The sequence below is a fragment of the Miniopterus schreibersii genome (genome assembly GCF_964146895.1).
Source record: "Miniopterus schreibersii genome assembly, chromosome: 1".
Classification (NCBI taxonomy): domain Eukaryota; kingdom Metazoa; phylum Chordata; class Mammalia; order Chiroptera; family Miniopteridae; genus Miniopterus; species Miniopterus schreibersii.
This window is the reverse complement of record NC_138101.1, coordinates 150,921,815-151,172,907: the sequence shown is the minus strand read 5'-3', so window position 1 is coordinate 151,172,907 and position 251,093 is coordinate 150,921,815. Positions and strand designations below refer to the sequence as shown.

Below are 251,093 nucleotides of genomic sequence, written 5' to 3'. Positions count from 1 at the left end.
CCCTTGGTGCCCTTATTTGTGTCTCAGCTCTATGGAGTCTTTTTTAATTGGGAAATTCAAGAAACATTCTTTCAAATAGTCAGATTGCTGCAACACACTCTCACTCCTAGATACGGAAACAGAACTAAAAAATAAAAATAAAAATAAAAATAAAAAATTATTTGCCTGTTCCTCTAAGAGTGAATGTCCTCATCAGGCCTGGGCAGGTGAGCAGCAAGGGCCAGTTTTATTCTAAAATTTCCCATTCTCACCAAGGAGGACAGCAGCCCCTCCACCCCACCAAAAAGTAAACAACAATACATAGCTGCACTTCTGTAAAATTCTTCCTCAGGACTCAATTATGTCTAAAAACCTGGTTGTTTCAGGGGTCCTTGAAGAAAGGGGATAGTGATAAAAAGCATTTTTCATCATAATTAGGTGCTTTCTATATTCTGAGACTATTCCCAGAAACACAAGATTACTGTATAATAAAAGACTTTTAAAGATGAAAGCAAGCAATGCTAATGTGAGCAGGGTGCTGAGTAAGCTCTTTAGTCTCTGATTTTTAAACAGAGCTTGGACCCTTTCCTTTGGACTGCAGCATGCTGGGAACCAGTCTGAATAATGATGGAAGAGAAAGATTCAGCACAATCAGTCCTTTGATTTCTGCACCCCTGCTTTTCAAGGAGCAAGTTAGTCATTCAAGTACCTAAAAACAAACAAACAAACAAGCTGACAAACAAATCTCCCTCCTTGAGGTTTTTGAGTTTGGAAGTCACCGAATGCCTCCTTTAAGAATCTATGAGTACTTTAAATCTAATAGTTGCTTTAAAACAGATAGTTGTTTCTTGGCAAGGATAAATAGCATTATTATCCCAGAATACTGCATTTTAAAATTTAAATCACAATTTAAAATCCCAGCCAAGTTAAGAGTAAATTTCCTATCTCCTCTTCCTTAAAACAGAGATAGTAGGCTCTTTTTATCTCACATTGTTATTGTGGAGATCAAGTGGGTACATGTTTATATCAAGTAATTTTGATGTCAGGAATTTTTTTTTTAAATCCTCACCTGAAGATATTTTTTCCATTGCTTTACAGAGAGAGTGGAAGGCGGGGGAGGGGGGGGATGTGAGAGAGACACATCAATTGGTTGCCTCCCCCATTCACTCCAACCCTGGCTGGGGATCGAGCCTGCAACTGAGGTACATGCCCTTGACTGGACTCAAACCCGAGACCCTTCAGTCCGTGGGCCAGTGCTCTAACTGTTACTGGGAAACCCCGGTGGGGTCCGGGCTGCCTGTTACTGTATCCAATTTAGCAGAGGCAGGCTTGAATCAGATAAGGCACTTATTGAGAAGGCTGGCCAGCCAAGAAGACAGGGAGCATACAAGCATCCAAAACCTGTCTTTGGGAATAGCCTGAAGGATAAGGTTATATAGGGAAATGGGGTAAACTGAGTCTGGGAATGGAATGCAGCTATTGTGTAGCGCCAGGGGTTCATAGGCATCAGTTATTGTTCTTGGTCTTCTGGAGATGTCTCGATAAGATGATATCTTGACTCTTGGTTGGGCCGGCCTGACCATGCCTGTTCAAGGATACATTGTTCACAGATGCATCACCTCCTTAATTGCTTTGTCTGGAGTCAAGGGGAGTATATGGGTATAAAGGCCTAGGAAAAAGAAATTTAAGGAAAAAAAACCTTAAATCCCTGCTCACATAAGTATATGTGTTCTACAATTTTATAAGTAATATAATTATATTTCAGATTAATTCAGGTGTTCAATCTTTGGACTTTATAAGTGCCCCTATCACAACCACTGAGCCAAACCGGCTAGGGCGATGTCAGGAATATTTTGGCACAGCCTATAAAATAAGTCACGAAATGGTTTCGGCTTTTAAGAAACATCACCAAATATTATGTGAAATAGCCATTCACCGATTCTGGAGCTCTATTGCTGACCTAATACTTCAGCCTCACTCCATTCTTTGTCCTGTTCCTGACTTACCCCTCCCCTCAATATGTGCTTGCAGTTAGGAGAGGCTCAGGATGGAAAGGAGGTAAAAGATGGTTATTGAGGACATTATAATGCTAGCCAATAATAAAAAAGATATTTGACTATTCTCTGCCATTTGGACTCAGAGTGACTGTGTTAAATGGACACTAAGCCTAGGAACATGTTATGTTTCTGATCAAATGAGTAAATTGTAAGGCATGAATTAGTTTATATTCCTCATTCTTACGAATGTTTTTGCTGAACTTAATATGGGTCTATGAATGGAGTAATCCTTTCATATGTTTTATTTATTCACTCATTCATGTAACAGATGTTTATTGAGCAGTTGAAATGTACCAGGTATTGAGGTAGGCAAAAACAACTAAGATATGATCACTGGTCTTGTAGTCTAATAGAAAGGACTGTGATTATAACAACAATAACAACCCATAACAATTTACTGAATAGGTGTCATGTGCTACACATTGATCCCATTTAAATATAAACGAACAAATAAGCACAAGAGTGTGTTATTGGTTCCCTGTTGTATGTGTGGAGTTCAAGTGGAGTGCAAATAATGAAATGAACAGTCAGGAAAGGTTTCACAATAAATTACATAGAAGAAAACATAGGTACTAAGCTTATGAACCTTGGTCTTAGAGAATATTTTATTAATTGGACTCCAAAGGCAAGGGAAGTAAAGGCAAAATAAATGAATGGGACTGTATCAAACTAAAAAGCTTCTGCACAGCAAAATAAACCACCAACAAAACAAAAAGGCAGCCGACCAAATGGGAGATGATATTTGCAAACAATGCCTCCAACAAGGGGTTAATATCCAAATTTTTTTTTTAATCCTCACCGGAGGATATTTTTCCATTGGCTTTTTGGAGAAAGACATTGATGTGAAAGTGACACATCCTGACTGGGGCGGGGGATTGAACCTGCAACCGAGGTATGTGCCCTTGGCCAGAACTGAACCCAGTACCCTTCAGTCAGCTGGCCGACACTCTAACCACTGAGCCGAACCAACTAGGGAAATATCCAAAACTTATAAAGAACTCATACAACTCAACACCAGACAAACAATCTAATTAAAAAATGGGCAGAGGACCTGAACAAACACCTCTCCCAAGAAGACATACAAATGGCCAACAGATATATGAAAAGATGCTCAGCTTCACTAGCCATTAGGGAAACTACAATGAGATACCACCTCACACCGTTAGAACGGCTGTTATCAACAAGACAAGTGATAACAAATGTTGGAGAGGTGGTGGAGAAAAGGAGCCCTCATCACTGCTGGTGGGAATGTAAACTGGTACAGCCACTATGGAAATCAGTATGGCGATTCCTCAAGAAATTAAGAATTAGGGTTACCACATAACCCAGCAACCCCTCTTCTGGGTATCTACCTGAAAAACTCGAAAACATTTACTTGCAAAGAGATCTGCACCCCTATGTTCATTGTAGCACTATTCACAGAGGCCAAGACACGGAGGCAACTAAAGTGCCCTTTGGTAGGGACTGGATAAAGAAGATGTGCACATATATACTATGGACTACTGCTCAGCCAGAAGAAAAGACGAAGCGCTGCCATTTGCGACAACATGGATGGGCCTTGAGAACATTAGGCTGAGTGAAATAAGTCAGTCAGAAAAAACTAAGAACCATATGATTTCACTCTTACATGGGACATAAAACTGAAACTCATAGACACAGACAACAGTGTGGTGATTACCAGAGGGAAGGGGGTGGGAGGTGGGAAAGGGGCCAAAGATACGGTGATAGAAAATGATTCGACTTTGGGTGGTGAGCACACAATGCTACATACAGATGATGTATCATAGAAATGTATACTTGAAACCTATATAATCTTATTAACCGATGTCATCCCAACAAATTTAATTTTTAAAATAAATTAAAAATTTTAAAAATTAAAAATGAAAAAGACCGGAAAGACATAATAACTAAATACAATGTGGAGATCTTGTATAAAATTGGATTAGAATAAACTAGCTATAAAAAGATATTTTTGAGAGACCTGGGGAATTTGAATGTGGACTGAATATAGAGGACATCAAGGAATTATTGTTAATTTTGTTAGGTGTGATAAGAGCACTCAGGCCAATGTAAGGTAATATTGATGGTTTTTAGAGCTTAAGAGTGAAATGAAAAACAGTGTAAGATTTTTATTAACGTGCTTCTACCCCTCAAAAACAAACATGACAAGTATTCAAAAACATTGATAATTACTGAATCGGGGTGATTACTAGTAGGGGAGTTCTTTATAATCTTCTGTTTTTGTATATACTTAAATTTTTTCATAATAAAAATTAAGATAAAAAAGAAAGGTTTCAAAGAAAAGATGCCTCTTTTCTTAATAATAAAATGATTAAAATATTTTATTATTGCGTGCAAGCACATTATAAAGGTTGAATGATATAAAAGATATATTTTGAAATTGTAAGACAAGTGTCATTGACACAGATCAGATGATCATAAAATAGACAACATGCAATGCCCAGTGAGTTGAGTGCTGTGTGTTGAGGCATCAGCAAGCACATGGATTGATTGTCATTTGCTCATTCACTAGTAAAGATGCCTTTTGAGCTGAGACTTGAAGATATGTTTGAAGGATGTTTTAATTTATTATAGAAAATATTGTTATGTTAATTATTGTTGCATATTTTATTATAAAAAAATTCAAACACAAAAGTAGAGAAAATATTGACATGCACTCCCATGCATTCATTACCCAACTTCAATAATCATTAACTCATGACCTTGCTTTTTATTTTTTATTTCCAATCACTTTGCACCCCAGTGGATTATTTACCCATAAAAATCCTAGGCTTCATATCACTTCATCCATAAGTATGTCAGTATGTTTACCTAAAAGATAAGGAATTTTTCCAACATTACTGTAATGCCTTTATCATGCTTCATAATAATAATAATAATTATAATAATAATACCTTAGTATCATCAAATATCCAGGCAGAGTTCAAATTTCCCCACTTGCCTTATAAATATTTTTACAGATGGTTCGCTTGGACCAGGATCCAAAGAAAGCCATGCATTGCCTTTGGTTGGCATGCGAAAGACACATATGAGTGTAAGACTGGAAAGGTAGATGTTGCCAGGTTCTCTTTGACTTCCCCAGACATGTTAGCTGCTTCCTCATAATACTGTGCACACTTCCAATATAGCATGTATCCCATTGTGCTTTTTGTACATGCGCATTTTCTTCTTATTTCAAAAATATTAAATACACATTGCAGAAAATATTCTGAAAATACTGAGGAGCAAAAAGGGGGGAAAAATCAGAGATAACCACTGCTAACTTTTGGTTTATGTCCTTTTGGTGTGTTTTTTTTTCTAAGAAAATATTTTATACATATAGCTTAAAATAGTATCTCTCACTGTAATTATCTGCTTACATATCTAGCTGGCTGTCCCTCTAAACTGTGAGCTCTTCCAGGGAAAGGATCTTGTCTTACGCATGTTTCGTTTCTCAGCCCTTCCTACAGCATCTGGAAATCTCTGCTTAAATCAATGCAGTGACAGAGGATTGCCTATCTACCTTTGGCCTTCAAATGCTGAGATGATTATGGCTGTCCCACATTGGAAGGGGAGGATTGTCTTGCAGTGCCAGGAGCTGCCAGCTCCTTAAAGAGCTCTCAGCTACTCTGCCAGTGTGATTCTCCACTGGAAAGCCTTATCATCAGGGCTCGGTCCTTCACATACATATCTTTGCTAAGTAGCCATGTTCTTAGGGAGGTCTACTGTCTCAGGTTGGGTTCCCTGGGATGCAGACCCCGAAATGGAGATTAACATGCAGGGAGTTTATTAAGATAACCTCTAGAACCAACAACTATGGAAGGGAAAGCCTGGGAAAGATGCAGGATTTGGTAGAGGGGGAAGTTAAGCCCCAACATAGTTTCAATGGGAGCTTTAGCCAATCTGTCCTGAGTTGAAGCTAGAGGTGTAGGCATTTATATTCTTGCATAATCAGTCACTCGGTGTTGGCCTTCCCAGGAAGCAGTTATAACCTTAGATGAAGGGGTTCTTTTCAGGAGCTGGGGATGAAATCCTTTGGTCCTGAAGTGAAATCTGAGCAGTGCATCCCAAAGTTCAGCACACATACCCTGACCCTTTTATCTAAAGCTATAACTCCTCGCCTGGCTGGGATGGCTCAGTGGTTGAGTGTCGGTCGACCCATGAACCAGGTGGTCGCGGTTCAATTCCCAGTCTGGGCACATGTCTGGATTGCAGCCTCTATCCCCAGGAAGGGGCATGCAGGAGGCAGCCGATTAATGATTTTCTCTCATCATTGATGTTTTTCTCTCTCTCCCTTTCTCTGAAATCAATAAAAATATATTTTAAAGTTGTAACTCCTGCACCTTCACTCTCCTTCCCCTCCCCTGCCTTATATTTCTCCATTGCACTTATCACCTAACATACCATACTATTCACTTGTTGAATTTATTTTTATCTTTCTGTCCAACTAGACTGTGAGATTTTTGTGGACAGGGATTTTTGTCTGTATACTGTACTTTTTTCACTGCTGTATTTTGGGCATCTAGAACAGTGTTTGACATATAGTAAGTGCTCAACACATATTGATGCCTGGGATATGCTTTAAAATACCACAGAAAAAAATATATAGTTAGATAAATAGACAAAATATAATTGACCATTAGTTGATAATTATTGGATCTGGGTAATGAATACTCAGAGATTCAATATTTAAATCCTCTCAAATTTTGTATGTGCTTGAACTTTTTCATAATAAAATCTTTAGAAAAAGGTTTATTTTAAATTTACTGCTTACAAGAGGAGAGAGTAATAGGGGAAACTTTTTATTTCCTCTTTTTCTCCAAAAGGTTTTCTGAAAATACACTTAAACATCTTCCTCAGTGGAACAGAAAATCAATATCTTTGCTCTGGGGCTCCAAAGCCTGCCCCCAGCCATCCCGGTAGGCACGCTGCTGCCAAGGGGGCCCCAAGTGACTTAGCTGCCGATGTCCCTGCAGGGTTAATGGTGCAATTTCCGTTGTCTTTTCCTAGGAGGCCAATATTTTACAGACGCTGGAGAACGAGGCCAGCATTTTTTGCTAGACACTGCACAGATACAATTAGACAGGACTAATGCATTCTGAGAAACTAAGAGTGATTATGAATTTCCCCTCCTGTCAGTCACGGACAGTGGATAGAAGGAGGCTGTGTGAGAGTGCTCACCTCTCCCCAAAGTGGAGGGCAAGCTGACCCATGGGGTGGGGTAGAGAGGAAGGGGGAGGCTGCCTCTTCCCCAAGCAAATCCCCAAGAAAGGCCCTACAGAATATGGCCTCTGTGGCCCCTCTGACTTTATTTCCTTCCCCTCTCCCCGAGGCCCCTGAGCTCTAGCTATACAGGCCTCTGCTCCTGACATGGCCAAACATACCCTTGTGTCGGTGCCTTTACAGTGACCTCTGCCTGTAATAGTCTCCACATGGCTCACTCCCTCACCTTCTCCAAGCCTTATTTCAAATGCCACCTTCTCAGTGGTGAATTATTTAAAATTGTACCCACTTCTACCACCCCTGTACTCCCAATCCCATTACCTTGCTCTACTTTTTATTTTATTTTATTATTCCTTGCCGCTTATCTCTTTCAAATATGTTGTTTATCTTTTTCTCCTGAGTGCCTATGATAGTACATGGCACATAAACAGTGATTGAAAAAGTAGAATGAATAAATGGAGCTGAGTTCTGTGTTTCTCAGTGTCCACACATTCAAGACTTTTAAAGTCAGTCCTGGTTTTAACTGTTGCTGTCAAATCTCTCTGCTTCCCTTCCTCTTGCCCTAACCCCCCATTCCTCCAGTTCATACTTTAAAACAACCGGAGTGATTTTTTAAAAATGTAAGTCTGGACCTGGACAGTGTTACTCAGTGGTTAGAGCGTCGTCCGGTGCACCGAAGGGCCGTGGGTTTCAATTCCCAGTCCAGGGCGTGTACCTGGGTTGCAGATTCATCCCTGGCCCTGAATGGGGAGCACGCAGGGGGCAACCAGTCCATGTGAGACATCGATGTTTCTGTCTACCTCTCTTTCTCTCTCTCTCCTTCCCTTCCACTCTCTCTAAAAATCAATGGAAAATATCTTCAGGTGAGGACTGACAACCACAAAAAATGTAAGTCTGATCACAGGTAAGGGCGGAGCTTGGGTGAAGCAACGTGGAAGGCGCAGCACTCTGTGCCCAGTCATTTTACTGCCCAAGGCCTGAGAGCTGTACCAGAAGGCCACTGACAGGAGCTGTAGCCTTTAGTAGAAGATACAGCCAAGAAAATAAACCTCATGACTCCACTCTCCTCCCCTCCTCTCATCTCCTACCAGTGCCCCCTGTGGCTGAACTCAACCAGAAACCAGAGGGCAAGGGAGCCACTCATGCAGGCTGTCCTTAGAAGTCAGCCTTCTTGGGCACAGGGTGGATTGGACAATGGATCTGGAGGGAGGGAGAAAATGGAAGATATTGACTTTTTATTTTCTTTCATGCTGTTTATATCAAGCTTTCCCTCAACTCAGGATTTTTTTTACTTGCTCTTCGACAGCTTTTCAAGATAAGTAATTTGTTATGATTTCTTTGCTCATCCAAATAAATATTCACTTTTGGTACATAACAATACCACAACTTAGTATTGTTACTTTTTTAAAAAGAGGATCTCATAAATTTTATAAGCTTCAGGTGCCTCCCCCCAACTGGTGTCTTCCCTGTCCGTATGCCTATGAATGAACTGTAAATAATAAATTAAACAAGTCAGACCGTTTGTTTTATTTGAAGCAGGTAATTGAACAGCTTTCACAGTTGAATAGGCTACATCACTCTGAGTATTGAGCTCAGCACAATTCCTCTGAGAGGCTGAGTTTCTAACCCATCCCTTTAGAAAATTTCAGCCTTTCATGTAGGCTTGCAAATATGAAATTCTTTGCACTAATTGCCGAAGCCATGCCCAGAGTCTCTTCCTAGCATTCTCACTGTATTGTACTGATAGAACTTGATGAGGGCAAACGGTGAACAGTGACAATGGTGTCACTGGTTTCTTCCTCTGTATTCATACTCAGAATACCTACAGAAGTTGAGTAGGCCCTAGCTGGTTTTGCTCAGTGGTTAGAGAGTTGGCCTGTGGACTGAAGGGTCTCAGGTTCGATTCCAGTCAAGGGCACATACCTTGGTTGCAGGCGTGTACGGGAGGCAACCAATCAATGTGTCTCTCTCTCTCTCCCTCTCTCTGAAAAGCAATGGAAAAAATATCCTCCAGTGACGATTAGGGGAAAAAAAGAATTTGAATAGGTTCATGTTGCCTCTCTCTCATTTGCTCAAAATTGCTTTCATATTTTCACATTTTTAAAAGTGTGACAATCTCATTGCTTCTCAGCCTTTTGGCTAAGATCAAGTGTAGAAGTGTGACAATCGTGGACACAGAAAACCTATTATTAGAGTAAAGACAGTCTTCCTTTTTAAAATGAAACACAGAATCCCTGGTGCTGAGCATTAGATCAATATGTAGGTTGGGAGGGGATCAGAGTAGACTCAGCTGGCCTAACTATGTCCTTTGCATTTCAGATTTCTCTGGGGATCTTTCATTTTTAGAGGCTCCACTTCCTTCTGAAAGTTTTAAGTGTGAACAGCAACCTCTGTGTGTTCTGGTAAGAGTCAGGAGCATGGGCACTGGAAGGCACTGGAATGAGAAATGTGGAGACCCAACTCCACCACTCACTAACTGGGAGACCACTGGCAGATTCCTCAAACTCTCTATACCTCCATTCATTTGCTATTCTAACAAAGGGTGGTTTGTATTTGTAATATATGTATATATTAATGAGCAAATACTGGAAATACGCTAAATAAGACAGATAAGGCTTCTGCCTGCATGATGATTCCATTTTAGGAGTGATGACAAATAAAAACTCAGTAAATGCAGAGGAGAGTGGTGCTTTTCCCAGATTACCACTTGCGCCGCACCGGGAACTGCCTCACCCGGGTTTACACCCCCTCTCGGGGGTGGCCCATGGCCAGTGACCAGCTCATGTGGACGTACAAAGGCCTGGCCCCTTTACCGCAGTTTCAGACAACTCTTAAGGGCCATCCCAGCTCCAGAGCTCTGACAGGCTTGGCTGGGGCCCCCTCAGGAACAGCGGCATTGCAGCCAGCTTCTCCCTCAGCCCGAAGCTGCCTTCTCCTCTTCACAGCCCCCAGTGAACCTTCTGCACACAACTCTACGCTACAGCCTGTGTTCAGAGAATCCAAACTAACACAGCAACATATGTAAGCAGATAACTATAGATGGCGATACGTGAGGGAACTCACTTAAGAGTGTGTGTGTGTGTCTGGGAAAACGATGGGGGCTTGGGTTGAACTAGGGGGGTTAACTCAGACAGTTGCTCATATATATGTGAGCCAAGGAGGAAAGATGAAATCCCGAAGGAAATAGAATGACGTGATAGAGAAAGGAAAGGAAAAAACACTTTAACTATCTGGGATAATCACCTGTAACCACGTCTTCTAGAAATCAGTATACTTAACATTTTTTACCATATTTTATTTCAATATATTAATTTTCAATCTGATTAATGCTAGGAGGAAATAGAAGCTAATGTTATGTGCAGTTTGATTACAACTATAGAAATATGCTTAGAGAAAGACGGATCAGAAAGGTATATAATAATATACTGACAGGTTATAAGAGTAAAAATATGTGACTTCTTTTCTCTGTTAAAAAAAAAGAAAAAAGTCTGCAACCTAATATTTTAATGAGAAAAATTAGCACAAGCTTTTAAAAAGAAGCTATTTGTTGAAGCAACCCTCAAAGCAAAGCTCTAGAATTACCATACCACTGTACTGACCTAGTAAGTCTCTGCCGAAACAATCCTACCTCTTTCCATTCATGTGACGTTGGACATCACTTTCTGGGATTGGGTTTACACGGAAAGTCGTCTTGAAATAACAGAAGGTGCTTATTTCCTCCCAGATACTCTACTCAACATTTAGGAAATACTGCCACCCAGTGGATGGTAGAGTTTAGTTTGGGTTCCTGTTGCTTTAATTCTATGTAAAAAGCCAGAATAGTACAGACCAGCCGAAAGGTGTGTGTGGGTCTGGGGACACTCCCCGGGCTTGGGTTGAACCAGGAGAGTTAACTCAGAGTTTCTCATGTACGTGTGAGACAGGGAGGTAAGATGAAATCCCAGCCAGGAGGGAAGCTAAGGTAGAAATCACCAAGAGACTGAATTGTGCATCTAGTACACTGAGTAACATGTTCTGAGTAGTCATGGATGTGCAAAGATTTAATGCTGCTGTTTATCATGTTTTTTTCATAACAAGAAAAACAAGAATGTAAATGTCCAATTATTGAGGATTAATTGAATAAATAATGATACATCTCTACAATTAACTACTCTTTGACCTTTGCCGGAAGCCGTTCCATCCTTGCTGCTTGACACAGTCCTTCAAGGAGGAGACATCTGCACAGCCAATGCTCCATGGGACTTGGCGTGTGGCACATCCCTCTTCCCATGCTTGTTCCCCTTTCTAATGCTCTGTGTCCTTACCCGAGTCACTGCACCAGAAAAGGGCATCGCCCTCGCTGGAAACTTTTCCCTAGCAGGGGAGTGGGATGGGACTGGAAGGGACAATGATTCAGTAAAAGCCCCAAGGAGTACTGGAAAATCATGTGCCACTTATGAGGAACTCAGACTGTCAGCAGAAAGTTTAGGACTTGTTAGGCCACTACTGCAGGAAGCTCCCCACTGGGGAAAGGCCTGGGTCCGGGCCCTGCTGACTCGCTGGCGCAGGGCCATCCACAGGGAGGCCACCAGGGAGTTCCCACTAAGGAAGGTATTACTGGGGGATGTTTAGATTAATGGAAAACTCTGGGAATCCCCACAAGGAAAGAGCAGTCTAGGAAAGAGATTATTTCAATCTGCACCTGAACCCTTATCATGCACGGAATAATCATACACAGGATATACAACGAGGACGGACTGCTGCAGGGGATGTCAGCGGGGAGACTAAGGCCGGTGCCAGACAGGCGGGCGGTCACCACAGCTACAAACAATCACACGCAAGCTCCAGACCCTCACGTAGGACTCGCATAACCTTCACATAGAAAAGCTGGCTGAGTTATTCTCCTTTTAGCTATGTGGTAGAGCAATAAAATAGTCACTTTAAAATATAAATAAAACAGTAGGTAAGACAAAAATTAACATACCTAAACAGATGTAAATTCTTTAAAAGATCAGATAAGAAGGTATATTCATTAACTGTGAAAGGCCAAAACAGAAACCGGAACATAGCATGAAGTCATGTTGTTTAACCTGCAACAAAATCAAATAGTATAAATATAGGTGTAACAAGGCAATAAAGGGAGAAGCGGATTCTCCTGATGCTCTGAACGCTGTCTCCGTGTCCTTCCTTCATTCTTTGCCGATGCCGTCCACACCTTTGGGGACCCCTGGACTGCTGGGGTTGGGCCCCGGCAGACCTTTAAAGTGATACTAAAAATGTGTAGTGAAAAAGTCATGTTTATCATGTACAGTTGATCCTTGAACAATGTGAAGGTTAGGGGTGCCAACCCTGCACAGTCAAAAATCTGTGTGTAATTTTTGATTCCCCCCAAATTTAACTACATATCTGAGAGGGAGTGGTTACAGGATCCCTGTGGATACCAAAATCTTTGGATGCTCAGGTCCCTTATATATGGCATAGACCAATGCATGCAGACCTAGCTGGTTTGGCTCAGTGATTAGAGCATCGGCCAGTGGACTGAAGGGTCCTGGATTTGATTCCAGCCAAGGGCACCTACCTCAGCTGCAGGCTCGATCCCTGCCCAAGTTGGGGCATGTATGGGAGGCAACCAATTGATGTGTCTCTCTCACACTGATGTTTCTCTCTCTCTCTCTCTCTCTCCCTCTCTCTCTGAAAAAGCAATGGAAAAAAAATATCCTCAGGTGAGTATTAAAAAAAAGAAAGAAAAAGAACAATGCATGCAGTCAGCTCTCTGCAGTGAGGATTCCCAACAACGGATGGGAAATATTGTTTCAGTCTGTGGTTGATTGACTCCTCCAATGTGAAACCCAGGAATATGGTGGGCCAACTGTAAACCAAAAACATCTACATATAAGCAGACTGTGCAGTTCAAATCCATGTTATTCAAGGGTCAAATGTATTTTTTTGTGAAAAGTGCATATCACAAAGTAGCATATATCACACACAGCTAAAACACCATAAGGATACACATCAAAATGCTAATAATAACAACACTAATCTACATATATTTAGTGCTTACTCTGTGCTAGGCAGGTTAAAATAGCTATCTTGGACCCACCTACTCCTCTCTTCTCCAGTTTAGTCCTTCTAATGCTTCCCTCTCCTTCCATTCCTAGTCTGTCTTGGGCTCTGGACATCTTTAGCAGGCTGGCCATTATATGGAATCCAGAAGGCTGTCTTTAAATACATAAAGTAAAACATATTGAATTAAAGAAGAAAAAATTACATTGAAATAGTTATTAAAATAACAAAAAAATTGTGATATAGTAATGCATATATATAGTATAGATATATATAATATAGTAATATATATATCTATATACTTTTTTAAAGAATTTTACTGATTTTAGAGAGAGCAGGGGAGAGACAGAAAGAAACATCGATTGGTTCCTGCACCCACCACAACTGGGGATCAAACCCACAACCTGGGTATGTGCCCTGACTCGCCACCTTTTGGTGTACAGGATGACTCTCCAACCCCCTGAGCACACCATCCAGGGCTCTATATACATTTTTTAAAATTTCATTTTAATTAATTAATTAATATTATTTTTTAAATCCTCACCCAAGGACATGCTCTGTGTGTGTGTGTGAGAGAGAGGGAGAGAGAGAGAGAGACAGAGAGAGAGAGAGAGAGAGAGGTTGCCTCCTGTATGTGCCCCAACTGGGGATCTAACCCACAACCCAGATACGTGCCCTGACCAGGAATTGAACCGGCAACCTTCTGGTACACAGGACTACTGCTCAACCAACTGAGCCACTCTAGTCAGGCTCTATATACTTTTTTATGCATTAAATAAGATATAGTATAGTAATAATTTCTAAGTAGAGATATTAATAAATAATATTTTAAGATAATTGCAACAACTGTGATATGAAAATTTTTGTGATTTCTGTTGGTGACAAAGTCACTGTGCTTTTTTGGCTATATTCATAATTGAAGTAAATGTTAAATTACAGCTAAAACTAGTGACAATAAAGATATCTTCTTTCCTATCCGTAAGATATAGGTTAAGAGCCCCTCCCCTCCAGTCCTGCCATTTCCTTTTCAAACCCCTTAAATGGCTTCCCATCTCATTTGAAATCCTTATCCTGAGAAGATCTGGCCCATAGTGTCCTTTCTGCTCTCATTTCCTGCCATTTCCTACCAGTCCCATTCTCGCTCACTGCCCTCCAGCCACACTGCCTTCTGTGCAGTTTTTTGAACACAAGCCACCACAGTCCTGACCTTTGCTCTTGCCATTCTCTTTCCCAGAACATTCTTCCCTAAGATATTGGCAGGACTTGCTGACTTATATCAGGGGCCAATATTTTCCATAAAGGGACAGATAGTAAATATTTTAGGCTTTGTGGGCCACATCATCTCTGTGGCAACTACACAACTCTAGTGTGATAGTGCCAAAGCAGCCATAGACACTACATAAATAAGTGGGTGTGGTCCTGGCCAGTGTGGCCCAGTGGTTAGAGTGTTGACCTGCAGACTGAAGGGTCCTATGTTTGATTCCAGCCAAGGGGGCATGTACCTCAGTTGCAGGCTTGATCCCCGGCCCTGGTTGGGGCTCATGTGGAAGGCAACCAATCTATGTGTCTCCCTCACATCGATGTTTCTCTCTCTCTCTCTCTCTCTCCCCCCCCTCCACTCTCTCTGAAAAGCAATGGAAAAAATATCCTTGAGTGAGGATTAAAAAAAAATAAAAAAAATAATAATAAAATAAATAAATGGGTGTGGATGTGTTTCAAGAAATGTTTATTTTTGGACACTGAAATTTGAATTATGTATACTTTTTACATGTTATAAAATTATTTTCTTTCAAAATTTTTTTGCATTTTGATTCTATTAGCTCCCTCACCAGTTATCCTAGCCATCTACAAATTTGACAATTTTATAATGTCTTCTTCCATACCTTTCAGAGTAAGGCAGAGAAGGGGGCTGACTCCACATGACTCCTCCAGGTGGATGGAGCACAGTCAACCCATCCTTGTGGGACAAGTCTTGTAAGTGATGCTTTAGGTGAGGGTAAGTCCGCCACCCTAGAACTGGGAGTGGAAGAAAGGGAGAACTTCAGATAATTCAACTAAATATCAACAGCTGAGACAGTCAGAACACATTCTTAAAGAGGGAACTACCTCAGATCAATTAATAAGTCTAAAGAGAGGCTGTGTCAATCACAAGGGCCTGGAATCAGCTGTGGAGAAACAAAGCCAAACTCCTGAAGCAAATATGTATCGGCCTTACTCACCCAGCCTTAAGTTAGGCCTCCTAATAGAATATCACTGTTGAAAGTTGGCTGTTTGAATCAGCTAACAAACTAAACTCCCTTTGTTCTCTCTGATTTCAGACTCATAGAGACACTTTCTGAAGATTCAGCTTCCTGTGTAGTGAATCCACAGGGAGAGCGTAGGCTGGTCAGGTTGCCTCCACTGTCTGGGCCATCAGCCTGTCACATTTCTCACTGAAAATTAATAGAATGGTGTCTGTTCCAACAAAGTATATGTTCATCAACAAAGTATTTAAGCTACTAAATTTATACATTAGAGTACTTCTTTGCAGTAAATATATAACAAATAAACAAAAGGCACTTATAAAATCACAACAGACAAAAACAAATGAACAGAGGCTTGTTTACCCAACAGTGGTAAACTAGGATTTAGGAGAAATAAACGACCCACCACAAAATGAAATGAAAATAAAACAATGTAGAAGTGAGCAAAAACAAAACAATCCCAATCCAAAGCCAAAAAAACAAAGTCCCTGCCCTCTAACAGCGCTGGATCCAGCAGTGGGGACTGACCCTCATTTAAGAAGGCTGGAATCAAACATTCTGATCACATGCTTTATTAAGTGAAGTTCTATCATTGTCATTATAAAAGATACACAGCTCTGGCCAGTGTGGCTCAGTGATTAGAGCATCAGCCTGTGCACTGAAGGGTCTCGGGTTTGATTCCCAGTCAAGGCTACGTACCCCCGTCGGGGAGCGTGCAGGAGGCAGTTAGTCCGCGTGCCTCTCTCACATCAATGTTTCTCTCTTCCCATCCCTTCCTTCTGCTCTCTCTGAAAAAGCAATGGAAAGAATATCCTTAGGTGGGGAGTAACAAACAAGCAAAAATATATACACTGTTTACCTCAGAGGGCTCAGTGATATGGATGCCTTTTCTGCTGAAGTAATTAGGAGACAGGAACCAGAGTATAACTTTATCATAAATTTCTATTGAATTCTCCAGACACACAAGGCAAAGAGAAGATGCCATTTTTTGAGCAATCGGTTCATAATAAATGTTCAATAAGTAGTTTTTTGATTACTTTCACCAGTACTCTCACTAGTCTTTCTAGTTTTCTTAGTGATACAGGTGCATCTGTCAGGTGAAATTTAATAATTTTTTGTTATTATTATTAAATTTGACCTGAAACACTTATATAGCATTTATTCTGTGCTAGGCAATGTCCTGGGTGTTTTTATATGTGTTATTTTATTTAACTCTTACATTAACCTATCAGATAGGTGCTACTATCACCCCCATTTTACAGATTAAAAATGAGGGTGTGGCATAGTTACTTTGCTCAAGATCGAGTAATTGTCAAGTGGTAGATCTAGGTTTTCAACCTAACATGTTTCACTAGTCTTTGTGTTACTTGTCTCCCACTTGGGATTGTGTTCATTAGAAACACCAGGGAACCCTACACCAGCCTACTCAATCAGATTCTCTAGGAGTAGGACCCATAATCTTAGATTTTAACAGGATTTCCAGGTGATGCTTCTACAGTTAGCTCAGCGTCAGCCAATGGACTGACATGAAGGAACCAGAGCCTGGGTTCCTCTTGCTTCCCATTGCCACTGTTGCTCAGGCAACCATCATGACACAGTTGTTGCCTGTATGTGTGCGTCAGTTCTTTAGAATGGGTATCAGAAGCTTGGAGAAAATCCCAGAGACAATAATGAAACACTATTGTAGAAATTCTGCAACACTAATGCTTTTGATGACACAGAGAATGATATGGTATGAACAAACCCAACATTGACAATTCTGAGTTGAGCAATTCAGAACAGTTGATGTCTGAGTAAAAGTGAGTTTTAGGAAATACTCACCCATTTATTTTTCTTTTCTTTTCTTTTCTTTTCTTTTCTTTTCTTTTCTTTTCTTTTCTTTTCTTTTCTTTTCCTTTTCTTTTCTTTTCTTTTCTTTTCTTTTCTTTTCTTTTCTTTTCTTTTCTTTTCTTTTCTTTTCTTTTCTTTTCTTTTCTTCTTTTCTCTTTTCTTTTCTTTCTTTTCTTTTCCCTTCCCTTCCCTTCCCTTCCCTTCCCTTCCCTTCCCTTCCCTTCCCTTCCCTTCCCTTCCCTTCCCTTCCCTTCCCTTCCCTTCCCTTCCCTTCCCTTCCCTTCCCTTCCCTTCCCTTCCTTTCCTTTCCTTTCCTTTCCTTTCCTTTCCTTTCCTTTCCATGTATGCCCAAGAGAGATAAATTTGATAAAAATCAAGAGATTTTTTCAAAAAATTTAAATATCCCTAGTAATAAGAAAGCAATGTGTCATAGTTTAATTGGCAGTTTTTCTTTTCTTGTGGTCTTAAAATAATGATAGTCTTAGAATCAGTGGCATCTTAGATGAGATAAAATACAAAAAAATTCTCTAATCTTTTAGAATTACCCTCTGGGTCCTGATAAATGAATGAGATATCTAAATTCCTTCTCAGTAGACTTGGATTCTCACCTGGAAAGAAACCAGAACTGGATGGAGTCAGAGAGACTGAGTGGTTCACTCTGTTACATGCCTATAAAGTACTCCTTACTTTTCCAAAGTGTCCCATTTTTAGAGCATTGTTTCAAGGCTTCTTGAAGATCTACTCTTGGCCTATATTCAGCGGCAAGACCTGAATAAAATTATTTCTAAAAATTTCACAGATCCAGGTTCTTTTCATTGACAGCATAAATAGTACAATAGTTACCCTTTAAGAAAAATTTCTGGAAACGGCTGTATATCTCATCTTCAGCTACCAACTCATTTGTCAGAACTTAATCAATGATCAAGTAGCAACATGGTAGGCTGGGAAATGTAGTCTTTATACCAGGCATTTATTTGCCAGCTTAAAACTGGAGATTTTAATTAGGGTAAAACAGATAATGGAGAAGGCAGTAAGCAACTATCATCAAGACACAGTCTCGGTTTTCCAGGTAGAAAAAGGAAGAAAATACCTGTAGGAGTGTATAACATAATTCACACCGGCCAAAGCTCTTCAGAGATGGGAGCTTCTGAACTGAATTTTTAAGGAAGAGTAGAGATTGTTTGGGCAAAGGGTGTGGTGGTGGGGGTGTGATGGTGGTGAGGGAGTTTCTAGATGGGAAGTGGTGAGTTTCCAGAGGCTTGAAAGAGCAAAGAAATTACTAGCATTCCCGTGTGGCTGCAATATATATTTAGAGGTAAGGAATATAAAAAATGCAATTGGAAAGGTTAGTGGGGTTTAGGTCATGTTATGTCTTTTCTACTCTACATAATAATTATTTATATGATTAAGTATTGTATTTTTTTAATCCTCACCTGAGGACATTTTTTCCCACTGCCAGCCATGAGAGTGTGCCAACTTGGAAGCAGGTCTTTTAGTCTCAGTCAAACCTTCAGATGACTGTAGCCCTGGCTGACACTTCTTTTTTAGATAGATTCATTAGATAGCTTATTTACCATAAAATTCACTAAGTACAATTCAATGATTTCTAGTAAATTTACAGAGTTGTGCAGTCTAATTTCAGAGTCTAACTAATTTACTAATTTCACAATCTAATTTTAGAATCTCTCTCTTTGTACCCAAAGAAACCTTATGTCCATTAGCAGTTACCTCATGTTCCACCACCAGCCCCAGGCAACTACTAATCTGTTTTCTGTATCAATAGATTTGCATTTCAGGAAACTTAATCTAAATGAAATAATACAATATGTAGTCTTTTGTTTTTATTTAGTATCTAGCTGACATTTTGACTGAAACCTCAAGAAAAACTCTGAACTAAAGCCTCCCAACTAAGCTACTACTGAATGCTTGATGCACAAAAACTCTAAAATAAATGTTTATTGTTGATTTTAGCCACTAAGTTTTGGGGTAATTTATTTCAGAGTAATAGATAACTAGTGCATATGGGTATATGATTACTGCTAGGAAACTAAGTTCCTCAGACATGCAACGTTCCATTAAACCCAACCCCAAAGGTACAACATGTGTTACCGTTAAAACTTGTGGACATGAGAATCTTCAGTTTATTTTTAGGTCTATGAAAAAAGCCTTGATGAACAAGGGGTAAATGAAATTGTGGACAGTTAAAATGTGGCCCAGTGTCCTAGTTGGGTGGGCTACTAAGGAAACTTACCATATTAGTCCAAAATGAGTTGTGGTTGCTCAGATTAGACAATAAAAGGCTCGCCTATAATTCCAGGAGATTTAACTAGCCAGTTGCAACCTTGAGATGCTGAGTGATCAAGAAGTCATTTAAAGGATTCATGAAGGAAGAGGGAACAGGTGTTTGCAGTCTTCAGATTTTTTGAGTTGATACCAAAAGAAGAAAGAGGCTTACAATTTCATAGCTGAGTGTGTGGGTCAAAACTTCACGGAATGCTGTAAAACGAGAGCCAATTGTGAAATGACTTAAATAACGTGGAATTAATGCTCTTGACGATCTGACTACAATGTCTTGTTTAATGATGGTTTTGGCTCAGTTTCTAACACAGTGAAAGTTGAAGATTAAGAGATTCACTTAGAATTCAATAGTAGCAATGGTTTTCAAGCTTTGAAAATATTAAATTTTGAGGGTGAAGATTAAAATATTTATGACACTTTGAAACAGTGTTCATTTCTTGTTATGCAGCTATCATTCACTAAAACATTAGTTTCTATAACACATATTCAGTTTTCCCCATTTTTCAATGTGTACTAATATTTAGTAAAATATTTGTCTTTACTCTAAGTCTAAACATGATGTTGAACTTTCTTCAAATGTATTATTTTGCTGTATGTCTTGTTCCAGTTTGTACTGAAATGTTTGTCTACATGTATCAAACCTTGCAAAGAAATTTATTTAAGTTTACTGTATTTAACTACTTGCTTTTTACGATTTAAAAAATATGTTTTTATTGACTTCAGAGAGAGGAAGGGAGAGGGAGAGGGAGAGAGAGAAACATCAATGGTGAGAGTCATTGATCAGTTGCTTCCTGCATGCCCTCCACTGGGGAATCAAACCATAACCTCCTGGTTCATGGGTCAACACTCAACCACTAAGCCACACTGGCCGGGGGCTTCATATGATTTTTTACTAATATATGTTGTATATATAGAAATTCTCTAAAATTTATTTGATACTGTGGCTTCTTTTTATTTGCTAGTCCCAAGATGCTAGTTAGTACCAGCATTTGCCTCCATGGTTCTTCATGCATAGCATGGGGCTTCGTTTGCCCAACATTGTGTGTGTGTGTGTTGTTGTCTGCTATATTTTCACTATGTATTTCTATTAGCTATATGGTTTAGCACCTTTATTCATGATTAATAGTATATAAATAAATACATAGAACCTGTGATTTCCTAGAACCCAATATACTGTACATAGTATACTATATTAACATGAGCGTATAATACTTCCTTCCACAAAACCACTGTAAAATCATTTAAACATTTTCACAGGCACAAGTAAATACATGTGTAATGAAAGGTGCTTTAAAAAATTGATTGATTGATTTTAGAGAGAGAGAGATGTATTGTTCCACATATTTATGCATTCATTGGTTGATTCTTGTATGTGCTCTGACTGAGGATCAAACCCGCAACCTTGGTGTATACAGCTGACCCTGTACCCAGCCAGGGCCTTGAAAGGTACTTTTGACTCCACTGGGTCCTCTGACTCATATTCAAATCTTGTATGCCAGCAAACAAAGTACAGTACTAATATTCAGGCACTGGGGAAACAGGAAAATAATATACTGATCCTGACTTGAAATGTCTAAAACCCTAGGAGAAGAACCAGACACAAACCAATACTTACATTGCTACGTGATATGTGAGTTTCAATAGGAGGAAACCACAAGGTGTTCAGGGGTAGACAAAAAGGCTTTATTAAATAGGTGACTTTTGAACTAAGTGTGGTTTGTCAGGTCCAGAAGGGGAGGGAGGGCATTCCAGACAGAGCAAAGGGCATGAACCAGAACAAGGAAGCATAGGAGAATGCAGCATGCTCTGGAGACAGCAAATAATTGCATGGGGCTGGAGCCCAGTGGCTGTGAGGGCACAGCTTCAGATGACAAGATTAGGCAGAAACCAGAATGAACAGGTTTGTCAGCCAAGCTAAGGAGTTCAGATTTTAACCTGTAGGAAGTGGGGATTCTAAAAAGAGGGATTTTTCTTTTAAAAGGTTTCTCTGGCTGCAGTTTGGTGAATGGATTGGAGAGCAAGAGATGGAAGGCAAACTAGTTAGGAGGCTATTATGGTAATTAAATGAGAAATGATGAGGTCTGAAATGAAGGTAAATGGCAGTGGGGATAGTGAGGGGCATGCATTAGACACTTCGAAAAGGGATCCTTAGATATGGGCAAGACAGAGAAAGGAGCCAAAAGTGGCTCTGTGGTTTCTAAGCTGGGAGGAAGAGTTATGTCACTAAATGAAAAGGAAAATGCCCTAGGTCATCAGGATTATCTCTGACTACTTCTCCTTTCCACTGAACAGATGGTGAATTCCTGCCAGGTCTTTGCCTCCAAGCTTCCCCACCCTCCTAACTGTGTAGCAAAGTCATCTCCTAAAGCAGTTTTGATTGCATAAACAAAGGACACCTCCCCTCCCCCCGCATCCCATGCAGAAGGAAACCTAAGCTCCCTAGTGGAGCATTCAAGGCTCTCCACCTTCAGGCAGGCCACAAGCTACCTCTGGGGTACCTTTATCTCCTTAACTATCATTTCCTTTCCCTACCTCAAACATCAGTCTGATCTTTGGTCCTCTAACACATCCGGCCAAATTTTTCCTTTTCTGTGATACAGAGACTTTTGTGTCTCAGTCATAACCCTTGGTGTTCCGCCTGTTTTATAGATAGTTGTGCCTTGGTATCGTTTCTATTTCTTTGCCCCACTGACTTATACACAGTATAGGATTAAAAAAAAAAAGTGATGAATTGACTTGGAGCAGGGATCTGATCCCCGTATCAACCACTCAAAGCTTAGCAAACAGTCTGGAAAAATCAGGCGATTCTGCGAATTCGTGACATCACGCAGGAAAAAAATGAGTCTAGAGGAATCACCAGTCTCTAGGGGGCCCTTTCTCTGTCTAGAACAACCGTGACAAAAGGTGGGAGCAAAATCATCTGCTGTCCGGGGAGGACGCACCTCCAGTTTCAAGATGCCTGTATTGTTTACGTAAAATATCTGAGGCACTGTCCTTCGGAAAAGCTCTCAGGGATCTCAGACCGCCTGAGGTGGAATTTCCCAGGGACTGATGTCCTCCTGAGGTCAACTGCCCTGACCATCCCACAGTGTACTCTGAGTGGGTTACACGCGGCGAGAGACGCTGGGCGGCGTTTCCCCGAGTCTCAGGGCTGCCGGGGCCCCAGCGGCCTCGGCCCCGCCCCTCCAGCCCCCGCCCCCGCCCCCAGCGGCCGCTGCCCCGAGGCTCCGAGGGAACTCCGGCGGGTCTGCGCGCGCAATCCCCGGTCGAGAATCCGCACAGCGCGCAATTGCCCTGGAAACCACTGCGCGCACGCGCAAACGCGGGGCTGGGCGGGAGGGCTGAGCTCCGAGCCTGGCGGCGGGAGGAAGGGTTTACCCTCCCACTAGACCGTCGCGCCCAGCTCCCTCGGGCGGAGCGTCCCTTCCAGCACGCTCCCGGCTCGCGCGATCCCTCGAACGTTTCCCCGCCTCACACGCACCCTTGCCCTCCTCGCGCATTCGTGCGCGGGTGCAGCAGGCAGCGGGAGCATCCGGGCATTTCCGCCGCCGAGCGGCGAGCGGCGTCGGCGGTTGAGGAGATCCCATGGCAGGGACGAGGCGGGGGAAGGTGAAAGGGGAGTGAGGCGATAAGCCGGAGCAGCCGCGCGGCGGGTCCCGAGGGAGGCGGAGGGGGAGGCGCTCTCGCGGCGGAGGAGGGCCGGGCGCGGGGCTCGTCTCAGCCTCTCGTGCCTTCTCCTGGCCAGCCCGGGCTCCGGACATGCATCTGCATCAGGTCCTCACCGGTGCTGTCAACCCTGGAGACAACTGCTACTCCGTGGGCAGCGTCGGGGATGTCCCTTTCACGGTGAGCGGCGTCCGGGAGCCTGAGGGGGAGAGACCGGGGTCTGGACGTGGGGGCCGAAACCCCTAGTCCCGGGCCCACGCTTCCCAGGGGGGCTGCGAGGTGTTGACGGGCCCCACCCGCTCGCCCTCTGCAGCCCAGCTGAGGGGGGAGGGGGCGTGGGCCTGTGAATCCTGCGGCTGCTGTAGGAAATTACCCATCAGGGGAAAGGATTAGGAATCCACCCCACTGCCCGCCCTCAGCAACGGGCCCCGGGGGCGTCTGGACCGGAAGGTTCCTCTCCTAGGGCGGCCGCGGGTGTGCGGTGCAGGAAGGTGGTTGCAGCCGCCGAAACCCCCAGAGCGCCTGCTTCGCACCTGCTGGGCGTGGAGGCCGGGAGACGCGGTCTCGTCTGGAGCGTGCAGGCGACACTGCTGCGCCTGGCTCCGCTCGCCCGCTCTGTCGGGGCAGCGAGGAGACGTTGGAGCCTGCGGCTGTAAACTCGACCCAGCCCTCCTCCGTCTCCTGATAAGCAGAACCTTAATTCCAGCAAGAAAACAGAAAAATTCATTCTCTGCCCCTGAAAAATGTAGAATGGAAGGGTTCGCATGACTGGCCTGAAGGGCTCTTTATTTAACACGAGATCACAGTTTGGTAACCTTCCTAGGTAATGTTTTAACCCGTTTGCACGGTAGGCTGGTTTGTTTTTAAGCTAAGGCAATGTGAAATTTTATGACAGTGCTTTCCTTGTTTGTGTGAGTAAAGCGTATGTAAACAATAACGTGTCAGAACCTCTTTAAAATAGAAATGAAATAGGCATGTTTCGCATGGAGGGTGGATGGATTTTTTTGAGAATGGGTTGTTAGTATAGCAAATTCGAACCGAGCTCTAGAGCTTTCACCCACAGACTCCCATGGATTAGCATGAGTTCCTTTTTTTGTATTAAATTTATACAAGGCCCTTTTGAGAAGAAACTGTAGGCAGTGAGACCTCGATTAAATACACATTGTTATTGACAACCATCTGCTTGATAAAATTGGAAATAGCATAGTGGTATGCTTTTTAGACAAGGGAAACACTTTGATTTCTGCTTTCCAACAGCATGTTTTTAAAGCTGCAGAAATAAGAAGAGGTCCAGAAAAACTGCAGAATCATTATGTAGCACAGTGCATTCTGGAACAGAATTTACCCGTCATTGTGATACATTAAAAATAACTACAAGATTGCTTTTTGGCCATTTTAATTTTTAAATGTAATTAACTTGGCTTTGTTCCAGTTGAGAATGAACCCTTTAAAAATATAATTTGTCTGACTTGTATTGTTACACCTTACTCTTATCAGTGGTGTCCTCTGTGTTTTGTGTACATGTGACCTAAAAGATCCATTATAGAACTGAGATTGGACTTCAAGTGTGGAGAGAATATTTGGGGCACAGAGAAGAAATTTCCCTCTCCCCCAATTGTTTAGGTAGGGAAAGAAGTTCCTCAGGGTTGGAAGAAGAGACTTCCTCCATGAAGAAACAAATCTGGTACCATGGGTTATGGGGTATTTCCACACTAATGTCATGGCAGTAATTTTCCGTTTTCATCTAAAGTGGAAAGGCATCTCACTGTGGGGCTGGTATATAGCGCTAAAATGGATTTAGATGCAGTCTGGAAAAGCCAGTGCTGGGCAGGGTTGGTTATGTTACTGGCCACCCATGACCAGGTTCTTGGAATCATTTTTATATATTTTTTCCACCTCTCCAATTCAAACCTGTCACCAAGTCTAGGTGACTCTCTGCAGTGCTTACCAGATTTACCCCTTCTCATGTCCTGAGTTGTTACCACCTTATTATAGAGTCTTATTTGTATTTAATATGAGAGCTTCCAAACTGGTTTTCCTGACACTCATCTGATCACTTCAGTTCATCCTTCATAGAGCTGCTTGGAAATGGTATCTTCCAATACCATTTCACCATATCATTCTGGGCTCAAGAATATGCAGTTGTTCCTAATAGCTATGTTATGAAATTTAAACTTGTGAGATATTCTTCTGCCATCTTTGACTTTATATTTGGTTATATATACTTTTCATCTTGGCCCCACTGCTATTAGACGTACTAATCATCTTACTCTAGCTTACATTTTTGTGTTGCAACAAGAGAATCCTGACTTTTTAATTTCCCCAAAGTATAACTCAAAAATTACCTGGTTTAGGATCCCTGCCTGTGACACTGATTATTTGGCCCAGTGGCATTACAAACCCATTCTCATTTTAATATCTTAGTTTTGAGTGCACTAATCTAGTTATAATTTTGCCTTGAACTAGAAATGACCTTTTGGACTCTATGAATAACAGTTGCTTTACAGAAAATGAGAACAAGCTGTTTTTAAGTAACAAGTTGTTCTAGAATGAACTAACAATTATTTGAATGCCTATATTAGTATGGTAAAAATAAAATTTTTTAAAAAGTAAAGCTTCTTTACATAAAGCATGCCATTTAATTTGTATAGCAATCAGGTGGAAAAACTTTAGTTCTTGGTCAGATGACTAAAAAGGAGACCAGCCAGGACTCGAATGAAGTCTTGTGACTTCTCATCTGGTGGGCTTTTTGCTGTGGCATGTTTCTTTCCTATCGGAGTTCTTGCTCTGAAGATGTATGTGTGTGTGTATGTGTGTAAGGCCAAGACGTGGCCATTGTAGGACAGACTTTTAGCTAGCCAGTGGTTCTTAGCCAATGAGAACTTGAGTACCTTTTCAAAATTGGATAGATCATTTATTTAGGAGTATATACACAAAGTTTTTGAAAAGGAATTGTTCTATATGGATTTTGAAGTGTTCATGACATCATATTTGAAAAACAGTGCTATATATATTGTGCTGTGCCTGGTGGGTGGTGTGATTGGACTGTGAATGGCTGCTTAGCTATGCCACTATGGCATATGCCAATATGCCATAGTGAATTATATTCTTAGCTATGCTAATTATATGCTTAGCTATGCCAATCTGTGCTATATTGACATGGTGGTGCAATTTGTAGTGGATAGTCTTAGTGATGTGTATACTTTTAGTGCTAACATGTGAGCTATGATAGTTTTTATTTGTGCTTTAACAGTTAGTAGTTTTTTAAAATTTTATAAATATAGTTGTATGTATTACCTTTTGATCATTCTGCTCTTTTAAATGTAGATATGAGTTTTGGGAATACTGTTATCCTGCAAAAATCAGATCCCAGATAGTCCAAGGAGATGATCTTCTACCATGTATGAGCTTTGTTGGATTTTATTTTGTTTGCCATTGAGACATTTCCAACTACATTCTTATAGATAAGTGATTGTTTCAAGGCTTAATGCAACAGATAGTGTAAATTGTTTCTTATTTACATTATTACTTTCCTGAAAAATAGTCCTCAGTTATTTTTTTTGGTAAGCATTAAAATATTAATTAAAATAATGATGGTTCATGATGATTATTAATCTAATTTTAAAAATTTTACCATTGGCCTTAAGGGGTGCAGACTGTATTTTCAGGTGGATAGGGGCAGTTGATGTTATTCCAATCTGATATGAATTCAACACATTGATCAAAGTTTACAAAAATTAGCAAGTTATTTCCACTCTCGGGGTGCTTATAATATACTGGCAGAGATAGGAAAAGAATATACATAATTATAATGTAAGGCAGATGAAAGAGATCACATGTAGTTGGGAAGATAAGAAAAGATTTCACAGAAGATTGACATTTGGAAAGATGGTGGTAGACTTTTCTGGATGGCAAGAAAAACAAAAGCCATGGAATGGTGTGATATAAAGGATAAATTATTGGGTATAACGGTGTGATATAAAGGATGAATTCCTTCAAAAAAGTGATTTTAAAAAAACAACACAGAACTTCTTTATTAAATAGCAAACACCCAGAGAATGTTGAAGAATATAATTCACAAACATTACCCATCACTTTTTAGGAAAACATATCTGTATTCTGGCATTTCTTGACTTTTGTTGTTCGTATTGTTTTTTTCTTAAAGTCACCAGGTTAGTAATGAATGACAAAACATTAACAGTTAGAAGATAATGTTATATGACCTTTTTTCCCTGGAATTTAGATGTATTTTAATTCTATCATAGTATAATAACATTCCAGTCCTAGAATTATGGCACCACCAACTTTGAAAATGATCAGCCTATTTATACATTTAGGAAATGTTTGTTGAGCACATAGGTGTGTGAGGCTCTGTGGGGATTATAGGAAAAAAAAACAAGGAAAAAAAACCTTAGTCCTGTTTCGGGGAATTTATTAAAGAAGTATAGGAACCTGATAGTCTACTAGGAGAGTTAAGATATATGTACTTAACCATAGCAGGCCAGCTGTGTGGTATTGTGAGCACTTAAGTTCTATTGGAAATTCTGGAGGAATAATAATAGATCACTTTTGGCCAGGGGAATTGGGGAGTTGGACAGAAATATGCTTCTGTACTGGCTGGATATCAATAGGTGTAACAACTTTTACATCTATTGACAGCCTATGATGAGAGTAAAGGGGAAGACTGAAGTCAAGAATTTAGAATGGGCTTGTTTTCCAAGAGAAATTGGCCTATTTTTTTCTTGGAGAGTAGCTTCTTGATTATTTTAATAGGTATTTTTTAGAGTTTGTGGGCTTGTGTTTTGTCAGCCTGTAGGTGTACAGGGTGGGGCAAAAGTAGGTTTACAATTGTGAGTATGTGAAACAGAATTTATTCTTGTATTATTATTATTTTCCATATAAACAACTGTAAACCTACTTTTGCCCCACCCTGTATATGAAGTTATATAAGTTCTTTTTTATGTCCTCATGTAGATTGTTGATTAACCTTCCTACTTTTAGAGAAATGACTCCTAGCAGCTACCCAGAAACTCTGGTATAGTCCCAAATAATGCCTCCCCAGAAATGGGGAGGTCAGAGACTGACTACTTATATGGCTTGAGTAAATCACTTTACCTCTTGTAGGTATTTCATCAGTAAAATGAGGTTCTTAAATTAGGTTCTTTTTAAGTATTCAGACCTCAAATGAGCATTATATTGGCTTCTTTGAAGATTTTCAAGGGGCAAGAGAGAAAATGGACCAGAAGCAAAGTGCTTGTGGTGAAGTAAGCCTGGAGTCTGTTGTATATTTCCCCTCCACTTGTATGTACAAGACTGTTGGTCAGGCTTTACAGTCAGGGAGTCTGACCTCCTTTCTGGCTCAGGGAATAAGCCATACAGAGTGTTTATGAAGTAACGGGTCTTCGGGCTCACAGTGGAGAAGGAGGCTCTTTTTTATGATTGTATCTTCAGCATCTGGCTACTGGTAGTTCCCTGGAACTGTCACATGCAGTACGGAGTAGGAGATGGGGTCAGTGTAATGGTGTTCATGTTCTCCAGCCCCTAAATAGTTACTCCTTTACTTTGTCTTTAGGATTTTGGGTATTTGAAAAATGACTTTAGAAATTATAATTAGTATCTTAACTTGGATCTTAGGAAATTCTTAGAACAAATCAGAGTCTGTATTTAATCATAAAAAAACCCCACAGGGCCTGGCCAGTGTGGCTCAGTGGTTGAGAGTTGACCCATGAACTAAGAGCTCATTGGATTGATTCCTGGTAGGGGCACATGCCCAGGTATTGGGCTCCATCCCAGTGTGGGGTGGCAGGAGGCAGCCAATCGATGTTTCTTGTTGATGTTTTGATGTTTCTCTCTCTATCCCTCTCCCATCCTCTCTCTCTAAATATCAGTGAAAACAAAAAACACGGGATGTTGGGTTACAACCACAGTGGTACAATGGAAAAAGAAGTCATGCCTGACCAACTTAATTTTCTTCTATGGTAGAAAACAAAGCAGTATTTCAAAAGAAATAATAATAGAGAATATCTGTAATTCAGATTTAGTAAGGCTCTTCTAACTTATGGGTTTTTTTTTAAAACAACTTTGGAAGCCAAATATTTTAATAGACGTTTTAGGGTTCTCAATCTTTTTGAGTTTGTGGAGTCCTTTTGCATTACATTTTTGCTCTGGAACCCTAATTCATGATGTAACTGGATATGACCTATTATTGAGGAAACAGGTGCAACTTACACAGGTGTTATGATTGTATTTTCTTTTTCTTTTTTTAATGTTTTTTATTGATTTCAGAGAGAGGAAGGGAGAGAGAGAGAGAAACATCAATGATGAGAGAGTCATTGATTGGCCACCTCCTGCATGCCTCCTACTGGGGATCAAGCTGCAACCCCTGCATGTGCCCTGACCGGGAATTGAACCATGACCTCCTGGTTCATAGGTCAAACTCAAACACTGAGCCACGCCAGCCAGGCCAGACTGTATTTTCTTTCTGTTAGATATAGCTCATGTAACCCTGGGGCTTGATGTATACATGTGAAACCAATTGCCTGCACTTTTTATTCTCAAGCCTTCTCATTTTATGATTGCTAAGGGCTCCTTGAACACTTTCCTTTCCCCCCGTCCTAATACCTAAAAAATATGATGATTATCTTATATTCCTCTGATAGAGAAGTCAGTATGTATAAAGAAGTCAATGAATAGAGTGAGACTCCTTTAAGAACTGTACTGTATGATAATTTGGTGGGATGATTTGAAAGCCATAAATAATGTCCTCTCAGATTATCATTGGAGATATGTTCCTTTTTAGGCCACTTCCTGTAAAAATTGAGCCCTCTCAGGAATATAACACTTAATTTAATTTGTACAAAGTCATATTTTCATTCTGTGATTCTAGGAGAAACCCCAGAAACCTGAGACCATATGATCATTATGCAAAGGGACGCTGTAGATGGACCCCAAAAAACACATGAAAGTTTTGGCTTAGACTCTGTTCAAAGATACACTTAGCTAGTATGGTAAAATGCTAACATTTTCCTAGGAATAATTGTTATCAGAATTGTGTGGGTGGAATTTCTGTTTTTGCTAGTGGAAGTGGGCCTCTTGGGGTGCTGATGGAATAAGAATTTCCAGAGGCCCCCAGGAGAGTGCGATGTGGTAGAAAGCTTTATTTGCGTGAAGTTAGATCCCTCGGTTTGCAAAGCCCCATTTCCCTTAAAGCAGTCCTGGAAAAGGTGCAGCTGGGGATGCAGCAGGGCTAGAAGCAAAGCCAGTGTCCAGAGTTTCCCTTCCATGGTGGAGTTGAGTCCAGCACAGCATCAGGCTAATTTTAGTCCATCAGTTCATTGTGTGTGGGGTCCACATGGCTGCAAGCCATGTGGGCGAATGCAGAGCATGAGAGGCCCACAAGCCAGGAGTCAGGCGCAAGCAGCAAGAGTATAAGCAGGAGAGGGAACTCCTTTTGTTTAGGACCTTAAATGTCAAATCTTCCCTGCTTGCAGTGGCCACACCTACACTCCCACTCTGTCCAATGCCTTGTTTCTGGGTATGACTGACAGGCAAGCACTCTCTCTATGTCATTTAGACTTTACTGGGCATGCCTATAATATTTGGCCCTCTGTTCCTTTCCAGTTAATTAATAATCAGGTTATTACACTGTTATCATAATGACTTTGGTTTTGTGGTATGCTAGCACCTTCCTCACCTGTGTTTGGCCTTGACTCTATTGTACTTAGGAGGATCTACTAAGAAGGAGGTATTCAAAGTATTATGTACTCTACCTATAGCATCTTCCATCATTCTTTTTATGTGGATGGATTTTGTCTCCAGCAAAGACCAGTTCCTCCATTTATAGTGGTGATTTTGACCCTTAGGGAATACTTGGCAATGTCTGGGGACGTTTTTTATTGTGAGGGAGTTGGCAGGAAAGACTGGCATCTAGTAGTAAAAGGCCAGAAATCCTGATAAACCTCATATAACGCACAAGGCAGCCCTTCCCCACCAATGAAGAATTTTTCAGCACCAAATGTAAATACTGTCAAAGTTGAGAGAAACCTTGATTAATATACCCTAATCCCCATCCCTCTTATCTACTCACGGCCATTGTCCTGGCAGTTTATCCTTTTCTCTCTTGTAAAATTGCTTTTCCTTCTTAATTGAAATACTTTCATGTAGCTCTCCTGATTTTCCTCTACTTCCCTTAACTGCTCCTTCTCAGCCTGATTCCAGATTTCTATATCCAGCTGTTTCTTTGACATCTCCCTCTTGAATTTCTAATACTACCTCAGAGTCCCCATCCTTATAACATTCTTCTCCTCCAACCTTTCCTAAATGAGTAAATGGCTACTTCATTTTTTTTCAGTTCCTTTGGAATCTTTCACTGTTTTAATTTACACCATATCTAATATTGGCAAATTATGAATCTGACCAGTTCTTATCTGTATGACTACCACTCTGGTCCAAACACCATCGTTTCTTTCCAGGATTTTGGCATTAGGCTCTTTTTTTTTTTTTAATTTATCTTTATTGTTGAGAGTATTACAGGTGTCCCATTTTCCCCCCAATTGACCCCCTCCACTTCGCTCCCACCCCCTCCCCAGGCCTTAACCCGTTATTAACTGTGTCCATGGGTTATGCATATATGCATATAACTTCTTTGGTTAATCTCTTCCCACCCTCCACCCCGCCTTCCCTCTTTCTTCTGAAATATGATCGTCTGTTGCATGTGTCAATGTCTCTGGATCTATTTAGTTTGTCAGATTCTTATGTTCATTAGCTTTTTCTTAAAGAAGACTCTTCAACTTTTCCTGTAGTGCTGGTCTGGTGGTGATGAACTCCTTTAGCTTTTTCTTATCTGTGAAGCTCTTTATTTGACCTTCAATTCTAAATGATAGCTTTGCTGGGTAGAGCAATCTGGGTTGTAGTTTCATGTTTTTCATCACTTTGAATATTTCTTGCCACTCCCTTCTGGCCTGCAAAGTTTCTGTTGAGAAATCAGCTGAAAGTTGTATGGGTGCTCCCTTGTAGGTAACTAATTGCTTTTCAATTGCTGCTTTTAAGATTCTCTCTTTGTCTTTAACCTTTGGCATTTTAATTATGATGTGTCTTGCTGTGGGCCTCTTTGGGTTCCTCTTGTTTGGGACCCTCTGGGCTTCCTGGACTTGTAAGTCTATTTCTTTCCCCAGGTAGGGGAAGTTTTCTGTAATTATTTTTTCAAATAGGCTTTCAATTTCTTGGTCTCTTTTTTCCCCTTCTGGCACCCCAATAATACAAATGTTGGGCCTCTTGACGTTGTCCTGGAGGCTCCTTATACTATTTTCATATTTCTGGATTCTTCTTTCTTTTTGCTCTTCTGGTGGGGTGTTTTTTGTTTCCTCATGTTCCAAATTGCTGATTTGATTCTTAGCGTCCTCTACTCTACTGTTGATTCCATGTAAATTATTCTTCATTTCAGTTCCTGTAGCCTTCATTTCAAATTGGTACATTATTATGTTATCGATTTTCTCGTTATTTCTCTAATAGTCTGCTTAAACATCCTTATAAACAAAATTCTGAACTCTGTATCTGTTAGCTTGCTTGGATCTATTTCATTTAATTCCTCTTCTAGAGATTTCTTCTTTTCTTTCCTTTGTGACATATTTCTTTGCCTCCACATTTTGGCTGCTTCCAGGTGTTTGTTTCTATATATTAGGTAGAGCTGCTATGTCTTCTGGGATTGGTAGAGTGGCTTTGTGTAGTAGGTGTCCTGTAGGGTCCAGTGGCTCAGCCTCTCCAGTCACCTGAGCTGGGCCTTCTAGGTGCTCCTCTGTGTGGGCTGTGTGCACTGTCCTGTTGTAATTGAGCCTTGGTTGTTGTTGGCATCCCTGGGAGAAATTCACCCCCAGGCCAATCAACTGTGAGGACCAGCTGCAACTACAGCCAAAGAGCTGCTGTGCTGGAGACACCCCTATGGAGCAGGATTTACTTCAGTGGAGCTTTGGTGTTCACCAAGTGCACCCCTTGAGTGTCACTCATGGATGTGGTAGGGTTGTAATCCAGTGTGGTCAAGTCTGACCACCAGGTGCACTGTTTCTGGGGCCTCCAGGGAGGTACAAAGTCAGCCTGTGCCAGTGCCTTGCCCAGGGCCACCCAGCATGAGCTACACAGCAAACCGTAGTTGGATGCTACTTGTTCTGGGCTTGGAGGTGTCTAGGAGAGGCCAAGCTATAAGCCAATGCAGGCTGCGGCTAGTGCCAGGCCTGGGGCCACTTATCAAGCTGTATGGGGCCCACTGCTGCTTGTTTGAGAGATTTTAGGAAAGTCCTAAGCATGAGGCTTGAGAGGCCACTTGCACAGAAAAGCCCCTGGAAATGGCCTGGATGAGCTGCAGGTGGGGAGGGGCGGGGCCTCCGGGAATCATGGGGCGGGGCCAAAGGGGTGAGTCAGGTGCTGGCGATTCAAATATGGCGCCTGCCTGCTGGCTGTGTGCGGGGAGGACTCGCCAAAGGAGCCATGGCCTCCGCCAGCCCTTCTGCCTGGGAGGAAGCCGCCCCTCCGCCTCTCGCCCGGATCCCAGGCAGGTTAGTTCCTCCCCGAGTGTCCCAGGTCCTTTCCGGCTGCTCCCGGCGCTGGGCTCAGAGGGAGCGTGTCCGAGTGAGTCCGTGCGCGGGCCCTTTAAGAGGAGCTTCCTGGGGCTCCTGCAGCCTCCACAACCCTCATCCACAGTTCCCGCTGGTTTTCACAGCCCAGAGTTGTGGGGACGTCTCTTCCCGGCCCTGGAGCCCTGGGCTGGGGGCCTGCTTTGGGGCTGGGACCCCTCACTCCTCCGGGAAACCTCCACCACCGAGATTCCCACCCGGGTTTAAACCGAGGCCCCAGGTGTGGGCCCGCGGCGAGTCTCCGTTTCAGTGCCAATCCGCTTGCGTCTCTGCCCCTCCTACCGGTCTCGGTGCTTCTTCAGGTCCCTGGTTGTGGGGCTTCTGTTCAGTCAGATTTCAGGAGGCTCTGAGTGACGGTGGTTCTGTATTTTAGTTGTAATTTTGATGTGGTTGTGGGAGGCGGCGGGTGCAGCTGTTACCTACGCGCCATCTTGTTTCTCACTGGCATTAGGCTCTTAACAGGTCTCCCTGCCTGTCTGCCTTTGGTTTTATACCCCTTCAGTGTATTCTCCCCGTAGTAGTCAGAATGGTTCTGTTAGAATACAGTCACATGTTACTTAATGATGGGGACACATTCTGTGAATGTGTCATTTGTGATTTCGTCATTGTGTGAATATCGTATAGTGCACTCACACAAACCTGGATGGTATAGCCTACTACATACGTAGGCTATATGGCATAGCCTGTTGCTCCTAGGCAACAAACCTGTACACATGTTACTGTATGAAACAACATGAGATTAAATCAATACAAGAGAAAATAGTGCAGTCGAAACTCGGTAAACACGATGTATGAGGCTGCTGCCAGTTTAATGTGGCATACTGTTTTAGGCAGATTTTTTATAAGTAGGAAGAGCATACTCTAAAACAATGTTAAAAGGTATAGTATAGCCCAGCCAGCATGGCTCAGTGGTTGAGCGTGGACCAGGAAATCATGGTTAGATTCCTGGTCAGGGCACATGCCTAGGTTGTGGGCTCAATCCCCAGTAGGGGGTATGCAGGAGGGAGCTGATCAATGCCTCTCTCATCATTGATGTTTCTCTCTCTCCCTCTCCTTTCTTCTCTCTGAAATCAATAAAAACATTTTAAGAAAATGTGTAGCATAGTGGCCCTGGCAGGTAGCCAATTGATGTGTCCCTCTCACATTCATGTTGTTTTCTCTTTCTCTCCCTTCCACTCACTCTGAAAAGCAATGGAAAAAATATCCTCGGGTGAGGATTAAAAAACAATAAAAACAACAGCTCACAATGCAAACAATGTTGATATATGCAAAGTAAAAAGGAAATTGGAAAGTTTCCATTGCCAGTAGAGTTTTGAGTAGCATAACTTCCTGGTTATCCTTTATTAAAAAATATTTGAGTGCCGAGGCATTGCATATACCCTTAAGGCAAACCAGCTATTAAATGTGCATTGTTGTACAAGAGGACATGGTGTATGTTGTTTTAAGCGATAAACTAGTTAAATTGAGGTCATCTACCAAAGTGATGACTTTGGTTGTAGGATAATTGAATTGTAGCCCTTCTTTCTGGCAGTATTTAATAGTGCCTCTTGGATGTGGTTGGTATATAGAAACAAGACAATTTGTTTCTACTAAAGGAATTTTATACCTAGGAATTAAAGGATTTAATCAAAATCACATAGACCTGTGGCAGATTGAAAACTAGAACCCAAGGCTCCCAGTCCCTTTTTCCCCCTTCAAATTTAAAAAGTAACATATGCCCTTGTAGATAATTTGAAAAATGTGGAAGAAAAAAATGATATGTTATGGTACAATCCAGAGATAACCCCTCTTAACATTTTTGGTAGAGTGGACCGAGGGCTCATGGAGGAGGCTTATATTACAAATTTGAGAATGTTTATCTGTAGTTTTTTCCTTAATGAATTTTGGGTCATTATTGTCCAAGAATTTTATTTTTTTGCAGGGATTTCCAAATTTATTAGTTTAAAATTGTTCACAGCAGCCTCTTACTATTTTTTTAAGGTCTGAAGCATCTGTTGTGTTGCTTCTTTTCTCATTACTGCCATTGGGTATTTGCGCCTCTCATTTTCTTCAATAGAAATTTATCAGCTTTAGCCCGGCCAGGCATGGCTCAGTGGTTGAGCGTTGACCTAGGATCCAGGTGATCGGGGTTTGATTCCCGGTCAGGGCATATGCCCGGGTTGTGGGCTTGATCCCCAGTTGGGGGCCTGCAGGAGGCGGCCGATCAATGACTCTCTCATCATTGATGTTTCTCTCTCTCTCTCGCCCTCTCCTTTCCTCTCTCTGAAATCAATGAAGATATATTAAAAAAGAAATTTATCAACTTTATTAATCTTTTAAGATAAGCTACTTTTAAATTTACTGTTCTGTATATTATGTATTTATTTTCTATTTTATTAACTTTTATTCTTAATTTATGATTTTCTTCTTTCTATATTATTTGGATTACTTTTGCTCTTTCCCTCCTAACTTGAGATACATACTTAGCTCATTCCAGTCTTTCTTTCTATATATGCATTTATGGATGTACGCTTTATATTCTTAGGACCTACTACTATATCTGCACACCACAAAGCTGCTTTTTAAATCACTAACTCATAAATAATTTAGAGGTGTGTTTCTACTCTAGAAATTACAACATGCATTCTTCAGTTACCCTGTGACTTACCAAAGTTTGATGAGGCTTTATATTCTTGTAGACAATATAAGAACCCTTTGCTTTGTTTTTCCCCCTGTTCCTGCTTGTAATCTCTCCTGTGATAAGTCTGTTTATATTTATAAACCTTGTAAGATATTATTTTACACAATTAAAGCTTATTTAGATTTACCTACATATATACTGTTACTTTGCTTTTCATTCCTTCATACATTTTTTCACATTCCATTTGGGATTATTTTCTTCCTGGAGAACCTTTAGAATTTCCTTTGGTGTGGATCTGTTGGCCTTGTAATGCCACCTTTTGTTTGAAAATGTCTTTATTTTGTTAATCCTCACCAGAGGATATTTTTTCCATTGATTTTTAGAAAGAGTGGAAGGGAGGGGAGAGAGAGAGAGAGAGAGAGAAACATCCATGTGAGAGAAACATTAGCCAGCTGCCTCCTGAGCGCACCTCTACTGGGAACTGAACCCAAAATCTGGGCATGGGCCCTGATCAGGAATTGAACTGGTGACTTTTTGGTGCTCGAGACAATGCTCAACCAACTGATCCACACTGGCCAGGGCATTGCTAATTTATTTAAAAAAAGTTTGCTGTAAACAGTATGCCATGCTATACTGGCAATTGCCTCATTCATCTTGTGTCTACTGCTTCTCTTGGTTGCATCATTTTTTCTTGTGCTTGATTTAATCTTGTGTTATTTTGTGCAGTCACATGTGTTCAGGCTAGTAGCCTAGGAGCAGTAGGCTAAACCATATAACCTAGGTGTGCAGTAGGCTAGAACATCTAGGTTTGCGCTCTATATATGTTTGCACAATGGTGACGCCACCTAATGATGCGTTTCTCAGAACATATCCTTGTCCTTAAGTGGCACGTGACTGTATACTAAACATGTATTAGACTTTCTTACTCTGTTTCTGTATCTTACATCCTCTCTTCTGTATTTTGTTTTTATCCTTCTCTGGAGCGACCTGGATAGTTTCTTCAAATCCATTTGCTAATCTTATCTTCAGTCATGTCTAATTTGCTTTATTGTGCTTATTGCATTGACTAGTGCTAGACTTTTTCCCCCTGTTTTTGTTTTTTGTAGATGCCCTTTAGGTTGAGAATGTTTTCTTCTATTTCTTTTTTATGCAGAAAGTTTTTATCACGAAGGTATCTCGAATACTGTCAAATTTTTTTTCTTCATTGGTTGATACAGTCATGTGTTTTTTCTTCTTTAGACTGATAATATGGTGGGTTACATTGACTTGCAAATTGAATCACTTTGTATTACTGGTATAAGCCCCTCTTGGTTACGGTGTGTATTACCCTTTTTATATACGGCTGGATTTGTGTTGCTTATATTTTATTGAGCATTTTTGCATCTATGTTCATTAAGGATATTACTCTATAGTTTTTCCCCCTTTCTTTTAATTTGGTTTTGGTCTCATTGTAATATTGATTTCATAAAATAAGTTTGGAAGTATTTCTTCCTTTTCTGTTTTCTCTCAGGGATCATGTAGAATTGGTGTCACTTACTCTGTCAATGTTAGTAGAATTTGCCAATGAAACCATCTGGGCCTGGAGTATTCTTTTTCCAGAAAGTTTTTAACTACACGTTTGATTTCTTTCATAGTTAAAGTACTATTTAGGTAATACGTTTAATCTTTTGTGTGTTTTTGTAGTTTCTGTTTTGGAGGAATTAATCTTTTTCATCCATTTTATTGTCACATTTATACGTGTTGAGTTGTTTATAGTATTTCATTATTATCCTTTTAATGCCTGAAAGATTAGTACTGATGTTCCCTTCTTTATTGTTGATATTGATGATTTGTGTCTTTTTCTTTGTCTTGCAAGAGGTTTATGTGTTTTACTGATCTTTTTCAAAGAACCAGATTTTGATTTCATTCATATTCTGTATCATTTTTGTTTTCAGTTTCATTATTTCTGCTCTGTCTTTATTCCCTGCTTTCTTCATGCTTTGAATTTGCTTTGCTCTTCTTTTCTGATTAACATGGAAGCTTTAGAGTACTGATTTGAGAGTGTTCACCTATATAGTTATTTGAGCATTTTTATACTAGCCACTTTAATGTCTTTGATAATTTCAACATCTGTTCTGGCCAGCCTGTAGTTTTTGGTATGAAATTCTTGGCCTTTGGAGTCAGTTGTCTGCAGTGGGTGTTGGTCACGTGGTCTGCCAAGGCTGTCCTTTCAGAAGCACTGGGTAGGGGCAGTTTTGCCAAGAAAGGTCTGGGAGTAAGATGGACAGTATACTTGATGTGATAAAACATAATTTTTCTAGAATGGGATGTTTAGCTGGTTCCTATTTTTTAAATTATTTTAAAATTGCTGTAATGATCATTTTAGTACTAGTTGTAATGTTTGTTTGCATGTCTGAATGTTTTCTTAGGCTAAGCCCTAGAAATAGACTTAATGAATCAAAGTACTTAAATCTCTTTATAGTCTCTTAATTCATATTGCCAAGTTGTTTTACAGAAAAGCCATATGGTTTTATACTTTAGAGTTTATGAGAGTGACAGGTGCACCATACTCTTGTTCATTGCTTTTTGCTATTCTTTACTTAAGGCTGAAAAAACTAAACTTGGTTATCCAGTGCTCCAAAGCATTATTCTCTCTAGGTATGTATCCTGGATTCCAAGGGATCACATGTGACTGCTTTAGTACCTGTATCTCTATTATACATCCTGTTTTGCTAGCTTTCCATCCTAGCATCCTTGTTGCGTTCCCTACTCTAATATCATAGCCAATTCTGCATTTACTTTGAAGTCCTGCTCTGAATATCCCCAATCTTTGAATCAGTTTTGGTTGTAGTCAGGGCAAGGGACAGATGAACTAAAGTTAAAAACAAGGTTTATTTCAGGATACACAGTGCACCATCAAGGAAGGGCAATTGGGCTTCAGAGTGATTGGAACTAAAAATCTGGTAGAATCAAGACTGCCTTTTCTTGGGGATTTTATATACTTGTTTTCTCATGAGCTCATTCTTGTTTCTGGATATGTGATCCATTCGCCTTTTTTTTTTTTAAAATATATCTGTATTGATTTCAGAGAGAGGAAAGGAGAGGGAGAGAGAGAGATAGAAACATCAATGATGAGAGAGTCATTGATCGAGCCCACAACCCGGGCATATGCCCTGACTGGGAATCGAACCCTGATCGCCTGGATCCTAGTTCAGCGATCAACCGCTGAGCCACGCCCAGCTGGGCCTCCATTCACCTTTTGAACTGGTGGTTTCAGTTTCAAATTGCACATGGTTCTTACTGGCTGCCTTATCACTGAATATGTATAATTTTTTCGGCTCAACTCCTCCTGCTAACTCTGGCTGTTTTGGTTTAAATTCCCCGGAGTGGACTTTGATTGGCATAGCTCATCTTTTCTGCTGGTCATTATTCTGGACCATCCTTGCTTCCTGTCAGCTATGAGTAGGGGAAAGAGTCACAAGATAAAAAACACTAAGTTGAGCTCTTTATAAAATAGTGCCCACTGGATTATTTAATCTTTTATCAGGACTTTTTGAAGCAAATTTGTGCAAACTTAATAGTGTTACAGCTTAAAAGTTGAAAGGGGTCTCAGAAGTGATCTAGCCACAATCTTTCATTTGACAGGTGAAGGAAACATCTATAGAGAGATTATGATTTGCCCATTATTATAGTTGGTGTTGGCACCTCTAAATTCTCAGGAATGTACTCTTTCCATATATTAAAGACATTGAAAGTTTAGTTACAATTCAATAGTTTAATTATATTATTTGGGAAATATTTTTTTTGAACACCATCAGGACTACTTCTCTCAAAATATCAACACTTAGATTAAATGATTTTCTGGAAATGTCCAGTAGTCACAAAATAATTGGAAGTTGTCATAAACATATTAATGTTGCTACATATTACATAATATGCTATTAACTTTAAAATTCTTTCAAATGTAAAATGTATTAAGAACCAACTAAGAAACAAAATATTGGGTTACTTATTTTCTGTTTCTAGTTAATGTTCAAAAAAATGTTCATTTAATTTTTTAAAAGTAGCTATTTTAAAAAGTAGTATTTTACTTTAGTATTTTCTGTAAGGCAAATTTTTATATACTCTAAGCTTTAGAGAACAAATTAGAGGCTAAAGGGTGACTCTAGGCTTTTATACATGCTAGCCATTTCATGGGGCTTATTTTGACCAGTATTACTAGGATTTCCTATAGAAATTTTTGATAATTAATACTTTGAATGGTTTATTCTTAGCACTGACATAACATATTTATAAGAGATGATTTTTGGTTTTACTTCCAGGCCTACCTTTTAATGAGAATGCAGGCCAGCTGGACATAGAGCTGGTATTGTAATAGTTAATTAGGGCAAGTTAATTAATTATTACATATTTCTCTTTTCAAGTCTCATTTTCCTTTCAGATGATACTAGTATGAGTAAATTAAAAAATAAACATGTTTTGTTCAGGAGTATAGCAATAGGCTTAGTCTGGACTCCAGGTGGCTATGTGTGTGTGTTGTTATTTTTTATCTTACTATTTAGAATTTTTTATATTTCCAGTTTGTTATTAAGTTATCCAAATTGGCTTGTTTTTGACTAGTAATAAAATTGTTATTTTTTAAATTTAAAGTTTTAATTTTAAAGGAAGTTCTACTTTTTTTTTAGATCATTTGCTTTGAGGTTGTTAGGAAGAAATTAAAAATAATTTTGTCTCTTGCTACTTAATCATAAGCACACAATATTTTCTTCTTTTTTTCTGGTCATAGATATTTGTTTTGTCTTATGTTTTACTCAGCATACCACTTGCAACTTTGCTTTTTTCCTACTGCTACTTATAAGTAGTGTGTTAATTTTGCAAATCCTGATGTGAGTTGTTTTCTAAAAGGAACAGTCCCCTTGGTTACCACACAAGTAGTCGTTATTAGATTATTTCTGACATTGCTCCACCTGTTAACTTAGGTTAATTTTTTTTTTTGCTCTAAGCTTTTTTGAATACTGTTTAGTTTCTCATTTATTTATTTTGCTCATTCAGTATTCTTGAGTGGACTTTAGGCTGTTAGAATGAATCATCTCAGTCAAGTGTGTTCTTAGTCACGTGGAAAGAAGAGCTACTTAGCTACTACCTTCTCCCCCCTTTTCTAACTGTAGGGTGGACATATCTGAGTGACAGGAGGCTTGTTTATTTTGGGTGGTGGTGGTGATGGGCAGTAGTTGATAATGGTAAGGGTTTAACTGCATGTATAAAAACTTGTTAGCTATATATGACAAAGAATGTGTCTATAAAGAGCTTTTATAAATCATTTAGAACAATAAGACTGAAGACCCAGTTAAAAATGGACCAATAACATGAGTAAGCAGTTTGCAGAGAAATAAATAGAAATGGCTGATAAATATATGAAAAGATACTCAACATTTCCTAATAAAAATACAAATGAAAACAACAGGGAGCTGCCAGGGTTTGTTGGTTGGAAAGATGAAAACATTTGATAATGATCAGGTTTAGTGAGACGTGGAGAAATAGGTACTTTTATACACTTGAGAAGTATGATCCTTTTGGAGGCCAGTTTGCAGTTATTAAATTTTAATCACTGACCTAGCAAATTATGCCTTAGAATTTATCCTATGGGTATACTTTCACATATATGCGTAATGTATTTTATGCATAGATGTTCATTGAAGCATTTTTTGCTTCAGTGGTGAAAGACTGGAAACAACCTAAACTACTTACAGCAAAGCCAAAAAATGGAAGAATGAGGTCATTCCTTCTTTGCTGATATGGAAAATTTTCAGGATATATTGCTAATTAAGTGGAAAAAAGCTGCAGTCTTGTTTATAGCATAACCTCTTTATGTTACAAAAGCTTTATACATAGGTACACTTACATTTCAGGAAGGGTTCATAGGTAACTTTTTTTTTTTTAAATATATCTTTATTGATTTCAGAGAGAGGAAAGGAGAGGGAGAGAGAGAGACAGAAACATCAATGATGAGAGAGTCATTGATCGAGCCCACACATGTGCCCTGACCGGGAATCGAACCCTGATCGCCTGGATCCTAGGTCGACGCTCAACCGCTGAGCCACGCCTGGCTGGGCTCATAGGTAACTTTTAAGGGATTGTTCCTTGGGAATGAGGAGAGGTGGTCAGGGCTAGGAAGGTGGCTTAAGTTTTCTGTTGAGTTTTTAAATTTAGTACATGTATTATTTTCTCTGTAAAAAGGAAAATCTTGTTCCTGAAAACATTAAAATTAAACATTTAAAATGGTTTTGTTTAGCTTGTAGAAGGCTTTAATGGATAAGTAATAAAGTTCTAGCTTAATTGGGAAACCTATTTGTCCATTTTAGAAGTTAATTTTAAATTCTGAGGGCATCATAAGCAGTTAGAATTTTAATTAGGTGACTAAAATGAAGAGAGGGAAAGGATTTTTTTGGGAAAATTTTTGTTAATCTGTGCTTTGTTTTCTTGGTTGTAAGATCTCTCATAGGTCAGCATTGACTTCTTATGAGTATTTTCTCAAGATAACTTGGTACAACCAAGTAACCATCAAAGCCCAGATAACCCTATCTTCTCTCTAGCTTTTTATTTGTGAATAGAGCAAAGATCACAGCAGAAATGAAGAATTTAAATGAGTTTATGTAATTAACCATAAGAAGAACAAAATTTGAGCACTAGAAAACAAAACTATAGAAGATGGTCATTATTTAAGTGGCTAACACAGTGTAAAGAAACCTGTGTTTGCACCCCAGCCTTATAACTTAGGACTTTGATTAAACCATATGAACTTTCATTTCCTTATATTAAAGTGGGATTAATAACCAACTTCTAAGATTATTGCTGTCTTGAAAGAAAGATTAGGAATGCATAGTACTACACCTGTTACCCAGTAGGCTTTCAATAAATACCTCTTTCTAGTAATTATTTTTCTAACTCTAAAAACATGTGCCCTCATTTGTAGAAGAATGAACATATTTACATGAATTAAAACTCACTCTCAGGGAGAAGTAGGAATTTAATAGTAACATTCTTAGTGTAGTGTATTCTTGGTAATACTACACCTTGTTAAAGTAGACAAACCTTTCAACATACTTAATACCTCTTGATTCATCAGAGCTTTTCTTTTTCTTTTAAATTTAGACACATCTGCCAGTGGTTGTCAGTGATCTCAAACTTTGGCCCTATAACTACCGTTAAAGCATCCAGCTACTCCTTAGAAAATGCCAGTATAATTAATCTATTTGTATTCTGTATTCTCATAGGAAAGGTCATGTTTCTGTGAGATTTAAAAAAAGATTTTATTTCTTTACACTTCAATTTGTCTTAGACTTGAAGGAAATTTGGTAAATTAGAATACTGTTTGCAGAATATGAGTATTGTTCACTTTTCTGAAAGTAATGTAGTCAAGGCAATTATTTATACAACTGAAGTTAGAGAAGACAATGAGTGTGTTATGCCTATTTGGATACACTTAATCATTGTTCACAATGACATTAAACACTCTGGAGAAGCAACAGTATCTTTATTAAGCTAATAATAGTATGTTAATTCAGAGTACTTTATGACTTCAGAAGATACTTAATTTTTTTCATCACGTAACATTTTAATGAAGTAGAAGAGGGTTTTTCAGCCTCAACTAACTTGCAGGGCTCTTGTAATGAAGTTTTGGATATCACAACTAAAAACAGAGAAAAGAATCTCAGTAATAACAAGTACTCAAGTTTATAGCTTCTGTATAATTATTATGGGAAAATATGACACACTTTGTCTAAGGAAGGGATTCTTTTAGACAAACTAATGAGATCTGTGGACCCAGGGAAAACAAGTACATTCATGTGACTTTAAATACAATTTCCAGGAATGCAAAGACTTCCTGAGACCATCTGTGACTTATACCCATTACACTTCAGGTTGAAAACTCTTAGTTTTAATGTTCAAAGCAGAAATAACTTTCTCTTTCCTAATAGGATGGACTTGGTCTCCAAAAATAAGGCTAAAACAAGTGAGGATTAATAGTTTTAAAGCATGTCTTTGACTTTTGAACTCCTGCTACAGGATTGTCTCTTAGTTATGAGTTGTTATTGTTAGTTATTAATTCTTTATCATCGTAGGACAGCTCAATCCTTCCATAGTAGAAGTCCTCCTACATGATTGGAAGGAAGAGTGTTTTTCTGACTCTCGTTTCTTGGGCCTTATCTGTGTGTTTGGGCCAAACCTCCTTAACCTTGAGATAAAATGTTTCATGGGTCAGTACTGTTACAAGTGCAATACACTGTTGTATGGTGCAGTGGCACAGGGGTGCTTCTAACAGGAACCTTAAGGAGGACAACCTGGTTAAGGGGTTCCATTTGCTCCAGAAAAGGCTTGGTTGGTGCCCTTTTTTTCTACTTCTCTGTAATGATCCTGTGGCCTGTCTCTCACATGTGGAGTAAGTAGCTAGTTTATACTCAGCTAAATCAGAGATATTTCATTTACCTAAAACAAAGGAGCCCACATTCCATACTCTCTGGGGTCCTTTTAGTGTTTGCTTATAGTCTCAGTGAGCACCCTCTTCCTCCTGCACTATTAATTCTTCCTCTGTTTAAACTGAATTCTGAAAAAGAAGGATGGGACAAATTTGCTTTTGACCAAATATTGAGACAGTGGTAATCTCTTGAGTAATTACAGATTTTGTGTAAATCTTTACAGCTATTGGTCTTTACTGAGTGTTTACTCTGGGTGAGTCGCTGTGGTAAATATCTTGGGATTACAAAGATAAATATGGACCTTCTAGCACTAATAAGTCATCTAATAGAATAGAAGGTAATGGAATACAAGTAGGGTGTTGCAATGGAAAGAGCAGGGGCTTTATTATGAAGCAAAGAAATCCTCACTCCTATTAACTTGGGACAAATTACCTATCCTTTCTGGACCTCAGGACCTGTGAGGCTATAATGTTCATAAAGACCCTAGCAGACTGCCTGATCATAATAGATATTCAGTAAGTGGTAAATTATTAAGAAAGGCTTTAGTAGATTCCCTCCTGGTAGGTCTCCTAAATCCATGATACTGTTAGACTGGAATATCAGCCAAAATCTTTCTCTTTCCTTTTATAGCCACTGTCATAGACTTGGCCAAATTATTAGGTTACATCAACTATCTGAACTCCATGTTCTTTGACCAAGTTTCTAGGTACTCAGGCTTCTGGAGCCAGACATTAGGAAGATTTTGAATCATTTATTTGTTATGCGGTTATTTATTGAGGGCTGCTTATGTACTAGGTGCTGTGACTACAGTAGTGAACAGGGACATGGTCCTTGTTCTTCTGATGGACCTTTCAGCATTAGGAACCAGACAGACATTAAACACACATTTATATAAATCATTAAAATTGTATGAGCCTTTAGTTATAGGCTCAGTGCATGTGATTCAGTGCTGATTATGAGTCCCCTGTTCTTCCAAGCTTGGGTTGTCTGTGCCTTAGATTCTTTAGAGAAAGTAAAGGATAATAATATTATTCCTCTACTTTTGCAAGCTCTTAGTGTGCAGTAGTTTGGGGGGGAGGGGGAGTTTGTTGTAGCTGTGACCATGGATATTTTATAAAAGGGCAGGCATTGCCTTAGTGTAGTTCAACAGGAAACCAGTAGCAGATACAATTGTTCCATTATGATGGCAATTACTCGTTTGATAAGGGATTTGAGACCATTTTAGACCATTGATCTCTAAACTTTTAGTAGCTGCATAGTATTCCAGTGTAAGGCTATATAGTAATTAACCACTTCCCTGCTGATGGGTGGTATGAATTTTTTTCAGTTTTTGCTGCTATAAATAATGAGGCAGTGAATATTTATATGTTTTTTGGCAAACTTGTATAAGCATGCTTATAGAGTAAAATAGGAATTTATTTGATCCAAGGGTATATTGTATTTTAATTTTGATAGATTTTTGCCAAATTCTTTTATCTGAAGATTCTGATTTAGTAAGTTTGGGGTGGAACCAAGCAGTCTGTGTGTTTAACAAGTTTCCTGGGTGCTTTTGATACAGCCAGGTTTGAGAACTATTGCAGGATCAGAAAAATGGCAAGACTCCCTATAGGTAAGGAGTATGATACAGCTCGTCTGGAAAAGATCTGGCAGTTATGAATATCTAGGGAAGAGTGACTTAGCAGTCAGAGCCTCTCTGGCTATAGTAGCAGTTGCTAGGGATGACCCATCTTTAGAGAAGCGAATGTATTAATGATCAGGAATATTTTATTTATGCTTTTTGGCAAGTAATGTTAGGGGGGAAAACATAAAAACTATGAGGACCTGAATTTGAAAATTATCCATTTACTAACTGTGTCATGTTGGGCAAATTAATGAACTTGAATCTTTATACAATGATAATGATCGTATCTTCCAAATTTGTTGCACAGATTACACAGGGTAATATAACATTTATTGAGGACCTTCTGTCTTTCTGTTAGTATTTTGTGGATATCTCTGTCATGGCAGTTTGTTATTGAGCTGTGATTGGTGAGTCACTTGCTCATTTCCCTGTTAGACACACTGGGACCACATCTTGTGGTTTTGTAGTCCCAGTCCCTAGCCCAGGCTTGGGAAATCATGCACTGTTTTGTTTCATAATTGAATGATGTGTGCCAAGCACTATGCAAATATATTTTCTATTTTAATTTTCACCATTATCCTAAGAGGTATTATTTCTTCCATTTTACTACAAGGAAAAATGCTCAGAGAGCTTAAGTAACTTGCTTAAGATCAGACAGTACCTCAGAACCATAATTAAAAACCCTGCATGTGTAGTTCCAAACTAGATAAAAGTCCATGCCCTTTCCATCATTCCACTTTGCTGAGTTAATGCTATAAAATATTTTGGAAATTGTGAAATGTTCAAGGGTAAGGTTATTTTGATAATATAATTTTTTAAATTAAATTTATTTGATAATATAATTTTAAAGATTAGCAGCTATATGTGGACCTCTTCAGGGCATAGGTCATTGACTTAGGTGTCTCAACATGTCAGCCCTGATTATTGGATATCTGTATTTTGTAGGACATGACCATATTGCTTAGTGAGAAAAAAATACTACCTCATAAATTTTATATTTATGTTGATTTTAATGTGGCTTTTTCATTTGTGAATTAGAACGTTAGGTTGTTTTGAATATTTAATCATAAGGCGAGTTTGGAAGAAAAAGAAAAATGTCCTACCCTCTGTCCCTTATGTCATCATAAAATCCACAAAGTTGCAAAACAGGAATAGCATACACCAAGAAGTTTGGCAATAGGAAGACATATGTGGTTTTACTCATTATAGTTATGTTGAGCAAGGGAATTTTCCAGGAACCTAATTTTGTGTTATATTTTATTTTCCAAACCATATAGTTATATTTGCCAACATTTTATATAAATCAGGATTTTTAATTTTCTTTAACCTTTTTTTTTTTCCGGTGAAACGACTTTGCTTTGGTCTCCTCTCTTTCTCATGCTGGGTAAGGTTGAAGGGAGGATTCACTTAGGCAGTTGATGAGTTTAAGTTTAGTCTTTGCCTTAGTGCATGTAATTCTGTCTTGGGGGTTCATGTCTATTTAACTAGCTCTTTAAGCCATGTGGAATGGTGTTGGAAAATGCATCTGATTTCTATCTTTATCAAGCTCGGTTTGAACCCTGGGAACACAACCGCAGACTTCAATGACTTATTACTTTCAGATGGAGTTTTATTCTTTAGGGTTTACTGAGATGAGCTTTGGAGAGAAGCTCTGAATAGAATGATTTATGACCTGCAGGACAGAGGCTGTGGTGTTTAAGAACTTACAGAGCCCCTTTTTGATAGTAGCACTTGTTGAATGATAATGCATGGGATGTCATTACCCCATTTGTTTTACGGGACTTTTAATGTTTTTATTTGGAAATTGATATTCTTAATATTCTTACATTTACTATTTTTGTAAAATGTGTCGAAGTATACATTATAGTAACAACAAAATCTAACCTTAATTACTACATAATAATTCAAAAGTTACATATCTTACATATTGTAAAACTTTTTTTTTTAGGCATATGGATCAGGCTGTGATATTGTCATTTTGGCAAGTGACTTTGAATGTGTGCAGATCATTCCTGGTGCTAAGCATGGAAACATCCAAGTCAGCTGTGTGGAGTGTTCTAACCAACATGGAAGAGTAAGGGATTTTATTACTTTATTAAATATCTTTTAATATGTTTAACAATCTCAGAATATTCTTATCCTTTTATTCAAGGCTTGTCTACAATTTCCTATTAATATACCTTGCTTAGGTGGCTATCCATAAGAGCGGGTGAAGTGATAGGCTGTATACAAGTTGTAAAGAGCTGTTATATTAATTGCTCTCCAGGTGTATTCTATCTTGAAAGATATGTGGGCCTCACGATTCTGTGGGTACTGATATTCTGCCAATGAATAATTCCAGCACGTATTAAGCCAATAGCAGGGAAGTAAACTTTTCTCTACCTAGCACCCCTTATCTTTTCCAAATTATAATTACATTAAATTTTTATCAAGAAATTTAGCAAGTTGTTAATAACTAATATAATATTTGTCATATAACAGGTACTTTGTAAAGTTTCTGTTAATTTAATGAGAGTTTATTTGGTGAGTGAAGAATCTTAAAGTTCATTCCTTCAGACTTTAAACAGAGGGTTTCTTTCGAAATAGTTCAAATTTCATCATATGTACCCCTCCCCCAAAATTTCAAGCATAATGTACATCAAATTTCGGTTATATGTAAGGTGAATATAGCATATTTACACTTTAGCAATTCAGCAAGGCCAGTATTGTGTAGCAGAACTGAATGGCTCTACAAGAATATGAAAATGAGATTTTTCCTATAATAGTAATAATTTAAACAGTGTTTTAGAAATTGTTCTTTACTGAGTAATAATAAATTTTATCAAGGATATGTTAAATCATAATATTCATGGTGATGGCGATAAATAGTAATCATGCAGATGTATGCTGAAAAATAAGTTATGACACCATTTCTACTGTTCCTCCCTGGTGCTTGTATCAAGCTTTAATATTTGTGCAATTGTACCATAATATGACAGTCCAGTGATATAATTGACCTAGTATTGAAACACTGAATTTCCTGGTGTTTTCTGATACTTGTTTATTGCTTTTCTGATTTTTTTCTCAGTGTTTTCCTTAAGCAAGCATTGTTTACCTTTTAGGGATCATTGAGAGTATCAGATTTCTTCATTCATTTTTTATTGCTCATTTCCCTAGGCAAAGCAAGGTAGCTTTTAAACATACCTAGAGATGTACGATAGTTGTCAGAGATGAATTTTAGTAAGTTATGCATGTGCTGGTGGATAATCATAATAAACAAATTCTCAGTTATAAAAAAAATATATATGACCTCGGTGTTCATAATTATGTTTCTACTTTTCCTTACCTGGTTGATAGCCTTTTTTAAAAAAAATCCTCACCTGAGGATATATTTATTGATTTTAGAGAGAGAAGAGGGGGGAGAGAGAGAGAAAACATCGATGTGAGAGAGAAACATCAATTGGTTGCCATATATATTCACCCCAACCGGGAATAGAACTGCAACCTTGGTATGTGCCCTCAACCAGAATCAAACCCACAACCTTTTAGTGTGAAAGACGATGCTCCAACCAATTGAGCCACACTGGCCAGGGCCTTACCTGGTTGAAAGCAAAATTGTGATGTCTTTGATGTATTGTCTTTTATTTCCCTCTTTTATTTCCTTTATTCCCAGTCCTTGTGATAACTTGCACATTTATGACCTTGTGTTACCAGCTATAATCATTCATTCACTCATTGATGTGTTGAATGTGATCATTCATAACACTTTTTGCCTAAGTGTTACCTCTGCCAGGCATTTTAAGTAGCTTCCCCCCACCATTGTGGATTAAAAGCTTTTTCTTGGAAAGAATGCTAGATATTAAGGAACAGTTAAAATCACTTTTTGGCATGAGAGTACCTTGAAATCACAGTAGACCTTTCTGTCTGGCCTTAAAATAAAATAGACCTAATTTAGTTTTTTATTGGTCAACCCATAGGTCCAGAGGTGCAGAAGGGATGGTTTTTGTCTATTCCCTGTTGATTCCCTCTTGCCAAGGAGAGGATGAACTGGGAAATGTCTTCCAAGGACTTGTGGGAAAGCAAGCTCCGGTAGTTTCTAGTACAGAGGGATTTATGTCCCCTCTTATTAGGTATGTGACCTAGAGCAGAGCCCACCTGCCCCAAATCCCTAGATAAGTCACTGGGGATGTCTGCATCAGCTTTTCCTCCTCCAGTTGCAGCGGATGCCCCTGATTTCTTCTTAGTTCATTTTCTCTATTCCTTCTTCTAGATGGTTTTCCCAATTGGTATTTCGTTTGATGGTGTAATTAATATCAATTTATTCGCTATATTTTAATACCTGTTACTCTTTGATGTCTTTTTCTACTTCTCATGGTTTTTATATTCACTGACTATCAAGTTTCTGATGGATGTACCTTTGAAATGTGTTTTTGTTAATAAAGTTATTTCTATATTAAAAAAATAAAAATTCTTATAGAAAACAGTGATTTCTTTGAATGGGCCAGCCTTGTATTTGATATGTGAAATAAAGCCTGCTGAATTTTTGATAACAGAGAAGAGATTCTTAAGTTCAGTACTTTTCCAACTATGTTTATGGAAGGGAATAAACCATGAACACTGTATTGGGATTGTATTATATGTAATTAATTTATACATTATTGTGTAAAGGAGGTTATCTTTATTTTTTTTCTTTTCCTAAATAGTAACACTTTCCTCATTGTTTTTTAGATTGCAGCTTCATATGGTAATGCTGTTTGCATTTTTGAACCCTTGGGCATAAATTCTCATAAGAGAAATTGTGTAAGTATTAAATGATTGTTGAAAACTTTTAGAATTAAGTTTAGAATCAAGTCTATAGCAGTAAAGAGCTCCTTAGGACTAGCTGGTGCTGAAGGTGGTCTGGAATATCACTGTGATGTTGGTCTGGTGCTTTGGGGTAAGACCTTTCACATTCACTAGGAAGATGTTCCTAGGCCTTCCAGAAACTCAGTTTTCTGGAACATTCCTAGTTGAGATTTACCTTGTTATTGGGAAGAACCCTAGTTGAACTGTTATTTCTCACTTGGATTACTAGACTAGTCTCTGTTCCTCTCCTTTTCTGTTTTCAGCAGAGCAGGTTAGGACATGTCTCTGCTTCAAACTCTAGAATGGCTTCATACTTCCCTCAGATTCAGATGAAAAAGCCCTAAAACAGACTACTGCTTTTCTTCCCCCGGCATCCACTTATTACTTATCACAGCTCATCTCGTACTATTCTTGTCCTCTGGTGTCACTCAGGCCACACTGGCATTTTTACTGTTCTTGGAACAGTCATTCTCCTCTCGTAGGGCCTTTGCACTGCTTGTTCTTTTGTCTGGAATGTTCTTTCTCTCGATAGCTCCAGGGCCAGCTCCTGCAGACACTTTAAATCTGCGCTCAATAATACCTTCTCAATGGGGTCTACCTTGACCACCCTTTTATTTTATTTTTATTTATTTATTTTAAACATATCTTTATTGATTTCAGAGAGAGGAAAGGAGGGGGACAGAGAGAGATAGAAACATCAATGATGAGAGAGTCATTGATCGGCTGCCTAGCCCGCAACCCCAGCATGTGCCCTGACTGGGAATCCAACCCCAATCTCCTGGGCCCTAGGTCGACGCTCAACTGCTGAGCCACACCAGGCCGGGCTTGACCACCCTTTTAAAAATGTCACTTCTACCACCTTTATTCTAAGCCCCATCCCTCTATCCCCATAGCACATCCCTTTTTAATTTATTTGTTTACTGTTTGGAATGTAAGCTCCATGAAGGTAGGGAGCTTTTTTTTTTTTGTTCGCTGATGCATCCCAAGTACTTAGAATATATCTGGGACATAATAGTCTCCTAAACATTTGTTGAATGAAGGAGTTAGGAGCTTAGGTAAATTCACTTACCAGCTAAGTGGTCTAGCATATCACATTGAGAACCATTAAGATTTATTGTGAGGGCTGTATTTTATCTTAGTTAATATTCAGAAAATCCCATGTGATTATAATTATTAACCCCTTTTAAAAATACTGCATGAATTAGAACTCCACCATCAGTCACAAATAGGCAAAACTGCCAATGTGAAATTTGAATGCTAAGAGTGTATATTTACCAGTATTTTTAAAAAATGTATATTCTTAAATACATTAAAGCAAGTGGTTTTGATGTTTCATTAAATGTATGTATTTGAATTTCTTTATATTTCCAAGAAATACCAATTTAAATATTAGTAATAGTGTGATGAAATGATACCAAATTTTAGAGTGCTTAAGAGTTACCTAGAGTACTTATTAAAAATTCAGATACCATTCCTCACTCCCCAAACTTCTGCTATGTATTTGGTCCCTAGATTATATGGCAAGAAATATTAAAGGAAAGAATATTAGAGATGTTTATAGTTTAGGAATGATTTAATTATTACTTTGAAATAGATCTGTTGAACAGTTTTAAAATACTGTTGTGACTATTGTTTGTTCAGCAATGGTGGGAAAATAATATTTCCTAGGTTAAAAAATATAAAATTAGTTTTGTATAATAAAATTCAAGCTATGCAGTTATTTTAAAATTCTGCGTATAGTCAGAAATCTTCAATAAATTATTTATTGTTAAGTAATCTAAAAATGTTGTAAAGAGGGAGGGAATTGCCATGTATTAATATTATTGTTTAAGCAGTTAATGTATAATTGCCTGAGGTGACATAGCTTTACACTGCAGAATACTTTCACAAATGGCCATTTTATATTTACGGTACTACAAAGAAATACCTAGATTTCTTTTTACTTACTGTATTTTATGGCAAAGGCCTTTGACCTTTTTTTTTTTAAAAAAAAATGTACCTCTTTTATTGATTTCAGAGAGAGGAAAGGAGAGCGAGAGAGAGATAGAAACATCAATGATGAGAGAGTCATTGATCGAGCCCGCAACCCGGGCATGTGCCCTGACCGGGAATCGAACCCCGATCTCCTGGATCCCAGGTCGACACTCAGCCGCTGAGCCACGCCTGGCTGGGCAAGGCCTTTGACTTTTAAACTTTTAAATCTTTCTACCTTTTAGAATGAAAATAGTAAGAAAAAAGGATGGAAATTATTCAAATAAATTTAATATAGGACAGGTTTGTGGTTTTTATATGTTATATAATTCAAATTTGTTGACTTTTTGGGCAGTATATCTAGTTTTATTTTAGACATTGCACTTCTTTCTAAGGTGCATTTATTGTTTTCATAAACATTTATCGAACACCTGTGTACTAGCCATTACAACACTAAAGACATACTTCCTGCTCTAGAAGAGTTGTAATTTCATGGGAGAATCAGACATATGAACACATAATAATTCAGTGTGACCAATGTTAGAATGATAGAATGTAAAAAGTGCTGTGAGTGTTGCTAGGATGTCGGAAAAGGCTTCACAGCAGAGGGGACAATTTAGCTGGATCCTGATGTATGCATAGGAGTTTGCAGGTGGAGAAGAGAGGAAAGGATATCTTAAGTGTAAGAATGTGTTTATAGACATGGAAGGAAGCCTGAGAGAACATGCTTTGTTTGAGCATGGCAAGCAGCTTGATATGGTAGAATAAATAGTAAGTGGAACCATTGGAAGTTTTTTAAAAAAACAGTATTTTGAAAATAATAGTGAAATATTTATATCTTTGTTTTAGATCATAAGGTCTTAAGTTGAAGAAAATGATGTAGTGTTTGTGGATATTTTTTTAAAAACATACCTATTTCTTCTTTCTTTCTCTTTATGTGTTTCAGCAACTCAAGTGTCAGTGGCTTAAAACTGGGCAGTTTTTTTTGAGTTCCGTGACATACAATTTAGCATGGGACCCTCAAGGTATTCAGTAATTATATTTAGAAATTATGAAATAATTTGTTTTAAATTATTACAATGTGATTACAATGATTACAATGTGATACAGTCTCCTATAATAAAATGATCAATAGTACATTTTCTTTTTGCCGGTGAATGAGTGCATTTTGTTTCTTCTTGGCGCATGCTGCTTTATACAGTGCTGAGTTTACTTTTAATTCTGTGCTTCCCCCTGCCTTTGAAGGTTGTATTTTAAGAACAGTGATGATTTGTTTCTTTAGTGAACATGTGCTGCATTTTTCCTTTAACTCTATTTATTAAGAAAGAAAATCAGAAATTAAACAGGACCAAAAAAACACACCCCTGTCTCATTTTGTTATTTATTATTTTGTTATTTGTATTGTCTTTAATTTTGAAAAATTAGAAACTTCTAATGATAATGGCTTTTGTCCCTTTTTACATTCACAATTTATTAAGGCAATTTTTATATTCCAAGTAGAAAAATAAATTTTTTGTTATGTTTCAGGTCCTGACCACATTCTATGTGGTATTTTCTGGGCTTGTTTTTTTAAAAATTCCACTTTGCTGTTATTTTAAAAAAAGATTTACCTGATACATAATAGCTCTTTGTCCGTAAAGCTTTTGTTGTTTATTCTCAAGTTTCTCCCAAGAATTACTCTTTCTTGTATAGTGGATTCTTAGAACTGTTAAATGGTAATATCCCAAGTGTTTTGCATGGACAATATTGCTTGCTTGCTTGCTTATTTATTTATTTATTTATTTATTTGTTAATGCTCACTGGAGGATATTTTTTCCATTGATTTTTAGAGAGAGAGAGGAAGGGAGGGAGGAAAGAGGGTGGAGGGAAAGAGCAGGAGAGAGAGAGAAACATTGATGTGAAAGAGACACATTGGTTGCCTCCCGCACTCGCCCCAGCTGGGGCAGGGAATCGAACCCTAAACCCAGGTATGTGCCCTTGACTGGGAATTGAACCCGAGGCCCTTCGGTGCAAGGGCGACGCTCTGAGCACTGAGCCGCACTGTCCAGAGCAATATTGCTTTTTTTCACAATATAGTTTAGAAGTCCACATGTGTGTTCTTTCTCTAGATAATCCTTGCTTATTCATCAGAACATTCTTTAATTTTCAGATAACAGATTGTTGACAGCAACTGATTCTATTCAGTTGTGGGCTCCTCCGGGAGGTGACATTCTGGAAGAAGAAGAAGAAATTGATAATAAAATTCTTCCCGTTTTAAATGATTGGAATTGCATCTGGCAGTGCAAGTTAGTGTCTAACTCTTGTTATGTTTGTTAATTTTAAAAAAGTGTTTCCTAAATTATGTTGCCTTTCATAATCATCTTTATTTTTTGATGGAACCCTTGCATTTAGAATCCTAGAAAGTAAAATTTTTTTTTACCAAAAGTCATCATAATATCATCCTTCAGTCTGTGCTATAGTGGGTTGTTTAAGAAAAGAACAAATATTTTCACAGTATAACCTTAGGACTTGGGTTGACAGGGTTGGCACATAGGAATTACTCATTAATGGAAGAGATGTGGATGGTGAGGGGGAGGGGAAAGATGTGATGAAAGTTGCCAGCCATTCTTTCAAGAGAAAGGATGGCTGAACTGTTAACAGTGTGGATTATGTGAAGGGGACAGTCAGCCAGGGAAGGTGATGAACTTAGTTTTTAACATGGCATATTTAGGATGTTGGCATAATTGTAGGTGGAGATTTCATTTATACATTTTAATTGTACTCCTTTTTGGATCTCCAAAGTGAATTTTGGATTAGTTTTAATTAATTTGTATTTTTAGGGAGGTGAAATATTTTGTTTTTAAAGAGTTGAAAATACTCTTGTTCTGATGATGTTAGAAATCTTATTTGACCATTTATATATACAATGTTCCAGATTTTAAAAATGTTAACTGTTTAACTTTTTTTTAGAACTGCAGTATCTATACATTTGATGGAATGGTCCCCTGACGGTGAATATTTTGCTACTGCTGGAAAGGTAAAGGAGGAAACAGAACATAAACAAAAGAAACAAAATAGTTAAAAATGTTCCTCTTCATTCTCATGTTCAGTTTTCTCATCTATAAAATTGGGATAATTTTACTCTTCAAAGCTGGCCTGAGGAATAGTGATAGATTTGTAAAAGATCAGGTATGTTTCCCATAAGTAGTAGGCACTGGGAAATAATGGCTGTTATTATTATTAATATTATTTGACCTTTTAAAAAAGTCCATATTTTTAAAAATTAATTTTTATCTTTCCAAAATAGCATATGCCCCATAATTTAAAAAGAATCACTAGAATCACAATGAAAAGAAGCACTCCCTCCCGGAGGCAGTTATTTGTCAGATTGCATATTTTGGCACTTCTTCCTGTGCTCCTAAATAACTTGCTTTTGCTTTAATTTCTTGATTCTCTTTCCTTTATTTTGATGTATAATTTCTTGCCTTCCTACTAAGGAAGCTGAGACTTTAGATGATTCCAACCCTCTCTCTACTTCTGGCACATACACATATTCGCTTCCCTTCCTCCTGTCTTCCTGATGTAGGTATCTCATAATTTTGCAAAAATCAGTATTTATTTGTTCACATTATTGATTGTGCAAAATATTCTTTACAGAATAATTACTTGGGTGTTAATGATTACTTTGTTTTACTATTTGCTTAGTTTTCTGTATACCTAATTCATCTCCTAAACCTCTGACAGTTTTTGAATCTTCTCTCATTACAGTCCCTCATAGGAGGTATCTTGGGGATATGCATTCTCTTTACTCCAATCTGGCTTAGTTGCTCTCCAAGTCTAAAGTAGCAGAGCTATAGTATTGGGGTTTTCTTTTAACGATCTCAGGAGGTTGTCTTCACTTATCTTCTTTGTTAAATTCCCTGTTTCTTAGCATCATTTATCTTCTTTCCTTGTTTTGATGAAGATGTCCTCTAGTAGGATCTTTAGAAAAGTTGAATGGGAAAAAACATTTTGAGGCCTTGCAGAAATGGATAAATGTTTCTTCTGCTTTTATGTTTGATTTGGCTGGGCAGAGAATTGGTTTGAAAATATTTTTCCCTCAGAATTTTTTAAGTCATGGTTGTAGTGTCTTTTAGGTTCCACTGTTGCCATTTGAGAAGTACAGTACCATTATGACCATACTGCCCCATCTTCAGCTTAGAGAGGTTTTAAGAATCTTCCCCTTACCTCTGATGTTCTGAAATTTCATGACGATGTCAGGGTATGGGAAGTTATCTATAAATATTTTAGTGTGTATCTCTAAGGGATAAAGACTTTTTTGTGCAGGTAATTTGGTGGGCCTGTTCAATCTGAAAACTCATGTCCTTCATTCAGGGAGATTATTTTATGATTTCTTTTGTGTTATTTCCTTCCTTTCATGTTGTCTTTTTTCTCTTTCTGGATCTCCCCTTATTCAGGTGTGGATTTTTTTTTTAAAAAAAATCCTGACCTGAGGATATGTTTTTATTGATTTTAGAGAAGGAGGAAGAGAAAGAGAGAGAGAAATATCAATCAGTTGCCTCCTGTACACCCTGACCAGGAATTGAACCCCTGACCTTTTGGTATATGGGACTATGCTCCAACCAACTGAGCCACACCAGCCAAGGAAGATGTGGATCTTTTTAAAACTGATCCTCTAATTTGCTTCCCTCCCCTCCCATTTTCTATCTTTTCATCTTTTTTATTTTTTAATTAAAATATTTAAAATTTTTTTAATGTTTTTGTTTAATTTCTGGGAGATTTTTCAGCTTAAACTGTGGAATAATTATTTTCTGCTATTACATTTTTAATTTTCAAGAATTTTTTTTCCTATTCTATGAATGCTCCTTTTTAAATTATAAATATATTATAAACATATAAGATATAATAATTAAACAAATACACATGTACCCATTACCCAATCTGAGACAAAGAACATAAAACTAATGGACTCCTTATCTTCCTGCTTGTACCTCCTCCTTCCCCTCCCACCCAGGCAACCAGAATCCTGAATTTTATGTGGTTTTTTTTATAGTGTCACATGTATGAATTCTCAAATAATGTTTAGTTTTGCATAGTTTTGAACCTGTAAAAATGATACCATACAGTTATTGAAATACAACCTCAAGATATTTAAAGATAAATTTGTGATAATAGCCATAATGTACTTTTAAATTAATGCATTTAGTAACAAAATTAAATTTAAAAATCACAAGTTAAAGTTAAATTGTATTGTTGTTATAGAATTAAAAATTCTGTATTACACTTTATAAGGTGAGGATTGGTTTTCTAATATCAGCACAATTTACCCAAGGCTTTTGAATTAATCTCTAACTATAGAGCACTCAGCTTTACTGTTCTGTGGCTGCATAATTACTTGACACAGAAGCAGTTGCTCAACAGTTGATGGCATTACAAATAGGAAGAATGTACAACATTACTGACAGAAAGACTGTAATCATGTGTAGTAGTTTAGCAGTAAACTAATAACACATAATTTCAAAGTAGTGAGTATACAAACTACTTTGAGATATCTGCAGAACTATAATATAATTTTAATACATGTGTAATTTTTATTAGAGATAAAGTCACATGTACTGCTATTACTTTGGCTTGCTTATATCATAAGTGAACTTTAGCATTTGTAATTTTATAATTGACAGTTATAAAAATAGAAACATAGTTGTTTTTTCCCCCTACTCAAATTCATGGTAATTTTGGGTCTTAGTTTTCTTGATTTCTGAAGAAGTAGACCCCAAAACAAGGATTCTAGTATAAGTAAGTAATATGGAGAATGATCACAAAGAAATATACTGGATTTGAGACTGGGAAGTAAAGGTGCTGAATTAAGAGTATATTATCATGCAGACGATTAATAAACTTAAATCTCTGCGTAACTAACTCTGGGAGCCAGTATTCCTCACAACATCATGTTCCTCATACATGTTCTTTACACATGTTAGTCATTGGTTGAGGGCTGGTAAGGGCAGGGTGTTAATTCTCAGCACTCACACAACTAGAAAACCTCAGACAAAGACATGGTAGATGCTGTTTGAACTAAAATGCCAAAGCGTAAGAGGATCCAGTTGATATGTTTTATGTCTTGAATTTTAGTCACTGGCCCCTTGGGTTAGAGGATCTCAGGCAAAGAACCTCTGGTCTAAAATCTGGACATTTTATTTTTTATCTTCCACATTGAGGTCTAAAATCCATAGCTAATCTAAAGGTAGAGTAGAGATTTTAACCTAGGTGCGCTGGATATCAAAGCACGATATAAGCTAGCTTTGTATTTCACCGAGAAAGTACTCATTGAAAGTGCATTTGTGGGGATTCTTTGAGGCCTGTGTTGAAAGTGCGTTCTTCCAGAAAAGGTTTATAAACCTTCGACCAGGCACCTAGGGGCACACCCAATTCAAACTAAATTCTCAGGGTGTAAGTTATGTCATACAGATAGTGTGAGTTTGGGTCTCATGAGGCCTGTTTTTCGGTTATGGTTGCCCAGGGGAGATATTTTCTTCCGCTCAGAGCCCAGGTGCAGGTGGACCCTTCTTTACCACCATATCCCTTTTCTGAGAGTTTTTTTTCTTAATTTCATCCTTTCATTTAGGGATAGTCCTTAACAGTTTTTTGTTTTTGTTTTGGTGTTATGATCTGACTTCTCACCTTGCATGGACTCTGTGTTGTCTCTGTAGCTATTTAAAACCAAGCTCTGTGCCATGGGTATTGGTAGATTCCCTTATGACAGTCCACTCACCCACTTCAGCATTTGTTTCTATGGATTCTTGCCTGAAAAATTGATGCAATCATAAGAGAACTTAGATGAGTTCCCACCGCCTACATATATTTGTTCATCTCCCTACATTTGTGCCTATTTGTTCTGCCTTCCTTTGTGTTGCTATGGACAAACTCTCTGTGGTCTGTTGTTTTTTATCCTCACCTGAGGAGATATATATATATATATATGTATTTGTTAATCCTCACTGGAGGATATTTTTTCCATTGATTTTTTTTCAGAGAGAAAGTGGAAGGGGGGGGGGAGAGAGAGAGAGGGAGGGAGAGAAACATCTATGTGAGAGAGACACATTGATAGGTTGCCTCCCACAGTGCCCTGCTGCAGAGAACTTGCAACCCAGGTACATGCCCTTGACCAGGAGTCGAACCTGGGACCCTTTGATTCTCAGGTCAATGCTCTAACCACTGAGAAAAACTGTCCAGGGTGTTTTTTTTTTAAAAATGTTTTTATTGATTTCAGAGAAAGGAAGGGAGAGGGAGAGAGAGATAGAAACATCAATGATGAGAGTCATTGATCAGCTGCCTCCTGCACGCCCCCTACTGGGGATAGAGCCCAAAACCCTGGCATGTGCCCTGACTGGGAATTGAACCAGGATCTCCTGAATCATAGGTCTTTGCTCAACTGCTGAGCCACGCTGCCTGGGCCCGAGGATATTTTTTACATTGCTTTTCAGAGAGAGTGGAAGGGGGAGAGAGAGAGAGAGAAAAAACATAGACGTGAGAGAGACACATTGGTTGCCTCCCACACTCATCTGACCGGGGCTGGGGATGAAGCCTGCAACCGAGGTACGTGACCTTTGCCGAAATCAAACTCAGGACCCTTCAGTCTGTGGCCTGATGCTCTAACTTCTAAGCCAACTGGCCAGGGCAGGACTATCTGTGCTTTTGTACAAGGCTAGTTTCTTCTCTTGTGTCCTAGATGCCATTTGTTTTGATCACTCAGAGACATCACTGTTGCAGTGGTCTCTCCTCTCAATTAGTTTTCTCCTCTGGGTCATCACATTAGCACATGTTGAAGCCCTAATCCCCAATGTGATGGTATATGGAAATGGGGCCTTAAAGGTAATTAAGGTTGGATGAGGTCATGAGGGTGGCCCTCATGATAGGAATAGTCCCTTAGAAGAAGAGACACTAGAGAGCTTGTTCTATTCTACCACATGAAGACGCAGCAAGACAGTGGCTTTCTGCAAGTCAGGAAGAGAGCTCTCACCAAAACATGACTGTGCTGGCACCCTGACCTCAGACTTTCAGCCTCTGAGAGAATAAATTTCTTTGTTTAAGTCACTCAGTCCGTGGTATTTTGTTATAGCCGCCTGAACTGACTGACACAGCATAGCATAACAGATGTGCTATAATCTTGCCCATTCTAAAGCAAAGAAACAACAACCGTAACAAAAACTCCCTCCTGACCTTCTCCCTCAGCTTCTGCCACATTTCCCCGCTCTCCTTATAGCACCTTGAACGAGTTGCTTATAGTTGCTGTCTCCAAGATTTTCTTCTCATTTTTTGTGGTGCCTACTTACCACCACTCCTCTGAAACTGTCATCGGTGAGTTCCTGTTACGGAATCCTGTGGTTAGTTAGTTCTTACTTAACCTGTTAGTATGATTTAACATGGCTACTTCCTCCACCTTGAACACTGTCTTCAGTTTATTTCCAGGACACTGCACACTCTTTTGATTTCCTTTTTTTTTTTTTTTTAAATTGATTTTAGAGGGAGAGGAAGGGGGATAGGAAAAGAGAAGAGAGAGAGAGAGAGAGAGAGAAAGAGAAACATCGATTTGTTGTTCCACCCATTTATGCACTCGTTGGTTGATTCTTGTACTGGGAATGAATATACAACTTTGGCATATTGGGACAACACTCCCACCAACTGAGGTACCCGGCTAGAGCCTGATTTTCTTAACTCTCTGGCTGCCCCTCCTTAGTTTGCTGGTATCACCTTATTTCCACTATTTTTAAATGTTAGAAGATGCCAGGGCTGATTTTTTGGACCTCTTCTCTGACCATATGAATTCCCTTGGCAATTTCATCTTGTCTCGTGTCTTCACATTTGTATCTGTTGCCTGTACATCTCCCCTGATCTCCAGACTTATATATATACAGGGGTGGCCAAAAGTGTGTTTACATTTGTGAGTACCTGAAACAGTTTACTCTTGTGTTATTATTTATTAATTATTGTATTATTTTCATGTAAACAGCTGTAAACTTACTTTTGCCCACCCCTGTATATAGCTCATACACATCTTCAAGTAAACATGTCTAGAATGGAACTCCTGTTCTCCACCCTCCATCCCCAGTCTGCTTCTTGATAGCTCTACCTTCAGAATATATCCACAGTCTGCTCACTTCTTTACCACCTCCATTGTTATAATCTGGTTGAAGCCGCCATTATTTATCACTTGTGTTATTATATTCTTAATTGGTCTGCCAACTTTTGTTGTGTTCCTGTACACTGTATTTTCAAACCAGCAGCTGGAGGGATCTTTTTAAAATATAAGTCCAGTCACATCATTCCTGTGTTCAGAACTGTGAAAAGATTTCGCATTTCATTAGTAAAAGCCCAAGTCTTTATGATAGCATACCAGGCCCCATACTTACCAGATCCCCCATTACTTCTTTAACCTTCTCTCCTGTTACTCTCCTTGCAAACTTGACTCCAGACACATGCTCATTGTTGTTTCTGAACAGCTTGTTCCCTCTACCTAAAAAACTCCTTCCTCCAGAGACCCGCATGGCTTTTCCCCTTAATTTCTTTCTTTTTTTTTAAAAAATATATCTTTTATTGATTTCAGAAAGGGAGAGAGAGAGAGAGAGAAACATCAATGATGGGAGAGTCGTCATTGATCGGCTGCCTCCTGCATGCATCTGACTGGGGATCAAGCCCACAACCCGGGGATGTGTTCTGACCGGGAATCGAACCTCGATCTCCTGGATCCTAGGTCGATGCTCAACCGCTAAGCCATGCCCGGCCTGGCTTCCCTTAATTTCTTAAATGTCACCATCCAGTGAGACTCTCCCTAAGCACCCCTTTTAAAATTGTATTCCACCTCCTACTGTACTTTGTATTCCCTATTGTGACAAATTTAGCAGATTAAAACTACACATTTGCTATCTGAGCTTTTATGGGCTAGCTGTCTGGGCATGGTTTAGCTGCGTGCTGTGATCACAGACTCCAAAGGCTGCAACCAAGATGGCAGCTGGGCTGAATTCTTACCTTGATGTTTGACTAGGGCAGAATACTCTTCTGTGATCACTCAGGTGGTTGGCAGAATTTCTTTCTTTGTATGACTGAGGGCTTGGCTTTTTGCTGGCTGTTGGCTGGAGCCTACTTCAGGCCCTGGAGGCTGCCTGCTGTTCCTTGCCATGTGGGCTTCCTCTTCCTCTCCTGTTTCCTCCTCCTTCTCCACCTCTGGCTCTTCTTCTCCACCTCTTCCTTCCCTTGCCCCCCTCCTCCCCCTGACAAATAACAGAGCTACCTAAACAATTTGGCAAGGCAGAAAGTAAGGAGCCAAAGGAAACTAGGAGAAAATAAATACAGATTAAAATAAATAAATTAGAAGAAAAAAATTAAATTAGATTTTAAAAACAAAACACTGAAAATTTTGATAAGCCAGTTTAGTCATCTATAAAAAAAAAAAAAGTATAGCCCTAGCTGGTTTGTCTCAGTGGTTAGAGCGTCGGCCCAAGGACTAAAGGGTCGCAGGTTCAGTTTTGGCCAACGGCAGGTACCTCGGTTGCAGGCTCTATCCCTGGCCCCTTTTGGGGTGCATGTGGGAGGCAACCAGTCAATGTGTCTCTCTCACATCAATGTTCCTCTCCCCCCTCCACTTCCTCTGAAAAGCAATGGAAAAAATAGCCTTGTGTGAGGATTAAAAAAATTAAAAAAATGGAAAAAATCTATAGAATGTAGAGATACAGGAAGATTTTTTTCATTAAGTCTGAAAAGGAAGGTTAATAAAGGAAAACTATTAGCAGAATCCTAGGAAAAAACTAGGCAGCCACCTTAAATCTTTAAAAACTAGTATCTCACTACTCCTAAAGCTTGACTGTGAAAAAGCCTACCTACAGATTTGTTCTTTTTTGCTACTCATATTTCTTAGGGTTACCATATATTCACGAATGATTAATAAAGTTAGTCAGTCCTTTGTTTTAAGGAGTCCATAGTAGGTAAACCATGATGATTTAGTATAGGACCAGTGTGACCAGAAAGTCACTCTAAATTCATACTGGAAGCAGCTTTATAACATTCCCAGTTGGTCATTGCTCTTACAGCAGCTTGGATATTGTCCTGTACACTGTGCATCATTTGAAGCATGTTTTCCTATCCTCTTCCAAATAATACTAATGGCACTATGATTATGGACAGGTATTGTATACACTTATGTTTTCCTTAAAACATGTACTTTGACATATATTGTGTCTGATATCCTTTTTCTCGTGGAACTAATTTGTCCAAGAAAATGCATTTCATAATTCTAGCAAACTATATTTGTAAGGCATACAAGAATCTGTCACAGTTGTATTCATATTATGACAGACTCTAATATACTATATATATACACACACACACACACATATATATTTATATTTGTCTCTATTTGATAGTGCATTTTTTTAGGGAAAACTAATTTGAAATTTTACCTGAAATTAACAACCTTCACTTGTTTGGCAAGTATTTTTTGAACACCACCATGTATCCTGAACTGTTCTATGTGCAATCTCCTGATAAAGAGGAGAGACAAGGTTCCTGTTCTCATGTAACTTAACTTGAGGAAAGACAGAGAAACATTGTATATATTAAATGCTATCCAGAAAATTAACATAGGATGATGTAGTAAGTACTGTGACTTGATGTCTGTAAGAGTGGGTGATCTTTAGACAGGTTTTTCTGGGGAAATATCTTTAAGAACTGAATAATAGGAAGAAGAGAACTGTGTGAAGTGCAGAGGAAAGAGTACTTTTGGCCAGGGGAACACCAAGTGCAATTGCTCTGACATAGGAATTAGCAGGGCTTGTTAAAGAACAAGAGCTGGAGTATAGTGGCGAGGTCAAGTTTTAGATGCTTCCTGGTTAAGGTGTCACACAGGATAGTCAGGAGTTTCCTGGAGAGGTCAGAGTCAGAGTTAGAGATAGGGAGTTTGAATTCATTAGCCAAAAGACAGTGTTTAAAGTTATAGGTCTGGATGAAATTAACTATGGAGAAAATGTGCGATGGAAAAGATAATGAGGCTCAGGATGAAGTTCCAGAATCCTTGAAAATTAAAAAGTGGAAAAAACCTGGTGGAAAGTGTACATTGTCTGACCTCCTAGACAATGTCAAGTCTCTTAAATATTCTCATAGGATGTTTTTTATTTTTAACAAAAGATGCTGAGAGGGAGGCCCACTAAGAGGGAAGACCAGGAGCATGTGGTATTAGAGAAATCAGAAGGAAAAAAATTTGAGGAGGAGGGAATAGTTATAATTCTGTTAAATGAACTAGAACACATGGGAGAATGTTTGAACATGTGTGGAAAGGATAGGTCTACCTGTTTGCACAAATTAAGATATAAACTGAACCACTTTTAGAATCATAGGATTCTAATGACCTTAGAGGTCATAGGAAGAAACTGAGGTCTGTAGGAGGAAAGTTACTTCTCTGCCTCTTTACTGCCTCTAACCAAGTTAGTGTCTTCTTACCTCTGGACCCTTACAGTAGTCTCCTAACTGGATGTCCAGCAGCCACCCTCTAATCCTGTGTTCTCACAGCGGCCAGGGTTACCTGAGCATAGCACTCACCTGCTCACAATCCTTTCATGACCGCTATTGCTCATAAGATCAAGACCACAGTCCTTACCATGGTCTGGGAGACTCTGCTGTCTGATATAGCTCTGTGTGCCTCTCCAGCTTCTTTCCACTATAATGCCTACTGATATGCCTACTGATGACCTTTTAGACCCTTGAGTTGCCAAGCTCTTTACCTCTTTCAGGGCCTTGCACATGCTATTCTCTCTGTGGGGAATGCTCATCCTTCCCGATTTTTTGTATGGCCATCTTCCATGTATCTCAACTCTGTTTAAATATCACTATTTTAAGGAAACCTCTGACCTCCCAGACAATGTCTCTTAAATATTCTCATAGTATGTTTTTTATTTTTAGAACTTATCATTATTATAATTAAAATAATAATTTGTATTCTTATTTACTGTTATCTTCCCTTCTAGAATATAAACTGTGTGCAAGTAGGCAATATGTTTGTCTTTGTCTCTTCCCTTGTCCCACCCATATCCCCAACAGTTTCCATAGTCCCGGTATTCAGTAAATATTTGTTATTTGAATGAATCATGTGAGCATTCCATAGTGCACAGGCAGTTAATAGTACACCATTATCCATTTGTATGTTACAGACTGATTTTGTCTGAAATGGATCTGAAAGCCACTGAATTTGCTCAGTGAAATTTGGCTCTTTGATAAATCTGTATCTGGACATGATCAAATATAATAATTGGTTCTTGTGAAGTATATTGAAATACATGTAATTGGATTGACTTAAGAGTATATTGATATAAATTATAGGCTGCCTACCGTTCCCTAAATGAGACCAATGAACTATTAAAATATTTACAAAAAGTATTGTTTATTTTCTAGATTCTTCTCTTTCTATAGTTAATTTCCCTCTTACTCTTAATGTTTCTGATAATCTCCCTTTGCTTACCCAGTGTGTGATGTTTGCCTCAGCTGCGTATCACAACTGGCTGAACTTTGAGACTATTTTAGGATATGTGGTCTTTTGACAAGGTCACTTGGTACTTTAAAGTCAATTACTCATGAAAGATAAGGAGTATTCATTGTCTGAACATCTGAGTATATGAACTTTTATCCTTAATGAATCTGAAAGATGCCTTTGTACTTCAAACAAAAATAATGAGACTAAAAGCACATCATCTTAAATAGGGCAACTAGATTTTAAGCATCTTAAAGGCACTTATGTTTGTATACACCATCTTCTTTCTTTGAATTTTATGGCACACAACCTTACCAATTGATTATTGGGTATATTTTTCATTGTATTACTCACATTTACCTAAGCTTCTTATATTCAATTCTCCTAAGAGCTAAGTGTTTAATAATTCTTATGGAAAGATAAGACTGCCTTAATGGTAAAGATCCTTTGGGGCTTCATAAAATGTGTCATGGATTTAAAACCTTATTTCCTCACATTTTTTTATAAGATACCACATCTAACTAAGATCCTCTTGATTAAAAGAACAGAAACTAACTTTGTAATGTTGGCATTCCCTCCTGCCCCCTCAACAATCTGTTCTGCTTCTGTTAATAAAGTCAAATTTGTCTGACTTGATGAAACAGATGGTAATTGTGTGATCTACCACTAGAAGGCATTTTCCATCGCCTCCGCTACACATGGCAGGGTTTCAGTTCATGTTGTCGGACTCAAATTCAATTACCTTCAGGATTTTTAATATTACAGTTCATTGAGTACTTTTAGTGGTAAGATCTATTTTTTATAAGTGTGGTAAAATAAATTTTTCTTGGGCTTAAGAGTATTTTAACTTTTACCTAAGCTTAAAGTTTTACTTATTAAAGAAACTTTTATCCCCACAAGATATATGATTAAATCTTCAGGTCAAGTATTGTTTTGGGGGCAGTTTGCTTGCATTGTGTTTATTTAAATTCTGCTTATATCTGAACACTTTCTGTAACAGTTGGTTATTTTGTAAAATTTGAAGGTGATTTAAAATATTGTTTGCTCCAGGAATGTTCTTCTTTAATAGAGGATTACCCTTTTGAGTAAAAAACTGGGCTTTATAAGGGCTAGTATGAGAAGAATTTTGGGGGAGGGTGATTTTTGTCATGAAGTGAAGGAGAAGGCTACAGAATGTTCCCAGAAACTTTTCTTCCTCTTGAGACTGCTTCTCTGTTTTTAAATTGTGCTTTGGTTATTTCAGGGTTAGCTTATCAACTCCCTGCCCCCCTTTAAAATGAAAATATTTTTACTTATTTTTAAAATATAATGTGTACAGAAACATGCAAAGAATAAAAATCTTCTACCAAAAAAAGCCCTGTCCCCAATAGAAAAGTGACCACTGCTTTCTATTTAATATATATTCTTTCAGACATTTTAATGCCTTTGTAAAACAGATAGAGGTGTGTGTGCATGAACATGTATACTGCAATGAAATAATATTCTTTAAGCTGATTTCTTCACTTAACATATCATATGTAGATAGATTGCTGTGTCAGCATGTCTGTATTCTAAAGGTGATGTATGAATGAATGTACCATAGTTTAGTTTAACCACACAACTACTCATGAACATTAAAGTTCCAATTTTTTCTATTGCTATTAAATATGAACATCCTTGTACATTAGTCTTGTGCTGTTTCCTTTTTATAATTAACTTTATTGAGGTACAGTTAGCATAAAATGTATTTTAAGTGTACAGTTCAGTGAGTTTTCACAAATTTATAGATCTACATAATCACCGCCACCATAAAGTTACAGGACATTTCCATCATCTCGGGTGGTTTCTTTTTACTTCTTCCCAATTAACTCTCATTTTCATCTCTAGTGCCAGATAATAGCTACTCTTCTTTTTATCGTTACTGATTTGATTTGTCTTCCCTGGAGTTCTATATAAATGAAATTGTATAGTTTGTACTCTTGTGTGTCTCACTTCTGGCACTTACTATAATGTTTTGAGATTCATCCATGTTCTGTGCATCAGTAGTTCTTTTTATTGCTGAGTTGTATTTCATTATATGGATATATCACAATTTGTTTATCCATTTACCTTTTGATGGACATTTGGGTTGTTTGGAGCTTTAGGCTAAAATGAATAAAGCTACTATGGTCATTTACTTGGAAGTCTTTGTGGAGACATTTGTTTCCATTTCTCATGGGTAAAAAATACCTAGCAGCCCTGACTGATGTGGCTCAGTGGTTAGAATGTTGGCTGCACACTGAAGAATTGTGGGTTCGATTCCTCCTCAAGCGCACATACCTGGGTTGGGTTCACTTGCTGCCCCTGTCGGAGCTGCTGCGGGAGGCAACCAGTTGATATGTCTCTCACATCGATGTTTCTCCCTCCCCCCTTCTCTCCTTCCCTTCCACTCTCTCTGAAAAGCAATGGAAAAAATATCCTCAGGTGAGGATTAACAGAAAACAAAACAAAACAAAACAAAACCTACCAGTGGAATTGGTGGTCATGTGTACTTTACAGAAAAGTGCCAAACTCTTCTAAAGTTTTATCATTTGCATTTACACCAGCAATTGAATAATTTTAGTTGCTCTACTTTCTTGCCAACATTTGGTATCATCAGCCTTTTTTTTTTAATCCTCACCTGAGGATATGTTTTTATTGATTTTAGAGAGAGAAGAAGGGAAGAGAGGAGGGAAACATCAATGTGAGAGAGAAGCATCGATCTGTTGCCTCCCGTGTGCGCCCCGACGGGGAGTTGGACCCGAAGCCTAGGTATGTGCCCTGACCGGGAACCAAACCTGAAACCTTTTTGGTTTACGGGAGGACTCTCCAACCAACTGAGCCACCCGGCCAGGGCATCATCAGCCTTTTTAACATTAGCCATTCTAATAGTTGTGTAGTGGTGTTTTCTTATGGTTTTAGTATGAATTTCCCTGTCTTCTAGTGATGTTGTGTATGTGTTTATTGGCTATTTGTATAATCTCTTTTGTAAAGTGTTTATCTTTTGCCAGTTAAAAAATTGGGTTAGTTCCCTCATTATTATTGGATTGTAAGAGTTTTTTGCATATTTTTGTATAATTGAAAGAGCAATGCATTGCAGATGTTTTTTTTCAGTCTGTGACTTGCCTTTTTATTTATTTTTAACAGTGTGTTTGTCATGCAGAAGTTTTTAATTTTGAAGGGTTCCAGCTTATTAATTTTTTATATTGGTTTGTGCTTTTTGTGTCCTAGATCTAAGAAATCTTTGTATACCTCAGTGTCACAGAGATGATATACTGTGCTTTCTTTTAGAAGCTTTATAGTTTTGAGTTTTATATTTTGATGTAGTTTTTTGTATTTGATTTGAACTTAATTTTTTTCCAAACAGAGATCAAGATACTACAGTGGCATTTTTTGAAAAAGTGACATTCTCCATTGAATTACCTTCAACTTTCTTGAAAACCAATTTTTTTATACGTGTGTGGATCTGTAATGGCCTTTCTGTTTTGTTCCATTGATCTGTATATCTATCCTAATGCTAATAATACACTGTCTTGACTACTGTAGCTTTATAGTAAGTTTTGAAATTGGATAATGTAAGTCCTATAACTTGGTTCTTTTTTTTCCGAAGTGCCATTGGTAGTATTGGTCCTTTGATTTACATACAAATTTTAGAATAAGCTTGTCAGTTTCTATGAGAAAGCCTACTATGATTTTTTTATTATGTTTACATTGAATCTTTTTAGATTAGTTTGGGAAGAATTGACATCAGTAACATTTGGTCTTCGGATCCATATTTATTTGGATCATCTTTCTCTGAGTAATGTTCTTTAGTTTTCACTGTAGAAGTCTTTATCTTCCTAATGTAAAATTTAAACAAGTTATATTTCCAATTATTGCTGCTATAGAGAAATAGTATTTATATTTGAATTTGGGTTTTTAGTCTTATGGCTTTGCTTATCAGTTTTAGTGTTTTGTTTTTTTTTAGATTTCTTAGGATTTTACAAATAAAAACAATTTCACTTCATCCTTTCTAATCTATATGCCTTTAACTTTTTTTCCCTTACCCAATTTATTTCAAGTTCTAGGACCTTTAATACAACATTGAATAGAATTAACGGGAGCATACATTGCTCCCAGTTTTATGGGAAAAGCATTCAGTTTTTCACAATTTTATGTAAGTTGTAGGTTTATTGTAGATGTACTTGAACAAATTGAGAATGTTCCTTTCTGTTCCTAGTTTACTGAGAACTTTTTTTCCTCCCATGAATTAGTGTTTACTTTTGTCACATGCTTTTGCTACATATACAGTTGATTCTTGAACAACATGGGTTGGAACTGTGTGGAACTCTACTTATATGCAGAGTTTTATCAATAAATATATAGATGGTCCTTTTTATCCCCAGGTTTCATATCCACAGGTTCAACGAACCGCAGATTAAAAACAGTATATTTTCAACGGTATATTTGTGAATCCACATGTGGGCCTGGAACCAATATTCCACGGATACTGAGGAACAACTGAAGTTTTGGGGGAGTCAGAAGTTATAAACGGATTTTTGACTGGGGGGGTGGGTGTTGGTACCTTTAACCCCCATGTTGTTGAAGGGTCAACTGTTTTGAGATAATTGTACAGGTTTTCTTTTTTATTTTGTTAATATGGTGAATTACACTGATTATTTTTCAAATGTTAAACCTTTGCTTTGCTAGAATAAACTCCACTTGGTCATGATTTTTAAAAAATATATTACTGGATTAGGTTTGCTAATAATTTATTAAAGATGTTCAAATTTATGTTCATGAAAAATATTCATTTATAGTTTTCTTAGGTCTTTGTCTGGTTTTGTACTGGTCTTATATAATGAGGCCCTTTCTTCAATTTTCTGAAACAATTTGTGTAGATAGGTAAATGTTTGGTAAAATGCATCAATGAAACCATTTGGGCCTAGGGTTTTAGTTGTAGTTTTAGTTTTGTTCTGTTTGTTTTTATGAGATCTCATATTCTGAAGTCAGCATCTTTATAGTAGATGTAGAGCTATTCAGGTTTTGTATTTCTTCTTTTGTCAGTTTTCAAAATTGTTTTTCAAGGAATATGTCCATTTAACTTAAATTGTTTAATTTATTGGGATAAAATTGTTCAAAATATTTCCTCATCATTCTTTTCATGTTTGTAGGATCTGTAGTCATGTCCCCTCTTTCATTCTTGATGATAGTAATTTGTGTTTTCTTTCTAAATATTTTTGACCACTCTAGATAGAAGACTATAAATTCTGTTGATTTTTTTTTTTTTTAAAAACCTTTTGATTTTGTTGCTTTCTCTGTATTTTTGTATTTTATTTTAATGGTTTTCATTCTTCCTTATATCTACTTACCCTGGGTTTACTTTGCTCTTTTACTTAGACCATTGATTTAAGACTGTTCTTTTTTGATACAAGCACTTAAAGCTATACATTTCCTTCTAAGCTCTAATGTAGCTGCAAGCCCCAAATTTTGATATTTTGCTTTACGTTTATTTCAGTTCAGCATATTTTAAAATTCCCCTTGTAACTTAAAAGTGTTTTGTTTAGCTTTAAAATATTTAGGAATTTTTAGCTATCATTCTAGTAATGATTTCTACTTGACTTCTGTGTGGTTTTTGAGCTTTAGGTAGTAACAGGTGAAAGTGGGGAGGCTGCTGGGAATGGGAAAAGGGGTTAAAATGCTGCCTACTTGTGGAGGCCCTCTCTCTATCCTTTATGACTCCTGAGGGGCTCTGTGGTACCTCTAGGGTTTTTATGGTACATAGTCTGAAACCATTGCCATAGACTGTGCAGTAAATTTGGTTAGGTGAAAATGATGCTAAGGTAAAGAAGGTATTTAGAGGAAAGCATCTAGTACATTCATTGTTAAGTGGTTGTCTCAGAGTAAAGACTTTAAAAGATTTGCTCTGTAATTCAGATATTCAAATAAATGAAACATTATTGGAATCATAAATTATGTAGTATAAATTGAGAATGAGTACCAAGAAGGAAAAACCAGAAGTGTTTATCTAGCCCAGATAAAAATATTTGGACCTATACACACTTTTCAGGAATACATAATTTCATTGTTTCTTAGAGATTGATATTTTTGCATAAGTGATAACATTTATTATTTTCCTTAATGCACTTTTTACCACCAATGGTAAAGCACTATCAAGTAGATAGTGCCTGTTAAATGAGATATAATTAGGCCTCTAACAAAATCGTTAGAACTAAGTAAAATGATAAAGTCAGTGCCTATTTTTATCCCTGTAAATATTTTATATGGGCATAGAGGTGATTCCTGACAACTGCCTAAATGCCGTCTCATCATTTAGAGTAGAGATTAGAACGCTGTGGCCATGAACTAAGGATGGGTTTACATTTTTAAAGGATTGTAAGATGAAATCAAGAAGAATCTGTGTCAGAGGCTGTGTGGTCCGCAAAGGCTAACCTACTGTCTGCCCCTTTACAGGAAAAGTTTGCTGATTCCTGACTTAGAAAGAATCAATTCACATTTAACCAGGGTTGGTTTCACCCTTACAGATCTCTTCAAAAAGGAAAGGATGATCACAGTGACTGATAACATGGCATCTTTCTTATTCTTTATCTTATCCAAGGGGCTAGCATCTGGTTTCAGAATCTTCCTCTACAATTACCCATGTATATTTAAATGGTGGAATTTGGCATCGGCCTGTATTTGAAAATTTCATTATGCAGTGAAGATTGATAATGAGCAAATGGCCCATGTATTTTTCAAGAATAGTATTCTGTAGAATAATAAATATTTTAGATTTGGCTTTGTACTATATACATATAGTACACATTAGTTTTGTAATATATATCACACATTAGTGTTTTATATATACAGGGTGTCCCCCAAAATGTATACACACACTTTGAGTAATTATAAAGACGGTGTTTATTAAAATACATTTCATTTTCATTTAACAGCTACCAGCTGTTTAAGTATGTATACATTTTGGGGGGACACCCTGTATATGTAGATTAGTTTTAAAGCTTCTTCAAACCACTTAAATATTGAATTGTGTATGTACAAATTAATTTTATGCTGACCTACATATTTTTGCAGGATGACTGTCTTTTGAAAGTGTGGTACCCTATGACTGGATGGAAGTCTTCAATTATACCTCAGGATCATCACGAAGTGAAAAGGAAACAGGCGTCTACCCAATTTTCCTTTGTTTATTTGGCACATCCTCGAACTGTGACAGGTTTTTCATGGCGTAAAACTAGCAAGTATATGCCCAGGTTAGATAAATATAACTTCAGTTTGTATCCTTACATGTTTATAAAAATAATAAAAACAAAGTTCCTTTTACTGCATTAACATGGTGGCAATTAAGAGCATTAGCTCTAGTGTCAACTCCTGAATTCAGATCCTGCTGCTGTTGTTACTAGCTTTATGAGCTTTTGGCTAAATTTTTTTTCATTTAATTTTAATTGATATTTAGAGAAAGGAAGAGAGAGAGAGAGAAAGAGAGAGAGAAAGAGAAAGAGGAAGAGAAAGAAAGACAAAGAGAAAGACAAAGAGAAAAACTGATCGTTTGCCTCCTGCATGCGCCCCAACCAGGAATCAAAGCTGCCACCCTTTTGGTGTACGGGACAATGCTCCAACCATCAAGGCTACTAAATTTTTGAAGTTCTTTATGCCTTCATTTTTCTCTGTGTAGAATGAGGGTAGTAACAGTACCTACTTCAGGGAATTGTTGTGAGACTAAAATGTGTTCGTGCATGTGAATGCTTAGTACAGGCCTTTGTGCATGGTATGTACTCAGGCAGTGTTAGCTGGTATTGTGAGCAGCAGTAGTTGAAGATTCTAGGAAGGAAATGTTTTCAAGTGACAGGAAAGAACACATTGAGGGGAACTAAAACATAAATAAACTGTCAGAAATACACATGGTGGGAAAGCATGTCACCTACAGTGAGTGAATAAAGTAGCCAGGTTTTTCTTAGGGCTATCAACAGAGACTTCTTAAAGGATTTCTTATAAGTTTTTCCTCATTGTTATAGCATCTTTTATTTTGAAAGTATTTAGAATAAATAAAGTATAAAACAGTTCAAACAAATGATTCCTGTATTATATATACAGTTCTATGAAAGCGTGCTTAGAAACCTATATTTATTCGTGAGAGAGGGTTATTTCATCTGCTAAATATATCTGAGAACTGTTTACAGCTAATGGGAAATACAGCACACATTGCAGAGGTGCTCAATAAATGATAACACAGGGAATTTATACATTTTTGGAATCTAAATAAAAGGTTCATTTTTTCTTAAGTTATTGGCATCTGTTGAAAACGTCTGCAAAACACTTTACCTTTGACTGACTCAGATTCTGTGTAAGCATTTTTTAAAAGGGAGAATTTTTGTTTTTGTTTTCTCATGACAAGGAGTTAAGTCGCTTTGGCTACTTGATACTGTGACATTTGCTTGTTTTAAGTTAATTGAAATTGATTTATAGTTTGAAATTATGTTCTCTTTATAGTTTTATTGAGAAGATGCTCATTTGTTTACCTATTTGTAATCATTTAGATTATAAGAAAGATGATGCAAAATGATGCAGCTGCTGCCCTAAGCCATATGGTTTAATAACTTTTAATGATCTTTTATTGTGGTCATTCTGTAATTTGCAATGATTAGGTTTTCTTTTGCTTTTTGTTTTGTTTAGAAGATACTAATGTTCCTCCAGAGCCTACTTTTCAAAGCAGCACGTGTATAATCTGGCATTAATTTCTGTTTCCTTTTTGTCAAGACCATGTCCTGATTTTTATGATGCTCACAGCAATACTGTGTATGATTTCAAGCTCTTTAATTGACCACTCTTTTTCCATACAGTGTGATTTCTAAAGCAGTTGGAAGCATACTATAACTGTCATTTAGCTTAGCTGTTTTAGGTGTGATTTTAATGAATTAAGGTGAATGTCAGGGGAAGATAGGTTGTTCATATTTTATGGTAACTGATTGCAGCAGCCCTATATCCAACCTCCCACCTTGCAGGTATGAGCAGGTAATGAATGGGGTTTGATGAAAGTGTGAAATAGTCAGTGGAAATCCATTCCATTATTGGAAAAATAACTACACATAGGTCATACTGTTAGTTTTGAACTAATGTCATCTATATGTGAAGAACCAAGTATTAATAGCCTTTAATTAATTGGTAGTGTTGATACTCAGAGTAACCTTTGTTTATTTCCCTTTGTTATTAGAGGCTCTGTCTGTAATGTGTTGTTAACTTCATGCCTTGATGGTGTCTGCCGGCTCTGGGCAGAAACCTTGTTACCAGAAGACTGTCTTTTGGGTGAGCAGATTTGTGAGACCACTACTTCCAGCATTGCGGGCAACCTCACTCATGCTGGAAGACACAAAGACAGAATACAACATGCTCTTGAGGTAGTATATAGTTTAAGATGGTAAACGAATTTTGAAGATATGTGTGTCTGGTGGGAGTTTATAAACTGAGATGCAGATAATGCACGTGGTACGTGTAATGATAAAATTAATAGCAAAGAAATATCACTTATTTTATGCTTGTTAAGTCACTCATTTTATGCCACTCAGAAGCCAAATACAGATAGTAATGATCTCAGATATGTAGTTTAGGTAAATAATATAATTTTAATTCTTTCATTTTGTGTGTCAAATGTGAAAATCTATAGGAGTAAGCAGCTTTTATTAGTAAAACATGTAAATGTAGTTTTACTTTTTCTTGAAATTAGTTGTAATTAAAAATAGTTTGCTTGTTTCATGAGGATTAAATTTTACTTTTATTGTTTTAATTAAAAATTACTATTTTGATTCTTAAGAATAAAGATATCAAGATAATTGATATAAGTGAACTTATGTAATTGCTTTACAATTTCCATGGTTTAATATTTTGAAAGTGAAATAAGTTTTCCAATTTTTAAATGTAATACATATGAAATAGATGTGATTTCTAAGAAATTAGATTATTTATAATATAATATAAACTGTTGTATCCGTTATGTTTAGGGAATAAAATGAGAAAAACACATTATTGGAAATTACCAGAAATTTATTTTAGTAAACTTAGATTACTAATTTTCTTAATTTTTCATGTGACTTTTTATTACACAAAGAATATATGCTTATTCTAAAATTAGATTAGGAAAAAGAATAATATGAAATTTATAATCCCACTGTTCCAGGTATGTGTATATGTGTATTTTTCTTTTCTTTTTTTTTATCCTCCCCCGAAGACATTTTTTCCATTGCTTTTCAGAGAGAGTGGAAGTGAGGGGCGGGGGAGAACAACATCGATGTGGGAGAGAGACATTGATTGGTTGCCTCCCACATGCGCCCCGACTGGGGTTGGGAATAGAGCCTGCACCTGAGGTAGGTGCCCTTGGCCGGAATTGAACCCAGGACCCTTTAGTCCATGGGCTGACGCTCTAACCACTGATCCAAACCAGCTAGGGCTGTGTATCTTTCTTTATTTACAAAATTGAGATCCTATTTTAAAGTAATGTTTTATAACTTGCCTTTTAAACCTAATGTGTTATCTCTCTGCATTGCTAATTATACATAAATTGTACATTTATATTAACAGTTTAGTGGTTGCACAGACAAAATGGCTTTTCTGTTTGAGCAAGCTGAAATATTATTCAGGTTCGGCTGAGGAAGTTGTCCTTAAAAGTTGCATATAAAGTAGGCTTGCTCTGAAACTAGCTGTGATTGGGTGCTACTTATACATATTTTTCTCAACATTTAAAGCATAAATGAAATTAAAAGCAGAAGTCGGAACATGTAAAGTTTTATTTTGTTTTGATATTGATTTTCATTTAGTGGGAAAAGTGCTTAATTTACTACATGTTTACAATAATTTATAGTTATGTAATATATTTTATCTTTAAATTTTACATGAACTTTTAGAGACTAAGGGGTTTTAGACTTCTTTGTATCCTCCCTGGTACCTAATATATTGTGTTTTGTTTTTTTTTTTTAAATATATTTTTATTGATTTCAGAGAGAGGAAGGGAGAAGAAGAGAGAGAGAGATAGAAACATCAGTGATGAGAGAGTCATTACTGATTGGCTGCCTCCTGCAGGCCCCCGACTGGGGATCGAACCTGCAACCCGGGCATGTGCTCTGATCCAGAATCAAACCACGATCTCTTGGATGCTAGGTTGATGCTCAACAGCTGAGCCACACCTGGCCAGGCCTAATATATTGTTTTTTAAGTGTTTGTTAAATTGAACTACTAACTGCTATATAAAAATAAAAGCAAAAATACAAGTGAACATATGTAATTAGTGGTTTGACAAGTTTTTGCTATACTTTAATAATGTTATCAATAATGCTAAAATTGTTTTTAATAGTAAAAGCCTAATTATCTGACTAATTATGAACTATTTTGCTTTCTGACATCCTTTCCTATGAAACTCCTAGCTTCATTCTTAGGAGAAAATAAGCAGCCAGTATTACACTAGCTATACCAGTTTTATTAAAGCTAATGATAAATGTCAAAGATGGAGAGAAAATAATTTGGTAAACAGTTTGGAGCAGGAAGTCTCTAATATCCATCCTAACCCTGTTGTCAAAGAAATAAGCAACTACATAGCAGGGAGACCAGAGGCAGAGGACACACGCATAGTACTGTACTGCTTTCTATATGAAAAGAGAGAAGCTCTGTGGAGATTAAAAGAAAGGACAAGATGTGTTACTTTAATGGAGAAAGAATTGAGATGATGCTACATTTTATTTGATTGAATGTGAGGAACAAAGGAAAAGAATGGGAAAATATTATAAAGCATGATATTGGGGGGTGGGTTGACAGAATAAGGAAGCACTGTGAGGTGGGGTTCTGGTATAGAGAAAAAATCATGCCGAGAGTGATAGGGCCCCATGTCAAAATAGTTCAGATGAGCACATGTGTTAGAGAATTTTATTGTATCGACATATCTCAATTTAAACAAATCTCATTGGTCAACACTATCATGAGGTCTTCCCTGGCAAGGTTTCCCCTTGTTGGTCGGTATTTTTGTACCCTCTTCTGCGTAATAGAGATCGTACATTAGACTGTTTGGCGACTGTTTCGTTCTAAGTGAGAATTTTGGGGAGAAATATTCTTCCTGGTAGGAAGACTTGGAAATTTTGTTTTCTCTTATGAATATTAATTTCATCTCAGTACTGAGATATCCTGAAAAACAAAACAAAACAGATTTTGCACTCCTAATCTTAATAGGGGTTTTTGTAGATAATATTAAGTATTTTTGAACAGCTATTTCTTCCTTGAACTGTAAAGTATGCAAGAACTATGGAGAATATGTTTGGAATTGTTCTGTAGTTAAGAGAGTTTCCTTTAAAATGACCAGGTTTTACAAGAGAAGAAAATAATAAAATCCTTAATAATCAAAAGTACTTCAATTGGCACTTATTAGACTTTCCAAAGTTGGACTTAGCAACTATTTTTCTATTTTAGACAATACATCATTTGAAAAATTTAAGAAAAGGACAAAGGCGGTCTTCTGTTCTTGTAACTCACACTGAATTAATGCCTGATCAGATGACAACACATGAAGTTCAAAGACACATTTCCCATCATGCAAATGCACTGTGCCATTTTCACATTGCAGCGAGCATCAATCCTGCCACAGGTAAAGTCTCTTCCTCCCTCCCTGTCCCCTCTCTCCCCCTCCCCTCCCCTCCCCTCCCCCCTCCCCTCTCCTCTCTTTCTTTTTCTTTCCTGAAATAAGGTGAATAAATAGAAAAGTGGGACTACTTTTGTAACCTGTTCTTTATGTTAATATTTCATGTTTTCTTTTAAAATATTTCTTGATTGGACTAGGAATATAATATAAGGTACCATTTCTTAAATATAGACTGTGATTCTCAGGGAATAAGTATTTTTGAGCATCTTTGTCTGTAATACAGCAAGGGTTCTAAGTAAAGTGTGCTTTATTTGTACTTGGGAACACAAGTGGTGGCAGCCTGTGATTTCCCCCTTTTTATATTTTCCCTGTTATTTCTTCTCAACTCTTCTTTATAACTTTATCTAAATACATTTTTGCATAGTTTTCATTATATCTCAACACATCTTATTTTCTACTCTCAATAGACTTTCTTGTTCTACACTGAGGGAAAGATATTTTTTCTTCTAACTGTGATATTTTCTTTTTGCTCTCTTTGTCCTATGGGGTTGAGAAGTATTTTGAGGCAGGTCCAGTGTTGTTGGCAAAAGCATATTTGAAAACTGCTCTTTAAGGGCATTGTTTTCTTTCTGCATGAAAAACATGAAAAGGCCTATACATTTTATTACATTGCTGGTAGAACTATAGTTATACAATAATTGTAGTCATGTTTTATTGCAGTGGAATTCTATTGCTTCACAGTGCAGAGGATTTTATTTTTAAATGTTTGTTTGTAAAAAAGAGGATATTCAGTATATACAATTCCAAAGACATGATCTTTAGAACGGTTCCCCCCATTATAGCAATGGCACTAGATATGTGCTATTCCTAATGGCAGCACTGGCCGCATGTAGCTGTTTGGGCACTTGAAATGTGGCTAGTGCAAATTGAGATAGGCTGTAAAATACACACTGGGTTTCTAAGACTTGGTACAATAAAAGTATGTAAGATCTCTCATTAATTTATTTAACATTTTTTACATGTTAAAATGATAATATACATATATTTGGTCAAATAAAATATATTATTAAAATTAAGTTCACGTCTTTTTTTTTTTTTTTTTACCTTTAATAATGTGACTACTAAAATAAAAATTACAGTATTACCTATGTGCCTTGAATTCGTGCTTTGCATTATATTTCTATTGGACAGTGCTGTGCTAGCTGATTAAATGTTATTTTGCTTATATTATCCTTTTTGATCTAAAATTTTAATTATATTTTAAGGTTGTCTTCATAATATTAACTTGTTTTCAAAATGGTGGTTTGAGTTTTTATAAATTTTTAACCTTTTTAAAAGAACATTGAGTTACTGTCATGAAGCTGTAACTTTAAACAAAATGCAATTAGTAATAGTATGCAGTCAACTCAACACATACAGGATGTTCCCCCCCAAAATGTATACACACACTTTGAATAATTATAAAGGCAGTGTTTATTAAAATACATTTCATTTTCAAAATTGGGCTATCAGCTGTTAAAATATATATACATTTTTGGGGGACACACTAATCAGCTGTTAAGGTATGTATACATTTTTGGGGGACACCCTATATTAGAAAGCTTGGCTTTTTAACTGTATACACTATTCTAATAAAATGGAATAGGATTATAGGATTGTTCCCTGTGGGTAGATGTCCTGTCATATCATTTGAGTCTTAAGTATTGGATATGGTCATCATTTTGAAAAAAATATTTAACATTATGCATTTGTTGATGCTGTATGCAAATACAACATTAGGTTGACCAAATTGATTGCTCAGTATGCATAACTTTGTACTGTAGGACTCTTCTTCTCCATTTTTTTGTTTTCAGGAAAATTTTTGAACCCACAGTACATCTGAAAGCATAATACAACGAGTACCCACATATCCTTTTTACCCAAATTCACCATTTAACATCTTACCGTGTATGCTTTTATACTTTTCTGCCCATATATATGTCTTTGCCTCCTCCTCCCTGGTTTTTGGCTGAGCCGTTTGAAAGCAAAGTCACCAACATTATCCTTCATCCCTAAATATTTTACATTACATAAATATTTCAAAATGTGTCTTCTATAAAAATAGGAGTTTTCTCCCTAACCATATGTAAGGAACATGGATAAAATAATATCATATAATATATATTTATATTAAAGTATAGATTTTTTTATGCACTTGATTGTCGTTTCTCTTTAAATTCCTCTAATCTAGAAAAGCCCCTCTGTCTCAGTTGTCATAAATAGTCTCTCAGTCTCAAAAAAATTATCTGTTAGTTATCTTTTAGAATGTCTTGTAGTCTGAATATTTGTTTATGATAAGATTTAGGTTAAACATTTTTAGCAAGAATACTAGATAGGTACATATGGGATCTCTACTGGTTTATAGGGTTAATTTACAAGTCCTCTTTTATATGATTTGTTTCATTTTAATCTGAAAACCAGGACTGCCATCTAGGAATTAGAAAGAACAACCTGGAGCTTTATGTAACACTTTGATATTTATTATTAGAACACTTCTAGAATATTCTGGGCATTTGATCTTTAGATTTTTCACTTTTTTAATTTTATCTTTTTTACAGAAGACAGTGTTTTCTTTCTGCTGAATAGATTATTTATAATATACATTGGGATTCAAGAGATTAATTTTTTGAGTTATACTATGTTACACAAAATAATCTATATCATGAATTTCAGTTACCTCAAACGGAGAAAACCTGCTATACTTAGAAGTTTGCCTGCCTTCCTCTGTTCTTTCTCATCATTATTTTCTCCCAAATTTTTAGGAAAGTTTCAAATATTCAGAAAAGTTGAAAGAATAATATAGTGAACACTCAGTTCCTCCACTTTGTTTCAATAATTGCTATCCTTTTGCCACAGTTGCTTTGTTCTCTTTGTATATACACACATATATGTTTGTGTGTGTGCACATGCGTGGGGACCCACTTATGTATCCACATGTGTGTGTAAAATTTTTTCATAATCTTTTCAAAGTAAGTGACACATATCATGGTATATCACCCTTATAAACTTTAGCGAGTGTTTCCTCAGAGGAAATTCTTTCATATAATCACAATATCATTATTATACTTAAGAAAATAAGAAATAATTCCATAAACTCTAATATTCAGTTTTAATTTCTCTAGATATCAATTTAAAATACTCAATTTGGATTTCTCTAGGTATCTCAAAAATGTTTTTTATAGCTGCTTTTCTGTTCCTCTGTTCCTAAACCAGGATTTAATAAAGGTTCATGCATTTGGTATATTTGGGTTTTAAATTAGTAACTTAATTCCATATAAGTCTATGCCATTAGTTCCTAATATTACATTTATTATTAAATTCAGTTAAAGTTTTTACAAATCCTGCTAGTTATGTTGACTTGCTGTTTAGCACTTTTTTTGTGTAAGTATAGAATTGGTCTTTATAAGCACTTGTAATATTTTTAAAGACATTAAAACTTCATATTGAAATCTTATCTTTTTGTTTTCACAGATATTCCAAATGCCTTGGTTGGCACTGTATTTAACGTTGATGATGGAAATGGGGGCTTTGTAGTTCACTGGTTAAACAACAAGGAATTTCATTTTACATCATCTACTGAAATATTTATGCAGGAGTTACGAAAACTTTCTGAAAAGCAGGTAGACCATGAAAGTGATGATGTGGATAGAGAAGAGGAGGAACATTCACAGGAGGAAAGAGAGAGGGGTTTACATATGAAACTAGACCATGGTTAGTATCCTATATTCAGGTTGTTTTTTTTTTTATCAAGGTAACAAGTTTTTGTGGTGCCACTTTTAGTTTGTTATTCTTCCTTCCTGCTCTCCTTCCTTTTGACTTTTCCATTCATTCCACAAATACTTACCATCCGCTATGAACCATCTATCATTTAACTATATGGTTGTTATAACCTATTGCTTTGAGTAATGTATTACTTCGGAAGCCATATTCTTTATTAGGGAATAGGTTTTGCTAATGGTAATGATAGTATGAATTAAATTTTGATTTTATCCAAAGTAAGAAATATAGTAATTTTCAGTTCAGACCAATTCTGATTGGTTTCCTTATTTGTGGGTTTTTTTTTCTTCTTGACCATAAATTAGAAAAGGAGTTTATAGTTTCTAAAGATGGTATGCTGTTTATTTATGGTCTATTACGTAAATGAATTTTCATAGTATTATTAGTATGTACTGATAAATTTGTATGTATTGATAAAATTATTTTCTGATTCAGAGTTATCCCTGGACAGAGAATCTGAGGCAGGTACAGGATCATCAGAACATGAAGATGGAGAGGGAAGTCCTCGAACTTATTCACGCCCTAGTGCACCAATGCCACTGCCTACCGTCCTGCTTGATCGGAAGATTGAAATGCTGCTAACTGAATGGAATAAGAATCCTGACATGCTTTTTACTATACACCCTGTAGATGGTACCTTTCTAGTGTGGCACATAAAGTATTTGGATGAATATAATCCTGGAATATTTAGACAAGTCCAGGTATATTTTATTGACAAAGCAATTAGTACATTTTATATATTTATAAAAGGAAGCAGATAATATGCAGATTTAGCAGGTTTTCATAATTACTCAAAGATTTTGTTTTTGACAAGCAAGTGAGAAGAGAATACTTACATTGCTACCAAATTTGTGATCGGTGACCACAAAATTTACAAACCTGGTTCATTCATTGTAGAGTGAATTTGGATTTGAAATATGATATTGAATATTTGAATATTAGTATATTGATACATTTGCAATCTTTTGAATAAGCTAAGAAACTACCCTAAAAATTTGGTTCAGGATAAGCCCCCTCCCCCCACCCCTGAGTTTATTAACTAAGCCTAGCTAGCTTTATCTGTTATCTTTTTGAACTTTAGATTTGTGATTGTGGTCATTTATATGTGCAGGCAAGGCACTTGAACCTTTTTTTCCTTCAGTCTTCTCTTACACTATGAATAGTGATATATTACATAAATACAGGAAAGAGATTAGACTGTAAAAAGTTGAAAATGATACTTTTTGCTAGGAAGCTGAGATTTGGCATTTTGAAAATAGAAGTATCTTTGGAAGACTTTTTGAGAGGAGGCAGACTACTTACACTGAATCATATAATTGTGTTTTTCAGGTTTCTTTTTCTTCTCGGATTCCTGTTGCATTTCCTTCTGGTGATGCAAGCTCTCTTAGTAAAAATATCATGATGTATGCCTGTATAAATGCTACAAAAGAGTCTCACTCCACTCTGTTATACCAAGAGATGATGGCCGTAGGCAGCCCTCACAGATCACAGCTATACCATAGATCACACAGTACAGATATGAACATTCTAGCTCCCACAGTAATGATGGTCTCTAAACACATAGACGGTTCTTTAAATCAGTGGGCAGTCACTTTTGCTGATAAGTCTGCCTTTACCACTGTTCTAACTGTATCTCACAAATTTAGATACTGTGGTCATCGATTTCACCTCAATGACCTGGCATGCCATTCAGTTTTACCACTGTTATTGACATCATCTCATCATAATGCTTTGTTGACTCCTGAATCAGATTCTCAATGGGACTCAGTCAATAAATTAAGTAGATCAATGGATCCTGTAAAACACATAAAAGATTCCTCGAAGCAACCTCTTAGAAATGCAGCCACGCGTACATTTCATGACCCAAATGCAATCTACAGTGAACTTATTCTGTGGCGTGTAGACCCAATAGGACCTTTGTCATACACTGGAGGAGTATCAGAATTGGCTCGAATTAACTCTTTACATACTTCAGCCTTCTCTAATGTAGCTTGGCTTCCAACTCTTATTCCCAGCTATTGTCTTGGTAAGTTCATTTTAATTGTGAACTTAATAAAAGCTTTAAACTGTTATTTGTTATTCACAAAATGCTTTATATTTGTTATTATTAAGAGGAATGTATTTAAGATGAAATGTGTTAATTTTTTTTATTTTTAATTTTTTAATTTATCTTTATTGTTGAAAGTATTACAGGTGTCCCATTTTTCCCCCCCATTGACCCTTTCCACCTCACTCCCCCCCTTCCCCAGGCCTTCACCCCGTTATTGTCTGTGTCCATGGGTTATGCATATAACTTCTTTGGATAACCTCTTCCTACCCTCTCAGCCCCCTTCCCTTTTCCCTCTGATATGCAACAGTCTGTTGCATGCTTCCGTGTCTCTGGGTCTATTTTGTTTGTCAGTTTCTTTTGTTCATTAGCTTCTTCTTAAAGAAGACTCTTCAGCTTTTCTTGTAGTGCTCGTCTGGTGGTGATGAACTCCTTTAGCTTTTTCTTATCTGTGAAGATCTTTATCTGACCTTCAGTTCTAAATAATAGCTTTGCTGGGTAGAGTAATCTTGGTTGTAGGTTCTTGCTTTTCATCACTTTGAATATTTCTTGCCACTCCCTTCTGGTCTACAAAATTTCTGTTGAGAAATCAGCTAACAGTCGTATGGGTGCTCCCTTGTAAGTAACTAACTGCTTTTTTCTTGCTGCTTTTAAGATTCTCTCTTTGTCTTTAACCTTTGGCATTTTAATTATGATGTCTTGGTGTGGGCCTCTTTGGGTTCCCTTGTTTGGGACTCTCTATGCTTCCTGGACTTGTAAGTCTATTTCTTTGTAGAGTAGCTTTGTGTAGGAGAAGTTTTCTGTCATTATTTTTTCAAATAGGTTTTCAATTTCTTGCTTTCCTTCTTCCCCTTCTGGAACCCCCATAATGCAAATGTTGAGCCACTTGGAGTTGTCCCAGAGACTCCTTATACTATTTTCATATTTCTGGATTCTTTTTTCCTTTTGCTCTTCTGATTGGGTGTTTTTTGCTTCCTCATATTCCAAATTGCTGATTTGATTCTCAGCATCCTCTACTCTACTGTTGGTTCCCTGTAAATTATTCTTCCTTTCAGTTAGTGTAGCCTTCATTTCTGACTGGTTCTTTATTATGTTATTGATGATCTCACTTGTTTCCTTAATAGACTTACTAAGATCCTTGAACATCCTTATAACCATTGTTTTGAACTCTGTATCTATTAGCTTGCTTGGCTCCATTTTATTTAGATCTTTTTCTGGAGATTTCTCCTGTTCTTTCCTTTGTGACATATTTCTTTGCCTCCACATTTTGGCTGCTTCCAGGTGTTTGTTTCTATATATTAGGTAGAGCTGCTATGTCTCCTGGAATTTGTAGAGTGGCTTTGTGTAGTAGGTGTCCTGTAGGGCCCAGTGGCTCAGCCTCCCCAGTCACCTGAGCTGGGCCTTTTAGGTGTTCCCCTATGTGTGCTGTGTACACTATCCTGTTGTAGTTGAGCCTTGGTTGCTATTGGCATCAGTGGGAAGAATAGACTCCCAGGCCAATTGGCTGTGAGGACCAGCTGGAACTATAGCTGAAAAGCTACTGTGCTGGAGACACCCCTGTGAAACACGATTTACTTCAGTGGTGGGAGGGCTTGTCAAAGGAGCAATGGCCTCTGCCAGCAATTCTGTCTATGAGAAAGCTGCCCCTCCAGCTTTCACCCTGATTCCAGGTAAGTTAGTTCCTCCCTGAATGTCCCAGGTTCCTTTCAAGCTGCTGCCCAGTGCTGGAGCTCAGAAGGAGTGAGTCCCAGTAAATCCGTGTGCTGGCCCTTTAAGAGGAACTGTCTGGGACTCCCGCAGTTTCGGCATCACTCAGCCACAATCCCCGCTGGTTTTTACAGCCCGAAGTTGTGGGGACTTCTTTCCTGGTGCTGGAACCCTGGGCTGGGGGGTCTGATGTGGGCCTGGGACCCCTTGCTCCTCCTCTCATAATCTATGTTCTCTTGAAATTTTTTGCTAATAATTTTGTATCCATTTATTATATCTGTTTGACAATGTTATGCCTAAAAAGAAAGGTGTGAGTATTTGTTTCTCATACTTTTTAGCCAATAATAAACTATATTATAATGCCAGGTGTTTACTTCCTCAGGTACATACTGCAATTCTGCAAGTGCTTGCTTTGTTGCTTCTGATGGCAAAAATCTCAGACTCTATCAAGCTGTGGTAGATGCAAGGAAATTACTAGATGAACTGTCAGATCCAGAATCTTCGGTAAGATTTACTAATCTTTATTAATAAAGCTCAACTGATAAGAATTCTTTTTTACTTTGTCTAGGGTCTTTGTTAGTTGATGGTTAGGGAGTGAGCATACGTTCTGGGCTCTGTATAACAAATTAATTTAAAAAAATTTGTGTTCTGAGGTACATGAATCAAAATATAGTCTACACATCACACATCAATACATTTTACATTTATAGAAATAAATTTTTCTTTCCAAAATGTGACAATTTCTTTTTGATATTTTTTACTTTCTAGTTTGATTCTGTTAATCTTTCTTTGCTCAAAAAAGGTTTTAAGGCAGCTTTACCAAGGTCTCTATTTAGGTTAGAACATTTGAATTTTACTGAGCTTGATTCATTATTTTAAAAAATGCTATGGTTACAATATATTATCAGTGGGAGGCAGTGTCTCACTCTTATAGTTTTGTATAAGAACTGGAAATTATGTCCATTAATTAATATTCAGATTTGAATAGTGAATTTTCTATTTACCTATGAAAACATGCCTCTTTATGAAACAACTGTTCTAAAAAAAATATTTCCAATATTGAAAAACAAAGACTATTTTTGAATGTCTACTTTGTGCCTCTAGATGTGTAGGGGATACAGAATGTAAGTTTCATTGTCTGCCTTTATGGAGCTTTTAATTTAGTTGAGGGGAGAAATTATTAATAGAAGGTTAAATAACAGTTTAAGACAGAAGAAGAGGTGTCTGAGGATGGCTTGTAATTAATTGTTAGGCAGATGGCACCAGAAATATTTTATAATTCAGAGGATAGAGATACTAGTTTAGGGTAGGCATAGAAGTCTTTATTAAAGACAGTATTTGGGTTTGTTTGTGATGGATTGATAAGATTTAGAAATAAAAATTCTTTGTTTTTCCCTGAGTGAGAGAGTGGCCTAAAAGTGTGGATATAGGAAAGTACATAGATAAATAAGGCTTGTTCCAGAAACAATGAGAAAACTAGTTGGACTGGAGCCAAAGGTTTGGCATGGAGAAAGGCTAGTATCTTAAAATTATAGAGTTGGCAGATTCTTTAAAGGTCACCTAGTCTAACCAGCCATCTGATTCTTTAGTCCCCTCTACCACATTCCTGCCAATTTGTCATCTGGCTTTCAAGAAAGAAAACTCAACACTAAAGGCAACTCATTCTGTCTTTGAATTTCCCTCACTATTATATCAAAATTGTATTTTAAAATTCTGTTCATTAGTCCTAGTTCCATTTAGAATAAATTAGATATTTGAAGACAACTATCTTGTACTCTTGAATTTTTCTGTTTTACATCTGACCTTGGTTGGGTTTCTTCTTAGCAGGTTTCAGTTTGGGCACTAGGCTATAGCAGTATTATGGCCTCTTTCATTAGATACTATTATGTTTTGGTAGTTACACCTCATTCTTTGTATGTAATTGATTCATATTGAGCTGACTCTCAATGAAATACTCCAGAGTTTTTTGTTTTTGTTTTTTTTGGGCCAGTAAGCCATTCTATATTTGTGCATTTGAGTTTGGGGCCCGAATGTAGGCCTGTTTTCTTTGTTACATTTCACTTTGTTAGGCTCATCTTAACAATACAAGTTTTTAGTATATTTTTGAATCCAGATGCTGATACAAGTTTTTAGTATATTTTTGAATCCAGATACTGTTTTATGACTTACAGGACCAGCCTATTTGATGAATGTTGTATCTATATCCTCATCTAAGTCATTTATTACAATGTTAAACAGGACAGGCGTGAAGAAAGAATCTAGTGTACATTTGAAATCTTTCCTCATTTTTATTATCTGGAATATTTCTCCATCTGTCCCAAGGATTTCCATGAGGCAGCTTGTTATGTACTTTGCTGAAATAAAATATACCCTGTCTGCCAAATCTTCTACAGTGAAAACAGAAAGTCAAATCTGTGTGCTATGATTGTTTTAATAGATAGTAGGTTGAATGTATGTAACCTGCTCTCTCCTGATGACTAAACATTGTACTAAGTTGACATCAAGCATTTTCTGTTTTCCTTTTTTGAGAATTGGAGCATTTGCCTGTTTTTAGTCTTTTGGATATGACATTCCCTATGATTTCTCAGAAAACATCCTCTGTTGTTTATTGATCTCATTTACAAAATTTTCCTAACCTGGGCCTTATTTTGGAAATTCATTTAGAGCAGTTAGACACATTCTTGGACTTTATTTATTTATTTATTTTTAATTTTTTTAAAAAAATATATCTTTATTGATTTCAGAAAGAGGAAAGGAGAGGGAGAGGGAGAGAGAGATAGAAACATCAATGATGAGAGAGTCATTGGTTGAGCCCGCAACCCGGGCATGTGCCCTGACCGGGAAGCGAATCCTGATCGCCTGGATCCTAGGTCGATGCTCAACCGCTGAGCCACGCCTGGTCGGGCTGGACTTTATTTATTTATCTTGGTGTTCTACTTGCACCTTACCACTGAACTTTTTTTCTTAAGCCTTCCATTTTTTTAAAGTTAAGAAGGAATACTTATTCATTGTAGAAAATTTTGGGTTCTTTCTACTTTTGCAAGCTAAATTCTTGAAATAGAAGATCAGAGACAAAGTAGGAATTAGGAGTTCTTTATTCTCTGGACTTCATAAACCATCAGCCTCTGTACTCTGAAAACAATAATTTACTCAATGTCTTAGTTACTTCTTAAAATTTTTTTGTTAATCCTTACCCGAGGATATTTTTTCCATTGATTTTTAGAGAGTGGAAGGGAGAGTGATTTTTAGAGAGAGAAAGAGAAAGAGAAATTGATGTGAGAGAGACACATCAATTGGTTGCCACCCGCACGTGCCCCAACTAACCGGAGCCAGGGATTGAACCTGCAACCCAGGTGTGTGCCCCTGACTGGGAATCAAACCCTAGACTCCTCAGTTGCAGGCCAACTCTCTAACCACTGAGCAACACTGGCCTTAGTTAATTTTTAAATAAACTTTTAATTTTAGAATAGTTTTACATTTACAGAAAAGTAGTAAATATAGTAGAGTACCCAGAGTACCCCACAGCCAGCTTTCCCTATTGTTAACATCTTATATTACCAGGATACATTAATCACAACTAAGAAACCATTATTGGTATGATACAATTAATTAAACTCCAGACTTTGTTAAGACTTAACTGACTTTTCCACTAATGTGTTCCAGGATCTTGCCCAGAACCACATTATGTTTAGTCACCATGTCTCCTTAGTCTTCTCTCATCTGTAAAAGTTTCTTTAGCTCTTTTCTTCCTCATGACTTTGACAGATATTTTGTAGAATTTTCTCTTGATTTGGGTTTGTCTGCTATTTTTCTCATGGTTAGACTGGATTTATGAGTTTTGGGGAATACCATAAATGTGCAGGACCCTTCTCATCACATTGTATGATGGGCATGTGCTATCAGCATGACTTATCACTGATGATGTTAACCCTGATCATTGGGGCAAAGTAGTGTTTGCCAGGTTTTTACACTCTAAAGTTACCTTCCTTCTCCCTACCCTTTCAATCTACCATCTGGCTATTTTTTCCCCTATTTACCACATCTGTTCTTCTTTCCCCTTTTCTTCTTTCTCTTTTTGAATTAGTATTTTTTTATGCTTCTATTTTATCTCCATATGGGTTTATTAGCTACACTGTTTGCTTTTGCTTTTAGTGGTGGTTCATCTAGGGTTTACAGTATGTATCTTTAACCTATCATAATTTATGTTCAAATAGTATGTCACTTCAAATGTAATATAAACACTTTACAACACTATCCTTTTATTAAACCCATCTCCTTCTTATGTAGTTTTTAGCATACAAGTCCTCTACAAGTTTTATTAGGTTTAGATGTAATTTTTTAAAGCAATTTTAAATGATACTATATTTTTAATTTTAGTGTGCATGTGTTCATTGCCAGAATATAGAAATACAATTGATTTTTGTGTGTTTATATTTTATCCTGCAACCTCGCTGAACTCATATAGTAGTAGTTTTTTCTTGTGGATTTCTTGGGATTTTCTACATAGACAATCATGTGTAAATAGGAACAGTTTTATTTCTTCCTTTCCAATCTTTATGCCTTTTATTTCTATTTCTTATCTTATTGCACTGACTAGAACTTCCAGCACTGTGTTGAATACGAGTGGTGAGAGTGGATGCCTTTGCCTTGTTCCCAATTTTAGAGGGAAAGTATTCAATCTTTCACCATGGAATATAAATTTAGCTGTATGATTTTTGTAGAGGCTCTTTATCAAGTTGAGGAAGTTCAACTTTATTTCTATTTCTTCAGGTTTTTTTTATTTATTAGGTTTTGAATTTTGTTAAATGCTTTTTCTGTATCAATTGGTATGGTATGTAATTTTTTTCTTTAATTTGGGTACACATGATGAATTATACTAATCGATTTTCAAATATTGAGCCAGCCTTGCATTTCTGACACAAACCCTATTTGGTCATGGTATATAATTCTTTCTATGCTTTGCTGCTTTCTACTTGCTAATGTTTTTTGTGTCTATATTCGTGAAGGACATTGGCCTATAGTTTTTTTTGTATGGCATTCTTGTCTGGTGTTGGTATCAGGGTAATACTACTTCATAAAATGAACTGAGAAGTGATCCCTCTTCTATTTCCTGAAAGAAATTATATGTAATTGGTATTAATTCTTTAAATGTTTAGTGGAATTCCCCAGTGGAACTGTCTGGATTACAGATTTCTTTTTTGGGAGTTTAAAAATTATGATTCAGTTTCTTTAATATGCTTTCCACAGGGCTATTCACATGGCTAGCTTTTTAAAATTCCTATTTCATATAGCATGAGTTGTGGCAGTTTGTGTTTTTTGAGTAATTGATCCCTTTTGTCTAAGTTACCAAATTTATGCACATAGAATTTTCATCGTATTCCCTTATTAACATTTTGGTGTCTGTAGGGTCTGTAGTGATATCTATTTCATTCCTAATACTAGTAATTAGTGTCTTCTCTCTTTTTCTCTTTTCATTCTTGCTAGAAGTTTGTTAAATTTATTGATATTTCAAGGAGCCTTTTTTTTGTTTTAATTTTCATTAATTTCTACCCTTTTTTATTTCCTCCTTCTGCTTGCTTTTTTTGTTGTTGTTCTTTTCTCAGGTTTCATGAGATAGAAACTTAGATTATTGATTTGAAACTTTTTAAATTTTCTAATGTATGTATTTAGTGCTGTAAATTTCCCTCTCAGCACTGCTTTGGCATATGTAAGTAGAATTTTCATTTTCATTCAGCTCACTGTATCCTTTGGGTTTCTAGACTTGAAGCTGTGACAGTCTAATCTCTTCCTGTCTTCACATAGCCTTCTTCTCTCTGAGTGTTTCCGTATGTTCTCTTTTCTTCTTAGGACACCATTCCTTGGATCTAGCATCTACCCTAATCCAGTATGACATTATCTTAAGACTGATTATATCTGCAAACACCCTATTTCTAAATAAGGTTACATTCTGAGATTCTTGATGGGTGCGAATTTTGGGTGGACACTATTCGACCCCCTGCACTCACCAGCTTTCTTATTGGTTGTACTTGCAGTTGCATTCAGTCAGGAGCCCCTGACGTCTCTTGAGCCTCCAGATTTTCTTTAGCTGTTTGGACTTTCAGAGCCTCATACTATAAGGGATTTTGAGATTTTTGTCCTTCTAAAATGTATACTACAGAGCTGTGCCCTTAATGATGATCTTAAATTCTTAAGAGAACATGATTACTTTCTGTCAGGTTCCTGTTTTCTCTGCTCATCTTTTTTGTTTTCTTGTAAATCAGAGCAGCAGCTCTCCTAGTTACTTCCTCTACTGATTGTGAGTTGAAATATAGCAAGAAGTAGTCACATGCTTCTCTCTTCCTCAAATGAGATTTTTAGTAGATGCTGAGAAGAGACTACCTTTTAAAAAATTCTGCAAGGAATATCTGAAAAGATTTGAGTCTTATTTTGTAGATTGAGAGGTGGGATTGAGGGGGCACTGAAAATTTTGGGACAGGTGAGTAAAATGGCTAATTTGAAGAATGGTGTGTAGTTGAGATGCATGGAGATAGCCTCTGTTGAGTTAGCCTCTGTGTCAGTCAGGGCCTAGGTGGGAAACAGATGACACACTCATAACAGGCTTAACTGAGGAGAGTTTAGTGAAAGGATCCCTTACAGAGGTGAGCACATGGTTTACCCACAAGGAACAGTAAAGCTCTCAGAGTTTAGCAACAGGATGAAGACATTATCACCCTGTGGGAGGCAGAATAGTGGTCCTCCCCTTCCCCCAAGATGTCCACATGCTTATCCCCAGAATCTGTGAATATATTACCTCTCAAGGCAGAAGAGACTTGCAGATGTGAATGGATTAAGGACCTTGAAATGTGGAGGTTATCCTGGATTATCTGCATGGACCTGGTCTAATCACAGGAGTCCTTGAAAGCAGAGAACCTGTCTAGGCGGTGGTCTGAGAGAGATGTGACAGAAGAAGAATGGCTAGAGAGATGATGTTGCTGGCTTTGAAGATGGAGAAAGGGGGCCATGAGCCAAGGAATGTGGGGGGCTTCTAGAAACTGGAAAAGGCAAGGAAACAGACTTTCCCCTAGAGCCTCCAGAAAGGAGTACAGCCCTGCTGACACCTTGGTTTTGGTCAGTAAGGCCCGTGTCAGACTTCTGAGCCACAGAGCTATAAGATAATACATTTGTGTTGTTTCAAGCCACTAAGTTTGTGGTAATGTTTTTAAGAGCAATAGAATAATAATATCTCTATGCCTGAAGTGACAGGAGAGAAGTAGTATGTACCAGACAGCCTGGGGAGAGCTAGAGCTGTGGAAAAGGAGCTGCTTGTTGGGAGAGGTACTCATAACAGAATGTAGCCACTGCCAGAACTGTGGGGAGCATGGGGAATAAATATCCTGACCCCTCTTTCCTCTCTCCAGTCTCTGGCCACTGCTTCCATTGACTGAATTCAACCTGAAGGGAAGAAGGCCTGGGAGCTAGGTGATACAGTCCAGAAGTCAGCCTCTTGGAGCACAGAACAAGGCAGATGAGGGTGGAGAAGGGATCAAGGTTTAAATGCAAATAAGGAATAGCCAGCAAAGTCCACAATTTTTGCCCCTAAACATTTATTTCTGTTCTTAAGATGAAGAAAGTTTTATCTCCAAGACATGGGAAATACAGATTCCCATTTGATATTGCATCATTGTGTAATGATGCCAATTCAGTCATAATAAATACTACTTGGAACCTAAATTGTAGTTGTTGTATCCATCAGTACTTGCCACAGCAGGGAAATTAGGGGGAAAAAGAAACAATTAACATAAGGGAAAGCTGTCCCAGCCTCTGTTTCTATAGACAACACAAAGCCAACATTTGATAATCATAGCCTCCTTCACCCACCACCAAATTCTGCATTCCCTCACACTTTTCTTTAGTGCCTTGGCTGTTTTGTTTTGTTGTTTTTTTTTCCTTTTTAAACCTGATGGAGTGGCCCAAACTTTCCCACGGGATCCAGGTCCCTTGAGGTCCTATCTTTTTTGTGTTTCTGCTGTTTCCCATCAATTTTTTAAATAGGTTATGGGAATACCAAGAATTTATTGAGTTTCAGACACAGTCTTTCTTGCCCTCATTTTGCGGTAAACAAACCAGGATCAGTCGCCCTGACCAGTCGCTTTTCTCTGCATGTTGATTAAGTAACATGAGTTCAAGGTAGTCAAGGGCAGGTTTCAGCTTTCAGTATAATGGACCTCTGATCATGTTCACTGACAGAAATGTTTGGTTTTTAAGCACTAACACTCTCCAGACACATCGAGCCCAAGATTGTGGGGATGGGAAATAAAAAATTCTATATGTAGGCTGTTAGGTGTGATGGGGGTCTATTTCTGCCTCCACTCTTTGGTTTGCAGACCTAGCTGTGGAGGAAATGGTGCCTTACTAAATCATTAGTTTAAGACATACACTACAGCATGGGACAACCCCTCCATAGAGGGTGTTACTCTCCAGCTGGTGCTGTAATTTCAGGAGGCATTCTACTCTGCTGTTAAGCCAGCTGCTTCCAGGTGAAGAGCCACTTGGTTATGCCCAAGCAAGTTTTGTGGGATTAGGTTTAGTGCCATATTTCCATGATGAACTAGATTTGAACATTTGAACTAAAGACAGGATCTAACAGTGCTATGATGAACCATATTGGATTCCGAGGCAAAAGGAAGATTATTTACCCTATAATCATATGTTTCTGTATTTTTTTGTTGGTTAATTTTCCCCCAGAGCATTAAAGTAGTTGAAAAGTATTACAAATTGAAAGTAAGTGTATTAAACTGACAACATTATCTTAAATATTTATACCAAAACCAGAATTCATTGTAATTTTTACTTTTCTGGTATTAAGGAAAGCCCACTCTTCAGGAATATTATCAAAATGTCTCTCTTCAAGCTTTAAGGTTGCAACATGAAGAAGACATGTTAAAACAACTGGATACCTTAGAGTTATATACTATTTATATACACACTATTGATTTTTCTAACTGCTTAGTTAATTTAAAAAATGAGAATAAGACTGAATATAACAAGTTGAACTATTTCTTTGAATGTTTGAATTGCCATTTTCAGTTAATATAGAGGGACCTTTAATATCTGAGATGCTATATCACATTGACACTAGATTCATAAGTTGTTGATTATTAACATTTTGTGTTTTTTATTTACAGAAACTTATTGGAGAAGTGTTTAATATTGTGAGCCAACAGTCCACTGCTCGACCTGGCTGCATTATTGAACTTGATGCAATAACCAACCAAGTAAAAGATGCTTGTGAATTGGTGATATTAATATACCTTATCCCAGTGTTGTTTGATATGAAATACAGCCAACTTCTCTTGATTCTTATAGTGGAAAATCTAATGCTTTAGAAATTGTTCTTCTCCAGTTGAATTGTACCTATAGCCATATTTTCTTGTTTAAAGATCATTTGATTCAGTTGGGGAAGCCATGAGGGGAAATATAGTACAGCTGCATAGATGCTTGGCTTGTGGTTTCTCTTACATTATTACTCATGTCAGCTCAGTAGAGGATGACTTCATCTTTAGAGTGTTTGCCTTTTTAGGCTGAACATTAGACATTTCTATGAGGTCCATTAAAATGTAGATGAAAATAGGATCAAAATAGACATTTACTTTTTACATGTCTTCTGTGTAGCTAGTGTTCTTCCCCAGCTACTACTGAGGAAATGAGAACCCTTCTCCCTGTAAGGAGCTTGTAAATTCATTCTAGCTGTCAGGATATTTGTTTTTTCAGGATTGTGTTTATGGACCAAGAGATAGAACTAATATATTCATTCTAAATATTAAAAAAAGATTACTTTGGTGAGGAAGTTACTGATATTTTCAAACAAGGAAATGAAGAAAGAGCCAACTGTATTTAGAAACAACTATAGAGTTATGTCATTATTTTCCCATGATGCCTTTCACATTTTTTGGGAAAAACAAAATAATTTTCACCAATGTAGAGAAATTACCACGTCAGTTCTTGGCAACAGAACTGTGGATGCCAGACTTAAATTACTAATGCCTGCTAGGAAATCCTTAACGTTTCTGTCCCTTAGTACCATGCCTTTCTTACACATTCCACCTGTGATTTCCTTTTACTGTTCCATAGGGATATGGTAGAAGAATGGATGGGCTTCATTCCCATAGTTGGCTTAAGTTTTAATGGAGTAGGTATTAAATTCATCCCCCACTTTAGGCCATTCTTTACTCTTTACCATAGGATATTATTATAGTATATTAAATTTTGTGAATTGATGATGTTCACTGGCATTCTGCGTTTCACTTCATACTTGCTCACAATATTTTCCTTCCTAGTTGTGGCTATCTTTTTTAAAAAATATTTTAAAATTTAATTTAATTTTACTTTTTTAGAGAGAGAGAGGAGGAGAGAAGGAGAGAGAGAAACATCGATGTAAGAGTGAACGAGGATTGGCTGCCTCCTGCATGACCCCCACCAGGGATCTAGAGCACAACCCGGGCATGTGCCCTGACCTACCAGCAACCTTTTAGTGCAGGGGACGATGCCCAACCAAGTCACACTGGCATGGCTATCTTTAATACAAGGGCCTGGTAAACTGTAAGCATTGATAAATGACATAGGCTTTTTATAAATGATGAAGTTTAAAACTCATTCTAGGTTTGTGCCCAATGTACTATATAATTTCTATATCCATTTCTATATCCAGCACTCTTCCATTTTATTTCATTTATTCCTTTTCTCTGCACGAGAGACCTTTTATACTATGAATGTGAAAAGATTTTTTTCATATTTCTACCTTGAAATCTGTGGCACCCATCTAATTGTCCTGACAGACTTCTATAATATGCTTTTGTTTGGATCTAGCCTTTCCTTGAATTTCTGTTCATTTTTGTGATTCTGAGTCACCATTTGTGATTGTATTTTCTCTGGTCCAAAAACATGATCATGTAGCATAGCAGCTGACAGTTATGCTTCAGCCGTCTTCCTAGAAATCCTAGTTACTTATAAGCACATTGCTCCAGAGGTGTGTCATCCTCACTGGCTGTTTCAGAATTCCTCACAATTCCTACCGGACAGATTTATTGGGAGTACTTTGAGAACCTTTCTGGTTTTTGTTTTTTTGAAGTGGAATTAGGAAAACCAAAGGGGTCCTGTGCCAGTGTGCCTTACATATTTAGCTTTGCCTTCAGCTGGGCATGAGACCTGATACTTTTGAGCTTAGAGTGGTATAGATCACTTAATTATGTTTTGTGTTTGTTTTTTGGATTTTTTTTTTTGAGAAGCAAGCCTGTTGATTTGTTTTTATTAGAGCACCTCATTTCTGCTATTGGCTGTAGCATCTTTGAAAGTATTTTTCTCTGCCCAGGTAGTTCTAATGATTTTTTTTTTTTCTGTTGCTTTTTCCTCTCCAATTAGTAGATAAAGAATAGAAATTGTTAGAGAGATTTATTTATTCTACATTAGTGTTCTTAGGGCAGTGGTGTGTGGAAGATAAGGAATTTCAAAAATTAAGAACATTTTTTTCATATTTATAGTGTGGTTCAAATACACAATTGCTTCATGTGTTTCAAGAAGACTTCATTATAGGATATAAACCACATAAGGAAGATTTGGAAAAAAAGGAAACAGAAGTATTTTTTCAGCCATCACAAGGTACTTTTAAAAAATAGTCTTGAGTTTACTTCCATAACCTTAAAAAAAAGGCCTCCAGAAAGTTTTTTGAGTATAGATCTTTATATCACAAGTCATCACTTCTCATTAATTTTTAGCAAATATACCAGTTCTGTCAGGATTGCTTGTTTGTAGATTTAGAAGGCATGTGGCTGAAATTACATTTTGAAAGACAGTTTCATTGACAACATAGATTTCTGTCAAGAAATGTTATTTATGGAATACTACTCAGCCATAAAAAAGAAGGAAACCTTACCTTTTTTGACAGCATGGATGGACCTGAAGAGTATTATGCTAAGTGAAATATGGCAGTCAGAGAAAGACAAATACCATATGATTTCACTTATATGTGAAATCTGATGAACAAAATAAACTAACAAACATAATAGAAACAGACTCATAGATACAGAGAGCAGACTGACACCTGTGGTGGGGGGTTGGGGGACTAGGTGAAAAAAGTGAAGGGATTAAGAAAAACAAAAACAAAAAAACACCTCAGACAACAATATGGTGATTTCCAGAGGGAAGGGGGTTGGGGGGAGATAGAAGAAGGTATAGAATGATAACTTGTGGTGAACACACAATACAATATACAGATGATGAATTCTAGAATTGTACACCTGAAATCTATATAATTTTATTAACCAATGTCACCCCAATAAATTCAATAAAAAGTAAAAAGAAATGTTATTTATGAAACCTAGTTTAGTTATTTTAAAAATAAATTTTAATTGTTAAACTCTACAGTTAAATTGTTCTGAATGGTAGTAAGTTCCCTGTGGTATCTTAAGCAAACCAATTAATATTAGTATAAGTTCAATATATATAATAATAAATTGCTATAAGATACTCTAATTGCTGTAAGGTACTCTATAGAGTGTTGTATGGTATGCTAGAAACCTCAGGTGTGCTGTGAATGAAAGGTACTGTCTTCCAGTTTTGTCTTGAAGTATAACATTTCTTTTTTCTTTTTGTGAATGAAAATACTTCTCCGTAACACCTTTCAAGAACAAACCCGTATGATATTTAGTTTCAACTTTAGTATTTAGCTTAAAATGTTCCCTTTAGAAGGTATAGCTTTGTGATTATAAAACTGCCATGTTTTGTTTGAACATAGAACATATTGAATAGAATATTTTCTACTTGAAAGTAGGAAAGACATGTTCTATTTTAATAATTCATTGTCTTTGATGAATACTTTTTAGTTTACAAAGAGTTTCCTGATATTTTATCTCATTTGGTTATGGATTATAAGTAACTAGGTGGATATATTTCATTTTCATAGTATAGCTTTTATCATAGAATTATGCATAGACATTTAAGGAAAGTATTTCTAATGAATTGGTGCAGATAATTATATTTAGTGGAAAATCAGAATGAGTTCCTATCTTCTATGAGGCTTAGGTCAAATATCTTTTCACCCCTCGGACTAGCAATTTTTTTCCTTTCATGTATCTTTCTTCATATATCAGAACTTTTCTTCTTTGTAAGTTATTCCATTGTTATGTTTAGTTGTGTGTTTTTTTTAACTATCATTATAGCATAACAGTACTATTTTATAGATTTAAAATTTGCTCTTTCTTGGCATTTCACCTTGGCATTTCTGGGCAAAACTTTTTTATGTGCTTTCCAACAAACCTAGCTACCATTTATCATGCTATTTCTAACAGTAAATACATGTCAACCTACTAGAAAATAATGCTTATATAAAGTTGGTATTTTTATTTATAATATTTTTAATTGAAAGATTTACATTTAAAAATATTTTTTATTTCCATCTTTTAATATTTCTTTGTCACTGTAAAGTCAGGCCAAAATATTTTCCTAATTCTTGTCTTGATTTTTCTTTAGTTTTTATGCAAAGTTTCTCTGATATTCTTTCTGATTTTTTAACTATTTTCTTAAAAGACTTGATATGTATAAAATGATGTATAAATATGTATAAAATTAATTACTCAGTTTTTAAAAATGCCACTGATAGGCAAAAATGGAGTGCATAGTTGAATTAGTCTCCCTATACCCATAACTTAGATTGAAGATTTTAAGATTTTGTTACACTTACTTTACCTTATTTTCTTTTGCTTTTTTTTTCTGAAATATTTTAAAGAAAATCCAGCCATCATGTTGTTTCACTCCTTTGTGCTTCTATATGCATTTGTAAAAATGACTTTCTTATATGTGTGCTATTAGCACACTGATAAAATAACAAAATTCCTCAGAATTGTGTAATAACTAGTCCATATCGACTTCATTCAATAGGTTAAAAAATGTTGGGGTTATTTGTTTTTAATTTGTTGGATCCGTATCTAAACAAGGTTCACACTTTCTGTTTCATTGTTTATTAAAAATGTTTTAATGTAAAATGATCCCCCTTTATGTTCTCATTGTGCCACTGAGTTGTTTTAGAGAAAGCTGTTTTATAGAAATTTCTGTGACTAGTTACTTGTGATGTCATTTTAACTTTTTCTTGGAAGGTGCAAGGTAGCTCTATAGACTTGATTAGGAATGCTGTGTGCTTCATCTTTGTCACACCAGAAAGAACATGTTTGGATGTCTCATTTTTAGAGATGCTAAGAGTCAGAAGATTGAGGTAGTGGCTCCAATGTAAAGATTGCCAGCAGTGTTTTTATATCATGGTTTCTTCCATTGATAGTGTTGCTTTTGAATCAGTTATTTCATTAAGAATTAAAAAATTATGCTTTCCTAATTCCATCAGTTCTCATTTATTTATTAGCTGCAAAGCATTTATAAAGAAAACCTTTCCCTTATCAACTAGAGCTATTTGACTACTTTGAAATAAGAATTATTTTTAGGAAAGGCAGGGTAAGTGCTTAGTTCATACCCTTTGACTGTTTCAGAGGAGGGAGTCTGTGCCCAAGTTACTGCCAGGGGTTACTGAAGAATTTGTTGTTTGGCTTTCTTTTTCTTTTGGGTATCATATGAACCCATTTTTAAAAATCCCAACCCTCTTTATTGAAGAATGATATATATATACACAGAAAAGTACTCGTTATTCATGGATATTTATGTTCTTAGCATGTTTCAGTCAGTTTGCAGTCACTTATTTGTTGCTCACATCATTTTATATTATTAGGCTGGTGAAGATCCTTTCAAGTTGGTCTTCTGAGTCCTTTTGACACTACCTCATTAGTCTTGGTAGTTTACTTTCTTTCAGGCACAACTAGATGTTCCAGGCTTATTTCATAGCTATCCTTTACAAGAATGGAGTCATCACTCCAAACTGTTTCTTTTAATGGGAATGGGCTTTAGAAACCACAATCTGGGCCCATGCACTGCTCATTGCTACTGAGTTATCATGGATTTTCATGTTTAAGGAAAGTTTTTCTTGCCCTGTGTAGATCTCATTTCCATATATGAAGAGCATAATTTACATATATGAAGAAAAGGGAAAGTTATGTCCGTAAATAAAGTCTTTTCATAAAAAAATACATAAAATTTCTAAAAAGTCTCTTCTGCACCACTACCACTGACCCTCCCCACATGACTTTTTTAATGCTCTTTTCATATAGGAAAAACAAGATAATTTTTATTTTTTATTTTTAATTGTCAATTTTCAAATAAGGAGTTAATGCCCCAGATAGTTTGAGAGGCGTCCAATGAGACTGGCTTGGCTCTTGTACTCTCCCTCCCTCTCTCGCTCTCTGTGTGTCCCTGTCTCTTTCCTGTCTTTATTTCTCTTTCCATTTCTTCTTCTTCTCTTCCTTTTTTCCTTGTGTACCCTCTCTTTCTCTTTTGGTATTTTTATGAATTCATTTTTTATATATAGTCAATGTGTTTTAATAAATTGTATTCATTTTTATTCTCTGATGCTTGTATTGTCCCATCTTTGACCAGTAGGTGTCCCTTCATGTTAGCTTTTTGTATACTTTTGACGTAGCCCCATTAGTCTGTGATAGCTACCTAACTTTTGGCACAAAAATTACATAAAACTGCTTCTAAATGTCTGTTCTTCCCTCTCCCTCCCAACTTCTATGCAGATTAAGAGATATTTTTTAAAAGGATCTTCTTTTAACCCTATAGAAACATATTAACTTAAATATCCTTTTCCTTTGAACAATAGGATATCGCCCGCCACCATTTTCAGAAAAGTTCTTTCTTGTAGTAATTGAAAAGGACAGCAATAATTACTCTATTCTCCATATGTGGCACCTTCATCTTAAATCTGTACAGCCATGTTTAGGTAAGTAATTATAATTTTTTTGTAGAGATGATGTGAAATTTTATTTTATTCAGTATGCTTTAGATTACTTAATTCTTTAAGATGAACATCTGATGAGCTGTAAATTGAATTGGTGAATCAAAGTATGTGTATGCCAGACTTTTCATTACAGTGTCATAAATCATTAATGAAACAAGTTAATCTAAAAACATGGACACATTAGACATAAAAAGAAACAAAAGCTTGATTGACTTATTTTTTCCATCAGTACTTAATATTTATTATGACTATGTCTCTATAAGCCAGTTTTCTATAGAATTAATGTACTTTTCTGTTGATTAATACATAATGCCTTCTGATGTGTACATTAGCTTTAGTATCACTAAGAGAAGCAGATTTGCTATTTAGAAAAATATGGTGGAGCATCTGAACTGAAGCTCATAAGTAGAACTGTTTTGGTAGCACATTAGGAAATGCACTGTTGATAAAACATTACTTCAGCCATGCTTTTGCTATGTACATTTACATTAATTTCTTAACAAAGTAGAAAATCAATAGTTAAAGCAAAGAAATTGATCATAGATTTTCTTTTTAAAACAAACTTTTACTCTCTGAGAGATAATTCTTAAAATGAAGAACTGCATAGATAGCCATATCAAATTGAATCCCCTTTAAACTACTTAACTAAAAATATTTGAGTTATTAAAATATTTAATTCTTTCTTATAATTATATAATTTAACTGATTTTATACACATTAAACATTTATTACAGTCAACTAATTATATACATTATATATATATATATTTTTTCTTCTTCGTTATCCAAATTATCACGTAATTATGTAAGTAACAATTCTAACTGGGCAAGAACTGGCATTAGAAAAGCCAGATGATTTGATAGAACCTTTTTACCTGTGGCTAGTAGAGTCTAATCTTCTTGAGCGAGCAGGAATCCAAAAATTATTTCAAAGCCTTTGGAGTTAATAGTTGGTATTACATGTTGTTTCACAGAAATGCAAGAGTAGAAGGTTATAAAACCAGCTCATCAGGAAGAGAATTCTTAACTCACCAGAGAATATAGTATTTTCTAGAATTGGGCACAGAGCCAGGAATGGCTCTGAAGAGATTAACAAAGGTAGTAAAGATCCCTGTGGTGGGACAGGAATCATGTGATACCTTCTGTCCTTACCTCTTACAAGTGAAGTGTCCCACTGCTGTTTTCCTAAAGCCAGGGCTCGCATAGAGTTGCTTGCTTACCTGTTTGTGACAATAGTATATGATCACAAACAGTAAGATTACAGTAGAGTCAAACAAATAATAGGCTCTTTTCAACTCTGACAGAAAGCACCTATTTTTTGGTTCTAACATTTGCAGCAGATTTAGCATAGTGTATATTGCCATTCACAGCTACTACTTGATTTTTATCAGTGTGTTGAAAATCCTGGCAGAGTTTGAAATTATAGGCTTAAATTTAGATGGAGAAGTAACATGTTGAGTAACTTCTAGGTGTCAGGCACTGAGACAGGTGCATTATATATGAGATAGATACTTTCCCCACTTTACTAATGGAATAATATTAAGTAACTTGACCAAGTCCTGCATCTAGCTTGTCACAAAAACAAGTTTCAAAATCAGGTCTCTGGCTCTAAAGCTTTTGCTTTTTCCTGCAAATCTTATTTATTTTCTTTCTTAGCATGATACTCTCTCTCTCTATATATATATATAAACTGCCTGTTTTACAGGAAGAGAAATGTAGTTTAACCTTTTTTTTTGCAGATGAGAAAGTAGCCAGAGATGGTGAAGCACATTGTCTAAGGAAACATATCTAGTTAGTGATGGAGCCAGGAGTAGTACTTATTCAAGTTTGCAGTCTTATTCCATTTTACGAAAAATGTTTTCATATTTCTTCTCGAGTGGTCTGCCATTATAAAATAGAGTGACATATGGGACTTCCACCAACAGCAAAAGGGGATTGATTGTTATGTCTTGGCATTCTGGTGCTTCTTTAGGTATAAAAGCAATAAGACACCATCCTTGCCCTTGATGAATTCATAGTCTAATAGGAGAGATACAGACACACAAACAAATAAATATAATACAAAATAGCTCTGACATGTAGCAGAGCACAGGTAACTGAATCTGCTTAGAGATGTACACTTCACTCTAATGTGAAAGAGTGAAACTCTGGAAGAAGATTGGTGTCAGTGTGCCTTACAAAGCCGTCCAGCCAGCACTATATTAAATTTGACTGGAACTTTTATTTTTTGTATTCTTGAAATTGTTATTTTGTTTCAGCACTTAATATTTAAGAGGGTGGTATTTTAGTATCTTCTTTGCCACAGCCAATTATATAACCTTAGGAAAATCATTAAGTTCTCTGAGTTTACATTTCTTTATCTATTAATCGAGGCAGTACCTTGTTGTTTCTCTAGGTTACATTCATGACTCATCTGTTTCAACAACACCTGGCCTGCTTATTAATGCTGATTTCTGGAATTGACCCCAAAATAACTGCATCACTGTTTCTGTGGTTAGGCTCAGGAACCTTTATGTTAACAAGTTCCTCAAGCTTTTTATGTTTTAAAGGTTGAGAACATCGGACTAGATTGCTTAAGGTTTTTTCTAGTGTTTATATTGTTATTCTTCCCTGACAGTGCCCCTTTGATGGAGATGCTAGAAAGAGTAAAAGAGTAAGAAAAAATTTTTTTAAAATTAGCAAGGTAGCTGAGCAAAGTTTGAAAAGTCACCTTGTTTCCAAATGCTTTTAAGAAACATGTTTCTTAAATGATAACAAAATGTATTCTACTTGGTGTGTATAGTGGTGATAGTAATATATTTTTGTAATTTATTTAAAGCTAAAGCTTCAGAGGGTGTTTCATCAGAGAGTCTACTTTCAGTCCCGGGACAGAAGAATGTAGACTCTTCTCCAGAAGCTTCTCCCAGTGTGAGCCCCATGCCACATTCTTCATCAATTGCCAACCTTCAAACTGCTAGTAAACTTATTCTGAGTTCTAGACTGGTGTACAGCCAACCTCTTGATCTCCCAGAAGGAGTTGAAGTAATAAGAGCAACGCCTTCAGCAGGTAAGGTAACTTTAAGATCAGGCAGTTGTAGCTCAAAGCGATTTTCAATGGATAAAATGCACGAACTCTTCTGAAATGTGCTATGTTGACATTGAAATAAAGATGTGTTTTCTAGTAATGGTACATCTGTTTAGAAACATGTCTTTATAAGAAGATTTTCTGTGATAAATGTAATCAGCTTGACAGAAAATGGCATAAATGCTTTAATGCGATGTTTCTTGCCTGCAATGCACTATGATTTCCCATAAATAGGAACACTATGATAGCAAAATTGTAAAGAACAAATACGTCTGTTTACAGATTATTGAAGCTTATTTTTTAAAATTAAGGCTTTTCATCCACATTATGCAATCATGTCTCACTTTTATTAAGTGTACTTGAACTAGAGTTGGTAGATACTTTGACGAAAAAACATAGGATACAAAACTATAGTTTGGCTAGCCTAGAATGATACTGACTTTAACAAGGTAGGTAAGGTAGTTTGGAGGGCAGGGTTGGAAGACAAATTTAAAATGTGTCACTTGTGGAGTTGTAGTGGAGGAGTTCCTAGAATAGTATTTTTGGGGAACTGAAATTGGAGATTCAAGACTATTCACTGACTGGTGAATAATTTTGAGATGAGGGTTCTCTTATTCATTCCTAAGGTAGGGTTGAATTCAGAGTTGGAAAGATCACACTGAGAGTTTACTCTGGGCTTTTGTGGCAGTGCAAATCAAGGCCAGTTTTTTAATCTTTAAAATGTTTGGTAAATTTGGGGTATATTTAAATAAGCTTGTTGGCATTGATTATAATAAATTATATTTTTGGGGGGCTTTATACAATACTTTCAGATATGTTATTTGACAGTAACACTCCAAAAGAAGTAGTAACATGATTCCTGTTATTTAGATGGAACAAGCTCAGATGTTTAAGTGGTTTTTCCGCTGTTATGAAGGTATCATGGACTGGAACTTGAATACATGTCTTCTGACCCCAATCTTAATCTCTATTACCCCTATACTATTATATCTATACTATTATATTGCTATTATATCTCAACTTAAGACAATAGATGGACAGTGCTAGTCTTTGGCAGCCAGAAATAAATATGAGGGTATGGTTCAGTGTTAAGAGAGCAAGAATTAAACCTGGTAAAAAGAGTGAGATCTAGCTGTCTGAAAACATTTCAATGGTAGGGGCAGGTTTATTTAGGGTCCTGATTATTTCTGGGCAGGTTGGTGACATTTGAACTGCAAATTGTAAAGATGACTTAAGAATCTATGATGAAAGCGATAAAAGAGAATGAAAGTCCAGTGAGGCATCCTTGGGCAAAGGCATATAAAAATTACAGCAGATACAGATTTATTTATTAAAGCTTGACTTGAAATTTTAATGAAATATTTGCCTCATTTAATTGCCTAAAAACAAATTAAGTGATTATTGTTGCATATTTTGATTTTACCAATGGCCTGTTCAATACTTCTATAAATACCTTGGCCAATGGACATTTAGTGTTGGACACTAGTTGGGGGGAATGTAGAGTTGTTCTGAAGAGGCTTATAGTGACTTTGGACTGATCACATACCAGAGTTTGATTATTAGCATGTTATTTGGTGGTTCTATTATTATGACTGTATGCTTTTTCTTTTTTAAGGCCATTTGAGTTCTTCTTCAATTTATCCAGTGTGCCTTGCACCTTATTTAGTGGTTACAGCTTGTTCTGACAATAAAGTACGCTTCTGGAAATGTAGTATGGAAACCAACGTACAATGTAAAAGTGATGAGAAGGAAACCTATCACTGGAGGAGATGGCCCTTGATGAATGATGAAGGAGAAGATAATAGCAGCACAGTGAGCATTGTGGGAAGGCCAGTTGCTGTTAGCTGTTCATACACAGGTCGCCTTGCAGTGGCTTACAAACAACCTATCCAACACAATGGTTTTGTTTCCAAAGAATTTTCCATGCATGTTTGCATATTTGAATGTGAATCTACTGGTGGGTCAGAATGGGTTTTAGAACAAACAATTCATCTTGATGACTTGGTCAAGGTTGGGAGTGTAATTGATTCAAGAATCAGTGTTGACAGTAATCTGTTTGTGTACAGCAAATCAGATGCCCTTTTGAGCAAGGATAGATATCTTATTCCAAATATCAAGCATTTAGTACATTTGGATTGGGTATCAAAAGAAGATGGCTCCCACATTCTCACTGTGGGGGTCGGTGCTAATATCTTCATGTATGGGCGTCTTTCAGGAATTGTGACTGAACAAACCAATAGTAAGGATGGAGTAGCTGTCATTACTTTACCACTAGGTGGTAGTATCAAGCAAGGAGTTAGGTCAAGATGGGTTCTTCTTAGATCTATAGACTTAGTGTCTTCTGTTGATGGTACACCCTCACTGCCTGTGTCCCTCTCTTGGGTAAGAGATGGAATATTGGTGGTAGGGATGGACTGTGAAATGCATGTATATGCACAGTGGAAGCATGCTGTTAAATTTGGAGGCACTGAAGCTGGTAGTCCTGATGCAGAAGAGACTGCAATACAAGATCATTCTGCCTTTAAATCTAATATGTTGTCAAGAAAAAGTATTGTTGAAGGAACAGCTGTTGCTGATGATGTTTTTTGTTCACCAACTGTAGTTCAAGATGGTGGCCTATTTGAGGCTGCACATGTACTTTCTCCTACTCTCCCACAATATCATCCAACTCAGCTGTTAGAATTGATGGATTTAGGGAAAGTTCGCAGGGCTAAAGCTATTCTCTCTCATTTAGTAAAATGTATTGCAGGTGAAGTAGCAATAGTTAGAGATGCTGATGCTGGAGAAGGAACTAGGCGACATTTTTCTCGAACCATAAGTGTAAGTGGCAGTACAGCAAAGGATACAGTCACCATAGGAAAAGATGGTACTCGAGATTATACTGAGATAGATTCCATTCCTCCACTACCATTGTATGCATTGCTTGCTGCGGATCAAGATACAACCTACAGAATTTCAGAAGAAAGTACAAAAATACCACAGAGCTATGAAGATCATACCAAAAGTCAACCAGAGGATCAGTATTCAGAGCTATTTCAAGTACAGGATATAACAATGGATGATATTGACTTAGAGCCAGAAAAGAGAGAAAACAAATCAAAAGTAATAAATCTTTCCCAATATGGACCAGCTTACTTTGGCCAAGAACATGCTAGGGTACTTTCAAGTCATCTTATGCACTCAAGTCTGCCAGGCCTTACCCGTTTGGAGCAGATGTTCCTTGTTGCTTTGGCTGATACAGTGGCTACCACCAGTACTGAGCTTGATGAAAACAGAGATAAGAGTTATTCAGGTAAATATTCTCACTAAAAAGGTATAAAGTTATTAATAGAACTATGTGTATTATCTAAGTAGTGACTCAGATATTAAGTTGCAGTCTTTTTTAAACCTTACAGGGAAAAGACCTCTTTAATAGACAATTACTGTTATGTAACATGATCAGTTGTGAAAGAAAAGACAATTGGGGTAGGCTGTGACTTATGCATATGACTTCATGGATTCACTGAAACCTTTGTATGATTTAGGATACAGTCTTTTGCTTTTTCAGATTGATTTCTATGGTTGGTTTATTTACCTACTTTTAGTCATAATAATGGCCCATTTGTTGATTTTATTATTAAACCATGAGGCTTATAGGCACTTCATGGGCTCAACTTATTCATCTTACCATTCCTAGGTACAAATAATTTTTACATCCTGGCTGGTATTTCTCAGTGGTTAGAGCATTGGCCATTGCACTGCAGGGTCACAGGTTTAATTCCTGGTCAAGGGCATGTACCTGAGTTGCAGGTTTGATCCCCAGCCCCAGTTGGGTGTGTGAGGGAGGCAACCAATCAATTTGTCTCTCTCACATCTATGTTTTTCTCTCTCCATTCTCCATTCTCTTCCCTTCCCTCCCTCTTTTCCATACTCTCTAAAAATTAGTGGAAAAAATATCCTCAGGTGAGGATTAACAAAAATAAAATAGTAATTTTTAAAAGAACCTAATTTTCTCCACAGTCTTTTGATAAGGAGGTTTTCACATATTTCAATATAATATGTGTCTTGCTTAATTAATTCTGTAACCAGAAGACTTTGGCTGCCTCTTGAAACTAGATTCCTTTCTCTTTTATGCAAATAGTTGAATTTAATGGTTCTGATTGTAAATTATTAACAAAGGAAGCTGAAAATGATTGATCATTCATTCAGTAAATGTTATGAAGGAGTGAACAGTTACTGTGTGCTAGGCATTCTATGTACTTTATCATATTTATTTATCATAACAATTTTCTAGTTGGTAGCTATTATTATATTTAATTTTATAAATGAAGACACTGATCCTTAGGAAGATTAAGTGACTTATCTAAGATCACACAGGTAGTAAGTGACAGAATTGGGGTTTGTAGATGGATAAATTGTTGCCTTCAAGCCTGTACTCTTAACTATTTCACAGGATTTCTAAATTTGAGGAAAAAAGCCTGTTTCCTCAAAGCCACCTGGATTATATACCTACGTAGAGGTTTATACCCTTATAATTATCCCATAGTTTTCCCTTCTGTAGATCTGCCTATGACCTATTTTCTAACCATGTTAATTTAGAAAATCCTAATTATTATGAGTTTGTGTGCAGTAGAGCAACATTCTTCCCAGAATAGCCTTAAGCCTTTGGCATACACTTACTATATATTAGAGTTTTTACTCTGAGACATAAGAAAGTAGGCATACCACAATCCATGAAAAATAGTTTAAACTTCCTGATACAAAACTACATCATTAGCTAGGCAATATAAAATGGCTCATCCTGGTCACAGTGGACTTTCATAAGGTAGAGAAGGCAGGAATGAATGTCTCCATTTCATAGGTGGGAAACTGAAGCTCAGAGATTAAATAAGTTGCAAATGGACTTCTTCCATATGTTCAGGTGAGTCAACTTAGAGGCATTCTTGACTCTGCTGTCTCTAAACCCCCACATCCAGTCTACTGGCAAATGCTGTCAGTTCTACTATATCTAGAATCCAGTCATTTCTCAACATCTCTCCTGTTACCACTCTGGTCCAAATCACTGTCAGCTCCTGCCTAATTTTTGACAAAGTTTCCTAAACTGCTTCATTCTTGTTACCTCAGTCTGTTCTTCACATAGGAACCAGTGATTATTCTAAAATAAAATCACACTAAATTTCTCCTCTGCTCAGCACATACCAGTGGCTCTCTACCTCACTTTAGAATAAAAGTCAAACCCTTACAGTGGTCTACAAGGCCCTGTGTGATCTGTGCTTATTCCACTCTGCTACATTGGCCTTGCTGTCCCACAGACATACTAAGCACATTGCTCTCTCAGGGTCTTTGCACACATTATTTCCTGTGCGTAGAATGCTCTTCCATGTTTATGCATGTTTTCATTTCTTTACCTTTTTAGACTTCTGTTGAAATGTCACCTTATTGGTTTTCTTCTCTGGTCACATTGTATAAAATAGAACTAACTCCAGTATTCCTGTTCTTTCAATCCTGCTTTATTTCTCTCCATAGCATTAATTTCTACTAGACAGATTTGTTTATTGTTAGTCTCTGTCTCCTAAAATGTAAGCCCCTTGAGAGTAGGCACTTTGCCTTATCCACTGCCAAATCCCCAGTACCTAACCACACTTTGCATGTAGTAGATGCTTAATTTGCTGAATAAACAAATGAATGGATGAATGAATATAGCTAATGGAAGTAGAGCTGGAACTTGAACTTTGACAAGTCAAAACATTTTCTTTTAGAAAATGTTATTTGATTTAACAATCTGAGTACTTCTCAAGTGGCAGTCACTGGACTAGGTGCTATTAATACATTTGCATTGCATTTATCCAATAGTGGTTATTGTTTTGATTAAACTTACTACACTTTTATACCTTTGTTCAACATTTAACTAAAAGTAATTTTCTGGACTCAAGGTTATGGTTCAACTTTAACTTTGTAACACTGGGAATACTGTAATACTGGGGAATCAAATTTCTTTTTTCTTTAAGATTTTTAAAACTGTTTAGAGAGAGAGAGGGAGAGAAAGAAACATTGATGTGAAAGTGAAGCACCTATTGGCTTCCTCCTGCATGTCTCCCTATCCGGAATTGAGCCCAAAACCCGGGGATATGCCCTGACCAGCAATCAAACTGGCATCCCTTCGGTTGTACTGCATGATGCCCAACCAATTGAACCACACCGGCCAGGACATGGGGAATCAGATTTCAAATCTTTGATAGTACTATTTCAGTTGAGCTAACCAGCCTACAAAATATTACCTAGTTAATTATATAATAAATGGTTTCACTTTGGTTATATAATTCCTGTCTTTAAATTTCATCTGAATTCATGTAAGGTATATTTTTAAAAATTGTACCTAACTTATTATAGTTAATATATATTTTTATTGGCTTTCAAGATCTCTTTCTCAATTATTAGGAGTAGCTATAAACACTGTTACCTGTACTAATAGGTAATTATATTTCCTTAGTCAGTTTTAATATGAGTTTTAGTATTTATAGATTTTTTTAAAATTTATTTTTTAAAATATATATTTTTTAATGTTTTTATTGATTTTTAGAGAGAGAGGAAGGGAGAGGGAGAGGGAAACATCAATGTGAGAGCGAAACATCGATCGACTGCCTCCTACACACCCACTACTGGAGATTGAGCCTGCAGCCCGGGCATGTGCCCTGACTGGAAATTGAACTGGCAGCCTTTCAGTGCACAGGATGATGCCCAACCAACTGAGCCACACAGGCCAGGGCTGGAAAAATATTTTTTATAAATACATTAAAGTATTCATGAAGGAATACACTCAAAATTATCTTATATATTTTGTGTAAATTATCATTACTAAATTTATTGTTTATTTTTAAAGTTTTGATTGGTTTGTGACCTGTTGCATTTCTTTTTCCTTTAACATGTTTTCCATTTATATTACAGGAAGAGACACATTAGATGAGTGTGGTTTGAGATACCTATTAGCTATGCGCTTGCATACGTGCCTTTTGACATCATTGCCTCCTTTATACCGAGTACAGCTACTTCATCAAGGTATTTAACTACTTGTTGGAACCTTTGCACAACTTTTATTCAGTATAGAAGTTGTTGGTATATTCATACTTGTGTATAAGCATTAGGTAAATCATATACAAACCTATCACTATGCTTAAGACCTTCCTGTCACATAGTGCCCACTTACCATTTTTCTCTGTATCTTTCAGCTCTATTCTGTGACTTTTGCTCATCTATTTCAGTTTCTCAATAAAGTTGTAGTAGCTTAGCAGTAAACCTGATATGCCTGGGAGTATAACCCAATGTAGTCCTGAATTTCTTTGACATCTGTTGCCTTTTCTTTAAAAATTCTATAAATTTTGCCCTATATGTTATTGTGTATGTTTATTTTAATATAAGCATTATATTCTAAGTAATTTACTCACAAGTAAAGCTGATGTTTCAGGAATATCTGCTGTATAGTAATCCAGCATACTTCCAGCCTACTACCACATCCGCTGCTTTGAGACATAAGGATTTATATAAATTCTCTTATAGATTAAAAAATTGAAACTAGAGCTTAAAGTGACCTGCCCAAAATATAAGGCTGTTCATTAATGGAATTGGAATTAGAATCCCAGTCCAATGCAGTTTTCATTAGATTACATTCCTTTTGAAACCAGCATTCTGGACATAGCCCCATCATATATGTGTTGGTATTGTAGGACTTAGATTACTGGGCTTTACAGTATTGTTCTATTCCTAGCACCCTTTATCCTCAATAAATGTTCTTTGAAAATATGATTCTATACAGTAGTCAAATATTCTGTCATGGTCTAAACGATGTTTCATCTATTCAGTTATTTATCTTTAAAACAAATTTTGCTGTTTTTTCTCTATTTGAATTGTCACTGTAATGTATGACCTTATAACCTTGCATATAAGTATTTATGTATATATCTGATTATTTACTCATGTTAGTTTTCTAGTTAGGAATTAACTGGATCACAGGGCTTGAAAATTCTCAATTCTTGATAAGTATTGCCATAGTCTGAAAGATTGTGCTAATTTACCTTTCTATGAGCAGTGTTTGATGATGCCAAAACTTAACCCATTGCCAATACTTTATTATCATTGTAAACAATCTATGCCTTTTGAATAGGTTTAAAAATGGTGTCTTGATGTTCTTTTAAATTTTAGTTTAAAATGGTAGTCAGATGGTACTGAATCACTTAATGACAATTGTGTACATTGCCTAGGAAGATTTAAAACACCTTAAATTCCTAAAGCTTTGTCAAATTCCATTTTTCCTTTAATATAATTAAAACTGGAGATGAGAAGGGACTGGCATTGTAGGTGATGGTTCTGGGAACAGTTTTCAGGGAAAAAGATAAGTGGCCAGTATTTAGATAGAAAGGCAAAGAAAAACAGAGATGAACTTCATAGAATAGCCTGCCATTGGTAAGCAGATAAAAACGAGTGCCTGTGCTCTGGTTGGATAGCTCAGTTGGTTAGAGCATTGTCCCAATATGCCAAGATTTCAGGTTTGACCTCCTAGTCAGGGCACATACAAGAGACAACCAATTAAAAAAAAAAAGAGTGCCCGTTGGTGCCTGTGTCCTTTTTTTTTAATACTCTTTTCACCTCTAATAGGTTTCTAAATACATTCACTGCTCTTAATCTTGCTCTCTGAATTTAATTCCCTCAGCATGCCTGTGTGTGTTTTCAAAAATTTAATTAATCAAATTTCATTTAAGGGTATAGAATATAATACATTGTGTATTATTCTTTTATATTAGAAATTTTATATCAGCAAAAGTATGCATTTGTATTGCTATATAATATAGCACTTTCTAAAGCAAAGTGTCAGTTATGTGATGTTGTAATTATCTCTTAAATCAGACAAAGATTTAAATAGTAAGAAATAATCTGCCTTTTAGGTTCTGAAAAACTACAATTGATGTTATTAAATTTTGTCCATTTCCCCCCCTAAATTTATAGTGGTAGACAAGGCTTGCTGAATTGATTTTGTGATATGATTTCAAAACAGTTGTGCATAAATGTTAGCAATGGAAAATTTAAAAGACAAGATTATTATTCAGAATGGTCATAATAGTTTTTTCCTTTTACACTTTCTAAAGTAATTATTTTGAAGCAGTAATTATTAGAAAAGCTTCAAACTACATGTAAGATTAGTATAGTACATAGTTGTTAATGAAAAAAATTATATGTAGTAATATTGATGGCCTTGTAGCATTGAGAGGCCTGTGTTGTAATGTGACTGTCATTGACCCCAGACATTTCTGTTTGCAAAATGGACTCACATAGATGGCTATTTTGACTAATCTGGCTTCTTTCCTAGGCTTCTTAGGGTTCTTCCCAGCATTCTCACTATTACCCCTCCGTGTGGTCCACTCTCCTAGTTTCCTCTTTACCTGCTCTAAGTAGAGTAATAAAGTGTTATCAGTAGTTGAACTATTGATAAACTCATTTGTACTTCCAACTCTGATGGTATCACTAAACCCATTTTGTTTAGATCCCTGTCAGTGTTCTACCAGGGCAAAAAAGTTTGCCATATCCAATCAATATTAGGCAGCTTTAAACTACTTTCAACCAAGGTGCTAAACGCAGAGGAATGTGCCTCCTGACTGTTATTCCCTGGAGCTCACATAAAGTTTAGAGTTTCCTTTAAAGTGATACTTAGCTCTTTGGCCAGAGGAATGGGCAGGGCAGTTTTCAGTATTCAGTACTAAAGGAAATGGTCCTCAAGCAAGTAGAACTGTGAAACACCCAACCCAAGCACATGTATGAAGATGCTTTGAGTTCACCCAAGCTTTCACTGTTGATAAGTATGGTGTGTGTACATTTGGATGGCTTGATATTCAAATATCTTTCTTTCCAATGAGTAAGTTTTAGTGTCTCTATTTTTGCAGGGGAACATAAGCAAGTATGTTTGGGAAAAAGGTAGAGATTTTGATTTTGTTATCCTGTCCCTGATCTTTTATTTAGAAGCTTATAGTATAAAAGTCCTGAGTGATGTAAGACTTTTCTTTCTTCCTTTTAGTCTGGTTGAAAATTCTTTCCAGAATGAATGAATGCATGACAATGTGAAAAATTGTTTTTGTTCTTTTTTGAGATAGTTCTGAAGGTTATTACTTATATTTCTAATTTAGGTGTGTCTACTTGCCATTTTGCCTGGGCGTTTCATTCTGAGGCTGAGGAAGAACTGATTAATATGATTCCTGCAATTCAGAGAGGAGACCCTCAGTGGTCGGAGTTAAGAGCTATGGGAATAGGTTGGTGGGTCAGGAATATTAACACTCTTCGAAGATGCATTGAAAAGGTAAATTTATACTTCAGTGGACTTTGAAATTAAAAAAAAGTATTTTCTTGAAGGATAAAAGATACTATCTTCCAGAAAAACCTGTAGTGGAAAATTTGTATATCTTGAGATCTTGAAAATTTCTTAAAATTTTTTGGAGATTTCAAAACTTGACTTTTATAAAATGTCATGCAGTAAGTATATCAGTTGTCTTATGCCATATATACTGAGTTTATAATATTTATGGAATAGCAATATTTTCTGCTATCTATTGAGGTGTGTTCTATTTTAAGAAACTATAAAAATTTAAATTTAGAAAGTAAATTTAAGTTCTTGTCACTTATATACATTACATAGAAAAGTCATTCTTTTTATGTAAAGGATTCTCTGCATGGCTAGGTTAAACAGCAGACTTCCTGTGCACACTTAAAATAACATTCAATAAAAAGTTTTGATTTGTGTGCACTTGCAGGACATACCTATGGCAGCAATGAAACATGCTATACATTTTTAAGACAGATTTTTGGAATCAGTTTTCTGGTAAATTCTCTTGAGGAAAAAATTGTTAACTTTGTTAGTGGAAGCTGAAAGTTTTTTCAGTGTTGCAGAAACTAACTTATCGAGCATCTACTGTATGCCAGGTTTGGTGCTAGTTGCTTTTCATAAATTACTTCATCTTCTCATCAGCCCCATCTCCATATTTCACCCGATGGAACTAAGACTCAGAAGCTAAGTAACCAGCCCAAACTCCTATCAGTTATAAGTGTTAGATTTAGTTTGTACCTTTTCTACTCTGTGAGGATTAGGAAAGCGGAATTCTCATTCATTGTTTACTTTTAGGAGTCCATTGAAATTCCTGAAGTACAATTAATTATACTACATTTGTGAAGTATGAATGTATTTGTCCCTAGAGGAACTTATTTCTCTACACTAGTAGTTCTCAAATTTTAGTATCAGACGAATCACCTGGCAAGCTTATTTGAAATGCACATCTCCTAATCCTGCTCCCATTTCATTTGGTAGTTTGGCAGGGCTGTGGCCTCTTCCTCTTAATTAGTGTCCTGTGATTCTGCTCTTCATGGTTTTCAGATCACAATTTGAAGTGTGAATATAAACGTGTCATTTTTCCTGCTATATGTAGGGCAGCCAGTAAGATACCCTCATTTCTGCTCAAAATAGGCACAAATGGCAGAAGGAATTTTTCTCACACCAACCAAGAAATCTAGTTTTTGGTGTATAGGAAAATTGTTATAGTATATAAATAACACAGTAGCTGCATGAAATTTTTAATGTTCCAGAGCAGTGGAAAAAAGAGGACATATTTTGTCTGAAATGTTTCAGATACTGCCTACCAAGATCTCTTTAATTTCTTGTCAGTGATGTGCTGTGCTATTATAATTAAATATTTCTGATATATACATATAATTTATTTTCACAAGTAATTTATTGCTTAAAATTAAATCAAAAAGGTTATGTAAATTTTTTGCTTTGAGATGTGAATTATAAATCCCTAGCTGAAGATGAATAAAAATTCCTCTAAAAATTATTAAACATTGGAATACTAAGTTAAGTGATTTAAGGCTGAGAAAATACAAAAAAAAGGGAAGAGAAAAGATTATTGAGAGTAAAGCATTTTTGTAGTGTAGTTTTAGGTATCTTTCCCCTCTCTCCCATGCCTCAGTAGCTTCCTGCTCCACCGTCAGTCAGTGTAAGCTAAGAAAACATCCATTGTTTTTTATTATTATGCCTTTCAATTTAGTGATTTGCACAGGTTATCTCAGTATCTTTGAGAAATGAGATATGGTCTATTTGATATTATGTTCAAAACAATATGATGATATATAGTAATGTTACTGACTTAATTTTTAAACTTACACTGAGTTGCCCTGGCCATTGTGGCTCAGTTGGTTAGAACAGTGCACGAGGTGTCCAATTGATGTTTCTCTCTCTCTCCCTCTCCCTTCTTCCCCCTCCCTCCCCCCTCCCTCTGCCCCTCCCCCTCTCCCTCCCTTTCTCTCTCCCTGCTTCTTCCCTTCCATCTCTCTAAAGTCAATAAACTTAACACTGAGTTGACTGGTTCTTTGTATAATCAGCAATTTTGGTTATATGGCTCAAAGGAGGTTATGAGTTATAATACAAGGAGAATTATATGCTCATTAAGACTTTTTCTCATGAAATTTCTAAGAACTAAAATTTGTAAGGCCCTTCAAAATAATGGAGCTTCAACCTTCTGTATTTTAATTACATGCCAGAGAGAATGTATCAATCCTTCAGAAATGTGAAAATTTGATTGAAAAATACTAGAAAAGTATGCTTTTTAAAAAAACTAACTTTTATTTTTGTCTGTAATTTTATAAATGTGTGTGTATAATTCATATTTATTCACAGATGTTATCAGTATTAGTTGAAAACTTTAAATTGTGAAATCATATATACCATAGAAGTTACCATTTTGATTTTTATAAAACATTAAGAAATGTAATATGTTTAATTTTTAAGAAAAAGTCACATCTATTGAATATTCATTCTGCCTTCCTTATTGTTTCCTATGTTAGTTTTATTACTACCAGGGTTCTGATACCTTTTCTACCCCTTACTGTGTGGCTTAGGCAATTCACTTAACCTCTCTGTGTCTCAGTCGCCTCATATCTAAAATGGGGATAATAGCCCAGCTGGTGTGGCTCAGCTGTTGAGCATCAGCCTATGATCCAGGAGATCAAGGTTCGATTCCTGGTCAGGGCACATGCCCAGGTTTCGGGCTCGATCCCCAGTAGGGGGTGTGTAGGAGGCAGCCGATCAATGACGACTCTCTCATCATTGATGTTTCTATTTCTCTCCCTCCCCCTTCCTCTCTCTGAAATCAATAAAAATATTTTAAAAAATAATAAAATAGGAATAATAGTACCTCATGGATTGTGGTGCTTCAATAAGATAAATAAAAGGAGCTTATTTTTATTATTTTTATTATTACTGGCATGCAAATTGGTTGTCTCTAGGAGCATGTAGTATATGATACTGGAGATTGTAGAAGAGAGCCAAGTTTTCCCACCTCCATAGTTTCTGTCAGCCATGGAAATAGCAGGGAAGCATTAATTGTTGTTTAATTGGTTGTAATTTTTTAATTAAATGGTTAATTTAATATAATATTTTATTGACCATTTAGGTTGCCAAAGCTTCTTTTCAAAGGAACAATGATGCCTTGGATGCAGCATTATTCTACCTTGCAATGAAGAAGAAAGCAGTAGTGTGGGGTCTGTTTAGGTAAGTTGCCTCAGCACTTAACATAATTTAATTGAATGAAGATTGTGCTGTGAATCAGAAACCTAATACTTTTGAAAGTGTTTAGGTATATGAGCTTGATCAAATCATCTTACTTTGTGCTTTGGTTCCTTTATCTGCAAAAATGGGCATAATATTATTTCAGCTTACCTAAAGAGTTGGATGTTGTTAAAAAAAAAAAAAAAGTTGATAAAAGTGCTTTGGAAAGGAAAAGTGCTCTTGCTTCCTACTTATGTATACACAGGGTAATTCGAGCTTTCCTTATTAGAAAGAAGGAAAGATAATCTTGATAATAAATACTTATCCCTGAAGTTATTGTTCTTATTTTAGATGGGTGTTTGAGGCTTTTAATTTTCATTTTCACATATTCTGTAAAGGATTCAAATATTTAAAATTGGTTTAACCCCTGATGTTTGTGCTCTGGTTCCCAGGTCACAGCATGAGGAAAAAATGACAACCTTTTTTAGCCACAACTTTAATGAAGATAGGTGGCGTAAAGCTGCTTTGAAAAATGCTTTCTCTTTACTTGGAAAACAACGCTTTGAACAATCTGCTGCTTTTTTCTTGTTAGCTGGTTCATTGAAAGATGCCATAGAGGTATAAATATGAAAATATGCTATGCAGTACTTGCAAGAGATTGAAAACCTTTTGAGGGTGTAGAGGAGATTGTAATTTTTTGTCATAATGTTTGTAAGGACAGAGAATAACTACAGAAGTTACTGATCTCCTGTCAGACAATCATTTAACTACCCTTCAACCTCTGGAAATATAAATGGTAGATAATTTCAGGATATTGTTGGGATATTTTATATCTCTAAATAATTATCATTAAATAAATATTTCTTAATATTAAAACTTACAGGTGTGTCTTGAAAAAATGGAAGATATTCAGTTGGCCATGGTTATTGCCCGTTTATATGAATCTGAATTTGAGACTTCATCCACTTATATATCCATCCTAAATCAGAAGGTTTTGGGTTGCCAAAAGGATGGCTCAGGATTTGATTGCAAAAGATTACATCCTGATCCTTTTCTGCGTAGTCTTGCCTATTGGGTAATGAAAGATTATACCCGAGCATTGGACACATTATTGGAACAAACACCAAAGGAGGATGATCATTACCAAGGTAGGATATTTTGTAAGATTCTCTTTTCAAAGTAGACAGTTTCTGAGCTAATGTTCACTTAGATCAAAATGAAAAAACAATTATTACCAGATTTACTTTTCAACTTTGAGAAATTATCAAAATTTCTTGTGTGGCTAAATGATTAGTCACTTACTGTTTGTAATTGAATCTGTCATTTTTTAAAAAAATTGATTTCAGAAAGAGGAATGGAGATGGAGAGAGAATTGAAACATCAATGATGAGAGAGAGTCATTAATAGGCTGCCTCCTGCATGCCTCCTACTGGGGTTGGAGGCCGAAGCCCCGGCATGTGCCCTGACCGGGAATGGAACTGTGACCTCCTGGCTTATAGGCTGAAATTCAACCACTGAGCCATGCTGGCAGGGCTGAATCTGTCATTTTGTTATCACAGTATGAATAGTGCTAAGAAGACTTCACACACATTTTCACTCTCACAAATAGATCAAGGTTTATAAAATAGGGTTACCATTGCTATTCTAATTTCATATCTGTTGAACTAAAGCATTATACAGCTCTTTCCACTTAATTACACAGCCAGTTTTTGTGTGTGTGTGTTTTTTTGCTTGTTTTTTTTTGTTTTTTTAATAGAAGAGACTTTGGCTGTTACACATATTGGTTTAGTGCTTGGGCCTGGAAAAATTTTATTCTTATGTGCTAAACTTTCTTTATTCTTATTTATCCTGAATAATTTAGAGTTTTTAAAGCTACTGGAGGGTATTTATCTGACTGTTTGCAATAATTTAAAAAAATAGAACCTTCTAAGTGTTTGTCAATAGAAGAGTTAAATAAATTATAATATATTTGTTCTATAGAAACAGTGCCATTAAAATTGAGATAAATTGGCCTTGGACAGGTAGTCATTGGTTAGAGTATCATTCTGATATGCTAAGATTGCAGGTTTGATCCCTGGTCAGGGCACATACAAGAACCAACCAAAGAATGCATCAATAAGTGGAACAACAAATCAATGTTTCTGTCTGTCCCTCTCTTCCTCTCTTTCTTTAAAATTGATAAATAAAAATTTTTTAAAAATGAGGTAGCCTGTCAGATATGGTTCAGTGGTTGAGCATTGACCCGTGAACCAGGAGGTCATGGTTCAATTCCCAGTCGGGGTACACGCCCGATTTGGGTCTTGATCCCCCATAGGGGGCGTGCAGGAGGCAGCCGATCGATAATTCTCTCTCATCATTGATATTTCTATCTTTCTTTCCCTCTCCCTTCCTCTCTCTGATGTCAATAAAAACATATTAAAATATATATATATATATATTTTTTAAATAAGGTAAATCGGTGTGTTAATATGTGCTGTATTATTAAGTGAAAAAAGCAAGAGGCAGAACAGTTTGGTTCTTGTTGCATTTTATATATATGTATCACACATAAACATACAAATGTGCACTGACACAGTGTGTGATCTCCCTCTCCTTTTATTATTGTTTCCTGGAACAAATCACTAGAAACTAAATCCTGGTCACTGGTTACCTTTTGAGAATAGGAGTAGAGAGATTTAAGCTTTTACTTTTTATTTTGTACTTTGTGTAGTTGTAATTTTCTAACCTTATATTTTTATCACTTATTATTAAATGCTAAGAGTTTACGTGGAAGAGATTAGGGCCCAGTTTTTACTTTCTTCTTTACAAAGAAGAATATAATATTTAAATAATATTTAAATGAAAGAAAATAAAAAGAACACCTTTAGAAGAAAAATAAATATCTGAGTTATCCAGGTAATTTTTATAGAAGAAAGGCTCAACTTATTTCTTAATGTTTTCCAGATTAATTTTTTAAAACTTACTGTGGGAAATTTCAAATATATATAAAAGAGTGGATAATATAATGAAAATCTGTGACTTCATCACCCAGTTTCAATACTTATCAACTTATAACCAACATTGTGTCATATATACTCCATCCTTCACACCCCTTCCCGTTCTCAACATAGATTTATTTTAAAGCAGATTCCAACTTATCATTTCATCTGTAAATATTTCAACATTCATCTCAAAAAATTAAGGGCTCTTAAAAAAAATAACATATACCATTGTAAAGAAATTCTATTAGTAATCATCAAATACAGTGTTCAAATTTCCCTGGTTATCTTATAAAATGTTATACAGTTGATATGTTTGAATCAAGAGGCCTATATATTATCATTGGTTATGTTTACTTTAAACCATAGTTTTTCCTCCTTTCACCCCTTCCCTCTTTCTTGTAGTTTGTTTGTTTAAGAAGTCAGTTGTTAATCATGTAGTTTCTTGTATGTTGGATTTTGCTGATTGTGTCCTTGTTGTGTCATTTAACATGGTTCTTTTTCCTGTGTTCTATTTCCTAAAAATTGGCAGTTAAGATTCTAGAGGCTTTTATCAGGTTTTTTGGCAGAAATATTTCATAGGTGGTGTCCATCAGGGAATTTGTAATGTTGTCTTGTTTTGCTTTTTGTGGTATTAATAGCCATCAATGATCACCACCTAGATTTAAAAAAAAGAATTACTTATTGGTTTTTTGTAGAGGAGGGAGGACAGAAAGAGAGAGAGAGAGAGATTAATTTGTTGTTCCACTTACTTATGCATTCATTGGTTGCTTCTTGTATGTGCCCTGACTGGAGTTTGAACCCGCCGCCTTGGGTATAGCGACAAAGCTCTAAGCTGCTGAGCCAGCCGGCCAGGGCCCTGGGTGCTTTTTTTCATTAGTGGCTGTAAAATGATGATGCTCTAATTCTGTCGTTTTTCTCTTCCTTTATTGGCTGGATCGCTTCTCTAGAGTACAGCCTCCCTCAGCAACTCTTTGTTATGCTGAAATTGAGTAGTTTGTATAGTGATGGGAACATTAATGTTTGATTCTTATCAGTTTTCAGAATAATAGTTTGGTTGCCTAGCATTCTACAGAGCTGACCAATTAGATTTTGTATTTTTAAAGGTTACTTTGGATTCACAGATTTAGATAGATTTGTGTTCTAATCCATTGCAGTTTGTTATTATTGATGCTTAGATTATCCCATCTATTACCAGTGCAAGCCTTTTCAAGTTTTTTAACCCTTTTGATATTCCTTGATAATTTCTTTGCTTTCTGGTTCGGCAAGACATTTCAGGCTCATTTTGTACATTTCCTGCCCTAGATCTGGAAATGGCCATTGTTTCAAAGAATCCTGGTTCCTTTTAGGATGGAATAATATTTAGAGACCACAGCCTGGCACAGGCATTCTCACTGCTACTGGTTTGGTCATCATTTCTAGGCTATTTCAATGAATGGAGCTAGGAAATGTTTTCCCCAGAGAATTCAGAAGTTTACACTGAAATTTCAAGTTGAAAAATAGATTATAGTGTTCTTTCTCCTTGGATTTAAAATTTGTGTCTTAAAATGAAAAGCTTGGGTTCTCATGGCATTAACATAATTATCTGCTACTTAATATGCATATTATAGTTTCAGAATAATTGAATATTTTTTGTAATAACATTACTGAGAACAGTTAAAGCTCTTTCTTTTTTTGCAGTTGTTTTTGTTTTTATGATATATCCCTTGTTTTAAAGTTACCTTATAGTTCCTCTCAATGTGGTTAATACCACCAACCTGATACATACAGTCATTTCTTAAATTTTGTTTTTGTGTGAATTTTTTTTAAAGTTATATAAAATATTAACATGGTTTTAAAAGGAAATATATAAAACCAAGGTACTTTCAGAGAAACGTAGCTTCTTTCCTGACCTTTCTACCCTGATCTTCCCCCCCTTTTTAGGGAACCAATTAAAAATTTTGTGTGTGTTTTCCTTCCATTAAAAAAATATAAATGTGTGCATGCATTTGTGTTTGTACCCCTCTCCACTTTCTCAGATAAGAGGTAGTTTACAATATCTTGGTTTTGTACCTTCTTTTATATAATATATCCTGGACATCACTCCATACAACACATAGGGAAAATCTTTTTGTTTCAGCTGTGTAGTTTTACTGATTATGTGGATGTACCATAGTTTAACTTATCCTGGGTTAATATTTAAGTATCCTTTATTTTGAGGAAATGCTGATATATTTTTTTCTTTTTAATATAAATACAAATTAATACAGTACCTTGTGATTGTATCTGCTTGATTTCTGTAGTTATCATCAAATCATGTAACCCGGTGGTGTTTAGTTTCTACAACTACCTTCGAACTCATCCTTTGCTAATTCGAAGAAACCTCGCCTCCCCCGAAGGAACTTTGGCAACCTTGGGTCTCAAAACTGAGAAAAACTTTGTTGATAAAATTAACCTCATAGAAAGAAAATTATTTTTTACCACTGCAAATGCTCATTTTAAAGTTGGATGTCCTGTTTTAGCCTTGGAGGTACTCTCTAAAATTCCCAAAGTTACCAACGTATCTGCTTTACCTGCAAAAAAAGATCAACCTGACTTTATTTCTAAAAAAATGGTTGATGTACCTTCAGAATCAAAAACTCTGAGTGATGGCAATAGCGGCTCTGGCATTGACTGGTCAGGTGTAACTTCATCACAGTTTGATTGGAGCCAACCAGTAGTAAAAGTTGATGAGGAGCCTCTTAATCTTGATTGGGGGGAAGATCATGACAGTGCCTTAGAAGAAGAGGAGGAAGATGCTATTGGTTTAGTAATGAAAAGTACAGATGCCAGGGGAAAAGATAGACAAGACGATCAGAGAGTGTCAGACCCTAATATGTTATTGACTCCTCAGGAAGAGGATTGTCTAGAAGGAGATACTGAAGTTGATGTGATTGCTGAGCAACTAAAATTCAGAGCTTGTTTAAAGATCCTTATGACTGAACTCAGAACACTGGCTACAGGTTATGAAGTAGACGGAGGAAAACTCAGATTTCAGCTCTATAACTGGCTTGAAAAGGAAATTGCTGCCTTGCATGAGATATGTAATCATGAAACAGTTATTAAAGAATATGCCAGTAGAACATATTCTAAAGTAGAAAGTGACCTCCTGGATCAGGAAGAAATGGTAGACAGACCAGATATTGATCCTTATGAGCGCCACCAAATAGAAAGACGAAGACTGCAGGCTAAGCGAGAACATGCAGAGAGACGAAAGTTGTGGTTGCAGAAAAATCAAGATCTCCTGAGAGTGTTTCTTAGTTACTGTAGCCTTCATGGGGCCCAAGGTGGTGGTTTGGCCTCAGTAAGGATGGAACTCAAATTTTTGCTACAAGAATCACAGCAGGTATGAACTTCATTTTTGTTTTCAATCTTGGTTATTTTAACAATTTCAATAGCTCTTCCAGTTATAGCTATAAAGCTCCTTTTACTAGTTAAAATATGTTTGACTCTATTTATAGAAGACAGGAATTATTACCTACGTGTGTCTTTTTAGACTAAAGTTTTGGAAATTAGAAGTAGGCTTAAAAGATTGAGAGCACATCTGTGTCATACTCATCTTTATCTTCTGTATCTCCCATAGCACCTGGTACGTAATGGTGCTCATAAACTTGTAGACTGGGGAATAACTACAGGATTACACTTCTTCTATTCAAATACTAATCACCAGTATTTTTATCAGGTAGCTATAAATTGTTTTTTTCTCCTTCATTTTAACTACTTTGAAAAAATATAATCTGTTACCCACAGGAAACTACAGTGAAGCAGCTCCAGTCTCCACTACCGTTACCTACCACCCTACCTCTGCTTTCAGCAAGTATTGCATCAACAAAAACAGTCATAGCTAATCCTGTATTGTACTTAAAAAATCACATCCATGATATACTTTATACTATTGCTCAGATGAAAACACCACCTCATCCCAGTATTGAAGATGTGAAGGTAATGTAAATTTTATGATCATTTGCTATTGCATACACCGAGAAGGTAAATATGTTATACCTGTCTTCCAACTTGAACTTAGAGGAAATATTTTAAAGTGCTGTTCTGTGCCACCTACTCGCTCCTGATCAGTTCAAGACTGTTTGTCCAGTGAATGTAATTGAAAATTAAGTATTCTTCTTATTTCTGTAAAAGTTGTCTTCCTTTAAGACAGGTAAATACTCTTTTGGTAATAAAATTAATTCTCTAGATAATATTCTTGCCACTTAATATTCCTTTAGATCCTCCATCCCCCTTAGATGAACCATTAAGTTAGAAATGTGTGACTTATTTGCCTTCATGCCAACGTATTGTGAAAATACAAGTTCAAAGGGGTATCTTTGAGAGAACCATGGTTAATCAGAAGTAGTCTCAGAGAAAGAATTATTGTAAATATTTTCCTGATGATTGTGTTTGTTGTGCAGTAATTTGGGGCAGTCAGAGTTTTGGCAGAATTATTACCCCAGAATTAACCTACCCTCTATTTTGAAAAACTTAGAAATGGATAGATTCTGAGAAACCCTAGGGAGATTGGCAGGATCTGGAGAGTTATCAGACTTCCACTCTGCTAGCCTCTGTGTGTTTGTGCTGTGCTTTTGCCCGTTCCAGTGGCCGATGTCATTTCAGGTCCACAACATTTTTATTTTTTATTTCTTTTGTTGGAAAGGCATGTTTGATCTCTGGTTGTGCATTCTTCTGAAGGACCCAAGATTTTACTGGTCACATCAACCTATTAGAGACTTCTAATCCATAGCATAAATTAATCCATTTCAGTATTTTAGCAGAGATTACTTAAATTATTTCTTAGGTTAATATGGACATAGAGAAATGCATTAAATGCATATAAATTCTAAGTAACATTTCCAATTCCTAGAAATTTGGATAAGGCTTTCAAAGAAATTTGGATAAGGCTGAAACTTTTCTGAAGTTCTTTCAGATTTTAAGATGATTTTGAGTCTGAAGATGTTGATTCAATATGGCATTATTGGATGTGGTTTTTATATTATATTGATAATTTTTAAACTTTCTAAATTAAAAATTTAAGACTACACTATTCATAAGTACTAAGTACATTATTTGCTTCTGGAAAATCAGCCCTTTCATGAGTGATTGATATATTTTCTAACATTTAATTCATTCTTACTGGTAAGATCAAGTCTTTATTTTCATCAAGGGGAATTTCATAAGGCAAGTTAAATAAAGGCTCTGAAAAGTCTATACTTATTTTGGTTCTGCTTTTTTTGCATTACTTTTTAAGCTAGTTGTTAGCAAGCTAAATTAGCTTTGTTGTGGGCATGCATATAAAGTTGGGTGAGTCTTATTTTAAAAGGTTTAAAGTACAGTTAGCAGTCTTAGATAGGAGAATCTAGTCGTATGATATTGCGTTTCCTGGGTATTTTCTGATTTTTAAGATATTATTATTGTGTAGAAATGTTAGTACAAAATGTAATTGTGGCTGTTTTGGTTTTAGGTGCACACACTTCATTCATTAGCAGCATCACTTTCTGCATCAATTTACCAAGCATTATGTGACAGTCATAGCTACAGGTAAAAAAAAAAAAAAAAAAATCACCGAAAATAGTATTAATACAGCAAAAATATTAAACTGTTCCAGAATTATATTAAGGTTCTATTTCCTAGGAACTGAAAAATCCTTAAATATGACTGCCATGTTTAATAGATGAGAGAGAATGAAAAGACCAATAATTATTTGTTTAGTTTAGCTGTCCTTTAGTAACAACAGAGACATATAGAAAATGACAAATAGTAAATGGAAATTATCACCATTTTTTTGTTTTCAAGAAGAGAAGTGTTCACTATCTAAAATAATTTATAAGATTAAGTTTTCTAATATTTTGCCTTAGGAAATATTTCTTTTAATATTGGATTAACCTCTATTTATTTAATTGATTTTAACTTGAAAGAGGAAGTACTTTTGAAAAATGAAAAGGTACATTCCTGACACTGAATTATTAAAATCAACTTTATTTACTCACTTACATAGAATATAAAAGTCTTTGCAAGTGAGATCAGAAGTAATGTTTTGAATTTTTTTAATGTCAAATTGCCTTCATCAGTGTATACTTTGCATTTTAATGACCAGGGCTGTGTAGGTAGTAAGAAATAGAATCCCTTGCAAAGATGACCCAGATATAAGTGAATTATGTCAATAAATGAAAAGCTTATAATACACATAGAATTACATTAAATTTATATTAAACATATGTCTAGCTTTTTTTCTTGTAAATTCAGTAGCCTTTTGAGGAAAGATTTGATATTACATAAGGAATACTCTCTTAAAATGGCCTGTATTCTGATTTTAGCCTTAGGAAGCCTAAGTATTCCACAGACTTAGAAATGTAAATAAGAAAAAAAAATCATTTGTTTAGTTGGTTGTGGTCATCTTAATGCTCAAATACAACTTGTTTGTTAGGAGTCCCTGGTTAAAATGGTGCCAAATGAGAATTCAAATAAATTTTTTTAAATGTGTATTTTCTAGTCCTTAGGCTATGATTAACTCTCAAGGGTATCAGCTTTACTTTTGCTTTTGTATTTTCTTCAACTCTACAAAGATGAGGGAAGTAAGTATTTAGGCACATTTTGGCTTTAGAATTAGGTATTTCTGAAATATGATTCTCCAGATTTTAGTTCATATTTTAAATCACGGTTAAGCTTTCACAACTTTGCAGAGGTAAGAAATGCAACACAATAGTGCCCTGAAACTTTCTAATTTATCCTAGTACCAACAGCAGTCTCCTTACCTCAGACTTTTGTAAAAAATAAAAATGAATGACTATAGAAAAGGTATTAAAGCATTAAGGGGCCTTTGGGAAAGATTAAATGTCATCTGCCCAACATAGCAAAATTTGGTATTTTGTTTAAAAAAAAAAATTAATAACAATTGTAACTGATTTCAAGAACTTCCTAAAATAAATTCTTATTAGAGTAGTGAATTGACTTTTAAGAATTTTTTTTGTTATAATTATCTAAAATAAATATGTATAAAGTGCAACTGCTTATTACTAACTCTGTTAGGATGATAAATAACTGGACCCTCATGTTTACTTTAGCAGTCAAACAGAAGGAAATCAGTTTACAGGAATGGCATATCAAGGACTTCTGTTAAGTGATCGTCGGAGACTAAGGACAGAAAGCATTGAAGAACACGCAACACCAAATTCTTCCCCTGCCCAGTGGCCTGGTGAGAATTTCAGTGTTTTCTTTCTTTTTTAAAATCAATTTGGCAATTCTTTTTTAAAAAGCTACCAACTGGTTTCCTGAATGTTGTTTTTTGTGGATTTGGTGGGTTTTTTGTTCTCCATGATGTTTTCTGCCGTGGATTAAGTACTTAAGTACTGTAATGTTGTCTGAAGACTCAGGAAGTTGAGCTTCAAAAGCTGCTGTGTTCACCAGCTAAGAAGGCAAGGTTTATCACCCTTCGTAAGGATGAGCACATTATCTTCCTTATCTTTGGAAATTCTGAGTTAGAGTCAGAGGGAACCACATCACAGAGGTATTCTCACAGATATATTAGAGAGAGTACAACTGTTCTCCAGTATAAGTTTATGTATTAGGACAAGAGTGACCATTCTGTGGCCCCTATGTCATACTGTCTGCCAGTTCTTTTCCTCCAGTTAGCTCTCATTCTCCACATTTTAAACCTTCCCCACTCTCTTAATAGCCTTTCCTGGTCGGCCATGTCATTTCATTTTTACTTGGTTTGCTTTGTAACTCTGAGTTTACATGTAATGATCATTGTGAAGTGGCAGGAGAAAGAAGTGACAAACTCCAGGTGTGTATTTAATATTCATTTATAGAAACATACTGTTTTCATTTTAGCTTTTTATTGAAATAATTTCAGATTTTATAAAAAGTTGCAAAAATAGTACAAAGGATTTCTCTATAACCTTCACACACAATTCCCCAAATGTTAACATTATACCATACTGCTTTATCATTCATTCCTTCTCTCTCACTCACTTTGTGTGTGTATATATTATATATATGTATTTTTTCTGAAATATGTGTAAGTTGCAAAAATGATGCCTTTTTAAATCTAATTATATCAGTCTTTCCTAAAAAACAGACATTCTCTTGCATAACCCTAGTGTTACCGGTGAGATGACAAGACCTCGGTTCTTGTCTTCTTAAAGGAAACATTTCAATCAAGACACAAAGTGCAGCAAAGCAAGCCAGAATTTATTGGCCGCAGCAAAAACACACTTAGGACAGTGAAACAAGGAAGGGCATGTAAGAAACAACAGGAGAACCTAGGCTGGGTTGCTTTGGCTCACTGAAAAGTCAGAGAAAAGGGGGCCTTGGAGGCAGATTCAGGGGATTAGCCTGGGACGAGCTGCTGCCACCCATTGCTCCCCTGGTTGCAAGTCTCATGGGGTCACTTAGAAAGAAGGGAATGGTATGGGCATGCTCCCCGGGGGCGGGGGGTAGTGCAGACTGCGTCCTTCACCCTGAGCATATTTCTCTCTTTCTTGCAGGTGGAAATCTTAGGGGATGTCTCAGGGGAGGGTCTCAATAGAATATTCATCAGCTTTTCCAGGGGTGCTCTTTCAGGGCCCTGGTCTCCACTGATTGGTCAGTGCCAGGGCAGGGGGTCATTAGTCAATGCAGCTGGTCCTGAGGCAGCCATGGTGCCACTTGTCTAGTTTTGCTGCTTTTCTGGGCCTGGAGCTAAAGTAAAATGAGGTCTGGATATTACCTTTAGGGAGGAAAAGGTCAGGGGGCTCTGAATGGCATACCAGTGATATGCTAGGGGAGGAAAGGTCACCCTGGAGGTGAGGTTCTTGTTTTCCCAGTTTTTCCCCTTGCTAGGCATCCAGGACTTTCTGCCCTGGTGACCTTCTGTAACTGGCCCATTGTCCTTGCTCTGCTCATCTCTGTTTAACTGCCTATAACATTAGCACAGTTATCAAATTCAGCATCTTAACATTGATGCAATACTGTAATCTATAGATTTTTTTTTGACATTTCACCTTTTATCCCACTAAATGTCCATGCAACATTTTAGTTGTAATTTCTCATGAGTTTCCTCTAATGTGAAGTAGTTCCTCATTTTTTCTTTGTCTCTCATGACTTTGACACTTTTGAAGAGAACTAGTCAATTATCTTTTTAGAATGTCCCTCAGTTTGTTTTTTTCTGATGTTTTCTTAATATTAGATTCAGGTTATGTATTTTTGACAGGGATACCACAAAAGAAATCTTGTACCCTTCTCAGTGCAAAATATCAAGGAGTGCATAATGTCAGTTGGTCCCCTACTGGTGCTATTCCCTTTGATCTCTTGGTCAGGTAGCTTCTTCCAGATTTCTCCTTTGTAAAGTTACTATTTTTTTTTCCTTTGCAATAAATAAGTATTTTTTGAAGAGAGAGTTTAGACTGTAAAATATCATACTTTTACCCATAAATTCTAGCATGTAGTGGTGAGTCTTGGTAGTGGTGAATCTTGGCTGAATCAGATATTGCTGTGGGGGTTACAAAATGGTGATTTTCTAAATCTGTCATTCTTTCTACTCATTTGTTGAAATGATGCTGAAATTGTATGATAAGGAAGAGCTTTCACTTCTCCCCTTTTTAATTATTTGCTCATTTCTTATACCAATATAGAATAAAGGAGTCTTATTTTTATAGGTTTTCAGCCATTCCTATCATTATTTATTTTGTTGCTCAAATTATGGAAATATGTATTTCTTATAATAGAGGTACATAATTTTGGTTAAATTGCAAATTTGGAATTTTTTTTCTTCTGGAGCTTTATGTTGATACACTTTTTATGACATTATATATCCTTACAGGTGTGAGCTCACTTATTAACCTCTTGAGTTCAGCACAAGATGAAGACCAGCCAAAATTGAACATTTTGTTGTGTGAAGCTGTTGTGGCTGTTTACTTAAGTTTATTGATACATGCTCTTGCCACAAATTCCTCCAATGAATTGTTTCGACTTGCAGCCCACCCGTTAAATAATCGAATGTGGGCTGCTGTTTTTGGAGGGGGTGTAAAACTTGTTGTGAAACCTCAAAGACAATCAGAAAGTATTTCAGGTAAGATTAACGTATGTAAATGTAAATAATTACCAGTGTTAAAGTAAAAGGTTTTTTAACACTTTAAGAATTTCTATTTTGAAAATTGATGATTAAAGTGTAATCGCTCTTGTTGGGACAGTAAATAACGAAATTCATGTTAGAATAAGAAATATACAGTAATTTCAGTTGAACAAGTTTTGACAGCAGGACATATCTGAGGATAGAAAGCAGCAGAGGAAAGGTAAAGGTAAGTGAGGGGACGACGTTAGGGAACGAGCCATGGGAAGGGGTAGTTTTAATTAGAGGACTTTTTTTAAAATCTTTTATTCAGTTATAGTTGATGTACAATGTTATATTAACTTCAGGTCTACAGCCCAATGATTAGACATTTATATAACTTACAAGACCTCACCTTGATAAATCTAGTACCCATCTGACACCATATGTAGTTATTGCAATATTATTTTTTATTACAATATTGACAGTATTCCTTATGCTGTACTTTACACTCCCATGATTATTCTGTAACTACCAATTTGTACTTCTTAAATCCCCTTAGCTTTGAGAAAGAAGATTTCAATAAATCTTTGTGATCTTTTTTTAAAAAAATATTTTTTATTGATTTTTAGAGGGAGAGGGAGAGAGAGAGTGAAACATCTGCTCCCTCCTGCACGCCCCCCACCAGGGATCAAGCCCACAACCCAGGCATGTGCCCTGACTGGGAATCAAACCAGCAACCTTTTGGTGCACTGGATGACACCCAACCAAGCACACTGGCCAGGCCTAAATCCTCGTAATCTTTATAGACCATACCAGCAGCTGGCTTCAGATTAAATTTATGGTCTTAATCTGAACAGAATAGCTGTTCTGCTCATTACTAGGTTTATTTATCCCACTTTGTGTCTGTGTATGTGTGTAGTTTTTCCCCTTATGGACTAGAGTATATTCACTTTTTAAGATGGTAGGATATAGTGGGATGTAGACTAATGCCAATAGGAAAGGTTTCCATCTTGGTGCTGAAACAGATATCTTAATTCATCCTTAGAAATGGTCATATTATGGGTGAGCAATCAGTGGCACAGTTTAAATGGTACAGGTTCTAACCTGTGTCCTTACTTCCCAAGGGGATTTAAATGAATAGACTGCTGTGTAAGTCAAAGTAAGGGAGGAGATCTCACCAACTCCCATTGTTCCTACTCCCATTATATGTGGATGACTCTTAATCTTTATCTTTTTACCTAGTTGTAGTGTACTTTAAAGTTTTCCCCAAAAATCATTTCTCTTCCTGAATTTTCTATTATTTTTTATGATAATTCATTCATCAAGTTATCCACGCTTAAAATCTCTGAGTATGCATTCATATTTACATTTACTTAACACCTACTGTCTGCCAGGCAGTGTTCTAGACTCTGGAGATATGGAGTGAACAAAACAGACAAGTATCTTACCTTCATGAAGCTTGCATTTAGTGGAGGTAAAATTAACAAATAATATTTCAGGTTCTGATAAGAACTCTGATAAAAATTAAGCAGAGTAAGTGGATAGTGATAAGGGAATGGGGGTGAGGGCAGTTTAGTTAGGGTAGTGAGAAGACACATTTCTGATTAGGAAGCATTTGAGCCAAGTCTTAGGGAAGTCAGTGATCACACCAAGCAGAGCATTCCAGGATGGAGCAGTGAGGGCGAAAGTCTTGAGACAGGACTGAATTTGGCCTTTTCTAGGAACCACAAAGGAGGCCAGAATGGCTATCATGGGTGGGGGGGCGGGGTGTTCAGAGATGAAGTAAGGTAAGTTGCTGGGGGCAAGGTCATTTAGGGTTTCGTGGATCATGATATGGACTTCAGTTGTTCTTCTAAAGATAGGAAACTACTGGAGGTTTTAGGCATAGGAGTGACATAATATAATTTAGGTTTTCAAAAGACTCTAGCTGCTGTGTGGAGAATAGACTGGGCAATAAGAATAAAAGTAGGGAGCACAGGTGGGAGACTATTGTTATAGTCTACTTAAAAGATAACAGTGGGTTACTATCAAGAATAAATGGATTTTATAATTTTACAACATATGTAAATCAGACAGACCATCATGCTATACACCTTACACTTTTATAGTGATGCATGTCAATTGTTTCAGTAAAACTGGAAAAAGACTGGCAATACAATTGTTGGCAAGTATGTTTAGCAACTGGAACTCTCATATATTATTGGTGGGAATGTAAAATGTCCAACTACTTCGGAAAACAATTTGAAAGTTTTTTATAAATTTATCATGTCATGCACTTATCCAACGATTCCACTTTTATTTACATAGAAGAAATGAAACCTTAAAATCACACTGTCTTATAAATAAATTTTTATACAGCTTTATTCATAATAGCTCTAAACTGGAATTAACCCAAATGTCAGTCATCAAGGGACTGGGTTTAAAAAAAAGGATATAGCAAACTGTGGTCACATATATAATGGGGTGTTCCTCAGCCATAAAAAGGAATGAAGACCTGTACATGATACAGCCAGCATGAACTTCAGAAATATTATGCTGAGTGGAAGAAGCCAGACACAGAAGTCACATATTATAGGATTCCATTTATATGAAATATCCAGAATAGGTAATCCATAGAGACAGAAAGCAGGTTAGCGGTTGCCATGGGCTGGAGAGAGGGAGGAATGGAGGGTGACTGGTTAATGGGTATGTGGTTTTCATGTGGGGCGATGAGAATGCTTTGGAATTAGAGGTGGTGGTTGTATAACAATGTGAGTGTACTAAATGCCATTGAATTACACATTTTTAAATAGTTACTTTTATGTAAATTTCACCTCTGTTAGAAGAAGCTAAAGTTTAGTTTAGGCAGAATGAAAAGCGGTCATATTCTGGATATAATGTGGCGTTATTGCTGATTGTTGATGAATTATGTGGGGTGTGGGAGAAAGGAGTTGAGATGGAATTGTCATTCTCTGTGGCAGGGACCTTTGGGAGTGGAGTGGATTGAATTCTACTTTCTGGTTCTCCTATATCCAATGAGTTCCTGAAGCCTTTTGATATTTCTTTTATATATTCCTTGTATCTAACACTTGTTCTCAGTCTCTACCACCCTCAGTACTAATTCAGGTCCTTCTTGTGTTGCCCTGGTCCATAGTCCCCTCTAATTGGTCCAGCAAACCGTATCTCCCCATATGACTAGCTGGAGATGTTTTTGTGAGATTGCCCATAGGATGAGCTTCCAGGCTCATATCCACAAGCTAGTCCTGGCCTAACTCTAGACTGTCGTTATTGCCCTTCCTGATGCCTGTCTGGCAGAAGCAGTTTACTCCTTATTTACCCAAACCTTTGGTCGTTTGTTTCTGTTTTCCCTTTCTCTCTTCACACTGAGCCTCTGCCTTTCTTCAAGGCATGCTTTACATCCTACATGTGCAGTGAATCTTTCTTGAACACCATAGCCAGAAACAGTCGCTTCAGCGCTCTCCTTACAACTTACTGAGTATACCATTTACTTAGTGCACTTTAATCTTTATTCTGCATAGCACGAAGGCTGATTCATGGCAAGATGACCCTTTCTTCTGCATCCTCATCTCTGCCGTGATGGCTGGAACACGGAGTAACTAGGAAAGTTTAGAAACACTAAACTCTTTAGATACAAGTAAGCAATTTAGTCTGAACTAAAACGTGGCAAAAGTGGAATGAAGAGAAAGCTTAACTCATTGAATTCATAATGGAAAAGAAATGCTTATTTTCCCCCTCTTTTTATTCAGCACCTTCTGTTCCTTCTGAAGACATAGATAAACACCGGAGGAGATTCAACATGCGAATGCTGGTCCCCGGAAGGCCTGTAAAAGATGCCACCCCACCACCAGTGCCTGCAGAAAGACCATCTTACAAAGAAAAATTTATTCCTCCTGAACTTAGTATGTGGGACTATTTTGTTGCAAAGGTAAGGAGTGTGAGGAATGCAGGTTTTAAGTGTGTCTGTTTTGTTAACTCTTGTACATGCATCACATAGGAATGACGGGGCAGCTTCTGAACTGAATTTCCGTAGCTTAGACATTTAATCTCTCAAGTCCAGAAACTGAATAGTCCTTCAGGGATGATCAGATACTTGAGGATGGTTAGATACTTGATATGGATAAGATAAGCTAAAATCATATGGAATTCAGGTATAAACCAGAAAGAAGTCAGTTTATTAACATGTAGTCAGCATCATCATTTTCTAGTGCCTGGAATACTTGTATCTACCATGTAGGTTACCTTCACCTGATTTTCATAGTCCCCTTGGTCAGCATGGAACTAGAGCAGGAGGAGATATTTAGGGGTTTTATTGTTACCTATCCAAAGTCTGACACTTCGAAAGGCCAAAACTCAAAATGGTAGAGTTTAGGGAAAGGTTTATTGACGGAAAAGGTGCCAGCCAAGGAGATGGGACCTTAATCCTCAAATCCTTCTTAAGAAAGTACAGAGTTCAGGGGTTTTTTTTTATGTTAAGGGAAGGGAGAATGGGAGAGACTGTTTTTGTAAAATCTCAAGCCTCAAGCAGAATTTCTGATGATTAGCTTGTCTAAAGCGGGAGCTATTAGCCTGAAGGCCATGGGAGCAGCAGGCCCAAACAAGATGGAGCCAGAGAGACTGCGCATTTCACCCGTTCCCATGTCAGGCCGTGGTGTAGCCCCATGACCCATCTCTGGTTCTCCAAAGTAGAGGCACCATCTCTGGGGATCAGAGTCCTCATGGGGACTAGATCCATTATAGTTCCATTAGTACCATGTTGGGTGCATCACTTGCTTTTCAGCACTTTGCTTTTACGAGCTCATCACCTTCTCTTAATATTTCCCTCTTTATGTGTGTTAACCTTGTCGTCACCTTGCTCTGGGTGCACAAGAAGAAATACATCTCCCGTTATGCCTCCTCCCAATGTTAAGTTAGGATAAAGATAGCCCACTTGTATATTTAAAACTAACTTTACCTTTTATTGCAGCCTTTTCTCCCTTTGTCCGATAGTGGTGTTATCTATGATTCTGATGAAAGCATTCATAGTGAGGAAGAAGATGATGATGATTTTTTTTCAGGCACACGAATACAGGAGCACCAAGATCCAAATTCCTATAGGTAAACACGGCTTTTCTCTTTTTCTTTTTGCCTTTTCTTTTGTAGAAAATCCTTATAGTACTAATTTTAAGTAACACTATTACATACTTATACAAGAACTGACTTATGTTTTCAGGTTAGGAATTTTGTACCTTTGAAGTAAAGTTTCAAACAGTACAGTATTTCTTTCACATCCACTTTTAGATAGATTATATACAGAGTGCAAACAGAAACATTTTTAGTGAGGGAAAAATACATAATTTATTGTTATTAGAACTTAATAGAATTTATTGATGTCCTATCAGATTCCATGTGACTGTGATAAATCTTTTTTATCAGGTAATTTCCAAATAGTACAAGTGTAATATATTTTCGCATCTCTCTTGTTTTCAAAGACTACAAAGTTGACTTTTTAAAATAGTAAGTTCTTAGAAAAAAAACAGCTTTTTTTCCTGTGGGGGGCTGACTGGGCAAAACAATCAACAGGGATCATTACTATGCTTCTCATGATTTTATTTTTCAATTAAGGATAATTTTTTTTGTCCCCCTTGAACAGCTGGGCTCTTCTGCATTTGGCAATGGTAAAGCTAATACTTCACAATGTCAAGAATTTCTTTCCCTTTGCTGGATTGGAATTCTCTGGTAAGTTTGGAATTTAAAAATTAATGTTAATAAATACAATAAATTACCATCAAGTTTTGTTTTTGTTTTTTAAAAAAAATGTTTTTACTGATTTCCAAGAGAGGAAGGGGAGGGGGGAGAGAGAAACATCAATGATGAGAGTCATTAACACCCCCACTGGAGATCAAGCCTGCAACCTGGGCATGGGCCTGTCTGGGAATCGAACCATGCCCTCCTGGTTCATAGGCCAATGCTCAACCACTGAGCCACACCAGCCAGGCACCATCAAGTTTTTCCTTTACAAATCCATATGAAAGAGCATTTGGTGATGGTTACAATAAAATAATAATAATAATAATAATAATAATAATAATACTGCATTGGAGATTTAAGAAGTCTTGTTTATTTTAGGCTCCAGTCTATGGTTTAAAATACATAGCAACAATTACTGTCTCCCTAGAAGGTTGAAAGATAAAGCAAAAAAAGACTGGGAAGCCAGACATTTTTTCAGCTCATTTTAAAGAGCTGGCTTTCTGTTTTGTTGAAAGCATTAAGAATCCAAATCGCACCCTCGCTGGTGTGGCGTAGTTGGTTGGGCTTTACCCCACCCCGAAAGGGTTGCTGGTTTGATTCCTGGTCAGGGCATGTGTCCAGTTGTGGGTTTGATCCCCAGTAGGGGGTGTGCTGGAGGCAGCCAATCGATGTTTCACTCTCACATCTCTCCCTCTCCTTTAAAAAAAAAAAATTAATAAAAAAATCTTTAAAAAAAATCCAAATGGCAATTAGGTTAATATTTTCAGATTTATTTGTATTTTCATAAGTTTTGGCTGTAAATTCAGATTTGATAAATGTGTGGATAATGATCAACATTTTTTATCAAAATAAAATGACATATTCTATCACTTTTTAGAGTTGCCTGTAACATCACCATTAGGTATTGCTGTGATTAAAAACTTGGAGAATTGGGAACACATCTTGCAAGAGAAAATGGATCAGTTTGAAGGTCCACCCCCTAACTATATCAACACATATCCAAGTGACCTTTCAGCAGGAGCTGGACCAGCTATTCTTCGAAATAAAGCAATGCTAGAACCTGAAAATACTCCGTTCAGGTAAGAATGCTTTTTAATGCTGATGAGAATGTAGCTTGGTTTAATCTTTCTGGAAGACAGTTTGGCAAAATATGCCAGTAGATTTCAAAACATTCATGACGTTGAACCTGCAATCCTATTTCTAGCAGTATACATTAAGGAAACATAAGAAATCCTGGTGGAAAATTATTTTCCCCAGTAATACCTATAATTCAGTAGACATTACTTTTATATTCAGGGGAAAACCTTACTGGTTTTTTTTTTAAAGAACTCTTACAGAAATTCTTTGAGAAAATCTACATATGCAAACAAGATGCTACTTACCTTTTGTCAGCAATTTAACAGTTAACACACTGCGCTTTGTAGATGTTTCGATAATGAAACTTTCATCCGGGCCCCTGTCATGTACAGCACGCTTTTTCCCCTGAAGCAGCTGGCCAGGATTCAGAGTATTGCTCATAAGCTTGAAGAGCAGGGCTTTTTAGCTGGTTGGGATGTTAGAAATGAAATGTATGACTTTATCTTCATTGGTGATATGCTTTTAACCAACAGAACCAACCTAATGTGTAATTTAAAAGAATAAGAGATTTATTTGACTCTCAGCTCAATCTATTCATTCAGAGAACTTGTAATTAGAGAATTGGTAGATTTTTAGAAGAACTAAAAATTAAAAATGAAATTGTAAAATTTTGTTAAGCTTAATGGTGTATCTTCTTTGCCATAGATAATGGAGGTTTTTAAAAAATGTGTCTGCAAATATGAAACACATTTTCTGTAGACTGAAAGAGTATGTTGATTGTTTTAATAGATCCCGGGATTCTGCTGCACTTCCAGTCAAACGACTTTGGCATTTCCTTGTTAAACAAGAAGTCCTTCAAGAGACATTTATTAGATATATTTTCACTAAGAAAAGAAAGCAGAGTGAGGTATTTTGAAAAAATTTTTTTTGTTATAATTTTTGTTTTCTTTAAACATTTCTAATGAAGTCCATGCTTGATGTATTTTGAAATTTCCTTTTTGGTTGGAGCTTACTATCTTTCATACATCATGGGTAATAGTTTACCACACTGCAATGAATTTTTTTAAGGTTAAAAACTTACAATTTTTATTTCATAATAATGAAACAACATAGGACCCTTGATAAATCATGTATACTCAAGTGAAATTTGTTGCTTCCTTTATATTTGCCATTGGGCTTTTACTTGTAATAAGCATTGTGATGGATGGTTTTGGGGAATTCAATATATATATGAGTGTACTCTGTATTAGGATTCTCTGAATATCATTTAATGGAAAATACAATATAGCCCTTTAAAAGCATTTTATTATTAGCATTTAGAAATGAACAGGATAAACTTTAGAAGCAACAAATTCAGGATAATTTTGTGTGAGAGAGTACATGACAGAAACACCAAATTCAAGACCAAGGAAGATGGCTTTTACAAAGTGAGGCAGAGGTTCTGCATCACACAGTGATTTTTAACCTAAATATACATTAGTAATATAACACCACTCAGGATTTAAGAAGACTCGGGAATTTGGGAGTCTGGTGCTATAGAACTAAAATGATCTCTTCCTCATAAAATGAGGGGTACACAGATCTTTTATATGAGCATTTCAGTTTATTTGGCCACTTAATGAAATCATGGGCAGTTTGGATTGTGTTCTCAGGATAGTGTGTCAGATGTGATTAAAGATTTGGCAAACAAAATTTGTGAGAAAAGAACGATGAATTATATTTCACTTAGGAAAGTGAAAACCGAGAGGGATAGTCTACATGATTCACTTTCCCAAGGTAAATAGAGAACTGCTTCTCTGTTTCCTCCTAATACCTAGGACAGCAGAACCTACTGAGCTAGCTAGTCACCCTTGTATCTCGGTGGTAAATTGTGGTCAGCCCTTGTGAATACTCATTTATTTTCTCTCTGGATTTAAAAATTGTGTAGTTAAATGAGGATTTGGGGGATTGAACTATAGAGATTCTTATAAGCTTTTTTGATAACAAAAACACCCTGATGATATTGGAAATTATTGATATAGGATTTGTTAGGGGAATCACAGAGCCAAATTCATTTCCTCTTTCATTTAATCCAGTTTACGCCATTTCCTAGTGATTGCTGATTCCAAATGTCGTAAGATACAGAAATCGAGGGAATAGATTTAAAATCAAAGATACTTGTTTAATTAGGGCTTATTCACAGAAAGTCAGTTCACTGAAGGATCAATATTCTGTGTATTTAGTTCTTCGAATTACTAATCATAATGACTTATTGAAAAGATGCCTTAACTATTCATAAGGTCTGTAGCAGTTTGATTCAGTTGGATTGTCTGAGCCTCAGAGTCCTGAGGGAATCCAGGTGTCGAGGTTGTTTGGACCCTCAGACTCTTGTCTTGCCCTTCAGGTTCTGTTCTCTCCTCTTGGGTTTCCCTCTTCCTTAACTAAGGCTCTCCCTCTCCCCACTCTTTATCTTCCCTTCTTTACCCCCCTTAGTTCCCATGCCCTTGGGATCAGCAGCCAAGCTGTGTATTCGCTGCTATTTTTCTACCAGCCTAAGGACTCCATGGACAGGGAGGTAGGGCAGAGATAAATAAAAACATTTCTTAAAATGCTGTGTAAGCATTGGTTGGCTCTAGGGAAGAGAAGTACATGGCTGGGAGTTTGGATGGGAGGAAGAATTTTTATCATGTACCCTTTTGTACCTTTTGAATTTTAAATTGTTGAATGGAATCCTGTCCAGTGCTGTAGAATAGAATTTTCTGTGACAATGGAAATTTATATCTGTTCTGTACAATGTAGTAGTCACCAGCCACAAATGGTTATTGAGCAGTTGAAATGTGGCTAGTGTGACTGAGGGACTGAAGTTTTAATTGTGTTTACTTTAAATTTTAGTAGCCACATATGATTAGTGGCCACTGTATTGAATAGCATAGATCTGCTGAAAAGTTGTTTTCATTAGGGAAAAAAATGTTAAAGCTGTTAAGACAAAATATAAACTGGTCACTAAGTTCAGAAGTATGCAACATTATTAAGACTACCCACCTACTCGCCCTGGCCCCTGTAGCTCAGTTGGTTGGACCCTCATCCCCCACACCAAAAGGCTGCAGATTCAGTCCCGTTAGGTGGAGGCCAGGGTGAGGGTGGGAGGTTGTTGATATTCTCTCTCATATCCATGTGTTTCTCTCTCCTCTCTCTCCTCTCTCCAAAAAAATCAATGACAATATATTCTCCAAACAAGCTACCCATCTACTAAGAGAGTTGTATCTTTTTACATCATTAAATAGGATTTTAGTAATAAATAAATTTGGTAAATTTGTGAATTAGTAAAATTTGCAAACTAATCCTAAAAGTGCTAAAGTGTTGGCTAATTAAAAAATGACTTAATAAAAGTAAAATTCTGAGAAATGCTGAAATTTGAGATGTATTCATATGGAAGTTTTACTCATTGGCTATATTAAAGATGGGTATTCCATAAGACAGGTTTTTGTGAAATTGATAAATGTGGCAAACTCAGCTACTTGATTACAAGCAAATGGGTTGTTCCACAGTTTGGCCCTGGCACATGTTTACCATCCCTTCACTGTCAGCTGCAGCAGCCCCCAAGCAGCCGCTAGGGCAGGGGGCAGAGGATTTGGCCCTCTTGGCTTTAAGTGAAACAGCCACTTCAGGAGTTATTGCTCTGGTCAACCCTTCAAAGGTTTCCCCAGCTGAGCAGAAGTATCACTTCTGACTGTAGCCATTCCTAATGACCCTGTCAGCAACCAAGAGCAAGTTATTGTGTGATTCTTTCCTGTGCCTCATTTTATCTAACATTTACTTACGAGGAGAAAAGTCATATGATTAAGTAAATGTTTGATGTGAATTCTAATCCTTGACTATTTCTTCATGGATGTATTCCTTATGAGTAAAATAATTATCAGTACTTTTAATCTGTGTTTAGGAATAAGTATTTTTAATTTGTATGTGAAAGAAACCCTACAGGATAGGAATGTATGTATTATAGAATGCATCTGTTTGTACAAGTAGGTTTTATTTTTAGAGATTATAGTTTAAGTTAGAACTTTAAGTTACATAACTGATATACAGATAACTAGTTTTTATTTTGAAGCAGCTTTTACATATATAATAGTCACATTAACTTTAATTTTGCCTGACTTGCTTTGTGTCATATTTATCTGATTACATCACATTTTACTCAGTTTAATTTCATGATTTTTTGCTTTTAAAAGGAAACCTTGCAAATTCATTTCTACCATCTTTAAGTGATGGAGCGCCCATTTCCGTTTGAGATTTTTCATTCTCTCTATAATTTTGTTTCATGCATGTTTTGTGTTTGTGACGGTGTGGTGGTATTTAGTCTGTAGAAGAACATGTGGAGCAGGTCAAACAAAACTCCGTAGCAGAAGATTGCCACATCAAGGTAGTATTCCAAGCTCTCGTATTTAGCTCATTCTTTAAAGTTCAGGAAGCTAATGCCTCATCTCTAATACTAACCATGGCCTGCCCAGCTGGCTAACTAGTCAGAGTCCCCGTTGCTCCCATACTCCTCAGCGCTATACGTAGGAGAAGGTGCTGCACTATGCAGCCTGCTCTTCCTGCCGTCCTGTTCCTTCTCACTTCAGTCACTTTTTCCAGTCTGTTCTGACACATGATTATCTTTCTTCTTGTTCTGCCTCCTTTCCTTCCCATCACCTTTGACCCTAGGCCACTGCACCTTCCTCTTATCAATCTCCTCATTCCTTTCTATGTTTCTTTCCAACTTCTTATTCCTGCCTCACCACCTTTATTTTAAAAATGTTTCGTTTCTTATGTGACTCCTTTGTCTATGTCTTTTCTCCTCCACTGACGCCTCTTACGTATACGCATTCTTACTACAGCATCTTTGCACTTTTTTGGAAGAGGTAAGAGACACATCACTGTCATAAATACTAGTGAAAACTGTGCTGGCTATCTTTTATCAGTTAATATTTTATAATCAGAATGGAAATATTTATAATTGGGGTGATTACAGGTCATCAGAGAATTGCAGCTAATTCCAAAGCTAATTTTCAACACTAAAATTACTGGTCCCTTTTTACGTGCTGCTGCTGGGGCTACACTTTCTTCTTATCCTTCCTTTAATGTGGGGGATGCAGATCTCTAGTGGAGCTGCAACAACTGAAATTGCCAACAAATGTTTTTGTAGGTTGAAGCTGATCTGGGCTATCCAGGTGGAAAGGCAAAAATCATTCATAAGGAATCAGACATGATTATGGCATTTTCCATTAACAAGGTAAAAGCTTCAGTCATTATAAAGAATTTACTTTTTAGTGAAATTGCTTAAATTATTGACTCCGCCTTTGCTTTACAGGCAAACTATAATGAAATTGTTTTGGCTTCAACACATGATGTACAAGAACTCGATGTTACTTCTCTGCTGGCCTGTCAGTCATACATGTGGATTGGAGAAGAATATGATAGAGAATCCAAAAGGTTTGATCGTCTTATGTAGTCAATTTTAATGTAGTAAAATTGTAACCTTTAATTTAAAGGTTACATGGTTATGTTCATGATTTTAATTAATCTTGAAAAGTACATTTTTTTCTCTCTTCATTTGGGTAGGAGACAAACATAATTGGTTCAGCTGCCAGTAAAAGGCACTACATCGATAAGCAAATTACTCACACTTGTGCCATCAGACCTGAACTGTTCATGGTGTCTGAGTCAGAATAATTCCCAGTACCAAAGTCTAATGCTGACAATTGCCGCTTTGACATTTAACCCCAAAGAAATGTCAGGAATTATACAATATTCAGTAAATTCAGTTGAGTAATTTCCAGTGTTTCTTATTTTGTTATAAGCATACCTTTTTTATAGATAAAAATATAGACAGCTTTACTTTCCCATAAAGCTATGGACACTGCACCAGGTGTTTTGTAACACTTGCCTTTATGGGGTTTCTCCTCCACGTTTGCCCTCCCTCTTGCTTTTCTCCAGACTCTTGAAAATTTTATATGCTTGGGAATGGTGCCATGCTAACCTCTCTCCCTTATTCTGCTGAACTTTCCATTTTGTCAGTATATAACTAAGCTTCAATATTACACTTCAGGGTAGATATAACCATATAATGTGATATAGTCCATCATAAAAATTACTTTAACATTTTTATGTGATAATTAGTACCTTTAAGAAACCTTTAAACTCAAATTTCTTTAAAATGTATGAATTTGATACATGGGTTAGCTGTACTTGAAGAGAACATATAGTCATTTTCTATATGTGATAAAAAGAAAATCCCTATTAAATACTTCAAAACAAACATGTGTTCCAACTTTTGCAGCAAAAAAATTACTACTGAATAACATTCAACTAAATTTATACTTTGCCTGAAGGAAAAGTTAACCAGTAAGAACATTGGTTATGATTAGGACACATACTTAAGTTTTTCTCATGGATATTTATTCACTTTTAAAACATAAAGACTGTCCTATGTGTATATAAGAAGTTCTGTAATTGGGATTTACACAATAACACATTTTTTTCACAGTTCAGATGATATTGATTATCGTGGTTCCACTACAACTCTTTATCAACCCAGTACATCAGCCTATTCAGCAAATCAGGTGCATCCACTTTCATCTCTGCCGTGGCTGGGCAGTGGACAGACTAGCACGGGAGCTAGTGTGGTATGTTATTTACTGTTAGGTATGGGTTCTGGATATGGACTCCCTCAAAATAAATCTATGTCACTTTGACCTAGGAATGATCCTAAAGGTTAGGGGCAATGACCAGCCAGTAGACCGTAATAATACCTAACATACTGTGAGTTCCTGTGTCAGGGGCATGATTTTTCTCAAAACAACCCTAAGTGGTGGGTGCTATTATAATCCCTCATTATCATTTTATAGATGAGCAAATTGAGAGGCAGAAAATGGTAAAGCAGAGTCAAAGAGAAATTCATATCTGTGTGTGTGAAAAGTGCATCAGTAACGTTGTTAGTCACTGCAGGGAAGGGGTCCCATTCTCATGCTCTGCTATAAAGACTCTGGGATACTCCTCATTGTCCTCAAGGAGGGGCACTTGGAGGGGAGTTCAGACAAGTGTCATATGTTAAACAGTTCAGAAAATCCACTATAGGGTTTATTTCAGTAATTAGCCAGTTGTAAAAGAATGTTATCAGAATTAGAGTTAGCCTGAATCATATCCCTCCTCACCTCTTCTGTTAGGTACAAAATAAATTCATTTTAATCTTCTTTTAAAGCTTATGAAAAGGAATCTAAATAATGTTAAGAGAATGACCTCACACCCAGTCCATCAATACTGTAAGTATTTTATCCAAAATTTGTAAACAGCCTCTATCATTTTGAAGTTCATAGGATGGAAAATATTGGAACTTTCTTTAGCTCATTTCTTATTTTCTGCATTTCCTTTTGTGTTTCAGATCTCACAGGTGCTCAGGATGGCAGTGTACGAATGTTTGAATGGACACGACCTCAGCAACTTGTTTGTTTCCGCCAAGCCGGCAATGCAAGAGTTACCAGATTATATTTTAATTCTCAAGGCAACAAGGTTAGTTCTTGGGCGTTACTGCTAACCTCGACTGAAAATAATTGTGGATATTCATGAGTAAATAGTAAAACTACATCTAAAAGCAAATTCAGTGACCCTGTCTTTCAACTGAGCAGGTAGTTAGTTGGTACCTGTTTATATAGCCCCTCGTCTCCCAATAACAGCATAAGTCCACAAAATTCTGTATGGATTAATTGTCCACTTAAAGATACTAAATATTCTGTGAAGATAAAGAACTCTTGAGTGCAGTGGTGGTGCCTACAAGCACATTCAAGCACTGAGGGAACCCTTCCAGCTTCTTAATTGTACTGCAGAAGATTGGAGAAAAACCATAAAATAGGTGTGGGAATGTAAATTTAAAAGGGGGCAGGCCCTGGCTGGGTGGCTCAGTTGGTTGGAGCATCATCCCATACACCAGAAAGTTGTGGGTTTGATTATTGGTCAGCACACATGCCCAGGTTGTGGGTTCAGTTCCAAGTCAGGGTGCATATGGGAAGTAACCAATCGATGTTTCTCTCTCAAATCAATAAACATATCCTTGAGTGAGAATTTAGAAGAAAGAAAAAAAAAGGTGGCAGGATGTTTATAGTACTTGGACTGCCTTGGGAACTGCAGCAACAGAAACATAGGTGTGGGCATAATGTTAGTTGAGAGTGGCTAAGTGACTGCTTTCCATCAGTGTTTTCACCTTTGATGTGGATGCTAAGAAGCTGTGCTTAATATTTATGCCTTTCTTACAGTGTGGTGTTGCAGATGGAGAGGGTTTTCTGAGCATCTGGCAAGTAAACCAAACTGCAGCGAATCCTAAACCTTACATGGTGAGTATCATTTTTAATGATAGAATTTTGTAGTGATTGATTCTAAATACTTACATTAAGAATCAAACAGGTTCTGTGTACAGTTGGCCCTTGGTATCTGTGAGGGATTGGTTCTAGGTCCTCCTCGGATACCAAAATCTGTGGATGTTCAAATCCCTTATGTAAAATGGCATAGTATTTGCATATAACCTGCACACATCCTATGTACTTTAAGTTACTTATAATGCCTTATACAATCTAAGTGCTATGTAAATAGTTGTTATACTACATTGTTTAGGGGATCATGACAAGGAAACATGTGCCTGATCAGTACTGATGCAGCTGTCTCTGGCCTAACTATATCCACATGTCAGCAACAGTGTAACATTTAAATATACACACACACACATACATATATTTGATCTGCAAATATGGAGGGCCAACTGTATTCCAGCTTTCTCCAGAATTTTGTTTACTAGATTATAAAATAACCAATCCCAATAGGCCACTTTATTAATCCAACTCATATTAACACTTGGTGATACAGACAAGCATATTTTCACTGGGTGGAGGTGAGGCAGGAGGAGAGGTGGAAGATGATGCTATCCTAGGCAGAACTTCTGGCTTCGTATATTTTGATTTTATAAAGTGTCTTGAACCTCCAGGGTTTGGATAGATTCCCAAATATTATTAAATTTTCTTTCCTAGACTATACATATGTTCTTATGTATATGAAATATTTCTCTTAAATTGGTACACTATAGACTGTATCATAAAGTCTTTACGTAATGGAAGTGACCTTGAAAAGGTCAAGTGATCCTTGACCTTCAGTCAGATCTATATCATGATAATTTCAAACAGAAAAATGTCTTTTATTCCCGGTCCTCACCTCCAAACTTCTACTCAGCCAGCTTATCCAATAAGAAAAGTTCTGCCTGGCTCAGTAAGTGGTTTCCCACGGTGCTAGAATGTCCTTAGGAGCTGTTCGGGACAGTCTTAAACCTCTGGGTTATTTGATCTTGTTCTAAGTGCCAAAGCTCTTCACCTGGAGGGGAGGGCAGGGAGCACAGAGGTGGTATGGAAGGTGGATAGTTTCTAAGTTAATTTGACTTAGGTCCTTCCTGTTTTAGTCTGATACTAGATGAGTATGTAAGAGTTTTCCTCCTTGGGTGGTTATTATATTATTTAAAGTTATTAAGTATATTTGAGGTCATTAGCACTAAAATTGTTCAATTGGGCCTGTACTTAACCAAGCCATTTAATTATGTGAAGTTCATGTACTTGGTATCTTATTCCTTTGTTATGTATTCTAAAAAAAAAAATAGAACCTTAATTCCATGTTACCACCCCTTTCTAGTTTTAAAAAGTTATTGGGCATTAGCCAAACAATATGCAAATGACTGCTAACCTCTTCACTATCACTTATTCTTTATTCTAGACTGTTTTAAAAAACTGTTCTTAGCTCATGCATATAGTGTATTATCAGCAGAACTGTGTGTTTCCCTTGCACTTTGTTTCCCATAGAGTTGGCAGTGCCACAGTAAAGCCACAAGTGACTTTGCATTTATTACCTCTTCAAGCCTAGTTGCCACATCTGGACAGTCCAATGACAACAGGTGGGTTGACAGAAGCAAAATAAACAAACAATTTTTTAGGCAGATAGGTATTCTTGGAGGCTTTTCTCACCCCAGAAATACAAAAGCTTTCTTTGTTACATAATTCTTAAGAGTATTTCTTTACCAAAGAGAAAAACAAAAATTACTCCTAATTTAGTCTGTCAGTAAGCATGTGTAATTAACATAAAGCTACCCAGTCATTTCTTTGTATTGCTGTTAATACTGTCATTTTCTTGAGAACTAAAAAGCATTTGACACTGTAGCCTTCATTCTTAACATTTTCTTTGACCTTACACTGTTTTCATTGACAACACATGCCCGTGAATAACTTTTCATTTCCCTGCCGCGGTTCCCCCTGAAGGCATAGAAACATCCCTTCTACTTAGGAAATCTGTCTCAGTTTCCCTGGAGTGGTAATGGGAAAGAGCTGGGGCTGGGGATGAGATGGGGCAGAGACAGGAGGACCATGTGAGACAACTGTGTACTGTAGTGTGGAAAGGATACTCTTAGAACAGATGTAGCCCCAGTCCCGGCCTCTCTCATTCTAGTTGAGAATCACTGCTTCATAAATGGGAGTGAACAAAAAAGATAAGATTCAATAAGATATCTGATTTGAAGACAATTTGCCCCTAGACTCAGAACAATTGCTCACGATGCATTTTTGTTTCTTTATAAGAAATGTGTGCCTCTGGGACACTTTGATATCACCTGGAAACAGCCTCATTCATGGTGAGTTAAGGTCTAAGACTTTTGATACACTCCGAAGGAATGCTTTCCTGGTTTAATGTAACCCGTGAATCCAGTCAGTGTTTTATTACATGGGTTCACGGAGGAGAAATACTTAGAATAAAATTCTGAAAGTTAACTAGGATATCTGGCTCCCTTGCTGAGGTAAATATGTATGGGCATAGAAACCCAGCTAGCCTAGAGTCCTCTGTAGTTTGTCCCCTCGTCAGAAAAGACGGTGTGGAGAGCAGTGTTACTGACAGGCTGTGTGAGGAATTAGTTGCAAAGTGTTCATTGAGCTCAACAGAAATGAGATCCTATTTTAAAGAATTAAACCTAATCCTAACGTAAAAGTTAGCCTTACAGTAAGAGCACCTTATAGTAAGAGCATGATATATGAATAATACCACTTAAGTATTACTCATTTTTTTAAGATAGTATTTTCCGAATTGGTATCCTAATAATCTCTCTGCACATGCTGCTGCTGAAAGAAGGCTCCATGCTCCGTCCATTAAGTCTGGGCTAAAGCTGGGTGGGTTTATTTCTTACAGAAAGATTTCTCAGTCTTTTACTATGCTGCTGTGGATTTTGAAAAGTGTAGTTATTTCCCAGTTTTATTGACCATCTTTTAAAGATTTGCCACTTAGTGGTTTGTGGCTTTAATCATATTAAAATGCAGAGAATACTGGGAGGGCTAATGCCTTAATGTGTAGCTGGTCATTTTCACAGGAGTACGTACTTGAGTTCCAGCTACTTACCTGAGGAGAACTTCTGATGAGGCTGCAGGAACAAACTAGGAGTCAGTACTGGTCATTGGTGGCTGTTGGCAAGGTCACTGAGTGTGCCATTGAGGAGCGTAGTCTCCTCTGCACTTTTGCTTCTACATACTTCCTTTGAGGCAGCACAACTTAGTTTGGGCTTAAGCTTTACATTTCCAGTGTGTGTTTTCATAGTGAGATTATGGATAAGAGGTTGTTCCCCACCCCCCCATCATTGCTTGGCATCTTTAATACTTTGATCATATCATTACAGAAATTAGAATGAAAAATGTGTAATTTCTGTATTATTTAAATATTATCAGAATTGCCAAGATAGAATTTTTTGGGAAAGACTCTGCTTTCCTTCTCCAGGTTTCACATGCCATGACCACGGTGCCACGGTACTTCAGTATGCGCCAAAACACCAACTCCTGATATCTGGAGGCAGGAAAGGCTGTATCTGCATTTTTGACATCAGGCAGAGACAGCTCATGCACACGTTCCAGGCCCATGACTCAGCCATTAAGGCTCTGGCTCTGGATCCCTGTGAGGAATTTTTTACTACAGGTTCAGCAGAAGGTAACATAAAGGTGAGTCAGTAAGAGAGGTTGGAATGTGCTATGATGTCTCTATCTGCTGTCAAGACTGACTGGGAAGAGAAACCCAAAAACCCCACCGTGTTGACATGAGGGCATAAAGTGAAGCTTTGGGGAGATATTGTCTCCTGATGCCCTTCCTTCCTTTTCTGTGGTTCTTTCTAGATTATTTTTGTCTGGAAAACCAGGTAGTTCACCTCATTAGACTTTCAGGTTATTAAAAAGCCTCAAAGAACACTGTTTTGAGTAAAGTGTAGTAGTTTAATTAATGCATGGATTTTTTGGTGACATTAGTTCAGCTCCTCAGTATCTCCCCTCTCTCCCACCTCTGCCCCCAGTACCTCCTTCTGTTTATAGTTGGGGTGAGGTTTCTGGGTAAGTGAGATGGTACTGTTCTTTATATTGCCAGGGCCTGCCTTAGCATTAGGAACAAATTTAATTGAATTAGAAATGGGGTATCTGTGGTTAATATGAAATTACAAGAGAATGTGAAGAGATAAATTTGAAAGAAAGGAGAGTGAAGTGTAAGGACAGTAAATTAATCATCTGAATGGTATTATTTCCAGTTAGATAGGCTGTTAGGAAAGAGTCAGTGGGTGGGAAAGTTGGACTTAATGAGATCAGTTGGGCCAAGGGAACAGAAATGAAGATCATGTTTTTGCTTTTGGTCTCTTTCTCTTTTTTTGTGACTTATACTTTTTGCTCTCACTGTTTTTCTCTTAAACCAGGTTTGGAGATTGACAGGCCATAGTCTGATTCATTCCTTTAAACATGAACATGCTAAACAGTCCATATTCAGAAACCTTGGGGCTGGAGTCATGCATGTCGACATCATCCAGGGCAGTCGGATCTTCTCGTGTGGGGCAGATGGCACTCTGAAAACGAGGGTTTTGCCCAATGCTTTTAACATCCCTAACAGAATTCTCGACATTCTATAGACATTCTATAGAGATTGGGGCTTTATTTTTATAAACATTTCAATTAAAAAACACTCTGCAGTAATTATTAGACATTTCTGCTTTCCAAGCAGTTAACACATTGAAAACAACACAGAGAATCTCTGTAGAATTTGAACCTGACTCAGGCTGAGTGTTGCCCATACCAGTTGGTAGAATGACTGCATGTACCTTTTATCATGCTCACATACTTAAAATTCAAGCCTAGTGTTGTATGGAGGGTAGCTATTCTTTACAGCACTTATTAAACCTGATTCAGAAAACATTCTTAGTAAGTTATAATAATGAGAAGGACCTTTGTACCAAATTAAGGGAGAAAATGTTGCTGGTTTAGGTTTTTCTTCCTATTCTTACCACTGGCTGAAGCATGCCTGCAGTCTCCTGTTGAACAAAGGATAGCCACAAGGTGTTAGAAGCTCTTGATCACCAGGGACACTTCCTGAGCTACGGAGCAGTGTGCGGTGACTAGTGTCTGCCAGAGAGGTCATTTCCATTCCTTCCTGCTATTTTTCCTGTTAGTGTTGAAACTGAGCTACTACTGTAACTTGCAAATGAGTGCAAATTTAAACGCAGTGTTTTCCTCACAGTTTGCACATTCACATTTTTTGGACTGCTAGTTTTTCTATTTAAACATTTGCCTTCATGTTAGGAATGTAATAACGTGAACATGACATATTTGTAATTAACCAGAACATACCAGTGTAGTGCTTTTTCTTTTCATGTATTCATGGTTAAACACCCACAACATTTTAAGGCTATGTTGAAACTACACCAGAACATTTCATATCCTAATTAAAATGAATGTTAGGCTTTTTGTGGCCAGTTAATAGTTGATGAGATTGGCGATACTATTTATTACCACAGCCTATTGTATAAACTATGCAGAATTAAATATTATTTGCTTGTAAAATATTAGCCATTGTTGTCATATTTTGCTGTACCTCCTTGGTTATGACCAAAAATATGTTGAGCTATTGAAACCAATGTTTGTGTGTTTAAATGTTTACCTGCAAATTGTCTCATCATGTTAATAAGAATGCTTAATGCCTGTGCGGTAAATAGTAAAATATAATGGCATAAAAGCACCTTTCTCTGAAGGCAGTGTGATGTTCAGGCTGTGAAATATGTATGTAAAAGAAAAATAAATGTTATTTGTTGGAGTTTTACCTTAGTTTGGTCTGCCATTTTTTGATAATGTGGGGATTTAGTTGGGTAAGAACTAACCTCACTGTACCTTGTTATACTAAACTGTGGATTTTGGTGCTGGTGCTGATGAAGGAGCTGAGCTTGGGATGGTGCTTATGTGGAGTGGTGAGGGAAAGAGGAGACAAGATGCTTGAATACATGGGAACACAAATTTGACAAAAATTGAAAACATGTACATACACTTAGGTCAGTTTTGTATATAATAACTTGCATATGTTGTATTCTTTCCATCTTTGTGTATATCACACTGAAATAGATTTTGAATGTATCAGCTCAAACTATAAGATAATAGAATTTTCAAACTGAAATTTAAAGACTTTATGGTAGCTGCCACTTTCTTTAAACTATTGCTTTACAGTAATCTATTGCATCACACTAATTTTTGTGTGTTTAAAAAAAAAAAAAAGGAACAGTTTTAGGTTTACAAAAAAATTGAGCCAATACCACAGAGAGTTTCCATTTACTTCCCTCATCACACCCCATCAGAGTTTCCCTTATTTGTTAAGGTGTGATTTATGGCCCAGAATTTGGTCTATCTTGATAAATGTTCCACATGAGCTTGAGAAGAATATATATTCTGCTATTGTTAGATGAACTATTCTATAAATATCAATTAGACCTAGTTGATTGATAATGCTACATTCAACTATATCCTTACAGACTTTCTGTCAATTGGTGATAAAGTGGTGTTGAAGTCTCCAGCTATGGTAGTGGGCATATCAGCTTCTCCTTGCACTTCTTTTTTTTAAAAAAAAAAATATCTTTGATTTCAGAGAGAGAAAGAGAGATAGAAACATCAATGATGAGAGAGTCAATGATTGGCCACCTCCTGCATGCCCCCGACTGGGAATCGAGCCTGCAACCTGGGCATGTGCCCTGACCGGGAATCGAACCCCGATCACCTGGATCCCAGGTCGACTATTAACCGCTGAGCCACGACCGGCCGGGCTCCCTGCACTTCTATTAGTTTTTGCTTCAGATGTTTACTTTGATGCTCTGGTGTTGGTTGCATACATGTTAAGGATTGTATATCTTCTTGAAGAATTGACTCCTTTATCATGTAATTCCCCTCTTTGTCTGTATTTGTTTTACCAGTTATGAAGTCTCCTTTCTCTGAAATTAATATAGCTACTTTAGCTTTCTTTTATTTGTGTTTTCATAGTTTATCTTAGTTGACTGTCTCTTTTACTGGTGTACAAGGGTGGGCAAAAATAGGTTTACAGTTGTCTGTATGGAAAAAGACATGCAGGTTATGATTACAATAACTTTATTAACTCTGTTTTGCATACTTACAACTGTAAACCTACTTTTGCCCACCAAGTATTTAAAGTGTTGAAAGAAAAGAAACACCAACCTAGAATTCTGTATCCAGTTAAGTTTTCATTTCTTTTTCACTTTTAAAAGGATGACCGTCTCAGTCCCATTTACAGTTGCATCAAAATAAAATAAACTAGGAAAAAATTTAACCAAGGATATAAAAGACCTGTACTCGGAAAATTATAGGACACTGAAGAAAGAAATGGAAGAAGATACAAATAAGTGGAAGCATAGACCATGTTCATGGATAGAAAGAATTAACATCATTAAAATGTCCATACTACCCAAACCAATCTATAGATTCAAGGCAATTCCTATCAAGATACCAATGGCATATTTCACAGAACTAGAACAAATATTCCAGAAATTTGTATGCAATCACTAAAGACCCTGAATAGCCACAGCAGGGTCTGAGAAAGAACAAAGTTGGAGGAATCATGCTACCTGTTATCAAACTATATTACAAGGCCATAGTAATCAAAACAACATGGTACTGGCATAAAAACAGACATACAGATCAATGGAACAGAATAGAGAGCTCAGAAATACACTCATGCCTTTATAGTCAATTAATATTTGACAAAGGAGGCAAGAGCATAGAATGAGTAAACAGTCTATTCAATAAATGTTACGAAAATTGGACATATACTTAAGCAACTAGACCACCTTACACCATACACAAAAATAAACTCAAAATGGATTAAAGACTTAAATGTAAGACTTGAAACAATAAAAATCCTACAAGAACATAGGCAGTAAAATCTGGGACATTTCCATCAGTAGACGAGTGGATAAAAAAGCTGTGGGACATTTACACCATGGAATACTACCCAGCTGTAAAGAATAATCTTGTACCCTTTGGGACAGTATGGATGGTCCTGGAGAATATTATGCTAAGTGAAATAAGCCAGGCAGTGAAAGACAAACATCACATGATCTCGCTTATACGTGGAATCTAAAGAACTTAATAAACTGATGAACAGAATAGATTCAATGACATGGAAGCATAGATGAGACTGACGAATGTCAGAGGGATGGAGGAGTAACCAAAGAATTTATATGCATATATGCACAACCCAAGGACACGGACAATGGTGGGGAGAGGGACTGGGGAGGGGGAAGGGACAGGGTGGAACAGGTAATTGGGGAGAAAAAGGGACATCTGTAATATTTTAAACAAAAATAAAATTAAAAAAAAAGTCTGGGACATTTCACCTAGCAATATTTTTTTCTGATACATCTTTTTGGTCAAGGGAAAAAATTAAAAAAACAGAACTATATCAAACTAAAGTTTTTGCACACCAAAGGAAACCAACAAAAATGAAATGACAACCCACTGAATGGGAGAACATATATGCCAATGACACATCTGATAAGGGATTAATATCCAGAATTTATAAAGAACATATAAAACAACACCAAAATATCTCAACCCAATTAAAAAATGGGCAAAGGTCCTGAATAGGCATTCTTCCTTCCAGAGAGGACTTACAGATGGCTAATAGACATGAAAAGTTGCTCCAAGTCACTAATCAGAGAAATGCAAATTAAAACCACAATGAGATGTCACTTCACACTATTTAGAATGGTTGTCATTAATCAACAAACAAGTGCTGGCGAGGATGTGGAGGAAAGGGACCTTCATGCACTGTAGGTTGGAATGCAGACTGGTGCAGCCACTGTGGAAAGTAGTATGGAGTTACTTCAAGAATTAAAAATGGAACTGCCTTATGACCCAGTGATTCTACATCTGGGAATATATCTGAAGAAACTCAAAACAGTAATTCGAAAGAAGACATGCCCCCCTATGTTCATTGCAGTGTTGTTTACAATAGCTAAGATTTGGAAGCAACCCAAGTTCCCATCCGTGGGTGAGTGGATGAAAAAGCTGTGGTACATGTTACACCATGGAATACTACTCAGCAGTAATAATGAAGGAAATCTTACTTTTTGTGACAGCATGGAGGGACCAAGAGTATTATGGTACGTGAAATAAGCCAATCAGAGAAAGACAAATACCATATGATTTCACTTATATGTGGACTCTAATATAAACAAAACAGAAAGAGTCTCAGATACAGGAAACAGACGGTCAGCTGTTAGAAGGGAGGAGGTTGGGGGGCTTGGCGAAAAAGGTGAAAGGAATAAGCAAAGAAAACAACTTATAGTTACAGACAACAGCATGGCGATTACAGAAGGAAAAGGAGGTGGGGGAGGGGGAGTAGGAGAGGGTATTGGAGTGGGGGTAAATGGTCATGGAAGAAGACATGACTTGGAGTGGTTAGCGCAATACAATATACAGATGATGTATTATAGAATTGTACACCTGAAATCGATGTCATTTTATTAACCAATGTTACCACAGTAAATTCAATTAAAAAAGAACCCACTTCAAGATACAAACACAAAAACAAAAAACTCATTTTGGATGTAACGACCAGACTGAGAGTGAAGATATGGAAAAAGATATTCCATGCAAATTAAAACCAACAGAAATCTGGGATAACTATACTTATATCAGACAAAATAGACTTTAAAACAAAGCCTGTAATAAGAGAGAAAAAAGAGCCTTACATCATAATAAAGGGGTCAATCCAACAAAAGGATATATAACATTTGTAAGTATCTATGCACCAAATATAAGAGTACCTAAATATATGAAGTAAATATTAACAGACATAAAGGGAGAAATAAAAAGCAAAATAATAAGAATATGGAGCTTAAATATACATTAGATCAATGGATCGATCATCTAGATACATATTTAATAAGGAAACATTGGTCTTAAATGACACGTTAGATGAGGTAGATTTAACACAATATATACAAAACATTGCATTCAAAACAAAATACATATTCTTCTCAAGTGCACAAGAAACATTTTCCAGGATAGATCATTATGTTAGGCCAAAAACAAATCTTATTAAAAAGACTAAAATCATATCAAACATTTTTAAAAACCACAATGGTACGAGATTAGAAATAAATTACAAGAAGATTGGACAATTTACAAATATGTGGAGGTTAAGAAACATGATACTGAATAGCCAACGGGTCAACAAAGAAATCAAAACTACCTTGAATGAATGACAATGAAATGCAACATAAAAAGCTTATGGGATGCAGGAAAAACAACTCTAAGAAGAAAGTGCTTAGTTCTACATGTCTACATTAAGAAACGAGAACAATCTCAAATTAAAGCCTAACTTTACACATTAAGGAACTAGAAAAAAACAAATGAAGCCCAAAGTTAGTAGAAGGAAGAAACAAAGATTAGAGAAGGAATAAATGAAATAGGGACTAAAAAGACAATCGAGAAAAATCAATAAAACTAAGAGCTGGTTCTTTGACAAGATTAATTCAACAGCCTTCAGTTAGATTCACCAAGAAAAAGAGAGGACTCAAATAGAATCAGAAGTAGAAGAGAAGATGTTAAAACTGATACCACAGAAATACAAAGGATCATAAGAAACTACTGTGAACAACTGTATATCAACAAACTGGACAATTCAGAAGAAATGGGAAAATTTCTGGAAAAAATACAACCTACCAAGACTGAATCATGAAGTAGAAAATGTGAACAGACCAATTACTAGTAGGTCATTGAATCAGTAAACAAATAGCTCCCAAGAAACAAAAATCCTGGACCAGATGGGCTCACTAGTGAATTCTACTACGCATTCAAAGAATTAATATCAATCCTTCTCAAACTCTTCCAACAAATTGAAGGGGGTTGCTTTTCCAAACTCATTTTATAAGGCCAGTATTACCCTGATACCAAACCAGACAGGGATTCCACAAGAAAAGAAAATTAATGTCTCTGGTGAATACAGATGCAAAAATTCTCAACACAATATTAGCAAACCACATTCAACAACGCTGTAAAAGGACTATGCACCATGATCAAGTGGGGTTTATTCCAGGGGTGCAAGGATAGCTCAACATCCACAAATCAATGTGATATATTACACTACCAAAATGAAGGTTAAAATCATGATCACCTCAATAAATGCAGAAAGAGCATTTAACAAAATTCAACATCCATTCAAGATTTTTTTAAAAACTCTCAATAAACCACATATAAAGGAAACATACTTCATAATAAAGGTCATGTATGACAAGCCCACAGATAACATCACTCAACGGTAATACTGAAAGCATTTTCTCTAAGATAAGACAATTGCCCACTCTTATCACTTTTATTTGACATAGTTCTAGAAGTCCTAGCCAGAATAATCAGGCAACAAAAGAAATAATAAAAGGTATCCAAACTGGAAAAAGTAAAATTGTCTATTTGCAAATGACATTATATATAGAAAACCCTAAAGACTTCATAAAAAAAATCTAATAAATTAGTAGAATTGCAGCTACAAAATCTATTACAAAAATCTGTTGCATTTCTATACCCTAATTACAAACCAGCAGAAAGAGAAATTTAGAGAACATTCTCATTTACAATTTCATTAAAATAATGAAATACCTTGTAATAAATTTAACCAAGTAGGTGAAAGATCTGTAAACTGAAACTAAGACATTTATGAAAGAATCTGAAGATGATGCAGATAAAAAGATATACCACGTCATGGCCTGGAAGAATCAATATTGTTAAAATGTGCATATTGCCCAAAGCAATCTACAGATTCAGTGAAATCCGTATCAAAATTCCAATGGTGTATTTTAAAGAAGTAGAACAATCTAAAATTTGTATGTAACTCCAAAATACCCCGACTAGCCAAAGCAATCTTGAGAAAGAAAAGCTAAGCTAGAGGCATCATGTTCCCCGATTTTAAACTATATACAAAGCTATAGTAATTAAAACAGTATGTTATTTGCCTAAAAACAGACACAGACCAATGGAAGAGAATAGAGTCCAGAAATAAACTCATGAGTATATGGTCAATTAATTTATGACAAAGGAGTAAAAAATACACAGTTGGGAAAGGAAAGTCTCTTCAATAAATAATATTGAGAAAACTGCACAGACACATGCAGAAGAATGAAACTTGACCACTATCCTACATCATACACTAAAATTAACTTAAAACAGATTAAAAACTTGAATGTAATATCTGAAATCATAAGAGTCGTAGCAGAAAACATAAGAGATAATCTCCTTGACATGGGTTCTAGCCATGATTTTTTAAATCTGACACTAAAAGCAAAAATAAACAAGTGGGACTCCATCAAACTAAAAAGCTTCTGAACAGCAAAGGAAACCATGAATAAAATAAAAAAGCAACCTACTGAATGGGAGAAAATATTTGCAAATCATATATCTGATATTAAGCTAATATCTAAAACAAAGAACTCATACAACTCACAAGCAAAAAAAATAAGCAGAAAACCTGAATAGGTATTTTCTTAAAAAAAGACATAGATAGTCTACAGGTAGCTCAACATCGTTAGTCATCAGGAAAATGCAAATCAAAACCACAGTGAGATAACACTTCACATCAGTAAGAATGGCTATTATCAAGAAGACAAAAAATAACAAGTTTTGGTGAGGGCGTGGAGAAACATGAACTTGTGCATTGTTTGTGGGAATGTAAATTGGTGCAGCTACTATGGAAAATAGTATGGAGTTTCCTCAGAAAAAAGTAGAAGTACCATATGATACAGCAGTTCTACTTCTGGGTATTTGAAGAAAACAAAAACACTAACTCAAAAAGATATATGCATCCCTATGTTCATTGCATCATTGTTAACAATAGCAACGCTAAGGAAACAACCTAAGTGCTCCTTGATGGATGGATAATGAAATTCTGGTGTACAGATACGATGGAATATTACTCAGCCATAAAAAAGAACGAAATCCTGCCATTTGCAACAATATGGATGGACCTTGAGGGCATTATGCCAAGTGAAGTAAATCAGACAAAGACAAATACCGTATGATCTTAATTATATGAGGAATCCTAAAAAAACAAACAAAAACCATCCCCAAACTCATACATACAGAGAACAGATTTGTGGTTGCCAGAGGGGCGGGTGGGTAGGTGGGAAAAATGGGTGAATGGGGTCAAAAGGTAAAATTTTCCAATTATAAAATAAGTTCTGGGAATGTAATATATAGCATGGTGACTATTTGAAAGTTTCTAAGAGAATAGGTCTTAAAAGTTCACATCACAAGAAAAATGTAACTATGTGAGGTGATGGATGTTAACATTGTGGAGATCATTTCACAATATATATGTATATCATATCATGTAATACACCTAAAGCCAATTCAGTGTTATCTGTCAGTTATATCTCAATAAAACTGGGAGGAAAAAACAAATAACTGATTGCCTTGCAAAAAAAAAAAAAAGCTTAAACATGCAAAAAGGTGAAAGAACCATCAGCAGCAGATCTGCACAACAGGAAATGTGAAAGGAATGTCACAGGAGTCAGTCATCCAGCCAACGGAAAATAATGTATATGCAAAGGAGTAAAGACCTCCTGTGTAGTGGTAACTACACGGGTAAATTACTTAAAGGCTTTTCCCCCCATTATTTAAATCTTTTTAAAGGACAATTAACTGCTTGAATTAAAAATAAAAATGTGTAACATACGAGTGGGTAACTATGACAGCAACAGCGCGAAGGCCGGAGAGGAGAATGGAAGTATATTGTCGTAAGGTTTCCAAATAAGTGAAGTGGTACTCGGTGATAAAGATACATACCTAAAACTCTAACGTAAAGTAACACAACAGTAAGTTATAACTAATGAGCCAAGAAAGGAAATAAGGTGAAATTATGAAAAATATTCAGTGCAAAAGACAACAAAGAGAAAACGGAACAATGAGTTGATGAGACAAGAGCAAGATTGTAGATTGAAACCACCATATCAGTAATTACATTCAATGTAAATGTTCTAAACCAAAGTTCAGCAAACCTTTTCTTAAAGGGCTAGAGAGTAAATATTTTAATTTTGCAGGTTATAAAGTCTCCGTGGCAACTACAAAACCCTGGTGGTGTAGCACAAAAGCAGCCATAGCTAATTCGTAAATGAATGGATGTGCTGCATTCCAAGAAAACATTACTCACAAAAGCAGGCAGCCCACCATAGTTTAAATACCTTAATTAAAAGGCATAAAGAGTCCGACTGGGGAAAAAGAAAAGTCAGTCCTAAATATATGCTGCCTACAAAAGCACTTTAATATGATAATGGATAGATTCAAAGTAAAAGAATGGGAAAAGATCTGTCATACTCATGAACCAGAAGCAAGCTGGAGCGCACGTCCCCACCAGCCATTCCAGAGCAGAAGCGGGGAGGCTGGGGAAATAACAAGCAAAGAGGAAAATGGCCCAGCAAGTCGGGTTGCCAGTGTTTCACTGCCAGGCCTCCAGGAGCCAGACAGGCCCAGCCTGACACAGACAGAAAAGGGCCAGCTCAACCTCCTTCATGGGGGTGTGACTTTAGCCCTTACTGAACTGGGAAAGGTCCAAGGGCCTGGAAGCAAGGAGGGCCTCAGGTACGGTCTGAGAGGCACGAAGAATAGTTGCTACCGGAGTGGGCTCTGGCGTAGACTTCCTAAATTCGAATCCTTATTTCACCATTTACAGGCTGAGTGACGGTGGGTAATTTTCTTAATCTCTTTTAGTCTGGAAAATGGGAATGAGGTTTACACTTTATGGGGTTCCCATGAGGATCACATGGGTTAATACATTTGAAGCACTGAGTACAGCACCTGGCACACGGTAAACACTCAATAAATTGTAACTATGATGACACTGATGTTGCCACCACTGTGGTATTCCTTTTTGAGGCTTTGGAGAAAATTAAAGGTCCCACCCTATGCGTGCAACAATCTAAGTTGACACAGTGACCCCATCCTCTAGGAGTGGCCAATGAAATGTTCTTAAATATAAGCACCATTGTCGGTAGCATGAGCCTAGCCCAGGTAAGGGCAAATTCAGCTTTCCACCTGTTTCTCCTTCACTCTCCCGCTATAACCACACTCCAATAATTCTGACGCCAGATGTGTGGAGGTGTCTCCCTACACCAAGCAACTCTTGGACACCAGCTGGGTGACCTACAGTTCACCTCAATCCTGACACTCTACCCAGAGGCAGCATAAGATCCCACAGGTCAAGGGCTCCGTCCGACAAGACTGCCCCGCCCTCCTGCTCTCCCACCGCTCCGGATGCCAATCACAAGGCCTGGTTGTCACCTGTGCTTCTGACCGACCTGCTGGAGATCAGAGGTTCTCACGACCTCCTTCTCAGGTTCAGTTAACTGGCTAGAGAAGCTCACAGAACCCAGAGAAACATTTTATTACTAGGTCATCGGCTTCTTACAGCCAGATGGCAGAGGTGCGGAGGGTGAGGTATGGGAAGAGCGTGGAGCTTTCGGGCCCTCTCCGAGGGCGCCACTCTCCCTGCACCTCCACGCGCTCACCATCCCAGAAGCTCTCTGAACCCTGATCTTTTGTTTTTTTGTGTGTGGAGGCTTCATCGCATAGACATGTTTGATCAAATCATTGGCCACTGGAAATATATTCAACCTCCACCTCCTCTTCCTTCCCGAGATCCAGGGGAGGGACTCAAAGTTCCAAACCTCCAGTCATGAGCTTGGTTCTAGGGGCTTTCCAAAAGTCACCTCTTTAACATACAAAAGACACCTTTATGACTCATCACAGGAAATTCTTGGGGTGTTAGGAGTTCCGTGCCAGAAATGAGGAGGAAGACCAAGCATATACAGGGTGTCCCAAGAAAGGTATACACACTTTAACAGCTGATAACTCACATCATTTTCATTCCTTTTCAGGTTTAACTGATTTGAAATAATGGGTGAAGCCAGACTAAGCTTTGAACAAAGAAAATTTATCCTGAAGTGCTACTAAATTTTTTTTTATGGGGATACATAAAAGATAAAGTTTATGGTACAAAACTGGCAATATTGGATGAAATGAAGGCACATAAATATTGAACAATATGATTGCGATTGTGATGTTTGAGATTCCATTGCTTCGCAGTGCATTGTTATCAGCTGTGCCTAGACCAGAAAGGTCATCAGTTTGAAAACAGGCATTGACCAAAAAATTATTCATTTCTGCAGATTCTTTTAAATTTTGAAATGAACTGTATGTTAACAAACACTGACTTTATAATCATTCAAAGTGTGTATACAGTTTTTGGGACACTCTGTATTTCTTATACATCATTGCCAGGGCCTGGCAAACTGACCTGTAGGTCAAATTCGGCCCACCACCTGTTTTTGTACAATCTGCAAGCTAAAAACAGTTTTTACATTTTATATAGTTAAAAACTCGAAATAATATTGTGTGACCCATGAAAATTATAAAATTCAAATTTCAGTGTCCATAAATAAAGTTTTATTGAAATGCAGCCATGCTCATGCATTTAGATATTGTCTACGGTTGTTTCCAGCTACAAAACAGAGTTCAGTTGCAACAGAGACAGTATGGACCACAAAGCCTAAAATATTTATTATCGGGCCTTTTAGAGAAAAAAATTTGCCAACAAGCTTGATTTAACCCATCCTTAAATTTCCCTTTTAATTCCAAGTGACCACAAACACTATACAAACTGCACCCTGGAAGCAGGCAATTCAGACACCCCCACCCCCATGGCCGAGTGTCAGCCTTTCCTTGCCCAGGTCCTCACCTTGGGGTAGTGAGCTTCTTTTGCTGGGTGTTACAACCTTCTTCGGAGCTTGGCAACCTTCATCGGCAAGTCGAGCGTCTGGCCCTCAGCTTCCTCTGCCCTTCTGCTACGGAGGCCCCGGCCTTCCCCCCCGTAGCCTTCAGTTAGCAATTAATTGCTCTCAGCTTTCCCCCGTTTTTCCAGAGGGTTAATCAAGCTTAGCAATAACCACCTGATTTCATTATGCATCTAGCCCCTCTTTCTCCATAATTCTCAAACATCTGATAGGTAACATTAGCTTACGTACACCATTCCAGATGCCAATGGGAGTGTTAACAGCTGGACCACCTCTTTGTCCCAGTGGCTCTGTGGTCAATCTGCTACCAGCTGGGCAGTGCTACAACAGCTGGGCTTCCCAGGACGCAAGTGCCGAGGTGGAGTTTGGCCAGCAGGGGCTCAGTAAAGGGTGCTCTCGCTCAGCACCTGCGGAAGGAGGGAGACAGCAGGAAGGGCCGAGGGAAGAGTCCGTCTGCAGCGCAGGCCAGGGGCACGTGGCTGGACCGTGGGGCGCTCTGGCACCAGAATGGCCCTTGAGAATAATTCCAAGTTGGGTTGAGCTTCCAGGCCTTTATACACACGCAGAGAGCAGTCATTGGATGAGGGGACTTCAGTTTGTGCACATTATTTTACTTAATCATAGATGCTCGAGTGGAAATGTCCTTAAATACCATCTATTCTCTCTACTCAGTGTTTCCATCCTCTCTACAAATGTGATGGACACTGTGATGCACGTGTCCTGGGTGAAGTGGTCTCTGCAGCCGAGGCAAGTCCCGAAGGGCAGACAACTGAAGGCTACAAGCTGCCAGCACTCCCAGCACCAGGGGAGAAAAGTCTCTCCCGATGTGGAATCCAAGCAGCAGGGAGTGAATCACAGTGTCCACCACGTTTGTAGAGAGGATGGAAACACTGAGTAGAGAGAATAGATGGTATTTATGGACATCTCCACTTGAGCATCTATGATTAAGTGAAATAAGGTGCACAAACTGAAGCTGCCTAGAAGAGACATGGCATATAGATGGCAGGTACCAAGTAGTGGCTACTTTGGTGTCTTTAGAACTTCGGGCCTAGAAGGGTCATTCAGTGGGGGGTTGTTTTTGGAATAACACAGGTGCTGGACTTGGGCACGTGTGTCTACCTCCCAGAGGATGGTGAGTGGCTGACAACTTCTTTGCAGGAGTGTTCGCTGCCTGACTAGACTGGGTTTGGCTTATTCCTCTAGATCCAGCTTTTAAAAAAGGAATGCCTTTAAAAAAACATTCAAAGTTAATTATCTTCATTTTCCAATAACAAGGACCAGATCCTTACTCTGGAAGCAGCAGAGGGAGGTGAAAAACATGATCATAAAGTCAGGAGACAGTGTCTCCTGGCTGCATGCTGTGCTGAGTGAGTTAGCTGGCTTCACATTCTTAGACTTTAAAGCGAGAGGGTGGGGTTGGGTGTTCTGTAAAGGCCCCATCTAGTGTTGACCTTTGTGATCCTGTGATTACCTATGTGGCCTCTTGGCAAATGAGTTTGGGACACTGACAATGCCAGATTGCTGGACACAAGAACCTAGCTATTTTAGATTTTAGAAGTGGTTTAACCACAATTTCTTAAGTAGCTCAGTTCTAGAGACTGATCATAGCAGATTGCTTGTAGGGAAAGCAGATTAATTTCATTCTTATTTTAAATCGTACAGTGAATGGCTGTAACATTGGATATCTTAACATCACATGCAAAGTCTGAATGGTACAATTAAAGGGGCAAGACTACTATTTTCTTCGTGGACTTCTCTCTCTCTTTGTTATATTTTAATGAGAAAAGTCATCAGCAGTACATGCCTGGGCCACCCGCTAACAGAGACACTTCCAGAGGTTATAAAGAAGCTCTAAGCCCGGCTAGTGTGGCTCAGTTGGTTGAGCATCCTTCCATGTACCAGGAGGTCACTGGTTCCATTCCCAGTCAGGGCACATGCTCAAGTTTCAGCTCGATTGCCCACAAGAAGCAGCTGATCAATGACTCTCTCTCATTGACATTTCTCTCTCTCTCTCTCTCCCCCTCTCTCTGAGATCTATAAAAACAATTTTTTTAAAAAAGAAGCTCTGTAGGCCAAGACAGCATGTTCTTGAGCTTTTTAAAAATTTTTTTTATTGTAAATTTGTTGTATAACTAAAGGACCTTTTTTGGAGGGGAGGAGGTGAAGTGTTAACTATCTAATCAAACAGACCAGCAGATAGAAACTGTTGATGCTATGTCCCCGACCAGCCCTTGAATAAAGCCTTAAGAAAAACAGGTCACTCTGGTTTCCTGTAGGAATGAACTATAAAAGTAACAACTATAATTTATCAAAAATTATATTATTTTCAGAGCATTTCTCATTTCATATAGAAAAATCAATGGAGGTTAAGTAATGCTGTTATCCACACTTACAAAAGAAACAGGTTTGAGGGATTAAGAGACTTGCCCAAATTCACACAAATCCAGTTTTTAAAATTTGTTTTTTTTTAATTTTTAGCCCTAAATGTTATGTCCTTTACAGTTGCTTTGCCTATGCCAATAAATAAGCAAATCTTCATTGCACTTATGTCTGTGCATAACTAGTTCTAGTTACTAGTTTTACATTTCTCACATTTTTCTATAGAGAAAACACAGTCCATATCAGCGAGTTTTCAGGATTCAGAAGGAGCTAACAAATTGCGCAGTTTCCGCAGAGGGGCAACCCAATATAATTCTACCACAATATTGTTTTGGGCTGTTGTTTTTTCTTTTAAACATTCCTTGTAAATTGGCAAGAGGTAAAAATAACAATACACTTGTTTCAATATGTGATTGTGTTCAGCAATGATTATTTTATTGACTAATTAGGTTAAAGTTAAATAAATTACAACCAAAAACAGAGATATTCACCGTTATTCATTTGTTGTTTAGAATTGTTCAGAATCTGTGGTTACAGATAGGAAAACATGGCTTTTAATGATGTGATACTCAAGGGCACACACAGCAGCTGGATGGAACGGGAAAGCCTATCACACGCTTCTCCTTCAGATGGTTCGACATCAAACAGAGCCCAAGTGGGTTCCGTGCAGCTGGAAAATGGCACCTGGCTCTTCAAGAACTAGTCTCATTTGACTTTTCACCTTGCAACCTTGAGGGGAATAAGACTGTGAACATGCCGACGATCAGAGCTCCTCGTTTTAAAACTTTCACCCCAGAGCTCTTTCTCTGCCATGGCACCTGTGCCCAGTGATACGCCGAGGCCGCAACCACCTTATCAGTCGAAAGAAACGCTTTGAAATAGGGTCCAAGCTACCTTTGAGGTTGGGACGGGTGGTTTTATTTACTTTCCAGTGGGAAGCTATCTACTTTAGATTACAGAAGAATTAGAGAACTATCTGGCTTGATTCTGACATCAGAAGGGCAGGTATTTGGAAAGTGCTTTAAAGTAACTTTGGTAACGAGTGACAGTGGAAACCGCTAAAATGATATAGCGACTTCAGATATATCATTGTACATCCTATTTTAGCAGTGAGGCCAAACCTTTTTTTTTTTTTCTCCTTTAATCAAGTACTGCTTGCAGAAAAGAATGAGTAAAATCTTAATTCTTTTCACTCTGTAAAGACAAACTTCCAACCATATAAAATTACCCAATAGATCTTGATCTGACTCGGTTGTCCTTATATTACTCTGCCATCGCAAAAACAAAAACAAAAACCACAACCCAGCACAAGCTTCTCTAGGAGCGAGTATGTAACTCCTTACCCACAATTAAGGGAACCAAGATAGCTCAGATAATTAAGCAAGACTGGGGTTTCTGGAACTTTTCCTTAAAAGGAATATATGCTAATTTAATAACTAACCTCTTTGGTTGCTACCATACATACAATTAGGGCTGTGTATGTTACTATTACTAGCATGGCTATTATTATGAAATTATATTCATATCCAGGTCCCCTGGGTCCAGAAACAGCAACACATATACTTAAATACTTTAAAAGAAGACTGGCACTCATTACACATTGGCCTTGAACATGAAACTCTACTTACTTTTTTACAAAACATGAATCTGAAAAGTGTTTTTAAACAACTGTGATGACATAACACAACCAATCTAATTAAAAGGGGGGGGGGGAATATTTTAAATACCCTTATTTTGAGAATACAACAAAAAATTCCCTCCTAACTGCCTAGGTATTTTCAGGGGTGGAGAGATTTAAATATTTAACTCTGTACATCCCCTAAGTGTTAAAATGCTTCCGTTAGTAAGTATAAAACCAGGGCTCAGAGTCAATGAGAATGGTCTCAGCCCCAGTCAAAAAGTTGCAGAGGCTTTTCCCCAAAACACACATGTATTCAGTGAAGGCAAATTGCTGAAAAATCTTTACAGAAGATTTTCCTCTAGTTTTCCCTCCTGCTGCAGGGCCCTAGGAACTTCCGAGATTCCTCTCTACTCTCAGCGGCCACGCCTGGCTGAAGGTTGTTTGAAGAACTGAGTTGGCAGAAAACAGACGAATTTAAAGGCATTTAAGAGCAAGTTAAACTGGATTTTCTCCTGGCTTTCAAGGGGACCAGATTACATCCTTTAGAACTACATTAGAGAAGGAGCAGTTCACTAACTGCCTTTTGGACAGCCACTTAATTTTATGCTATCCTTACCCTTTCCCTCTATCAAAAACTCAAACCACATAAATGACCACTTCTTAGTCTGGAACAAAACATAACCAACAGGCTCTGCTGAATAAGCCTCCCAAGAGTCAGGCTCACTGTATGTTCTAGATCAAGGGAGGGTAAAGGGCCAGGCGGTACATGTTTTAGGCTTTGCGGGTCGTTACTCAACTTTTTTGCAATGACTCTGCCATTATAGAGCAAAAGTAGCCACAGACTAATTATAATGAGTGTAACTGTTCCAATAAAACTTTATTTACAAACACAGTTGATGGGCCATAGTTTGCCCATCCCTGTTCCAGTTAACCACAAATGCTGCCTCTCTTCTGAAAACTGTGGAGTGCTTCCCACAGTCCTAGCCATGTGCTGAACAGCTTTTCCCACTCACTAATTCCCACTCACACACTAGTTAGTACTCTGACAGCACACACCCAGCTGTGACAGAAGCCAGTGAGGCCTGAGGACTCAGTTTATGACCCGCAGCTGCAGCCAGCAGGATCCGAGATCGACAGGAACTGGGAAGGGCCTGTTTCTGCTTTATTGGGAAACCTGGGCACGTAGCTGCTGGCTTCTGCTAATCTCGGACAGGAGATCAGGAGCTGAGGATAACGGCCATTCTGGTTCTGTGGTGGCAGGTGTGGGTGCAGAGAAAGGTAATGAAATGCGGGTAATACAATACCTCAGCAGCCTTACAGGGTCAGGGCAGCTTCCCGAGGCGCCAAACATAAGTCAGCACTAAGGAATTCATTGCTCAAGCAATTGGGCTGATCAACTCAGAGGTAATTTACTTAGCACATGTCTAAAAACAAAACAAAACAAAAGCCAAATATATACAAGTTGTAAGAGCAGCAACAGCCAAGAATCACAGAATTCCCTACAGGTAGAGAAAATCCTACCCATCATCTTAACCAGCTTTCAGATTACCCCCGGAGGGCAAAGGCCTGAAGAGGGAGAGGTAACCTGCCCAGCTGGTTTGAGAAGGGATCACCAAATCTCAGCTGTTCTGACTTACAATCTGTTATTTGCCCCTAAAGAATCTGAATTTAAAGGGCATTTACCAACCATATACACACTCCTAAGTACCTGGCTACCCTTACAGACAGTTTTCTGTTGGGATAGAAATGGTGTCAGAGAACATCCAAAGTTTATGGAGGGGGAAGAGAATGCATTCATTCCACCACTGGCTTAATGCAGCTGATAAAACCGCACAGGATAAAGCATTAAATGGCCATCTTCCCACGAATATAAATGCTGGTCTCTCATGTTGTATGATAGCATGGCAAGAACAGACTGAGTAGTTCTCAAATTAAAGTTTGCATTGATCTGCTTCCCTCCTAACAGATCAAAGGCAAATGTTATCCTCATATCCTTGGTGTCCGTGACATAGAGGATTCCTCGGGCAATGAAGGCGTTGCCGGCCTTGGATTTGGGGTAGGTGGTGTTGATGTGCTGCACCACAGAGAATGTCCTCGCATCCAGCTGCGCTACAAGAATGCTCGAGCCGTCCACACTGGACGCATAGATAATCCAGAGGCCCTTTTCATCGACAGCTAAATTGAAGTAAGTCTTGGAATTGGCAAAGAGGTATTTTCGATCAAAATACAAGGCATTTTCAAGCTTCAGAGTTTGGGATGTTTCTTTACCAAATTCAAACCTGAAATGTGTAAAAAAAAAAAAGTAGATATGAGTCACCATTTTTGTGGACAAGGGTGGTTTTCTAGGTTCCTCTATTAAATTGGGGCAGGGCCTGTGGTTCTGCATTTCTAGTAAGTTCCTAGGTCATGCTGTTCTACTGGTCATCCCAGTGCTATGAGCAGTGGGTGTAAAGGATGCGACCCCATCTAAGTGTCCACCTACCAGCCATGTGACCCGAGGAAAATTCCTTCCCCTCAGTAATCCTCAAGTGTTGGCCAACCTCCTGAAATGCCCTCCCAAAGATCTCCAGAGCCACACGGGGCCTCGAAAGATGGTCTAATCCAGTCCTTTCATCTTACAAGTGAAAAAGCAGATGTGACTGGCCCAGGAATACAAGTGATTTGCAGAGCCAGAGTTTGAAATTGGGATTTCCAGGTTTGGGGCTTTTTCGTCCACACCATGCTGGAATTCTAAGTCAAAAATTTCACAGCAGTCTACGTTAAGAAGAAAGTCACCAGCTGGAAGAGATGCAGCAAAGTCATGGCTGTGAAGTCATGGCTGGTGGGTGACTGGAGAAATGGAGCTACACGTGGAATCCCATGCCCTCAACTCCTGCAGGCTGTCTGATTTGACCGACTCCAAATCTAGACCGAATAGTAAAGTAATTTATGATTCAAGAGGTACCTGACTCCAGGAATGAAAATTTGGACATTAGGCTAAAATAAAAGAAAAACACTAGAGGGTGCCATTGAGCAGCAGAAAAGTGAAGCGCATGAATCTGTGGATATGCACCGGAGCATAACAAACTTGAAGTCAATGAAGAAATCCCAAAGTAAGTTTGAAAAGAAACCAGAGGGGAGGGGGCTTGAGAAGGCCCTGGCTGCCCACCTCAGCTCACAGGGCTCTCCTTTCTCTGAATGGCTGGACTCCGGGACTGCCTTTTTGTCCCTGTCTGGTACTGGCAGGGACTGATTTTGGTGTGTGACAGCTTCCTGCCAGGGGGATCTCTGGGCTCTGGCTGCTTCCTTTCGCAGAGGCTGAGAAAGCTGCACCTCTGACCACTCCAGGTCTCCTTCTCTCTGGCTCCAACCTTACTCTTGGTGCTCAGACCAGCAATGAATGTAGACCCCAGACGGGCTGGGACATGGGATCATTCATCATGTCCTGTGGTCATTCAGCCAGCAAACCCTGACTGACCTCTGACTGTGTGCCAGGCCCCGGGGACATAAAGTGGCGGGAACGTGGGTAACCAAAGCACCACAGCAGTGCTGTCCGGGATGTGTGAGAAGGTGCTGCGGGGCCGGGTGACTCACCTCACGATGGTGTTGGAGCCTCCTTTGTGGTAGTAGAGAGAGTTGTTGTAAACCGCGTGCCCACAGCCGTGGAAGTAATAGGGCAGGCGGATGAGCGAGTGGCTGCCGTTCAGCAGCGAGGCCTGGTCTTTGAACTCCTTCACCCTGATGCCTGCAGGGGAAGCCGAAAAGGCTGTCACCTGCCCTCTGGCCTGGCAACCGCAGCTTGGGAGGGAGTGGGGAGGAAGGTAAGAGGAGGGAAGCTGGAGGGACATGTCCTGTAAGGGTCCTTGTCCAGCTTGAAGAGTCTGACTCCCAAACTTGAAGTCCAGTTCCCTTTGGATTCTGATCTGTCTTTTGAACGCAATGGCCACAGAGTCGGCTTTGCTCCTCCCAGGAAAACTGTGTCACCCCTCTCGGTCCCACTCTAGATTGTTTATAAACTTTCCTATCAGACTGACACAGGCCTAAACCAAGAACAGCGAATGCCTCGCAGTTGTTCAGTGCCCTCCTGCCTCCTGCTTCCCCCACAGCGCCCACTGCTAATTCACATTATTCCCTTTTCTTTTGGGCCCAGAATGCTTCTCAGCTGGCGGTCTGGGCAGTCACTACCAGCTGGACAGGCGGCCTTGATGAAACGAAGACGCATATCTCAGCTATTGCTCCAACCGGTGAGCACGCCCAGACCCCTTTTGGAATGAGGCCGCTGCTACCACATGACCACATCCCCCTGGGGCAGCATGACCAGGGTCGTGCTCAGGAGCAGTGTCCCTGCGAGGTGGCACTTCACCTCCTCCCCTGGCCTCTCTGTCCAACGGATATCTGAGAAAGGTGACCAAAAGTGCTCTCGGGGGGTGGGGGGGGCGGTGCCAACCTCAGAGACAGGCGGCTAGGCTTAGTGTTTGGGGTTTATGAGGCCGTCAGTCATAACCCAGTGTTGTTTGTTTCCTTCTGGACACTCTGCCTGGATAGGCTACACTGGGGGTGCCCTGGTCATGTCCCTGTGACCCGAACAGCAAGGTTCTCCGTCAGTGTGCTCAAAGGAGGAAAGTATTCTGCCCACTCATTTGTGTTTCCTAAAATAAAGAGCAATTGTTACACCAAATAGCAGGGATTTCAGGCGGACACAAAGAGAATCAGCCTGAAGGTGGGCAACAGTGGAAAGACACGTGACAGCACAGATACAGATCACCTGCTAAGCGAAGGTACCTGAAAAATGTTCAGTCACCCAGATCCGTTCATCACTCTTATTAGCAGACTCTCGGATCCAGGTCCCAAATGTCTCCGTGACCTTTAGCACCTGTGTTGCGTTTCCAATGGAGGTGATCGTGGATTCTACCAAAAGAAGAGAGAAGGAAGTTACCCAGCTACCAATTATGACTTTAAGGCATCCAATTTCTGAATTTCGAAATAGGACGCTTTGTTTCTATACCCGCTCGTGGGGAATGGTGTTCATTGACTCTCTCATCAGCTTTTCCAACCAAGGTATCATCATTGGGGATAGCACATGTCTCACCTAAAACAATAACAACAACAATCAGGGCAAATGTAGTTGGCACAGTGAGCGTGTGTAACTACGACTGGGCTTTCCCCCACCTCAATCCAGACCCTAGGCCCACCAGTGTCCCTTACAATAGGCCCACCAAGTGTTTTTGTTGCTTGCTTTTAAGCAACATTAAGTAGTACACTTCCAAAATTTCCCTAATTGGTGAGTTCCAACTAGCTTTTCATGACTACAGTTGCTAAGATGGTACCATCCCCAGAAGGTGCCAGTAAAAGAGGAAAAAGCAGGTTGAGCCAGCCCAGTCGGCCCTCAGCAATCTGAGGGGAAGAGAGGCTCACTGATGTTTTCCTGGCTTTCCAGGGCAAGTGGTATTACTTATCTCGATTGCAACTTTCTGGAAGGATTTTTGCTTTCAGGGAAGCTAATGGAGAGGTGTGAGGCCGCAGCCTTAGGAGGGGCCCACCTTACCCCTCCTTCCTGGACTGCAGGGGGCAGGAATCAGAGGGAGAAAGCCTGAGGCAGGTTGGCCCAGGAAGTCTGAGCCCCTCACCACCATCTCCCCGCCGCCTCTGCTTGGAGGCCTCCGCACGCAGGGCCCTGATGGACACCTCATTCACACTAGATTTGAGGCTACCCCGGAGCTGGAACCCATCCTCCTCAGTTTGTCATTGTTCCCGTAACAAATGGGCTTAACTCAGACCTTTGGTGAAGAGGTGGCTCAGGGTGGCAGAAGCAGGACAGGAGGGGAGGGACATGGCCACTGGGAAGATGAGAGGGCATGGACTGACTGGAGTAAGGGCCCTGGTCTGGGGCAGGCTGGGGCAAATCAGGCTCTCTGGGAAAATCCAGGCCATTCTGGTGGGTTCGCCCTGTGGCTGCTGGATAGGAAGCAGCCGCTTGGCTGGCCCTGGCTGTCAGCGAGGAAGCTCACAGAATAGCCTGGAGATGTGTCCTTAGCAGTCGCCAGGGGGCGGACTCTCCACGATCTCTAAGCTCCTTTCTAGCTGGATGAGCCAGTGTTCCTCTGAAGTCCTTCTGTCCCCTGAGGTCTGTGCTGACTCCCCCACATACAGTTCCCCTCAGGAGCTTGGGCTTTGTACACGAAAGGGACAGGGAGACCCTCCTGTTCTTAGTTCGAAGAAAAGGCTCTCATTAATTCCTGTTTACCAACCTGCTTCTGAAGCTGTGGGGGCGGGAGGGGAGTTAAAGAAATGGAATTGCAGCAGGAGAGAGGGCCAAGTTCAGATGCAGAAAGCCTGGCAACTGAGGACGCATCTCTTGGGGGCAGAGTGGAAGACAATGACCTCCCATTTAAACCTTCATAGCTTGGTCTTCTCAACTCTGGGGCCAGCCCCACCGACCAGCCTCTCAGTAGTGAGGCGGGCAGAGAGAGTGCCTCTCCTGGCCCCCCCTGCACTGGCTGGATGGCAGAGCCTGGGCGAGTGAGAATTCCACAAGCTCAGGTCAGACCTCCCCTCCTCGGGGAAGGGTCCCTTCAGCTCATTCTCCAAGGGAAGCTGAACAAAGGGCAGATGCTAATGGAGGGGGTGGTGCTGAATGCCAGCGAAGGAGCAGCTGACTGCTGGGAGAATTATCATCAGGCTCCATTTGGGGGAGGGGGGACACGTGTAACATCTTTGACAGCACAGATCTGCCCACTCTGACAGCTGAGCGCATGCCCCCAAAGTTCCTTCCAGAAAAAGCAGTGCAGCAAAGAGAACTGAAGATGTTTAGGAAAGCAGCTGTGAAATCCACAGCCAGTGTGACACATTCTAGCCAGGGACTCCTGTCTGCCACTGAGGCAACAGCCTCAAGTTGTGCCTCCTCATGGCCTAAGTAAGTAGGTGAGCAGATCCCAGGTCACCGCCTTTGGGAGGAGGTAGCGTCACCCTAGATGCATTTTCCATTAGTGTGGATCTTGGTTTCTAACTAGCTGTCAATCCTGTGGCCACGCCTATCACAAACTGGCCTCCTTGCCCTTGCTCGGCTTCGTCTCAAAGTGTGAATTCTGTCTCCGAATGGAAGGTGCTCTAAGAGCAGGGGCCTTACAGTCGAGCACACCTGGGCTTGAATCCTAGCTCTGCCACTTACTATTGAGTGTTTCAGTTTTGAGTCTGTAAATTGGTGACAATAACAATTCCTAAATCCTAGGATTGCTGTGAGAATTAAATGAACTAAGCAGTAGGCACCGTGCCTGGCACACTGTTAGCACTTAGAGCTTAGTGGTGGCCATGGTGGTGGTGTAGCATTTTGGGGAGGTAACCAGTCTGAACTTCCCCATCATCTCCTCTAGCGTTAGTCAAGCCCTTTATACTCCAGAAGTGAACAGCTTAGCCGAGAGACTATTCTGAGGGAGAGCGATAGTGAATTTGGCAGAAAGAGGAATAGTTTGGTGATAAGTGAAGGTAAGGAGATGAGGGAAGGGGGTAGGAGGCCCAATTCTAAACCTGCCACCAGTCCTTGTCCCAGGGACAGACTGCTCAGGCCTCCCACAAATATGTTCCAAGGGGGAATTCCCTGGATAAAATCTGGCTTTGGATGAATTCTCCTCCCTCTGTTTAAAAACTCCAGTCACAAAGCTTGGGAGAAGTCCCAGTTGGGACTGTTAATGGGGGAGGCAGGTTCCCTGGGCAGGGGTTGGTGACCTGGGCACTGGCCGTTGAACATATTTGGCTGCCGAGGGCCTTTAGATCTTCTGCTTCCAGGGGACCCTGGGGGACCCGGAGGGCCTGGGGGCCCAGGTGGGCCTGGTGGACCTGGGTCACCTTTGGCACCTGGAGAGAGAGAAGAAGGTTGGGGGAGATTGATTAAAGAGCCATAATCAGAGCTGGGTTTCACACAAAGGGAAAAGATCATGAGTGCCTCCCGGGAGGCTGGCGGAGCAGTGCCCCAACAGGAGCTGAGGAAGCTCCCATAGCAAGGGCTGAGCTCCAACCATGTGCCAGGAACTGTGCTAAGAACTTTATAAATCTCCTTGTGCTTCCTCCCAGCTGCTCTGTGAAGTAGCAGCCTCTCAGAGACTTCAGTCTTAGGGAAGTTTAGTGCTTTGCCAGTGGTCACAACTTGAATAGGCTGGAACACAGCCCCAGGTGTGTCTCACTCCAAACTCATCCTTCTTTCACTGGCTGATGTGGGTGGATCCCAGCCCTGACTGCTTATCAGAATCACCCAAGGAGATTTAATACGATTCTAATGCCTGGGCTCCCTCCCAGACCAATTAGATCAGAATTGTGGGGAGGTGGGTCATTTGTATATTTTAAATATTTAAAACAAAATTTCAATTATAGTTGACATATAGTATTAGTTTCAGATGCACAACATAGTATTAGATATTTATATAACTTACACAGTGATCATCTTGTTAAGTCTAGTACCCATCTGGCACCATACACAGGTATTAAAATATTATTGACTATATTCCCTATGCTATGCTTTATATCCTTGTGACTGTTTTTATTCATCTGTATTTTTTAAAGTTTCCTCCTGTGCAGCCAGGTATGAGAAGCACTGCTCTGTGTGGTAGGAGATATAAGGAGCTGCTGTCCAGGTCTGTGACCCTGAGCAGGCAGCTGGCCCTGCTGAGCTTGTTCCTTCATCTCCAGATTGAGTCTCAGGCTCCTTACCTTGCCTCTTGAGAATGACTGAGGTCATACTGGGGTCACTGGGGTGAGTGTCTGCCAGCTGGAACCCTACAAACCTGAAAGCAAACATTCCTCTAGCCTCAGGTGCCAATATAGGTGCAGCCCTCTGCAGGAGCCATTGGTATCTAGAGCTCTCTCATAAAGATGCCATTGGGCTGGGCTGGTCAGCCCTTCGGTTCCACCCACCTGTCCAAGGCTCACATTGGTGACCTAAGGTCTCTTTAGCTGCCGCTTTCCAGTCAGAACAAATAAACCTTTTCAGTCTCTTTAGAGTGGGCCAGCAGGGGTCACGGAGGCTAGAGGCAAGTCTGTGGCCATGGGCAGGGCAGACATGATCCAACCCTACTACACCTTCTCCGCTCTCTGCCCAGAGGCCACACTCAGCTCTCGCCTGGTCTCCTGAATTAGGGTACACTCAGGGAGGCTGCTTTTCTGGATGGTTTGTCATCACCTTTCACCTGTTCAGCAGTGTAGGGGGATGCAGTGTTCTGGCTGTACAGACTTCCCACATAACTGAAGTCTGACATGGTCTTATATTTTCAAAGTATATTCATGTACCTTGCCCTGTCAAAACACTTCTTAAATTTTATGCATTTTGCATAGCAGCCTCCCCTGTTTATGAAACAAAGCATGCTAAATATAGTTTGATCTTTCCTTGGTGCTTTGGTCTCAGCACAGTGTCTGGCAAATAGCAGGTGCTCAGTAAATTTTTGATGGATGGATGGGCAAAGGATTCAGGGTCAGTATCGTGAACATCTATCATCTTAGCGTCTTGAGAACAGATGTCATGTCTTACTCATTTTTATATTCATAGTCTTAGTCCTTGGCAAAGTCCCCAATTCATAAACACTGCTCTCTGATATTCGATAGATGTTTACTGAATACATTAATAGGATAGTTATCTTTTTATGATGGAAATGGTCTCCAAAGTACTGTGCTTTTACAATCCTTCTGCCTCCTCCTCTATGACCATCAACTGTACCGACTCTTTCTGCCAGGTGATTGTCTTTCTGTGACTCACTGCACCTTCCCCACCCCCCCATTGACACCAACTATCTACTTTTAATCTGGGCTGAAAACCAGAAAAAGATGATCAGCAGCCATGTTGCCTCAGTTCTCTATGTCAAAGGCTTAGGATAAAGGCCTGAGGATGGCCCTATCGCGACAGGAAATGCCTGTGCTTTCTGTCGGTTGTTCTCTGGAGCATCTTAAATCGCTTGCTGACATGCGTCATTCTGGACTGTGCTGGATTCAATAGGTATTTGGAAAAAGGAAGCTTCCTTCATCCTAATTTAATCCAACCATGATGTTTAGACCTGAATTATTTGACCTGCTTCTGCTTAGATCCCAGATTTGGTCCTGTCAACACTGGGGTAACATGCACACTTTTCTCCTTTTTGAAAGAACAGAACAGGTGGCCACATATGGCAAACGAGGTGACAGGACCCAGAGCAGCCCCTGCATAAAACCTGGGCAGGTCTCTGGGCCTGTGCACCCTGGGAGAGGGCCTGAGCGCAGCCTCTTACCTGCGGGGAGCACATCATTGGACACGTCTCCCTTGTCCCCCTTTTCACCCTTCTGCCCTGCCGGGCCCTCATTTCCAGTCAAGCCCAGTTCACCAGGGTCTCCCTTTTCCCCTGGGATTCCTGTGGCTCCAGGTAGCCCTGAGAAAAACAATGATATATTAGCCTGTTGTGCAAGAAATTCTGACATACTACTTCATGACATCACATGGTGCACTTTAAAAGTGAAGCAGCTTCAACAACCAAATAGCTAACATACAGAACCACTTCAGGACAGCAGTGTGGCCACCAGTGAAGAACAGTATCTCTGGGGGGCTCTGATGGAATAGTTTTAGAGACATTTGATTGGAACAACAGGCTGAACAGAGGGCTGAAGCACAAAGGGGGACAGTCACAGGAAAAGTAGCAAGAACATAAGGCCTGATCAGAAGTCCGATCCCTCCACACAGGTTGGACGGAGCACTGTGAGGGGCTGACTTGGTGTTATAACTGTGTGTGATGTCATCTGCATTATTTGTTTAATTCCTCACAAGGTACTGGAGTGGATGCTGGACACTTACTCTCATTTTTAGAAATTAGAACTAAGGCCTACAGTGGTTATAACTGATGCTGCTAAGTGAGCAGCAGAGATCTTCTGATTCCATCACCAACGCCCCCTTCTGTGGCATTCAGATGCAAAATGCCTTTACTCCAAATAGCAAAACAAGTGAAGTTGCTCTAGGGACAGGTATTAAGATGGATGGTTATAGTGTGAACAAAGTGCAGTGTGTGAAACTTCTGCCTCTGCCCCTGGGGAGCCATCACTACAGATATTGCAGCCCCACCACACACAGAAACCGTTGACACGTATGCCATGACCTCTTTCAGCGCTGCTCTATGGGCAGCTCAGGATTCTGATCCCTCGGAGAAAGGAAGCACAGGGAGTGGAACCCAAACAGAGCCTGGAAATTTTGCTATGGTGAAGAAACAAAAACAAGAGTTTGGGGACATAGAGGTGGCTAGAAGTTGTGAGATAGAATATAAGAAAGGAGGTAGTTGTGCACAATGAGATGGAGAACTTCAGAACTTGGATTCTTTGGCTAAGTAGTGATTTGTGCAGAATGCAAGATGGGGGAAAGAATGGACAGGAAGCACTTCACTACACAACTCTCAGAGCCTGCACAGGGGAAGTTCTTATTCCCACCAGTCAATACAGAGGGATCTCAGAAAATGACAGGATGTGGGGTAGAGTCCTTGGAAAAGTCTTGTCTTAGTAGTGGGGCTAAATAAGCCCAAGATTCAAGGCTGCTCTGGGTCCATCATAACAATGCTTAAAAACAAACTTTGAAAGGATTAGACTGATCTGCAAGGAGTTTAAGTGCATCCCAGAATAGAGCCCCAAACTGAATCATTCAGTCAAGGTGATGCAGCAAAATTAACAATTTAAGAGAAAATCACATGATCATCTCAATGGATGCAGAAAAGGAATTTCCTAAAATTCAACATCTATTCTTTTTTTTCTTTTTTTTTAATATGTCTTTATTGATTTCAGAGAGAGGAAGGGAGAGGATGAGAGAGAAAGAGAGATAGAAACATCAATAATGAGAGAGTCATTGATTGGCTGCCTCCTGCACACCCCCTACTGGGGATTGAGCCCGAAACCTGGGCAAGTGCCCTGACTGGGAATCAAACCACGATCTCCTGGATCCTAGGTCGATACTCAACCACTGAGCCACACAGGCTGGGCTCAACACCTATTCTTAATAAAAATTCTCATCAAACTAGGAATAGAAGAAACTTCCTCAATTTGAAAAAAAGGCATCTATGAAAAGCCTACGGCTGACATCATCCTTAATGGTGAAAGACTAAATGCTTTCCCCCTGAGATCAGGAACAAGACAAGGTATCTACCCTTATCACTTTTATTTCATACTCTACTCACTTTTAGCCAGTGCAAAAAAGCAAGGAAAAAGGAATAAAAGGCAGACAGATAGGAAAGGATGAGTGAAAACTGTCTTTATTTGCAGGTGACATGATTTTTATGTAGGAATTTTCAAGAAATCTATAAAAGAGCTACTTGACCTTATGAGCACCCAGGGATGCTAGGGACTTGAGAGAGAAATTGATTACCTAATATGTGAGGTATTGCCAGATATGAACCAATTAACATGATCTCCGATTGTAGGGAGCCCTCTGTTCATTTTGAGGACAGCCTCCTGGAGATACTGCTCAATAGAGATATTATTCATAGTGACAGAGATTTTAGGCAACAGGAAAGAGCCAGAGGCATGCTTTATTGCAAGCAAAACTTTGATTCCTCTCAAAGTCTATAACCAAGAGAGCTTAGAATCCACTGTCTTTTCTAACTACCCTGTCAGTCTCCATACCCCTTTTCATAGGCTCTGGCTAAGTGACTGCCCATTTACCCCTATCCTATGCCCCATCAATTTGGACAATCCCCACTCTCTAATGGTTATCCTTCTGGTATTACAATTATCCTCCCTCCAGATGTAAAATAAAATCTGGACGGCCCCCACCCTCACTGCCTGCTAGCACCATAGGATTTTATATAACTATCCCAAGGGAATTACAAAATTCCAGATTGGAAGGCACCATAGAGGTCGCTTAGATCAACCTCCCATTTGATCCTAAAGCCTCTCTGTACAACCCAACTAGCTCTACTCACACCTTTTCATCAATAGGAAGGTTACTGAACTCACATCATGTCACATCACATCACATCACCACATCACATTACATCACAGAACATACTCGCATGCTCTGCACTGCCATCAAAGGCAGTTATTCCCTAAAACATAAATCTGGACCTTTTAGCACTTTTTCCTTTATGCCAGAGGAAAGATAAATATTCAAAATGGTTTTTGCTCTTCCATACTTAAGGGACTCTACACAGACCATCCCAAGGAAGACAGAAGTGTATGAAAGAACCTTAAAATGCTGATCACTGTTAGAAAATGTAGTGAACAAAGAAATATTTGTTAGATTTCAGCCAACTTTAAAAAAAATCTCAGTGAAAACCATGAAATTCAGCTGTAGCTGGGAGTCAGAGGCCTTGGGTTCCCTGTCAGTGATCTCAGGGGGGCGTCATGCACTGATGAGGGAGCTGTGACACAATAGAAGAAGCTGTGAAAGAGCGGAAGCCCCCCATTGTCAGCATTTGCTCTGTCATGGATTCAGTAACATGGGGCAAATCATGTCTCTTGGGTGGTTCATGGCACATGCTACATCTCACAACAGCATTGGAAACCCATCAGTCTGGTTCATTCCTGCCCAGGTCATCAGGACATGTCATTGGAAAGTGGTTTGCTCACTTAAAGAAGCCCTTAATCGGGGACCTCTGCATGAGAAGACGTTCTTTTGTCAGTATTCTAAATAGGCAATTTGGCACATTATCAGCAGGACACAAAAGACGAGTCCGTTGCCATAGAGTCCAGCTGGCACAATGCACCAAGTATAACTGATACCGTACAAAGGTTTCACATGCCCAGATTTAGCAAAGCTCAGGGAAATGGTATCTCCTCTCTACTTCAGGGTTTTCTTTTTCAGGCATTTATTCTAGTCACAAAAAGACTTTCTGCATCATCCTATTTTCCCTTCTTTTCTTTTATTCTTTCCTTATATGCCTTTTATTTTCCTTCTCAAAAAGGCAATGTGTGAAACAGGAAAACATTCATACTGTAATGCAGCTGTTGTAAGGCAGCCCACACGGGGCAGGTGTTTAAAGATATTAAAGACCTTTGCTTAAAGGTGTATTTTGATACTTATCTGGGTGTTCATGATAATTTTTAAGCTTTTGCTAAGAAAGGATGGGGCCACAAAGGACATTCCTGGAACACCCAGCTCAGGTGATCAAGGAGACTGCATCACTAGGTCCCACAGGACGCCTACTACATAAGGCTACCCTACCAAGTATGAGAGTCATAGCAGATCTACCTAATACATAGAAACAAACACAAAAAAGCCCAAATGGGGACACAAAAAAACATGCCCCAAATAAAAAAAAACATGAGAAGTCTCTAGAAAAAGAGAAAAATGAAATGGAGACAAGTAATTTACCAGATATAGAGTTCAATAAATGGTTGTAAGGATACTCAAGGACCTTAGTGAGAACTTCAACAAAGAGATAGAAAGCATAAAAAGGACATACAAACCATAAAAAAGAACCAGTCAGAACTGAAGAATACAATACCTGAAATGAAGACTACAATAGAAAGAATAAACAGTAGGTTGGATGAAGCAGATGACTGAATCAGAGATTTGGAAGACAAGGTAGCAGAAAACACCTGATCAGATCAGAAAAAAGAATTTTAAAAAAATGAGGACAATTTAAGGGACCTTTGGGACAACATGAAGTGTAACAACATGCACATCATGGGGGTGAGAGCACGGGATCAAGAATCTATTTGAAGAAATGATGACAGGAAACTTTCCGAAACCGGTAAAGGAAAAAAGTCAAACAAGTTCAGGAAGCACAGAGAGTCCCAAACAAGATGAACCCAAAGATGCCCACACCAAGACACATCATAATTAAAATGGCAAAGGTTAAATTACAAAGAGAGAATCTTAAAAGCAGCAAGAGAAAGGCAGCTACAAGGGAGCTCCCATAAGACTGTCAGCTGATTTCTTAACAGAAACATTTCAGTCCAGAAAGTACTGGCATGAAATATTCAAAGTGATGAAATGCAAGAAGCTACAAGCAAGACTACTTTTCCCAACAAGGCTATCAGTTAAAATTGAAGAAAGAGCTTCTCAGATACGAAAAAGAAAAAGGGGTTCATCACCACCAAACCAGTATTACAAGAAATGTTAAAGGGTCTTCTTGAAGAAGAAGAAGAGGAGGAGGAAGAGAACATAGTTATAAAGAATAAAATGGCAATATATATGTATCTATCAATAATCATTTTAAATATAAATGGCTTAAATGCTCTAATAAAAAGACATAGGATAGAAAATAGACGCAGAAACATGGCTGTCTAAAAGAGAACTACATCAGAACAAAAGATACACACAGACTAAAAGTAAATGGATGGAAAAAGATATTTCATGCAAATGGAAATGGAAAAAAGCTGGGGTAGCAATATTTTTATCAGACAAAATAGACTTCAAAACAAAGGCCATAGCAAGAGACAAAGATGGACATTACATAATGCTAAAGGGATCAATCCAATGAAAGGATATAACCCTTGTAAACATTTATGCACCCAACATAGCAGCATCTAAATATATAAAGCAAACCTTGATGGACATAAAGGGAAAGGTTGACAGTAACAGAGTCATAGCAGGGGATTTTAACACCACTTTGATATCAATGGATAGATTTTCCAGACAGAAAATCAACAAGGGAACAGTGGCCTTAAATGACACACTAGTTCAGAGGGCTTTAATTGATATCTTCAGAGCATTTTACCCCAAAGCAGCAGAATATACATTCTTTTCAAGTGCACATGGAACATTTCCTAGGATAGGCCACATGTTAGGACACAAAATAAATCTCAACAATTTTAAGATTGAAATCATATCATGCATCTTCTCTGACCATAATGGTATAAAAGTAAAAATCAATCACAAGAAAAAAACTAGAAAACACACAAAGACATGGAAGCTAAATAGCATGTTACTAAACAATGAATGGGTTAACAATGAGATCAAGGAAGAAATCAAAAGATACCTTGAAACAAGTGAAAATGAAAACACAACAACCCCAAATCTATGGGACACAGCAAAAGCAGTCCTAAGAGAGAAATTAATAGCATTACAGGCCTACCTCAAGAAACAAGAAAAATCTCAAATAAACAATCTAACTTTACACTAAAAGGAATTAGAGAAAGAACAACAAACAATGCCCAAAGTGAGTAGAAAGAAGAAAATAGTAAAGATCAGAGCAGAAATAAACAAAGTAGAGCCTAAAAAAAATACAAAAGATCAATGAAACCCAGAGCTGGCTCTTTGAAAAGATAAACAAGACTGACAAACCTTTAGCCAGATTCATAAAGAAAAAAGAGGGAGGATCCAAACAAATAAAATCAGAAATGAAAGAGGAGAAGTAACAACTGACTCCAAAGAAATATAATGGATTGTAAGAAAATATTACAAACACGTATATGCCAACAAATAAGGCAATCTGGACAAATTAGATAAATAGTTAGAAACATACCATCTTCCAAAACTGAATCAGGAAGAAGAAAATCTGAATACAGATTACAACTAATGAAATTGAAGCAGTGATAAAAAAAAAACTCCTAAAAAACAAAAGTCTGGTACCAGATGCGAATTTTACCAAACATTCAAAGAACTACTAACATCTATCCTTCTCAAACTATTCCAAAAATTCAAGAAGAGGGAAGACAACCAAGTTCATTTTATGAGCCCAGCATTATCCTAATTCCAAAATCAGATAAAGATACTACAAACAAAGAAAATTATAGGCCAATATCCCTGATGAACATAAATGTTAAAATCCTCAACAAAATATTAGCAAATCGGATCCAGCAATACATTAAAAAGATCATACACCATGATCAAGTGGGATTTATTCCAGGGATGCAAGGTTGGTACAATATCTGCAAATCAATAAACATGATACACCACATAAACAAAATGCGGGATAAAAATCACATGATCATATCAATAGATGCAGAAAAAGCATTTGATAAAATCCATTTCCCATTTATGATAAAAACACTCAGCAAAGTGGGAATAGAGGGGACATACCTCAACATAATAACAGCCATATATGACAAACCCACATCATACTCAATGGGCAAAAACCAAAAGCATTTTCCTTAAGATTAGCAACAAGACAGGGATGTCCACTTTCACCACTCTTATTCAACATAGTACTGGAAATCCTAGCCACGGCGATCAGGCAAAAAGAAAAAGTAAAAGGCATTCAAATTGGAAAGGAGGAAGTAAAACTGTCATTATTTACAGATGACATGATACTATATAGAGAGAACCCTAAAGATTCCACCAAAAAAACTATTAGAACCGATAAATGAATTCAGTAAAGTAGCAGAATACAAAATAAATATCCAGAAACCAGTTGCATATTTATACACCAATAATAAACTATTAGAAAAGGGAACTAAGAAATAATACCATTTACAATTGCATAAAAAATAAATAAACACGTAGGAATAAATTTAACCAAGGATATAAAAGTCCTGTACTCAGAAAATCATAAGACACTGAATAAAGAAACTGAAAAAGATACAAATAAGTGCAAACATATATCATGTCCATGGATAGGAAGAATTAACATTATTGACATGTCTATACTACCCAAAGAAATCTGTAGATTCAATGCAATTCCTATTAAGATACCAATGGCATATTTCACAGAACTAGAATAAATATTCCAAAACTTTACGTGGAAATACAGAAGACTCCAAATAGTCTCAGCAATCTTGAGAAAGAAAACCAATGCTGGAGGAATCATGCTAAACTATACTACAAGGTAATATTAATAAAAACAGCCTGGCACTGGCATAAAAACAAGCATATAGATCAATGAAACAGACTAGAGAGCCCAGAAATATACCCATACCTTTATGGTCAATTAATATTCAACAAAGGAGGCAAAGAACATATAGTGGTGTAAAGACAGTCTATTCAATAAAGGTGCTGAGAAAAATTGACAGATACATGCAAAAAAATGAAACTAGACCACCTTCTTACGCCATACACAAGAATTGACTCAAAATGGATTAAAGGCTTAAATATAAAAATCGAAACAATATAAAAATTTTGGAATACAACATAGGCAGTAAAATCTCAGACATTTCTTGCAGCAATATTTTTTTCTGATATATCTCCTTGGGCAAGGGAAACAGAAGAAAAAATAAACAAGTGGGACTACATCAAACTAAAAAGTTTTTGCACAGTAAAGCAAACCATCAACAAAATAAAAAAAACACCATGGAATGGGAGAACATATTTGCCAATGATATATCTGGTAAGAAGTTAATATCCAAAATTATAAAGAAATTATACAACTCTACACCAAAACCCCAAACAATCCAATTAAGAAATGGGCAAAGAACCTAAATAGACACTTCTCCAAAGAGAACATACAGGTGGCCAAGAAACATATGAAAAGTTGCTCAATGTTACTAATCATTAGAGAAATGCAAATTAAAACCACAATGAGATATCGCCTCACCCCTATCAGAATGGCTCCATCAACAAATTAGCAAACAAGTTGGCGAGGGTGTGGAGAAGAGGGAACCCTTGTGTGCTGCTGGTGGGAATGCAGACTGGTGCCACCACTGTGGAAAACAGTATGGAGTTACTCAAAAAATAAAAAATGGAGCTACCATTTGACCCAGTGATCCCACTTCTGAGAATACATCTGAAGAAACTCGAGACACTGATTCAAAAAAATACATGCACCCCTATGATCATTACAGCGTTATTTACAATAGCCAAGATTTGGAAGCAGCCCAAGGGCCTTCAGTAGATGAGGGGATAAGAAAGCTGTGGGACATTCACACCATGGAATACTACGCAGCTGGAAGAAAGAAGGATCTCTTACCCTTTGGGACAACATAGAGGAACCTGGAGAGTGCTAAGTGAAATAAGCCAGTCGGAGAAAGACAAGTACCATATGATTTCACTTATATGTGGAATCTAATGAAAAATATAAACTAACAAACAAAATAGTAAAATATAAACTAACAAAACAGAAACTCTTAGATACAGAGAACAGACTGACAGCTGTCAGAGGGAAGGGGTTAGGGGGCTGGGTGAAAAAACGTGAAGGGATTCAGCAAAAAAAAAAAAAAAGAAAGAAAGAAAGAAAGAAAAGAGAAGAAAAAGAGCCCAGTCGGGTGTGGCTCAGCAGCTGAGCATTCACCCAGGATCTAGGAGGTGGAGGTTCGATCCCCAGCTGGAGGCGTGCAGGAGGCAGCTGACCAATGACTCTCTCTCATCATTGATGTTTCTATCTCTCTCTCCCTCTCCCTTCCTCTCTTTGAAATCAATAAAGATATATTAAAAAAAAAAAGAAGAAAAAAAAAGAGCCTTATAGACACAGATAACAACATGGTGATTTCCAGAGGGAAAGGGGGATGGGGGAGGTAGGAGAGGGTAAAGGGGCGATAAATGGTGACGGAAGAGACTTGGCTTTGGGTAGTGAACACACAATACAATATACAGATGATGTATTGTAGAATTGTATACCTGAAACCTATATCATTTTATTTAACTAATTTCCCCCCAATAAATTCAATAAAAATAAAAAAATAAATAAAAAAGGAAGGGTCATAGACATTTTGTTTACATACAAAATGTTTTGTCTTTGCCCTCTTGTGACTATCGCCTGTGACAAAGTTTCCCTTTATCTTTGCAGATCCAATCTCCTTGGCCGGGCGCTGGCCATGTGCTGGTGTCAGAAGCACACGGCTACCTAATCACGTTCACCATCGGAAGACCCGTGTGGGGCACTTTCTACCCCGACTCAGCGGTGCTCAGTCACTCTCACTGTGTCGCCGGGGCTCTGGCCGGCTTCGAGTCAGCACATTCTGCTGGGGAAGAAAGGCCGGATCTTGCCTGCCTAACTCGTGTGCTGCAAGTGCTCTCTGCTATTTTTCTTCCCCCGTGGCGCCCACTCAAAACAAACCCTTACCAGCTTCAGCACTGGGGCTGTGTGATGCCACAGGGGTCACCTCCAACATCTTCACAGCAGGCGCTGAGGGAGGACCTCTTATTTCTGGCAGGACCATCTGTCACAGACTGAGGGTGTGGGGGGAAGAGGACTGGGGGGTGCCAACTACACCAGTCCCAAGACTGGGATGAATAAGGAGGGTGTTTATTTCTGTTTTCATGAGGATTCGATTTTTAGAGAAGACACTGCAGTATTAACTCTTAAGTGAGAAAGTGAGACAGATGGAAAGAAAATGTTTGGTTTTGAGGCAACAGAATGTCAAACTTCATAGAATACACTTAAATATGACAACATTTAAGTCTCTTCGAGGTTCAGTTCTCTCCAAATCTAAGGCAGTGTTTTCAAACGAATACAGGTATTTCCACATAGATTTCCTGTCAGTCTAAAACCAAGTTTCTCCTTCCCCATTTTTGGAAACAACAACAGCTAACACTGATATAGATAGTACTTACTATGTGTCTAGCTCTATTCCAGGTGCCTTACACACACACATATATATACATATTAACTCATTTAATCTTCCTAACAGTGCTATGAGGTTGATACTATTATTGTCCCCATTATACAGATGAGGAAACCATGGCACAGAGTGATTAGGTAACTTGCCCGAGGATACACAGCTAGTAAGTGGAAAAGCCAGAACTCGAACCAAACCATCAGGCTCTGGCTCCATGCTAGTCCTCCGTCGTGAGTAGCATTACTAAGTCAGAAACTGAGGGTTATCTTTGCAACTTCAGCTCCTGGAAACAACTTTTAGGCCAGAGCTCTGACACTCTGATTTCATCGGACCAGCATGTCTCATAGCACCCTGTTCTTTCCTTCAAATGTGTATTTCATGTCATGACTACAGATGTACTGGATTGCTGACTATTAACAATCAGATGGAAAGTTTCAGAACAGGGGCTGCATCTGTTTTGTTTCCCCAGTAGTATCCTGAACCTGTTCAATAAATATTAGTTGACAAACATTCCCACCCTCTTCTGCTCAGTGCTCTCCTCAGCCTCCTTGGTCGGCCCCCCTGGAGGTTCACTTCCATACCCCTCCCGCCATCCCTTCTGCCTGCACTTTTAGAAGCCTCTAAACTGTCTCACTGCCTCCGCTCTTGCTTGTCTTCTGTGCTTATTTCAATGTGTTCTTGCGCAGCAGTCGCAGTGTGCTTTATAAAGGCAGATCTGATCATGTCACTCTCCTACTGAAACCCTTCAGTGGCTTCTGTTTGCTCACAGAATAAAGACATTTCCCCTCCGTGGCTCTGCCAGCTCTGGTCTCCCTGCAAGAAAGTGGATTGCTGGGTAGGATGGACGTTTATTCTAGGGCTCAGGGAACAGGAGGGAAAGCACAGCCCTGGGGCCCTCAACAGGATGACTGCGACAGCACAGCCCTTGCTCTGGAATCTGACAGTTGGGGCTGGAGTCTGAGCTGGCCCAGGGCTGAGCAATGCTTTCAACAACCTCTCTCCATAGAGCCAAGCTCTTCAAATAGCCTTGGTATTTATACATTCGAAGGGTGGTCAATCTCTCCTTCCCCTGGCCTAGTGCAAGGGACCCCTGCTGGGCCCGTGGTGACTCCAGTTCTAACCTCAACCTTAGTGGAAACTTCTTGTTCTAAGTTCTAACATTGCTGACCTCAGGAGGCCTCCTTCACTGGGAAGGTCTCTGTCTTTGCTGCTCTTTCTATGGGATCTCCAGGAAATGAGGATTTGGTCAACCTCCACAGGTAAACAGAATCCAGCACCTCCTCACCCATCCACTGCCACCCCCCTCTCAAAGCCTCCTCCCTTCTGTCCTAAAGCCTCCCCCAGCACAGCTGCCCCCCAGCACAGCTGCCTCTCCCCTAGCACAGCTGCCTCCCCTAGCACAGCTGCCTCTCCCCTGGCACAGCTGCCTCCCCTAGCACAGCTGCCTCCCCTAGCACAGCTGCCTCCCCTAGCACAGCTGCCTCCCCCAGCACAGCTGCCTCTCCCCTAGCACAGCTGCCTCCCCTAGCACAGCTGCCTCTCCCCTGGCACAGCTGCCTCCCCTAGCACAGCTGCCTCCCCTAGCACAGCTGCCTCCCCCAGCACAGCTGCCCCCCAGCACAGCTGCCTCTCCCCTAGCACAGCTGCCTCCCCTAGCACAGCTGCCTCTCCCCTGGCACAGCTGCCTCCCCTAGCACAGCTGCCTCCCCTAGCACAGCTGCCTCCCCTAGCACAGCTGCCTCCCCTAGCACAGCTGCCTCTCCCCTGGCACAGCTGCCTCCCCTAGCACAGCTGCCTCCCCTAGCACAGCTGCCTCTCCCCTGGCACAGCTGCCTCCCCCGGCACAGCTGCCTCCCCTAGCACAGCTGCCTCTCCCCTGGCACAGCTGCCTCCCCTAGCACAGCTGCCTCCCCCAGCACAGCTGGCCCCTCAGCACAGCTGCCTCTCCCCTAGCACAGCTGGCCCCTCAGCACAGCTGCCCCCCTCAGCACAGCTGCCTCCCCCAGCACAGCTGCCCCCCAGCACAGCTGCCTCTCCCCCAGCACAGCTGCCTCCCCCAGCACAGCTGCCCCCCTCAGCACAGCTGCCTCCCCCAGCACAGCTGCCCCCCAGCACAGCTGCCTCTCCCCTAGCACAGCTGCCCCCCTCAGCACAGCTGCCTCCCCCAGAACAGCTGCTCCTCCCAGCACAGCTGCCTCCCCAGCACAGCTGCCAGGGCAATCGTCTCACCCATGAGGCAGGGCAGATCTCTGCTCTGCTATAAATCCTCCCCATCTCGCTCTAAGTACAAACCACAGTTCTTCAAATGTCCAGGGCCAACCTGATTTGGACTCTTTCCTTTCTGGTCTTAACTTGACCACAGTTACCTCTCTGTCCCACCACCCTGGCCTCCTGTGGCTTCTCTGACTCCGAGGGTGGGCAAGCTGCACTCCCACGGTCTGCTGGAACCTTCTCTAACCCCCACCCCCCCAGAACCCCACTCTCACCTCCTCCAGGTGTTTGCTCAAACCTCCCTTCTCAGGGGTCTTACGTGGCTTCCCACTCTACAGTCACCCCCCAACCCCCACACTCCCCAAGCCCTCTCCTGGCTCTATATTAATTTTCTTTAACACCATGTAACAGACAATCTATTCTACTTATTGATCTTATTGATTGTTCATCTTCCCAGATTAGAATGTGATGGCAGGGATGTTGTCAGCTTTTTCATTTCTGGGTTTCCAGCATCTGAACAATACCTGCCACATAAATATGCGTTACCTGAATGAATGAACCTTTTCTTTTCTGCCCTCACTGGGTTGTGGGCTGCATGCTAAGCACATTTCTGCAAAGCCAGAGATCTCAACCCTTATGGAAAACCACACCTTCCTACCTGCCCCACTCCTAGTGCTAGCAAGTGGCTCCTCCCCTCAGCTGCCCCTCATACTACTCACTGCTGAATCCTTAGGACCGGTCACATTTCTGGGGGCATCCCAGGATAAACCAAATGTCTCTACACTGATGGTCATTATTCCACGCTGATGTTCATTCACAGTGGTAATTATTATCCAGCACGTAACAATCCATTGCTGCTCCGTAATTCTGAGGACTGAGCTGACTGGGACCGAGTTGCCCACTGTCAGAGGCTGCTCCCTGGGACTGTGAGCATGTAGGCTGTGCCAAGTGGCAGAGCCCTCAACGATTCTCCCCCTCTCCACTGGTTCTCACTTAACTTGCTTTGGGATTAAGAGCAGAGGTGCTGGAAGCGGTTACTGTGCTGTCTGGAAGAATTTCCTAGTAGTTCTTCTAGCCCAGGGCCTGCTGAAGTGAGCTGGAGCAGAGCCAAGAAGTTGAAAATGAACAAGAGGGTACAATGGAGCCTCCAACCTGCACAGCGGCTGAGAGCCAGGCCTTCCTAGGAGCCTCCTGAGCAGCCTCTACCCCCTGTGCTCAAGCTTCCACCATGCCACGTGCCAACTTTCTCTAGCAAATCTGTCCAGGCAGGTCTTCTCCACGGCTCCCCAGGACTGGAGCTCAGAGCCCATAGAACTTGCCCTAGCCCATCCCCCAGCCTCCTGCCTGGCCCTGCAGGAGCCCCTGCTCCTCACTGACCCCTGGACACACCTGATATCTTGGAGCATCTGAGCCTTGGCTTGGGTGATGGCAAAGCTGCTGCTCACAGCAGGGCCAGGAATCTCTTGACAATACCAACCACATCTTGGTACTCATCCTCCAGCCCCTGGACAGGAGACCCTGACAGTTGGGACCCTACAACCTGAGGGCAGCCCTCAAGGAGGATTGGATGCTGCCATTCCATCCAAATCATTCCAGCTATTCCTCTAGCCTGGAACACCAGGGGCTGACATCACTCAACTGATGTTCAATCAAACACAGTTTCTGGGCAGAAGGCGGCATGAGAGGGCAAGGAACGAACTGACCCTGGAAATGACCTGGGGCATGGCAAGTCCAGCCAGCACACAGCCCATGGAGTGCCCCGCCCAGGGCTCCGGCTCCTGCCCCATCCATCAGTCTGCATCAGAGCATTCAGTTCCCAGGGAGTTCCAGGGAGATAAACCATTGGCAGTACCAAAAAGCATGCCCTTGGCCCCAAAACACTGCAACTTCCAGGCAAGGGCCGAACCAACCTTGCCTGCAAAGATGCAACACTTTATAGCCACCGAATACACTGTAGCCCATTCAAAATGCAGGGACAGAGATAAGCAACAAGGAAAATAATGAACGAGTTGTCAAAATACCCATTTTTCCTCTTTTTCCATTAGCTCCTTTTTCGCCTTTTGGGCCCTGGGGACCAGGTTGTCCATCGGATCCGTTATACCCTGGTAACCCATCAACTCCTGGAGGTCCTGCATTGAAACACAAGAAACAAGAACATTTAAAAAATCTCTTAACTGAAGCTAAGGTGGCTTCCTTTAGCCAGTGAAACTGGGCCGGCATCAACGCCTCTCCCAGATCCTTTCCTGCGTCTTCCCTTCCTTCTCTACCTTTGCTGCCCTCACCCTCCCCTGAGGCAGTGACAGGTAGGGAATGGCGATGGTGGGTTTTCAAGGGGGAAGGGCAGGAGAGCTCATGATTGAGGTAGAGAGAAGGGGGGACACAGTGATAGTTGGGGTTGGATCTAAACTCTTCCTCTTCCCTCACCTCAGTCCCTCTGAGTGATCCTGGGGAGTTAGCCACCCATATTTCCCCCTATGAACTAGGAAAGGCCATGGGCTCTTACCTGGTGGGCCAGGTGGTCCTACAATAGAAAAAGAAATTTAAATGATCAACTATAGGTGGAAGAAAGCAAAGCCAGCTCCACACCCAAAAAACATCTTCCCCCTCTTAAAATGTACTGGCAAGGAACCATCCCATGCCTTTTATTTAGAACTCAGTATATTTACCCAAAAGAGTCTTAAAATGAATTCAACACAGGCCCATTTGCCAATCAAAACCACTTCAGTTTAAGTTTCAATGGACCAAGAATAATTTTATTGATTCAGAAATCAGTCATCTCTCAAGCAATCAACTTCATTAAATGAGGCTGGGTGACAATACAGGTAGGCACCACAGCCCTGGCCCAGGTAAGCGTCAGCAAATGGCAGTGCTGTCAGTGCAGGGCTGAGGTCTGGCTGTCATGAGAGCAGTCCCAAGGGCTTGCATCCAGACAGTTTGTCTCCTGTAGGCTGCCGAGAGGAATTGAGATCAGAAGCTGGTTCACCAGGTCTCTATTTTGTTGCATGAAATAGCCTGAGACAAACTGAGAGCCTAGGTCAGGTAACAAATACTTTCCTTAGTGTGTAATTACCCAGAAAATCTAAGGGGGTTCAGATGAATCATTTACACATAATCTAACAAAAAGATTTTGCTTCCACAAATAGGAGAGTCTTATAATCAATTATTCTATCTGAGCACTCAGACAAGCTAGTGAGGTTGTAGCAGGAGCAGATGAGGTCCTTCTGCTTCTCCAGACTGCATGTAATGATTACCAATACTGCAGTGGAAAGATTTCCATGAATCCAAGCTTGTGACCTTTCTGAAAAATCATCATTTACTAAGCACTTACTACTTGCACCCAAATTCACTAAGCAGCAGCAATCTTGGCCCCTGTGTCTGTTGTGTTTACAAACTACCTGGGGAGGGTAGATACTTTGCAATCACAATGCAATGTGAGGGAGCTACAGAGAAGCAACCCCCCAAAGGGTCCTGGGGCAGTAGTCTGAGCACACGGCTGTCTAGGCGGCCTCCAGAGAGGGTGAGCCTCGAGCTGGGGCACTGAAGACACAGTGGCCTGAGCTGGCTGCAGGGGTGAGGCCTGGACATCCTAAGAAGGGGACCAGCAGGAGCAAAAGTACAGAGGTGGGCACTTGCATGATTCAGGGTGAGAAAGGGGGAAGACTGGTGAAGCTGGTGTGTGGAAATGGGGCTGAGGAAGCACTTGGTGGGGCAGGTGTGGGGCCGCAGCCCTTGACCGCCCAGCAGAGAGGTGTGGACGGTAAGAAAGCAGGGAGCTGCAGCAGATTCTTAAGCAGGGGAGGGAGGTGACACCGTGAAGTCGGTGCACTTGAGATCTCCCGTGCAGACTGAAGATGGAAGTCGAAGAGAACTTGGGAACACGATGAGAAAGAGAAAGAGGGGAGGAAAAGAGAGGGTGGGGGGAAATGCCCAGAGGGTCGCTGTAGTTAAAATTAGGGGCAAGGTTACGGATAAATGTGGCTGGCGACTGCAGAGTTGCCAAGAAAGCTAGAATTTCCAGAGGTGTTTCAGCAGAACGAGCGGGGTTCAGTGTCTGGTTGGATAGGAGGCAAGGAAGGCCTAGGGTAGTAACAGAAAGAGGCTATTTTACATACATGGGACTCATGGAAGAACACGTGTCTGAAGCTATGCTTTCAATACATATAGTCCTACTTCGGGCAAAAATGATTTGCTGAAAGAGGCACCACATTCTGTAGGATTAGTATCACCTGTACTACATGACTTTACCACAAGATGGGGTACACACACACACACACACACACACAAACACACACACACACACACACACACACGTGAAGGGGTGACCTGGACAGCCTACAGAGGTCTGAAGAACTCAGTCATCATTCCTGACTGCAGATTCAGCCAATTCGGATGTGCAGATTGGCAGGGAAAAAAGTAAGTAAGAATCACCTGTATATAATCGTATTCAAAGTTCCCAGGTCAGTCTCATAACCACTTCCACACAGTGGGACTACTGGAGAGAGGTCCTGGCTAGAGCCATATATTTAGGACACATTAGCCATGGCCAAGGGTGTCACCAGACTGAAGTGCCTAGATTAGGGTTTCCTGACAAAAGAGCCATGGACACCCTATGGCTACAGTTATTAGTCATTTGTGTCCACAGAATCACCTGGAATGATTGTTACAACGCAGCTACCTGGGTTCCATCCGGAGATTTGAATATAGTTTGGATATAGAGGCCCAGGAACCTGGATTTTTACCAAGCATGACAGGTGACTGGGATGCAGATGGTCCTGGGTGCCCTTCCCTCCCCCCATACCTGATGTGAAAATTTTCTGGGAAAAGAATCAGTCACTATCAGCAGATCCTTGAAGGGGTCCCTGACCCTAGAAAGGTTGAGAGCTATTAGTTTTGATGAAAGGGAAAAATTTCTGGGCCAGCCTAATTTTGGGGTGGGAGACACACCCCATCTGGGGGGAGGCAGGTGATAGAAGAGGCACCAGGAAAGAGAGAGAGTGATCTGAAAGCGTAGGTGGCAATCCAGCAGTTGCCCTGCCCTGAAGCTATTTGGAGAACAGAATTTCAGAAGAGAGAGAAAGATGACAGACAGTTCCAAAGAGCCCAGAAGCAGAGGGCTCTAGTGACAGTGGGCCTCTGTCCCCCTGTCTTCTCAGGACGCCAACTGAGCTGCCCAACAGCTCCTTATGCCTGGAAAGAGCTCAAATATGAGGCATTATGATAACGTCAAATGTCACATTATCTTATGTGCCAACTGGGCATTTAGAATACTGTTTCTCAGCTCCTGACGCTTCTTTTCTGAATTACAGACCCTCTAAGAATACCTGTGGGCAGGGACACTCTTGCTAACACTGTACCAGGGCTGGTTTCCTGGGCAGGCCCTCAGAGCAGTTGACAGGGCCCCATACTCAGAAGGGCCCTGTGCTTGGGTGTAATGCTCTGTGGTTGCCATCTAGAAATTCTTAATAATTTTACCTTTGAATCTGTGGTTTGTAAATGAAGTCCAATGGGACAATGGCACATGTCCCAGGGACTTGGAGCCTCGATTTGTATGTGGTGCCACTTCCCCTGGCCTCACTGCCTCCCCAGGACAGGTTTTCTGCCTGCTCCCTGCCCCTTGATGTATGTGTGTTCTCCCCACTCCCTGCCCCGTTGGTGACTGCTGCCACCTTTCATCCCAGTGGGGACCTGGGCGTGAGTGCAGGGAAGGCTGGGGATAGGTGTGTGCCCCACATGCCTGTGTCACAGGGTGAGGCCCCCTGTCCTTTGAGGATCTGTACTCACTAGGTGAGTAACCCACACCTCAGGGAGTTTGACATTAAATAGCAAACAACAAAAGCCCCACCATGGCAGGTTGTAGGTGAGACTGTGGGAGAAAGGAGGAAAGCTTTTTCCTGCCTTTCGAACAAGGGCCCCTGTATTTTCACTTTGCACTGAGTCCTGCAGAGGTTAGGCTGGGGCACAGTGAAGGACGGGGTATGGCCAGTGGGACCCATGGGGTCGGGAGTAGTGAGATGCTTCCAAGCCTGGTCTTTGAAAGCACCTTTGGTCCTCTCTTTGCCCCTTGGGGGAAACCTTGGTGCCTGCTGTTGAAATGATGGAGCCACAAAATGGTAGCAGCTTGGATCCCTGAGTCACCAGAACTACCTCGAGTCAGCCCAACATTGCTGGACTTGGTGGAGAAATAAGCCTGTTCTGTGCTAAGCTACTGAGACTTTAGTTTGTTACCAGAATATGGGGTAACCTATCTTGACAAATACACCCCTCTATCCTTGTAATTTGTAAACCCCCATCTCTTTTTCTCCAAATAAGCTCTAGAGGGTTCCTGCTACTAGCAAACAGAAGAATCTGAATTGAAAGAGGAAATATAGGCACCACAGTTCCAGGCAATGAGTGATAAACAAGTATAAGGCTCAATTCCTGTCTTCAATGGTGGGCACTGATCTGTGGCTAAAGCTACAGGTTTCTGGAAAGCCCATCCACCTGGCTTCTCCCACCACAGTCAGTCCAAATCACAGGGAAGGTGCCTGTCTCTAACTTCCCATTAGTATCTCCCCTCTCACCCTGGGACGGCATCAGAACAGGTGCTGCATGACCCAAGGCACCTGCTGAGCACAGCAATGACCCAGGAAGTGACTACACATTTCCCAAAGTCTTGCTGATAAAGGGGAAAAAGAAGCAAAAAACCCTCAAATAGAAACATTTTAGAAAGTGAGGTCTGGTTCTGCTCCTGCTTTAGGAAGAGCTGGTGAAAGATACAGCTTCCTAAACCTGATACTGCCAGGCCTGGAGCACATCTGAGAGCTGAGGTCTGCATCCTGATTCTCTTCCACTCTTACCCCAGCAAGCACCCCCGGGGCTCGGGATTCATGCCGGCCACAACTTCAAGCCAGCCAGGAGCCCTAGCCAAAGGACAGGTGGTCTCCCTTCCCTCTGGGAGTCATACATGCATGATTCTCCTGAAGGGTCCCAAGCTCTCACACTTGGAGCCGAATCCAACCCAGCTAGTTTGCTTAGGGAGGCCAGTGAATGAAACATGATCAGCGGCACTAGCTAAGAATGACCTGCCCATCCATTTACCAAAGGCTGCACTGGCTACAGCTTTGAGGCCTCAGTTCCCACTCTGTGAGTGCTGGTACACCCTCCAGAGCTACCTGTCACCTGCTATGGGGCGAGTCCTAAGGCACCTGACTTGGAAAGGTTTCTTTCCTCACATGCCCCCATTAAACTGCAGCTTTGTATTATAGAACCGTACGCTTGATACCTATATAATTTTATTAACCAATGTCACCGCAATAAATTCAATAAAAATTTAAAAAACCCACAAAACTGCAGCTTTCGTCCAATTTCATCTATTTGGTGCATTTCAACTTTGAATGATGGCAACCTTAAAAAAATTAAGAGTAGGGATGGCAAATAGGTTTTATTTCAAGTGCCAATTCTAACCAATTAGTTGTTTGCTGGAGCACCAGGAAAGAATGACATGAGGCCATGCTCAGCTGCAGCTGGGATCCATTATTGATGTCTGCCTGGCTATAGGATAAAGGGTAGTGACACGTGTCATCATTGGGTTGGGGTCACTGGGCTGCAAGGAGAATGAACACTGGATTAGAAGTGTGCCTGCCCTGACAAGCGATTCAGCAATGCGATGGTGTAGAGATTTCCCAACGAGTCCATATGGGGGGCCAGGGGGAGAGGGGACTAACCCAAGAACCTGCCTTCTCCAAGACCCCTGCTCTGCCAGAAGATATGCTTCCGGGGTCCCAAGGAAATCTGGGCTCAGGGGTAAGATGCATCCAGAAAAGCCTACATGGTTTGACAAACTCTGTACTGGCAAACCCCCCTAGTTACTGTAGCTAGTGAATTGCACTCATGTTCACCTGAGATGTCACAGGCTCCACTAAACTACCCAGCATCTATCCCTGTCCCCATAGCAACCACAGCTGAGTTCAGGAAAAGGAACAGGAAAGCAGTCTCATGGTCACAGCTGGACCAGGCTCATGTCACAAGCACCTGCTTTCTCTAGGATGAGCCCAGTGTAAAGCTAGATCCCATTCTCAGGCCCCAAGCCCAGGGTCTGCCCTGGTGACGCTTCCTGCCCGCATCCCCTTGGCCTGGACCAAGGCTCCCTCCCCTCCCCGTGAAGCTGCCAATTCAGTCCTGGGTCCTGTGACCTTCCCACCCCCAACCCAGGCAGCGTGGCCTATCCCAAGGCACCACCTCACCCTGGAACTTGTGCTTTTCGCACCGAAGTTTTAACAGAAGAGCTTTCTGCGTGAAAGAAGGCCCAATTTGAAGCTGGTGTGAAAGGAGGTTTTGAAAAGCATTTGGAGGTGCCAAAGAATAACCTCCTCAACCTGCTTCTGCGCGGATGCGCTCCCCCCTGCCGTCCATCTCCCCTAAGTGGTCTCAACAGCTCCCTCCTCGCACATTCACCTAACAGTAGGGCCCTCCTCTATCACTATAAAAATCAGAAAGGAAGAGGCCTCTCCACGGGGCTTTTGTGCCTGTGAATCTATCCATCTGAGCATTTCTCCAGCCCTCATTACTGTCACACGTGGGAACTCTGAAAAGGGGCTTCCAGAGAGGGAAGAAAGGCTTAAGCCACAAGAGTTTCAGAAAAAAGGACCAAGCTGTTCTGAAGATATTTAATTTTCTGTGAGGGCTGAAATGTGACTTGAGTAATTCAATTAGCACTTCCCAAGCAGCCACCAGATCACGGCTTTTCTCTTGGAGGCCAAACCCAGTGAATGAGAGTCGGACTGGGACTCGGGGTTCCTCAGGGAAGCATCTTTCTTACCAGCCCAACCCCCCCCCATTTAATCACACACATAAAACCCAGGTTTAGTCATTCGACAAACTCCCATTGAGGGCCTACTGCACACAGGTACTGGGGAGAATACTGCCGAGAAGGGTGAAGTCTCTTACTACTCAACAGGCAGCGGGCAGGGTTTCAGCCTCTGCCAGTGCAGCCCTGGGAGCAAGTGCAGCGTGCATGGGACCTCCCCAGAGCCCAGGCCATGGACTGAGGAGCCCAACAAAGCTTCAGAAGCCTTCAGAGTTGCCGATTACATTGTAAAGTCCACGGGAGCATGCATTTATTCCATAATAGACTATTTTTTCTTTTTTAGATTTTTTTTTTTTAAATCCTCACCCGAGCATATTTTTCCATTGCTTTTCAGAGAGAGTGGAATGGAGAGAGAGGTGAGAAATACACATCTGGTTGCCTCCCACACATGCCCAGACCAGGGCCAGGGATGGAGCCTGAAACCAAGGAAGATGCCCTTGATTGGAACTGAACCCCAGACCCTTCCGTCTGCAGGCTGGAAGCTCTAACCACTGAGCAAGCCCACTAGGACACCATAAAAGACTTTTAATGCAAAAAGGGTTCTTTCTTCCAGTTTTCTCAGAGTGCTGCAATCCCTTCGGAGAGGCAGGAAATGCAATGTCTGAAATCAGGCTCTACAGCCCATCCTGGGGGTGGGGGTGGGGGTAGTGCACAGGATTCCTTGCTCCCAGCTCTGAAGACAGGAGGCAGGCACTGTGCCCCTCAGGTGAGATGCAGGACTCTGTCAGACTCAGGTGTAGACAAGCACATCAAAACCACTCCGGCCCCATCCATCAACCACTCCTTGTCCCAAGTCTTGCTCTGCCTGGGGGCCGATCCCCTCTCTCCTGTCTATTTGTCCTTGAATCACTGAGTGGAGGGGTCAGCGTGTGACCGCGGCCAGTCCCACCCAGCACACAGTAGACACCGCACAGACCATACTTCAGAAAAAGTGTTTTTTAACTAATTAGCAGTTTGCTTCTAGAGCTTCCCATTCATGTTACATGTACCCTATGTGTATGATGTAGGGAAATAATTATTTCTGGTAAGAGAACTCTAGCACTTAGCGAGGTCTTTTTCCTTTCTCTTCCCTTTTAAAAACCAGTAGGAATAGAAAAACATTTATGGCTCTGGTTCAAGGTACCACACATTTCTACTTATCTCATTACTCTCCATGGCTGTATTTTTATGGCAATACTGAAAATATTATTTTTCATAATTGTGTTATAATTGATTTTCATGCCATTAAAACATTTGCTAAAAGTAAACCAACAAGTATTTTTAAACTATATATATATCTTTATTGATTTCAGAAAGAAGAAGGGAGAGGGAGAGAGAGAGAGAAAACATCAGTGATGAGAGAGTCGTCATTGATCGGCTGCCTCCCGCACGCCCTCAGCTGGGGATCGAGCCTGCAACCTGGGCATGTGCCCTGACCAGAAATCAAACCACAATCTCCTGGATCCCAGGTTGATGCTCAACCCCTGAGGCACGCCCAGCTGGGCCCGGCATGTATTTTTATAACCTAAGTGTTACTAGGAGCTCATTCTGCCCCCCCCTTTGGCCAGCACACCGGTGATCCCGCGAGCAGCTGCTGGTGAGCGGGGGCAGCCTACCTGTCAGGCAGATCCCCTTGGTGCTGTTGCACAGGTCCACCATCACTCGGATCTGCAGGGAGAGAGGCTGTGATTAGCAGCAGCACGGCAGGCGGTGGGCCCTGAACTTGCCCTTTACTCAGGCAAGAAGGAAGCAATTATAAAAATTCACAAAGTGACTTTGGGAGAATATGCAGAAGTCTAAGGAAAAGTTAACCTAAGACAGAAAGGAAACCTTTAAAAGATCTGAAGATATTTGATATCAGAAGCTCATCTATCAACGATGTCAATAGAATCTCCTTGATTTCTATCAAATCGGAGAAGACAAGAGGATGGTGAAGTAATTGCCAAATTCCAGTTTCAATGCTGTACTGAGCCAGCCCCTCAGCGTCTAAAGGTCTCAACCTGTGGGCCGAATAAAGAGGGTCGGCAGGCTTAGTGGTTAGGAGGCAGCACTTACTAGCTGGGTGAGCAGGGGCAAGGTACTCAGCCTCTTGACACTTTGGTTTTCTCTGAAAATGTAAACAATATAAGCACCTGTCTTGAGCTCTGTCCCTGGCCCCAGAGGGCAGTAATTGTCATGCCAGGTGGATGCTGCCTACTTGCCATTCATTGGATGGACACTTGGGGTGGGGGTGGGGGGTGTCACTGCAGTGTGGTATTAGCCTGATAGCTGGGTCCTGGACACCCACTGTGCTCCTAATGAGCTTCACAGAAACCCGATCTGATGGGGACCATCCTGATTCAAACACATCTATGATCTTTGCTGCTCTAAAGATGGAGCAAAATTCCTCCTTCTCTGGACTCACCGCACACTCCCCCCTCCCTTTTTGTCTGTCCTCTAGTTACACTCTGCCTCAGTTGGCTCGTCTGTAAAATGGGGAGAGTAGTAGTGCTCACTTCTTAGGATTGTTGTGAAGAGTAAATAAAATTGTTGTATGTGAAATTCTTAGAACAGTGCCTGGAATGTAGGAAGCACACGCAAAAGTGTTTTCTATTTCACGGAGGCAGCAGAGTATATGGATAGGAGCACAGATTCTAAAGTCAAACTGCCTGTGTTCAAATTGTGACTCTGCCATTCCAGCTGTGTGACCTTGGACAAGTTACTTAACCTCTCTGTGCTTCAGTGTCCTTGTCTGTAAATAGAGCTCATAGCACCTACCTTGAACCATGGTTATGTGGATTAAATAAGGAAATACACTTAGAACAGGCCCAGAACATGATAAGTACACTCTATTTATGCTATTGTTTTGATGGTTCCTTGAATATACTAAGAAGAACTTAGTTAATTTATCAATTTACCATCCAAGAGTTTTCAATTTCTAGACAACAGCAATTTTTAGACACAAATAATGTGGCATTTCAAAGCTGTGGGGAGAAAATGTATTAGTTAAGAAACAGAGTTGACACAGCTGGATAGACATACCAGGACAAAATAAAAGCTGAATTCCCTACTTCATTCCTTACACTAAATGAGTTAATTAAATGATATTAATAAACAATTTAGCCTGGCCAGGTGCGGCTCAGCGGTTGAGCATCGACCTAGGATCCAGGAGATATGGTTCAATTCCCGGTCAGGGCACATACCTGGTTGCGGGCTCGATCCCCAGTTGGAGGCTTGCAGGAGGCAGCTGATCAATGACTCATCATTGATGTTTCTATCTCTCTCTCCCTCTCCCTTCCTCTCTCTGAAATCAACAAAGATATATTTTTTTAAAAAAGAAAAGAATTTAAAGTAAAAAAGAAACTAGTCAAAAGTACTGGAGGAAAACTTGGGGAAAATATTTATAATGGCATTAGAACAGGAAAGACTTTTCTAAGAAGGAAACAACCCCTATACTATAGATAGAACTGATACATGTGACTAATAATTAAAAATTTCTGCAAGAGGTAAAATACTACATGCAACAAAAAAGGAGAAACACAAGCCTAGAAAAATAATTGCAAAGGACTTGTATATAAAGAGCTGTTATGAAGCAATATATAAAGCAACAAGAAACCAAAAGAAAATGGGCAATAGACCCAAACTGGGAGTTCAGAGAAAGAGAAGAGTGCCTCATCTTCACTTAGAGCTAAAGAAACAAATCCAAGCAATGAAATACTATTTTCACCTCTTAGGTTTGTAAATAAAAAGACTAACAGGGCACATGTCACAGGCATGCCAGGAAAGCAGCGTTCTTGGGTCCTATGGATGGAAGTGTAAAGGGATATGCTGTCTCTTTGGGGGCATTTGGACAATAGCTACTAAAATTTAAATGAATCTACCTTTCCATCCATCCATTACACTCTGGAATTTACAGATGCACTCGTATATGTGTGAGAAGATGTAAACATAAAGATGGTTGTTGCAGAAATGTGGGCAAGAGCAAAGCAACCTAAATATTTACCAGTGAGGTCTGGTTAAATAAAGTGTAACATAGCCATACAAGGAGGTACTGTGGAAAAGAAAAGAATTTAAATCCATAAGGCTGATATTGAAAGCTCTCCAAGATAAATGAAAAAATGCAAAACACAGAGTAGCATATATAACATATTTCCATTTATATAGAAAAGCGACGCAGCCCTGGCCGGGTGGCTCAGTTGGTTGGAGCGCTGTCCTGTACACCAAAAGGTCAGGGGTTTGATTCCCAGTCAGAGAACATGACTTACTTGCTTGTTTGATCCCTGATTGGGGTGCCTCTCTCTCCCTCTCTCCCCTGCTTCCTTTTTCTCTAAAAATCAATAAGAACATATCCTTGGGTGAGGATTGGAAAAAGAAAAAGCAACACACACACAAATACTTCAATGTGCCTCTTTCTCTCTTGCCACTTTCAAAATTCTTTCTTTATCTTTGGCTTTCCAGGCATCTCTGGAGAGAAATATAAAAAAACCTCAAGTGAGGAGGAACAGAGGGCTAGGTGGGAGGGAGCTGTCCTAAGCATGATACCCCCTTTTGTTTTACTCAAAATCTTCACTCTTTCAATTAAACTCTTTTTCAGAAGAACATGTTTTGATTTGACGGGGTAATTGTTTTATCTTCTGTCTAGGTTTATTGTTTGCCAGGAGGTCCAGAAAAAACCTCTATCTGCATTTACTTTTTGTGGAGTCTGTCAACAGTATTTATTGGCTGCGTTAGAAATCTTCTGTGAAATACATCATATACATCACAAATCTATAGAATGTGCATGAACAATTTAAAGATGAGTAATAAAAACAAACACGTATACACCACCCCCACCTTAAGGACTGGGAACATCCAGGTGCCCCTCCCCAAAATGCACCCTTCCCTCCCCACCCCAACAACTCTGAGCTTTAGTATATTGGGCCTATTCCTTTCCCTTTTACACAGATAAGAGCACGGAGGCTCAGAGAGGTGGCCTCATTTTCCCAAGGTCACACGCTCGCTCACAGAAGAGCTGGGCTCAGCTCCAGGTTTCCTGGCTCCAGGTCTCCTACACTTTTTGTTACGGTTCTGATGATTTCTCAACAGAATCAGACAGAAAAAAATTTGATTCATTGTTTTTAGTCATTTTCATAAATGAATGTAATCAGCTGCATGAATGACAAATTTATTGTCTAAAAAGTGTGTAATTGCCCATTGAGAGGACCATTGGAGACTTTACAATGCTTCATTTGTTGCCTGGGGGATCACAGCAGAAGGAGGGTTTCAAACAACAGAAACATCAATAGAGAAAATTAGTCTTTCTCTTTTATATTCTTACTGGTCTGGGGTAGGCCCAAATTCTGTTTAAAATAAAAAGATGAAGATTTCATTTCCTGACCTTTTGGCTTCATTTGTATGCTAAAAGTCAATTTAGATATTTACCAGGAAATTGTGTTACTTTTCACTGGGGACTATCACTTGGGAATATTCTTTTAACAAATGTGGGCTGCATAAGATTGTATCAAGGTAAAACATAGGGTATGAAGAGGTGGCCACATAAAGTAAAAAACATTTGCTTTTTTGATACTAATGATTAAGAATTTGGATGAAAATAAGAAAATCCAAAATTAAAAGTCACAAGATCTAGATTGTCAAATTAAGGAGTCACATTTGGCATAGAGGGCTTCCCAAATCTTGATTTAGGATTGGGGAATGGCGTAAGCTGGAAGAGGCCTTAGAGATCCTTGCCCTGGAGGGTGTTGGCATGATCCATTTGTAATGTGGCCCTGCCTGGAGGCCACTCACCATCCCCCCAACCCTAGCCCTGTCCCTCTGCTCCAGCTACATTGGCCATTCCCATGGGAGGGTCTTTGCAGTGCCCACACCCTCACTGAGGCCTCAGCTCAAATAAATGTCAGCTTGACAGGAGGCATTCCCCGACTCCCCAACTGAAAGGAGCCCGGCAGCTACGCCCCATCACCTCACCTGGCTTTTTGTCTTTGTGACACTTACCATTCATGACCCCACACTGTCTTGCCTATGCTATGCATACATTTATTTATTACCTGCCCCGGCTCTCAAATGAATGGAAGCATTTTGAGAGCAGGAGAACTGGCCCTCTCTTTTGTCTGTATCCCCTGTGCAGAGGACAGTGCCTGATTCCAGGCCCAGAACTTCACGGGGGAGATAGGGTTCAAGTCAGAAAGCACATCAATGGTCTCCCAGGGAGAGCCTGCCTTGAGAGAAGGCGATGGCCAACTGTTAACCTGGGTTTATGAAATGAGAATCCAACAGTGTTGGGAAGGGGGTGGGTGAGGCGCAGGAAAGGTCCGTAGCACTGGTGAGAAGCCCTCCCAACCCAGCTACACCGGCCGGGAGGACACATTCTAGGGGAACAACAGCCGTCATCCTGAGCGCAACATAAAGAACACAGAGAGCTCAGGCTTGGCGCATCCTTGGTCAGCATGGCACGGAGGAGCGGGAATCATCTCCCCGGAGGAAGCACTGAGGGTCATCTCCCCAGTGAAAAGATCAATGCAGCAGTGGGCAAGGACATATCACATTGCATGGGAACTCGTCATCAGCACTGACAATATAAGCTAGTGATGGGAGAAAAGACAGCCAAAATGGGTCCTGCCGGTGGCCTCACCGGACCTTCCAGATTCCCCTCTGAACATGGAACCAGTCTCACTGGATTAGCAGAACTCGTGGGATTCATGGGCAATTCATGGGCAAGGAAGGGGCCCCAGGAGAAAAATAAAGAACTTTTTGCTAATCTGGCAGCAGATGGCATGAGCTGATTTTAAATCCAACTAAAAAAACATAGGATATAATTTAGCAGTACTGTTAGAAAGAAAATGCTATGAATTAGGAATCTCACTTGTAGGAAGAGCATATAAGGATATCTGGACAAGAATGCTCATGACAACATTATGACGGTAAAGGCGTGCAAACAACCTAAATGTTCACCAGCAGGCACTTGTTCAACAGAAGAAATGATGTAGATCTATGTGTACTAATCTGGAAAGACAAAAGCAAGGTGCAGCCCAGGCCACATACCACAACAACTTTTTGGTTGAAAAAGAATATCTAGATATGTCTGGATAATCACAGGGAAAAGTTGGGATGATCATGAAACAAACCCTTAACTGAGATTTTTTTCTCCTGGAGACTGAGACTAGGGGATAAAAAGATTTTTGTTTCTTAGTTTATATAGTTTTAAAAGATATGTTGGGATTTTACTTTGGTGATTTTTACTCTGCTGTGTTTTCAGTAATTCAGAAAGGCAGCATTATGTGAATGCTGAGAGCCTAAATATCTCGCTTTCACTATTACCCCCATCACTTGGAATAACTTAGACAGATCCCTGTTGCTTCTGGGCAAATAAATATGGAAAAAAAATAGAATGGTTGTCTAGTCCAGTGACTTTCAAATTGTTCATTAGTCATGAGAGTTTTATTTTCTCCACATAAATTGCCAAACCCCCAATTATAAAACCTATAAAAGTAGAGCTACTCTGGGTGAGCTGGGGTGGGGCTTGGCCTTACTTATCTGTAAAATGAGAGGGTTAGACTAGACAGATGATTTCAAACTCTACTCCCACTGGGGGATGGAAGGGAGGAGACAGAGAGGGCCACCCAGAGACCTGGAGTTAGGGGAACAGGGATGAGAAAGCTGAGGGCCAGAGAAAGCGAGTGCAGTAGCTGGCCTGGGCTCACCCCCAGCTTCCAGAGCTGAGTATAAACTTTCCCCCACGTCTACTTTTCCATGCTGCCTAGACTTTGCAAAACAAATTGTCTTAATTTAATCTGAAATGCTAATTTTTGCTTTGGTATACTTTGAATATGAACAGAATATTAGATTTTTACTAGTTGAGCGTCGGCCTAGGATCCAGGCGATCGGGGTTCGATTCCTGCTCAGGGCATATGCCCGGGTTGCGGGCTTGGTCCCCAGTCAGGGGCATGCAGGAGGCAGCCGATCAACGACTCTCTCATCATTGATGTTTCTATCTCTCTCTCTCCCTCTCCCTTCCTCTCTCTGAAATCAATAAAGATATATTTAAAAAAAGAAAAAGAAAATGCATCAGTATTGAGAAATCTTTTCTGTGCGAAAGTGAAAGGTTTAGTCAAACGTATTTCTCATCACAATGAACAGAGCTCAATGCGGTGAGCTGTCAGTGTTTATCTGAACACAAAACCCCGTGATAGTTGGCTGGCTGCCCTCTTGAACTCCCTTCCTCTCACATTTTACTCTCAGGACTGATTCATGAAAAAGTAAGGGAGCGAACCTTGCACACTGCTGAAACATGTCCTGTCCGGCTTCTCTGAAGTTCCCTAAGCACAGACTCCGTCTGCCAACTACGATGCTGTTTCAATTCTAAGTCACCTTTCAGATAGGACCTATTTTGTAACTTAAAATTCCATTTTTCTTAGGCAGTTGAATACTCTTTATGACTCTCCTTAATTATGCAAATTGCTATTATTAAGTGCATGCAGACAATCCTTTAGAAACAACTCCAGGGAGCTGGTGATCGGCCTGCCATTGACTGAGATTCCTTGCACTGCAGAGATGGGGCTACAGATGTGGTGGCCCAGCCATCTGTACCTGAGGCTTAGACTACAGGTGCTGGAGGAGTACCTCACAAGGGTCTAAAGCCGGGGTCAGCTCATCCCTTGGAAAGGAATTCACACTGGGGCCAAGACATGGCAACAACAATCTGCAAACCCCAGCAGGAAGTGGTGTTTGCTTGTACGGTGGTGAAATTCTGGGGCTTGATCTCTTGCTGCAGCCCCACAGGAAGATCAGCCAAGGTGCAGGCATTTGTCAGCTCAAGGGAGCCAGCTCTAGCCACTCTACATCAAAGGACTGGGCCTAATGCTCCTGCTGGTTCATCCTGCTTGGGATCCTCAGAGCCCAGCTGAGTCCTGCCCACCCTTCCCCAAAGACCCTGATTCCCACGGGACCCCCTCCTGAGCCCAGCAGCATCACTGTGTGTGGCTGGGCGTTGGCACAGATTTTTTAGTGCTACTCTGGCTTCTAACCAGGTAGGCCTTTATCCATAGGGACTGTTTCAACCTTTTTCTGTTTGCCCCTTGCACTGATCCATTCCCTTTCTCCCAATCAGAATGACATCAAGCACATAGTAGGTACTCAATAAATACTTTATTGATTACTCACTCCACTGGATGGGAAATGTGCTCCTCAATCAATGATATTCCTTTCTGGTTGGCAGTAACACTGTGTATGGGAACTGAACATCTAGCAGATGGTTGGTTACCTGTTTCTCTTTGTGCCTGTTTGCTTAGGATAATTTTACTTTGGCAGACACTCCACCAATCCTTAGAAAATAGGAGCTTGGAGATGCTATTAGGGCCCCTGAGACATGGCTGTCTTCCTCCTGCCCCACATCAACATTACTACAAAACCAGGCACCATGGCCGTGCCCCTGGCCTGTAGAGGAACAGCACAAACCTTCCCCGCTCTCTTGAGAGAGGCACCTGCAGGAGTTCTGCACCCAGGACTGGCCATGGCTGGGTGAGGCAGGCAGAGACTGGGTAAAGGAGGCTCAGACATCGCTGAAGATGCAGTGCCATGGGGAAAACGTAGTACTCACCAGCTCCTCGTGCTTTGCTAAGTGGAACTGGATGAGGGTAGAGGACAATCTGCCCTCCAAGGAGCAGGGATCAGACTATTATTCATCCCTAAGGCACAGACTTGGCTCAGTAGGCTCCATGTGGCTGAACTGAACTGCTGGAGCCTAAGTGCAGCCTCCCAGGGCTCTCCTCACCCTGCCTCGGTCATTGCCTAGATTCGCTAATAAAGTGCTGAACAAATAATTAATGAAGTTGGTTTGGAGTCTGCCCATGAGCCTTGGCCAGTCCTCTTGCATTCAAAGATTGGGAAGTCACAGATGCTGGGGCAGCTGGTCTGGGCTCAGGACACCCCAACAAAGCCAGTTTCAGGGGGCAGTTCCAGCAAATGCCCTCACCCAAGGTCTCCAGCAAAATTACTTACGGCTGGGAAACAGCCCAGCCTGGCATTTATTAACACTGGGGACATCCAAAAATGCAGAACAGAAGTCCCTGAAGGAGCATGTCCTCCCCCAGGTGTGCTTCAGGCTTTCTTCAGGCTCCGACCCGGGGCAAACGGGGGCGGCAGATGTCTGGTGTCACTAGTGGACTGCACAGGGTCCTGCATGAGCTCCCCAGCCCCTTGACAAAACTGGGCCCAAGGCACACCCCAGGGACGACTATGAGCAGTAAATAAACCAGCAAGTCCTTGTAAAAACCACTTCGTATGTTGATACGTATGGTGTTACATAAACACGTTGTTTCATGATCTGAGCATAAATCAGCTGATTCTGTTTTTTTGAAAATCAGTTCATACTATTTAATGAAGGTATTTAACCAAAGTCTAATTACTAGCTTGGTTTCTCAACTGAATTCAAAATGTAACACAGAGTAAGATTTATAGAAACGACCAGATACAAATTGGTAAGTGTCCTAACCCACTAACTAGAAGCCACCGTTGGCCACTACAACCCCCTTCTCCCCCAGGAGCTCCTCAGGTGCTAACAAGCCCCAGGGTCTCCGCCTCAGCCGGTCGCAGCCGAGAGGCTGCCTCTGGGCTGCATCTCGGGAATGGCCAGTCCTTTTGTGGTTCCTCCCGCTGTCCGCTTAGTTGAGAGCCACTGGCCGCAAGGACGCCTGCTGGCACCCCCTGGCTGACGCAGCTCAGGCACCAAAACCACTGGGCCAGCCCTGGCGCTGGGGCCCTCCTCCAGCACACGACACGGAGACAATGTGGTGTTACATCTATTCACGCTGCATCTCGTCCTGAGACGGCTCTCCCATCATAAAATAGAAAAAGTAGCAGCCAAATATCAAGTTACTAACCTCAAATCCTCATCTGCACTTTATTTTTAAGGAGTTGTTTTGTGGTAAAATTGCCTATGTTTGAGTTCAGCAATTTTACAACTCATTCCAACCGATGGTTTCTTAAAGGGGAAAGGGTCTTTTTATCTTTGTATATTTTAAACACATACGAATGCAATGGAATAACTTTCAAATGAAATTATGTGTAACTATGAGAAAATATAGGTGACCTGGATCTGGAGATCTTGAAGTAGGAAAGAACATTCTCAGCAAGAAAGCAAAAGAAGAGCGTATAGAGGAAAAGCTTTATAGATTTGATGACATCAAAACGTATAAACATGAAAAGATCTAGAGACAAAAGTAAAAGTCAGGTAACACCCAAGGCCAAAGAACATGGGCTTCAGAGTCAGACGCGCTCCGTCGGCTCTGAGTTCCGATTCCTTCACTCAATGGCTCTAGGATCTTGAACAGGTTCCTTAACCTCTCTAAGCTTCAGTGACCTGTCTGTAAAATGGGAATGATAATGATAATAATGGTGACCACCTCATAGGTAAGGACCGTTTTGACAGACATACCTCAAGCTCTTAGCACAGCGTCTGGTGAGTTGTAAGTTCTCAAAAACTGTTATGAACATTATTAAGGGGAAAATATGGCTACATGTGTAATACACAAAAAGCTAATAACTTTCCTATAAAAGGTTATTTGTAAATTAGTAAGAAAAATATTTTTAAAAGTTGAAATATAAGCTCAACACGAATGAACAAAACTCACACAATGAAAATTTTCAAATAACTAATAAACATGAAAAAAATATTCACCCTCACCATAACCAAACACCTGCAGCCTCCTCCCTGGTATTACCGATCCAACACATCCGGGAATCCAATCCTCTAATCCAATCCTCTAATCCCTTGCTAACTACCAATCCTCTAATCCCTTCTCCCACCCAATCTGGCTAAATTCCAGGCCTGTGATTCTCCAATTTAGGGTGTGTTAGAATCACCTAGGGAGAAATTTACATACAGATTCACAGGTTCAACCTCCATTAATTCTGACTCAAGAGAGGCAGGATGGAGCCCAGACCGCAGCCTTTAAAAAGGATTATCCCAGGTCTTTTTGATGCAGATGGCCCTACCCACACTTTGAGAAATTCTACCTGTACCATCAAAACATGGGCCCGTTCCAGTGTCTTCCAGGATCTGCATTTTCTCTCTCTCCCTGCAAGCTCAGACCTTGAGAACAGAGCCCTGACGAAAGAGGTGGGGATCTCTGTGTTCTTTTCCTTATGATTGTTTATCAGTTTAAAATAACAAAGTAAAAAGGATCACAGGGTAGCTTCTCCATAAGTTACCATGCTACTTCAACTTGCTAATTTGCAAAATAATTTACAAATTACAATTTTTGTACTTTTCTGTATTTTCTACCTAACTATATAAATGGATATATTCACAATCAGAAAAATGTTACAAAACTCCTAGTCATCCTCTCACATTGTGCATCATCCTAGTTGTAGCTTAGGTGTCACTTTCCCAGAAAGTCTTTCCTCCTGTCCCGGGTCAGAGGTGTTCGTATGTGGTCCAACAGCACCCACATTTTTCCCATCAGGGCACTTATGCCGTTGCCTGATTACTTGTTTATTCCTCACTAATCTAAGCATTTGAGGCAAGGGAAGTGTATGACTTATTTTTATAGCTGTATCACATAGCCCAGAGCCTTCCACATAGTAGCTGTGAATGAGTCAATTCTTTATCCGCCAGCAGGAAGGAGAAAAGGTCACCTTCTCTTCATGAGCATCCTGGATTCAAACTGGGTTTATCTTCTGCTCTTTTCTGTGTTTCCTTTGATTTCTTATTTGGGTGCTAAACAGACAGTTGGACCTTTTTGGTACAAGGTTGGAGTGTGTCATTTCTAGGATGGTCAGCCATGTGGAACTTACCCAAGGCTGCGTGCTTGCTTTTTCTTGGCAATTAGAGGAAGCCCAATTGAGCAATGGCACCCAACAGAGTAAAATTCACAATGTCCAGCATCCACTAGAAAATTACCAGGCCTGCAAAGAAGCAGGAAAACACAACCCATAATAAGGGGGAAAAATCAATCAAAACCCACCCAGAAATGACCTACATAAAGGAATTCATAGACAAAGGCAATAAAACAGCTATTTAAACTGTATTCCAAATGCTCAAGAAGCTAGAGGCAAGACTGAACATGTTAGATATAGAAACATAAAAAATATAAAAAACACCAAATTTAAATTTCTAGAAATGAAGATTACAGTGTCTGAGGGGAAAAGCACACTGAAGGGGAGTCTAAGAACAGGTTGGACACTGCAGAAGATTAGTGAATTTGAATGCACAGCCACAGAAATGAGCCAAAATGAAACACATGGAGAAGAGAGATTAAAAAGTAAACAGATTATCAGTGAGCTCTGGGACAACTTCAAGAAGCCCAATACATGTGTAATTAGAGTCTCTTGTTGGCAGAAAGAACAGAAACATATTTGAGGAAATAATGGCAGAAAGCTTTCCAAAATTTAATGAAAACCATAAACCTGTATCTCCAACAAGCTCAATAAAACCCAAGCACAAGAAACATGAAGAAAATGATGCTAAGGCATATCACAATAAAACTGCTTAGAACAGCAATAAAGGGAAGGTCTTAGGGGCATTTCTGAAAACATTTTCAATTCTATACCCAAAATAAGTTTCAAGAATGGAGGCAAAGACTTTTCAGACATTTTTTAAAATTCTCACGCAAGGACATACTTTTTTTGATTTTATATAGAGAAGAAGGGGGGTGGGGAGAAAGAGAGAAACATCAACCGATTGCCTCCTGTGTCCCATACTCGACCCAACCAGGATAGAACCAGCAACCTAGGTATGTGCCCAGACCGGGAACTGAACCAATGACTTTTCGGTGTACAGGACCAACTGAGCCACACCGGCCAGGGCGGACTTTTCAAACATTTGTATGCCTACCTGTATCATGCTCTAGCTAAAATGAACCACCTGCCGTTCAAGTGCCTTCTTCCCTCTTCCCAGTCCTTGCTTCTGAAATCCTGCCCATCCTTCCAGGCGTGGCTCAAATGCCGCCTCCTTCTTGAAACCTTTCTTGATCGCCCACTGGATTTTTTTATTCTTTCTTCTCTTAGGATCCTATTATCCTTCTCTTTGTGTCGTAAGTGTCTGAGGATTTGTCTTTTCCCTCCCACGGGCCAATACATTCCTCGGGGGCTGCTGTTCCTCCTCATCGCCCAGAGCGCACCCACGCTGCCCAGAACAGGCATCAGAGTGCTATATTGACTTACATATTGCTCAGTTGGGAAAAAATTTCCTTTAAACTCCTTTCCAAGATATTTCTGACTGATTTAGAAGTATCTATTTATTCATCAGCAAACACTTTATATGCCAGGCCCTGGGCTTACAAAATCTCTGCCACCGAAGGCTCACAATAGTTAACTGGTTTAATTTGGTTGTTTCTAAGAGATTTTGTGTGTTTTTTTTAAGTTAGGGTTTAATTAGGAGTAGGTTGACCCTTGGTTAGAGCCTCCCTGTGTCCAGGGAATGGATACTCTCAAGTTCAGCATCCCCACTATTTCCTGGTACACTTCCAGCCAGGACCCCCCAGGCTCTGGTATGCAGCTCCTCTCGACAGCGTCATTGGACATCTGATGGAAATAATGTTAACGGGCCCCAAACTGAACTCCTGGCACTGCCCTCAATCCTGTCCCACCTGCAGTTCTGCCATCTCAGTTAATGACAATTCTATCTTTCCATTCCTTGACCACTAACCTTGAAGTCATTTAACTCCTTTTCCCCTCATCTCACACTGCACATTAAAGCTGTCAGCAAATTCCGTCCACTCCGCCATCAGACGCATCTGGACACCGCCCACTTCTTACCACCTGCGCTGCTGCCGCCCTGGTCTAAGCCACTATCGTCTTTCCCCTGGATTACTGCAACAGCTGTATCAATGGCCTCTCTGCTTCCATGCCCACACATGGAGTCTAGTCTCATCACAGTGATTCTTTGAAAAGGCAGGTCAGACCATGTTACTTCTCTGCCTAAAGTCCTTTAGAGACTCCCCATAAAGGCCAGTATCTTTACAACAGCTTACAAGGTCCTTTGTGAACTGGTTCCCTGGTCCCTCCTGCTCCCAGTTTTCTGCCTGACCTCCTTTCCTTCTACTCCCTCCCGCCCACTCTGCTCCAGTCCTTGCTGTTCCTTGAGCTCGCCTGACACAGTCCCACCTCACGGTCTTCGCACTTGCTATTCCCTCTACCTGAATGGCCCTTTCCCAGATATCCACATGGCTCACTCCCCTTCCCCAAGTTTTTTCTCCAATGTCGCCTTCTCAGTGAGGCCTTCCCCACCCAAATGACATAACTGCATCTTCCCTTACCCCTCCTCAAACCTCATCCCTGCTTTATTGTTCCCCATAACACTTATCTCCTTCTAATATTGTAGGTTATTTACTTCGGTTTATGTCTGTCCCCTTCCCTCCCAAAATACCATAAGGTCTAAGAGGATGGTGTCCAGCCAGTGTGGCTCAGTGGTTGAGTGTCGTCCCATGCGCCAAGAGGTCACTGGTTCGATTCTCAGTCGGGACATATGACTGAGTTTCGGGCTTGATTCCTTGTAGGGGGTGTGCAGGAGGTGGTTGATCCATGTTTCTCTCTCATCCATGTTTCTGTCCCTCTCTCCCTCTCCCTTTCTCCCTCTCTAAAAATCAATAAAGACATATTTTTTAAGAAAAGTCTAAGAGGATGGAGATTTGCATGTATTGTTCATACTGTTTTTCTTATACCCACAATAGTGCCTGGAACATAGTAGGTGCTCAGTAACTATGTGTTGAATGAATGCATGAATGAATCTCTGACAGGCAGAGCAGACTCCTAAGTCAGTCTTACCAGTACCTGACACCATTCCCTATTTGGTGGGTGGCATGAATTCTGAGGAAGGAATTTTAAAAACGCTTCAGGACCCACTTTCAAAACTCTTAGCATGTCAAGAAACCGATTCAGAAACTGGGCTCCGTTGATATTTGCACTTGTTGAGTTGTGGATGAATTCATCTGTGAAGAGGTATCCATCAAATACCTCACTAGAGGCACAGTAAAGAACAGGGAGCTATATTTAAAGAGACAAGGTGACTAAAGGTGACAAATTAGAGACCAAAACTGTACAGAGACGGGGTTTTAGTTGTGCGATACAGACAAGTGCGGAAGGAGTTCGGGGAGAAAGTGATGAGTGTTTTGAAGTGAGCTAAGAATCACTTGTCTCCCCTGGGCCTCTAATGGAGTTTCCCGAAGCAGGAGTGCGGCTGGAATAATCTTTCACTAACTGTTAATAACAATATTTTGTACCCATATTGCTCCCTTCAACAAGCATCTTTAGAGAATTTCCGATTCCTTTCTAAGCATTCTTATCCTCACCTTATAGTCAGAAAAGTGTAAATAAATCATAGTTAAGTAACTTGTCTGATGTTGGGGGAATGGACAAAGTAAACCATTATCCCCAAACTCTGCCCTGCGGCATTCTTTGTACATAGCAAAAACATTTATGAAGACGCTTTGTCAACCTACTCCTTGCTCGCCCCCTCCTCTCAGCACAGGGAAGAGCTATGAGTGGTTACTCCAGAAAACATTTGGAGGAGGTCCTTAGGGTGAGCTGCTCATCCACAAAATATCTGTTGATGCTGTTAGCATCAGAACACTGGCTGGGTGAAACCCTTGGTCTGACAAACATGCCATTCGTATGGGCTTCAAAAAGATATGGTCAGTGAAAGAATGAATGCATGCGTTCACACTGGATATGAATAAAAAAATATTTCAAATTATGATTAGTATAATTAACTTCCCTGAATCTGTTGCCAATATATATATATTTTTCCCTTTGGACCCATCAACCAGAAAAACAACTCTCTGGGAAACAACATTCTTTTTAAAAGGTCTGTGTGTTTCCCCAACCACCAGAGATTCCAAACTTTAGAGTTATCCTAGAATCTGCCCTTTCTCTGGCAAGTTCTGTTGATCCCATTTCCACTGTTTTTATTACACGACTCTAAAATTCCCTGAAGCACAGAAAGGATGCATTTGAGAAATGCTAAAATATCAGTAACAGTAAGCTCACGAACACACTGAGTTCTAGGATCCATGCTGAGGACTTTTCATGGATTATTGAATTGAATCCTTATGATAATACCTAGAGTAGATACTGCTATCACTGTCCTCTTGAGAATGAGGGAACTGAGACACAGAGAGGTTGAGTGACCTGTCAAAGGTCGCACAGCTAATAGCAGGGTCAGGAATGAACATATATGGCATGATTCCAGCACCATTATAAAGGCTCTGGGGTCTGCCTTTTACTTTTTAGACTTGTAAAGACCTCATTCATGAAGGAGGTAATTCTTCTTAGAAGCAGGATGTTCTCTTCTCCCTGAATACTCTTTCATTCCTCAGTTTTCCTCCCCTCTTTTTTCTTTCTTTCATCTCATATTCAGTCTCTAATTCAGCATCCTCACTTCCAAGCAAACCCCCTTTTGAGGATATATACACTCTTCTCCATTTCTGACGCTGCCACCTTAGGCAGACATAAATTATTTCTTGCCTGAACCAATGCAATAGGTTTCTAACTTTCTTCTTGCCTCTGGCCTCTCCCCTATGCACCCTTTCTTGTATCATATCACCAAATCAGTCCTATTAAAACCACTTGTCTCATAACTCCCCCTGGTAAAGGGCCTACAATACTCCCAATTGTCCATCACATTCATTTCTCAAAAGTGGACATTCAAGGCTCTCTCTCACCCAGCCAACCTTAGTTCCACCCCACCCCCCGCCCAAACTCCCCAGTGCAGGGAGGCCTGCCTGGCCTCTTGCTCTTCCAGCCCTGTACAATTTTCATTCCAGTCCCTAGACCATGCATGGTTCAAGTTACTTCTTGTGCTTGGAATGACTCACCTTCCTTGCCTGTTCAAATCTCACCAACCTTACATTGCCCACTTCAAGTTCTGTCTCCTCCATGAAACCTTCCTTCATCACTTTAGTGAGGATTGGGTTTTCTCTCGACTGCCCTGGTCCTCATCACACAACTCACTGTAAAGGGTTTTCCTCTATAGGTCTTCCTGTTCAGAGGGACTGATTCCAAGGTCCTCAGGTGTTACATATAGGAAAATGACTTTTTTTGCGGGGGTGGTGGGGGGTGGTTTTTGTTGGGTTTGGTTTTTTTTTGCCTTCAAGTGAAAAGGATTCCAGACTCCAACACTCACCCACTGGAGTTACTGAAAACCGGGAATGATTTTTGTAGTTGCCAACTCATCATTTTAGGCTGGGTACAGTTACCCACAACACATTCCCAAGCACTTCACAGTTTTTACGTACAGCCCAGGCAAGGTCTCCAGAGTTCCCAGCACTTGGGTGAGGACAAGAACCTTTTTCTGAGTTGCGGGTTACTTCATCTACTGCAGTCAGAACAAACTCCACAAATTGCATTTTAAATGATCTTTAGTTGGCCTTGTTGTTTTAACTCTACCTTTTAGTAAAGAAAATTGTGTCTTGAACTTTAGTTAAACTAGAAGTAAATTATATCTTCTTAAAATACAGAACTGTTAAAACTCAGAGAGCTACATAAAAGCAACTGATGGGCTGAAAAATGCTCCCTTTGTAGCAGAATCACAACCTAAAAGCTTCAGCTTGTTTCACACAACATGACCTTTAGTCTGTAGATAAAATGCATGTAAATTAAGCTTGAATGTCAACTAGATTTGGTCAAGGATTTCTTTTTGGGGGGAAAGGGAGGGGAGTTTGAGGAATGTAGAGCAAAAAATGAATGCCCCCCCCCCCCCCAGATAACTGTGTTTTATCAGATCTGAAGATTATTTTGATAGTTTCCACACAGGTACCCATATCCTGCAGAGCATGAGACTCCCGGAAGTAAACTGTTCTCCTTTCTTAGAAATTGATTTTGCTCTACCTTCCTCTTATGTTTTGTCAATTTTTCAAATAAAAGCATCCAAAAACTTTTTTTAGGAGTGCCACCAAATAGGAATGGACAGAATTTAACAACAGCTGAGCCAGCCAGAATTGGGGTCAAGATGATCTCTGTTAGTGGGCGTCAACCCGCGTCACCACTGGCCATGCAGAGGGCTGGGGGCCCAGGAAATCCAGGACGGCTGAAGAAGCCCTGCTCCCATATCAAGGCTAAGTCTTTTGTTTTCAATGACAAGATAGATTAGGTTGGCGTGATGCTTTAAGCAGCAGCTGATAGAAGCACATATGAACAGACAACTTGGCGTTCTGAAGGAACTAGAGATAAAGAGTAAACCCCGAAATAAAATGCTCAGAGCATGGGTGAGAAGGGCTTATGATAAATAGCGATTAAGCTTAACAGCAACAATGAACTCTTATGGGGAACACTGACTATACCCGGCACTTGCACTTTACCAACAGCATTTCCCATAGGCCTCTAACAACTCTATGAGGTGTGTACTATGATCTCAGTCTTACAGATCAGGAAGCCGAGGCTCGGAGAAGTTAAAAGACTTACCCAAGGTCACTCAGCTACCGAGCTGTGAACCCAGGATGTGAATCCATCTCACTCTCGGGTCCACGCTGCTCACAACCACAACATACCTCAGTGAAGCATCAGGTAGAGAGAGGTTGGCTGGGACCTAACAGTAGGAAGGATGCTCAGGTTCGGGGCAGGCACATAATAGCTGAGGGCAGTGGCAGAACCACGTGGAGGTGACCCTGGGCCAGCCTTAGAGAGGTCCTGGGACAAGGGCAATTGGGAGATGAACCATCCCTTGGCACTGGAAGACTCATGATCTAAGAAGCCATTCTGGAACTCGCCCGGAGAGGGCCCTCTGCCCAAGGATCTCTCAGCCTGTGGTCTAGTGGTCAGTGCCACTAAGCAACAGGCTGGTCTAAGGGGTTCTGCTGTCTCCCAGAGTGGAGTGGCGCTTTTCAAGAGGGGCATGTGGCTTGGGGTTCCAAATGGAAAAACCCGTTTTATCCCTGGCATAGTGGCAGTGAAGGTTGAAGAAGAGGTAGGGATACAGCAGATAAAGAGTGGACAATTCATCAGGCCCCTGCAGATCCATCCTGCTCAGGTTAAAAGGCTCAGTAGGCTTGTTCCTATTGCCCTCACCGCTACTGTTTTAGCTTGAAAGAGTCTCGGGGCGTGTTAGAGCTCCAGGATCTGGGAGCAGGTCCAAATGGTTTAATACCACTCATCCACGTGGTCACTACAATTGCCCTGTTCTCATGGGTTCAGATGCTCAATTTTGACTCATGTGTTTCTTACATATGTTCTTAGAGGGTCATGACAACTGTATAATCTACATGGACTCTTTTATTTGCATGTGTGCAAAATTTGTGCTGATGAAGTGAGGTGATTTGAAGGATGTGCTAAGGGGCCAGCTCTCTCTTGTCTTTCTCAATATACACCATCATGACCTGATACACGAGTTCAGTTTATGGATGTGTTCACAGTACCAAAACCAGACATAGTCTTAGCAGAGATGTAACTTCAAGTTCTCCCCACCCTTAACGGACACTGGAAATAGCTCCTGATCTGGAAACCAAGCACGCCATGATAGGTGTGACATCCCAAGTGCGCATGTGCACATGCTGCTATGAGGAAGGCCAGGGAAGGCCACCTCCCAGGCTCTGCATTTGGGTTTATGACTTCAGCTGCCCTGTCTCTTTGTCCTTCTGTGTCTGACTTCTCATCAGGCCCACTCCATACTGCAGGACCTGTGGCGTATAAATTTCTCCCCTTCAACTAAAGAGAACAGATGAGGTCTGAAGCGAGGCCTAGCTATGGGGTTAATGGGTAGTTAAAGCTGTCCTAACTTTGACTGAAACTTGACTTGGGAAGCCAGCCTAGAAGGAGCAAGGCTTGAGGGTGGGCTCAGCCCCACAGCCTCCCTCTAGAGCGCAGCCACTCTCTCAGGTCAGCTATGCCCTGGATTATGTCCCCTTCGAGAAGGTCTCAAACCCAGGGTTAACCAATACTAAAACAGTCCTAATTTAGCAGCTGGGCTCTCCAAAGGAATGACTCCTAGTGCCTCTCTGCTCCAATGGACAACAGTCTACTATAAGGGACCTGACAGAAAATAGTTTAGGCTTTGTGGGCCATGTGGTCTCTGTTAAAACTACTCAATTCTTCTGTTTCATGTGAAAGTAGCCACAGACAGTACATAAACACATGGACATGGCTGCATGCCAGTAAAGCTTGATTTATGGTTAGGTCATGAAACATTATTCTTTTGATTTTTTTCCTAACCATTAAATGTGAAAACCATTCTTGCTTCATGGGCTGTACAAAAACAAGCAGCAGGCTGATTTGGCTTGTAGGCCACAGTGTTGACTCTTGGTCTAAATCCTCAGCTTTTACACCATCTGGAAGGGACCCAGTTCAAGGGGTGGTAAAGTGAGGTAAACCCTGGCACAGCCTTCAAGGAAATGTAGCATCCATGCAAACAGGAGCTGTGACTACAAGTAATATGATTTTCCCCCTTTAAACAAGATAATGCATAGATCCATATATGTGTACCTCATAGCAGTCATCATGAAAAACTCTGTTACAGTAATGTGTTAGTGCTTAACACAGCTGGAATCTCCTCCTTGAGAACCACCCTCAGAACTGGAGCACATGTTTTTAAAAAACCACAGTAAAGGGAAATCTCCATTCACTGAAGGTGGAGTTGATTTTTAGAAACAGCCAAAAAAAAACAAAACACCCCAAAAAACAAAACAAAAGCCAAACCAAACCAAATACAAAAAAGCCATCTCCACTTGACCAACAATAATGATGGCACCACTAACTACTATCCTATCAGAATCAGGCTTGAGTTAAATAAAGCCACTTTTGTTCAAAATCGCTCATGATTGTAAGAGGAGACTGCTGCAAACTAAGCTTGGAAGTCCTAACATGGTCCCTAACAATGTGAATGTTGTTTGGCCAACACACTGTCACAGCCAATTAAAAAAATTTTTTGGAATTTCTGTCAATATTTAAAAGCCAAGCAATTTCACATAAAAAGTCAGATTTTTTTTTTTTTTAACTTCTCTTATGAAAAAAATAAAAAGATCAGTGACACTGGGCTCTCGTTCTTATATGGCAACAATTAGCAAGACTCCTTTTTTTAAAAGAAATCTTTTTTCTTTTTTAATCCTTACACAATGATATGGGTTTTTTGTTTTATTGATTCCAGAGAGAGGAAAAGGAGAGAGAGAGAAAAATCGATCGGTTGCCTCCCCCAAGAATCAAACCCGCAAACTTCTGGTGTACAGGACAACGCTCCAACAAACTGAGCCACTGGGCCAGGGCAAGAGCCTGTCTTTTAGACAGAGCACATGACCTCAGGCTGGCAGTCCCTACCACAGTATCATTCCCCAGCCTGGTGGCACCTGCCATGTAACCCTGTGCTTATGGCCTTTTCACTCACAAAACAGAAACACAATCACACGGTTCAAAAGTCAAAATAATACACAAAGCTATACAGTGAAAGGTCCATCCCCATGTATCCCCACCCTCCCTATGTAAGCACCTTTGTTAATTTCTTCACTTATTTTCCCTCTTTTTCCTTACACAAAGTAATACAATATATACTTTTCCCTGCCTTGCTTTCTTCCCTTAAAATACCTGTACCCTGGGGGATTGTTCCAACAGCAGCACCGAGGGAATTTCCTCATTCTTGTTTTACAGCTACCTAGTACCCCAGTGGGTGCCTAGGTCAGTTTATTTAACTAGTCCTATATTGGAGGGCACGGGTCGTTAAAAGTCTTTCGCTTTTTTTTACAAATATTGTGCAGTGAATGACTATGCGCTTATGTCATTTCATAGGTGATAAAGTCTGTTGTGCAGGATAAACTCCCACAAGTGAAATTGCTGGGTCAGAGGATAAATGTATTTGTAACGTTTTTAGGTATTGACAAATTGCCTTCCATATGGGTTGTACCATTTTGCACCCCAATCCCAGTGCAAGAGCACGTCTTGTTTCCTTTCAGCTTCCTCAACAGAATGTGTTGTCCAACGTTTGTTTGCAGCTTTGTCATTCTGACAGGTAAAAATTATTCAGGGCAGTTATAATTTACATTTTTAAATCAAGAGATCTTTTCCCAGGTGTTTAAGAGACACATTTGCCTTCCTTCCCCCCCCCCCCCCAACTGTCTGCTCCATTTCTCTATTGGATTCCTATTTCTGTTGCTAATTTACCTATTATTCTTGTTTCTTTCCTTATCATCTTCTAGGAGCGCTTATATATATCAGATTAGCCCTGTATCTATGTTATGAGCTGCAAATACTTTTTTTCCAGTTTGTCATTTATCTTTGCCTTTGTTTAAGGTGTGTGTTTGTTTCTTTTTGTTATTTGCTATACAGAAGTTTTGTTATTGTTGTGTGTGCTTTTTAAATGTAGTTAAGTTTATTTATTGTTTGCTTCTGGCTTTTGAGTTATAGTTTGAGAGAAAGGTCTTCCCCATTTTGAAATTAGAAGTGAAGTTACTCATATTTTCTTCTAGTAATTTTTAGACTTTCATTTTTTTTAAAGTAAATTTTTGATGCATTTAGAGCTTAAGGTGCACACTGTGAGAAGTTAAACTTTCTTCCTACTGGGTGCTCAACCCTAGATTTTGGGCAGGATGATAAAGCTATCAGAACATCAGTAAGGAGAACTGGAGAATGGAATGAGAGAGAGCAGCTGATGGGAGGAGAAGTGAGAGAGAGGTGGGGTGGGCTGGAGACTAAGCAGAAGCAGCATCTCCTACAGGAGTTTCCATTACTGGTCTAGCTGGGTAGTCCCCAGGGCCCCTTTTATTAGTTTTCTCCAAAGCACCCACTTACTTTTAAAGATTTCATGTGTTTGGCTGTACCAAACTAACTGTTCTTTAGTAATTAGTTATGTTGCCCTTTTAACAAAGTCATTTACAGCTGCCAACCAGTCTCTGGTCAGAATGTGCTAGCCAGAATCACCATGCTGAGTACATGTACTTTCAGCCAAAAGCACAGAACTCTGAGTTATCTGTTAGCTTGAGGAGTCTCATCACGGATAAATGAGCCATTCTGGAAGACTTTTTGAAATGATAATATTAATCTGTGTACAGTTTATTTCTTTGTTCTGGGATCTCTAAGGACATGAGACCTCAATGAGGGGACTCCCTCATTGAACACGTGCTGATGCTGTATAAAAGGGAGGGGGAAGGTGTAGACCTCAACATTAAGAATTTTGTCATACTGGGTACTAAATAGTTCTCTTAGCAACTTTTTGTGCTAGAGGTACCCTAGGACAGTTCATTTTTTAAAATTCTCACCTGAGGATTTTTTATTCCACTGCTTTTCAGAGAAAGTGGAAGGGGGTGAGAGAGACAGAAACATCAATGTGAATGAAAGAGACACACTGATTGGTCGCCTCCTGCATTCCCCCCAACCAGGGCCAGGGACAGAGCCTGCAACCGAGGTACATGCCCTTGGCCAGAATCAAACCTAGGACCCTTCAGTCCGCAGGCCGATGCTCTAACCACTGAGCAAAACCAGCGAGGGCTAGGACAGTTCTTTTTAAAAAATTGTTTCCTCATGTGAATAATTCTCTGTTCCAAGAAAAATAAAGATGAGAAAAATGTGCAAAGGTAAATGGTGAGGATGTTGGGGAAAAAAAGAAAGTAAAGGGCTTTTCAGTAATAAAATTGGTTCCTCTGTCTGAAGCAGAGGCCTCAAGTTGAGAGTGAGATGCTAGGAAGGTGTGCCCATGTCCTTCCTGCTGGGTAGTGGGCACCCACCCCAGGCTGCACCCCTAGCAATTAATTCGGAATCTCAGTCATGTGTAAAGCTCCCCATATGATTTCAATGTGCAATCACTGCTCTACAACCTTGTTACTCAAAGTGTGGTCCTCAGACCCGCAGCCTTGGTATCAGTGGAGGCTTGTTAGAAATGCAGAATCACAGGCCCCAACTTAGACCTTCTGAGTCAGCATTTTCACAAGACCCGTAAGACATTCATATGCACATTGAAGTTAGAGAAGTAGTGGTCTAGAGTAGCGTTTCTCAAAGTGAGGCACCTGAACCACCTACATCAAACTCATCAAGGGGGTGGAAGGAAGGGTGGGGAAATCATGATTCTGTATGTCTGAGGGTGGAGCCCTGGAATCATTTTTAATGGGCCTACTGTTTGAGAACTGCTCCCAAGAGGAAAGCCAGCAATATGGTGGTTGCTTTCCCCTGGTCCGCATGGAAATTCTCTCATGACTCTAAAAGGCCAAAGCACACGCATTGCAAGTGGGGGAGGGGTGAGTGGGTGATAATCTACGAATGTTTCTCAACCTGACGAATGTGATGCTCCTGACCTGAAACAGAGCAGGTGATGGTAGTTAAATTTAACTTTCAGGTTGACACGGAAATGAATCTCTGGTTCTCTTGAGTTAGTGACTGAATAGGCTGCATTTTGGATGCCTGGGCCTCTACCTTAAATGCAGGACTGAAAAACATAAAATGTTGATGCCCAGATGCATCCTTCTGGAAGGGTTTGAAAAACCCCCTCGAAATGCACAGCAGAGAGACAAGAGAAAGAGCAAATTCCCCTAAGCATATTTCTTCATTTTTACAGAGGTCTGTTTTTGAAGTTTTTGCTTGTGCCCAGATTTTTAAATGTTTATAGGTAAAAAAAAAAAAAAAAGGAACAAAACAAACAAAAAACAAACAAACAAACAAAACCAGGCAGGGATAGAAAATCTGATCTCTCAAAAGATGTGTTTGCAGTGGGTAGTACTTCCATGTGGTTTTAAAAGCATTTCAGCTCACATAAGATATTTAAAAGCTTCTATGATAACAGAAGAGTTAAGTGGATTGATCTTCAAATACCTAGGATTTCGAAGTATTCCTCACACTTGACTTGAGGTGGTGGAACTGAAATATTTGTAATTATAAAGTGAAATAAGACCACTGTGGTTGTAATGGATAATAAAATGGAATGGGGAACAGCAATGTGATCTACGTGTAATTGTTAGATAATTACTGAGTTAAAATCAGCAAAAGCAAAGAAACTTAAAACTGGAAAAAAAATTTTGTGGGGCTTTGCTTTGAAGACTCTTTAGAGCAGTGTTCCTTAAATCTTCAGGCGGAGTGCAATGGAGCCCCTTTGAAACGATAATGCGGAGCTACAGACTTCCAGATGCGCCACCTGCAAGCAACTTCTGGGGTTCTATAGACTCCCTGGAGCCGGTATTAGAACCTCAGTTTTGACATCGAGTTTTAAGAAAACCGTTTTAGGCCTCGGAGCAACTTTCTCAGCATCAAGGTCGTAGGTGGCTGGTAAAATTAGGGCTGACAGTTTTCCCTTAAACGGAGACAATTAGGTCAGCAATCTCACGGGGCTGGGCCGAGCCAGGTGAAAAACCACACCACTAGATTGTGCCAGGGAAAGAATCCCGCTATTGAAGGCGTCTGCACTTTCAGAAATGCTGCCTCCCTGCTCTCAGGGGTCCCCAGTGAGTTGCCCAGGCAGAGCCCGGGGACCGCTGTGACTCTCTTCACCAGAAGGTGAAAACTTTTGTCCAAAGTTAGGAAGGAAAGTAGGCTCTTAACACTTCCTACACCCCTCATTTACCTGCAGACTCAAGGACGTACGGAAGGGGAAGACATACCCTTCCGCCCCTGCCTCACTGAACTGATGAGGACACTGACCCCAGAGGGCTAAGGTGGCGTCCCCAGGGCCCTCGCTCCGCAGCCCGCTGCCACCTGGCGGGAGGAGAGGGCGCCGGGCTCGTTCCCCGCGCCGCCCGCCGCCCGCCCGGGCAGGGCTCGAGGCGCCGCGCCCCGCCTACCGGCACCATGGAGTAGGTCATCAGCATCAGCATGTCCTGGCTCTCGGCGCGGAGGGGCGGCAGCGGCTCCCCGCCGTGGCTGCGCCTGCTGCGCGCGGCGCCCGCGGGGTCCGGGGGCGGCGGGGGCGCGTGGCGCGGCGCGCGACTCAGCTCCTCCAGGAAGGCGCGCAGGGCGCCGTTCTCGCGCTGCTCCCGGCCCCGCTGCGCCTCCAGCGCCCGCAGCGCCGCGCTCAGCCCGCGCCACTGGCACAGCGCAAACACGGTGCCCGCGGCATTGAGCGCCGAGAGCAGGGCCACGGCGGCCAGGGCCCCGCGCAGCCCCCAGCCCGCGCCCCCGCAGCCGCGCTCCGCGCTCCGGGCCATGCTCTGCGCACCTCGGGCGGACGGTCGGGGCTGGGCCGCCTTAAGCCGGGGCAGCCTTTATACACGCGGGCCGGCCGTGGGCTGGTGGCCGCGCCGTGAGTCACGCCGCCCTTTGGCCCGGCTGGCTGGGCGGGTGGGGGACAGTGGCAGTGGCGCCCGAGCAGCCCGGAGGGACCGGCCGGCACAGACGTGCAGAGGGGGAGAGGAGCGAGTGGAGGCAGCCCGCGGAGGACGGGTAGAAAGGGCTCGTACTCCCGGTGCTGGCCGAGCAAACCAGCAAACCCTCCTCTCCCTCCTCTTCCTGCTGTCCTGCGGCCCGTCGGTGTTGCCGTGGCCCAGACCGGCAGACTAGGGTCAGACTGACGGGGAGAGCAGGAATTGTTATGGCCGAAAAATCACTGGATTCCTACCCCTGTGCCCCCGCCCTGTCTCAAAAGGATCAGCATGCCCTGAATGCCAAGGCACATGTCCGCTGCCCCTGGGAGATCTGTTGCTGGGCCGGGTCCAGGCTGCCCATCACTCCTCCCCCCATCACAGGACCCCGCAGGGCCACTGAAGACCCCACTAGATCTTTACAAGGAAGGGGATGGATAGAGGCTTCAAGACGGTTGACACTGGAGGGTTAAGAAGGCCCCTGGTCAGAAACAGAAAAACTAAGCCCTGCCTGGCCAGTCACCTGTGCGGGGAGATTTCCAGGATTTGGCAGGTCAAGAACTCTCCCCTGAGACCCATACCTGGGAGGTGGCAGGGTGCTGAGAGAACAATGCAAGAGTGGGAATCAAGACCTGGTTCTAATCCCATTCACCACTCCCCAGCTGGGGGCCTTAGCGCATGTCCCAAGGCAACTCTGGACTGATTTTTTTTTTTTTTATGTCTTTATTGATTTCAGAGAGAGGAAGGGAGAGAGAGAGAGAAACATCAATGATGAGAGTCATTGACTGGCTGCCTCCTGCACCCTCCCTCATGTGCCCTCCCCAAGAATCGAACCAAGATCTCCTGGATCATAGGTTGATGCTCAACCGCTGAGCCAGGATGGCCGGGCTGGACTGATTCTGAGGTGCTTTTTGGCTGAAGGGTAGGGATTCTAGTCAGGCCCCTTCTGGGCCTTACTTAGCCTGCCCTCCTTGATGGAGCAGATGACTTAGCCTCTTTCTCAACTTTCCCCAGATGGTTCTGCCTCCCAGGGCCCCAGGGCCTGCAGGAGGCCCCAACCAGAGCCATGATTGCTGTTTCTACAGCCCATTATCTCAGAGGAGGAGGTGGCCCATGGAGCCAGCTGGAGCTGCTAGAGGGAAAGGACTTTCTCTAGCATAAGGGGTCACAGCTGTTTCAGCACTTAGGGAACCAGTGGGATGATGGGGAAGCAAACACCTTATAACATAATGGCAAGAGCTCTGTAACCATCTCCTCCCCAAAGATGTACATTCTGATTCTTGTAGGTGGGTATTTTTTTTTCACAGAAGAGCAAACCCAGGGCATCTCAGCGTTCTTACCCACTGCTCACCAGTGTGAGCCTGGGTAGATACTCTGAGGAAGCCCAAGAAAACCCAAGTCATATCTCAGAAGTTTGGTGTCAAGGTCTGGATTCCTGAGTTTTAATAGAGATAATGACCACCTTGAGTGTTTATTCTTAGAAGACCATGTGGTTGAAGAGCAATTAGGAAAGCATGAAAGTCAAAGTGGTTCATGAAGGACCCCAGCTATAGGGACATGATGGCCTGAAGGGGAGGGAGATGATACAGACAACTTTGTCCAGTTCCTCCCAACTCATACTGTGACCTAATGAAAGAATTGTCATGTACTCTTATCTCTTGTCGTCCAAGCTTAGGATGCCAATTGTAAGGCTGAGGACCAATGGGGAGACGACACAGAGAGACAGAGTTAGGGGTCAGCCCCAGTGAGATCTTCATTTAATTCACTAACAACCTACTGAGCACCTACTATCTGTCAGGCACAGTGATGGGCTTTGAAGGTTTAAAAATGAACAAGACAAGCAGCCTGTAGTGTGAGCAGTTGGAGTCCTGTGGAGCCTCCCGAGCTTCTCTTTATCCCAACATTCATTACAGTTACTGTTGCCTGATCATCTGTCCCCAGTGCTCACCATCAACAACAGAATACACAGCTCCTGAGGTTAGGGGCTACATCTTGTTTGACCTTGACTCCCCCAACACCTGGCACAGTTCCTGGCTTGAAACGGCCATTCAATAATTGACTATTGAGTAAGTGAATGAACAGATGAATGAATGAAAGCTGTTTAGTGAGGGTATTTCTATGTGAAATGTGTGTCGTGGTGGTAGGGCTTAAGAACAAAACTCTGTTTATATCACACACCTGGCCCCGTCTTCCTTGGAAGGCTGGATGTCTAATGGTCAGGAGAGTGAGGGTGGCCTGTCATGCATACCCCATCTGCTTTGGTTCAGAGGCCAGAGCCAGTAGAAGGAACTGAGTTCCAGTTTCACTTGGAACCAGCCAGGCTCTACCCAACAGCCTTAGGCCAAGATGCTGCCCCTCTTAGGGATGTAGGACTCCAAAAGCTATGGCATGGACAATGGGCTGGGTAGGAGCAGTGCCTGGGGCCAAGAGAGGGACAGAAAGAGGGCAGTAAAATTAAAAATAAGCCAGGTTCTCTTCCTCCTCAAGTCTTTCTGTGTAGGAATATAGTATTTTACAAGGAAGGAGAAGGTGGGACCTGTTGCTATGACCTACAATGGAGATTATCTTCACCCATCTCTTGCTGCAAAATGGCTCAATCCAAACAGCTGACCTTGCTTTGTTTCTTTCGCCTTTCTCCTCTGCCCTCTCTCTCCACCCTCTCTCCACCACCCATCAACCTTTCTCCTTCCCTGGCCTGTCTCAGGGTTGCCCCTGTTTAAAGTCTAGCTCAGAGTCCCCTTCCTCATCAAGCCGTGCCTTCGTGCCAGCCTCAAGTTCTCCCTGTGCCTGATGTCTGCAAGCCCCAGGGACTCAGAGATTAGAATCAGAGAGACCGGAACTTGAAACCACTTTTTAACTGTGACTTTGGGTATGTTGCTCAACTTCTTTAAGGAGACTACTTTTATCTGTCTCATAGGGTTGTGAAGATTTGATGAGAAAATACGTGTACAGCACTTGGCATACAGTAAATGAGCAGTGAACCTTAGTGCTGTTGGCTATGGGCTGTCTGAACTTGCTGACACCCATATGATGCCTTGTGCTGTTGAACCAATATCTTAGTTCTTCCAGATCTTAGTTCTTTAGTTGGGATATAGCGTGCTGAAAGAAGGGAACTCTCTTCACTGTGCCCCTCAGAGTAGGGGCTTGTGTCAAGTAGGAATAATTGATTAATCAATTGATTAACTAATCATACTTTGCTGATGCTTACTAAGGAACAGAACATTTGATTGCATGGTGAACTTGGGCTGGTTTCCGAATACAGTGGCTTTGAAGTTGGTCATGTGGGCCCTTCAATCTCTAGCTTCCTAAGCTCCCCACCACTTCTTGAGAGGGAGATATGTCTACCTAGGCTGCCCTGCCTAGTATTTCTCGGGATGGGCTGATACTTTCTACATATTATTTTTTTTAAAAGATTAGCTATTAATCTGGCCTGTTTTGTTGACATAGGGGGTTCAAGATGCCGTGAGGACATGTGGAGATATATGAATTCCCTTTTCTGGAGACAAAAGAAGCCAAGAACATTGTGTGCAATCTTTACAATGAGGAGCAGTTTTTCCATTAAAAGGCAGATGCTCCATTCCCAAAGGTTAAATAGGATGCTCCTTAAAAAATGATTCCAGCTGGTTAACTTAGGGCCCTGGAGAATGAAGTCCAATTCAAGAATATCCTCCAACTTTAATTCTACAGCATTTCTTCCATCAGTGAAGTGAATAATTTTCCTTTACTCTAAGTCCTGGGTATTTTTATTTGGTCCTCTGTGATGAGGTTGGCAGCTATGCTGTGACCTCTGATGGGGTTTTGCTACCTCCCCACCTGCCTTTCCCTCTTGCCAGTGGTTAGGGAGAAAGTCTCTCTAATGGTCGCCACCATGTACATCTTCCACCCAACCACCTATGGTTTTAACTCCCCATTTCTACAGTTTAACCCCAAGAAATTTCAAGCCAACCAACCAAAGTCAGTGATTTTTCTCTTTTCCTTGTTTACTCATTCATTCATCCATCCATCCATTTATTATCCATTCATTCAACAAAATTGAGTGCTTACTATCTGCCAGGAGCTGTGCTAGGAGCTAGGAATAGAATGAACCAGACACCATTCCTGCCTCCCTGAAGCCTACAGACTAAGTGGGAGATGAGATTAACCATGTAATCGTAGACACAAGGGTATAGTTTTAAATTAGATAAGTGCCGGAAGGAAAGGAGTGTGATTCTGTGAGATCTCATCGCCGAGGAACCTGTCGTAGATGTGGGGTGTGGAGTCAGGGAGGCTTCCCTGAGAAACCAATGGTGCTTGCGCTGGAACAAGATGAGTAGTTGTTAAAGGGGTGGAGGTGTGGGTGGAAGAGTTGCAGGCAGAGGGGACAGCATGTGCAAGGCCCTGTGGCAGGATGTTCTAGGGCTTATTTTAGGGGCCGTCACAAAGCCAGTGTGGCTGCAGCATAGAGAGAGCGGGGATCAGAGAGGAGAAGGGAATGAAATGAGTCTGGAGACTAACTTAGGGGTCAGACTTTGCAGGTGGGACCTTATAGGTTGGGTTATTTATTGTGAGATCAATGGGAAGTCAGAGAGGGGGTGTGTGTGTGTGTGTGCGTGTGTGTGCGCTCACGTGCATGGGGGGTGGAGTGTGGGGGAACTGGGTTGGTGGATGAAAGATTTTCATTTTCAAAGATTACCTTTTATTGCCAGGGTTTGCAGTGGCTTCTGTTACTACAGAAAGTATGTATGATCTCTAATCATACGTACTTGAGCCTTTAAATCCACCTTTCCAAATGAAATCAGAAAACACTGAGTTCTAGAAAATGCCACTTGGTCTTTCACTGCACATTAAAGGCTGTTGAAAAACAGAACTATGACTAACATTTAAATGATTTGGCAAATCTTGATACTAGCAGGGGTTTTTGTATAATATCTAGCAGGAATTTGCATTTTCTAAGAAATCAGACTTTGGTGCTTCAAGGTGAGAGCACCCAAGAAGATTTTCTCTAGGGCTGGGAATAAGAAGAGATGATATTGCTTCCCTGACGAGATTTGGTCTAAGTTGGGCAGGTAACAACACATTTCCACCTGTCATAGCTATTGTTAGACACGGAGCTGTCCAAGGTTGTACAGTAGAGTAATTTCAGTTCTCCACTACTCACTCCTCCTGTGCTTGCTTTGTTTCCTTTGTTAGTAATAAACATACCCCTCCCCCCTCCCCTTATGCAGCCCTTCTAGCTCACTGCAGCCAGCTGTCACGGGTTGGGTTCTCTGCCACAGATGCGGAGATGGAATTTGGGGTGCAAGATGTTTATTAGAGATCAGCACCTGTGAAGAAAGGAGGAAGCAGGATTAGGCAGAGGCCGAAGTCCAATTCAGTGCAGTCCTGCCAAGCCTCAGCCCAGCCACCAGGGAGCTCTGGACTGAGTATCGCCCGTCACAGTGTTCTGCATCAGTGGGAATGGCTGGGCCTTCACACCAGTCTCACTCAGCCACAGGGCAGACGTGGGCTGCCCCAGAAAGGTATGTCTTTGGGCCAGTGGCTCTTAAAGCTGAGGCAAGCCTTGACTTCACACCCTGTGCTGGGCAGCAAGCCCTTCTTTTGTTTTTTTAAAAATTGGAATACTTCCAAATTATTATTATTATTATTATTATTAAAATCCTCACCTGAGGATATGTTTATTGATTTTTTAAATTTTTTTTTTTTTAGAGAGAGGGGAAGGGAGAGAATGAAATATCGATGTGAGAGAGAAACGTCGATCGGTTGCCTCCCACACGCCCCCCACCTGGGATCAAACCTGCACCCTTTCTGTGTGTGGGATGATGCTCCGGCCAACTGAGCCACACCAGCCAGGGTGCAAGTTCTTCTTGAAAGGGGCGGGAGCACATCTTTCTACCACATCAATCACTTGATTCATGTCAGAGACAGACCTGCAAATTCCAATATCCGTAGACTTTACACTGTGACCTTGTCGGACTGTAGAGAGAAGCCTTTTTTTTCACCTGGAGTTATGGCCTTTCAGTAAATAAAAAAGTGATTTTCAGAAACTGAATGAAAATATGAAGAGAAGTTCTAGGAGTGTCTTTGAAATGGCTAAATCTATGAAAGTAAGTTAATACTGTAAAGCCCCACTTAAGGAACTTGAACCACTGTTTTTGAAAGGACAAAACAAAGCTTACATGTGTAGGTCTTCAGTTTTCAAAGCACTTTCTCATGTCATTTGAGCCCCATAATAAGCCTGTGAAGTGAGCTGGGCAAACCTTAGAACCATTTCACAGATGAGAAAGCAAGGCTCAAGAAGGTTAAGTGACTAGCCCATGGTCATACTATTGAAGCCTCCCTGGCGTTCATCTCCCTCTTCATCAAAAGTGAGGACCTTCTTTCCTGGCCGGGGTCCCATACCTGGTCAGGGCATATACAAGAATCAATCAATGAATTTTTAAAAATTATTTTTAAAAACATTTTTAAAATATATATATCTTTATTGATTTCAGAGAGAGGAAAGGAGAGGGATAGAGAGATAGAAACATCAATGGTGAGAGGGTCTTTGATTGGCTGCCTCCTGTATGCCCCCTGCTGGGGATCGAGCCCGCAACCCTGGCATGTGCCCTGACCGGAAATCGAACCCTGATCTCCTGGATCCTAGGTTGATGCTCAACCACTGAGCCACGCCCGGCTGGGCTAAAATTATTTGTAAATGGGAACCTTCTTATCCTAAATTTTGGGCCAGTTAGGAATGTTCACGATGATGTGCAGGAAGTCGAAAAATAGGGCAGGGAAAGGATTCAAACTGATGAAATGGAAAATGGCTTAGAGTGTGGCTCCAAGGCTTAAAAGCAAAGGCGGGGCAAGCACCGGGTGCTAGAATGTGTAAGCTTCACAAGGGAGAGGAATCCAGTCCTCAGTCAAGCATTTTATGGAGGGTTCAGAGAGCAATGACCAGAACATGATTTCCTGGAGACCAGGTAGGGGAGCCATCATTTCTGCATCTCAGAGATGAATAGGGAACTTGAAAAAAGGTGAACTGGGGGTCTGAGAGCCCAAGACCTTTCCTTCCTGGGCTCAGGAGCCAGAGTGACACGCAAGATAAGACATGCCTCACCTCTCGAGGCTAAGTGGGAGGACCAAAAGAGATTCCTGCCAATACCAGGCCTGGAAAGGATGGAAGTCCATCTACAGAGCCAGCCGCTGAAGTGAGGCACTGGAGGACTTCCCCCAGCCAGGGGGAGCACAGGTCAGATACAGGCCCAGGGGGAGCACAGGTCAGATACAGGCCCTGAACTGAGATGACTTCTTTTTTTAAAGAGATGTGCACAGCTGTGATATTGGGCTATTCTTTCTTTCTTTGTCTCTTTCTATCTCAAAAAAAAAAAGAAAAAAAAGAAATTAAGTATTCTTATGTTTCATTTTTACCTTCTTTTTTTATGGTAAGAATATTTAACATGAGATCTATTCCCTTTACAAAATTTTAAGTATATTATACAGTATTGTTGATTATAGACACAATGTCATACAGCAGATCTCTAGAAGTATTCAACTTGCTTAACTAAAACACTGTATCCTTTAATTAGTAACTCCCCATCAGTTCCCCTGCCCCCAATCCCTGGGACCCACCATTCTACTCTTTGATTCTATGAATTTGATTACTTTAGATACCTGATATAAGTGAAATCATGTACTATTCTTTCTATGACTGGTTTATTTCACATAGCATAATGTTTCCATGTTGTCTCATACCCCAGAATTTTTTTTTTAAGGCTGAATAGTATTCCCATTGCATGGAGTATTTTCTTTATCCATTCATATGCCAATGGACTTTTAGGATGTTTCCACATCTTGGCTATTGTGAATAGTACTGCAGTAAATGTGGGAGTGCAGCTAGTTCTTTGAGATCTTGATTTTCACTCTTTAGGATAAATACCCAGAAGTGGAATTGGTGGGTCACATGATAGTTCTACTTCTAATTGTTTGAGGAATCTTTGTACTGTTTTCCATAGCAGCTGTTCCACTTTACAGTCCTGCCAACAGCGTGAAGGCTTGCATTTCTCCACATTCTCACCACTTGTTGACTTTGCTTTTTTGATAATAGCCACCCTGGCGGGTGCGAGGTGATATCTCATTGTGTTTTACATTTGCATTTCCCTGATAATTAGTGATGTTAAGCATCTTCTCATATACCAGTTGGCCATTTGTATGTCTTCCTCGGCCCACTTTTAAATTGGGTTATTAGTTTTTTTGCTATTGGGTTGTAGGAGGAACCCTTTATCACATATATGGTTTGCAAATAGTTTCTCCCATTCCATATGTTGCCTTTTCACTCTGTTGATTAATTTTTTTGCTGTGCAGCAGCTGTTTAATTTGATGTAATGCCACTTGCCCATTTTTGCTTTTGTTGCTTGTGCTTTTGGTGCCAGATCCATGAAATTACCACCAAAACAAATGTCATGAAGCTTTTTTCACTGTGTTTTCTTCTAGGAGTTTAATAGTTTCAGGTCTTCTGTTTAAGTCTTTAATCTGTTTTGAGTTTATATTTGTGTATGGTGACAGGTAAGGATCCAATTTCATTCTTTTGCATATTTATATCCAGTTTTCCTAACACCATTTGTTGAAGAGACTATCCTTTACCCATTGTATATTAGCACCTTTGTCAAACATCAGTTGATTGTATATGTATGGATTTCTGAGTCCTTTATTCTGTTGCATTGGTCTATATATATATGTCTTTACATCATTACTATACTGTTGTTTTTTAAATTGATTTCAGAGAGAGGAAGGGAGAGGGAGAGAGAGAGAAACATCAATGATGAGAGAGTCATTAATTGGCTGCCTCCTGCACACCCCGGACGGGGGATGGAGCCCGCAAACCAGGCATGTGCCCTGACTGGGAATCGAACTGTGACTTCCTGGTTCATGGCTGCACACAACCACTGAGCCACACCGGCCAGACACTACTATACTGTTTTGATTACTGTAGCTTTATAGGTTGAAGTCAGGAAGTGTAATCCTCCAGCTTCATTTTTCTCAAGATTGATTTCGTCTCTTGCTGGTCCATATGAATTTTAGAATTGTTTTTTTCTATTTCTGTAAAAACTGCCATTGAGATTTTGATAGGGATTGAACCTGCAGATAAATTTGGGTAGTACAGACATTTTAACAATATTAAATCTTCCAATCCATGACTACGGTCTTTCCTTTTGTTTGAGTTTTCATTAATTTCTTTCATCAGTGTTTTATATATGTCTTACACCACTTTAGTTAAATTTATTCCTAAGTATATATATATATATTTTTTGGTGCTACTGTAAATGAGATTGTTTTTCTAATTTCCTTTTCAGATTTTTTTTGTTACTGTATAGAAACATAACTGATTTTTGTATCCTACAATTTTACTGAACTCATTTATTAGCTCTAACAGTATTTTTATGGAGTCTTTAGGGTTTTCTATATATGTAATTATGTTGTCTGCAAACAAGGACACTTGTACTTTTTTCTTTCCAATTTGGATGCCTTATATTTATTTTTCTGATCTATTTTCTCTAGCTAGAGCTTCCTGCACTCGTAGGCAAAAGTAGGCATCCTCGCCTTGTTCCTGATCTTAAAGGAAAGCTTTCAGCTCTTCACCATTGAGAACGATGCCAGCTGCGGGCTTCTCATATAGGCTCTATATTATACTATGACAATGGGGCACTTTACTCCTGTTCCTAGTTTGTCGAGAGGCTTTTTTTTTTTTTTTTAAATCATGAAGAGGTGTAGAATTTGTCAAACTTTTTTGTTACATTTGTTGAGATGATCATGTGATTATTTTCCTTTATTCTGCTAATGAGGTGTCACAGTAACTGATTTTCACATATTGAACCATCCTTGCATCCCAGGGATAAATTTCACTTGGTCATGGTGTATGATCCTTTGAATGTGCAGTTGGATTTAATTTGCTAGTATTTTGTTGAGAATTTTTGCATCTATGCTTATCATGGATATTGGCCGGCAGTATTCTTTTTCTGTGGTGTCTTTTTTTGCCTTTGGCATCGAGGTAATGCTGGCCTCATAAAATGAGTATGGAAGTATTCTCTCTCTTTCAAACTTTTGGAAGACTTTGAAGAGGACTGGCGTCAATTTTACTTTCAACGTTTGGTAGAATTTACCAGGGAAGCCATCCAGTCCTGCTTTTCTTTGTTGGTAGGTTTTTTATTACTGGCAAAAGGGTGTCCTAAACTCTCCTACGGGCTTCAGTGAGTCTGGCTTCATGTTTGCCTGGGGCGCACCAGCCTTCCAATTAGTTTCAGTATTTCTCACAGAGGAAATCTGTCGGTGAATTGCTGCTGAATCAGTGTGTCTGCTGGGGGAAGTCTGAGATGACTTCTTGAATGAGACTCGTGCTGCTTTCTTAAAGCTGTGCATGAAAGCACGTGATCTCTAAACTGCCCCTTCTTCTGTGATCATAAGATGGCCCCAGTATCTGGGCACCAGTAGGTGTCCTGGCAAAGGGACCTGGCTGGATGAGAGGGAGGGGAGTAGTACAGTACACGCAATTCTTTCTCTCCTCCTAACACTGGAAGATATGAGAACACTGCAGAATGAGAGCTTTCCTCCTAGGGCCTTGATAGGGGAATGAACACCCACTACTTGTGGCTGGCAAACAAAAGAAAACACTATGATAGTGCTGAAGAACCCCAGCAATGCTCTTAGAAGAGGTGGGCATGAGACCAAACCACTAGAGAACACTGATAACTTTAAAAATAATAAGAACGTTGGAATATAAAGATTCCAGTAGAGCACCAAAAACCTTTCTGGAACCAAAAGACAAGATCTACAGACAAACTAAGCTGGTTGAAAAGAGAGAGGTAATACTGAAGTAATAGGAAGTTAATTTCCTAAGCTAAATAAAAGGTCTGGGTCTGCCACTTGAAAGGTTTGGGCCAGTTCTGGGCAAGCCGTGAGTCATAGCTCGGTAAATTCCTGAAGTCTGAGGATAAAAAGAAAATCTTGCAATCTTTCAGAAGGAAAGTACAAGTTATTTACAGAGGATAAAAGATCAGGGGGCATCAACTTTATCTTCTATAACACTGGAAGCAGAGATGATTGAGGTGAGTCATTTGAAGATTACTGAGATAAAAATACTGCATACTAAGGATCCTGTGGCAAGACCTTACTCCTCTGTCAGAGCGAAAGAAAAGTATCTGAGGACATGCAAGCATTCAAAGGACGTGCCACCCACATCGCCCATTAGGAAAAAGATGTTTAAAAAAGATCTAAGCAAACAATAAATGAAACCAGTCTAAAGGCCCCAGGATGGAGGGAAGGTGAAAAGGGGAAAAAAAGTGTGATGAGGAAGGATCTGTACAATAGATAATTAGTTACGTTTGGATGGATAATAACAGGTCATTTAGGAATGTACAATAATAGAAGTGCTCAAAGCAGAAGAGACATATTTCAAGGGAAGGGTCAATAATAGCCCGAGACTAAAAGTACTAGGGGAGGAAGGGGAAGTAAAAGCTGTGCAAAGGTCCTGCCTTGGTGTGTGATGGGGAAGCGAAAGCATGATGAAGGCTCCATCCTGCAGAGGAGGAAGAGCAGAAGGAGCCTAGAGAATGCGGGGGACACAGCTGGACTCTCATCATCATATGGTGGAAGAAAAGTAGGGTTCTGACTGTGAGTGACAAGAAGGAGGTGAGGCGGCAGCCGGTCGAATGGAAGAGCAGAGCTCCCAAGTCAAAAGGGGAAAGAAAAGAACTGGAGAGCAACTTGGGCCGACTAATTAACACACAGGAGATGGGGAAGGGGTGAACTAAGTAGTAGAAACAAGTCATGGTGACTTGTTTGCTACGTGCAGTGTATACTAACCACTCTGAAGGTCAATCATATTTGACCTCTCTGCAACCTTTGGTGGTCATCGTCTCCCCCTCTTGACACTCCTTTCTCTCTTGGCTTCCACGACATCACTTTCTCCCAGTTCTCTGACCACTCCCTCAACTGCTCTTCAGCCTCTCTTCACCTCAGTTGCCAGTGTTAGCCTAGGTTTTACCCTACACCCTCTCGCTATGGACTCTCCTTTGGTGACTCCATGCGCTTCCAAAGCTCCTGAGCACCACTTACCATGGGCGACTCCCATGCTCTGTCTGCAGCCCAGGCCTCTCTTCTGCGCTCTAGACTAACAGGGCCAACAGCCGATGATACAGCTCCACTTGGAGGCCCACGGGGACCTCAAACACAACCCGTTCAAACTGTCCTCACATCTCCTGCTCCTGTACTCACTAGAAACAAAACAAAACAAACACCCGTATCAAGCTGATGGAAGAAAGTACCATATCATTTTCTTTTTTATTGCTTTATTAGTGATAGCATATTTTTTTATATTTTATGGCTCAGTTGTGTGTGTTTGTGCATTTGTGTGTACAAATCCTTTCTTCATTTGATATTCCTTATATCCCTTCCTTCCTCCCTGCCCTGTGACTAAATCTGGGTCCCCATCATGCCTCAGCTAGATCACCGCGCACTTTCCCGAGTGCGCCTCTTGCTCCCTGTATGCTAGTTTACGCACCTGAGTTCTTTGGTCCGAGTGATATGTTTATTGCACAAATCTGATCGTGTTACTCGCTTGCTTAAAATACTTCATGTCTTCCTATTGCCTGCAGAGTGAAAACCAAGCTCACTGGTACAGCCCACACGGCGCCCTCCAGGACCTGACCCCTGCCTCCTCTCTAGCCTGTTGCGCACCAGGCCACACCTGTGCCTTGCGTGCCTTTGTCCGGCTTCTGGGAGGGGCCTGCTTCCTGGCACCCTGCCATCACAGCGCTCAACTCCGCCTTTTTTGTCCCTTTTTCCTTCTTCATCATTCTTCAAAACCCACCTCTGGTGCTCCCCTCTAGGGAGCCTTTCTCCACCCTGACCCCACCTCCTTGAGAGGGTTAGGGGCCCACTGCTCCCACTGCAGCTGTTTACCCGTCCTGGTGACCATCCCACCATCTCATCGTTGCCTCTGTACATGGCACCTCCTGCCAGGCTCTGAGCACCTAAGGACCGGCCTACACCTTGTGCATCATTATATTCCCAGAATGTAACGCATGCCTGGCATATAATGGACATTCAATACATTTTTGAATGACTGAATATATGATAAAATGAAATAATGTTGCCATAGCTTCTTTCTGAGACCTCCTTTCCTGAACACAGGATTCCCTCACTGAAGGGGGGTAATCAAAGTTTCATGCCGCCAGCCCTCTGCCCAGTGAGAGAAGGTGCTCCCCTGAGAGCTTTCTCCATTCCAGGTGGTGTTTAGAGGGGGTTCTCTATATCTGCTCACCTTGTAAAATTTCCCTGCCTTTGGCCTGGCCCTGTTGACCTTCCTGTTGCATTTTTTGGGGGGAGTGCAACTAATACCGATGTGTTCCCCCAAGGCTCTCCCTGTTTCACAACAGGCTCCAAGACTGAATGTTCAAGTGGATACTGAAAAGGGGCCTAAGTCCCAGGGGCCAGTCAACTCCAGAGGGTGCCTTGTTGACATCCCTCTCCTTGTTTGCCATTGAGTTGGGGCTGGGGTCCCATGTGTTGAAGCTGCAGCCTCCTGATACAGTGCTTCAGGGTGTCAGAGGGTAGACTAAGGGCTGCGATGGCGAGAGCTCAGCACCCTGGGGTGGGGGACCAGAGGCAGGAGGCAGGCCACGGCTGAGGCCTGCATGGGAGTGTTCTAGTCAGGGCTCTGAGAGAAACACAAGCAATGGCATGTACGTGTAGATAACTACAGACAGTACATAGAGATGGCCTCTCTCTACACAGACACACAGATTGGTCCTAAGGAATTGGCTCACGTGATTAGAGGCTGCCAAGAGGTGCAGGGTGAGCTGGTAAGCTGGAGACCCAGGAGAGCTGATGGTATGGCTCTCGTCTAATGCCAGCAGGCTCAAGGCCCAAGAAGTGCCGATGTTTTAGTTCAAGTTCTATGGCGGGGAAAAAGCAAATGTCCTAGTTCAAAGGCAATCAGGCAGAAGGAATTCCCCCTGACTGGAGGGAGGGTTAGCCTTTTTGTTGCATTCAGCCCCACCCACATTAGGGAGGGAAATTTACTTTACTCAGCCTACTGATTTAAATGTTAACCTCATCCAAAAACACACATAAACTCTCAGAATAATGTTTGACCAAATATCTGGGCATCCCATGGCCCAGTCAAGTTGACACATAAAATTAACCATCACAGGGGGCAATAGGGTGACAATAGGTGACAGAGGTGACCCCTAACTCCAGATTTTGGAAGACATATGATTTATACACACACACACACACACACACACACACACACACACACACACACACTGCTCTCTAGTCCTAATTTCGTCTCCCCAGAGAGGGTGGGTCCACCTTCTAAGAGGCATTTTTGGGAACTTACTGAGGCATTGTCACAAGGATGGGAGGAGGGGTGCCGCTGGAACTTTGCGGAAGGAAGAGTGGGGGTGGGGCAGAGATGTCAGATATTTTGCAGTGACCAAGACAGTCCAGTCTGCACCACAGGGGGCAGTTCTGCATGCTCTCGAACATCCCCTGGATGTTGATGTCTGTGAAAATCCCGTTCATAATTATCAGGATCTAACATCCAACATCATTTTACTCAGAGAATTATTTGCAGTTTTAACAGACATTGAATTTTTCAGGAATGCAAAATTGAATGAAGGAGGTACATACTGAAAGCACAAAATTGAGTGAAGGAGTAACTTTTCTGTTCACTGTCCTGGAAAATGATACTGTGAATGGCAATGCCAATTACAGTATTTGAGCTGCCCTTAAAATACACATGAACTGTGCAATTAATATGTATTGTGCTCACATCTAGGTGCAGACATCTAACTACTCATTTGATTTTCCAGTGTGGTTGTGTACACATTTTTTCTAGGTACTGAAATACTTATTTTACTATAAAATTGCTTTTCTTTGTTCCTTGATTATAACACAGTGAGTGCATTATTTTAATTGTTTTGAAATTATGGGTTTTGGAGGGGGAATTTTGTGTGTAGGCAGGTTATATTATCTGTGGTTTTCATTTAAGTACAGTGAAGGGAGAGTTATAAATTATTTGCTACAAAAGGGGGCACTGGGTCTAATGCGGCTGAGAGCCCTATTCTAAGTGAGCCAGTGCCTCTGAAGAAATGCTCATCTATCTGTCACCCGAAGCCTGGCCCCAAGGGGCCTGTGTACACAGTAAGGAGACTGGGTCCCCAATAACCTTATCTTCCACTCTAGGGAAATGATCAAATCTCTAGGCAACTGGCTGATGTGTCCTACTTTTCAGTGTCACTGAGATATTTCTTTGCTCAAACAAGGCATGGAAAGATCAAGAGGTTTCATGTCTAGTTCTTCCTAGGAAGTTAGAGAGTCTCTGCTTCTTCCATGAAGGTCACATGGATCAGCTCCACCTTGAGGAACCTTTCTCTTTGCTCCTCTGATCTGCCTACATTTGCTCTACCTTAACTTCTTCTCATGAGTTCATTTTTTTAAACTGTATAAATTTAAATTTTATTTTTCAACTACAGTTTACATTCAATATTATTTTGTATTATTTCAGTTATACAGCATAGTGGTTAGACAATCATATCCTTTACAAAGTGATCCCCCAATATTTCAATACCCATCAGGCACCATACATAGTTATTACAATATTATTGACTATATCCCCTAGGCTGTACTTTACATCCCCATGACTATTCTGTAATTACCAATTTGTACTTTTCAACCCCTTCACCTTTTAAACCCTGTCCCCCAACCCCCTTCCCTCTAGCAACCATCAGTCTGTTCTCTGTATCTATGAGTTTGTTTCTATTTTGTTTGTTTGTTTATTTTGTTTTTTAGATTCAACTTATAAGTGAAATCATATGGTACTTGTCTTTAACATGACTTTATTTTTTATCTCCTCAAATCGTCTATACATTTCTGGAGGGGAGAGACTGATTTGTCCTATGTTCTAAGGCGCTCATTAAGAATGTGAATGAATGAATGAATGAATGGTTTGGGATAAATATTGGATAGCTCTACTCATTTAATCCCAAAGTCTATGGGAATCAAATAGAGGCAACTGTTCCATGCTTTCTACCCAGCCAACTCACCAGCTGAACCCCTAGTGGAGCCTTGGGCTTTAATCAGGAATTTAATTAGCCCTGGCACTTGATTCTGGAAGACATGGAGAACATGGATAAGCACAAGCAGGAGAGATCTGAGCTGTCACCAGCCTGACATATGGCATCATGTATCACCCACCAGCTCCTGTTTAGGGCTGGACTAAGTCCTAGGTTATATTACTTCTAAATGTTAGAAGTGGTTTTTCTTTTGAGGTGCTAAATGATTAAGAACTTTTATTGACTGTCCAAAATGAAAAACCTGAGCTTCTTTTGGGTGATTCAAGTTGTATACAAAGTAGTGGGAGATATAGTGAGTGTAGGGAACACAGTTCTGGATTTGGATTTGAAAGACTGGGCTTGATCCCTGACTTTTCCAGCAACTAGCTGAACGGCCATGAGCAAGCCAATTCATATTTCCAGGCTTAAAAGTCTGAGTCCATGGAATGCAGTAAACAGCCATCTAAAGGAATCACAGGTGATGCATTGGCAGAGGTGGATATGCCACGAAGCTAAAGATGCTCAGGCTTTAAATCCCCTCATTGCAAGGGCCCTTTCCAAGGCCCTGTGCCTTACTTTGTCAGATGGTTTTATTACTCTAAACCTGGGTCTCCTACTAAGGTTTCTTCAAGGTTCAAAATTCTATATTTCTGGCCAATGGGCTCAAGGAAGGGCATTTTCCTTATACAACCCTATCCTCTTTTACAGCTTGCTATTTTGAGTTTCAAGGACAATGCTGTGCCATTTATATGTATATTGTTTCAGTACTTAGCATGGTTTTAGACAATTCCAGAGAATAAAAATACAACCCCCTGAGTAAACGTCTAGATCCCTGGGGTTTACTGGTATAATATTTAAACTTGAGCCACATGGTCAATTTTATTGCAGTTAAGAATTCTACCAGTAAGAATTCCTTCACTATGAGGTGCATGACATATTCCTATTAATTTTTACTCTACTCTCATCTCTCATTGTCCAGGAGTCCTGGACACTTGGCTTCAATACTGCAGATGCACTTCTCTCCCTTCATTTCCAGAGAAGAGCTTTGCCTCTGGCCTCTTGGGAGCCGGGGCTGGGAGCTGATTGGTAAACTACTCATTGGGCCTACAGTATGCAAGGAAACAGGTCCGTATCCTGTAGCAACCTGATTTGGACACCTACCAGGTCAGGAATTCTCTTAATCATTTGTTGGATCAGTATGAGGCACAAGCCCCGAGATTTAGCGTCATACTGCTAGCCCAAGATGATACAGCAGAGAAAACAGATGGTGGAGGAGGTGAATATCTTTAGGCTGAAAGTCGAAGTCGTTACAATGGAATCTTTCTTCCCAGCCTCCTCAGTCCTCACAACCTCTTCACCCTGCCAGCAACAAGCGCCCACAGAGCATCTGTCCTCAGCTTGCTTTTCAGAGCCACTATAAGGGCCTTGTCCTGGAGCAATCTGGTTTGGGCACCCACCCCAATGGAACTCGGAAAGTTTATCTGGGCTCAGAAATTCTCTTAATTACATTGTTTTTCTCGTTACTGGCATTTAATTCCCTTTTGTGGGAAGGGAAGAAAAACCTGTTTTCTTTCTCTGTTTATTCTTCCTCATCATTTTCAACAAAAATGAGGTTGCAGCTCCATTTCTGATTCAATTTGTATCAAATACAAGCCCCAGCATTTTGCTATTGTTTTGCCTCTGACCTTTGTTTTCCAAATATACTATCACTTCCTCCTTAGAATGAAGACCCACTAGGATCCCTATGGCTGACACTCCAGATCAGTGGACAGCTTGAATGGGCTTCCAGTTACATTTACTCTTCCTGTCTGAAATTTGCCTTTTCCATTTATGCTTTTGTTCATTTAAATTTAATTTCTATGTATTTGTTAGTTTGATTTAAACGGGTGTTTAGTTTTGAATCAACTTTAAATCTGCCCTTTTTTTGGCTCATAATTATCTTTCAGTTTGTATTATTTTACTGTTGTGTTGTTCTCAACCACTCACAAGTTGGATTAGAAGAACTGGGTTCTAGCCCAGCTCTGACCAGTGTGTGATCCTGTGACCCAGCATGTATTACTCAATTTCATCATAGTCACTCGCTTTACAGTGTTCTAGTGTCCTATGAATTGGCTTTGTTTTATTTGCTCTCATTTCTATGTTAGCACTTTTAGAACAATCCACAAACTTATTTGGAAACACATTGTTATCATATGAGCTTAATGGTAATTAGGAATAGCTAGAATAATTCCCAGCAAGTTATGACTATGTAAATGTTACTCTTTGGAAATGACAAGAATGTCTACAGTCATACAAGGAGAGTGTCCAGTCTGCTGGGGGCTGGAGGGCTGTCCTCTGACTGAGGGGGGTATATGGGACTAGCCCCATCCACATGCCACCTGATGTGAAAATGGCACCAGGTCTGTCACCGCACTGCCAGCTCTTTCAAGGGCTGAGACGCTGTGAACAGGGTCAGAAGGGACACATTTTTGTGTAGGCTCAAAAAAAAAAGCAAGAGACCCTTACGTCTCCTGGTTTTGTCCTTGAAGCAGAAACGCTCAGCACAGATCCTCCCTTCCCGCCCTGCACACCAGCCTCCTGTTGTCCTGCTACAGATGGTGTCAGAAACCCTGCGGGGAAATCCAGCCTGTGGGCTCAGAGATCTGGGGTGTTTTCCTGGGGGAGCGGGCCTCCACACACAAAACAGCATTCGGTACCCCTGTGGTGACTAGGAGGTGGGGAGGGGATGAAGCGTGGGGAAGGCTGGAAGGGAAAACTTCGGTATCTTTCTCTCCCCCCGAAGGGCTTCTTAGAGGTGGAGCTAAGATGGGGATGAGTTAGGGGCTGGGGTGGTACAGACACACGGGCAGGGAGGTGGGGGACAGGACATGGGCACGGAGATCTGCACTGAGATTTACAGTTTGCAGAGGCGTTCACATTGTCTCGCAGTGGTAGGTCAGTGGCTCCAGAGCCATTTTATAGTCATAGAGATTCGATTTCAGGGTGGTTAAGTAAATTTCCTAAGAGCACAGAGTTTTAAATGACAGGGTAGAGCCACACCCAAATCCAAAAATTTGCCTTTGGAAGGTCCCCATGCCACAAAACATCTCCCTCTCTTGGTTCATCTTTGATGCCTCAAGTTCTACTTTTAAAAATTAATTTCTTTGGGAGCTTAATGTATTTGTTCTTCTCCAGGACACCTGCATTTTAATTCTTTAGGAAGCATTGTGCCTGAGCATGAGCTAGTCAATTGGCTCCTATCCACCCGGGAGCAGCTTCCTGCAGAAGCAGCGTCTCAGCAGGCAGGGAAGGAGAGGGCGGGGAAGGCCCGGCTGGTGGGCAATGCTAGGCCACCCACGGCCTGGCCTCTCGGGGAGGTGATGGCCTGGTGGTAGGGGTGTAGGAAGGGGTCCAGAGAGAGTGGCCCAGGAGGCCACTGGAGGAGAAAGCGTGAGGGCAGAAAGGCAGTTTCCTTCTTTCACTGACCAGCTAAGGCCTGCCCAGGGCCCTTGCGGTTCCAGCAGTCATTAGGTACAGAAGCAAACACTGAATTCCATGGAGTCATTTGGAAGCTTGCGAGGTTGGAACCTCTGTGTTAGCAGCAGTTCAGCCAGAAGCAGATTATTCCCTGCAGACCTCTAATGTCAGGAACTGCACTGTCTCCTAATGGGGTTGCTGGTTGTGGACTCATGGAACTGAAAGGCGCTCCACATGGGAGGAAAAGTCGGAGGTCCTGTGGCTGAGACCAGAGGGACAGGGACTTGCCCAAGGCCACCGTAAGCTAGCTTCACCCAAAGGTGTTGCAATCAAATGTACCTGCAAAACCCCAAAGGGGAACGTTGGGGAGGGAAGGGGGACAACATTTTGTCAAGCGTTAGCTTATGACAAGTTCTCCTCAGAACGTTCTTTATTCTTTCAGGAATGTAAAACATGATGACTGAAGGGGGCCTGGGATATATTTTTAAGCGATTTGGTGGAGTTGCTGACATTTGAGTATTTCCCATTTGCTTTGACTGTTTGGTGGTTAATGGCAGCAATAGCAACAAATTCTTACACAAAACTTCTCTCTGTGCAAAAGCAATGCCTTTCTCTAAAGATAGTAAACAAAAAGACAGAGGAATCTGCATAAAGTAGCCCTCCGGTAGTTCTCCCTTTGTGCTTCCGAGTCAGGTGAGGGCTGCACAGTTCAGAGACAGCCTGTCCCCTCTCCGCTTCTCAGCAGGAGATTAGGGAGGATGCTGGGCCTGGCATTAGGCCACCTTTCTCGAAGAGGTGAGGACCCTCAGCAATGGTGGATGAGTCCCCCTCCCGGTGAGGTGGGAGACGCTTCCTGGTCTCCCTCAGTCTACTTCAAGTCCAAGCAGCAGCTCCTTTGCCTCCACAACCCAGCTCCGGAGGTGGCGGGAAGGCCACTCCAGACAAGGATGGCCACCCTCACACAAGGGTCTGAGCGAGCTCCCTCACTTAGCTCTTGCTCTTAGGAATTTCATTTATTAGGAAATGAATAAATGTGCATTCAGAATGTTGTTTTCTAAGGAGCATTTCTCTCCAATTAGTTCACAGAACGTGGGTGGATTTCTCTTCTCCCAGGGAGCGCCTCTGGGCTCCTCCCCTCTCCAGGGGGGCCTAGGCCTCCCCTCTTCCAGGGCGGGGGCCTGCCTGCCCGCAGGCTCCTTCACGGGCCTCCGGGCCAGAGGACGGGCCCGAGTGCTGTCCACCAGCTCTGCGCCTGTCTGCTCAGTTCCGTAGTGTTCACTGAGAACACTAGGCCTGGAGCACGTGGCCACAGAAACCTCTGCTGTCTGACCTTGTGGAGCCTGTAGGCCAGTGAGGGAGATGGCCTTGGGGACAGGAAGGGGTAAGGCTGAGAGGGACCTCAGGAGTGGGGCTGAGGAAAGAGGGGGGATGATGCAGGTACTGTGTCTCCCCAAAGTGAGGTAACTCTAGGGCTTGTTGGGGCCACAGACAATTTTAGGAATTATTACCAGTGTTCCCAAATGAAGCACCTGGGAATGTTCCTCTGCCCTTCCCACTTACCTGACACCTGACAGTGTGCTGTTTTGTGCTTGGTCGTTGCTTACCTATGTCTCTGAGCTCTTGTCTCAGCCAGGTGACAAGACTCTTCAGGGTGGTGCCATTGCATCCCATTTGCTGTCCCCAGCACTCACCTAGCCCAGGGCCAGAGTGCAGGCAGGCCCTCCGCGGGGACTTGGCAGATACTCTCGTGTTGGGGGAGTCAGGCCGCTGAAGGTGGGAGCAGGGTTCAAGGACATTATGGATTTCTGTAAAACAAAATTAAGTTTACACTGTAATAAAGAAACATTCATATAAGCAAAAGGAGTTGCAACCTGGGAGGCTCAGATTCAGGTAACAACCCAAATTATGCTCCACTCTGGAGAGAATGAAGAAAGCCAGAGCTCATAAGGGCAAAAGCCACAAGCAGGAAATGATGGAAACAAGTTCCAGGACGTACTTCTACAGCCAGCGCAGAAGCCCGACGGTCCGAACCTTACCTGGTGCAAAGGTGCATAAGCCTGACTTCCCTAATGACCTCCAGACTCCATTAGGCCCCCTGATATCAGTGACTCCGTTTTAGTTCACACGTCCCTTGGTTCCCCTCTCCCCAGTGTGTCACTCTCGACAATTGATTTGCTCCCAGACTTAAGGTTACAGCTCAATGATGGCACAGCTGTGGGCAGGGAGGGGGCCACAGACGGTGCCTCCTCACAGAGAGGAAAGAGCATGGGCAGGAGACCTGGGTTCGGGCCTCAGACTCCGCAGAGCTTATTCACTTGAGCCTCTGCATATGCAAAGGTGGTGGTGGGCAGGGGGGCGTGGGGGGAGGTAACATTTACCCTCCAGCATTGTGAAGGTTACAAGTTAACACAAGCCCCAAAAATGGCTGTTTGAGTTTTGCTTCCTGACCTATAAGGGATTTCCCATCCACAATCCCATTAGAACCTCACAGTAAGGCTGGCATTCCTAGCATTTCTGTTTCACAGATGAAAACCCGGGGTTCAGAGATTGTAAATGACCGACTAGGCATCACATAACTATTAAGAGGTAGAACTGGGCGTGGCTTTGGCCTTCATCCGTTGCCGTCTATTGAAAAGGACAGCTGGCACATGTACAGTGGCGTACAGTGTTTCAAAGTCCTTCATGTCCACCCACTGCTTCTTCTTTCGTTTTTCTTTTTTTTAAAGTTTATTGATTTTTAAAGAGAGAGAGAGAAACATTGATGCGAGAGTGCAACATTGATTGACTGCCTCCTGCACGATGCTCCCCACCAAGGATCAAGCCTGCAACCCGGGCATGTGCCCTTGACTGGGAATCGAACCAGCAGCCTTCCAGTGCACAGGACAATGCCCAACCAACTGAGCCACACCGGGCTAACTGTTTATTCTTCCTAGGAGGGGTGTATAAATGCCAAGTGTTCTTTATATGAAACATCTAGGGCATGGTTTTCATGAGATTACTGCAGCCAGTGAAGCAGTGAGCCTATGGTAGTCATGTGGACCCAACTGCTTAGCCGACCATCACTTATGGGTGACAATGACAGGTTATGAGGGTTGTATGAGAACCATTTATAAGAATGTCTACAAGGTACAATAACATGTTGCAATGCATGAAAGTGCTTGCAAGAACTGCATGTGCTTTGCATCTGACAGAATCTCATACGTCTTCAGAAAACTTTGCTGTAAACAAATTTAAATTACTCTTTTGTGTCTGATTTCAGACGCCTTCAGTGGTGCATCTCAGAAAAGGAATGTTTACGACAGTGTTTACAAGGAAATGGATGAATATTCTACTAAAATTATTAAAATCTGCTAGATTTAGACTAAGCCTAATATATCTAGTTATAATAAAATAAGGCTAGCACATTCCGTCTTCAGCCTGATTAGGGGAGAGGGTATAAGGGTGAATCTTAGGCTGAGCTTGGAAAGGAACAGTGATCATTTTGCTAATGGGAAGGGAGGGTGCACAGGACAAGAATAGGGTGGACCAGGGAGACAATCCAGGGAAAAGCCTGGAAAAATGCTGGGCCCCTGGTAGGTGGGCAGTGAATGGAGAGAAACCAGGGTGCACACCTCATCTCCAGCTCTGCAGGCTACCCTTCAGGGCGTTTCCTGTGAAAATTCCAGAAGAAAACTGGTGTGGTCAGCTTAGGGGAATATGTGATTCATGTTGGAACATTGGTCGTACCACTGTACTGGAAAGATGCACACTGGAGGACCAGCAAAATGCAACTCAACTTTCCAAATGTTGGCAATGATAGGAGATTCAGTTCCAGTGACCAGTGGCTTATTGAATGAATGTCAGTGCAAATAATAACAAATGCATTCTAACCATGACAGCCACAGAAAGGACACAAAGAACAGAGTGTCCCAGATCCTGTGAAACAGCTCACTGGAATCTGTGAACTCCAGAACCTAGCATGGGAGGACTTTGATATTCCTGCCCCATGACCACCCAAGACTAAGAAACCTGGGCTGCCCAAGACCACAGAGGTCTGGGCATCAGTGGACCCCCCAGTCCCCAGGAGATCCTCACCCACATGGGGTCATGTGCAGGATGTGGGCGATGTAATTCCTGGATGGGACACTGTCTCCTGACTGCAGGTGGAGTGCACACAGCTGCCATCTGACAGGAGATATTTGACACTGGTCAACCCATCAAACTAGGTAAGTCTTAGGAGTCTGAGCAAGAATAAGAGACTGTTCCATGCTTTGGCAGGGACTGGAAAGACATTGGAATGGGTCTTTGGAGTTGAACAAACATGGTTTTGTGTTTCAAGTTTGCCATCAACTGAGTGACTTTGGGTAGGTGGCTTCACTTCTTAGAACCTCAGTTTCTTCATTTTCATTGTAAAGTCGGGGTGGTATATGACTTTCCTGTCAGACTGTTG

At 39.9% G+C, this 251,093-nt stretch overlaps 2 protein-coding genes across 5 annotated transcripts; one reads left to right on the top strand and one right to left on the bottom strand.

Moving 5' to 3' along the window:
• The first annotated feature begins 23,003 nt into the window (after positions 1-23,003).
• Positions 23,004-153,576, top strand: DMXL2 (Dmx like 2). 4 transcript variants are annotated; one of them, XM_081116939.1, is made up of 44 exons: positions 23,004-23,518; positions 48,609-48,734; positions 51,368-51,439; positions 54,402-54,480; positions 55,605-55,740; positions 56,405-56,471; positions 74,016-74,194; positions 76,153-76,336; positions 79,386-79,560; positions 83,065-83,304; positions 83,806-84,071; positions 84,700-85,396; positions 87,507-87,628; positions 96,289-96,378; positions 98,641-98,758; positions 102,858-102,977; positions 105,813-106,040; positions 107,674-109,350; positions 112,983-113,093; positions 116,207-116,376; positions 119,519-119,616; positions 120,066-120,231; positions 120,497-120,761; positions 124,874-125,955; positions 126,360-126,551; positions 128,062-128,138; positions 129,665-129,792; positions 132,400-132,648; positions 136,377-136,555; positions 137,594-137,724; positions 138,260-138,345; positions 139,235-139,436; positions 140,224-140,341; positions 143,771-143,833; positions 144,599-144,685; positions 144,764-144,885; positions 145,940-146,078; positions 146,654-146,714; positions 146,834-146,961; positions 147,702-147,779; positions 149,283-149,374; positions 150,051-150,103; positions 151,231-151,448; positions 152,183-153,576. In XM_081116939.1, exons 1-44 carry the CDS (start codon positions 23,432-23,434, stop codon positions 152,390-152,392), a joined length of 9,168 nt encoding a protein of 3,055 aa, XP_080973065.1. In that variant the 5' UTR covers positions 23,004-23,431; the 3' UTR covers positions 152,393-153,576. The 4 variants fall into 4 exon arrangements, with proteins under 4 accessions (XP_080973065.1, XP_080973064.1, XP_080973067.1 ...); XM_081116938.1 differs by having other exon boundaries at positions 129,662-129,792; XM_081116941.1 differs by lacking the exon at positions 143,771-143,833.
• A 13,808-nt stretch (positions 153,577-167,384) lies between these two features.
• On the bottom strand, positions 167,385-226,982 carry GLDN (gliomedin; the record flags this gene model as incomplete). Its single annotated transcript, XM_081134033.1, has 10 exons — positions 167,385-170,875; positions 172,170-172,320; positions 173,358-173,483; positions 173,581-173,664; positions 176,298-176,426; positions 178,820-178,957; positions 193,169-193,276; positions 193,651-193,668; positions 201,588-201,639; positions 226,620-226,982. 10 exons carry the CDS (start codon positions 226,980-226,982, stop codon positions 170,407-170,409), a joined length of 1,638 nt encoding a protein of 545 aa, XP_080990159.1. The 3' UTR covers positions 167,385-170,406.
• Between the last annotated feature and the right edge of the window lie 24,111 nt (positions 226,983-251,093).

Coding starts and splice junctions, on each gene's coding strand:
- DMXL2 (XM_081116938.1), top strand. CDS start 23,432: ATGCATCTGCATCAGGTCCTCACCGGTGCTGTCAACCCTGGAGACAAC. Junction 48,735..51,367: donor GTTCTAACCAACATGGAAGA/GTAAGGGATTTT, acceptor ATTGTTTTTTAG/ATTGCAGCTTCATATGGTAA. Junction 146,715..146,833: donor ACACCCAGTCCATCAATACT/GTAAGTATTTTA, acceptor TTTGTGTTTCAG/ATCTCACAGGTGCTCAGGAT.